Source organism: Rhipicephalus microplus, chromosome 7 (genome assembly GCF_043290135.1).
Source record: "Rhipicephalus microplus isolate Deutch F79 chromosome 7, USDA_Rmic, whole genome shotgun sequence".
Lineage (NCBI taxonomy): Eukaryota > Metazoa > Arthropoda > Arachnida > Ixodida > Ixodidae > Rhipicephalus > Rhipicephalus microplus.
In genome coordinates, this window is record NC_134706.1 from 158,958,000 (window position 1) to 159,246,357 (window position 288,358).

Here is a 288,358-nt window from a genome sequence, read left to right on the forward strand (position 1 = left end):
CATGAAGCATAGAACAGTTCAAAAAAATTCAGGACAATGCTCATCATGGAGCCCTTCTGTTAGAAAAAATCAACGAATTGTTTTCAGAAAACTCTGGGTGGAAGGTTCATATTGAAAAGAATACAGAAAATGGTCTCTTGTACATATTGCTTCAATCAGAGCATATGGCCCAGTTACTAGAAGTGTTTCTTTGATGGTACGTATAAAGTTAATAAAGAAGAATATATCTTGCATTCGATTCTGTGTGAAGATGGAACAAGCCATCTGTATGTCATGCCTGTATGTCATGCATTTGTTCAGCGGGAGACATCAGAAATATTAGTCTTTCCTAGAGACATTCCTTTGTTTGAATCCTGTCGTAGAGGAGAAGTGCAAAATTGTGGTAATGGACAAAGATTTAAATGAAATGAATATAATTCAGCAGCTTCTGGCCAAATGTATAATCTTGTTGTGTTCGTGGCACGTGTTAAAGTACTTACACACGAAAGTGATGCAGCATAAGTCAAACAGTCTAGATAAGAAGTATGTTAAAGATATAATTACGAAACTGGTTTTTGCACATACCGTAGATATATATCAAAGGCACTTGCAGGACTTGGAAAAAGCACTTGAAAATGACAAAGCCCTTGTGCAGTACTTTTACGAAAATTGGCACAGCTGCAAGATCATGTGGGTTCATGCTTATCGTGCAGATGCATGTAGTTTAGGAAATAATACTAACAATCGAATGGAAAGCCATAATCAAAAGTTAAAAAATTATCTAACACGTGACATGCACTTAGTGGAAGCAGTGAAAGTTCTGATAACGTATGTGACCCACGATGCTCTAGCACTCAGCCATATGCAATATAAAGAAATGAGAACTTGCATTGACACCAGTAAGACTGATAAGTTTTGCATTGAGGTGTCAGCAAAATGCACCGAATTTGCTAGAAAATTGGTATGTAAAGAATATGGGCTCTTTATGAAATATCCAGGAGACTGTGTTGTCTCTGATGGCAAATGCACCGTTTTTGTTGACAGTAAGCTTTATGAAGTTACTAATAATATGAGGACATGCATATGCACATTTAATGCGCAGTACCAGCTGCCCTGCAGGCACATTCTTGCAGCTAGATCAGAAAATAATATGGAACTGTTTGATGAATGTTGTGTGTCAAAGCCCTGGCTTAAATCTGATTTTGTGCAGATCGACCAGACAGTGTCACCAGACAAACTAAGCATTTTAACCACAAGCATGGTAAAAAAGGTACAGCCAAAACTTGATAACTCAGAGGCCAGATATAAATATGCATATGCACGTCAGTTGGAACTTTCAAAGGAAGCTGCTAATGTACTAGCCCAATGTAGCGCAACTGAACTTTGCGAAAAATTGAGCGAGTGTGAGTATTTTTTCCAAAATCTTGTTACTTACCCTAGAAATAAGAAACATGATTCACCCCTTTCTAAAATAGCACAAAGTAATGAGCAAGTTAGTGGGGAAGGAAAAGGCTTAGAAAAGTCAAAAGAAGTAAGTAATTCATGGAGTGTAGACCTGAACGACTATCTATTGGCCAAGTCTGTAGATGATGACACTATGAAGAAGGGCTCCACAGAAGATAAATTGGAACTGAAAGTGCAATCTGGTCAAGTTAAATATGATTCAAAAGATGAAATTAACTTTACTATAGCCTCGCATGGTGATAAGGTATGTCAGGTTCTAGCAAAGACATCGGACACTAGCTCTTCGCCTAGTGATTTCGCACAGCAACTGACAGCGCTTAGCATACCTCTAGTTAAATACGCTCGTGGCCGACCACGTAAGAGATGTGCACATGATACGAAGTGGGGAGAAAAATGACTACGTTTGCATGTTTTGAAAAACTCTCAATTTAAAGAGAAGGTACCTGTGACAGTCGTTGGTAGAACAGTGGAAGAAATTAGTGACCCCATAGCTGACGCGATTTGTGGTCCAAATAATTGCAAACCGTACAAAATAAGTTCCTCTGATTTAGTGGCCTTACGAGGCACGGGATGGCTGTCAGATGCAATCGTAAATGCAGCGCAATTTATTATTTCACGTCAGTTTCCTGGTTTGTGCAATTATCAGGATGTTCTTCTTGGGGAGAGCTTGACATTTGAGAAGCGAGACAACTTTATTCAAATTCTGCATATTTTTGGGCATTGGGTTACAGTGACAAATTATGGTGCCCCTACAAACAGTGTTTTTCTGTATGATTCGTTAGACCAGGACATTATGCCAAGTGTAGCAACTCAAGTTATGAACATAATGAGTCTAGCTTCTAATACTCTCACCATTCACGCTAAAGCAGTACAGCATCAAGAGAACTGTTATGACTGTGGAGTTTTTGCAATTGCTAATGCATTCACCATTGCATCTGGCGTTGACCCGTGCACCATTGCTTTTGATAAGACCTTAATGCGCAGGCATTTAATATCATGTCTTGCAGACAATGAGATGGTGCATTTCCCTATTGCTACAATGCAAGTGCCCAGGGTAAAACCAAAGTCAAGTTGCTTTTTTGTTCCAAAGTAATATTACATGTTTAAACCATTAAAAAAATCAGCCTTAAACTGAAACCATATAGTTCTATAGCTGCTGATCTGAGACCTTTCTATATATTCCAACTCTAGGTTATTAATATACTCTGTCATCATCATTAGCATTCTTAGTTTTTCTGCCCCACAAAGAATTTTAAAATGACATTCTTTGGTCCGTGTTATCCAGTGAGATAACTTTCTACAGGCGTTATTTATCCAGAAAATAATGCAAACCATTACACTATATGCACCTTGCTTTTAAAAACTAAGTGGTCTGAGGAAAAGTTAATAAATTTTGATGCCTATCGGTCAATAAAATGAACTTTGTAAATAACGCAGGCCAGAAAGTTATTATTTTTGCGGTATATTTTAGGGACCATGAGCATCCTAGCATGTTGCAACCTTTTTAGATGTTTAAGTATATAAATGTATGAAACCTTTTAAAGGGGCCCTAAAGGCATACTGTTAGTACACTGTTTGTGGTCCACTGTTTGTTCCGTGCTAAGAAAATGCCTTGTTTAAAAAGAAGTTATATATTAAGTGGTCAGCATGCTACAACTGGTATTTAAACAAGTTTCCAAGTAGGTCTTCTTGACATTTTGTCCCTTTGGTGGCATGAAATACAGTAGTAGCAGGCGTGGTAGAAGGAAAGTTTTGTTGTTATGAGCAGACACCGGTCAGTAGCTTCGGAGAAGCTTCTGTGGCACAGGTAGGTAATTTAAGAGAACTTTCACTGCCCACCCCCCACCCCCCTTTTTTGGGGGATGATTGAAGCTAGCCATGAGTCTTGTCGGCGGCTGTTAGTTCAAAGAAAGAAATAGAAAGAACCAAGCAGCATTTCATACCAGATTTGGGCGCACGTTAAAGAACCCTAGGGGGTAGAAATTCCCGGAGCTCTCCACTACGGCGTCTCTCATAATCATATGCTGGTTTTGAGACGTTAAACCTTACTTATAAAAAAATAAGCATTTCATACCAGATTTTAATGCGCTGAAATCGTCTTTTCTACTGTGGACAGTTTCAGTAATTATTTTATCTGGGACTCGACTACGTCATTTTATAGAGTTACAGAGTTTGCAGAATATGGCATGGGTGACTGGAGCCTTATCATACATTTACTTCTTTCTTGGGGAACTAAGCCCTGTAGATAATACTGACGTTTAGGCATTCTTAAACTTTCACTCATCATTCGAACAAGAGAAATTTTTTGCCTTTAGCGTCCCTTTCAGATGAAGAAAATTTGTTCCTTTGTGATTGAATGCCTGACTTCATTTTCTAAGCTGTGCTATGCGGAAACACATACTTCGGCAAAATGAAAGCTAATGCGGGCAGCTGGTGAAAATTTACTTTTCCAACTGTAAATAAATTTTATGTGATTGTATTACAATGTAAGATGTTCCTAATGCATTAACAAATAGTTCATATTCTGAACATTCCCTAGAAAACAGCATCATTTCTCGTAAAAGCCTAAATGTTTGCTATGGCAAAGTTTGATTCCATTAGACTGGCTGCAGTTTGAGGCAGCAGTTCAGCATGGCCTGTATTAGTTTCATATAGTCTAAGTCTCTGGGCGGAGCCTGACCGCTACAGAGCGCGTTCTCGGGTGGCGGATAGAGAAACGTTCCATGATGTGAAGTTGCACAAAGCTGCTTCATATCATGGTACAGGCAGTTATGCCCGCGGACCAACAGGCATATAGTCATGGTTTATATTAGTGACAACCATATTTTTGCTGTTGTTAGCGGCCAGTGGTTTTTACACGTCACCCAAATTTAAGTCAGTGCATATACTTAGACATTGTGATGTGCGTGTAACATCAGTGCAGTGCTCATGTTGGTTACCATTCACGAGACCATAACAAGGACCTGCTGCCAGCCATCATGTCCAGGTCCTGACCTGCCTTTGGGAGGCTGACTCAGCCGTCTAGGTTGGCGAGCGGGTTCCTGCTTCTGGTCACCAGCCACGATGGTGCAGTGACCAGCCACCATGGTGCATGCATGGGTAGATCTGTCTGATATAAAGCGTTAATGCAGGCTTGTTAGTACATCGTGAACTTGCTATAAACAGCACTACAACTAGACAAAGAAAGAAGAAACAGAAGCTGCAAGGGACATCCTGTCTCTGGCAGCTCTATCTATCAGATGTTCTGATCTCTCTGCTCACGTTTGGAGATTGTTTTCACACTGTGACTGAAGCACTTCTGCCCATGACTTATGGGTGATTTGGGCTTCTTATCTGCTTCAGCCAACAAATACACCTGCAAAGAATGAGTCTACCACTGTTGATGACACTAGCATTAAAACTACTAGTGACTGTTTTTGTTTCAAATGTTCAGCAGAACTTCATTTAATTACAAAGCTATGCTTGTCTTAGTAGTTTAGTAATGGGTGCAGTTTCTGTGTGATTGTTTTGCTTTTATTTAAAATTACTTTAATTTTAAATGTTTGACATTTGTGTGTGAAAAACTGGCTCATCCTTTCCTGAAACGAGACCCTGCCTCAGTAAAACGATCCTGAATCGCAGGCATGAGGGCTGAATGGCTGCAGCTGCTTCAATGCTGCCCAAGGATTAAGTGTTGATGTTTGAGAGCAGCAGCCATAGGCCGGTAGAAAAAATGGAACCTATTTAAACTCACTCAAGAAATACATTTCACCATTGAAACTCACTTGGACTCAAATTCACTTAAATTTAGCTCAACAGAACTAATTGGGACTCGCTAAACTGTTTGTCAACCACTCTCACTCAGGCTCAAACTTACCAACATATTACTCAGTTCGGCACGCTCAGACTCGCGATTTGACCTGTGTCTGAGTGAGCGGACAGCTGTCACTAGTCGCAATCCAATAAGAATATTTTTATGAAATATGCAGCTCACAAGCCTTGGATAAATCGTGATCTTTACCGGCGTATAAAAATAAAGAATAAATTGTATCATGACTTCATCCATTCACGGAACACAGACGCCTTAGCTGAGCACAAGAAATACAGAAACATTTTAAATTCAGAAATACGGAAGGCTGAACAAAACTACTATGAAAAATTATTTGAAAGCATTTACAATGACCAGAGGAAACTATGGGAGGTCATAAATGGGCTTACGAACACAAATAAGGGTTGTAATAGGACACAGGACCTAACAATTAATGGTCAGATTTTCAGTGGTGAAAGGTTGGCCAATGTTATGAATGAACATTTCATAAATGCGGGTTCCTTTATTTTAACGGATGAAAAGCGAGATAATGCTCCAATTCCTGATAAGTCTCCTTTGCCGTATTCTATTTTTCTCGCACCCACAGATCCGGTTGAAGTAGAAAGATTAATCAGAAAACTTAAAAACAATGTTGCATCAGGGATTGATGAGATAGGTTCTGTTGAGTGAAAAATGGTGTCACCATTGATATCTAATGTCTTGGCCTATATTATCAACCTCACCCTCACTAACGGTGTACTTCCAGAGCAGTTAAAAGTGGCAAAAGTCACTGCAGTACATAAAGATGGTGATATCAATACTTTAGCGAACTATCGACCTATATTCCTGCTTCCAACAATATCCAAAATATTTGAAGGGGTTATTTACGATAGACTTGTATCCTTTTTGATAAGCATCAAATAATAACAAAAAGTTAGTATGGTTTTCAAAAAAATAAATCAACAGAACAAGCTCTACTGTATATCAAAGATAAGATAATGGAAAATATGGAAAACAAAAAATATACTCTTGGGCTCTTCCTCGATCTTCAAAAGGCATTTGACTCCATACAATTCAAATCATTGATTCATAAATTATCAAGTTATGGGGTGCGTGGAGTTGCATTACAACTGTTTAAAAGTTACCTTGAAGATCGTTATCAATATGTACAACTGAATAACACTATTTCTGCAAAGATGAAATTAAACCAAGGAGTCCCCCAAGGGTCTATACTGGGGCCATTATTGTTCCTTTGCCTATACAAATAATATTGTCAATATACCTCATTCTCCTGAACTTATAATGTACACTGACGATACGAATGTTTTCTTTTCATCAGACAATCTAATATCACTTGAGGTCAGTCTAAATAATTATCTAAGCAATCTTTCAAATTGGTTAAGGCAAAATGGACTGCGCTTGAATTAAAAAAAAAAAACCTATATGATATTCCGACCTATAAACAAACCTATTAGTAACATAGCTGTAAAATTCGAAGGAAATTACATCGCACATGTTAGGGAACAAAAGTTTCTTGGTGTATGGTTTCAGGAGGAATTAAACTGGAACACACATGTAAATCATCTGATCACCGCATTAGCGCGAATAGTTGGTTGTTTTTTTAGAACAATGCACTTAATCCTATTGAGGTTAAAAATAACTATGTACTATGCACTCTTCCTTTCTAAAGTAACTTATGGGATATTAGTCTGGGGAACGACATCACAAGGGAATTACCATAAGTTAATAACTATACAAAAGAAAATATTGCGCTGCTTTGAAAAATATAGGGGGAATCTACAAGACTTGCGCACTGGTGCACTATTCATTAAACATTCCATACTCAGAGTTGATCAATTATATCATTTTAAATTGCTTCAGTTAATACAAAAGACTAAGCTATATGAAGAAAGTTGCACCGAAAGACCACACTACAGTCTGCGAGAACAAAAGAAACGAGCTCCTAGAACAAGAACCAAGTATGGAAAACAAAGTATTGCTTACCAGGTACCTCAGGTTTTAAATACCCTTGCAGATCAATTGAACTTTAGGGCTAGTAGTGCGACTTTCAAAAAACAAATAAAGAACTTATTCATAACCACCGGTCTACACTATCGAAACTACGTAATGAAGTCTCATGCCTCTGCAAATGCTTAAATTGTTCATAAATTTCTATGTCATTTATACGAGTGTATACAGCGCAATTCATTGTATCCGCATGCATTTTGTGTCTGTTTTTGAGTTGTTTTATTGATATCGTTTAGTTGTGAATTTTTACGAGAGTGACCTCTAATTCTTAAAATGTGTTATGTAAACTTCTTATGCTATTTATGTTTGAATTTTGTGTGTACAATTGCAGGTTGCTTGAAACCAATGTATTGAATATATATATTGTTTGTCAGTGATGATGTCTAAGCTTTGCACTGTCACGGACTGCGGAGGGACAAGGGCCTTTGTCAGGCTGTTTGCCTTTTGCCCTTTGCCCCTGCAGTGAGCTCTGTATCCGGCTTACTGTAAATAAAAGTACTACTACTACTACTACTACTACTACTACTACATCAGAAATTTTTGCCGTGAATGTCCCATGAGCGAGTTTCTGAAGGGAGGTCTTGGCGACCCCCTTATCTCCTAACTTGCGCCTCTGTGCAATAACCGCATGAACGGTTGTGTGTTGATGTATGCTTGAACAGACTTGATTAGCAATGTAAGCAAATATTATGTTGATAGTTATGCTGATAGGCGGGTATATAGGAACATAGGTCAGAAATAAAATGTGGTGCTCACTAAGGCTCACCCAAGAAATACATGTTGAGCTTAGGGCTCACCACCTCAGACTTGCAAATATTTTCCTCACTCGGATTCAAGCTCATTAAAATTTTCCTTAGCCACACTCACTCTACTCAAACTCATGTAATATTACTCAGCTGTACTCACTCAAACTCACGACTCGATCATAGTCCAAGTGAGCCTGGCCCCATTAACGTCCAACGTGCCATGCTTGAATCAGCCAATCGCTGATACAATGGCTGTAATGGGTAATTTTTGAGCTTGTAGCGCAATTAGTCGAGTGAAAGGAAAGCAATTTTCAGGTGAATTTGAACATTTATTGAGAAATTGTGGCCTTGTGCGGCACAACAATATTCGGCTCACCTGTTCTCGGGAGTCTTGACTACCGATTGGCCGCGTTTTACGACCATATTCAATAAGAGTTGCAGTGCCCCTTAAACTTTGAAGAGGTTTTGCGGCAGTGCGAATTCTCTTGGATAGGTGCTTTCTCAGCATAGCACTCTATGCTTCAGTGAAATCACCTTCACAGGAGGTTATGTGCGGATCAACTATTTGTTCATTGCAAATACTTCAAAATTTTTAATAATTTAAAATCGAGTCGAAGCGAGTTTGAATACAGTACTGTTCCTTCAAATATTCGAAGCATTTGAATATTTGCACAACCCTGCTTTTTTTAGTTAATATATTTGTATTTTTTGCTCTCTCTACGCAATTGGTTTCTCCCCTTGTTTTTTTCTCTTTCTCGTCTTTCTAATGGTTCTCCCATCTTCTTTTTCGCTCTCTCTTTTGCATCCTCCCTTGCCTTTCCCACCCCCTATACTATTTACTATTTAAGACTATGATTTCTTCTGTCACCATGCATAAATAGCTGAAGAGTTATGCTCAGCTTTCAATTCGCTGGTTCAAATATTGCCTCGGGTAAGCAAAAAAAAAAAAAACACCAAGAAGTATTCTTGTTTTCTTTTCTTCTGCTGCTAAGAAGTGGTTCATTGCAGATGGGACCCCTCTTCTAAAGCGGCACAGGTTCGGAGGTGCCAGTTAGCTTGCCAGTATCCATTCTAATGTTATGACTGGCAGTGCAAGGACCAAGTCTGCAATAGACGCTCATTGGCGTACCAGCCAAATGTGGTACGCGTCCAGCAGAAACGCAAGAGGTGTCTGGGTGTGCTGCAGGAAACACGCATCAGTGTTGCTGGGACAGACAGTTCGTGTTTGAGGAGAGGCGCATGCACGGACCGAGGATATGAAAAGCGCGTCGCGTGTGCACTCAGGGCTCTCTCTGTGGCCTTCGTTACGGCCAGTCCTGTCTCCTGTAAAAGCGCATCTTGACGCCTTGTGTTTCTTACACCTGTAAATATGTAAATAAATCGTGTGGTTCTGTCGTCAAGAAGCCTCTCAAAGGTGTCTTCTTCTCCGGCACCTGGGTGAAAGCCTGTGCCCCTAACCTCGGTCACATCAAGGTGTGCTTCCCAAAAGTATCGCTGTGGTATGTATAGTGTGCTCACAATTGACAACAATGAAGGCATGGCTAAACTTGTTCCTGGTTTATCAACAGCCTTCTTGCAATTAGTGCCTGTTTCAAATATATGAAGACTAGGTTTTCTTTTTTTTCAAGTCCTAATTTGTTTGAGATAAAACTACAGCGAATTCAAGACGCTCATGTTTGGAAGATTTAAGTAGACTTTCCAGCTGCCCCTTTGCATAGTTGCCACTGCAATTAAGGCATCTGTTTTGGCCCTGTAGCAGCTTTTTTATCCCCCCCCCCCCCCCACATTAAAGACAGCCAAGTCAATTCTGTATGCCACTCACTGTCTGTAGATTGTTGTCTACACAACCTGCTTCAATATTTTTATACTGTTTTCACACTTTGCGGCCACCAAGGTTGCCACCTTTTCTTAAACAAAATACAGGCCCTTCAACGAGGGAAAGAGGGAGGGCCGAGGATACCTGGAGATTAATGTCCAACAATAGACACCATGTCAGGTCTTTGGCATACAGTGCCATTTGAAAATAATATTGCTTTCCTTGAGTCAAATAAACCTGATATAAATGCAAAAATGGCTCACTGAGCTAACCTACTAGTCTAATTGCTGGCATAAAAATATCCATGGTTAGAATAATGCTTCAATTCCATCACTTAAAAAAGAAAAATTGGGCGACCCTTAAGGTTCGCTTTCAAGAATTGAACACAATAATGATACCCTGGCCCTAGTGCGTACTTCAAGCACTTGGTGCATGAAATATTTTCGAACTTGCTATGCACTCACTATGTGGTCTGAAGGAAATGTGTGCAGCAAAATGTGTGCGTTTTGTTATGGCTGGCCACCTTTTAACTATGAAGTCCTTAAGAAAATCACATGTTCTGATGCCTGATTACAATGCACACTTGTATTAAGAAATATTACTGTGATATTACATATTGAATTGTGAAGGCAGTATACAGGACACATGTGTTTGCAAAGCCTAACATTATTTTCACTGCATTTTCAAGCAGATGAAGTTATTTTCCTTAATTTCTAAGCAGATGTGTGGCTGTGCGGTAGAACGCCTGCTTGCCATGCAAACGGCCTGGGCTTGATCCTGCCGCAAACTGGGAAATTTTTTATTACTTATTTTATTTGCATCTTTCTTGATTTTTCCGGTTGCTCACAAGGTTCATCACTCACAATCAACGATGCCTACTAGATTTTTAAAACTATCGCGTTAAAACTGGCATAAAAGGGTAACAATGTATGACTGATTGAATAAGCTTTTACAGCTTATGCCAAATCACATTGGTGTGATATTGAAATTCCTAGGTCCATTGTTAGACTACCAAATGTCATGGTTTTCACTTTTATGTCTGTTTAGGGGTACAGCAGTTAACTGGCCAGGAAGTGTAAATAGATCTTTATTTGGAAACATGCAGAAGTATGATAAAGTCAAGCTCCCTTTCCCTTGAGTAATTTGAGTTGTATATGTATTTTGAAATGGTGTTTGAAAATCACAGCAGCTGTGCCATTACACCGCTTCGTGGCAAAAGCTTAGTATTGAGTTCTGGAGAATTTCTGCACGTTGCCTGCTGCAGCTCAGACAATCATTAATCTGGCTTAAAATTATATAGTATATATATTGCATTCTCACTTTCAATTTTGCTTATTATGCAATTTAACTTACCCTTCGTGAATTCATCGATATTTTTCACATAATAACAGAAATTTGCAGAACTTCATGCCTAAAAATAGTGTGACACAATCTTCACTAAAATATGGCCATCAGTTTATGAGAAAAAAGTGGGACGCATGTGGCGCATCGACCCATGAAGCATCTTCGAATAAGTGGGGCAACACATGTCACATTGTCTCATAAGGGCACTAAGCTGTAATTCTGCTGCCAAATTTCTTGCCCAAAAAGGCCCAATGGAAGCAGTACAGAGGAACACTTCTAAAACTGTGGGAGAAAAATTGCAGTGAACCTTAATTTCAGATTTTCTACGCAATTCTGCGCCTCTGCCTGTGGCATTGAGTCTAGCGGCTCTGTCCCAAGGTCTTAACATACACGTACCCTTTCAGCTTGTGTCTGTCTTGTCGGTAGGTGGCGATAATATTGAAACTCGTCGAAAACAAGGAGAAAACAGCAGGCATAGATGAGTGCACGCATTCATATGAAGATAAAGAAAAAGGAGAATATTGCTTTTCATTCACATTTAACGAAGCTGTGTCTATGCATGTCTTGTCTTGTATCTGCAATGAAGAAGGGCAAACATCTGAGTTAAGCCTGCATTTTCGCAATAAATTAAAATTGTGGTAATGAATCATGGCAAGCCACTTTGACCTGGTGTCAATGCACTGAATGCTGTAAGTGTGTTAACAAATGCTGCATCATATTCGTGAACTCTATTCAGGTGTGACATATTTGCTTTTCTCATATATCTTGCATGATTTGATGATATTGAAAATTCGTGTTCTCTTTGGCTTCCTGGCTGTATGAAGCCGCAATTTTGCCATATTTTTCCTTTGGCACGAAATTTTATCAACAGTGTCTTAGTCACAGCTTTTGGTCTCATTGCCTCTCCTCATAATGATAAAAAATATCAAAGAATGTGCTGTTTTGTGGCATCCATCAAACATGAAAAAACAGTTATGCACGTATGCTATGTTGTTAGGCTATGCAAGGAACTGCTTCATTTTTCATTCGAGTGCACTTCCACAATGATTTTAGGCAGATATAATTTTTGCAATTTAGAAAGAAGATCTATAGTTGCATGCTAAAATTCTTTTAAAAATCTGAACAGAAGAATACCATAAATTTGAAACTTTAGCTGCCTGGTACGCAATATGACACCGGCTGAAAAAAAAAATATTAACAGAATAAAAGATTTTAAACTCAACGTATCACTGATACCATGCATTGTAAATGTGCAATATATAGTTTCTCAGTTTCCTTAATGTTTCTGGTACACCACAACTGGAAGGCATTGTGCTGATGGCAACGTAAAGTGGCAGAGAAAGTTTTACTGAGGAAAAAGTGGGATGCATTCATCCTATTAACCATCAAAAGGTTAAGAAATTGATGCTCAGCAGTGGAGCTTCCTCCACAGCAACAAAAAACCTGCATTGAACCACAGTGCATGCACACACCATCTCTCCAGCACTTTGCTCATGCACTCTGTCATGGCAGAATTTGGTACCAATGCAGTGAGCAGCTGTAGGCCACTGTTTTCAACATGTGTTGCATATAAGACTCCATCAGCAACGATGGTTGGTGAAAACTGTTTCATTGCCTTTTTTGTGTTGCCAATGCGTGATTAGACATTCTGAATTACGAGCTTTTCAGTGACATAAAAGAAATGTACATTAAAAAAATTGATTGGCCGTAGGAAATAATCAGGCCCTCGAAATCCACAGAACCCTTAAGAAAGGGTAAGTATTCATTGGTACAAGCACATTCCTGGAGCTGAGTAGCCAGCTGCGCTACACAACTTTTCCAGTCTTTTTTCTTTTAATGTGCCAGGGTGGATGCTGTGTATCATACTGTTGCACAAGTTTTCTTTTATTTTGGTGTACTTAACATTTTAAAACATTTGTAAACTTTTAAAACATATACAGTTTTGCAAATCATGACTGTTGATTGAACACAACAAAATTAAATTTGGAGTGTTAAATCACTTAGTATTTCTAGAGATCGAATCACACTTGTCTAAAACACCCAGCCGACCGCTCCAGTTGCTGTTTTCTGCAGAAATATGTTAATGCCGAAGCCGTATGAATATCTAATACAGCATACGGCGTGCTAGGCCTTTGTGCGATAATTGAAGCGTGAACAGAAGCATGTAGCTAAGGTGACGTAGAAGCCGTCACTAACAAGAGCCATGCGCTCCGCTGCTCTGGACAAGTGTGATTCCACCTGTACAGCTGCAGTGTTGGCATTTTTTCGGTGCATGAAATTCTCCATGTTCACTTTACATCTGGTCTATTATATAAAAACATGGAAATAAAAAGAATAACAAATAAAACCTTCTAGGTCTGAGTGAGAATAGAAGCCAAGCTGCTTGTGTGGCAAGCAGGCATTCTACCACAAAGCCACGTGCCTGCTCAAAAATAATTTTCATGCTTTACAAATACACGCGTCTAGTATACAGGCTTCACAATACAATATGTAATATCGCAGTATTTCATGGTACAAATGTGCATTGCCACTGGCCATCAGAACGTGTGATTATCATAATGACTTCGTTGTTTAAAGCAGCCACGAAAAACAAAAGGCACAAATGCTACTGGAGTATTCTCTTAGGACCATGTACTGGGTGCATATCAAGTTTAAAAACATTTCATGCACATAGTTGCTCGTGGTTTAAAGCATACTACACAGTACCTGTATTGCGTGGTCTATCTTGTGTCCCATCTTTGCGCTCTTCGAAGTAACTATGTGTACGTATCAACAAGCTCGCTTAGCCACCATTTAGAAATCCATTACGCAGACTGCAACTATATGCGAAACCCTTACTAGCACAAGCCACTTTAAACATTGATTACGTAGTAATAATCTGCAGTATAAACTTTTCAAGTATTGTTACCCTGCAAAAAGTATGCACTAGGTGGTTGGAGTATGCACTAGGGATAGGATATCACTGTTGTGTTCTACTCAAACCTTGAGGGTCCCCTAATTTTTTTCACCAAACAATTGTAAGATTCATAGATAGTAATGTTCCACAAGCATGGTATTGTAAATAATCACCCTTTTGGCCTATACTGGAAGAGTGGAGGGGGTGTTGTTAGGAGTGAATTTACAGGCTGTTAAGAGTGTATGGAAAATTTGACAGATTGTTGTGTAAGTATGCAAGCATTAGGGCATGTCAGTTCATATTAAATACCTGAAAAAGATCACAGGCAGGGGTCCTGATAGGACTCTTGAAAGCATTTCACCCTAGGAAAGAAGTGATGTGTCATTGACACATCTGTTAAAACTTGGAAGGTCAGAAAAGTATTTCAAGCGTAGGTATGTGACGTTTGTTGACAATACATGACTGTGACATTGCACACTTCCATACTGCACATGTCTGTTTCCTAACATACTTGCTAGCAAAGCCACAACAGGGTGTTTATCAATTTAAATTTTTTCAAATTTAGTGATTTTTCCAGGTTTTTCACATAGATTAAAAGCAAACTCCATGACCATAATGTCTTCTTGGAAAATGTGCGGTGGAAAGAACACTTTAGCAGTAAAAAAAATAAAATAAGAGGCACTCATATAAAACAAATGAATACATTTTACACACACACTCATAATGTTGTGAGTGTATGTGGTAAATATGAAAAAATGTGTGTATCTGGTCAAAACAAAACTTGTGACCCAGGCACTGAGGAAGTTGGCTGTTTGGTTTTTGGAAACAACCAGAACACAACCACACAAATAAAATCAACTGCAGCTGCAAGTTTGAAGGAGCCTGCGATAGTCCAACAGTGCAGCCAATGCTGCTAGAAAACGTAAAGGTGGCGCTATCTCGCGGCATTCGTATAAAACAAGGATGCAACAGCCCGGCCAGTTGGCTTACTGGAGCACATTCTAGTTCATTATAATGGCTGTAGCCTGCAGGCCATTTAGGATTGGATTAGATTACCTTGATCTAGACTGCTGTATTTCCTAATGATTTGCATCCCCGTCTCATTTGTACATGTCTAAAATATACTTTTCAGCAAAAAGGAGTACTTACGTATTTTATGCGACCTTGTCTTGACAACGACTAACAACAATGTCGCAACAACGAAACTGTACAGCAATATTTACTTTATCCTTTCTTTCATTCTCTTTTTTTTTTACACAATGCACACATGCTTGTTGGTGTTTTATTTCTCTGGGTTCTGACACGTGGAGCACAATGAAAGTACTCAGACACCTGCAATAAAAGCTGCGGTAGCATTTGAAGCGCTGATGTTTGAATATGGGGTGGAAAAAAGGAATCTGTCAGATCGCAACTGCTTCCCCGATTCCATAGGCAAATAAAAGATGCAGAATCGTGAGTTAGGCAAATTGGTGAGTGTTCACCGTAGAATATTTTACAAAGGAACAGGTTAGAAGCAGTCAGAGAGGGTCACAGCGCTGATTTCACAACTGAAATTTATTTGGAAAAGGAAAGAACATATATAGAAAATATTGACTCATCAAAACTATGCACATGTACACAAGTGTTACAACACAGAATGATTCGTGTCTTCTCTAAGACCTTATGTTCTTCATCTAGACGAGTGTTACATGAAATACTTATGCACTTGTTGTTAGATCTAATGAAAATGCTTCGGCTACTTCACACATGCGCTAATCAACATGTCAATATTTGATATTTGTTTTCTACAAGTGGGGCACACACAGGGCTGGGTAGTATCGCAATAGTATTTAAGAGATACTTTTGAGTGTCTGTATTGCTGTATCGAGGCACTTTTAAAAATTTATTTGTATCTCAGTAGTGAAATACTTTTACGGTGTATCGCATGTATCGCGATACTATCCAGGACACAAGTATCTTGTCACTTTTTTTTTTTCGTAAATGAGCTGAGACGTGTTGACAATGGGGAAAAAAATTTCTGCTGTGACCTTGGCAGTCCACGGCAAGATATGCACGCACCATTTTTACATTTCTGCTGAGGGCAAAACTAACTCCTACCTTCTTGAAAGCGGGCTAGTTGCTTTGCTACCCGCATCCCTTGATGTGTTTGAATGATGGCCTGCTTCAGCGTGACAACAATGTTATACTGCTATATTGAATTCCAGCACAGATATTTTCATTGTGAGGAGTATTGTATACTGCACAATCGGTGCCATTTTTTAAATGTATTTCCTCATGCCAATTGAACGAGTAGTGTTTGTTTTTCTCGTTTTTTTTCCACTGTTCTTTTGCAGCTCCCATTTGAAAACCTGGAGCTTATTGCAGAAGCCACAAACCACCCAAAGAGAATTTGGGGCCGTGTGCCACCTACGATACTTCTTTGTGCAGAGCATTTCTGAAAAACGCCAGCATGGCCAAACAGCGATTCGAAAGAGGTCTTTTTGAGTTTCCTTTCGCATTCCTTGTTTTGTCCGTTCTTAAATCTTTCTGCCTTTTCTAAGATGTTTCTAGAAAACACAAAACCTTCAACTGGAAGTTCGTTTGTTTATGGTTCCAGCACTTCGCTTGAACTATGCTCCTTCTAGCATAACTAATAGTGTTGCTGTTGAGTTCCGGATTTCAGTGTACAATGCGTGTGACTGATGCTCTCATATGGCATAGTTTTTTATTGCAACTGATATCTGTAAATATGTGGTTATTAACAATTATGTGCAGTGTAAGCATCCTTTGTAATGCCTTAATGACACTCATAGAATGGCGAAAATATAATAAATCAATTTCATTTGCAAGTTTCAATGTGCTGCACATTTTAAATATTATGCTGCACATAACAAATGTTTGTATGGTGTATAACTATCCCAGACATAGGCAAAAGTATTTTAGTATATGTATTCTGGAATACTTTTTTGTCTTTTTGCAAATGTATCTCTGAAATATCCTGTCACATGAATTACAAATTTATCTCAGTATCTGTATTTTATGCTTCCAAACCATGCATTTCGATATCTGCATTCCAGAATACTTTTTCGGGCATCTGTGCCCAGCCCTGAGCACACATCCACATGGCCTACAATGAGCTGCCAATTAGACGTGATTTTAGCATCTGATAGCATTAGCCCATGCTCTCTTAAGCACCCGTTTATATAATGCCCCATTTGACCTAAATATTCTGCAAGACAGTGGAATCCCATAAACCACGCCAGTAGTGCAAGGAGCATATCTGTGGACATGACTGGAGACACATTTGTTCCCTTTCCCTGGCTGCTGACACAATGCTCTATCCACCAAAGTACACACATTATGCACTTTATTACGTGCTGAGAATGACATGTTTATGCAATAACAAGCACCAACACTTTTCAAACCATGTGCTACCCTGTGTATGTATGGGATAACTGCCTGCCTCTTTTTCTTGCTAATTTCTAGTGCACTAGAATCACAATGATAAAACTTCTCGATCTTTGAAATAAGTTTTTCCGATAAGGAGCAAATCACGTCACTCGGAAAGCCAGAACTTGCAAGGCGAGCAACTTGTGCATCAAATGCATGCGTCATAAGGTGCTTGCGTAACTTCTGAAGAGCGGCACCCAGCACAGTTGACGCAATGGCTCCCTGTATAGTTTTGAGTGGCCAGAATTAAAATTTAGAATTGGCTTTATGAATCTAGGTTGGTATTGCTATATATGTGATCTTTGACGAAAGCCTGTCTTAAATCAAGAAACTGTAGCTCATCAATTTTTTGAAACTCCAGAGTGAAACGCTGACATTTCGTTTTCCTTAACATCTTTCTTTAAATTAGCAACCAGTAAAGAGCAATTGTTAATGTCCAGTAGAACTAAGAAGTCATGGACATATCAAACAGCGTGTGATGATAACCAATTCAAATGCTTTTGCAGCTGCCCGTCTACATACCCAAGAAAAATATAACTAATTACAGGTATATTCATGATTCAATGCAGATACCAGATTTTTGGACAAAATTATTTCCCTTCCAAGACACAACGGTAGAATTTAGGTGCCCTGCATGAGCTCTAAAAACGACGCAATAAAGATGCCACACTGGCGCTGAAACAACAACTCATCATTATCTTCTCTCATGCACTGCTTTATACACTTAAAATCTTCCCATTGGGGCAAACAATATTATAAATCTTTTACGTCTATACCGAATGCATTACGGCATAAAGAAGGTTGTTCACTTAGTGATAAGATGATAGATTCTGAGTTAGAAATTCTTAGCGGATCACAAGTCTTCAAACGCTCCGAATTTCTTTGAATATACTCTGAAACATTTATTTACCAAGTGTCTTTTTCTGAAACAACAGCTCTTAGTGGCAACATGAATCTTCACTGAAATAAAAACTGATAGTTTTTGCCTTTTTGCTTTTTTCACACTTGCCGCTACATGTTCCTGATTAAGCGTTAGTAACAGGGCATAAACTTATTCGTTCAGTCACCCGCTTTGTGCATCAACACTTTTTTTATTAATATATACCCTAAAGGTCCATTCAGGCATTACGCAGGGGGTTTTAGTTATACAATAAATTTGTAAATCAGAACATTGCCAATATAAAATTAAAGTGGTAAACAATGTAAAATACAGTTCCATAGACAAAGATGCAAAAGGAAAAAAAAATCGTGGCAGGAATGAAAACTCAATAAGAGAGACACAGCTATAGTGCAAAAAAATATATATACAGAAAATTGCCATGAAAAAAATTGCCCCCTATCTGCATATTTGACCAAAAATGTCGTCGAAAGACTATTGTATTTTGCCTGAAAAGAGTGAATAGACAGAAATATTTATTTGATGTTTTGCACGAGAAAACTGGTGAATGGGATACTGGAGGTGTTGCATGAGACATGAGTGCCATCTGGCGGTAATTTCAGAAAACGAAAGGATGGCCTTTGTTATAGCGAGCACGCAGCACGCGTGCAATCTTGGAGGCCATATTTTGTAGATTTCAAGACAGGTAGCAGCACAGTATTGTCTTAGCAAAGCGTAGGAGACTCGCCTTTTCATGCGAAGCGTCGCATTGTCAGCTGCAGTGCTTAGAATTACTTATTTATACCTTTTTTAGTATAAATAAACACAGTGCACAATATCGACGTGTTGATATTGTGCCTCAAATATGCTCAATATTTGCTTTTTATTGACAATCGTACAAGTATGAACGCAGAAACTTGAGCAATACTGGTGGATGCTGTGGATGTGGTCGTACTTGAGCCTTTTTGCTGACAGACCAAAATTTTTGCATTGGAGTATCCCAAGCAAGACTATCATCTTTAAGGAGAAAATATATTTACAATGAAAGAAGAGTAAAAATAAGCACATACATGCACTTACAAACTCACACAGATAGGTAAGTCATATGTCCAAGAAAATATCAAATTGGTTTACAAAGGTGGCACGATCAATGAATCAAGCGATGTCGCTTGGCAGTGTGTTCCAGTGATGTGTGCTTCGAAGTAATGGTGAGTGTTGATACATAATTGTGCGTGCCAAAAAAGGGTGTATTTTGAATTGGTGATCAATATGTTTAAAAATATTATGAGGTGTGTTTGTACAAGCTTCATGAAGGCACATTTACTATGATAATATGTACGAAAATGCAACAACAGTGACAACAGTCTGCGTTATTCAAGAAGGGGTAATGAAAGTGAGTGTGTAATATCTGTAGTGCTGCAGTTGCGAGAATACCACTTGGTGATAAATCCTGCTGTTTCATTTTATTTTAATTCTAGTTAATCAATGAGATATGATTGATGTGGGTTCTAGATGATGGATGCATATTCTATCTTTGAACGGACAAGTGTAGTGTATGCTAGCATTTTAGAAATATAGTTCACCAAGTAAAGGTTTCTTTTAATAAATCGAAGTGCTTTTGACACCTCACTAGTTATGATATCGATGCAATTATTCTAAGGCAGGTCAGAACATAAATGAATTCCAAGATACTTAAATAGAGATACTTTTTCAATGGGGAGAGCTTGAATTTCATTTTGACTCATTTCTGTTTTATGTGCTCTTGTAAACGTCATAGCCTTCATTTTGGAAGTGTTAATTTGCCATGGTGACACCAAAATGCGAGTTTATTAGAGTCCAACTATAATAACTCGTTAGCTTGGGTACTGTCAATTTTTCTATAAATGATGTAGTTATATGTAAATAATTTGATAGTAGATGACAAACCATGTCCAATGTCGTTGATGTAAATGAGAAACAAAACTGGTCCCATGATTGATCCCTGGGGAACACCAGACTTTGCATGTGAAAGAGAAGATGCATGTCCATCCACATAAATTGATTGGCTGCAGTTGCTCAGAAAATGATTTATTCAGCTTTTTTCCAAACCAGTGGCTACCTTATCATTATACATAGAGCCATCTAGAGTTGAAAAGAAGCCTTCCTTGTCAGCAACCAAAACATGCAACTTAGCTTCCAGATGCGTCTCAGACAGCATGAACACCGTTGTGAGGAGTGACCAGGCTATGTACAACAAAGGCAAGCTGAAAAAGCCAGTAGGCTTTTTTTGTGAAGCTAAGTTGCGTGTTTTGGTTAACTTCATGCTACCTTCATTTACGTACTCTTCTATGAACATAATGATAAAAAATACTCATGGATTTAATAACACCATCTCAAGGAAATGAAATGAGAAGAGAGTGTGCTACTCTTGAAATATCTGCAATAAGTGCATAGCGGAGGACGTTTGCAGCTGCATCGCCAATAATAATAATAATATTATATAAGGCAAGACATAGCCCAGCAAACCTCTTGTGATGGCAGTTCTAACATAAGCACCAAACTAAAAGGCCTTCAAGCCAAGCCGAATTTGTGGCCACGACAAATATGCACAAATTTACCGATGTGAGAAATGCTGTGATTGGAAAGTCAGATATGATATGTGATATGTAAAAGGAACATACATCAAAATAGTGCATGTACCAACATGGAAGCTAAGGAATGCTTTAGTCAATGGGAACAATAAGCTGCCGAGCGAACTTTCTGTAGTCTTCTTTACACTGTAGTCTGCCACGAGTGTGACAACATGTCAGTCTATGAGACCTGTGATTTCAATGAAAGCGTTAAACAACACAACAGTTCAAAATGAAGTCACCAAATCATGGGTGACCTTGGATGCCCTCGCTGAACATGCGGAATATACAGGCTTTCAAATCGACTGGTCAAGCAACCGTGTTCTGGTCGAAGAAAACAAGCTTGCATCATGCCAGCACCTGGAATCCCTGCACATTCACACAGCTGCACATATACTCAATAAGATTTATGGAACGCTGACCATATACTTTTGGTGCTTACATCACGCACCTAGTCATACTTAAATACGATGTACCTTTCTTATGGCTGTCATTCAGAACAATATCAGGTGCCCAAACATCAGTAAACTTTGTGTTATTTTGGTCGGTGTATCCTTTTGTTTGTACACTAAGAAGAAACAGTTATGCATTGCCTTTTTTTAGGCCTCTTCTAGCTGTTCACTGTAGTTGCAGTCAAGCAATAGATTTCAAGCGTATGCCATATACTTGCTCCCTGAGAGAACACAACAACGAAGAGTGCACGCATGCTTGACACAATGAAATTTATGAAAAAGATGTAGCAGGTTTCGTCTCTTGGTGCAGATCTCTGCAGGCACTTACCTAATTCCCACCCCATTTTGCCAACAAGCAGCCCATGTAAAATGTTCGAACATGCGCTATTATGTCGGGTCATAACCAGTTTCCTCTAACCACCTTGCACTTAGTTCTGGCACGACATACGTTTCAAAGATCTATTTCTTGCAAACTGTGTGAGTAATTGTAGACCATTATTCAACAGTTATTTTTGTGCTTACTCGATAGGAAAACATGAGCTACAAATTTTCTAAGTTTCTAAAATATGAATGGTAATTGAATTGTGAATGGTAATCTACACCCAGCCTTAGCATATATTTTCTTTATAATCATTTTCAATTTGAGGCATGGCACAAATTTTGAAGTACGACTGAAGCCTCTCATATGCATGTTTCGTTTATTTGAAGGTGCCATTTAACAATCTTGAATTAATCCTGCAATGAACTAACATCTGAATGCCTTGCGAATTGCCTGCCACAAAATATATTTTACTAGGTAAATTGTTCTGTGCTTGTTACACAAGCTGAAGATGATGACGATACTGACTGCCGCATCGTCACTGATGAGGCAGAGGATAGCGCGTGTACGTACAATTTAGGTGCACACACGAGGCCCAATGTCAGTGCTACATTTCCATTTTAAACACGAGCGCGCGTAATATGTATGCTTTACCGCAATATACAGCATGCACTTCACCGCAAGGCACGACTGCCTTGCGGCACTGTTTAATTTTAAGAAGACGCTTTAGGTGGCAATTTTGAGCGAATATTTATAGTGCTCCCAACATATCTTCAACTTTATTTCTTTTTTTTGTATACACCCACAAGAAAAGACATAGCTTAGATAACTGATTATCGTATACGGCAACAACATATTTAAGCCACTTGGAAAATAACGTCGTGTGAACGCCTGGTAATATTCCATCGCTTCCAACTTGTGCATTTCGTATCTGTCTCACGCAGTTACGCAAGAAGAAGCTTCAATGAAAGTTTTGGCGCAAGCATACACTTCACCGAAGCGACACATCGATCCTTACGCTACACACGCACTTACCAGACATACACGTACGGCATACATCCACAAATAGCATAACACACGGTGTTCATGATCGGGCAAGTCTTTACCACATTGCTTATAGACAGTATTACAGAACGAGACCACGTATCCATGCGCAGAGGCGGTTCTCGCGAATGCGGCGGACCTCCCTAACCGACTATCTAAGAGTGTGCCTAGCCTGCCCCATACCTTTCCTCAGCTGGAGAATCATACCTATATTAATTAAGGTGCACGGTTATGGCAATTAAGATTCTCGACGATAATAGAGATGAAGGAGAACTGTTTGCTCCGACTTATGCTTCTCTAAGGCCAAGTACAAAAGCCCTGGCTTCATTTTTATTTTGCATTCATTGCTGAGTGTTTCTGTTCGGGCGCAACTATCGAAGTGGGGCAAGGAGGGCACTGTGCCCTTCTCACACTTATGCTTTCTTGCTTGCTTGTGCATTTTTGGCTCGTACTCACTATGGGAGACCGGCCATTAAACCGGTGGTTATTATAATGACGATAAGAGAATTTCAAAATTTGATTAAAAAATTGAATAAAACAGATATCTAGGGAGAATGAAGTTTAATTCACGTACGATTAAAGTATACATACAAAACTGTAACAGAAATGAATAACTGAGTTCGAAAAAAAAAAAAAAAAACTAGACTCCCATTAGGGATTTAACCTGACAAGAAAATTGTCTTGTGTATCTAAGGAATTCGCAGACTGCTATGCAGACATTGCTGTTGCTGTGGCCCAGAGAAGAAGCCCCAAGGGAAAGAATGTTTTCTGAATCAGGAGTATTGCTTCATTTTCTGAATAATATTTCTAAATGCTTTTTCCTATTGCTGGTGAAACCTCGGCATGTGAGTAAAAAGTGATCAATGTTTTCAGGCTCTTAACAGTAAAAGCATAGCGGAGATGGCACCTGACCAAACCCGTATAAATGAAAATTTAGAGGTGGAATTCAACAACGAAATTTTGTAAAGCATACTTCGAATTTGCGAGTGGGGCACCAATTATTATCCCAAGGAGAAGTAAGGAGGACGTTAAAGAACCCCAGGTGGTCAAAATTTCTGGAGCCCTCCACTACGGCGTCTCTCATAATCATATGGTGGGACGTTAAACCCCACATCAATCAATCAATCAATCAATCCAAAACCACCATATGATTATGAGAGACGCCGTAGTGGAGGGCTCCAGAAATTTAGACCACCTGGGGTTCTTTAACGTGCACCCAAATCTGAGCACACGGGCCTACAACATTTCCGCCTCCATCGGAAATGCAGCCGCCGCAGCCGGGATTCAAACCCGCGCCCTGCGGATCAGCAGCCGAGTACCTTAGCCACTAGACCACCGCGGCGGGGATATGATGGTTTTGGGATGTTAAACCCCACGTATCAATCAATCATCAAGGAGAAGTAAGGTGACGGTATTCTTCAACTGGTAACATAATTTTCATGGAATCCTGAAGTAAAGAATATCCACGAAAGCGGGATTCAGTAATAAAAATGGCTTCAGGTATGATGGACATTGCAGGGCCATCCTGCAGGGACCACCACGCGAGAGCGTCGGTGTCCCTGGATGCCTCGGTGTCCTGGCACCCATACCAACTGCACTGCATTTAATTGTTTAGGGATTAAAGAGGTGAAAGCATTCCAAACGGAAGACTTGAAATAAGAAGTTGAATTTATGAATCTGCATACAAAGAGCGAACGAGTAACTATAACAATTGTCGAATCATTAACTGAAAGTCTTCCAAGGGTAAAATAATTGCGAAATGCTCTGCTTTAGATATGGGAGTATAGTGCGGGAGACGTACTGAGAATGACCAAGACAAAGTTTCTGAGAATATGCCTGCACCAGCTTTCTCTTCACATATGGATGCATCAGTGGCAATTACATTAGCATTTCCCATTTGAAGTAGATAGTCTTCTAATAAACCTATTATATATCTATACGGTAGCAGTTTGGCATTAAATGGAAATATGTCATCTCATTCAATTTTTGTTTTTGCCAATAACTTGTTTGAAACAATACTGTATATGTTAAAGTTTATGTTATAGCTGCTTGAGGCTTACATAGCCTACACTAAGGCGCATTAAAGAAACATTCTCGGTTCAGGTATGAATACAAATTGTAATCATCTAAGTGAGGAAGCATAAATTTGCACCTATGCATACTACTTGATTCATTCAATCAAGTTCTGTACTTCAGTTTCTCCTTCTCTGCTATTCCTTAATAGCCAGCTTGCAGGCACAACATTAAACAAATATAGCTTCTATGTCCAGCTAAGGTCACCTATTCGGAGAAGGGCTCAAATCCGCATAGCATTATTGTCGTAGCATAGCTACTGTGGCCAATGCCCCTTAAAGGGTTTGCACCACAGTAATGTCATCCCAACAGCGTATAAATTTTTATTCACAAACCTTTAATATATGCTTGCAACACAGCAACCTCCCGGTGTGTTCCCACAAGCGATGATGATGTGCACCATGCAATAACCATGCACAGGTGATGAAGTGCCTGATCAATACCCACAATATGAAATATTGTGTTAACTTACATCATGTACCCTACAAGCGTAGAAACTTTGTGAAGCTTATTAGGGAGTTTTGGAATAGCGGCCTCTAATCCCTTTGCTTGTGCACACTTTGGGTCAAGCAGGAGCGAAGTTTTTTCAAATAGCGTCTGCGGTGCTTTAGACACTGCCCTTATCCCAAGTCACTCTAGTCTTGGCAGAGAGCACTCACTTCCATGGTTGCCGCCACGTTTGTCTGATGCAACGCTTTTGGGGCAGGATTTGAGGCTCCCACTTAATTCGATAAATAGCGTCCCGAACACAAGACCCAAATGCAGTTTGGGTTTTTCGTATGTGCAGTGGCCTCGATGCTATTTCTTTGGTGTCCCTATTCGAAAACTCCCTATTATGACAAGATTCAAGCAATGGGACTCTAGAAAACAGACTAACAGCATCAGCAAAAACAACCTTTATTATAAAGCATCAGCAAAAACAACCTTTATTAATCCTTTCAGGTTCAACATTAGGTATGGCTCTGCAATTGCACTGCAGCTTAAATTGAGAAAAAAACTGCACACACACACTCACACACACATATACATACCACTCGCTTAAGAAAAAAAGAATGAGGTCAACAAAAACATCATCCATATGAGCACATGTGCATGTTTAAAATAAGTTAGGATGCTTTATGGCAATGGAAGCGAAACCGACTCAAATGTTTCAATAACTAATCACAATAGATGAAAGTGACCTTTATTATTGCTGTTTCAAATGTAAAGTCATATATGGAAGGCAATGAAATACACAAGAAAAGATCATTTCTGATAAAAATGCTGCTTGCAGAAGGAGTGAAAGTTCTACTTCACACAAAATGGCACAAGGCAGCAAAAAGGTGTTCTTGATAGCAAGTTAAATGTAAAATTTGGCTTGTCCCGAGAAGATAGAAGCAAACTACTGTGCACTTCGGACAATGTCATCTAATGCGTTCTGTTGCTTTTGTTGTAAATTAGACAAAAATGTAATATGTTCATATGAATGATAGAACAGAGGTACCAGATGATTTTTTATGAAAATTATTTATCAGGTGCTGAAAATTGCATGCACTGCAAGTACCATGTGGTTTTTCAGATCGATCTGCATAGGAGATGGTCGCAGGACAGCATACAGTTCTTGTTTCCGTGAATGTAGTTACATGCATTGCGTAGTAGCCACCCCACTGAACGCATCGTTTCCCCCTTATTAAAAGAACTCATCAGTAAAAACCTTTTCAGGCTTAAATTTGCTAACAATACTAAATTATACTCATTTGAGTTTTCTCAAGTAATGGGAGATAAGTACTTCCCCGAACTGAGTAAGGCAACGAATTTGCAGTGTTATTAACAGAGAAGTACGTGGCCCTGTGCATAAACATCCTAAAGGGTGTTATGACTAGACTGTAACCCGTCCAACACATTTTAGTCAACAATGCATGAAAGAATGAAGGAGCACTTATGTTGAAATGAACGAAAATGTTTTGCATAATTAACCCTTTGGTAGCATGCCTTGGTGAAATGGCCTACGGCCCGAAAACTTGTTTCACACTGGGCTTCAAATAGTGACCAACCACTGTAACAAAAGAACGAAGGATATTATGCTATTAACGCATTTCATTTACCAATGTGAGCATTCCAGTATACCACCTGCCAGCCCGATAACCGCACTTAACGGGGCCCTGAAACACTATTTTGAGTAACCATGGAATTGATTTGCCGGAAAAGCGTATTGCCTCACGAATTCAACGCTACAAAAATTATAAGAATCTGTTCGGAACGAGCACAGGTACAAATATTTGTCACATGCTGCAATCACATTCTCTTTTCTCTCGTCCCGACAAAAGCGATGTAAGCTAAGCAGGGAGGAATGGGAGGGGAAAATAAAAACGTCACACTCGCCTCGTGACCTTGAGCGCTTTTTCTTTTTTTCTTCATTGATTGCGATCGCGTGTGCACGCATGGACAAGTGATGGTCTCTTGCGGGGATCTCTGTAACAACCGAGCACGCCATATTCAAATCAGCCCATTTTTGGGCATATTCCGCGATTTGTCGAGGGAGGACAAAGCAATTTTTAGCTAACTTTGATAATTTATTGCGAATTCCAGGCCGCGTGCTTCGCTATAACGTTTGGCTCGCGTGCTCTCGGAAGCATCTACTATCGATCAGCAGCGCTTTCCGACCATGCTCGAAAAGTGTTGCAGGGCCCCTCTAAAAAGGTGGTAATACCAGATTTGTGGTCAGCAGGTTCTTTGCTCTGCTCCATGCATCAACAATAATGTTGTCGCAACACACCCCCTTTATATTAATGGAGGGGTTATACTGTGACGAACCTTTGTTCCCCCCGAAGGGTAAACCTATGCAAGCCTATGCTCACACAACGAATCTGGTGTGACGTCACTACAACTTTCGTTGTCCTCCCTACAAATTGATTGATATGTGGAGTTTAACGTTGCAAAACCACCACATAATTATGAGAGATGCCGTAGTGGAGGGCTCCAGAAATTTTGACCACCTAGGGTTTTTTAACGTGCAGCCAAAACTGAGCACACAGGCCTACAGTATTTTCGCATCCATCGAAAATGCAGCCGCCGCAGCCACGATTTGATCCTGCGACTTGCGGGTGACCAGCTGAGTACCTTAGCAAGTAGACCACTGCGGCAGGGCTGCCCTCCCTACAAAGCTATGACAGTTCTGGACAAGCTTGCGATAGGCTTCGGTCGGGAGAATGAGCAGTTAGGTACACTTTGGAGGCGAATTAAAATATATTCTAAACATATAATGTGACCAATCGCGAGGATTGTCCTAGCATACAAAGAAAACCCACAAGACGCTTGCTTTAGCCTCGAAATTTGGTGGCACCACCCCTTTAAGTTTTGACTAGCCCAGAAGTGAGTGCTACATGATTGAGAGAACATCTGAATAGTGATCCCACACTTAAGCATACACAATGAAACACGGTGCTTGCGAGCCATCATTAGCACCACCACTGACATTACTTTGTCAAACAATCATAATTTATGAGCATGCTTTATGCAAGGCATAATAAAGGCATCGCATGTCGTTACACTTGACGAGGCTGCGGATCAATCAAGCTAATCTGTTTATTCCCCACATGCTTTTGCTAGGGAAGAAAAGTCCAATTCTTTCCAGCTACCAGTTGAGAATTGCTCGCCTCCTTCATTATCAACAATATTTCACAATTTTTATATCCCCCTCGGCAGCAGTGTACACATAAAATTCAGAGAAATGTCACGCACGGCATGTTTCTTCAAATGGCTCGAAAGTCGGTGTACACATTCGTGCAGGCATCCAGAGTGGACAAACAGCAGCGATTTGGTTGAACTGCGTATTGCTGCAGATCACTTTGCTAGAGACACCACAGTATTTGACGATCACTCAATGTGACCTGTTTCACAACTAATGTAAAGATATTTTCCTTTGTTCCAAATGAGTGCTACCAAAAATCCAACTGCATGCATTGTGGGCCAAATATTTGATTATTTCAGGAGTAAAGCTCCTTAGGGCATGGGTCTCTATATCCCATGGGGTTTGTTGTTGGTGTTGTACATGGCCACCGGTGGCGGTACTTGTATGTGCAACTAGGTGGCGGTACTTGTAGTTGATCATGCTTGTATTTGGTAAAATTTAAACTAGATGGTGATACTTGTAGTTGAGGTTTGTAGTTGATAAATTTAAAACTTGATAACTTTAAAACTACATGAATGTACTTGTAGCTGATGATGAAAGATGCGAGATGTTATAATATGAATGATGTCACATAAGGGGCGTACCATTGGTGAAATGCATTCGTTCGGCAAACAACGCTAGGCGGAGCGTTGTGATAAAATTCGCTCGCTGTTGGCGCGCGCTCCGAGTTGATGAGCGATTCTAGAAGGAGGAAGAAGTCACCTAATTTCTGTCTGCCTCCCACACGGCGCAGTGCCTAAGAGCTCGAAGTCATTGGATGGACAAGGCTGCGGAGCGTAGATCGCGCTGCCGCAGCCTTGCGCGATCTACACTCCCCAGCCTTGTTGATTTCTATATATACACACACAGTGTTTCTCACAACGTATTTATATCATGATCGACTGGGCTAATTACACATGATTCTCTTCAGAACTTCACTCACTCGTCATCATTCACCTCGTGGATATGCCGCAATTTTTTATACAAGAATGGAAGGTGACCAATTGGACAGTAATTAGATATTTGATTACTTGATAATTGTTAATTACTAACACTACCAGAAAACAATATATCTTTTTATTTTCTTTCTTGAAGTTTGATAATGAGTGCCTTGGAATCATGCCAAGCAAAATGACGCATTTCCAGACAGTGGATCATCATTTGTGCCCGAAAGGATAGCCCGAACCACTGCAAGGAGGTGAAAATTTAGATCCTGATACACCATAGTATCATACATGCACTTTGTTTCACCACAAAGTAACCATGAATAACCGGCCAACAGTAGCATGCATTACCAAAGAGATGATGCCTCTGGGCGAGTGTTATTTACAAGTTGACACCAAGCTACTTTGCAAATACGAACGAACCAGCAAAATTCTGCAATTCAACTGCAATTTAAAGCTGTCCCTAGTAACTCACGGATGATATCGAAAGTTCCCATAAAGCCTGGTATGTAGCCTCATTGAAAAGTTTTGATTTGTAACACCTGTTTGAACCCAGACCCTTTCGTTGAAGAAGTTGCAGAATCCACAACCAGCAACATTTGAAGCAAACTGTACACGAAGTCTGTGATGTGATAATCAGAAGTTCCACACACACAAGTACTTTCACCCAGCTACGGCAGTGTTACAGAGTATGAGTGATGCCCACAACTTTGCATGCTTCACAGTATTATCGGCATAGCTGGTGCTCCAAAAGCACGCCAACCAAAGCAGCCTAGTTTACACACGTACAGGAACGAGGTAGCCAGGGGGCCTGAATTGCAAAGATATGAAGAGCATACTTGACACAACGATGACAAAACCAAAACAAAATGCTTTATTCATAATAAATGCTGCCTTAGCTTTTTAAACTCTTCTGTTCAAGTGGTTTGCCTCCTTTTGATAATTCTGCCACCTGCTTACCATCGTTAGTACTAGTATACCATGACTAGAGTTAATTCAGCATATACTAAACACACATTGAGGCTCCAGCCAAGCTTCCTGCACTTGTTTCTTCGACAAGCAATTTCAGAGATAAAAATGTGCGGTCTTCCTTTAGGCTAAGCCTTTTGCTTCTACTTGTAAAGCTCTGAGGCCATTACGCAGATGCCTTCAAATGTAGACAGCTTCCACGTCTTGCTGTGAAATTGGTAGTTCGGTACGCCAAGGCCACTTGGAAGTGTTGAGGCCTCTCTTTGCCTCCTGCCCCTCCTATCAGTACAAAGGCACTAACTGTGAAATAATTACTCCACTTACAGCCAAAGCAGAAAGACCAGCTCATCCCCATGAATCAAACTACATGGCTACTGAGGACGTAAATCAACGAAGGATTTTCGTTCCCGATGGCACTTTCAGAGACTCGACCACCAACCCTATAGTAATTCTTAATTTTCCATACACAAAATTATATATATACATACAAAAAAAAGAAGTCATGACAACACAACTCCATTGTATAGTCAATGGGCAGCAGCTGTAACACGTAAGAAAACTGTAATGACTTCAGAGCCCCAATATCTCTTCAGATACCCTTGCTGCACATTGATAATTTGTACGATGGCTACACGTGGAACAGCCTGATGCTAGCAGTAGGTATATGCTATACAAACAGCGTCCATGCATGCATACAGCGCAAAATTTTGCAAAAGCGCATTTGAAACGTGTAGTGAACTGACATTCGTTTTTCAAAATAGAGATTCCTTCAATCAACGAAGTCCCAGCAGGTGGATGCATCAGAGTCCTCACTGCCAGCTGTGCCTTGCTAAGCTTTTCAAAGCATTTGAATAATGCAGTACAGCATTGTTTAAGAAAAGTTTAAATGGGAAAGAAACTGAGCACTTTTGTTTCTTTTACAAGTTTGAAAACTACAGTGCATCTTGAAAGTACTGTTGAACAGACAGACCACATGTGCGAGAGAAGACTAGGGCATGCTACAGTCGTGCACCATTTGCACATGCAACATTTGCAGAGCCAGGGAGGCTGCGAGACTGGCTTACATCACACAACACTTGCTGTAAGGCACCACTAAAACAGATCCACTAGTTTGCATAAACAGAGCCTAGTGTTTGTAGATAAAGCACTTTTACAGACCTCTACGTCGATAGAACATGACACACCGTCACAGAAAGCATATATGTGCCGAATTAAGACTATGACCAATGTGTAGATTATGCTACTACAAGAGGAAAAGCTTGGTGTTGATGTGCACTGCTTGCATGGTGGTTCGCCCACCACTACGATACTGGCCAATACAAGGACTTGTCTAAGGACTTGTGCAATGCAAAGAGAGTCTTTGTGCGTCTCACATACCTATGTACATTTACGAGTTTACAGAGACATGACATGGCCAAACAGTTCAAAATGTTACACTAGCACATGAAAATGGACGCTTTTGTACCAGTTTTCCCAAGTCTGTCTAACAATGTAAAAGTTATGCAGTCACACACACCAGCTGTGAGAGTGAGAATGCCAAGAATAACATGTGCACAGATCTACACACTGAACATTTGATATTGACCCATAGGGGCAAAACCTGCAAAAATCTATTTTTTAAATCTAACTCTGATGTAGGTTTTAAATTTTTTTTTCCCACACGCACCTTGCCAATATACTGATGTCCTGGCAGGCAACTTTAATGAAATAAAATTCCAAAGTAAACTATGGACCACTATTTTTTTTCGTAGCATCTTTGTTTCACAGTAGTGAACACAGCATGTGAAAAATGTGCAAGCGAATTGTTAAACGTCCTTGCCTAATCACTTTTTAGAAAATGAAACAAGCACGGGGACATGTAACACATCAGCGAAATGTTTCAACCACTGAATAGTTAGCCAGCACATTATGTTTCAGTATCTGAAAATAAACACAAAAAGCTGCATCCATCCATGCAAGGCACTTGTGATATTGCACGGCACTTCTTATGCACGCTGCCTGTAATGCACCCATCAATATACAAGCTATGAACAACACGCAAACACGCACCAGAAACTCGAATGCCCTACGCATCATGACACGGCCTTGAGAATATCAAGCCTTGTGGCCTCGTTTATTTACCCATTTTCAAGTAAGGCAAGAGGCAACTCTTGTCTGAGAGATACCCTATCTTACAGTATCAATATTGCCGGGAGTGATCATCGATGTGAGAGGCGAAAGCTGTGGTGCATATTTGCCATACCATACCACATTATATTACTGTATAAAAAACAGACAATAAATGTTGTACACCAGTTTTTGACAGAAGCCAGTCTTTAGTTCTTTTTTCAATTCCTTAGCTTCTCTACAGATGAATTTGGCAGTACTGAATTGCGCAGTATAGACCACAAATGCTGGGTTGAACTGCGTAAATTTACTGTCTTTGCGTAAGTATGGATGACTGAGGCACAAAATCGTGAAAAAGGGAAAAAAAGAAAGAACAGCACCTCCAGGGACTCTAGGCAAGAGCACCAAAGAAACAGATAGAGCGCTCATGGAAGCATTCTTCATGAAAATGAAGGTCTAACTGTATCAGTGACACGTCTATAACGTTGTATTCGACAGAGATGCCCTTTCTCGATAGCTTGTCTTAAACATATTGGTATTTAGAGCCCGTAAAAATACAGGCAGCGAAAGACAAGAGTTAGACAGACGAGCACTCTCTTAAAACTGAGATTTCAGCAGTTTTATCCTACACCGAACATGGAAACACATTCGTGAAACTACAACCTAAAAAAAACAACAGGAGGACATCTATCACCTCAGAGTTAAAAAACGCAAAAAAACCCACGTGCCTCCTAAGGTGACAGCTGCCCTGCTGTTTTTTTTTTTAGATTGCAGTTTCACGCATGCGTTTCTGTGTTCGGTGTAGGATAAAACCTGTCCTTTTCTGTGAATAAGCTTTAGTTCTAAGAGAGCGCTCGTCTGTCTAACTTTGTCTTTTGTTTCTTACCCTTTTTCAAACTCTAAATACCACTATGTTCAAGTACAAACTTGCCCAAATTTCAGTGTTTTTAAAGCTTGTTTGGCCATGTTGCTGTCTGTCATTTGTTGCCTGTTCACGCATGTGCAAAAATGTCCTTCTTCCTGCGCGGTTCTCAGAGACTTGTTGAACAGTTGCAGGCGCATAGTCAGGAATTTTTATCTAGGGGGGGGGGGGGGGGTACCACCTGGATTTCGGGAGGGGCACCACCTTAAGTGGCCATTTTTCGCTCTCTATGCCATGGCGAAAAAAAAGTTTCAGGAGGTGGGGCACGTGCTTGGTGTGCCACCCCCTGGCTGCGCCCCTAACAGTTGGCAGTCGATGCTGCTCTCTTTTTTTCTGTTCCTCCTTTTTGCACTACACGTTTTTCGTGCCTCAGTCATCTATACCTAAGCAAATTAAGCACCAAATCGCCCAAAAATAAGTCCTTTTGGAATATCTTACTGTCCTTGCAATCTGTCGTGTTCATATAAATACAAAGAAGAACATACTAAGATGAGTTTCCAGCACTGGCCAAACTAATGTACACTAAACAGTGCTAAGAAAAACAGCTTTCAAGGTTAAACACAAGCGGTGAATGCGATCCTCACACATTTCATGATATGACGGCTGTTCATAAATGCAAGCATCGGCAATAAATGAGTTCACACAGAACCATTAGTGTTGACAGAAAGTGCAATCATTATAAATGAAGCAATTTTTTACACCTTTGCTTAGTTCATGGCACTTAGAATAAAAAAAGGAGCTTATAACCCCACTCTTCTTAATGCTTTGGTCAATAAGCTTCGGATGCCCATATGTGGCTACAATTTTCTCAAAATAAGTAAACTCTTAAAGATATTGATATGGGGTACTAGCGTGGCCAATTACAGGTACATATAGGCTGTTCTACTGATTAGCACAAATATATGAAAAATAAAGTCCCTAGCTTTGCATCAGCAAGTGTGACACCAACTGTCATTTGCTGTGCCAACAAGGAAGATAAATAGTATGTGCAACTACAGTAGACTCAGTTAACAAAAAAAACAGTTAAACGGGACTGCTGCTTAAATGGAACTACTGCCTCTAATATCAACTTCATACTTGGATTCTGCACCCCTGTTCTCTCAGTGAATTCCTGCTAAATGGAACACATTTTCCTAGTCCCTTCAGGTTCTCTTCAACTAGAATCTAATGCACTCACAAAACATTGCAAGTTGCAAGATTATAGCAATGAAAATTTCAACGGCTGTCCCAGGACATACTTATGCTACTTAACTGTCACCAATACTTATGGTATAGCAGGCCCACGAAAACATAAGAATGCCACCTCTTGAATGACGTCTAATATTCAATATCTGCTAGCCAAACTATTTTGTTGGCTTTTTTTTTTTAAATCACATCTGCTAGCCAAACTATTTTGTTGGCTTTTTTTAAAAATCACAAAGCAACCAAATAAAATGATTCGACTCAAGACGGTGCAGAACCTTTTACAGCGCAGCGTGGAATTGATGCTAAAAAAGTATTCGCTAAAATATAACCGGTTCTTACCAGATACCTTAAAATGTTCGGGCCTGAAATGGTTTCGATGAATGCAAGTCCATTGAAAGCTTTTACTGCGAATAGATGCACTTTTTGGAATTTCTTGCCGTGTTGAAGTAGGCAGATGTTTTAGTGACAAGTGCCTTAAATTTTTACACATTGCTCAAGTTTGCCTGTACCTGCAATGTACCTCAAGAATTACATATTTCTGCTTGGTACTTTCCAAGTGCTTACTAAGTAAATAATCGAACAAATGCAGACTGCAAATTTAGGCTCAGCAGTCCCTGTGACAGGCTTTGCACAGTCAAACGCTAATGTTCCTTACAAGCGTAGCTTGAGGCTCACGAGGCATAAAAAGAAATGGCAGTGCTGTAACCCCTAGAACGAAAATTTTATCTACAAGTATTTGTGCAAAACCTGCTTGTGCGCACGATGAGAAACAAACAAAAAGTTTATGTCTTACTCTCAAGTGGTTGTGGCAGTTGAGTTCTCTACGAACAGCCCACAAATGCACTTGAACACAAACATACCATGCGAACGCTTCTGTGACCTGTTGCGATAGTTTGAGAGCTTGCATCTAGAAGCCAACACAAAAACATGCACACACAATAAAACAATAGGTGCTTTTCTTTTTGTTCAGGCACTCTCCGCCATAATAGCCTATGCCTCTCTTCAGTGCAAACGACAGACCAAAACTTTGTGCATCCAAAAAAAAAAAAAGCACATCATCTTAGCTTGGTTGTGCCCTGGCTTCAAAAATGAAAATAAAAAAATATGGCAATTACTTATCAAACAACGCTTTAAAGACAAGACATCTTTGCAGCAATGCACAACCGTAACGCAGGCATGTATGTGGTCAAAAGATGACTAAACTCCGTTCACTTACAATGCACAAGCACCGCCAGTGCTGCTACCCTACATGGTCAGATCTTAAAAAAAAAAGTGTGGATGTGACCGGCCCCAAGTGCTACGCACCACATCACAACACAACACTTTCATGACAAGAGCAGAGTGGGTTGCTTTCTGCCATACGGCGAGTGTTCCAGAGTGCAGCGTCAGTAGCCTTCCACGGTCTGGACCATGACTGTACAATTGCTCGAGGCATTCTAACGACGACTCACAAGCATGTAGCAGTTGGTAAGGAGTGGAGCACTGCAACATAACACTCCAGGCGAGTCAACACTTCAAAAACTTTGTGCACCACAGTACACATGAACAGATGAGCAACGCACCAGTTCAAAGCCACGGGTCATCCCCTTCGGCAACTGCAAGCACGATGGCGCGAAAACTGTCAAAGGCACAACCCCACCATGGCACCTCAGAGTCTGCCGAGGAAACATAGCCTGCCCCCTTCCCCACCTTTCCACGTGGCTTTCAAGGATCTGGCCACAGATGGCTTGCTACACAGGTTGCCCGTGGACGCGCAGCCGGTAGAGGCACGTGTACTCCAGATTTCCATGGTTGCTCAGGATCTTCATTTCCACGTACTCATACACTGCTTGCTTGGCATCCTAGATAAACAAAGGACAATTTGCGGAAATTAAACAACTCCATTTATTAGGACAGAAACAGAGTGAGCCAACAAAATGGCACACGAAGATGAAAGGGCGTTTATCGCTGCTTTGGTACAGGTATGTACCGTCTATGTATTATCTGTAGGGGTGTGCGAATATTTAAAGAATTGTTTTCTTAATATTTTTTGAATATTGTTTGCTATTAGAAATTCATTGAAGATTTACTATTCTAACCATTCAAACTTCCCAAAGACAGTCCATGTGCGAATTGCCGCAGTCCCTTCACTATATATGCTTATCTATGTATATATATTTTATATATTTGGTTTTATGTTCATGCTTATTCACTTTATTATTGTTGTTATGCTGTACCGAACTAATATCATTATAGCTGTAATTTATGTTTACACCCAAACATGTAAATAAGACCAACATATATATGTTGATGTTCTTTTCATTTCTTGCAGGTGTCTGCTGTTGCCTGCTGCACTTGTGGTGCTAGGAGCCTAGTTAGACGTGTAATAACATGCCTTTTGCTCCGGTGCCATGACAATGCATAATTTATGCTTTGTCAAAACCGCAAATAAACTTCAAACCCTCATATTCCAGAAAGCTGCCTTTCAGGTTCTAACTAGCAATCGGATTTCAAGGAAGCTTCGATGAAGCTTCGAGTGAGGGAAACATTCCTGTAGCGGGAACGTCAATCTGAATTTGTATTCAGAGTGCCCAGATATGAGCACACTTTCGCACTTCCCGTTAGGGTCTCAAATTTCAATGCACGACAGTGGTGAAAGGCTTTCGTTCTTTCAAAAGTAGCTAGCGTTGCTAATTCAACAAACAAAGCATGTTCTCACTGAAAGATGAAGGCTTGGAGATAGAAAAGCGCACAAGTGCTGTCTGCTCTGTGCATCTGTTTGAAATGCGTAATGTCAGGTGACACGTTCGATGAATCTGCTTAGCTCTGCTTTTGCTTTGCTTTTTTGCACAATAAGCCTGATGATACGGCGCTCCTGTGGTTTTCTTTCCGAAGCCATCTTTCAGTGCTGCACCAACCATCTCATCATTCAAACTGTCTAAACTTTCCATATTATTGCAAATGAGGCATTTATTTGATGACCCCACTACTCAAAGGGCAATGTCACAGTGAAAATGCCACCGGCTTTCCACTCACCTGAACGATGAAGTACTGGAGGGTGTCGCCCTCTGCATCGTACGCGTAGGTTCCCAGAAGTCGCCCTGCTGAGTCCGTCTCCGAGTCAAGACCCTGGAAGACGTGCAACTTAGATGTGATTCCGGTTCAAAGCATGTACTGCCTCTCCAAGCTATAACACAATAGCCTTGTTATTGAACTCTGGCGATTTAGGAACCTCCAGCTATCAAAAAGTTTCTATTTTATCAAGCATAAACAGAGCCCTCACACAAGATGAAGGCTTCCTTCCTTCTTCCATCACAAATAACCAGGCTTGTGCCGATAGTGAATTTCAGCTTCAAAGCACATTCGAAACAAATGATGATTTGGTTGAATAATTGCTAATGAAACTTGAATTCTCTGTATCACATATTGTAAGCCCCGCCGCGGTGGTCTAGTGGCTAAGGTACTCGGCTGCTGACCCGCAGGTCGCGGGTTCAAATCCCGGCTGCGACGGCTGCATTTCTGATGGAGGCGAAAATGTCGTAGGCCCATGTGCTCAGATTTTGGTGCACGTTAAAGAACCCCAGGTGGTCGAAATTTCCGGAGCCCTCCACTACGTCGTCTCTCATAATCATATGGTGGTTTTGGGACGTTAAACCCCACAAATCAATCAATCAATCAATCACATATTATGAAGAAAAATGAAGACATTTGCTATCATCCTGCACACAATTTTTTTTAAAATTGAAACAAAGCCTGTCAAAATGCCACTTCTTGAATCCAAAACAAGTGAAAACAACTTTGACTAATGGCAGTATTCCACTTTCGGTAAAATGAGTGATAACCAATAAAATATGCTATACGTAGACCATATTGCCAAGCTGTGTTGGTGGCAGAAGACGAGAGCGAAGACGTGAATGGCAGCTAAGGCTGAGTAAACAGTCCTCCACTTCGAGTTCCTGCCTATTGTTTCCTCTCGCGACAGACTGGTGGAGGTGCTGGGTTGTACTGCAACGTCTTATGCCTGCTGGTCCTGAACCAGAAGCAACCACCGCCAGTGCACCAGGGTCTGCTGATATCTATCGAAGCAGCCGCCGCATTCAAGGACTACCACCACAGTACGGCCCCTTGGCAAGTTCCATGAGGACAATGTTTGCCACATCCGCAACCCAAACTGAGCATGACCCACTCGCTAGCATACCCTGTGTCATCAACACGCCTCGCACACCCAACCCATTTTATGGTGATGCCGGTGAGGATGTCGAAGACAAGCTTGACCATTTCCACCGGGTCGCTGCCATCAACGACTGGGACAATCGCCGTAAGTTGAAGAACGTGTATATCTCCCTCTTAGACGCGGCAAGAGTGTGGTATGAGAACCACAAAACTTCATTCACAAGTTGGCAGGAATTCCATCGGCAGCTTCGTGAGGCGTTCAGTAACCCCGAACGAAAAGAGAGAGCGGAGCAGGCACTTTCTGCGCGATTTCAAATGCTGAACGAGAGCGTCGCCATGTTTGTCGAAGAAATGTCGCGATTGTTTCGACGGGCTGACCCCCACATGCCAGAAGACAAGAAAGTGCGCCTGCTAATGCGAGGCATAAAGGAGCAACTTTTTGCGGGCCTTGTGCGCAACCCTCCTACGACTGTGTCCGAGTTTATACGTGAGGCCACAATTATGGAGCGCATGCTTCGGCAGCGGGTGTCGCAGTATGAGCGTCAGACAGCGATGTCTGCTGCGTGCTCGCTTGTACCAGGAGGTGATAACAGGGAGGTCCTCACAGAACTCATACGGCAAGTTGTACGCGAAGAACTTCGGAAATTTCATGCAGCGTCCCCTCCCAGCAGCGCTGCTCTTACGGACGTCGTTCGTAACGAAATCGGGCAGTTCGTTCACTCCTCACCACCATCGCAAGTCGAACCTCCCACGCTTTCCTACACGGATGCCCTATGCGCCTCTACGCCGTCGACGGCACATTATGCTCATCAACCTACTGAGACCCGCAGACCTTTTCTAAGTCCAGCCCATCGCCTGCCTTCTCAGGCCGATTTTCGTCCTGGCCCGCGGAAGTCCACCGTCTGGCGTGCACCCGACAATCGTTCTTTGTGCTACCATTGTGGCGAAGTTGGACACATGTATCGTGACTGTTACTGCCGACGAATAGGCCTACGCAGATTACACCCAGATGCACATTGTCCACGCTATGGTGAGCACCCACAAGAAATTGCGGATTACTTGGAAGGTAGACATCACGCTCCTGTCCCGCCGCGACGACAGTCTCGGTCACCATCACCCCGTCCGTCCACATGAATGCACCGTGCCCTACCCGCCTTTAGGTCCCCAGGTGTCAGTGGCGCAAGCCCACGCCAGGGAAACTGAAAGCGGCGACCTCCGGAGGTGAGGCCGCTGTCACGCGAACCGACAAATACCCTCCGCCGCTGCCTTACGACGTGCCGTTAAAGCCTGTTTGTGAAACCGCCAACAGAACGTCCGCTGCCATTACCGTTTCCGTCGACTGTTATCCGGTGACTGCGCTTGTCGACACGGGAGGTGATTACTCGGTGATGAGTGCTTCATTGGCCACCCGTCTACACAAGGTGCTGACAACGTGGGACAGCCCTCAACTAATCACCGCTGGAGGACACCTCGTATCCCCTATAGGAAGGTGCACCGCCACGCTTGAGATTTGTGCGTCGGCTTTTGTAGCATCATTCCTTGTACTGCCCAATTGTTCTCGGCCGGTCATTTTGGGCATAGATTTTCTGCAAGAGTACGGAGCGATAATTAATCTGCGTGAATTGTTCGTCAGTTTTGTTAACTGTGTTTCTCCAGATTCCGACATCGAGAACGAACATCGTGGCATGGCCTTACGCGTAGTCGATGATTGCGTCACGTTGCCACCTCGCAGTAGTATCTTCGTGCTTGTTGAGTGTCCACGGGAGCAATCGATTACGGGCATCGCAGAAAGTAACCTGACGTTATTGCTTGATCGGGAAGTGGCCATTGCTCGAAGTCTTGTTCAACTGCGAAATGGCCAGACTACGGTTTTAGTTACGAACTTCGGTGGCGAACACAGGCATTTTGCGAAACGCACAACCATAGCTTACTTGGAGGCATTGGATGATTTGGACACCTTCCCTTTGATTACGACGATCTCGACTGAGAACAGCTGCGATACTGACGTGACTAGTTGCCTCAACGTCAATCGCCAGTTGGAAGAACCTAAGAGGGCAAGGCTCCTCCATCTCCTCTCATCCTTTAGTGACTGTTTTGCTACTACTTCGAAAGTCCGGCAGACTCCTCTAATGAAGCACAGAATTATCGCTGAGCCCGACGTGCAACCCGTGCGCCAACATGCTTACCGCGTGTCGCAGAAGGAGCAAGATGCTATCCGTCATCAAGTGAAACAAATGCTCGACGACGACGTAATTCAACCATCGACTAGTTCTTCGGCGTCACTAGTTGTTCTGGTTAAAAAGAAAGATGGTTCATTACGATTCTGCGTCGACTACCGCAAACTGAACAAGATAACGAAAAAAGACGTATATCCTCTTCCTCGTACTGATGACTCCTTGGATCGCCTGCGACACGCCCGTTACTTCTCTTCCATGGATCTCCGTAGCGGATATTGGCAGATTGAAGTACATGAACGGGACCGAGAAAAAACAGCGTTTATTACACCGGACGGTCTCTATGAATTTAAAGTTCTCCCCTTTGGCCTGTGCTCCGCTCCAGCCATGTTCCAACGAATGATCGACAGTTTTATGTGGCTTGAAGTGGTACTCTTGTTTAGTGTATTTAGACGACGTAGTCGTTTTTTCTACGACTTTTGAACAGCACATTGAGCGGCTTGAGGTGGTTCTTCTGGCTATTCGCACTGCCGGCCTCTCTCTGAAACCGGAAAAGTGTTATTTTGGATATGAGGAACTGAAATTCCTTGACCACATTGTCAGCAGCAGTGGTGTTCGCCACGATTCTGACAAGGCTATGGCAGTTGCTTCAATCCCGATACCGAAAACAAAGCATGATGTACGCCATGCTAACCATGCTAACAAGATTTTAAGCTGAAAACATGAATCCATGTGAGGGTGCAGTGAGAGCTCGTTAATTCGCACCTCATTCATTCAAACTTTTGGGTTAATTTCAACTGATGATCATGGTCTGGCCACGATATATAGGCGTCTACGAGCTAACCCTTTGGAGGATGACGGGACAAAACCGTCCCCCTTTTTACTCTGACGAAACCGCTGTCACAATTAAAATTGAACGAACTTAAGGCCAAAGGAATGTGCTGCCATCAATTATCGGTCACTGCTAATGTTTTTTGCAGCACTTTCTATGCGGTTACATAGGTGGTGTTGTAGATCCAATGAATTTAAATTTGTCTTGTTTTGATTGCGGAGTTGAGAGTTTTTGCTCACATAGGACTAGATTTGCGACAGTTCACGATGAATGTAAGATTTTCTTTTTTTTGTCCTCCTTGGCAGATGTTTTCGCACGCTTCGGTGCCAATATTTTGGAAATTGGTGCATTTGGAGGCTAGATATACCGGTCTGTGCCAGCATACTTCAAAATTTTAGGGGAGTTTTGCTAGGTTTAATTGACACTAACTCTTTTTGTTCAGATATATTTCTCGATTTATTGATTTCAGTGGACTCCCTTTCACGTGAAGAGGCACTCGAGCTACTTTACAGCTTGCCCGACGAATCTGAAACAAGTGGCGACGAGGCAGAAAGCAGTGGAGATGAGTTCGTGCCGGAGCTCAGGCCACCAGACTCGAGTCTCGATGAAGACTAAGATAAACCTTGGCCATCGAAAGGGAAACGAAAAAAAAAAAAAAAAACGTCGACAAAGAACTTCAAAAAAAAAAAAAAAAAGAGCCAACCAGGAAGTAATAAACAATGATGTTGAAGCAGCTGCTGTTGAAGAAATCAGTGAAGGGTGGAATCAAAATAAACCAAGCAATTCTTTCGGAAGTCCAAAATAATGAGACCCCGAGTTTATGAAAAAGGCGGTGCCACGTGCAGTAGATTGCTTCGCATTACATTTCGACGACGAGGTGATTGATAATATATTAAAGCACACTAACCGTGGTGGTGCTAAAAAGTACACAACGAAGTGGGCTGTGCTCACAGCAGATGAGCTAAGAGCTTATTTTGGTTTGCTTCTACTGATGAGCGTGTCACCACGGGACCATTTTTACCATTATTGGAGCAGAGATTCCGTTTTCAACTCTGAAGAAATTGCCAAAGTGATGTTGTTCAAGCGTTTCCAGTACATCATGAACTCCCTTTGTGTGAATGTACACAGTAAAGAAAAGAAGAAAGGAGAAGATGGTTATGATAGGCTAGAAAAACTGCATCCCCTCATCAATAAGCTGAACAGGAGCTTCCAGGAGGAGTACTTACCATCATCTTATCAGGCCATTAACGAAAGCAAGATCACTTTCAAAAGAAGATCTAGCATGAAGCAGTACCTTCAGATGAAGCCCATAAAGTGTGTATATAAAGTTTGGTGCAGGGCAGACTCAAAGACAGGCTATTTCCTTCAATTTGAGGTATATAAATGAAAGAATGCATCCCAACCAACCAACTAAAGCCTTGGCGAGCATATTGTGCTTTCCCTGTCAGAGAATGTAAAATGTAGGACGCAGCTGTTCTTCGACGATTACTTTACGTGCACCAAGCTGATGGAAACTCTCGCCGATAGGAGCACCCTTGCTGCAGGTAGTGTTCGCACGAACAGAAAAGATTTACCTGTGGAACTAAAACACAACAATAACCTCAAGAAGAGTACATATGGCCCACCAAAGGTCAAGTTGCAGCTTACCAGTGGCACGACACCAAAGATGTCCACGTGTTGTAAAACTTTCATGATCCAACAGAAACTGTGAAAGTACCATGAAAGCTTACAAATGGCTCTTCGGTGGCTGTAACCTGCCCGAAAGCAGTGGCAGATTACAACATGTGGATGGGAGCTGTTGACAGAATCAACCAAAAGCGAAATGCCTACACTTCTGACAGTCGTTCTAAGAAGTCGTGGTACGGTATCTTTTGTTTTCTCATTGACGCAGCAGTCATCAACACATCCATACGGCACAACGATATAAGCTACACGTGGTTTCGTGTTGTGCTAGGGTGACAACTGATAAATGGACATACTTTCAGGCCCTACACTAGGACTGCGCTATTCCAAAAAAAAACAAGCAGGGACAGAAGAATGGTCAGAAGGTGGTTGGAGTCTCGGATGAAATCAGATTCACAGGAGGCGACCACAATCCACAAAAGAAATCTCACGGAGAAGGTGCAGGTGGTGTTCAGAAATTAGAAATGAGGTCTGCAAAAAGTTCACATGTGCAGCTTGCAAAATTCCGCTCTGTCCCACTTGTTTTGGTGCCTCTCACTCTAAGTAAGCGCGCAAGTGAAATTGGGAAAGTACCTTCACGAGGCAATGGGACAGTGTTGTCCAACCTTTCAAGGAGCCTGAATACATCAATGGGACATATAAGTCCCACTTCTTTCTAATAAACTATGCTATCAACTTGAAATTTTTTTGTTTATCGTTTGTAACCTGTTAAAAAGCTCAGAAAAGCAAAAATATTTTCTATTTGCCTTGAGAAATACAGGCGACCTCACAAAGGGTGAACCAACATGTTAGTTCACACGCGCCACTGCATTGTGGAATTTTATGCTGTCGCCACAAGCTTGTATGGCTCTATGTTAGATGGCCCAAGCGCTGAGTGCAGGCGCAATTCAATCCATTCCAGTGCCTGGATACGTGGCCACGTGATGTCATTGCGAGACTGCGCCGACTGCGCGCGCTCTACGCGTCGTGTGGTGGTTCGTGCTGGACGCCTCTCCGTGTCCTTTGTGTGTCGCACATTCAGTCGCTAGGCTTCGTGTGTGTCAAAGCTACGACGTCATTCAGTGCCGTGGGTTTTGTGATGGTGTTGCCTTCAACTGCTGAACCTAGCATACCGCACTTATTATGACTTCTTGCGGAAGAGGACAGAGCACCAAAACGCTCAAGGAGAAGGTAGAAATCCTTCATGAAGTGGATGGTGGCAAAACAAGCAAGCTTGAAATCGCAAGAAAGCATGGAATCCCAAAAAGTACTCTTTCGACATGTATAACGAATAAGAGAGCGATTGAGGAGGCCTATGCAACTGATGCATTCACGGGCGGTCGCAAGAGGCCTGGCTCGGCGAAGCACCCGGAATTGGAGCATGCAGTGATCACGTGGATCAAGAAAACGAGGAGCCAAAACATCCCACTGAGCGGGCCCTACTGCTATGGCGACATCAGCAAACTTTGCGCTTCGCCTGACATTGATGATTTTAAAGCTTCAGAGGGTTGGCTACATCGTTTCCGAGAGAGGCATGACATTGTGTTCCGCATCGTGTCTGGCGAAGGCGAAGAAGGGAACAGCGAGACATGCGCAAAGTGGCAAAGCAGTGCTTTGCAAAACTTCTTCAAGGGTATTAGCCGTGCAATATATTTAATTTCGATGAAACAGCATTATTTGCTGTTGAGTAAAACTTTGAGCTTCAATGGCGACACCTGCGCTGGCGGGAAGAAAAGAAAAGAGCGTGTTTCTGTCTTGGTTGCAGCAAACATGACAGGGACTGAAAAACTACCATTGCTGGTGACAGGAAAGGCCTTGAAGCCTCGTTGCTTCAAGAACATCCGCACACTACCAGCACAGTATACAGCCAACAGCGAGGCATGGATGACGCGGGAAATATTCAAACAGTGGCTGATAAAGCTCAACCGCAAAATTTAATTAGCTAACATAAGCATGCACTTGATAGTCAACTGCTCAGCGCACATGGTTGATGTGGACTTGAAGGCGACTAAGCTCTCGTTTCTGCCACCAAACGCAACGACAGCCCTGCAACCAATGGACCAAGGGGTCATTAAGAACTTGAAATGCTTTTACAGACGCCATATGTTGGAGCGTTTGGTGTTGTGCACCACAGCTACAAAAGGCTACAATGTGATGCTGCTCCCGACCTTACATATGTTGGTGCGGGGCTGGGCACGGCAACAACTGTTGCCAATCGCTTCCGCCACAGTGGCTTTTGTGTGGCTATTCATTAAGGGCACAGCTGGCGAGCTCGACGAGCGCGAGGCCAACGTCATTCCTGCCGGACTTCAGGATGCGCTGGGGGACGTGAACTTGCGACTGCGTTGATGCAGATCACAGGGCAGTGGTCTGCGGCACTATCACCGACGACTATATCATCGCACAGATGACTGACGAAGAAGCGCTCGTTGTCGACATGGGTGAGGACGATGATGATGAGGCGCTGAGGTGGCCGCCAGCTTCGGAGGTAATGGAGGCTATGCGTGTCGCGCGCTTCTTTTTCAGCTTCAAGGAAGAGGAAGAGGATACTTTCTGCCACGTTTGGGCATTAGAAAACAAAGCTACGGCAATCACTTTCAAAAAAAAGGAAGCAGAAAGTAACCACAGGCTATTTTCGCAAATAAATAATTTGTCTGATTTTCAAACAACCCGGTCTTCAATCTTGCTGTTCTTTCAACGAATTTCATTACTCTGAATTCGTCTTAACTCAAACTCATTAGGCTTTCCTGCTAAATTCGAATTAACAAGCTTTTACTGTAATGTAAGTTAATTTAAATTTCAAGTTAGGCTTTGCAGCAAAGCGGATTTCTCCAGGATAGGTGGTTCTATGGCTGAGCACTTCACTGCAGTAAAACCACCCGTACAGGGAGTTGCATGCAAACTACTACAATAAAATCTTGGTAGAACAAACACTAATTTAACAAACTTTTCAAATTAACAAACTTTTAAAAAATCCCACATCAACTGCTAATAGTTTCAATGTAAAATTATTTCACTACTATGTACTTTAGAAAACCGAACTTTTCAGAATAACGAGTGCTAATTTAGTTCCACATTATATTAACAACGCATTAGTACTACGAGTTCATGTTCTGAAATCCGTTGCGACCACTAGAGCGGTATCCAAGCAGACGGCACAGCGAACGAACGCCTTGCTTCTCGAAAGAGGCAAAACAGTGTGGAGGGGAAAAAAAAGAACGAAAGGACGACTTTCTTTTCTTTCTTTTTATTGAAACCTCGATGCTGCAGGTTTACAAGCGCAGAGGCGAGGGGTGAGGGCAACACGGAAAGGCAAGGTCAGTGAGGCAGAGGACAGAGTGGGAGTTGCAGAGCAGGAAGCATGGGCACGGAAAACTTGAGACAGCAAGGGAGCAAAAAACGAAATGCAAGAAATTTTCTTTTTTAGCTCTTTCTTTGGAAGAGGCAATGACAGCTGCGATGCTTCCGTTTTTTTTTTTTAATCTTTGCCTGGTGATCTAGGAGGCCGAATTGGTATAGATGTTCTCTGAGAAGCCTTGTCAGTCGTGTTCATCTTTTTGGTGATAACTTATCGCGTCCACAAAACAAGTCGGCGTCCGCGATGTGGTGCTACTACAATCTCTGCTTGCGACGAAGAAGCGGATGGAGTTTTCGCTAAGGAAAAAGTGGAGAATGTGATGAGCTGGAGGCCTTTGTGCTGCAAAGTTTGTGCTGCACACTTCAAAAAAAAAAAAAAACACAGACTTCTTCAAGGAAGCGTGCATTTCTTGATGTTCACTGGCACATTTGTTTTTTATCGTGAAAAACGAGTTCAAGGAACCACCGGTGTAAAGGTAAGTCGTTTTGGTCTGTGGAAAATAAGTATTTATGGTTAATTAATGAACGAATTGCCGCACTCCCCCGAAGTTTGCTATACCGAGATTTTACTGTATACACTTATTTGTTCATTTGGAATCGAAGCGAATTCAAATACTAAAATATTTTACTTCGAATATCGAACCACGTCCTCATCAAGTGCACTTTTTTCTGTCAGGAAAAGGGTCATCGCTACATCGTCTGCAAATCGCCTTTCAGATGCGAGTTTTCGCATTTGTTGCCATTTAAGCAGACTGGCACAAGCTCAGCGGGCTTTTGTTGTCATTGACTTATATCCCGGATGCTTGTCATAAGTAGGAGGGCATGTTCAGAAAGTCGGAATGCTGTGCACGGGCGCAAGACCTCGATGGTGGGCAGAGGCGCCACGTTCACGTACGAGATTGGTCGGAAAAAGGCTTGTGGCACATGATCCAAGCTGTGATGAAAAATCAGAGAAGAACCGGCACTGTGCTGTGGGGCACTGAGCGAAGACATGGAAAACCAGTGTCGCTATAGCGACGGTAGAAGCATAGTCGCCCAGTTCTGAAGCATGTCGGCGTGAGAAGAGTGGGAAGTGGCCATCGACCTCGGAGGTGCTCCTGAGTGAGGCTGCCCAGATTTGCTGCATCCTTGCCCAGAAGTTCCTGGTAGACTTGCAGCTATCCCACATCACGCTAGGATGGAAGCAGTCCACACCAGTCAGCAAAATGGAGCCATCAGCAAGGGAGTCCCTGACGAGCTATGCCCAGCTCATCGAAGCTGAAGACTGCGACGAAGACAGGGACACCGGCGTTGAGGAAGAGCGGCTCGATCGGCGGAAGAAGACCTCAACGGTAGGAACTCACAGAGAACATTGACGAAGGACTTGACTTAGCGTCGACAGAGTAAAGGGCAACGAGTCGACATGGCAACACGACGAACTGTAAGGATGTACAGTAGACTATCAGTAAACGAAAATTTGTTAAACAGAACCAGAGCTTAAACGAACTATTGCCTCTGCAATGTTTTGTTTCGGGCATGTATTCTGCACCCATGTTCACCTCTCAGTAAACAGAACTCCTGTTAAATGGAACTTATTTTTCCGGTTCCTTTAGGTTTTGTTTCCTAAAAATCTACTGTACCATTATTGAGACACCATAATGGCTTAGTACTAGTGGCTATGGGTAGTGATGAATTTAGACAGGGCTGCAGTATGTTTTGCATAAGAAGGTTCAGCTTAAATTGAGGACGACGCAGTGAGCGATGGAAAGTGAAATGGTAGGTGTAACCTTAAAAGACGAGAAGAGAGCAGAGTGGATCATAGAACCAACCGGGATAAAGGATATCATAGTTGAAGTCAAGAAGAATAAATGGACATGGGCCGGGTATGTAGCATGTAGGCAGGATAACCGATGGTCATTAAGGATAACTGACTGGATTCCCAGAGAAGGCAAGCGGGTTAGGGGGAGACGGAAAGTTAGTTGGCAGATGAGAGGAAGTTTGCACGTATAATGTGGCAGCAGCAAGCAGAAGACCGAGTTGACTGGCAGAACACCGGAGAGGCCTTTGTCCTGCAGTAAACATAGTCAGGCTGATGGTCATGATCATAACAGTCTGTGTTGATTTGACAAGGTACAAGTTGTTATTGGAATAATTTTATGTATTCGCAAGTTTTTCGTTTTTGCTTTTAATTTTGACCTTCTTTTGTCATTGGTTGGTGTGATAAAGTGAGTTTCTGTGCCACGCGTGTCTCTTCCGCCTCTCTCTGAATTCTATTCTCCCATAGACACCAGTGCCAGAGTTTCCTCTAGTGCATTTATAGGAAACTATGGATAGTACATCCTTGCTCGCTACCAAGAGGCTTGATTGAAAGTGGGAAGTCAGAGTGTCAACGGAAGTGTTCAGGCCTTGGCTACGTACCCACATCTCGAACTCCCTTGGTGCGCTGCTCGTATGGCCTGAGCCGGCCAGCAATCGCGAGATGTGCTCCACGCTGAAGGCCGTCACCCTGATGGGCTGGGCGAGCCTCACCACCAGGTGTCCCCGAGATCCCCGGAAGGCCCAGCACTCTCCAGGGTGCATGCCCGGCTGCAGAGAGAGATCTTGACTAACTGGAAAGCACAGAAACTTCACAGGGCACACGAACCAGCTGGAGCACTGGGCAACCTACAAGTGATTCCGTGCTTTTGAACTGCACAGAAAAGTGACACTGCTCACACGCACCAGTAATTAAAATCCTTTAACATAGGGCGTTGCTGGAGACATCTTGCCTAGTAGTTTTGTAAACACTTGTCTAAATAGAAAGTTTCAGGTTTGTTGCTAATAGTGATCTTATAAAGTAATTTGAATTTGAATTCAAATAATGTACATTGCATATTGCAGAAATAATGTATACAGTATAACCTCGTTACAAAGCATACACTTACAACAGACATTCAGTTACTACATACTAATTTATGGCATTATGTTGACCTCACTACTTGTTCCATTGATTTTCATTTACTATGGTGTCACAAAACGAGCGCTCAAAAAGGGCGTGCCACCAAATTCTCGCGATAAAGCGCGGGAGAGACGCTGCAAGGTCAACGATAAAAAAAAGAAAACAAGCATCCAAAGACTCCCCGGGCACGCGTCCTTCACCCCTCGGAAGGGTGGGGTCGCCGACGAACCTCCTCTCATCCGCGCCCGAGCAAGCCCTGGAATGTTCTAGATGGAAAGGGGCGGGGTGATGCCGGGTTGCGTCATCCGTCGCGGACGGCCTTCGAACCGTCTCGCCCTCTCCCCAGCCTTCGCTGCTTATCGCGCCGACGAAATGATGAGAACTTTCTGGAATCTCGCGCGGAAGGTACTTAATCGAGCAGCCGAGATGAGAGATGAGGAGAAGACGGAAGTTAGCGCCACAGCGCGTAGGGTATTCCGCCGTGTAGTCGGCGAAGGTTTTGTCTATAGTGACAAAGCAAGAGAAGAAGAGGATTTCCACCTGGGGGCGACGACTCGAGCTACAGGCAAGAGTGTGTGTCTACCGCTATCGAGCGAAGACGCGTGGCAACAGCTGTGAGTGTGAAGCCGACGTGTTTCCGGCGAAAAAGTTTGAAGCTTGGAGAGCGGCCAAGTGAAGACGCGAGGTTTCCTGGAAGAGAAACTTCGGGGGCAGCGGAACGACAACAATGCTGGACTTTGAGTGAGTGATTCTTGGAAGAGTATCATCCAGACTTTTGTTCCAAGAACTTTGGACTGAATAGGTTTTCTATCTCTTTAGTCTTTAAGTGTCTTGGTTGTTCAATGCATGCGACTGCATTGTAGTGCGTATTGTTGTCTGTGTCCGTTGTTTCGAGTGTGGCTGATTGTACTGTGTAGTACGTTGTTTGATTGGTGACATATTGTATGCAACTATTGTGGAGTGTGCATACTTGTGTATTGTTTTTGAGTTGCCATTATTGAGAATATAATTCTGTTTTGTTTATCAACTCTCGGCTCTGACTTGTTCTTTGGGCCACAGCCGGCGTCCGCTGGCGCACCAAAAAGGACCACTTCTAAATTGTCCATGCTTTCGTGGTGCGGTTCGGGGGGCCGATACTTCGCCCCTTGGAATTAGCCCGGCGATCGCCTCCCGAATTTAACGGGACCTGTGACAATTAATCTGGCGTCCGCAACAGGACCCTTTTGGTGCACAGTGTGTCCAAAGTAGTGAGAAAGAGCCTCGAGTTGTTGATAGTGCTATCGGAACGATTTTGTGTGTTGTTCAGTGTTCTCGTTAACGAGTGCAGAAGAGTGTTCCGATAGACTGATTTAGGCAGATATTTTTTGCACGCGGCAAGGTTTTATTTGCGAGACACGATGGATCTCGAAAAGTTAGTCGCTCTTGGTAAGGAGATGGGTCTTTCTGGCGCCGAACTATAGAAGTGGGTCACCCAGAAGGAAAAAGAAGAAAAAGAGAGCCAAGGAAGAAAAAGCAGCCCAGTTGGAGAGAGAGAGGTTGGCAGCTGAGAGAGCCAAGGAAGAAAGAGAGCAGCAATTGAAGTTGGAGCTGGAGAGAGAAAAGTTGGCAGCTGAAAGGGTGAGAGAAGAAAGAGAAGCAAAGGAGCGACAGCTGAAAGAAGAAAGAGAGGAAAGGGAACGGCAGCGGCAGCACGAGATGGAACTCGAGCGGCTCCGTTTGCAACAGCGAAGTGAAACTCCCGTCCAAGCTAGAGTTGAAAGCAGCGAACGGGAAGATCATGGCTTCCGCTTGAACCCAAGCAAGCTGCTCGTAGCGTTTGATGAAAGAAAGGACGACCTTGACGCGTACCTTCACAGATTTGAGACGATATTGCAAGGAGCCAGAATTGGCCGGAACCTCAATGGGCAACTGCTTTGAGTACTTGCTTGAGTGGTGAAGCGCTCAGTGTGTACGGTAGGCTGACGCCGACCGATGCAGCCAACTATGCAAAGGTGAAAGCTGCTTTGCTGAAGCGATTTAGATTTACTGTGGAAGAATTCCCGGACCGATTTCGGACAGGAAAGCTAGCTGATGGTGAGACGGCTACGCAGTATGCCGCCCGACTTTGCCATTATTTCGACAGATGGATTGAACCTTCAGGGACAGCGCAGGAGTACGATGAGCTTAGAGAGCTCCTAATTAGAGAACAATTTCTTACTAGTTGCCACCCAAGCCTGTCGCTGTACTTGAAAGAGAGGAGAGCTAAGTCACTTGAAGACATGCTTGAATTAGCTGATCAATTCTTGGAAGCGCAAGGTGGCACAAATTTGGCCAGAGTCAAGAAGGAGTGTCCCGAAGATTCGAAAAATTCGGCACTCGAACAAAAGAAGCGTGCACCGGAGAGTGTTCCGCGATGTTTTCTGTGTAACCGAGTGGGTCGTCGCGCAAGCAACTGTCGAACGATCTTTACGAGCCCTACGGTATTAAAATGTCTCAAATGTGGTCAGACTCGGCACAAAGCAGATGCATGTCGTAACGGAGCGAGTCAAAATCACCATATATCCTGTGTGTTAGCAGCACCGAAATCCGATGATGATGCCGTCACCGACAGATTCGTAGAGTTGAAAAATGGGGAGAAACTTCCTATTGTGGGTGCTGTAATGACAAAACAGCCAACCGGTGTTACGAAGGGAATGCCAACGCTGCCTGGAAAAGTTGCGGGCAAGAAGATTACGGTGTCAAGGGACACCGGTAGCTCCACGGTTATCGTGCGGAGAAATTTGGTACGGGAAAGTGAGTTAACAGGCAAAACGAAACCAGTTTGCCTAATAGACAGTACGGTTCGGATGCTTCCCGAAGCAGAGATTGAGGTTGAAACCCCGTACTTTAGCGGGAAGGTTACGGCTCTATGCATGACGACCCCCCTGTACGACCTCGTCATCGGGAACATCGACAGGGTGCGAGGGCCGAATGATCCAGAACGTTTGGGGGACGACCCGAAGATGGAGCCCCCGCCGACACAGGGACCGCGAGGTACAGTGGAGAAAACCCCCGTGAAGGATTTCACTCGAGCCCAAGGTGAAGCCTGGGCGCAAGAGACAGCGAATGAGAACATGATCGTATTGAATGAGTTTACGTGCTGGGCAGCTGGACTTACGTCGGCCCGACCTCAACTGACCGACAATGTAAAGATGACGGAGTCGGCCAGCCAGGCCCAATGTCGTGACATGAACAAGCGGGTGAATAACCGAACAGGATCGGTTGAACGTTATCACTCGTTAACAGTGTCGGAAGTGAAATCGATGGCTGAGACGCCGCTTCAGATACCGTCGTTGGAAAGGGCTCGCCGAAAAAGAACGAGAAAAAACAAGGAGAGATCGAGCGAGCATCGCAAGAAAGGGCGCAAGCGCCGCTAAAAGTACACAGGATAAGTGCTGAGGTCGAATCAGAATGTGTTTGGCATTGCTGAGTGCCATATGTTGTGTTAATGTTGTGTTATCCTGTGTCACAAGTGTCGAAGTGTTTGTGCTGTGATGTGATGTATAGTATTGTACAATTGTTGTAATGAGAGAACTTTGTACATTTGTATTGTTTGGAATATGTGATGGAGTGTTGTACTCATGTACCTGTGGTTATATTTCATGTGTTGCGAGATTGAATTACAATGTACAATTGTATTGAGTGATCTATTGGGAATGTGACGTGTCATGAGCGACGGACTATGTTACAGTCTTTGAGAGTGTGGGGACTGTTCGCACTCGTTTGTGTGGTTTTGAATATTATGAGATAATATTCTTAAAGTGGGGGGCAGTGTCACAAAACGAGCGCTCAAAAAGGGCGCGCCACCATATTCTCGCGATAAAGCGCGGGAGAGACGCCGCGAGGTCAACGATAAAAAAAAGAAAACAAGCATCCAAAGACTCCCCGGGCACGCGTCCTTCTCCCCTCGGAAGCGTGGGGTCGCCGACGAACCTCCTCTCATCGGCGCCCGAGCAAGCCCTGGAATGTTCTAGATGGAAAGGGGCGGGGTGATGCCGGGTTGCATCATCCGTCGCGGATGGCCTTCGAACCGTCTCGCCCTCTCCCCAGCCTTCGCTGCCTATCGCGCCGACGAAATGATGAGAACTTTCTGGAATCTCGAGCGGAAGGTATTTAATCGAGCAGCCGAGATGAGGGATCAGGAGAAGACGGAAGTTAGCGCCAGAGCGCGAAGGGTATTCCGCCGTGTAGTCGGCGAAGGTTTTGTCCGTAGTGACAAAGCAGGAGAAGAAGAGGATTTCCACCTGGGGGCGACGACTCGAGCTACAGGCAAGAGTGTGTGTCTACCGCTATCGAGCGAAGACGCGTGGCAACAGCTGCGAGTGTGAAGTGACGTGTTTCCGGCTAAAAAGTTTGAAGCTTGGAGAGCGGCCAAGTGAAGACGCGAGGTTTCCTGGAAGAGAAACTTCGGGGGACGTGGAACGACAACAATGCTGGACTTTGAGTAAGTGATTCTCGGAAGAGTATCATCCAGACTTTTGTTCCAACAACTTTGGACTGAATAGGTTTTCTATCTCTTTAGTCTTTAAGTGTCTTGGTTGTTCAATGCATGCGACTGCATTGTAGTGCGTATTGTTGTCTGTGTCCGTTGTTTCGAGTGTGGCTGATTGTACTGTGTAGTACGTTGTTTGATTGGTGACATATTGTATGCAACTATTGTGGAGTGTGCATACTTGTGTATTGTTTTTGATTTGCCATTATTGAGAATATAATTCTGTTTTGTTTATCAACTCTCGGCTCTGACTTGTTCTTTGGGCCACAGCCGGCGTCCGCTGGCGCACCAAAAAGGACCACTTCTAAATTGTCCACACTTTCGTGGTGCGGTTCGGGGGGGCCGATACTTCGCCTCTTGGAATTAGCCTGGCGATCGCCTCCCGAATTAACGGGACCTGTGACATATGGATTCTGGTACAACAGACATTTGGATATAATTGACTTGAATGTGAGGCCAGTAAGGTGGTCAGGACTCCTTTACAGCGGACTTTCAATAAGTTCTGGCTTCAAATATCGCTTGGCATACTTTCGGGACGGGAATAGGGCCGCAGATATTGACGTACAAATTTAAGAACGAAGGCCGCGTATCTCCGGTCTGTTAGTGATGAGTTATTTTTCGCTACAGCGACGAAAAATTGGCACGCAGCCTAATTGATTTCGTGTGCTAGGGCGCTGACGCGCGGAATGGATGGCCGCATCCACCGTTGTGCTAAGCGGCGGGGTTTGCTACCTATGTGCAAGATTAGCGGTTTTAAGGAGCGAGCGCCCAATGAGATTTGTTGCTTGGGACTAAACACATTATGGCTTCTTCCCTTTCACATATTCGCTAGCAGGACGGCCTTGCCCGCCAAGTTCGGGGCGGATCGAGTTAGGACAGAGCGCACTCTTCTTTCTCAAACGTTCCCTGTGCACTGAAGCATAAGGAAAGTAAACTTCTTTTAAAAGGCAATACCAACCAGCCCAAGTAGCCGCTTTATTGGAGTTAGGCCTAGACACGAATTCAAGCAGAAAGTGCAGCTGCTATGTGCATGGCCGCAGTGCCCGGTGTTTCAAAGTACACAACGCTCGATCGCAAGTATCAAAATCTGTCCTGCAGTGGTCTTTGTCGCAAGGTTCAAATCACTGATAAGCAGAACCTTCTTGCGAATGAGTCAACACTGTCACAATCTATTCGAGATGCGCGCGTGCGATGTTCACGAGTACGACGTGTGATCGTAATCTGAAGACTGAACTTCCGCTTGCAGCTGTCTTAACAACCCGTGAACACAGAACGAGCGCGAAAATTGCGGTTTTAGACCGTCGCGACCTCGCGACGCACCATAAACTGATTACACAATCTCGGAGGCATATCCGGAACGAGCATCGGACTACCGAGGCATACTGGAGCAATACAAAAGAAACAGACAATCAGAATCCTCCAAATGAATTTCAAACATCATCTTTTTGAACATGGAATGCTCTTCACCAAATACTTTTACAAAGAGCCCAAAATGGGGGTGGGCAGTTGTGCCGTCGCAAAGCTATAAATTTTTGAAAAATGACATTTTTTTATTTGGTTACTTCCACGATAATTTTCCCCATCTCAAAAGGCGCAAAAAGTCTAGCACTTTTAAATAGTTTTCAGTGAAGATATTTCGGAATCAGATAGAAAAAAAGGCTACAGGCACCGAAGAATGATTTCCAAAAAACCAACTTTTTATGCCCCACTGAGAATAAATTTGACATGACTCGTGGTTTTTTCCGATTATAACAGACCCATCAAGTGTTTCTACAAAAGTTTGTTGTAACAGTACTTGCATTTTACATACTCCTTTTACAACAGACCAAAATCCTCTTCACTATGGGGGGGTCTGTTGTAATGGGGTTATACTGTATCGCAGAAAAATGAGCATACTTGTCATAACACAAACTCTACAATATTTTCTAAAATTGAATTGCCATTCTTTCCAGTTCAAAGAAAGTGAAAGCAACTTCAAATAGTAGCAGGATTTGAGTTTCTGTCTAATTCAAATGGTAATCTGTAAAAACCACTACGTCTCAAAATTTACTACAGAGAGCATACAGCCTTGTATAACAGGCTTTTAAAAACTTAGTAGAATGGTGAATCAATGCCAGCGTAACATGATCATTTAACCTTGAAATGCGGCTTCATGGCAGTGCAGGTTTCCCCTGTATGGGCACAAAGAGAAAAGACGAGGAGAAGTTCAAATGTGCCTTCTGTGTCCAAGTCAGTCCCTCGCATTCATATTATCTTTATTACTTCACCCTGAAGGAGAAGCAAGTTGCATTTACATTCAAGAATATGAATAATTATTTCAGGGCTCTTTTGAAGAGCTAGAAATATTTCAATTTATTGCAAGCCTTATGGAGCCAGACATTTTAGGAGCACTTCCTATTTCAGCTGATGATGCAAAAATAATGTTATGCTGAGCATTCTGGAAGAACGTTCAGCGATTATTTTCATAGCAAATAAAGAGAATACTGGTTGAATAAAATAGTACTTCATCATATAACACTCTAAGAACACCCATGTGGTTATCAGCTGATTTGGTAGACAAACGCTATGACGAACAAAGCTAGAGACTCCCACACTCCCAAATGCATTTCTCTAAGATGAATTAAGGAATAAAAAAAAAGGTTCATTTTCTTTCCAACCAATTATATTGCTAGGTGTAACATGACGGCATTTAGAAACTCTTATAAGGCCAACCTCCTCCGGAACTCATCTCTGTGCTGCAACTAAATGATTTAACAAATGTCGTTTTCCTATTGCAGTGATGTTTTATGCGACTAGGGCATTCTGTCTATACTTAAAAAACCACTACAGTGTCCTCTAGAAAGCAGTGCAAAAAGTAAAAAGGAAAACCTCAAGGGATGCTTTATGCATTCGCCAAGACAACTTTCAGTGCGGTAGAAATTACCGTATTTACTCGCGTAATTCTCGCACTCGCATAATTTTCGCACCCCCCACATCGCCCAACAAAAAATATGATTTTTTTTCCTCGAGCAATTATCGCACCCCCGAAAATTGCCGCAATAATGTCGTCTGCTCGTTGATGATAGCACGCGCCATCTCTTAAGCATCAAGCATACTATTATTGCACGGAGATTCAATTCAATCCAAGCCAAGCCAAAGCGGCAAGTGCGCGTTGCGGCTTGTTTTGTATGTTGTGTCGGTAATCTTTTCATGTTATGGGGTGATACTGAAGCTACACGGCTGCTTCCAAGTTGAAAGTGATTGATCATGTACTAAACAACGGCAACAGGGCTGCCGGTAGGCCCTTCGGAGTCGACCAGTTTTGTGTTCACTACTGGTGATGGCAGCTGAAAGCCACCAAGACGCATTGCGCCTGCCTTGTGGATAAGACTGTGATTGATGGTGAACTTTATTTTTTCAGAAGGTAACTGCGGACGATTCTGTTAAATAGCCATCAGCCCGATACTAACATCCTACTCTTACCTTTTGAGGGCTTTTGTTGAGTGACAAACGCTACTGCTATGCCCGCAGCGCCCACAAGCTTTGCGTACGGTATTCTAATTCTAGACTATTTGCTTGCACTTCTTGCGTCTCAAATAAATCTTGCCTTGTGTTGAACTTCTGCTTTTATTTTTGAGGCAAATTTTAAGTAGTACTTCTCAAAGCTTGCTGTTAGTTGCTGGTGTGAGAATCCCGATTTGCAGCCACTTTTTTCTTTTCTGCTCTGTACGTTTCCGTGGAAAGTTTTCCCCGCGTAATTCTCGCACCCCCCAACTTTGCATCTGATTTCCGCCAAAAAAAGTGCGAGGATTATGCGAGTATATACGGTATATGTACAAAGTCTCAACTGGTTTTTGCCGTCGCCCGGGGAATAGGCAGAAATATTATTCTTTTTGTTTTGGGGAGGTGGGAAAAGCACCTTGATTTAAAGGGGGCGGGGCATGCAAATGGTCACTTTGCGTTATATACACCATGGCAAAAAGAAAACGGGAGTAGGGTGACGTTCCCGAGATGCCCCTCCTCCCTAAGCCCCAGCCACACCATTGGTCTGCCACTGTGACATTTTGTGTACTGTTCAAGTTGACAACATTCACCCGCACATCGTGTTTTGCACATGGGTAAAAGTGCGTGAGCGAAGGCGACGAAGCCAGCTAAAGCAGAGACGAAAAGAGCCAACCTATCTCCTTTGCACAGAGGATGGATGCAATAACATCACCTAACGTGTCAGGCCTGCCATCGATTATTACTCAAGCAGAGAGGAACACACCGCCTGTCTTCAAGGAGCAAAAAGGATCTAGGACTGAAAGGAGGGGGAGGAGGGCGACATTGTTATATTAACTTTTGACTTCAAAGGTGACATTGCTGGCGCACTTGATATTCTACCCTTCTACCTTGTACTCTCAACGCGAACTGACTGGGCAAAAGTGCTCCACTTTCTGGAGTGGCCAAGTAGGGGTGTGCACCGAGTCTAGCTCGCAACGTGGCCACACCATAGTAGTGCCACTTTTGAGGTCTACTCGTTCGCGCTGTTCGCCATTCACAGTATCACACTTATCTAGAGCAGCGGAGCGCATGCCTGCTGACACTGTTGTTGGCCGCGGCTTCCATCTCACCTTAGCTACAAACTTCCATTCATGTTTACATTATAACTATAGCAAAAGGACATAACACAAAGTATGACCATGTTTGGTATAGTTACGGCGTATCTTTACACATTTCTGAAAGAAAAAAACGTTAGGGGACCCTGAAGCTTCCCCTATAGGAATTGAACGGGATATTGTCCCAGGATCATGGCATGGATGAAGTGAGAAAACTGCAAGCTGAATAATAAACTGTTTATTCGGGCCAAACTTGTGGCCACGTAAAATGGAAGTTAGATTACAGCGAGACTCTGGCACTGGTAGCGGCGAGTAGAGCACCGGCCGTCAATCAACTCACAAGCGGTGAAGCGTGTCGGAATTTATACCCTTGCCATTGAATATTCTAGCGTTATCGCTAGTGTCAACATAGATTCTCGAATAATCTGTATTGCTCACGAAGTTGGCGTAATCTTAACAAAACGATTCACTACAGCCTCAAAGCCTCTCGAATATCGTAGGCACGGTTTGCCCTGAATGTAGTGTAACGGAGTGATAACAAAGCTAGAGGTAAGGAACGTGGCATTGCCGCCCTCTGAAAAAGACGTCGTTCCAATGCTTTAACAAAAGACAAATGTACAATAATAGAGACAATAACACACATAACAGCAACAAATTACAGTCCTCAGGTTCGCGCATGCAATGGTTTGAGGCACAGGACATGGACGACTTCAGGTTGAGCACTGCGCTGTTGAGAGTTCGTAATGCCATCAAGAACAACCTTCTAGTCGAGTGGGCCGAGGTGTCGAGCTAGTCTGTACGGTCCAAACTATCGTCACAGAAGTGTTTCACTCAGTCCACGATGGCGTAATGGCGTCAATATCCAGACACAGTCACCGGGCTCGTACTCCACGGAGCTTCGTTGAAGATTGTAGTGGCGGCTGTCGGCCGCCTGCTGATTCTTGTTGCGCAGGCGGGCGAGTTGACAAGCTTCTTCCACGCGCTGAAGGTAGGCGGTGACGCTGAGGCTTTCTTCATCAGCAACATTTGGCAGCAGGGCATCGAGCATCGTTGTCGGGTTCCTTCCGTGCACCAACTTGTATGGCGATATCTGCGTCGTCTCTTGTATGCGAAGGTCACGTACGAAATGATGGCATCTTAGGTTTTAGGTTCAACATCAACGTACATGACCAGCATGTTGGCGATAGTCTTGTTTAGCCGCTCAGTGAGGCCATTGGTCTGTGGATGGTAAGCGGTGGTGCGGCGATGATTTGTCTGCCTCTACCTCAGGATTGTGTGCGTTAGGTCCGCTGTAAAGGCCGTACCTCTGTCGGTGATGAGGGCCTCCGGCGCGCCGTGACGTAGAACAATGTTTTCAACAAACTTGGCTACCTCAGATGCACTGCCCCTAGGCAGAGCCCCTGTCTCAGCATAGCGTGTGAGATAGTCGGTAGCGACGATGATGCATTTGTTTCCTGAAGACGAGGCAGGAAATGGCCCTAGTACGTCCATGCCGCTTTGCTGAAATGGTTGGCGCGGTGGCTCGTTGGGCTGTAGAAGTCCAGCTGGCCTAGTCGGTGATGTCTTCCATCGCTGAGTCTCGGCAAGTCTTCACATAACAGGCAACGTCGGCAGCAAGGCGAGGCCAGTAATAATTTTTCTGTATTCTGGCGAGCGTGCGGGAAACACCCAAGTGTCCGGCCGTGGGGTCGTCGTGCAGGGCCTGGAGTACTTCTGGTCGCAATGCGAAAGGCATGACGAGAAGGTACTTGGCTCGACGTGAAGAGAAGTTCTTTTTTTGGAGAACACCGTTTTGCACGATAAACGACGTCAGTGCTCGCTTAAATACCTTTGGGACAACGGCAGCACTGCCCCTGAGGTATTCCATAAGGCCCCGGAGTTCCGGATCGCGTTGTTGTCGGCACTTATATCGGTGGCACTTACGATTTCTAAGAAGCAGTCATCATCGCGGCCATCCTGCAGTGGTGCATCGACGGGGGCACGAGACAGGCAGTCGGCATCGGAGTGCTTTCTTACGGAGTTGTAAACGACGGAAATGTCGAATTCTTGCAGTCTCACGCTCTATTTTGCGAGACGACCCGAAGGGTCTTACAAGTTTGTCAGCCAACACAAGGCGTAGTGGTCGTTTACAACTTTGAAAGGCCTGCCATAGAGGTAGGGCCGAAACTTTGAGGTAGCCCAAATAATGGCAAGGCACTCCTTTTCTGTTGTGGAATACTGTATATACTCGCATAATGATCGCGCTTTTTTTTTTTTTTTTTTTTCAAAAAATTGCCTCCAACTTCGGGATGTGATCACTATGCGGGGTAAATTTTCGGTGACAAAATATTCTGAGCACCAGAAACGCGAAAAAGTTGCTAATCAGAATTATTATGGCAGCTATCATGAACATAACCAAAAATAAAAGTAAATAAGGCTTACCTTTGAAATAAAATGCACGCACTACACAGCAGCTACATGCATGGCACACTGCCCTTTTATTTTTTACCTCTCTGACCCCCTAACATTCATTCAGACTCCGAAGCATCACTAGCGTCAGTGTCGTCGCCGCACGATTTTCTGTTGGAACTGGCAGTGTCTTCACTGTCCCACAGAGGGTCATCTTCCGTTCCGTCGAGCGAGTTGTAAATGCCAGCGACAGTCCATTCCGCCGCATGAAGCGTGTCGTCCAGCCTGAACTGGCGTGGAAATCCTTTGTGGCTATTCCCAGCCTACGGGAAACTGTGCACGTCGACGTCCATATCATGTCTAATGACACTGCATAACCGTCCTTGCGCACGTCCTTCACGTATTCGAGGACTGCCTTTTCAATGTCAGGGAACTTGCCAAATTTGGGTCCGCGGAAAGCCCATCGCATGCTGTTAGTAGCCATGAGCATGTCGCGCTGTTTTTTCCAATATCAGATCCGGATTTCGTTGACGCCGAAATGTCTCTCGGCAGCGCGGTTGCCGTGTTCTAGCGCGTAGTCAAGCGCCTTCAGCTTGAACGTGGCAGTAAAGCTCCCATACCGCCCCATGGTGAAACGGCGCTTCAACAGACGATCACAAAGCACAAAAAAAAAAAAAATATGTGGGCTCAGGAAAAAAAAACACAAAAAAAACATTGCTCCGGGATGAACACAGGTCGACCAACAGGCGGCCGCCGCTGTAACAGTGTGGGATGTCGAAACAAACATGGCGGCTGATGGAGCGAAGCCACCGCATTTTTTTCCTTCCTTGCGTCAGTTATGGAGGTTGTGAGTATGTCAGGCGCGTCAAAACAGTTTCTTTCATCTAAATAAAGAATGCTTTCATTTATATCAGTAAATTTACGACATTAGCATAGTGATTCCCGCTTTCAGATCACAGAAACAATGATAGGCACGTTCAGCTAGACTTGGCACGACTTGTCGATGCGGCAAGTTCAGGGTGCGATTATTACGCGGGAAAAAAAAAAAAGTCAAATTTAGACAAAATTTAGGGGTGCGATCATTACGCGAGTAAATACGGTAGTTGCCCTCCACCTTTGATAGAGACCGGCTGGCATAACTGATGACCCTTTCCTGTCCGCCAGTCCTCAGCACAAGAACGGCGCCGAGTCCTACACTGCTTGTATCGGTATGTATTTCTGTTTTCGCGAATTCGTCAAAATTCGTAAGCTACAGAGGCTTCTACAGGCATCGTTTTGGTACTTTATATGCTTCCTGCTGCGACGTTTCCCACTTAAATTCCACGTTGGAACTAGAAAGGTTAGTGAGTGGCTCGGCGATCCGGGCGAAGTTTTCGACGAACCACGGACAGCTTTCTTGTCTTCTGTGGGTCGGGGCGTACACCGGACTTGCTTATCACGTGGCCCAAGAACATGAGTTCCTCGAACAAGAAGCGGCACTTCTTTAACTTGAGGGCGAGTTCGGAGGTCTTGACTGCTTGAAGTACAGCTTCAAGGCGCCGGAGATGCTCGCTGAAACGTGAGGAAACACCAGGACATCGTCCGAGTGCACGAGGCAAGTCTGCCACTTCAATCCAGCCAGTAAGTATCCATAACATGTTGGAAAGTTGCGGGGGGTGAGCAAAGTCTAAACGGCATCACCTTGAATTCGAAGAGGCTCTCTGGTGTTATAAAGGCTGTCTTTTCTTGGTCTCTCTCATCAAATTTAATTTGCCAATAGCCGGTCATGAGGTCCATTGACGAAAAATGCCTCACGTTGTGGAGTCAATCAAAAGTGTCGTCTATCCATAGGAGAGGATACACATCCTTCTTCGTCATTTTGTTCATGCGGCGATAATCGACGAAGAAGCGTAGGGTGCAGTTCTTGTGCCGTCCCTTCTCGAAGAGAGCGGCCAGAAGCCGTGTATGCCTTTCAAGTGCCGCCAACGGAAGTGGGGGAACCCTTAAACACTAAATAGGGGCTATGTCCACGTCTTGAAAACCCTTTTTCTTTTGTTATGGCCACTTTAAACGGGCGCCGCAAACGACCTTCAGAGCGTCATTGGCCATCTTCTCTGTCGGCTCACGGAGAGAGTGAAAGCACTGGTCGTCGACGGAAGAAGAAATGTCAGGCGGCGGGCAGACTCACTCTACCAGCCCGAGCAACAGCACTGCTTTTTACGGGGACTTAGTGAGTGCTGGTGAATGTTTGTTAAAATGTGACCCCAATTCCTGTTAATTAAAGTTACTTTTGTTTAAATGTTCACAAGTGTTCGACCGTTAACTGGCTGGATAGCGGACGCTTTGACCCGTCAAATGTGAGCTGCGAGAGCAGCATAGTCCGTCTTTTTCACTAGCACCAAGGTGATGCCCACGGACTCTTAGAAGGTTGTGTGATGTCGTCACGTAGCATTTCCTCAACTTGTTTTCTTATTGCCTCCTGCTCTCGGATCCAAACTCTGTAAGGGCTCTGATAGAGTGGTCTGGTACTCTCCTCTGTTAGGATGCGATGTTTTGCTACTGGTCTCTGCTGAATTTTCGACGATGATAAATAGCAGTCCTCGTATATCCGGAGCAGGCTTTTCCGCTGTTCTTGCTTGTGCATCAGAAAAGTCTGATTGACGCCGAAATTCCCGTGGAGATCTCGATTTGTCAAAGCAGGTTCAGTAAACTCGGCGAGGGCGATAACGTTGCTGACTTCAACAATTTCTTCAATATAGGCAATTGTCGTGCCTTTGCTCACGTATTTGTACTCGTTGCTGAAGTTCGTGAGCATCACTATTGCTTTCTCCCTTCTCAGCTCAGCTATTCCTCTTGCTCTTGCGTTGCAAATCTCGCGGTTGATCAACAGCTGCTGGTCGCTTTCAGCAAAGTTTTACATGCATGCTGATTTCTGAGAGCCAACGCAAATGTTGATGCTGGATCGAGGCGAACGGTGATTTGATCTTCCAGTACATTCAAGGCCTGCTACCCGGGTGGCGTGTGCGGCTCATACCAAGGATCACATCTCTCGAGCATCGCTGTAATACTATGAGGCTTGGGGGGAAAATTCAGTTTTAAAGCAGACTCTCGCTGCGGAGATTCCCTCCAGCGTTTCTAGGTGGCCTCCAGCTGTTCTTAATTCAGGGCCTTCCCAGGCGTGCTTGACTTTCTTTAACTTCATAGCGAATGCTCCACTGATGACCGAATAGTCGGCTACGGTGTCGAAAGCTGTTACACTGTGGCCGTCGATAAGAACGTCGAGGCGACTAGTTCGTCGTCTCGCGTTGCAGTTAGGTTGGCTACGCCAGCTTGTTTCGCTGCTTTCATGTTGTGTCGGCAGGTCATCATCAGGGCTTTGCCTCGTTTGCGTGTTGTTCAAAGAGCACCATGGCGGCGGCGGAGGAAGATCTTCGGTAGTTCATGGCACAGCAACCATACCTCCAGCGGTTGCTGCCCTTAGTTTCTCGTATAAGGGCTAGGAGACCAGCCCCGGGCTGGGCCAGTGTATGGCCGGCGGTGAGGCGACATGTAGCCGCCGGGTGATGGCTAACAGGAAGTTCCTCAAGGTGTCCAGTGCTCTCCTGCGAGGTAGTCGGCGATGCCACAGGGTCTTTCCCCTTGCTTTAGACAGCGCGTCTACAGCGAAATCACGCAGTCCCATCTGACAGTACTGGCAGCGGCGGTAGGTGCGGCCTGCTTCTCCTCAGTGGTAGCAGAAAGGTCGGTGGTCGGGGGCACGCCACACGTCCGTTTTCTGCAGAGCGTTGCGCTGGCCAGCGGGTGGATGGTATGGCGCCGACGGCGACAGTGGCCGGCGGCGGAACTGCAGCAGTGCGGCCTCTTGACGTAAGCATAGAGGGGGAGTGTAGCGTGGGGTTGCAGCAGCGTAACTCATCGCTTGCTGCTGAGTCTGCGGAGCTTTGAAAACTCAAAGCAATTGCCGAACTTCTTCACGGACAGTTTCCGCAATCCAGTCCACTTGGAGCTGCGATGAAGGCAACAGGCTCCATAGCTCCTCCCACACGATCTGTCGGATCGTATCCATCAGGTCGTTCGTGCCGAGGGCATGGTCTTTGGCATAGTTGGCTGTCGAAGAACGATGGTCCTACTGCTTTGTGCGCATCTCAAGCACCTTCTCTATTGTCGTGGCCTCGGTGAGGAATTCGTTAAACGTCTTGGACAGGTTGTGAAAAAGTCCCACTAACAACCCTTGCTTCCCATCCCGCATAAGGAAGCGGAGCTTCTTGTCCTTAGCCACGGCATGATGGGCTGCCAAAACAGTTTCGTCATCTCTTCTGTGAAGATGATGACATTTTCGTTTGGCAGCTGTACTTGGGTCTTTAGTAAAGCAGCGGCCTTTTCTTTACGGGCGATGCTCGTGAAAGTTTCCAGGAATGCGCCGCAAAAGAGATCCCAGGAGCCAAGTGCCGACTGCCGATTCTCGAACCAGGCCCTTGCCTTGTCTTTCAGGTAAAAGTAGAAGCGGCGCAGCCTTTCTTCCGGGTCTCACTGGTTCAAGGCTGCTACTCGGTCGTACGTCTCGAGCCAGGTCTCCGGTTCTTCAAATGAAGATCCGTGAAAGATGGGTGGCTCCTTTGGCTGCTGCATTACGACCATGGCAGGCTTTGGTGCAGAGGCTGTCATAGTTGATGCAGTAGTGATGGTGGCCTTTGGCTTGTGACTGTTCCGGTAGAGCCCCATACTCCGGGGCTGTCATAGTTGTTGCAGTAGTGGTGGTGGCCGGCGGCTTGCTCGTAGGCCGACGTTGGCACAGATGTTTGGTTCACAGTTGGGGCTTCGGTGTCGACTCGAGGGGGGCGTTCGGTACATGGACGGGAAGCACATCCACTAGATGTCATGGGGTCATGACTTGGATGAGGGGAGAAAACTGCAGGCTGAATAATAAAATGTTTGTTCGGGCCGAACTTGTGGCCACGCAAAAGGAAAGTTAGATTACAGCAAGACACTGGCACTGGTAGCGGCGAGCAGAGCGTTAGCCGTCGATCAACTGACAAGCCGTGAAATGTGTTGAAATTTATACCTTTGCCATCGAATATTCTAGCTTTCTCACTAGTGGCGACGTAGGTTCTTGAATAATCTGTATTGTTCAAGAAGTGGGCGTAACCTTAACAAAATGATCCACTACAACTTTGAAGCCTCTCGAACATCGCAACCTTAACAAAATGATCCACTACAACCTCAAAGCCTCTCAAACTTTGTAGGCGCGGATTTTGCTGTACGTAGTGTAACAAGGTGATAACAAAACTTGAGGAAAGGAACGCGGCTATATAGACATCCCAGTCGTAGTGCATACTTCAAACGCTTAAGGCATGACACCATTTTAAGTTTGCTAAGCAACCACTGCGTGGCCTTAAAAGAATAGGTGCAGTAGCGTGTGTGCCTTTTGTAGTGGGGTACCAGATTTCAGCCACACTGCCATTATGATAATCGCATATTCTCACGCCCATTAGCAATGGACGCTTGCACTACGCATTATTACTGCAATATTTCATTTTGCATTGCGAAGCATGTAAACAGGACGCCTGTGTTTATGAAGCGTGAAAGCTATTTTCACTGCATTTCCAAGGAAAGGAAATTCTTTTCACTGTTTTTACAACCAGAGGCCTGGCTGTGTGGTAGAACATCCCCTTGCCATTAAAACGACTTGGGTTCGATCCCCACTTGGACCCAAACAACCCTGGTTCAGTACCCACTCTGCTACAGGATTTTTGTTATTTATTTATTTATTTTATTCGTTCTCGATTTTTCGGTCAGCCATAAGATGATGATTTTTCACTCACAACTAAGGACGGCGACACCGGAATTTCTGCGAAACGAGCTCTTTAACGCTATCGCATTAAAAAACAAAAGTACGGCAGCTGGTGCAGTCGGCTAGGCACTCTGGACAAGTCTGATTCTATCTGTACGCGTGTCGGCGTGCAAGAGGTGTTCCGGAGGTCTCTAGTCACCCAAGTTGTTGTACGAATACCGAACAACGCGCAAGCTGCAAGTTTTTTGCACGTGCGGCGATTGCGCAGATTTATTAGTGCTCCTCGCATATTCATTATTCATTACTTTTTTATACCTTTTTTATTGCATACCTTATCGCCCCATTGGGCATTACAGCAGGGGGGTTACATACAAAAATATACAAAGCAAACACACTCACAAGGCGTGGTAAAATACATCGTTATCCAAAATGTTTACAACGCCAGACGATAGCGCAATCCATTCTATAATGGCTCATGGAAAAAAAGAACCCCTGAACACGTCACCTTTCAAAGGGAATTTGCGAACTTTTATTGCACGGTCGCGTCTTGATGAGATGTATATGGGTAACTTAATATTCTTTTCTCGCTCAATGCTGGTTTTAGAATGGTATACAGCATGAAAAAATTTCACTCTAAGGTTTTTCCACCGATCTTGCAAAACCTGCCATACTAGCTTATGTTTGCTTTCCGTCATGCTTATTGTTCTGTAACTGTTGAGTACAAAATGAACCGCCTTATTTTGCACCCTTTCAAGCTGCTCCATGAGACCAACTGTGTGCGGATCCCAACGAACACAACCATAATCAAATACGCTGTGAACGTACGTGAAATACAGTTGCTCTTTCAATTTCTGTGGCAACTGACTGAAATTACAGTGAAGAAAACCCAGTGCACTTATTGCTTTATTCTTTTAATGTGCCGAATGTGTCTATTCCACCTTAAATCAGACGTTATAAAATACATAGATATTTATATTCTTCAGCTTTCTTTAAGGTCATATTATTCAGCTTATATGTGCAAGACTGAAATATGCGTTTCCTTGAAAAGGTGACGTAAACACGCTTTTGAAGATTTAAGGACATTTCCCATTTGTCACACCATGATCCTATAGTGTCTAAATCAGCCTGCAGTAAAGTAAAATCACTCTCCTTATGTCTAACTCTACAAATCACAGTCATCCTCAAACATTCTAAATGAAGATTTGTCATCATTTACAATATAAATAATAAAAAGCAGAAACAAAAGGGGACCCAGAACTGATCCCTGCGGAACACCCGAACTTACTGGAGCATATACAGAAGAAAAACCATTGAGCACGACAGACTGCCGCCTTGCATGAAGAAGGCAACCCATGCGACAACACTATCATCTAACTTGTATGATTGTTGTTTTGAGATAAGAAGATCGCGCGCAACTACATTAAATGCTTTTCTAAAATCGAGGAATATGCAGTCAATTATTTGTGTGACGAGATGACATCAAGCCTTATTATTGAGTATAACAATACAATTGGTATCCCGTTCACTGCTAAGAGATTAGGAGAAACTACCAAATTGTATCTTTTGGACCCAATGTTGCACAACTCAAACAATGCTGGTTAAAGGGACGATGACCACTCCAGTTGCTGAAGTGATTTTTTGGTTATAAGTTATCTAAATGTGAAGCAGAGGTTAGCAGCACAGAAAGATTACGAGCAGTCTCATTATGACTCGAGATAGAGCACGCGCCAGCAAGTGCGCCCTTCGAGCAACGCAGCCTCCTCCGCTTCCACCTTAAAAAAAAAAAAAAAAAAAACCCGAAGAGATGCACACGATTACGTGATGTGTATATATATATATATATATATTTTTACAGTCAACTACTGGCCCCTGAGATTGAGAGGCGTACGTGTAACATGGCGTAGCCGCTTCACAATGGGCCTTCCAACAAGAGCCCCTAGCAATGGCCCACTACTGAAAGCTGCACGTATTAAAACCAAATATCGGCTACTCCAACCAGGAGGCATGCTTTCATTAATGAGATGACATTTAAAAAAAGAAAGCACGCAAAAAGTTTGTACTCGGACCCAGCAGTCTTAAGTACGAAAGGGGGGTCTTTTGGGGGCTTTTATTGCAACAGCGATTACTAACGCGGATGTGCTGGTGGAAGGCATTACGAAAAAGCTCTTTTTAATGAATATCCAGGCATAAAGTATATTAGAGAAAAAATATGAACGCGTTCCCACCATTCACGTGTTCTTCTGTGGACACTTAGTAAAGAAAATGGGATCGCTATGTCCCGAAATAGACCTAAACAGACATTCTGGCAGCATGGGTGAAGTTACAAATGGAAATCGCTTCAATTACGTGCCGCGCAACTCTTCAAGCGAGCTATTAGCAGCATTTCTAAAACGAAAGACGTCCGTTGTTGAATCCCTGCCACAGTTTCATGCTACCAATTTGACTAGATGACACGAGACCCTGCTTAGAGCGCGTTTCGCCATTAAGCGGACTTGCACAACAGAAGTTGCGTGGGCACTAAACAGCGTAGTGCATTTAAGGACACACGCGCGACCACTGTTTATTCAGCGGAATAGTTCTAGGCAGTGCATGATTGTGACTTTGGTAGCCCAGAGAAAAAGGTGCACATGTTTTGACGCACGGGCATGGCTACTGCCGGTAATGTAATAGAAGCTTCCAAATCCACTTTGGCTCAGTTTGGCACAATTTCCGTGGATATTATCAGAATGGCTAGGAGTACGATCACTGCACACGTTCTTGTGACAGCTACCTGTACTTTGTTTTGAAGGAGAAGAAGCTCTCCCAGGGCAACAGATGTTTTTGCTGCACATTCAGAGGTGACCAGGGAAGGGATACTGTGCTCATCTTGCCATGGAAGGTATGCAACAAGCATGTGTGGCCCTTTGTACTGCAAGTCATGTGTAGGTGCAGCGGCACCAGGAAGTCACACAGCAGTATTTGTTTCTCCAGAAACATCAGTGTTGAATTTTACCGAGCTGTCGAGCAGTGGGCAGAGTGTGCAAAACCAGACTAAGGAAGTATATCTGCGAACATTTCGTGCTTTGATCATCCATAATAAGCATTGCTGTGTCAGAGGTATTCTACATGGTGGAAGCCAGAGGTCCTTCATTAAAAAAGAAGTAGCCAAGAAGATGAACCTCAAGGTCGTAGGAGAGACAAGGATATCGTTCAACACATTCAGTAGCACGGTTCTTTCTCGAACTGAACGCTGTAAAATAGTTGAAGTACCTTTACCCAGTCATCAAGGCACCCAGCTCTACCTATACAAGCTATTGTGGTTCCGGTGATATGCCACGACATTGCTGCGCCATCAGCTGACAGCCATTTTGTGCAACAGTTGCGTTTGAAAAGCAAGTTCCTGGCTGATGATTGTATGCTCGTGCAAGTTATTGAAGAGCAAGTTATTACAAGCGCAAGTGACATGCCACGGGGAATAACTTGTGCTGAGAAGCCAAAATTGAGGACGGGAAATGAAGTTCGGTTGTCCTTAACGGTAACCACCGTTTTGGGGAGTGCAACATTACGTGTCATGGCCACACCAGAAATTGGGGCAGCAACATAATCACCATCGGGGACAGGAGGATATGGCGAGAGTTGGACTGCGGCTTGCGGTGGAAGTCTGAGGAAATCGACAGAGCGTAGACGAGGTGGGCTGGTAGAGACGGTCTCTGAGAAGGATGGTAGTTCGAGCCGAAAAAGACCTTTGGAACAGTCAATGAGCGCAGCGTGTGAAGTCAGAAAGTCGAGTACAAGGATGAGGTCACGAGGGCAATTTTCCAGTACAGCAAACAGAACTGGTTTGATGTTCAGAAATCGTTAATCGCGCAGTGCACATTCCAAGCACAGCAGGAGTACTCCCATCCGCTGTACGAACGGTAGGTGCAATCGCAGGCGTCAGAAATTTTTCGAGGCGGCCGCAGAGGTCTCATCACAGATATTTATGCAACGGTATCAATAAGAGCAGTTACAGGTAAACCATCAACGAGAATTGTAAGAAGGTTGCACCGCTGGTCGGGAGTAATCAGAGGATTTTCAGTCCGAGTCGTGTATGCAGCGTCACCTCCGGGGGCTGCACCAGCTAGTTTTCCAAGCGATGGTAGTAGGGAGATCGAGAACGGCGGGGTTGGGGCGAGCGGGACTGACGACGCACGGGCGATGGCGAGCGGCTGGTCCGGCGTTCTGGATTATGCTCTGCACCTGTCTCAGCACGGTAGGACGGGGCATAAGGTGCACGTTCGGAGTGAGGTCCCCAATCATAGAAGCTCGGTCGAGGTGATGAGGTCCAACGGCTGCGGCAATGGCGAGCGATGTGTCCTATCTGATGGCACGTGAAACATATGGGCCGATCATCATGAGTGCGTCATTCAGCTGGGTTTTGTCGTGGCGCGAACGTGCGGTTCGGAGTGGCAGCCGCAACGACTGGAGCCGAGCTCGAAGTAGCAGGGGCATTTTGACGAGGTGGCGAAATGCCCATATTCGCGATATCTTGGCGAACTACGGCCTGTATCATTGAAACAGCATCGAGGTTGTGTCCTGGCGCGCTGACGCTAGACGCAGCAGGTGCCATAGCCTTGAGTTCCCGACGGACTATTCTGGTGACGTTTTCCGGCGCTGGTGGTTAATGTAGTATGGGCAAATCTTCGCAAGAGGACGTAGCCGCCGTGTTGTGAAGGCAGTCAAATCAAAGAACTATGCGCCTATTTTTCGCCTGTTCGAAGCGACGACATGCTTCGATGACTGACTGCACCGTCGAGCAGTCCTTGCAAAGCAGAAAATTGAAGGCCTCATCGGCAATTCTTTTCAGGATGTGCCCGACTTTGTCCTTGTCCTTGTCGACCTTGCGACACAAAGCCAACACGTCCTGGATGTACGCAATGTACGGCTCTGTGGATGTCTGGGCACGAGTAGCAAGCTCTTTCTTTGCGGCCACTTGACGTCCGATGGGTTTCTCAAATAGATAGCGCAATTTCTGCTTACAGACATCCCAGCTGGTCAACTCTTCTTGAAGTGTCTCGTACCAGAGTTTTGCCGTGCCATGCAAGTAGAAGATGATGTTCGCCAATATAAGGGTCGGATCCCAATGGTTGCCGCTGCTGACGCGCTCAAATAGAACCAGCCAGTCATCAACGGCTATGCCACTTGTGCCGTTGAATGGGCCTGGGTCACAAGGTTGCACCACAACGATCGGTTGCAGGGCTGACGGATCTTGTTGACATTGAGTAGCCTGGTCCGTCATCGTGGTAGCTGCAATGCGTCGTCCGCTGCGAAGATCCAGCTCCTGGAGCTGTATAGCGAGTTGTACCCCGCACCTCCAACAATGATGTTGCGGGGAATAAAGTATACACGATGAATATACTGGCGAGCAAATGCGTACAACGCTGCTGCAGTCCGAGCACGTTCCCCTCAGCACTTCGTCGTCGTCATCCTCAGGCATCTGAGGATGACGACGACGAAGTGCTGAGGGGAGGTGCCCGTGACAATATCACAAAGAGGATTTCTTTTTACTATTTACTCTGACAATGCATTCAAGAGGGCATCGCAAGACTTGCAAGACATCTGGAGTGTCATGAATGGATCTCCCTTCGCTACTTTCCTTGCTTCTCCTCGTACAGAATGGAAGTTCATTGTACCAAATGCACCGTGGTGGGGAGGATGGTGGGAGAGATTGATACAATCAGTGAAGTCGGCACTTAGCAAGATACTCTGAAAACAAACACTCGATAGCAAACAGCTAACAACAAAGCTTGTCGTAGTGGAGGCCATTGTCATATCGAGGCCACTGACTTGTACGTCAGTGGACACTAGAGAGCCTCCTGTGATCTCTCCAGCCAACTTTTTCGTCAGAAGGTCTCTATTGGCGGTATCGGCTGATAGCGGCAAGGAATACCAGAACCAGACTTTGCGGACAAGCCAGGACAACCTAACTAAAAGACTACGGCACAGCAGCATGCTGCTCAAGCACCTGTGGGGTTGTTGGAGGAAGGAATATTTGCTTGAGTTTCGTTCGCTTTATCACTACCCAACAGCGTCAGATAAAGGCTTAAGGTGGATGACATAGTGATTGTCGAGGAGCCCAATGCATCACGATGTGTTTGGCCACTTGGAAAAATAACAGAGGTATATCCTGGACGCGACAGACTGGTACGAGCATGCCGAGTTTAAACTCAAGAGGGGAAAATTACCAGGCCCGTGCAAAAACTGTACCCTCTAGGGATACCATCAGTTTGGGAGGGCTGGGAGAATGTAAAAAAAGAAGTCGTTTAATAAAGGATGAAGTTCGAACGGGCCTCCTGTGTCTGAGTCAGTCTCTCGCGTTCTTTTAATACATGGCACAGCACCCTTCCTCTACAGTGAAACCACCATTACAAAAAATAGAGGGGGATTGCTAACAGACTACAGCTGAGTACACTTATAACAGTACTGTTTAGTACAATATATAGTATATAACAATCAACAAAGATGGCACCATCCACTTTTGCATGCTTTAAAATAAATCCCTTACTATGATGCTTTGGTGCCATGATACTTGATATAGCGATTGAATCCATCTACAGATCTGCCAAGCTAGTGATCTTGAGATTTGGGAGATTGGTAAAACTTAATAGGGATTCAAAAAAAAAAAAAAGTGGCACACAGTTTTGTTTGATATTTTAGGACAGCAGAGATGTCATACACTGCTCTAAGTGAAGGCCAGTAAATTTTTTAAATGTCATCGATCCTATTATTACTCATAATTATGTGGCATATAGACGCATTAGTAATCATACTGTGCAGTGTCTTGTGACTTATGCTAAAAGCAGCTTCCAAATCTTAAAACGGTTTTCCCCAAAACACCAGTGTACTGCCGCAAAAGTGCCTTACATAGTGTTCTACGTGGGTCAGAACAAGGCCAAGAAATTTTCGAACTGCTACATCCCCCTCCACACTTTTTCTTTCACGATGAGGTTAGGTTTAGAGCACAACCTCTGGACTTACTTGAAAGCGTTCGACTAGATAAAGCAACAATGGCACACGCCCGATGGCCCAGAACTGCACCGGCTATCTATTGGATGCGCTGTTGCTACGGCAACCAACAAAGTCACCAGCAATGCCGGTGTTCGCAGACCGATGGGCGTGCGGCATTGTTACTTTATCTCATATATTTTATCTTGTGAGTGTCCAGACCTACCGAGTACAATGCACCCTGGTTAGGTTACACCATGGGTTACGCTGTTCATTTACTGTCACGCCTGTACATGCCTAGTGATTGGAAAGTACCGCAGCGTCCACTAATAGCTCTCCCTCGTCATTGCCATTGACTCGTAATAAAGCTTTAGCTCTGCACGTTTTCCTGGTTAGGGTCTGTGCGCCTGGATCCCGCGATTTATTTATGGCGCGAGGTACAAGTGGCCAATGTGGCCTAGTGCAACTGAGTAAACTTTAAGGCTGGTTTGGCATTTTAGCACAGCGTGGCACAATTTCAGCAAATTTGATGGTCTTGGCACAGCTCGGTGCAAAATGAAAAATTGTATCTAATCGGCACACTCGGTGCAGCTGTTGCACCCTTGTGTTGAGTGTGCAGAAGGTTCAACTAGAGAGCATTTTGCACTCTTTTGGCCACAACTTGGCACAGAAAAAGCGTAGCCACCACTGCTGTAGGGGACATGTACAAACCATTCACTACTTGCGGACAGCGCAAGCAAGCACTGCCATTTAAATAGAAGCAGCGTGTTTGTTGAGTGTGCAGAAGGTTCAACTAGAGAGCATTTTGCACTCTTTTGGCCACAAGTTGGCACAGAAAAAGCGTAGCCACCACTGCTGTAGGGGACATGTACAAACCATTCACTACTTGCGGACAGCGCAAGCAAGCACTGCCATTTCAATAGAAGCAGCGTGTTTAACCACCCGCTGTGCAAACAATGACAAAGCCTACATCAACATTTGCAGCACCTGTTAAATCCCTTGCAGGTTCTGCAAATGCTTATGGGGACCGTACAACCTGGAGATCTCAAAAATTCAAAAGATTTGTAAAGCAGGAGCCAGTGGGGGTGTCAAAAATCCATTATGCGTGTTAGTAATTTCTCATGGCCGAAGAGACATCATGCACAGCTCCGAATGAGACCCAGTAATTAAATAGACCTCAGCAATTATACCAGCACTCATAATTATATGGCATGTGCATGCATTAGTATTTAAGGAACAAGACGTGTTGTGTCCCATGGCAGCTAGTACTATCAATCTTCTCTATATTTTAGTGCGCTTTTACACCAAAGACACTGGTGTACCGTAGCGAAAGTGACTTAAAAAGCACTCTGCACTTAAAACAAGGCCAACAAATCTTACAAATGTTTTTTGTGCATCTGGATAGGATTAGATAACAATATTAGCTCCAACTTCAAATGGCCAATGCGGCTTCGATTTCTCTCCAAAATTGATGCAACAGAGAAAATTTCGAATCTGGTTGGAAACTTCGGTGTGGCATGACACAATTTCAACAAATTTTACAGTTCTGGCTCATCTTGGGGCAAAAATGAGAATTGTATCATATTGGCACAGCTGTTGCACCCCTGAATATGCGAACTTTTAAAATCAAACATTACGCGAACATGCGAACTTTTGAAATCAAACATTCAGATACACAATCTGGAGGACTTGAAATTTGGGCAAGTTAGTGACATGCATGTTTATTTTTTATTTATCTACACTTACTATATCAAGATGCTGCTTATCACGGCGAACTGCGCACAACTGATACTCACCGTTATAGCCTCCCTTGCCGTGCGGTAAAATGTCCACAGGGGAAGGCCGAACATGTAGTACTTTGGTGACCTCTCACTGTAAGTGTCCGTGCAGCGCGTGTTTACTACGCTGCCTCCTGCAGAGAGCATGTGACATTGGAATGCGGTCAGCATTGAGTCGGGGACAACACACATACCACCTTGTTCCCATTCCTTTGAGAGGAACCGGATAGTCAACTTAAGATAATTTAATAGCAATCGGATAGACCAGCAGCAACATTTGAACAAGACACAGAAAAAAAAACCCAAGAAAGTAATATAGCTGCTCAGATAGAAAAAGTTTGAGTGTTAAGTGAATTTGAATAGTATTAAAATTTGAGTATCAGTTAAATTGAATAATTTTATTTTTTTACTGTTCAAAGCAAAATTATCAACAAAAAAATGCAGATGATACCTATCATACTCCAAATTCTATTCCAAAAAATTATGGCCTTGATAAAGCGCATTCAGGTGCCGCGACATGAGAAACCAGTGATAAATCGGTGGTGCACCAAGAAAGGGTGCCTAGCAGTAAGTCTTGACACAACTGAGCCGCTTGTGCTTGAACGACCGGCCGCAGAGTACCAAGCGAGAACACGGGTGTGCATCGTTCCTAGCCTTGATTTCGACACAAACAGCTCAAGCAGCCATTGCTCCAGTAATATTGCACTGTGGCTTAGAAGAAAAAAAAAACTGAAGCTTATTCTCGCAGGAAATTAATGGTAAACGTAGAGAAGCTCTGCAAAGTGGACTGCACCTATATGTGCTTATGGTGTTGAAGAGACAGGGCTGTGCCATGATGGTGATCCCCTTGTCAACAATTTCTGGTTGCTTGCAGAGATTAGTGCCTAACCGGTGTGTGCTGACACGCCACCATTAATAGACACACGCTGCATCGATACCACAGAGCTCACTTCTGTAGAAAGAAAAATAGAGGCAAGGGCAAGCTGCACCATTTTTTTTTGCTCGCGTGGTATACATACATTCCCAGCCACAGCGGCCCCATTGTGATGGGAGCGAGATATATACGTAGATTTAAGTGCACATTAAAAGAACCCCAAGCAGTCACAACTAATCCTGGTACCCACACTACAGTGTGGCTCATAATCACACCTTGTTTGACATGCAAAACTTCAGCAATTGTTGATATTGATCAAACACCTTTATTCTAAGGCTAACATAAATAATTATGAGTGTTTAACATCTGAAAACCACAATACGATTTTGAGAGATGCCGTTGTGCAGTGGAGGGTCACGGAAATTCAGACTACCTGAGGTTTGTTAACGTGCACCTTCATCCAAGTACACAGGCCTCCAGCATTTTTTCCTCCACCGAAAATGCGGCCACAGCGCCCAAGATTCCATTTCATGATCTTCAGGCCAGCACTCGAGTACTATAAATAAAACACTACCTTAAGCAATTAAATGAGTCAGAATTCACGGCATCTGACAATTTTCTAGAAAGGCCTAATTTCGACTATACTTCAGTATGGCAGCCAATGCAGATACAAGTTATACAAGCCCCAACTACGCTCCCGGCACAGATGCACGAGACGAACCTATGTCGAATCTGGGCTTTGCGAACAAGAGCATCACACTAGAGGACAGGCGCAAGAGAAGACGATGCAATGTGCCTCATTTCAAGCTACAAACTTCATTGCCTGTAGACTTCTTGGCATTTGGATGGGCATTTCAAGCAAGCGCTTCATCAAACCAGAAAAAAAGGCACATTTTCATGTTTCCATCTCCTAAGAATATGTTTAGTAATCCTCTACAGCTCGCTTTTCTGCAATTCTGCTTTGAAGTATTCGACACATTTTCTAGAAATATTCAATTCCATTCATACTCGCAATGAATTATTAATATCTGCTTCACACCCAAAATTTGCTATTTGCATGGCCCAACAGAAAAAGCAAAAATTTGGGTGCTAACAGGCACCCGAATGATCAAAACTGTCCAAAAAATTCGGCCATTGACTGCATTCAGTATTCCATTTTCCATCAAGCATATAAACTAACAATTGTTTACAATGCAAAAGAGTGCAATATTTCACACACAGCTTTGTCTACACTACCAACACTGAAACTTGGCTTTCCACATGGTCAAAAATTTCTTTGCAATCTGATGTGCTGAAATTGCAGCCAAGTCGCAGGCTATACATTGAAATGCACTTGCTTGTAGTGGACTTATTTGCGGACAAAGAGGAACTCACCAGCACTTTCCAAGGCATAGTCCGGTAGGCCAGTCTTGTCTGCATCGTATTTGGCCAGGGCCTCTTTCACCACCCGCGTGATCGTGTCCAAGTCTGCCGTGCTGCCGGTTGGTAGAGTCACCGTCTGGCGTGCCTGCCGTACCTCCTCTTTCACTACTTCTGCCACCTAGAAGAACGTTTCAGCATTACGACCAAACGTGCGCTGCTACTTTTGGGACTGTTCTCCCGTGATGCGAAGTCGATGCAATTATATTTCAGTAATCTTGCTTGTTGCAACGTGAAAATCAATGGGGTTTCGCATGCATGTAGTTTTGCATGCACGTTTCGCATGCAAGGGTTTCGCATGCATGTGGTCGTCATTGCTGCATCTCCACATCTGAATACACGGACGCCCAAAGCGGCAAGTTGGCTGCCAGGTGGTCAACAGCTACGAGCAAGCACTCCGCAATGCGACACCTAAAATGCGGATTACCCCAAGCCAAGCGGTCACACTTTCAACATTTATTGAGAGGCTAAAAAAAGTGCAGAGGGCCCCCGGTCCGCCATCCTAACCACGCATGCACACCAAGAGTGAGCAAGACGCGCACTCGCGACACACAAGCCAAAACGCGTAGAACAGCACTAGGCCCGTTTCTAGTAGGAAAACGAAACTTCTGGATTCCGGCCACCAAGGCTGGCGTAGCAGAACGGTGGAGACGGGCGAAGACGTTATGGTACAGGGAAAACGGCAGACTTGCGAGAGAAGGGCAAGGAGTTGCAACCGAGTTAAAAGAGGGGCGGGTACAGCGGGAAGGAGACCTTGAAAACCAAATCACGCGAGTAGAAGGCAGGTCGAGTAGCTTGCTTGAAAGGCCCGTGAAATGCGCAACTTGAAAGAGTGATTGCGTGCACAGATGTCGAAGAATTGTTTTGTTGTGCTGGCGGGTTTACGCGGCCTCAGCAACTTCGATAATTCGCGATTTGTTCCGTGCAACAGCCATTTTTACGCTCTCGCACCGGTGCAGAGGGCATGCTGGGAAGAGTGCGAAGTGAGCGAAAACAGGTCCTAAACATGGAATTATCAAGGTCGGTGGGTAGCGTACACGCGTGCACTGGAATGATACGACACCAATCCAGACAAGAGGCAGACGATCGGATATAGTTGATGGCCAACGATTACAGTCGCCGACCGGTTTTCCGGACTCCGAAAATTCGGACTTGTTGGATATTCCGGACTTCATAAATGCACCGTCAGGGATTCCATAGAGCTAATGCATTGTTTCGACCGATTTTTCGGGCGAATTTGCCCCTGAAAGTTCGATTTTTCGGACTAAATCGCTCGTTTTGTGCCACGCTCTAAGCCATTGTGAACGCCGCCATGTTGGATTTTCTGTCGGCTTGGCTAAGTTTGGTCTTCAGATGCCTTTCCTGCCTCCGAGATTGGAATGCGCACGCCATGTTTTAAGTTTCGGAGGCCGTGTTTGCTTTTTAAAAGACGCGGTGATGGACGCCGTTTTTTCGTCTTCGGTCAGCACTATCGTCATCACATCGCACGGAAAGGAGGCGAAAGAAGGATTCTTTTATTGTCGTTGCAGCTTTTTTCAGTCGCCATTCTGCACGTGTTGTGTCGCGTAGCGTCGAGACGTTGTGTGCTTCGCAGCGGCTATCTGCAGCATCGAATTTTGTGTTCTCGGTGCCATGGCTCCGCTATCTGTGCCATCGCGGGAGCCAGGTGGTGTGAAGAAGCGTGGGAAGTATATGACCCTGACGATGGAGAAGAAAGCTGCCATAATCAAGCTAATAGAGAGTGGACGTTCGCAGCTAGATGTCGCTGGATGACGGTCGACGCCGGATGGCGGTCGTCGTTGTCGTCGGATGACAACGACGACCGCCCGCAGCCGTCGGAGATCGCCAACGCGGTGACAATTTTGTCGAGCGTTTACGGCGACGATGTCACCTTGGCGCAAATACGGGCAAACCAAATTGCCTCCAAGCGTAGTTTGAGGCAAGGCAGCATCAAGGACTTTTTTAAACCTGCCTGATGCAATAAACTTCAGATTTTTGGCGAAAACGAATTTTTCGGACTGTTCGATTTTTCGTACTTTTTTTCGGTCCCCGCCAGGTCCGAAAAATCGGTCGGCGACTGTATGGCAAATGATCTGGTCACTCCAGGCCTGTGATGCCAACAAAACCAGGAAATAGAAAACTGAAGGGAAACTAGTTAGCCCAGGGTCGTACCCAGGGGGTGGCACACTGGGCATGTGCCCCACCCCCGAAATTTTTTTTTTGCCATGACATAGACAGCAAACAAATGGCCATTTTAAAGGGGCCCTGAAACGCTTTTTCAAGTAACTGCGGAATGAATTTATTGGAAAAGGTTATTGCCTCACGAATTCGACGGTGCTAAAAATTTAAGAATCCATCCAGTGTGAGTGGAGTTACAGAAATTTGTCGCATGCTGCAATTCCATTCTCTCTTCTCTTGTCCCGACGAAAGCGCTGGAAGCTAAGCGGGGAGAAATGCCAGGGCCACAGAAAAACATCACACACGCCTCATGGCCTTGAACACTTTTTTCTTTTTTTCTTAGAATGCGCCACTTTTTCAGTGTGATCGCGTGCGCACGCGTGGACAAGTTGCGACATCCCGCAGCGATCTCTGTAACGAGCGAGCGTGCCATTTTCAAATCAGACAATGGCTGATAGATGTGTAATTCGCGTGTGATTTTTGGGCATATTCTGCCATTTGTTGAGAGAAGAAAGAGCAATTTTTAGCTGATTTTGATAATTAATTGTGAATTCCAGGCCACGTGCTACGCTATATTATTTGGCTTGAATGTTGTCGGGAGCTCCTACAACCAATAGGCAGCGTTTTCTGATCATGCTCAAAAAGTGCTCCAGGGCCCCTTTAAGGGGGTGCCCCTCTTGGTCCCAAATGCCTGCCTACGTGCCTGAATCAGCCGACCAGTCTTTGAAAGATAGACGGAAGTGTGAAAACACAAGCCTCGTCTTATGATGCGGGGTGCTCAGAGTAGCAGTGGGACAAAGGATGCAGGCGTGCCTAACAAAAAATGGTCAAGGAAAGCAACAGCTAAAGGGGTGCAGAAGCAGGGTCAACGTTTAATAAGAATTTATGGGCACCTTGCCGATGACCTATCGGTGGTCAAAAGTGGCGTTTCTGGAAGTCGCTGGAGCGCTGACTTTGTTGACTGTAACCGATCGGCGGTGCTCAGAAAGGTTCCTTGTAAGTGCGATTTTGTGCCATTGGATCAATGTATACAGTCGAAAATCCTTATAACGAAGTGGAATACAACAAACTAAGAATATAATAAAGCAATCGTAACTCCCCTTGAAGTTCCCATAAACGCCCATGTATTTAGAACCTCGTTTTAACGAAGCAAAAATTTCCTCACAATAAATAGAACAAACCATTCTTTGCCCACAACGAGCATTTACTGATAATTTTGGTATACGTGAATTGAATATCATAGTGCGCAATGGTTTATGTCTCATCACAGCCGCGGCAATTCAAAACTCGCGCCTTACACTCTCCGAGAGCCGCCTCCCAACACGCGCATGGGTGCGTGTCTCCCTGCCTCCTTTCTCCACAGAAACTAATGAACTCGGCCACGCAGCAACTTGCGCGAGCTTGCGCGTCAGCCAACCTCCCCTCTCCTGTAAAACTCGCTCACCCGCCCGCGAATTTGACCTCCTCCTCCCCTTCAGCTCCGCACCGGGACGGTGGAGATTGTGGCTTTTTTCCTTGTCGTTCGCTGTGGAAGAGTAACATCTGATCTATCAGTTTCCGCCGCTAGACACGAGATGGACAACGGCAGTGGCAAATGTAAGCACAAAAAAAAATTCCCACATATTCATGAAGTGAATCTTCTGTACATATTGAAACGCGCTAGCGAAGATTCGACGAAGAGGAGGAAGAGACTCGACTGGCTCGCGAGCGACGCTGTGGATCCTTGGCTGAGCTACGCCTCTGCATTACCCATATTGTAAATAAACGCGTTCCATCGTCACAATTGTGGTGGAAGGTGCTGGGTAAGCTAGCTACTACCAAGTGATACCGGAGAGGCACCGTCCCCTAACGACGGAACCGCTACACGAGCTTCGCCGCAGCCTTCGACTAGCGGGCTTGGCACCATTACCTCAAGAAATGAGCTCGGACGGAGACAACCAGCAACCAGCCGCAAGGACGTCACCCTACCACTACAGGGAGCCGCGAACCTTCCCAGGGAAACCAGGCGATGACGTGGACGAATGGCTAAGCCACTATCAGCGAGTGAGCCGTTCGAACGGTTGGAATGCGGCTAGCCAGCTCTCTCACGTGGGGCTCTTCCTCGATTTCACGGCGCTGGTATGGTTTGAGAACCATGAAGACACATTGACAACCTGGGACCAGTTTGTGGAGGAAATTAAGAAATGCTTTGGAGACCCAGCAACGAAGAAGAAACGTGCCGAGCAGACGTTGTCGCAGAGGGCTCAAGTCACCGGTGAGAAATGCAGAACCTACATTGAAGAGATTCTGAAGTTGTGCAAGTCGGTGGATGCCCACATGACGGAAGAAGACAAAGTGGGCTATATACTCAAGGGCATCGCCGATGACGTCTACCACTTCCTCATTGGCAAGGAGAGCCTGGAATGCGTGGCCGACGTGATTAACCACTGCCGAACCTTCGAGGCTCTTAAAACTCGTCGCATCACATCGAAGTTCGGACGTCTGGCCAACGTCACGACTGTTGCCACCGTCGATGTCTGCCAGAATTCTCTACCTGCCGACCTTTCCTCCACCATTCGCCAGATTGTATGGGAGGAACTGCGTCGCCATGTCTCTGTTCCCATGCAAGCTGGAGACCCGCAGTGTGATACACTATCCCCAAGCATCAATGCTGCGAGTTTCGACGAGCACAGTTACTCCACCCGCAGTCCACGGCTGAGGGCTCCGCCACCACAGGCTACTTACGTCGAGTCGTCTTATGCGCCCCGCAGAAGTTATAGCTACGACAGCCAACCGCCTCCGTTTGTGTCCGAGTGGCAACAGTTCCCTGAGCATCCTCTCCACACCGCAGCATTCAATGTGCCTCGGGAACGCCCCGTGTGCTACCAGTGCGGTGTTCGCGGACATATCGCCCGGTTTTGCCCATCGCGACGTAGCCCACGCATGACGTTTTTTGACCGACCAGCGATGCTTGCACGGCGAAGTCAACAGCCCGATTACGCCTACTGGCCTTCGGATTCAACTGCCCAGAAGCACGGGCACCGGCCGAACATTCGCAGTGACTCGCCTGCCTCTGTGAGGAGCTTGACGCCACCTACCACGCGCCAGCGACGGTCCCCACCTCCCCGTCCCCGGCCGCGGCTTTCCTCTTCGCCACCGGGAAACTAGCCGGCGCGGCTGATGGAGGCGAGGTCGCTGGACGTACCGCTTTGCACACAAGTATGCCTCCATTAGTTCAAATGCTTCACAACAAGGTTCATGTATTCATTGACGATGTTCCCACGATGGCTCTGGTAGACACCGGTGCAACAGTTTCTGTAATGAGTTTAGTTTTCAAGGAGAGACTTGGCCGCAAGGTTAAGTTTTATTGGGATAAATCTTCTACTTTTCGAGCAGTAGGCGGCACGGCTTTGCGTCCAGTAGGTGTGTGCACTGTGTCTGTTCGTGTTGCTGGTAAAGCGTTCAAGACAGAATTCGCAGTGCTCGCTCATTCCACGCATGACGTTATCCTTGGAATTGACTTCTTGCAAGAGTGCCGTGCGACTGTCGACTGCGGGGCCGGCGAGGTTCTGTTGTCCGCTCTCGCCCAGCAGCCTCAGCGTAGCGGAGACGACAAACTCGTTGTAGTTAAAGACACTATTCTACCGGCATGGTCTACTGCCAGCGTGCCCGTTGCTGCTTCGAATGCCGACTCGAGTTTCAGTTCTCCTGATATTGTGATTGAGCCGTTGCCTTTGCTTTGCATGAAGAAAAACATCTTTCTGCCGCGCTGCGTTGTGTCTCTCACCGAGGGAAAAACTAAATTATGGGTAGTTAACTGCTCATCCGAGTCTGTTGTACTACCAGAGGGAATGCGCCTTGCCATGTTTGAAGGGCAGTGCAGTATCTGCATAGGAGCTCTCAGCAATGCGGCAAATTCGGACTATGCTGATGTATCCGGCACGGAATACGAATTTTATAAGATGGTTAGCAAGTCTATTCCCTCGCATAAGCGCAAAGTGTTGGTTACACTGCTGGCCAGGCACGCTAAAGTATTTGATTTTGCACGGAAGTCGCATAGACCTCAGACGCCCAGCACACGCACTCGTCACAAGATCGACACCGGATCTGCGCACCCCCTCAGACAGAAACCTTATCGAGTTTCCGCGTCAGAGCGCAAGGTAATTTCAGAGCAAGTCAGCGAGATGCTAACCTCTGGCGTAATTCAAGAATCGTCAAATCCCTGGGCCGCGCCTGTTATCTTGGTCAAGAAAAAAAATGGGTCCTGGAGGTTCTGCGTTGACTACCGACGTCTCAACTCTATAACTAAGAAGGACGTGTACCCGCTTCCTCGCATCGATGATGTCATCGACTGCCTGCATTCAGCGTCCTATTTTTCATCGGTGGACTTGCGATCCGGGTATTGGCAGATCCCCATGGATCCGGCTGACAAAGAAAAGACGGCCTTTGTTACACCCGACGGTCTGTTTGAGTTTAATGTTATGCCATTCGGCTTGTGTAATGCCCCCGCCACATTTGAAAGATATATGGACACCGTTTTACGGGGCCTCAAATGGGAAATTTTGCCTGTGTTACCTAGACGATGTGGTGATTTTTGGCCGAACATTTGAAGAACATAATCATCGCCTTGACCTCGTTCTAACCTGTCTCGAGGAAGCTGCGCTTACACTGAACTCAAAAAAGTGTCGCTTTGGAGAACGTGAAACCTTGGTTCTGGGACACCTGGTGGATAAAAATGGCGTGAGACCGGACCCGCAGAAAGTCGCCGCTGTCAGCAACTTCAAGCAGCCGCAGTCCCCCAGGGAGTTGCGTAGCTTCCTGGGCCTGTGTTCTTACTTTCGTTGATTTGTTCCGAATTTCGCTGATAAAGCACAACCACTGACTGACTTGCTGCAAAAGGATGTCCCTTTCCACTGGACACCGGATTGCGAAGCAGCCTTTAAGCAGCTTCGGTTCATACTGACTTCAGGACCGGTACTGCGCCATTTCAATCCTTCTGCTGAAACGGAAATTCACACAGATGCCAGTGGAATCGGCCTTGGCGCAGTGCTCGTTCAGCGCCATGACAATGCTGAACACGTGGTCGCTTACGCGAGTCGTTCGTTGAGCAAGGCAGAACGAAATTACACAGTCACAGAACAGGAGTGCCTCGCAGTTGTTTTCGCCGTGCACAAGTTTCGCCCATAAATCTACGGCCGTCGCTTCTCGGTAATCACCGACCATCATTCTCTATGCTGGTTGGTAGGCCTCCGAGACCCATCTGGACGACTGGCGCGATGGGCTTTGCGCTTACAGGAGTTTGACTTCACAGTACGCTACAAGAGCGGTAACCTGCACGCAGACGCCGACTGCCTATCGCGCCTTCCTCTACCGACGACGGAGTGCGACGCTGACAACTTCGACCAGTATATTGGTGCTATTGCCTCTGAGTTCCCTGATCTCGCGACTTTCCGGACAGCCCAACAAGAGGACCGCTCCTTAGATTCTCTGTTCGCCTCCGCAAATGAACACGCAAACCCAAGCTCTTTTGTGGTTCATGACGGCGTCCTTTACAAGAAGAATTATTCCGGACAAGGCGCCCGTCTGCTTCTAGTTGTTTCACGCACTTTACGGGCTCACGTCTTTCGGTGCTTACACGACGACGCAATCTGCGGCCACATGGGCTTCGTCAGAACGCTTCAACGAATCCAGCAAAGGTTCTATTGGCCCAAGATGCGACACGACACGGAAAAATACGTTGCTGGATGCGAACAATGCCAACGACACAAACGTCCCACGGCTACGCCGCCAGGACTTCTCCATCCTGTTCCACCTTCTAACTCTCCCTTCGAGACTGTTGGTGTCGATCTGCTCGATCCATTTCCACGATCGAGCAGTAACAATCAATGGGTCGTCGTCTGTGTTGACCACCTAAGGCGCTACGCAGAAACTGCTGCAATACCTGCTGCAACGGCCATGCACGTGTCGCAGTTTATGCTTCGCTGTATAATTCTCCGCCATGGTCCTCCACGCGTTGTCATTAGCGACCACGGACGTCAGTTCGTTGCCGGTGTCGTTGAAGAGATCCTGCGTCTGTCTGCCTGCAATTTCCGCCATGCCACACCATATCACCCGCAGACCAATGGTCTCGTAGAGCGCACGAACCGGACTCTCACGAACATGCTGTCTATTTATGTCGATTCTAAGCACAAAAACTGGGACGAAGTGCTCTCTTACATCACGTACGCGTACAATACCGCGAAGCATGAGACTACAGGTTACTCTCCATTTTACCTGCTGTACGCTCGCTCCCCACGATTTTGTCTCGACACTATACTACCTTTTGCACTAGACGTGGAAACCTCGACAGCCGAGACGCTCTGCCGCGCAGAAGAAGCCCGTCGCATCGCACGCCTCCGAACCTTGGCATCCCAGCAGCGTTCTAAGAAACGTTACGACGCCTGCCATCGCTCCGTATCTTATAGTAAGGGCGATCTTGTGTGGTTATGGACACCAGTCCGCAAACGTGGTTTGTGCCAAAAGTTCTTGGCTCACTATTCCGGTCCATTCGTCATTCTTGACCGCCTCAGCGACGTCACGTACGTAATTTCGAGCGTCACAAGCAATGGTCGCCGCTCTAGCAAAACAAAACTGACACACGTTGCGCGCCTTAAACCGTGCCACCATCAACCATCTGAGTGACTCGCCCAGAGGGCATCGTCTGCGAACCGGGAAGTGAAACGCGCTAGCGAAGATTCGACGAAGAGGAGGAAGAGACTCGACTGGCTCGCGAGCGACGCTGTGGATCCTTGGCTGAGCTACACCTCTGCATTACCCATATTGTAAATAAACGCGTTCCATCGTCACAATATGCTCGATCATTGTCATACAAAAATGTGACATGAGAGTTGTTGTGGTGTAATTGTATGTAGTACACGATATATATAAAATGTTGATTATTTAGATATCAATGTACTACAGCCCAACCCGTTTATAACAAACTGGAAAGTGTCGCGATAAATGGCCGTTATATCAGTAGCTCGTTGTACATGAAGCTGCCCATAAAAACGGCCACATAGTGGGTAAACTTTTTTTTTCTCTGTGTACTTTTACTGAAAAATGTGAACCCCTCCTCTGACAAGTTAGGCCTTTTCACATGTTAAACGACGCCCGTTTGCAATGAACTCATGCCGTCCACTGATTTGCGATACCGCCACGTCGGACCGGTCATCTCTGGCTAGTTGCCTACAGTATGTCGCTTACCCTAGCTACCCTCGCAGTCGCATACCAGTTCGCTTGCACACCAATGTATGTACATGTTTGTGCATTCTTCACCCATGATTCACTCAGGATCTTGCTAGGATGTGGCAGGTAGCCTGTTCGTTTTTTGGCGAGCAACGTGCGCAAGCGGCCTTGCACGATGCGGCGGTGGCAAACTTGCGAACAGCACCATGATACGCTTGTACCACCGTCACTCCACCGAGCAGTTATCTGCAGACGACTGTGATAAGCTCACCGGAAGTGAGTCAAAATGGCACGTTCGTCGCCACCGGCCACCTCGCTATCGCTCTTTTTTATGCTTATCCGTTAAGGAACCACCGCGACCACGGGGAATTTTTATTACTAATCGATTCGTCTTTGCTGTTACCGAATGATAGAAAACCTTTAATGACTCATAGTGATGTCAAAGAGTTGAGCGTCCCTAAGAACTTTCATGCGACAAAAGTTATCGCTTCTAGCATTTATGGCTTCTTATGTTCAAAGGAATTGTTGGTTCATCTTCGGCGGTCGTAGATGCTAAGAACAGCTTCAGAAAAGTTTGACATGTGAAAGCTGACTGCAATTTGCTATACTGCCTCCTATTCTTTTTGTTTTTATCCCCCTCATTTCCGGTCTGCCTGTTAAACAATGTCTGGAAAGTGAACCACCTCACTCATAACGTCTGAAATCTGCGTGCGGTGCTCGCCGCGTTCTGTGGTATCTTCCATCGCAAGCAAACTGCAGTAGTTCACACGCGAGTGCGCCTATCTCGTGCTTCAGAATGCCTATTTTAACTTTTTTTTTGTCGCTTCGTATGACCTATATTTTTACCGCAACCATGTTGGAAGTGTTCATTGTAAAAGTAGGAGGCACTGAAAAATGTTCGCTGTATCTGGACTCAGTTTCAAAGGGTAGCATAGAAAAATCGCAAGTCCACACAGAAATATCGTCCTTATAACCGATAGATTGTTATGTCTGGGATCGCTATAAGTGAGCTGGACTGTACATATTGTGACGACTTGGTTGTAACGAGGTTTATTGGTCGTGAACTCGGGAATGAACAAACGCAACGGACCCGAAGCGCACGCTCAAAGACGATGATGACTGTCAGCCAGAACAGGTGATGATGATCGACTGCTGTCCAGATGAGGATGAAGCACATAATCCCCCCCCTCCTCCTCCTCCTCCCCTCTATAATGCGCCAACAATACGGGTCAGCCTGCTGGCGAGAACTGAAGGGTTGGTCATCGCCGATTGGCGGCTGGTACAGTGAGGCGAGGAAGGCAACAGAACTCGGAGTCACGACCGCACTGGTGTCGTTGGAGATGGCAGCTGGAGTGTCGAACGAAGCCGTAGATAGTGGGCAACGAGAAAGAGCGTCGGCGTCTTGATGTTTTTTGTCAGATTTATAAATATTCTCAAACTGATACTCCTGCAAGCGTAAAATCCAACGACCCAAGCGTACGGACAAGTTCTTCATTGTAGAAAGCCAGCACAAGGCGTGGTGGTTCGTTACAATGGTGAATTGACGGCCGTACAAATAAGGACGGAACTTTTGTATGGATCAAACCACAGCGAGGCACTCCTGCTCAGTGATGGTATGGTTCTTCTCGGTAGAAGTAAGCACTCGGCTAGCGTATGTGAAGACCCTTTCCCGTCCAGAGTCATCGCGTTGGAGGAGAACAGCATCTATACCACAACCGCTGGCGTCGGTATGCAGGAGTGTCGGGGCGGTGTCATAAAAATGGCAGATTACAGGCTCTGACGTGTGAGCTTCCTTCAATAGCTCAAACGTGGGCTGACATTCTTCAGACCGCACAAAGGGTGCATTAGAAGCAAATTGTTTGTGAAGTGGCGCAGCTATTGAAGCGAAATTTCGTATGGAACGATGAAAATAGGATGCGAGGCCAAGAAAACTTCGCAAATCCTTAGGTCTTGTGGGGCGTGGAAATCGAAGGACGGCAGCGATCTTTTCGGGGTTAGGGCGAATACCGTCCTTGCTCACGACATGACTGAGAACCTTGACGGATTTGGTGGTGAAACGGCATTTCTTGGTGTTGAGCTGCAGACCCGCGCCGGCGAAGCATGTTAGGACGTCATCCAAGCACCTCAGGTGCTGAGAAAACGTTGATGAAAAGATGATAATGTCATCAAGGTAGCAGAGACACGTCTTCCATTTCAGACCACGCAGGACGGTGTCGATCAAGTGTTCAAATGTCACGGGCGCATTGCAGAGACTGAAAGACATCACGTTAAATTTGTATAGGCCATCAGGGGTAGCAAATGCCGTTTTTTCTTTGTCGTCGTCGTGCATGGGAATTCGCCAATATCCCTTACGCAAATCAAGGCTTGAAAAGTATTCGGCGCCTTGCAGTGAATCAAGGGCGTCGTCGATGCGTGGCATGGGGTATACGTCCTTGCGTGTGATGTTGTTAAGTGCCCGGTAATCAACGCAAAAGCACACAGAGCCATCTTTTTTTTCGTACCAAAACAACAGGGGATGACCAAGGGCTAGTTGACGAACGAATTATTTCTCGTTAGAGCATGTCAGCAACGTTTTCCTCTATGATTTTCCCTCAGCGAGAGAGACGCGGTACGGGCGGCGATGCAGAATAGATGTTCCCCCTGCCTGAATGTGATGCACTGCAGTGGTAGTTCGGCCCAACGCCGACGAGCAGGTGTCAAAAGAATCGGCGTGTGTCGTTAACAAAGCAAGCAACTGCTACGCCTGCATAGTTGTTAAGTCATCACTGATAAGTGCTGTGAAGGGAGAGGAAGAACGTGGCTTACTCATAGAAAGGTCGTTGGTAGAGGCAGGTTTAAGTGGCGTGACGCTGACAGGCTCAGCAGCCACAACACAGGCTACTACAGTGCCCTCTGGCAAGAGAACTTTCTCTCGTGTTACATTCGTAGCAATGACGAGCGCGGAGCCATGGTGAAAGCGTACGACACCTGACGCAAGGGCTATGGCTTTAGCGATGCAAGTCGACAAAGGGCAAGTCCAAGACGTCACTGTGGTCGATGTCCTTAGAGGTCAAGATCATAATTCGCTCTTAATGTGGCGGTAGTTCCAGATCTTCGCGATCGTCGAACATGGAGTCTGTATTAGTTATGTGCAGAATCTGTTCCCCACAACATATAGTGGCTGAAGAAGATAGGAAGTCCCACCCTAGAATTAGCTGGTGAGACCACGGGGTAGGCACAGTGAACTGGATGTAATGCAGGATGTCATCAATAAAAACACAGGCAGTGCAAAGAGCAAAAGGACGGATAGTGTTCCCCCGGTCTTCGACTAGAGTGGGTCCATTATAAGGTGTCATTACTTTTTTTAGGCGTTTGCACAAATCATATCTAATCACAGAAACTGTAGCACCGGTGTCTACCAAAGCGTCCACGAGAACTTCTTCCACCATAACAGAAACCATGTTGAACGGGCGTGCTGAAGGAATATCAGTTTTACTGTTACATGCAGTTTCTCCTCCGAAAACTGCATCATTTAGTTTTCCGACCGGCTGTCAGTGGTAAACGAGGCTGGCCGAAGAGGACAGCACGAGCAACGAAAGGGCGAAGGTGATCAGCGTCGGCTTGTATGGTAAATGTTCCGTGTCTCGGTGGATGCGGGCAGAGATAGAGACCACTGTTGTCCAGATGAATAACGCCGGGCGTAAGAATCCCCACTGGAAAAGTCCTGTTCGCGCATGTCGTACCCGCGACGCTCGTCCTGCTGGTGCTTGCGGCAGAAGCGTGATATATGGCCACGATATCCACAGTAAAAGCATGTTGCAAGAGACGGAAGCCAAGGCGGGTAGTAGAGGGCGTTCGGCGCACCGGGAGATAGCGCACTCAAGTGGGCAGATGGAGGGTCAAGTGGCATTGGCCCAAAGTGGACCGACCGGTGGTGCAGCAGCAACCGACGTGAACGATGGCAGCGGCAACATAGAGTTCACATTGCGAGGAGGCGCTGCTGCAACTTGCACGTACATTGGAGGGCTGGACGGAGGTGGCTGTACGTGGGCTAGACCAGTGAATGATGTTAGTTCCTCCCTTACGATGTCACGCAAGGCCATGCATGAAGGCTGTGTGGCAGATGGAGAAGGTGGTGAAAAGCTCATTGATTGGAGTTCTTCGCGTATGATCTTTCCTATCATGTCATGCAGCTCCTTGTCTGCTGGACGGTGTTCACTATTGCCTGACTGAAGGCGAAGAGAATCAAGTTCGTCGAGACGCTGACACGTAGAGACGACGTCAGCGACAGTAGAAGGATTCTGGGCAACAAGGGCATTGTAGGCAATGCTTCCTATGCCCTTCAGGATGTGACGCAGTTTGTCTGACTCAGAAATCGAAGAATTGACACGTCGGCAGAGCGCAAGGACATCCTCGATGTACGATGTGTACGACTCACGGGGATGTTGTTGGCGAGTATCTAGGGTTCTCTTCGCTTGAGCGGATCGAACGGCAGGTGTGCCGAATACTTGTCGAAGCTGCTGCTTGAAGGCAGGCCAGTCAATAACGTCAATCTCATGGTTCAAGAACCATGTCTTGGCAACGCCCGTGAAATAAAGCGATACTCGGCGGAGCTTGTTAGAGTCGTCCCTGTGATTAGTTGCGCTTACTCGCTCATAGTTGTCGAGCCAGTCCTCCACATCTTCGCTGCAAAGACCAGCGAAGATAGCCCGCCTGTACCCTGTTTAGCTACCGGTGGGTGGCCGGCCGGCACTGGGGATCGAACCCCGCACCTCCCATAGCTGAAGCGGACGCGTACGTGCAATGCCACAGCTACGGTCAACAGGCTAGGTCAAGAACAACACTTTATTGCTAAGCGTTAGCAATAGCGCGCAAAATGTTGCGAGGAGAAAGTACAGAAAACAAGGGTAGACGCTTACTCCTTGGTCGTTGACGTCCTAGGCTAGCAGGGGGGTTGCGGGTCCGACCTCCTTGGTTCCTGGCCGGTGTCAGAGAGATCTTGTGCGGCCGTCCGCACCCCAGTTTTGACCCCTTCTCCGGTTTCCCTCTCCCTGACGAGAATAATACCTTTTCTCGCTGAGCGAGAAAACCTGTTCCGCGCGCCGGGAAAGGGGGGAATCGCGAGCGTCGGCCATGCGGGCATTCCCGCAACACGGCTTTCGCACTGCTGTAAAAAGGGAAGGGGAGGCTGGGCGCGCGTGCTCCTCCACAACTCTAAGACATGTTGGCGGACTGAGGGTCCAAGTGATGGCCTGAACGGAGCTCCAGCAAGTAGCATTGTGAGGAAAGGACTGGGATCGTCAATCCACCTCCACCATGCATGACGACTCGGTTGTAACGAGGTTTGTTGGCCGTGAACTCGGGAACGAACAAGCACAACGAACCTGAAGATGAAGCGCACATTTAAAATTGATGATGACTGTCAGCCAGAACAGGTGATGAGTGACTGCTGTCTAGATGAGGATGAAGCGCATAATAGATGCCTACAATATATATAGATACTTGCATACTGATGCAGTATATACCTTTTGCTGAAGAGCTTATTTACCAATCACATAAGCTCAGAGAAACCTTTTTTTTATTATAATGACTTTGTGATTCCTGAAGTACGAAACCAGAGGATCTTAAATTATAGAATGTAGTGAAAAGTTCGAGAAGAGTCCTGACGGCGAGCCCGCGCTGCAGTCGCATCGCAAGCCCTTTGTGTCACCACCTTGGCTTCTGCAGTGTTCATAGTGGGTAGCGGTATCGAAGCGCACCGAGTGAAGTGCAGTGAAAGAGAAAGGAAGCGCACCGAGATAAGTGCGGCTATCTAGCGGTCTCCTACCAAACTACAGCACGCGCTAAGAGTGAAGAGAGCGTCACCTGAGTGGTGGCACGCCATCTAGTGAGCACTCTTGAAATGAAGAGCACAGCTGCGCCTCTAGCAGGAGCAATGGCCACTAGCGTACACACTGGTGCAATGACGCGAGAAAACCTCCCAGAAAAAGGAGCAAGCTCCTTAATTATAACAATCAAAAAGATGTCGGCAATGTTGAAAGCCGCCGAGTTTGGCGCAAAAAAAAAAAAAAAAAAAAGTGGCCGAAGATTTCGTCGTATCGTTGAGCACGCTGTCGACGATCTTAAGCAAGAGAGAAGCCATAACCAGTGCTGTCGTACGTGGCGTCAAAGGTGACTAAATGAAGCTGTAAGCCCCCGCTTTCGATGGTGTCAAGAAGGCGGTGTTCAACTGGTTTTTAGAAAATCAGAGCAAGTGGCACTCCTGTGAGAGGGGCACTTCTGTAACAGAATGTAAGGAACTTCGCTTGCTTCATGGGGCACGATAAAACTGTGGCTAGTGACGGCCGGCTGCAGAGCTTCAAAGAGCGCCACAACATCCTAGACAGGGCTGTCAGCGTGGAATCGCTATCTGTCGACCGCAAAGCTGCAGTGGCGTGAATCGAGAAGCTTAGGCAGCTGCTTGAAAAATACAGCCCCAGGGATCTGTTCAATGCAGACGAGAAGGCCCTGTTCTATCAGACGTTGCCGAAAAAAAACCTTGGCCCTCAGAGGTGATCACTGACATGGTGGTAAACAGAACTAGGTTTGTGTGACCCTGCTACTACAGTTGAGCCCACTTATAAAGAACCTGAGCCTGACGCTGCATCCGTTTGCTGTATCCCATAGTTCATAGTAAATGAAACACAGCTTTGAAAAAGTTGCGAGTAAAAACAAACTTTTTTTGCCCAGAAAAGTCTGTGATGCTTATGTTTCGAAGAGCAGAAGGGTAAGGGCGGTCTCGAGTTTATTTCAAACGGCACCATGCTTGTTCGTCGAGGCCCGTGGCATAAGCAGCATGAGGCACTGGCTCCAAAGCTTTGTAGTTCTCGCAATCCGATTCCTCCGAATCGCTCTAGCCACGTACTTCATTCACAATGCCCTAATTCGTGCACGGTTCTGCGGTGTCGGCATCATCATCTGCCGTAACGAAATTATCGCAACAGATGTCCCATTCGCTAACCCACGTCGGAGTCGATGGCGCGCTGCCACAAATCGCCACCACAGTGGTTCTGTACTGAAGCTTCAGGCTCGGCATCGGGCCCGACGTTGACGACGAAGTCGGCTTCGTGAAAACAGTTTCGCATGCATGTAGCCGTCACCGCCGCCCGAAAAATATTCACCATCTCCACAGTTGAATACCGGAACGTCCGAAGCGGCAGGTTGGCTGCGACGTGGTCAACAGCTATTAGCAAGCACTCTGCAACATGGCACCTAACGCGCGGATTACACTCGAACCGAACGGTCACATTTTAGACGTTTTGTTGAGCAGCAAGAAAAAGCGTGCAAGTCCTCCCGTCTGCCATCGTGACCACACACACACACACCAAGAGCGAGCAAGATGCGTACATGCGACACATATACCAGAACGCGTGGAACAGCTCTGGGCCCATTTCTAGTCGGAAAACGAAACTAAATCGAGCCAGCGTGGCTGGCGTCGCAGAGCGGTGGAGACGGGCGAAGGGGTTGTGATAGATGAAGAGAGGGGAGGATACGGCGGGAGTGCGACTTTGAAATCCAACACACGCGGGAAACAGGCAGGTCGGGTAGCTTGCTTGAAAGGTTCGCGAAACGCGCAACTCACGCGTAGAAAAACAAGACGGAGTGTTTGCGCGCGCAGAAGTCAAAGCATGGCGGCCTGTATCAGCGCGTGCGGCGGTGTTCAAAGAATCTGCAGCCGTGGTAAAAAAATTGTTTTGTTGCATCGGCGGGTTTTCGAGGCCACACTGATTTCGATATTTGGCAATTCCTTTTGCACAAACGCACAGCTGTTTTCGCACTTCCGCACGTGTGCGAATGGCATGCTGAGCCGAGCACGACGTGAGCGAGAACAGGTCATAAGCTCATAAACACGAAACAAATCGCGTATTATCAAAGTCGATGGGGTGGTGTACGTGCGTGCACTAAACGCAGACGATCGGATACAGTCGGTGGCCGACGATGTTTGATTGATTGATATGTGGGGTTTAACTCCGCAAAACCACCATATGATTATGAGAGACGCCGTAGTGGAGGGCTCCGGAAATTTTGACCACCTGGGGTTCTTTACTGTGCACCCAAATCTGAGCACACGAACCTACATTTCCGCCTCCATCGGAAATGCAGCCGCCGCAGCCGAGATGGCCGACAATGTTGGTAAATGGTCTGGTCACTCCAGGCTGGTGACGCCAATGACAGTACCAGCGATCAAAAACAGGGGAGATGGCCGACCGGTTTTCGAAAGATTGGTGGCAGTGTGAAAACATGGGCCTCTACTGGCGATGCAGGGTGCTCAGGGTAGCGGGGAAATAAAGGATGTAGGGGTGCGTAACAAAAAGCAGTCGGGGAGAGCGGCAACTAGAGGGGCACGGAGGCAGGGCTACCGTTTAACAACAAGAATGTATGGGCACCTTGTCGATGCCTGATCGGTGGTCGAAAGTGGTTTCCTGGGAAGTTGGCAGAGTGCCGACCCCGGTCGCTGTAACCGATCGGCGGCGCTCGGAAATGTTCCTTGAAAGTGCGATATTGTGTCATCGAACCAATGTATATTTTCACGGTCACACGAATATTGTTCGTTCTAAGCGAAAGTTCCTTTTAAGCGGGGCCGTTATATGTGGGCTCGACTGTATGTGCGAATATGAACGGGTCTGAAAAGCTGCCAGCTCTTGTGATCAGCAAAAGTGAATCACCACGACGTTTCAAAGGAAAACAGAAACTCCAAGTGAGTTACGTCTCCAACCGCAACGTCTGGATTACAAAAGATTTTCGCATAATGGCTGCCTGAGCGGGACGAGCGGCTGGGCAAGCGAAACTTCAAAATATGCCTCCTTCTGGATAACTGCGCGGTCCACCACACTACTGTTGTGCTTAAGAACATTGAGCTCTGCTTTTTTTACGCCCAAAACTACTGCGGTTGTGCAACCCCTCGATCAAGGAGTGATCATGAACTTCAAGTCTGGCTACTGCAAACATGTCATAGATCGAATTTCGCTCAATATGAGCATGAAGCGCGAAACAACAATCGACCTGCACATGGCGATCGAGATGTTGCAAGCTGCCTGGATGGCCGTAATGGCAAGCATGATCGCTAACTGTGTCCGGCATGCCTCATTTGGCGTAAGCAGCGGAGAGCACTGCGAAGATTTCAGCGATGCCGCCTGTGAGGGTTCCACGGGCGACCAGGCCCAGACGTCGTGGGCCGCTCTCCTTGACGCCGGCGTTGTGCCTGACTGTGACACTTCCTGCACGTACGTCGGTACCAATACTGACACCATAAGAGTTGTCAGATGCGGAAATTGTGCGCACGGTGATGGGAGTACATGATGACAGTGTCAAATGTGTCAACATCCCAGAGCCTACTGTTGGCGAACCCTACGTACCGACGCCTGAGCAAGCGCTGAATGCAGCAGACCCGCTGCGCTGCTTCTTTGGTGCTTACGATGATTAGGTTAGGTTAGGTTAGCTGCTGCAGCTAAAAGAGCAGTCATCCGCATGAGGAAAAGTCAGCGAAAGTCTATTAAAGACTATTTTTCTTTGAAGTGATCTGCCAGCTGGTGTGCTGAATTCGGCGGAAATAAAGTGCATTGTTTTTTATTGTTTTACTAGTTTTTCTGCCTTCTGACATTCGTTTTCTCTGCCCTGCGGGCTGCTGCGACATTCGATGGTGAGTACATTCTCTCTTGATGGCTAATTGTTTGTAGAAATGAATATTGGCTATAACAAATTAATTTTTGTCCTAATAAAGTAATTACGAATCCCCCTTCAACTTCCTTAAAATAAGGTTTGACTGTACGTGCTAGAGCATGGCAACTGTACAACTGGCAAGCATTTTGGCGTCGATTAAAATTGCACATAATAAGCTCCCCTTTACTTTCCCTGGCATTGTTGTCTGTCTGCTCTCATTGTGTCCAACAAAGAAAATGAGCCCTTAAAATTACACTGCTGGAGAGGTGTACATTCGACGAATGTACACCAACATGATGGCACCTTGAGCGAGTTTCTTTTTCCAAGCATAAGTTCGCACAACAAAGAATTTTACCTTTAGCAACTGCAACTGTTTTTCGCACAGTCACAAGGATGTAACAGTATCGTTATCTGAGTATTTTCAAAACACTCCTCACCTGCCTTGCCTCCTGTGCTTCCCTCTGTGCTTGGGAGGCCAGGCGAGAAGCTTCCCCTACTTTATTCTGGAGGCTGCTACGATGGCCATCCAGAAGGGTGGCCAGATGACGTTCCCGGTCTACTTTGGAGCGGTCCTCCCGCCGGTCCATCTCTTGGCTCAACCACCGGTGGAGCTGGCCACTGGGAGACTTCGCCGAGGTGTCATTGAGCACCTGCGTCAGCGGCCGCAACACAATGGCTAAGAATTCGCACAAACGATGCAAGGGCAGCATTTCCTAGAAAACCTCAGAGGTTCACTACGGTAAGTGGACAGATCCTTGCCCGTAAAGGTACCATTCTCAAAGGTGCACGATAAAAATTAGAGAAAAAATGGCAGAAGAAATGCTACATTGATCCACAATAATTTAAATAGCACAATCACTTTTTTTTTCAAATATCGGTGTCATTATTTATTGTTTGCATTGTTTAGACACCATGCTTGAAGTAGTTGCACTTGCAACAATAGGGGACTCTGTATCAATGGCAAGGGCTGCAAATCAAGAAAATGTCCGAGCACACGCAGATGCATGAATGAGTGATGTCAAACATGTCATCGCTAAAGCTGTTTATTAAAAAAGAATAACTCTGATCCATATAGAACAATTTATGTGCTACCAACACATGCAGACCCTTCTTTCCAATGCAAGACCCTTAATTCTAATGAGTAGACTCCCAATAAATTGAAATCTCTCATACAGAACTACTGCATAAAATATAATTGGCTTCATACTTGAATTCTGCACCCCTATTCTTGTTGTTTCAGTGAACTCTTGCTAAATGGTGCAGATTTTCCAGGTCCCTTCAGGCTCTGTTTAACGAGAGTTGGCTGTCTCGCCATTTAATCGCCGATTTTGCCAATAAGCTACCTAAATTGCGTAATACGCCAGAAGACGCCCACTACACTTTTTCCTATGCTATTGGCATGCTTGCTCAGGTTGTTGTTAGGCACTAACTCGTCACAGAAAACTTGTCTGCTAGTGCAGCACAATTCTGAGCTGCAACTACAACAGAGCAAAAGAAAGCTTCCTGCTACAGTTCCTGTAGCACAAACTTTGCAGAAAGACTGCATATTGCTGTCCTGATCAGATAGCCTCACACTTGGCACTGCTGCTTGCCTAATTAAAAGAAAACAGACTTCTTTGGTGAAGGCGCTATCTGCTGCCAATGCAAAATTAGCAGGAACACTGCCAGGAGTGACAGTTTGTGCAAACTCCATCTCACTGGATGCCAGCTTTCCTACAAATGCACTCTAAAAAAAGAATAGCATATTTGGCCAGTATTTTTCTGCAACACAAGTTTGTTTTGTACCTTGCGCACTTTGTTTGCACTATTTCATTTTGTAATTTTATTTCGTACATACTGCACACCACACTGTGGTGCTGCAGAACAGGCATACATAACTGTATACAAAACTGAACATACAAGGTAGTATAGACACACAATATATGTATGCATGCATACTAAAGAGAACACATCTAAATTGTAAGAGAATGCTCACAAAAAGGTAAAGAAAAGTACATGTCAACCACTGTGGTGCCGGTTCTCACCAGTAGAGCATGCACGCTATCACCGTGATATGGCATTCTTGACAGGAAAGTGCCGACAGCCAGGTGGCGATTACCATCGTGTGGTTAAGGGGGTCGGCAGCAAGCACCAAACATACATACGTGACGATGCCCTTTAGCGAATGCAGGTAAGTGCTTTGCCAAACATGCTAAATGAAACGTGTTAAGTGCAGTGAAGTGGTAATGCAGCGACCTCAAATCTCAAGTCATTGTGCGAAACCCCCGAAACTTTTCAACAGCAAAACAGGCACAAGAGAAAACGCATTAACAGCACCCTGGCATGTGTTATGCTCGCTTGTCCCCATAAGAGTGCACACAGGGTTAATCTTCATGGGGGGGGGGGGGGTCTGTACAGCCCTTCCCCTGCCGCCTCCCTCATTAAGTCAGTTAGTGGGCAGTATTTACCCCCACCCTAAATACTTTCGGGTGAGTAAGGAGGTTCCTTCTGCCAGTTTTAGACTTTTCGCACACTTTTGACTTCACTCAATATAGGAGGGAATCCTAACGTTGCTTGCTTATACAACCCAAATTGAACCTCCAAGTGTGGCAGCTTGGGCTAGTTGGTATGGCATGACGATAGTTATAGCGCGAGAACAAAGCGACGACACAGACACAAGTGTCTTTCGTGTCCTTCTTGTCTCTGTGTCGTCGTTTTGTTCTCGCGCTATAACTATCGTTGAACCTCCAGCTTGAGCTCATCCATAGAACCTTTGCTGCATACAGTTAACTTCATTCATGATCTTGGGTTACAGGGGCTTAAGGGGAGACGCGGGTCGAAAAGTCGCGTTTTTTTTCCAAATTTCACCTTTTCTGTTTTTTGTTGCTTTATCATCTTTATACATTATATTTTGACATCTGAAAATATCACAGCGAAATAAGCATCAGAAGTCAGTGAAAAACGCGTCTGAGTGAGCGGCAGTGACGCGCGGCATCACGAAATTTACACAAAACGGGCTGCTGTTCGCGTGCTCGCGGGGCCGCGAAGAGAGCTGTCCGCCATATTGCGGCCGCTGGCTCGTGTAGAGTTGTCCTTACTCTCCACGATCCCGGTTCTTGAAGTCTCGTACGTTCACGAAAAATCTAAAAAAAAGCAACAAAAACAGTCTTTTCCCGCCGTTTCAAACCGCGCGCCACTAACGCAGGGCCGCCATTGGCTGACAGCACCCGTGTTTTCTTGCCGTAGTTCGCTTCACTGTTTTCCGGAGTTATTTTTCGCTGTTTTCGTGCGATGGCAAGCCCGAAAAAGGCCGTTGCCGACCATCGGAAATACAGAAGTAAGAACAAGTTCAGAGGGAAGCGGCGGAGGACGTACAAGAAAGCCACCGCCAACGAAAATGTCCGCGACGGGCCAGCGGCCGGTAGGCCTAACATCGACCACGGCAACGTCGACCATGGCAACTGCGACGACGAGATCAACGCTGCAGTGAATTTTGTGAGTGCATCGCAGAAAAAGATCGCGTTATTCGAAAACGACGTCAGGCCGAATGCCGATCGTGCCGAAAGCGTAGTGCTGTGCGAGTTGGGTGCATTGACGGCCGTCGTCGCAGGCGCGGCATGCCCCGTTTGTCACGAGAGTAAACTCGCAGTTCGGGCACCGAATAAAAAGCGGAAAGGCCTTTCGGCGTTTCTGGAGCTACACTGCGAGAATGCGGAGTGCTCGGAGAGCATCCTTTCGTCCGCGTACTCGTCGAAGCGGGTCGCGTCAGATGGCGGCCGCGGTGCAAGCAGAAGCTACGACAGCGGGAGTTCGCGTGACGCCTTTGCCGTGAACCTGAAAGTGGTGCTTGCAGCGCGTGCCGTCGGTATCGGGCATGAGCAACTTTCACGATTTTGTGCAGTAGTTGGATTGCCAAACCCTATGCACCATAAGACCTTCCATGCTATCGGCAAAAAGATTCACAGTGCGGCAGTGAAGGCTGTCTGTGAAAACATGCAAAGGGCACGCAGCGTCACCAAAGAGATGGCTGGTAACAGTGACGTGCCAGTCATGTTTGACGGCACATGGCAAAAAAGAGGCCACAAAAGCCACAATGGTGTGGGAACTGTAGTGTCCTTGGACACTGGTTTGTGCCTGGACTATGAAGTGCTTTCCAACTTCTGCCTGGCGTGCAGTTTGCATAACGACATGGGAGGCGATGAAGAAACATGGCAGGCGTTTCATCATCCCGTTTGTGAGAAGAATTGCGACTGTTCTTCGCATGCCATGGAGGCCGAAGCTGCAGTGCGCATTTGGCAGAGGACTGTGGACTATGAGACACCCCTGCGGTTCACCATCTTCCTAAGCGATGGAGACAGCAAGGCCTACAACGGGGTCTGTGATGCCAACGTGTACCCTGACACTCCAATTGAAAAAGAGGAGTGCACCAACCACGTGGCGAAACGTCTGGGCACCGGCCTGCGGAAGCTGCCAACGCCACTTCCACGAGGGGAGAAGCTGAAGGAGACCACCATCCAGAAGCTTCAAACTTACTTTCAGGTGGCCATTGTGAACAATCGGGGAAATGTCCACAAGATGTACACTGCCATATGGGCCTCATGTTTGCACTCGTGCTCAACAGACGGTGCTGGAAGTCACAAGTTCTGTCCTGCAGGCCCAGACTCGTGGTGCAAGCACCGACGTGCTGAGGCGCAGGGCCAGCCTGCACCGTGCCACACCCCCCTCCTGACCAAGGCCCAGGGTTTGGCAGTCCTCCCAATCTACAAGCGTCTCACAGATGCGAAGCTGCTTGCCCGGTGCCTCCACGGCAAGACACAGAACGCGGCCGAGTCCCTGAACAGCAAAATATGGCTGCTGTGTCCAAAGACCCGGTTTGCTTCCCGGACTGCTGTGGAAACAGCCACAGCCATTGCAGTCCTGTGGTTCAACCGGGGCCACGCGAGCTTTGAAAAGGTGCTGGAAGAGCTTGGGGTGCTTCCTTCGGAGGCCCTGGTTACCCTCAGCGACCGCCGAGACAGCATGCGCATGCACAAGATGAATGTGCGTCAGACCGCTGAGGCGAGGGCACACCGTCGCAGTGCAGCCAAGAGGGCCCGGGTGGAAGAGTCCTGCCGCACCAGCCGGGAAGGGAAAACCTACGGTGCTGGAGAGTTTTAGACAACTGATATTCCCTCTGGACATGTGTGTATGTGTTCAGCACAAGTTTCGTGCTACTGCGTTTTTCATTTTTGTAAATACAGACTTTCAAACTTTCAAACGCGTTTTTCTCATTTCGCAATTTTGGCCAATTTGCATTTTTTGCGGGAAGTGTTTCGGGCACTTAGAATGGTCATACGACGACGAAATTTGGCACACACATTGAGGAGAGTGCGTAGGGTGCCGATATCTACTTGAATCAGCACAACCTATCAGCTGTAAATATCTATTAATAAATTTAATGGTGGTCGAGTGGAAAAAAAAGGGTAGTTTGCTACACAGATGTTTTTTTCATAGTTTCAAAGTTGGAGCACAATTTCTAGCTAGATATCGGCACTCTATGGCTAATAGGGAGCAAAAGGAGCCATTGAACAACTCTCTGCATGAACATTTAGTATGCGCGAAAGTTCCCGGAAAACTTATCAAGTTTCACCATTACTTGAAACACAACTCCCAAACTATTGCACTTATGTAAAAACTGATTACAGATTTGGAATCAGGAGGAAAAACTGCATCAGTGGTCCAATTTCTGAAGCTCTAAGTTGAATAACAAAAAAAAAGTGCTTTCGAGGAGCGTCTCCCCTTAAGCATTGGATCCTCTAGCTGCAGTGCCTCTTCTAGCCTTTTGTCATCAATTTAGGACATTTTAGATAAACATTGGGATGCATTCATTTATTATGCACAATCATAGTAGAATTTACATAATTAAGGGGGGACATAGGTCTTAGGGCTCTCTCAATTATTTTTGAACCAACTGTGACAAAAGTTGGCATGCTTACTCACTTTGTTCTCCAGATTCTAAATATGTAGTTATTTTTTCTATAGCTTCATTAGTTCATTATTTATTACAATAACAATATCTATTGTTCCTACCACAATATAAAAATAACCACCAGTCCGAAATTTACATATATCATAGGGATCAACACTAGAAAGCACAAGCTAAACAACATAGGAAGCACTTTTTTGATTGGGTCCTTATTTTTTACTTTACAGTACACTAAACTTCATAGCTCTGAATGTGGCCATTGTGTGGCCACACAAAAGACTAATTTTAAGAACTTGAATCAAGAGAAATTAAAATCTGCTTTCTATGATGTGTGCTCCAGACATATAGCTTCATGCTGCACAAAAATTATTCTGCTATCTGTAATAGTTTTTGACATATTGCAGGAATTTTCTTGCAGGGTGTACAAAATTGCTAGTTTGAGAAAATCAAGAAAACAAAGAATTCTAACATTTAGACCCATAAAAATGTATGTACTTAGAATTGTATAGTCATTAAGATATATATGGATACTAGAAAGCCTAAAGAGTGCAACGCTGCAAGCTGATCAATAACTGAAGAAGCACTTGTCGAGTTACAGCACAATAAAGCTTATTGCATGTAACCAAAAATATTTTTATAATAAAATAAAAAAAATGAAGCCGCCCATTACAAATCGGCAGTCAGCATTATTTTTTTGTGCACATTTAGCTACATTGCGCAAAAATAATTACAGCTCTAATTGACCTAGGTCCACTTTTACCGAACAAGCAAAAGAAAGTGGTCAAAATCTGTGCTTCGAGAATATTGCTGTTAAAACTTTACTTCGCCATTACGAGTGAAAATTATCATGGTACACATACCTTAAGTCAGTTAATATGCACCAGGAATGTAATAGGACTGATTGTTTGCAGGAGCGTGTCATTTCTTCTAGTCCTGTAGCAAATTGTCACCGTGTGCTCGTCTGCCGCAAGGCCACTTATCAGTTCGATGACTGTACTGACGGCGAATGTGCGACGAATGTGCGCACGTCCTCCGCAAACTGTCGAATAACACGGCGATGTTTTCCGGCTTGTCCAGAATGAGCTACCCGTAAATGTCGCGAACCAAACTTGCTCCCTCGCTCATCAATTTCGAGGCTACACGAGGGCCGAAGTGTTAGTTTTCTTTTTCAAGTAAGACTGCCACATTTTCGAGCGGAGACTACGACAATGTTGCGAACACGTCGTTGAAAGCAGTCTACCTGTTGCCAGTAGCTTCCATTGCGCGGGCGGTGAGCATGTTCACCGGGAACGAATTGACTTTCTGTTGTTCGCCGATGCGCGGCATACTCCACGCTAGCGTCCCGCCACGCAGTTCAAGGTCCTTTCGTCAGGCGGGGTGAACCGTGGAATCGACGTGTTTTGCGATAAGACTGCGCTTCCGTTCTGTCACTACAAAGATTGATATCTCTTGTAGCTTCACTTCTGCTTTTTACTTGCCGTCCTCTAACTGATGAGGCTGCAAAAGAGTGACGTTGTCCGCAACCAACGTGCTCATATGTGAGCTAGGCCTACACCGGTGACTTGGGGACCGCCGTTGACCGCGGTGGGTTCATTATCCTTGTTGTCCTGAGCCAACGTCTCCTCTAGAAAGATGCCTGAGGAATGGCTCGCGCTCCCAGCGGAGTTGGCCGGCCTTCAGTTTTGAGCAAGCGTCGCGCGGTGGCGCTCGCGACCGACACTATCATCACGGCAGTGGGGGGTACCAGCCATAGAGTTTCCTAATATACACTAGAGCGAACTCTGGCGCTAGTATCTATGGGAGCTGCAATGCACGGCGCTTCAGCGAGCACAGGAATGATGGGTTGTGCACACATTTGTCTAATATTCGTACTTGTGGTCTGCCTTTGGCTCCGTGTGTGTTCGTGTGGCTTGGAGCTGTTTTCTTACGAAACAAATATTAGCAAATGTTCAGCGATTGTGCTTCATAATCTTATTCTTTTAAACTTACCTTTCCAAATCAGGTCACGAAGTTCAAGAGGGTTGAATCTTTCTTTGAAAACAAAACCGAAACACAGCAATAAACGAAGCCGCAAATACGATTCGCCGCCCGCAAGTACAAAGACTAGGCAAATGTGTGTACTACCCATCATTTCCATGGTCGCTGAACGATCGCAGCGCCAGAGTCCCCTCTAGTTTATTTTAGGAAACTCTATGGTACTAGCTAAGCCTTTTTCATCTGCAGCGCATAGGGGCGCGTCAGTCGAGAGTTGTTCGATACCTGCAACTGTACATTACTGTTTTGGAGGCAATGAAAAGTGTTGCGTTGTTGCACTGTCCGATACAGGTGACGCTAGCAACTGAAAACATTCTAAAATAAAAGAGGGAAAGGGTGTGGCAGCTGTTTTCCTTCTCATGCAGCATATAATAGAGGAGGCGTTGCCTGAGCCATAGTGGGGCTCATTCTGAAGTTCACAGCGAACGAACGATCGCCACACCCACTTCGCAAATTACTGTAGCACGAAACTTATTTGGTATAATTTGGCAGAGACTGCTGTGCCGCGCGGCGCACGAGCCACCCCCACACAGAAACGGCTGCTGCGCCGCACGGAAATGAAGTCGTGCACTTTTTTTAAGTTAGGCGCTTTGTTTAAATAGTCGGAGTGTTAAGCGGTACGTCTAAACGTAAAAGTAAAAAAAAATGTTAGTTAGGTCCAGCGTGACAACAATACAAAACTGGCTTGTTAATCGTTCCGATCCAATTGGCAGCTGTGTAGGTTAGAGCGGCACAATAAGGACTGGTGAGGTCGGTGGTTCGAGCCTCATTGCAGTCTTTGTTACTTTTCTTTTTTTTGTTCGCGCATGTATCGTTTTAAAATTTGCGCATCCTTATTGGCCTCCCGTCAGCTTGACTTGCTGCTGGTGGTGGTCCTGTGCACAGGCCCTTTAATATTGGATGTTTGATGACTCTAGCAGAACTGGCTATATTATTATAATAAAGTATATAGCGAATTATTGCTCTTAATCGGCAAGACGCAAAATGACACGAAAAACTCAAATGCAGCTGTCTGAATTGGTTTCTCCATCCCATGTCTCAGAAATGTTGATTTGCACGGTTTATCAAAGTTTTGATGACCGAAAGGCGCACTGCAAAGTAGTCTCGGGAAACTTTTTTTTTATGTCGCTCAGTGTACTATCACCTGGTGAGGTAACCGGCAGGCCGCTTCAAAATACTGACATGCCACCACAATGGTCTAGGCGATCGCACTTGATGAACGATGCCCAAGGGAAAGTGCCGACGGCATTAGCCTATCTAACTACAAAACAGCTTGTCTGTCTTGCTGAATAACACGCACGGCCTGTGACAGCACGGGATCATTAACGTAGCAACGGATGAAAATGGCCGTACGTGTTCGCACTTAACAAAAAGCCGGCAATGCAGTAGCTTTGGCCTTCGTAGATCACAGGCTTCGTAAGATCACTACAATAAAGTTGTTTCCATCCTGCGTAAGAACACTTCGCAGAGGCACTGGGGTGTCATGCACGTGCGTCTGGTCAGTCACACGTGAACTGTGCAAAAGCATTTATTTCATCGTTGACCTTGCCCTTCGCGACCAGCAAATCTCAGTAGCAAGGACAATTTCACCTTTGACAACAACATGCTTGGCATTGCAATCTAGAAAATGCAGTATGTCCAACAACAATAATCCGCACTTCATACTGAGAAACTTCATGGCGTACACACTCAGATGAAGCTGCGGCACGGTGGACGGCCGTGCTAGCTCCAACCTCCAGGTTCAATTAGGCATCCAGCAACCACATGAAGCACCGATGACACGGTCTCCGGTTCTCCTTGGTGGCGGCCTAGGCCATGGTCACGATTTTGTCAGAGTTTTCACGACCAACATAGATCGCAGGCAGCTACCATCTCGCACTGTTTCCTTTCGCAGCCGCAGTGCCCATGGCGGCGCCTGTATTTAAAAAACTAGTAATATGTCTTTGATTACAAATATAGGTTGATTGACTTGCCAAACGCCTCCTTAGTGAAATTTTTGTAGGTTTAACACATTATACATTAATAATTTATACATTTAAATAGATTTAGATAATAATTTTTAAAGTGACGTCACTTCCGTGCGGCGCAGGAGCCACTTCTGCGTGGGTCTGGCTGCTGAGCCGCGCGGCGCAGGAGACGCTGCCACCTTCTTTACTGTCGCAGGCAGTGAGTAGCACCATGACAACATGGCGCATGTTCGTGTGCGTCACGATGGTGAAGCAGACGCCGAAAACGCCACTTAGCCAATCGGATGCCTAGAAGTGTGGCAGCTTGGGCCAGTCGGTATGGCATGACAATAGTTATAGCGCGAGAACAGAACGACGACACACAGACACGTGTCCTTCGTGTCCTTCTTGTCTCTGTGCCGTCGTTCTGTTATCGCGCTATAACCATCGGATGCCTAGGTTTTGTCACATAACCCAAGCAGCCAATAGAATCGCGCGCTAGTGCTTCTCGATGACGCGTTTTGTTGAAAAACCAATGAGCAAGGCGAGCCAATGGTGGCAGGAAATTGAAGATGAACAACGACCCTTCCAAACGAGACCAAGATGAACACGATAGCTCGTGTGTAACTGCAATAGTTTGGCGCGGAAAAAGCGCGATTTCAGCGTCTATATACACTCACATTCATCTCGCAGGGATGTTATAAATTGATTTTGCGCCAGAAATAATGAAGCGAGAAGCTAGAAACATCTCAGATAGGTGCAAAAATAGGTACAGATACCGAAAATGTCAGCTTCAAAAAGTAGATTTTTCGTGAGTTTTGGCCTTCTGAGACCCGTGTACCCTCTTAAAGGCGCCCTGAAACACTGTTTCAAATTAACACGAAATGGATGCACTGGAAGAGTTTAGTGCCTCACGACTTATAGGCGCAAAACTTTCAAGAATCCGACCAGTATAAGCGGAGTTGAAGATTTGTCGCACGCTGCAATCGCATTCACTCTTCTCTCGTCACGACAAAAGCGCTGAAAGCGAAGCTGGAACGAATAGGATGGACAAAGAAAATACTTCAGGTGCTCCTTGTGACCTTGAGCACTTCGCTCTTTTTTTTTTCTTCAAATACAGTAAACCCCCCTTACAACAAAGTCGCTTTATTCGAATTATCACTTTTATTGAAGTGTCATGCACTCCCAACCCCAATTAGCGTATTTTAGACCACAATACTCAAAGCATGTGAATAGCTCGCTCCGTTTAGAGTGAAGTAACAAGTTGCAGATCCACATTCACGGCGACGTGGGCAAGCAACCGCCCACGTCGCCGAAGTGCCTGCGTGCTTTTTTCATGCACGTCTTACGCTGAGTAGCCTTTTTTGCACTGAGTGAACAATGTTCGGACTTGCGTCACCACTCACCAGGCTAAAGCGCGCTAGTGCAGACGGCGTGAGAGTTTCCATGGCGCAGATTTTACCCTCCTCCTCCGCGCTCTACTCCGGTACTATTCAATACGGAGGTGCTCGAAACATGCCGGCTGCTCCTTGCTGCTCCGCCACCGGTGTAGCCAGTGGCGTACGAAGATTCAGCGTGCTCCGAAGGTTTACCGTGACCAGTACGAAGATTCAGCGTGACCAGTATGAAGATTCAGCGTGACCAGTATGAAGATTCAGCATGCTCCTTGGGTTTTTTCCATCCGTGATTGGAAGACACATGTGCGAGTGTTGTGCAAGGTCTGTGTGAACCTGTAACGCTGTGTGTGCACATCGCGAGTGCTTTAAGGGGGGAGGCTACCATCGGATACCAACTTTTTTGTTTATTGAGATATCTTAATGAAATTTTCAGGATAGACTTATAGCAAAAGCATTAGAAGAACTACAAAATTTCATCAAGTTATGTTCACTGGTTTTCAAGTTACAGCAGAATATCAGGGTAGTGCACATGGTTCTCTTATTCCAGGCCTGAAGAACTTTCAAAAGATGCTAGAACTGTGAAATTAACTATGATGATTCCCAGATTGATACTCCAGGGGGTAACAGAGCCCTTTTTTTGAATTTCCTTGCTGAAAAGTTTTAGCAGACCATCAAACTTTGTGTTCGTGATTAGGATATTATCAATCAAATTTTGATTAAATATAATGAATAACACACACAATATATTGAAAAAATGGGCTTGTCACCCCCTCAGAAATTTATTCATGTACATAATAAAAAAAGACTTATGGAAATCCAATGAGTGGTTCCAGAGATATGGCTGGAATAAGCAGCCTCACTAGCCAAAAAAGTCATTTTGAGAAAACGACGTTTGAAAGTTTTCAGCACATAGGCGATTCTAAAATGAACCTGCAGCGTAACTAGAGGTGTCCTTTGGCACTCTCTTTCTTTGCTGCCTTTCCATCTTCTCTAGGGATCGCTTCTTAGCTTTTTTCAAGTGCAGAGAATCTTTCTCGGCTGCCCGTTGAATAGCCAAGTGGCCAGGTGTTAGCCCCACTGATGAAGCTAGCTCTTGGGTGGCCCTGTAGCAGCCAGCATTGTATCTTAGCACTGCATCATGCAGTGCTGTCTCCACAGCAATCAGTGACGCATGCTGCTCTTTGGGCATGAGGGACCACAGCACAGAGTGAAAGGACTCTGATGCATTCTGCGTCTTTGCTCCCAGGCAGCGTTGCAGAAGAGAAGCCTGTGAGAGCCTCTCATAAATGGGTAGAAGTGCATCTGCAACATAGCGTGGCAGCTTCTACGAATGCTTCGGAGGTGGAACACCGGTAATCTTGCTGGCATTGTGACGACACCAGGAGTCTGCACCCTCTGGGCACCAGTCGTCGTGCGGCTCCTCATCCGTCGACGTCACATGGTGGTACTACGATGCCATCACTGCCCGCCGCATTGCAGCCACATCATCGGAATTGTTCCGTAGGGCCCAGCCATAATAATCTGTCAACTTGTCGATGAGGGCCTTTGTCAGCCTGCCCTTCCCTCCCAAAGCCTTGTCACTTTTCTGCACAAGGTTGCGAAGTGCAGTCCCCATCCTCTTCTGAACGTGGTTCAGGCATTCCTCTTTTGAAATGGGGACCAGTCCATAAACATTTTCTTGTACAAGGGCAGAGAAGGTGGCACTATTTCCATCAGACACGAGCGTTGTGTAACGGAGGTTGTGCTTCGACAGTGAGCGTGAAAAGAGGATGATAGCTGCCTCAACCTTCATTCTCCCTGATTTAGAGTCGGTGTTTTTCTGGCACACATGATTCTCCAGCCAGCATGCATAGTCTGCGTCTCCAGGCTTTGGCCCTACTTGGCAACCAAGGCACTGATTAGACAGAACAACGGCGTCCAAGATAAGGCCCGTATGGTATTCGATAATTGCCCCGACTCCAATATGGGATGTGTGCCCCAGCTTGTGCCATGTTCCATCATAACAAACTGTTATATCCCTGGTGAAATATTGATCCATTTCTTTGTAAGTGGCTTTTACAGCAGAAGCAGATTCTGCATAGAAATTTTCTATGCATTGTGTCTGCGGTTCCCTGAATTTCTTCAGGTGCTTCTGAAAGGTCTTGTGATGGAGGCCACGATGGGACACGTTCATCGCTGCCCAAAAGTCGTTGAGAGCTGTTTGTCCCTTGCTTATTTGTTTTGTTGCCATAATGGCTCTTACATTCACATCAAAGGCCTTTGTGTCATCCTGACGAGATGAACTCCATGAGCTTGAAACTACTCCACAATGCAAGCATACTAGCTCAAGCTTTGCAGCAAGTCCAAGTTGGGTGCCTCCTCGTACCTTCATCCCAATCGCGGTGCACCGGTGGCACGGGGTCCGAGATAGCAGGTCGTCTAGGGCATCCATTTGCACAAGGAAAAATTTTTCGCCTTCACTTGTAGCGGTGGCAGCTTCATGATCGCGCTCCATTGCCTGAAATTTCCGCTCCGTCGCTGGCATAGCGCCAAGTTCTCTTTGCACAGCAGCGCGTTGTTGATCCGCCGCCTCTTTCTCCTCGCACGTCAGAAAACTTGTTCGCAAATGCACAGTTGACGACGCGATCACACTCGAGGCCGATGAAAGAGAAGATGCGGAAGCCACTGTCGATGAACACGAGACACCAGGCGCACTTGTAACGACAAATTCTTGCACCGGCGGAGCAGGAGTCCCGTTGCTAGGCGCGTCGATGCGACCACTCTCTTGCGTAGATGAAGCAGAAGCTGCCCCACAGGTACCGTCGGCGCGATCACCGTCGGCGCACGTGCGAGCGGAGAGCCTGGCCGTGCGGACAAGCTTCATAGCTCGCTTCCTTGCACCGAACGATTGTAGCGTCTTCTTTTTCGTTGGGCGCATCGTGAGCGAACACAACAACGGTCTCGTATAGACGGTTGAAAATCGTCTCGTAAAGACGGTTGAAAATCGTTTCGAAGTCACTTGAAACGTGGAGAGTATGCGAACGGCTGCAACAATACACGAAAGTGAGCGGAACACAAAGACGCCGGACGGAGGAGCAGCAGACGAGCGGCTGCATCGACCGCATTATGCGCAAGAGCGCTACGTCATCGCGCGCAGCAGCCAATGGCAGTCGCGGGCTCCCCCGCATCCTTGGGGAGCGCGCGCTTCGCCCAATCCCAGCTGCGCGCCTCAGCCGCGGGAAACTTGAAAGCTCTCGCGAGCCCTCCAATCATGAGCGGCTTCCTCCTCTCCTGCGCTGCCGTCGGCGACGCAGGTGGCGGGGAAAGAAAGAGCAAGATTTCACAAACAAAACAACACCGAAATGGCGGCGCTCCGTCGAGCAGTCGAGAAACTGCGATCACGCCAAGTTGGGGTATTTTGAGCGCTCGCGCGCCGCTCGAGGGCCACCGCGGCATGTTCTAAACTTTATTTCAAATGGTTTCGCGACGAATTAGACGTTGATATTTACAGAAAAGCTAGTTTATGACATATACTGCCCGAATATGTGGTTTGCCAAAAATCAACTTTTTCGCGATTTTTCGGTTTTCAAAGGCCGCGTCCCCCCTTAAGTTGGCATCAAGTGCACATGGCACCGCACGGAAGTGTCTGACATTGAAGCAGAAAGTTCACCTGATACTTGAGGTGAAAAAAGCTGGCGAAAGTCTGAAATCTCATGACAATTCGGAATATACCGCCGTCAACATTTTCTACTGTTCTGAAGAATAAGGATGCCATTCTGGGCGGCTTCAAGAAGGCTCTCAGTCAAACGAAAGCGCAACCGTGATGATTCTAAGCATCCTGAAGTGGAAGGAGCGCTTCTCGAATGACTGAAAAATGATAGAAGTGCGAACATTCCGTGAATGGGCCTGCATTGACCGCAATAGTCAAAGACTTAGCTGCCTAAACGGCAAGCAAGATTTTACGAGCAGCAACGGCTGGCTTGAACGTTCCAAGAGATGACAGAGCATGTCTTCAATATCTACCGTTGGTGAAAGTGCAGCCGTGGACCGCGGTGTCGTGGAGGGATCGCGCAAGCATTTGCTGAGCACCCTACTTCAGCAGTATGGAGATATAGAAACATTTATAACATGGACGAGGCAACATTCTTTTACAAACTGTTGCCGAAGTGTACGTGCACTACACCGGGCGGAAGCTCATCAGGATGTAAACAAAGCAAAGAACATATTACAGTGCTGTTCGGTGCTAACACGACGGGGGCGACAAGCTTCCTTTGCTTATAGTGGGGAAGGCGACAATGCCCCAGTTGACTAGCCGGCAGAAATAGTCGGCTTGCTTTGAAGCCCCGACGAGAGAGATGAGCCGCTAGAGGAACAGCTTAGCGAAATACTAACAGTGACACAAGCAAAGGAGAGCCTGCGTCTGTTGCGAAATAGAGTTCATAATTAGCCTGAACAAACTGGAGCAGGCACTCCTCGCATCCAGCCAAAGCGCCCGACAAAACCAGCTGACCGACTTGTTTTTTGCATGAACAAATTTTGTTTCACTAAATACCACTTCAGAGAAGTTATCACGGCTAATTTAGCTGTACTTGTTGAGCTTCTATGGAGCAGTTGCGTATATCGAATTACCGCTTGTACTAAATTTTTTCGCAGTCTCACTGACTTCATTAAAACAAGGTTTTACTGCATGCAACTGTTTCAGTATGATCGCGCAGGCACCCGTGGACAGGTCGTGGCTTCCCGCGGGGATCCCTGTAACAATCGAGCATGCCATGTTGAAATCAGCAAATGGCTGAAAGAAGGCCTTCTACGAGAGAATTTTGAGCTTCCTCTGTCAGGGGGGTCGGCATAGTAAGAAAAAACGGAATAGATACAATGGGTGAGGAGTTGAAGTGTCGGTTAGCAGGACTGCCAGGGATGAATACACGGCGTGCGTTTATTACACGGGAAAAATAAATCCAAATTTTGATGACTGAAGCTGAGAGTGTATTAATTATGTGAGTGCGTTCATTACACGAGTACACACGTTATTATTAAACATGACTCTGACACTTTCAGCAGAAACGCGGTGCTTTTATTGGTCGTACTCAGCTTATAGCACGCCGGGAAAACTCAGCGCCGTGGCTGCGCGGACTGTCACTATCAGTGGGCGAGGCTTGGTGGTGGCTGCTCCTCAGATGCGTGGCTAGAAGTTAAATGGAGATTGTGCGAACCTGTAGCTTTTTTTTTGTAGACACCTGACATTTTGCCTCGAGCTTCAGGAGCTTCTCTTTTAAAAGCAAAAGGCTTTCGCCTTGGTCATCTTGGATGAATGCTTAAGGGACCCCTAGTTTTGGTTGATGACCGTATTCTGATCTTGTGAAATCCACCCTGAGAGAGACACAAAAGCATCCAACTCAAACCTTCAGTTGCAGCACCCTCACCTCAAGCACCTTGGCAATGATCCTCAAGTCCAGACCAGCCAGCAGTGCAGCCACATCCGGGCAGCAGTCCTGTTTGTCCTCCAAAACGTGGACAATGCTGTCGAGCCTGGAAAAAAAAAGAACTATAAGGTTTCCCCAATCTTCTTAGAGAAAAAAAAAATGGCGCTGCGATGCTGTTGTATCCATGGTAGACTTCAGCAAATGTTCGAACAAATATTAACGTATTCAACTGTAATTTAGAGAATTAGAAATTTCAAAGTCGAAATGAATGAATACAGTCGATCCTGGATATATCAAATTATTGGCGATATCAAACAGTTGAAAAATCCCCTTAAGAAACCCATGCAAAAGTATGGGACCAGTGCACCCGTATATCGAACTCCTGCACAGTGGTACATCTGCTATACCGAGCGCTGTGCCACGCCAAGACTCAGAAAATTAATTTTTCCTAGCAAATATTGATCAAGTTTCAGCGGCGTTCTCACAAGTTTCAATCCCTTTTCGAGCGCAAGTGACGAAAAGACGGCATCATTCCATCACGCTGATCTGGTTCGTTGTAACACACTTGGGAGTGCACAGCTAGTGCACTGGTATGTTTAATGCATGATCTGCAGGTCTCATTGCGTGAGCATAGTGTTTTTTTAAAAAGACCTATTGCCCAGAACACCAAAATGAGAATTCGAAGTGACTCAGCGATCTTGTTGCAATGTTCGCATCCCCTTGTATGTTTGCACTCAATGGCATGACAGTCTGAAAAGCATGGCCTTCAGATGTGAAACCTCGCGATGCATTTTTAGTGTTTTCGGTTTTAAAGTGCGCGCCTCAAAGGCAGGACTGATTTTCACACAAGAACTGTCACAATGCAATTCCCTGGCAATATTTTCCTTGCGCCGAAAAAGGGGTGATGCTATACGACTCTTGCCAATCAAAAATAGTCAAGCGGGGTATAGCTATGCTCTGCCTGGGATCAACTCTTGAAAAATCGTGCACGCACATGATGCAGGCATCATTCGAAAACTAGATCCAGCGACTTGAAGCTACGAATTTCCTTGACTCCTTATTGACAGCTGTCTCCGAAGCACTTTTGCGGAAAGCGAAGAGTGAAGGTAGTAGAGCTGCCATAGGAGAACAAGAAACTGTTATCGTATTACCTGCAGCGATTCCTTATGCTCATAAGGTCTCCCACAACCTGAAAAAGATAGCAGGCCGGTATGGGGTACGTGTCATTGTTTCACGCCTGTAACACTGGCTCAGCTGTGCCGGAGAACTGCTCGGGGTGTGGAGGCGAGCCGCCACGAATGCGGCAAGAAACATGGCACGACGTACGAGAAATGTTCCAAAGGTGTGGTTTATAAAATTCCCCTTTCTTGTGGCAACTCGTACATCGGGACCACTGAATGGTGTATTAATAAACGTGTTAGGGAGCATGAATTAAATCTAATGAAGGATGGCTTGGTGCATTCGCCTACGCATGGCAAAGTCTGCGGGTGTGTACCAAATACGCGTGTGTACCAAGTAGGAATAAAACTGCGCGTGAGTTGATGAAAGCCTATTAAATTATAAATAAAGGTGAAAGGTGTATCAGTGACGCGTCGGTGATGTGCTTACCGGAGAAGAGATTGATAGCTGGATAGCGTAAGGCTGTGTTAAGACTGCGCATGTCTGTATGTCGTTATTTAAGTGTAGGTTTGCACTCTGTCTACTTTAGTTGGAAGTGCTGCTAGTGCTTGTCGTTGTGTGTGCCTTTACTTTGTGTTTGTGTTATTTGCCGCCAAAGCATGTCATTAAAAGAGTACCAACTAGGCCAACAATCACCATTGTCAAGGCCTTAACTGTAGCAGTGTTGCAACGCAGTGCAAAAGTGCTAGCACCTTTCGGAGAGGCCCGCTAGACAGGTTCTTCAACTTGAAGTAAATCTGATGTGGTTCGTCGAACAGGCTCTGTATTCATGAGCAAAGCGCAGCTATTTCCACTGTTTTGCAGTGATATCTTTTATGCTGATGAAAATGAGGTGGCCAGCAGCCTTTTGCCTTCTGCGAAGCAACACGATGCGACGTCAGAATCAAGAAACTTCAGTACAGCGCCAAGCAAAACCATAGCGAAAGTGCTGCATTGACCCTGCTAGTCGCAGCCATTGTTTTTTACCAGCTTTGCCAGCATACTGAGAATTTTCTGGAGTTGCGAACACGCTTAAATCCGCACTGGTGCGAAACCCCACTTCAAGGTTAAACGAACATACAGTCGAGCCCGCTTATAACGAACTTGAGCGTGACGCGGCATCCGTTCCCTGTATCCCGAAGTTCGTAGTAAATGAAACACAGCTTTTAAGAAAGTTGCGAGTGAAAACACAAATTTTTTGCCCCAAAAAGTCTGTGATGCACGTGTTTCGAAGAACAGAAGCGATAAGGGCCGTCTCGAGTTCATTTAAAACAGCAGAGTGCTCGTTCGCTGAGGCCCGTGGCATGAGCTGCATGAGGCAATGGCTCCAAAGGTTCGTCGTTCTCGCAGTCTGATTCCTCCGAATCGTTCTGGCCACGTACTTCATTCACAATGCCCCAATCCGTGCACCGTACTGCAGTGTCGGCATCATCATCAGCCGTAATAAACCATCGCAACAGATGTCCCACCAGCTCTCTCAGGTCGGAGTCGACGACGCGTGGCCACTAATCGCCGCCCCATTTCTGAGGCTTCAGGCTTGGCATCGGGCCCGACGTCGACGAAGTCGGCCTCGCAAAAACAGTCTCCCACGCATGTAGTCGTCACCGCCGCCCACGAAATATTCACCATCTCCACAGCTGATTACCGGTACTCCCAAAGCGGCAAGTTGGCTGCCAGGCTGCCAGGGAGTCAACAGCTATGAGCAAGCGCTCCCCAATGAGGCACCTAACGCGCTGACTACACTCAAGCCAAGCGGTCACACTTTCGACGTTTTGTTGAGCAGCACGAAAAAGCGTGCTAGTCCTCCCCTCGGCCATCATGACCACACACGCACACCAAGAGCGAGCAACACACGCACACGCGCTACACATGCCAGAGCGCGTGGAATAGCTCTGGGCCCGTCTTCAGTCAGAAAACAAAACTAATTCGAGCCAGTGTGGCGGGGGTCGCGGAGCGGTGGAGACGACCGAAGGGGCTGTGATCAAGAGAGGTGAGCAGACTTTCGAGAGAAGGGCAAGGTGTTGCGATACAGAGAGGGGAGATAGGATGCGGCAGCAGGACAACCTTGAAAACCAAAACACGCGGGAAGGAGGCAGGTTGGGTAGCTTGCTTGAAAGGTTCGCGAAACGCGCGTGTAGAAAAACTTGGAAAGAGTGCATGGCCGCCTGAATTGGTGTGAGCGACGGTGTTCAAAGAATCGGCGGCCGTGGTGAAAAAATCGATTCGTTGCGCCGGCGGGTTTGCGTGACCTCACAAACTTCGATATTTCGCGATTTGTTCCGCGCAAATTAACAGCCGTTTTCGCGCTTCCGCACGCGCGCAGAAGGCATGCTGAGTTGAGTGCGAAGTGAGCGAGAACAAGTCCTAAACACGAAACGAATCGCAAATTATCAGAGTTGATGGGGTAGCGCACGTGCGTGCACTAGACGCAGACTATCGGATACAGTTGGTGGCCGACGAAGTTGGCAAATGGTCTGGTCACTCCAGGCCGGCGATGCCAACGACAGTACCAACGATCAAAAACAGGCCGGTCTTCGAAACGATCAAAAGCCGACCGGTCTTCGAAAGATCAGTGGCAGTGTGAAAACACGGGCCTCGTCTGGCGATGCGGGGTGCTCAGAGTAACAGGGGGACAAAGGACGGAGGGGTGCGTAACAAAAAGCAGTCGGGGCATGGAGGAAGGAAACAACTTTCCTTTCTCCATGGGTTGGGGAGAGCGGCAACTAGAGGGTCACGGAAGCAGGGTCGGCGTTTAACAAAAAGAATGTAAGGGCACCTCGCCGATGCCTGGTCGGTGGCCGAAATCGGTTTCCCGGGAAGTTGGCAGACCGCTGACTCCGTTTGCTGTAACCGATCAGTGGCACTCGGAGACGTTCGTTGTAAGTGCGATTTTGTGCCATTGAAGTAATGTATATTTTCACGGTCACGCGGATATTGTTCGTTTTATGCAAAAGTTCGTTTTACGTGAGGCCCTTATATGTGGGCTCTACTGCATTACCCTGACACAGATTATTCCTTTTCTAAGTTAAAAATCTTGTTATGGCGGCTTATATACTCCAAGTACAGTAAACTATTTTACAGGTTATCGCTAGCATTCTACGGATAGTCAAATCCTGGTGCTTCTCTAAGTTGCTTCCACTTCCTATGAAGAGAAACAAAATAGACAAAAAAATATGAAAAAGAATTCTGGGCATGTAGCTGGAACATCATGAGGCAAGCATCAAATGTAGAATTGCATTTGCCGGAAAGTATATTGAAGCAATCAAATTCAAGATTAGCACATTAATGGGTGCACTATCGAATGCCTATTGTGCTGCAAATAACTCCATAATGAACATTTACCAACTTACCCAAGCTTCAGTTCTTCCCAACTGTGATATTAGTTGAAATATTGGAAACGCTAAAGTTATTCACACATGCCCATTTGCAACCCAACACCGCAGCTATTGGGTCACCCTGGCTGGTCTACTGCACCTCATGTTTTTTTTCATGACCAGAAAACTATTTTCAGTGTGGTACAGTCCTTCCCCAGAGTATGTTAAAGTGACACTAGAAGCAAATATTAAGTCGATATTTAAAGTTGAAATAGTGATGCAGAAACCTCGTAGTGCTACATTTATGTGAAAGAAGTGCTTACCGTATTTCCTCGCGTAATGAACAAACTTTTTTTCTAGAAAAAAACGCAGCAATGTTGGGGGTCAGTTTATAATGTAGTGCAAGTTTTATGAACTATTTTTTCGGATGAGCAAAAAATGCGGTAATTATTGAAAAAAGAAAAAAAAACGAAATTAGGTCGCTTAGCCTTTCACAATTGACATACACATACAATGTTTAGAAACAGCCTCTTTGTCGCACTTCACCCATCTTCGGTGGTTGATGGCACAATCTTTTGCAAGCTGTCCTTGCGCTGCCTGCGCACGCCATACAAGCATTTTGCAGCTATCTTTTCTCGCAATTAGTGGCATTTGCTGTGATCTTGAGGAGCGCCCAGACGTGTGCGCTATGACACACTTTATCAACTTCACGTCAAATTCGAACATCGACAGCGACGATGTTGTTTATATTGTTGTAGCAAGTAACCAATATTGCAGCTAGCTGCCACCGAAGGATCAAAACAAACTGTCAATAACAAGATTAACAACAAAATACAGCCGATACCTCATTATCCACATGAGAAGTTACTGTAGAAAAGGTAGCCTCTATCTTGCGTTCCTTGAACTATGCGCGGATAACAAGCACAAAGCGGAAATTGGAACCAAAGTTGAGAATCGGAGGAGGAGGGGGGCTGCTGCCATGTTGCAGAAATCGTTACACTCTTTTCTGGGTGACATACGCAATTTTTTTTTGGTTTTCCAGAAACCTGCAACGAGAAGGCAATGAAGAGCCCTTGGCAACCGCCATGGCGACAGCAAATGTTGTCATCGTCGCTCGAAAATTGCGTGCATGTGATTGGGCCTTAATGTTTCGAATTTGCAGGAAGCGGCCGTCGGTTATCGAGTGCAGTTTTCTGAACATCGCTCCCAGTGTGCTTATGAGCTGTGATGTCTACATTCGCACTGTTTGTGAGCCCTGCTGTGGCACATAGATGATTATAAAAAACTAGGGGCGTGTCACGCACACATTAAAAAAAAAAAAATGCCGTACGCCGCAGTGGGTGAAGAGCAGGAGGGAGCGAGCCGAGGTGGCTGAGGGGGGTTGGCGTAATAATAAAAAATGAAAGAGACCCAATGGGGAAGGAGGTGCCATGTGTCAGTTAGCAGGACTAGGGCCCGTATTCACAAACCAACCTCGACTTTACCTCAAGTTTTCCTCATCGGTTTGCGGCCGCTATTGTGCTTGCTAAACAAAGTAGGCTAGTACACATGAACCGATCTCGTTGGCATATTTTACCCTGTTAACATTTCTGTGCCCCTATAACGCACGTAGAGAATACAGCAACTTGAAAATGTGAGGAAAGGCCAAGGTTGGTTTGTGATACGGGCCTACAGCGAATGAATGTAGGGGGTGCGTTTATTAGGCGGGTAAAAAAGAAATCAAATTCCGAGGACAGAAGTTGGGGTTGCATTTATTATGCGAGTGCATTCATTGTTCAAGTAAATATAGTATTTTCAAATAAAATCACTTTTCTAGTGGCCCACATCACATAGCACACTTTGAATCACCCGCCCAAAAGCAGTCTTTTTGACATCACTACCACGGTACCCATCGTTGCCCGCCTTCACTGTGCGGCTAATCACACTAGCAGCAGCAGAGCTAAAGTAGAGAGAGCCACAGCAGCAACAAGGGCCACTGAACAATTTTCTGCTTGCTTGGTTCAATTGGGCCTCGCTAAATGGCACCACCTACCAAGCTTAACCGGGTGAAAACAAAATTTTTGAACCATTTGCACCATTCCCTATAGTAACGCCCGGCAGTCAAAAGTAAAGAGACAAACAGCATTTTACGACATCTTCTAATGCATGTAAGGTTCTCTTTCTTCGCTGTAGCTTGTTTGATTACCAGTGATCAATTGTAGCGGGACGCTCTAACTTGACTGAGATCATTAAAAAAATTACAACTTGTGGCGCATGTGGTGTCGCACACATACCTTAATTTCTGAATTAGTAGAGCACTGCTGTTGATAATTTTGATGTTTTAGACATTCCCCAACATTGATATATCACTCTGACATTATTTTTATTTGGCTTTGGTGCTTTAGGCAGTGCTTAAAACAACCTCAAAGGTGCTCTGCAGAGGGGAAGGGGGCAAAATAAGTTGCGCCAAAAAGGACGAGTGAAACTCACGTGCTCCTTTGTTTCTCTTGCTCCAACTTCAGCTCTCTCACTTCATCCTGCAAAATTGCACATGACCAGTTGTTAAACCCTGCTGCCTTCGACAATCTCAAATGCAGATGCTTTGGAATACAGTCCACTCTCGGTAAATGAATATCTTTTAAATTGAACAGCTTCAAGGGGAGACATGGCATTTAAGACTTTTTTCATTCTTTGATGGCTTTTAATCAACGTATACTTGTGTGCTTATCAAGCACAAGTGATGGGATGTTATTACTTGCAGTGGTTTTCTAAACATCCTCTTCAAGATGTTCAAGATATTTATTTGTTTTATTTATTACATGTACATCGTGGGAGATTAATTACACACTCAAAACTGCAATAAAATATCACATAGCATCAATGTCAAAACCATCGAACTAGCAGTTAAAATCACCCGAAGTGATCACATACATAATATAAAATCTAGTTTTACCTACACTACAAACATAATTAACATGATTGAATGATCACATTGTCACAAACAGTACATTCAAGGGACGGGACAGCATAATATTTAATTGTCATTGTGTGGATGCTGAAAAGAAAATCACCGAAAGCAGTAGCGCAGCATTATAACGTAGCAGGGCACAACATTGACAGCCTGAAGCTTTAATCCCTCAAACTTCCGATCCCCGTAGACACAGAAAATAAACACAGTCATACTATATTCACAAGTTCCATATACTTCGGCCAGCAAACACAGTAGAATCTCAATGATACAAATTCGAAAGGTGATTTCTATGAACCAAGCACAAATCAAAGCTGATCATGAAGAGGAACAAGAACTTAATTGGGGCTAACTACTTGTTGCTGAAAAAAATATCCTCGATGTTCTTTTGAACTTTCCTGATTTCACCGCCTTTAAATACAGTGCCGCAGTTTCCTGACTCATGCTGCTGGCACTGAAGTGCGTTCACACTAGGCATTAAAGGGAGGGAAAGCGGAAAAACTTATTGGAAACTCACTCGCTTCTCCGCCAGAAAAACACGGCGCGATGTCAACAGGAAAAAAAAAAATGAGTCCTGGAGAATTCAAATGGGAGAATTCAAGCGAAAACACCAGAGTGGCCGCAAGATCTCGTCCTGCCAGACTAAAATGTTGACATTCGTTCTGACCCTCGTATACATGCAACCGCCGCCGACTTCGCCGCATCAGATTTCATCCCAATTGGCCCATTTCCAGAGCACTGAAACTTGTACAGAGTTCTAGTTCTCCATGCAAGTTTAGACCTGTACGAACAGCAGCGCCAAAACAAAGAACGTTAGCTAAGGAATGCAGACTTGCTGCTGCTCTACCTTCTACTTTGGGTGTTCACAGTGATTGTAATCCAAAGCAGGCTCTCGATGAACGCGTCCTTGTCAAGGCCGTGATCTGCCTTGCTGCGCTGGTAGTTCGCGATTGCGCCGACACGAGCCTCCGCCGACGCATCTTCCGCCATCTTCAATTTCCGGCTCGTTGTTTAACATCACGTGGTTTGAGAGCTAGTGCAGCCGGTGTTTCGTTCAGTGGTGCAGCCAAAGCCGTAAAGCAAGAGGGTGGTCTGCTATCGCGTGGTGGAAAATTGGTTTCGAACCGACTTTTTCGCGTCGACCTCACGGAATAGTTTTCCAGCCACTTGGGCAGCAAAGCAAGAAAAATTCCTAGGAGTTTTTCCACATCCCTCCCTTCGAGGTCAAGTGTGAACGGGCCTCCCTCCCATGGACAAGCCGCGTTTGCATTATTCACGGCGGCTGGGAAAACCATTCGTATAACATCGAATCACGGCTTGCTTTACATAATGTAGTCCATCCGAAGCAACCTTAAAATACGTATAATTGCAAAATTCGCATCAACCATAATCATATCATTGAGATTATACTGTAAAATAGTTTGTAACTGCCCGAGACCTAGCTATGGGAAGTTTGTCTAATATATCGTATTTACTCTCATAATGAACCCATTCGAATAATGAACCAAGCCTCCACCTTCGTCCTCGGAAAAAAAAATTTCCTTTCGTTCACATTATTTCGGTATGATATCTAGTGCCATTGACTATCAAAACAATGTTAAATCAAGCCATTATATCACAACGTAACAACGTGATAAAAGTCAAAACATAGTTTTGCAACCATGCTAAACAGTTGCAGCGCGATCACGGACCACGTCAATCGAAATTTTAAAGTCACGCCTTTTGCGGCAAAGCGCCATCTGTCGATGCAGGAGAAACCCTTTTGCTGATAGCGCCACACAAGCACAGAAACAAAAAAAAATTCCGCCTTATCCACGAAGTGAATGATGATGAGTGGGCGAAGCTCTGGAGGTAAACCTGGTAAACCATGAATCCTCTGTACATTTTGCCCACTCGATTTTATTACATCGCTCCCCCTAGCGTACGTCGCCGCACTAAATCGAACGATTGCCTTCAACCATTGACATCATGATGTGACATCATTCCTATTTTATAAGATCTCGCGTCTTTCATCAACTACAAGTACCGCTTTCTAGTTTATAACATCTTGCATCTTTTCATCATCAGCTACAAGTACCACCATCTAGTAAACACTACAAGAACTAAACGAGAGGTGGCTACGTACAGGAGACGGTACCGCCATCTAGTGAACACTGCAAGAACTAAACTAGAGGTGGCTACATACAGGGGACGGTACCGCCATCTAGTGAACACTGCAAGAACTAAACTAGAGGTGGCTACATACAGGAGACGGTACCGCCATCTAGTGAACACTGCAAGAACTAAACTAGAGGTGGCTACATACAGGAGACGGTACCGCCATCTAGTGAACACTGCTAGAACTAAACTTGAGGTGGCTACATACAGGCTACAGGGGACGCACAGCCCACGCCCTAAGGAGCTTCGCCCCTAAAAAAAGCAATAGACAAAATGTGTGGCCTCCGAAATAGCTGGCGCGCAGCGTACACGGTGGCGGTGCAGAAACACGTCGCACGGCCACCATCTCGGAAGTCTGTGCAAAGCGCAACTGCACCCACTGCGCCGCCAGCGCGCCGTGCAACCTCGTCTACCGCAACTTTAGTGCGCCGCCATCCGACGATGCGTTTTTGTTGTCCGGTTTGTCGTTGTGAACTTAGTAGAAACACCTGCTGCGCAGGACGCATTCTGCCAGTACGCTAGCTACACGGCTGGTTGAAAACAGCATGTGCTGGAGCACGGGAACCGAGCGGCTGGACGACTTTTCGGCGTCGATCCTTGCGCTTTCGTTACAAAAGGAAACAATAAGAGCTTTGGGCTACAAAAAAAATTCGTCACGCATTTCACGAGCCAGAACAAGCAAAGCCACCTTGCGAAATTTTTTTGTTATAACTCCCGCGACTTTTTTCTCCCGTTTAGTGAACCCTCCCCCCAAAATTGGTCTCAACTTTTCTGAAAAAAAAAAATAAAAATAGGTGGGTTCATTAGGCGAGTAAATACAGTATTGGACAATAAACTATAGTACGCAATGACTTTAGAGAAACTTGCTTCCTCCTTTGAAGTACTTCTTTAGCTGCTACTGGGATCTCACATAGTGAATACTAATGACCAAAGTGGCTGGGTTTCTCACTTTTCGAGAAATGTTGGAAATGATGACACTGAGCACCAATGACTTACAGCAGCTCCCTAGGAAGTGGGCAAATTTTTATACGACCTCTTCTATGTGTTAATGAGTACTTACGTCATTTATTTATGTTTGTAAGAACTACAAAAGCATAAAACAAAGATTTTGGGTACCCCATACCTTCTGTTCTCGAAGAAGCCTCTCTAAGGTTCCAATGTTGAATATTCTAGGGTTCCAATGTTGAATATATTGGACAACATACTGTGGCCAAGTAACACAAAATACAGAAAAACTATATGACTCTGGACCTTTGCATTCAGAAGAAGTTTATCAATGACCCTAAATTCCCTCAGAGTCTCTGGAGGCTAAGGGGACTTATTCGGGATGCGCTGGCCTTCTTCCTGTGCCAGGGTAGATGACTCTATCTCCTAATACCTTATCTACTCTTCTGCTCACTATTTCTCTCTCTCTATCCCATCCAAGCCTATTCGCCCTCCCCACAAGACGCTTAGATGTGTCCCCGATACGGGAGACAGAAAGAAGCATCTTTTCTTTCCTCTTTTCTTCTAATAAATAGTCACATATATCTATTCAACATGCTAGATACACAACGAACCCCTATGAGAGTTAAGCCTTCTTTCTAGGACTTTAAAACCTCAACCACTGTTCAGTGGTGCTTCTTCCGACAACTGTAACTAACCCCCTCTCTCGCTTCTTTCTTTTGTTTATATTCACTGGATACCTCTTTCCTTCTGCTTGCACGAAACGTCGTGGCAGCCCTATCTCGCAACCCCACATTCAAAATTACCCCCTCTCTCACCTCTGCTCAGGTTGGAGGAGAGGGTACGAAGTGAACGTACACTAGTGTGAATGAAATTAGTTCTAGCCTAGATGAAAAGTCTTGTCGAAATGTTGCCTCAAGCACACAACACCAGTTTACAGATTTTTTTTCACTGCAAGATAGCGCTATCGAATTTATGACGTCACGTGTGGATTAAATTTCGGTGTAAAACTGGACTCTATTTTCTGTTCTGAAAGGTAGTGGTGAAATTACGCAATCTTTTCAGACTAATTAACCAGTCTACACTGATTCGCCCTCACACTTTAGCATCAATTTAATGTCTGCCACAGAGCAACCGTGACCCCTCTCCTCACACCTGAATGTGGTTACCGACACTTACCTCACTCACGCTGCTCTGAACAGTTGGCCGCTCATTGCCACGTAAGCTGGCCGCAAGAGTCGGAGCGAGGCGTTTCAATTCCGTTTCCACGAGAACGCGAATACGCTCTTCCGAGAGCGACACCTGCTCCACTGATTGAGACTGTTCGAGCTTTGCAGAGGTCTCCGAGGACTGTGACGAAACACCTGCAGAGGGCCGTGACAGCCACGCTGGCGGGAAACAGGACACCATGGTGGCCGCCACTGCGTTCAACGTCTCCACTGCCACCTTGGTAGAAATAGAAACCACAATGAGGCAGAATTCGTAACTGGGCAAAACACTGCCAAAAAAAGCCTCGAGCAAATGTTTAAAAAAAGGAGGAACACATCTTTGTTCCCTTGAAGAGGTGTTTGCTCCAGCTATATTATTTTGTTCAACAACTTCTCCCTGCTAGCCACCATCCCACATTGAATTTTCTTTCCTCGTGGAAGCACCGAAGGCCTAGTGACATCACCAGTTTACAATTTTCATGGCTTGATAAATATCTGTGTTCAACTAAGTGGTGTACGAGCTTTTATCATGCTGTAGGGTTTTTTCTTTATTTTATGCCGGCTCAGCTCACATTCGAAATGCAGTAGACACCCATTAATTTTCACATAGAACCCGAAGGGACCAGAATAATACATATTCTGTTTAACAGGAGTTGAATTTGGAGAATACAGTGTTAACCGAGTATCAATACAGTATTGATCAATGAAACCAATCATACATCAGGCAGTTGGTTCCATTTAGGCAGCAGTTCCATTCAATGTATGGTTCCTAAATTTTGGGGGCTGGCCTAGAATCAGGGGTCAATTTAAATAGGAGTAAATGTGGTATGCAGACACCGTGCCAGGCGGAGCTATGCTGAAAAGGGGCGAAAAACTCACCCCATAGACCTGGCTGCCAGCCGAGGCCAACATAGGCTGCACTGAGGGCAAGGAAACTCCATTCTCTTCATAGAAGAACCAGGCCAAAAGGGGGATCAAGACGAGCGCAAGGATCCACACTGCTAGGCGCTTGCGGCGCTGTGGTGTCATTCTGAAGAAGGAGAACAGGATACACAGTCACTTAGAGTACAATTAAAACTGGATATGTATACAACTTGAAGGTCATTACAAAACAGTCCGAGAGAGATAATCCAAAAGATAAACGGCTATGTCCACCCGAAGCGTGAAACACCTCATGTCTCAAGGAAATTATGAGGTCACCATGGGACTTGCAGGGGTGCAATAGCCGAAATAAACAAAATTCGAAGCTATTTTTTAGAGCATAAAAACGTAACTTTTGGAGCACTAAAATCCAAATTTGCAGCAGATTACGGGAAACAAAACGTTATTTTAATCACGAAAGATCAAATTAGGAGCAGTACAAAATGAAGACTTGCATTTAGAAACAAAATATATACAAACCATGACCACTGCTACTTAAATAAAAGTGGTATATTGAACCACTCAATTCGGCAAACAATGATAAAGTACCCATTAGCATTTTGCACAACTGTAAAATCTTTTGATGGACTCTGAAGATTCAGCCATGAATCTGCCAAGCTGGTGACCTTGAGATTCATAAAGCTGAAGAGTAGGGGTGGTGAAAAAACAAAACAAAACTGGCACACAGTTTTGTTTGATTTTTTAGAGCAGCAAGAATGTCACACACTTCTCTTAGATGATTGCCAGTAAATGTTTTATATGCCAGCAATCATATTAGTGCTCACAATCACGTGGCGCATACACGCACGAGTAGCTGAACAAGCTGGGCTGTGTCTCGTGACTGGTGCTAACAGCCCCTTCCAAATCTTAAAACGCTTGTCCGCAGGGCTCTCGTGTACTGCAGCAAAGGTGGCTTACGCAGCTCTCTACACGTGTTAGACACAAGGTGGTTATACTAAAACTTCTGAAGTGGCAATCCCGCATACCCGCTTATGTGTCGAAGTGACGCTGCGGTGGCCATATTGCTCAGGGCCGAAGGAGGCGGCGACTGCCTTGTAACGCCGTAATGCTCTGTGCGCTTGTGTCCGTACGTTCTGTTAAAAGCGAGGAAACGTGGGAGGGACTTTAATGCACATATGCTTCTATTATTTTTTGCACTTAGCATTTTAAGCATATTAAAAAAACTCGCAGCCTATCTACGGACTGAATGATGATGAGTGGGGCAAAGTTTCGAAGGTTTTTATCGGTGAACCGTGAATCGCCCGTCCATCCGTCTGTCTGTATACGTCTGTCCATCCGTCCGTTCATCTAGTGAACACTCCAAAGTACCCCCATCTTGCATTATTTCATCATATATTCATCATATAAAAGTACCGCCATCCAGCAGACATCCAAGGACAAAACAAGAGGTGGCTATTACATACAGGAGACGCACAACCCACACCTTAAGGAGCTTCGCCACTAAAAGGTACTCAGAGATATCAATTCGCGTTATATGTAACCAGTTGCCTCAAAGCAGTAGTATTCTGTGAGAAGATGCAGCGAAAATAAAAGTGTCGCTTGCACACAGTCATAAGCCCTTGGCGAGAAATAGTGCAGCATCTCTGCAAACTCTTAATTATTCTGGGGCTTATCCACCTTTTCACGGAATTGTTTTAGAAGCTCCTGAACAAACGGACAAAACGATGCAAGCTTGGAACACTTCCACTCCTTCGTCCAATATTATCTGCTCCATTAGCTGGTCATTAGAATTTTGAGAACCCTCAATACATTTTAAAAAACATCGATGATACTGCTATGACACCTTACCCTTCTTTTTCAGCTGTTAATTGTACCTCGGGACAAAGCTCCTCTTAGTGTAACCTTGACCTGCGTCAGGCGTAACCGGACAGACAGACAAACAGACAGATAGACAGACGGACGTACAGACAGACAGATAAGATCAACAGAAACACAGACAGAGGGGCGCTCGGGCGGACTGACGCTTTGCCCCACTAATCACTCAGTGGCTATAATGTGATTTTTGCCTGTACCACTCCTTCACAGGTGAGCTTGGGGGAGGGGGTGGGGATTTCGACAACTCCTTTAATGACGAGTGTTTCAGGCCAAAGTGTTTTTTTCTCCACTTTGCAGGGGCGCTCGTTTCATTTTTTCCTACATAAAAAGAGGCATATTGCAACATCACAAATTTTGGCGTTCCGAGTGTAGTATTCATGCATATATAAAAAACTCAAAATACCAGAAACCAGAGCCAGTGCTACATTTACTACCTTTCAAAAATGAAGCACTCACTTATATTAAGCGCACTCACATACTGGCTTTTGTAAAGGTGCTGGAAACTATGCGAACACGGCAGTAATGTTACAAGCCCATCGTCTCATTGTTTACCCTGTCTCATCAAAGCCGCCTGCTTCAACATGTGTACTGAACATTAGTCCTCATTATTTATTGGCACTTAACCTTCTCGCCTCAGAGTGCACTTCCAGGTGCTGCACAATACGGCGTCTTTGGAATCCTGAAATGCACAAAAATGTTATAAAGTGCCTCTGTGCACCCGGACGCAAAAACGAAATATTTGTACACACGAATGCAGTTGTAGTCCTGAAAATATGTGAGGAAAAGCGAGCGAAGCATGCATACTTGCACATCAAAAGTTATGCCCGGTGTCGGCTTCACACAATTCGCGCAGCCAAGTGCTACTCAAGAGCCCACCATCAGCATCTCAAAAAGTGAACACACACGTCCAGAACCATGTTGTTCAATTAGAGGCACTACACGCAACATTACTAGCACGAAAACAACGCGAAAGCCACATACGCTGCCATGCGCCTATCCGCTTTCTCTCCCGAGCAACATGGCGGCACGCCGGATTCGGTCACGGAGCCCCTCCGCCACTTCAGAAGTTTTAGTACAGTTGAGCCCACATATGACAGCCCCACTTAAAACGAACAATATCCGCGGGACTGTGAAAATATACATTGGTTCAATGGCACAATATTGCACTTACAACGAACGTCTCGGAGCGCCGCTGATCGGTTACAGCGAACGGAGTCAGTGGTCTGCCGACTTCCCGGAAAACCAATTTCGACCACCGATCAAGCATCGGCGAAGTGCCCATACACTCTTATTGTTGAACGCCGACGTGCCTCCGCGCCCCTCAAGTTGCCGCTCTCTCTGACCGCTTTTTGTTACGCAACCCTCTGTCCTTTGTCACCCCCCCCCCCCCCCCCCCGCTACTCTGAGCACCCCGCATCGCCAGACGAAACCCGTGTTTTCACACTGCCACCGATTTTTCGAAGACCGGTCGGCTATCTACCCTGTTTTTGATCGCTGGTTGGCGTCACCGGCCTGGAGTGACCAGACCAATTGCCAACATCATCGGCCACCAACTGTATCCGATAGTCAGCGTCTAGTGCACATGCGTACGCTACCCCACCGACTCTGATGATTTGCGATTCGTTCCGTGTTTAGGACTTGTTCTCGCTCACTCCGCACTCGGCTCAGCATGCCTTCTGCACGCATGCGAAAGCGCGATAACAGCTGCTAATTTGCGTGGAACGAATCGCGAAATAGCGAAGTTCATGAGGCCATGCAAACCCGCCGGCACAACAAAACGATTTTATGCTTATGGCCGCCGATTCTTCGAACACCGTCGCGCGCGCACCGATTCAGACAGCCATGCAACTCTTTTCAAGTTTTCGTACGTGCGAGTAAAAGCAAGCTACTAAAGTGGCAGAATGGAAAGCTGCCCAACCTGCCTCCTTCCAGTGTGTTTTGGTTTTCAAGGTCGACCTCCCACCGCATCCTCCCCTCTCTTTATCGCAAATCCTTGCCCTTCTCTCGCAAATCTGCTCTCCTCTCTTGATCACAACCCCTTCGCCCGTCTCCACCGCTCCGCGAGGCCCGCCACGCTGGCTCGAATTAGTTTCGTTTTCTGTCTGGAAACAGGCCCAGAGCTATTCCACGCGTTCTAGCATGTGTGTCGCGTGTGCACGTCTTGCTCGCTCGTGGTGTGCGTGTGTGATCAGGATGGCAGACAGGAGAACTAGCACGCTTTTTTTTTTCCTGCTGATCAACAAAACGTCGAAAGTGTGACCGCTTAGCTGGAGCCTAATCCGCATATTAGGTGCCGCGTTGCGGAGCGCACGCTCATAGCTGTTGACCACCTGGCACCCAACTTGCCGCTTCAGGTGTCCCAGTATTCAGCTGTGGAGATGGCGAATATTTCGTGGGCGGCGGTGACGGCTACTTGTGCGCGAAACTGTTTTCTCGAGGCTGACTTCGTCGACGTCGGGCCCGATGCCGAGCCTGAAGCTTTCGAACAGGACCACTTCGGCGACGATTTGTCGCAGCGCGTCGCCGACTCCGACCTGGGAGAGCGGGTGAGATATCTGTTGCGATGATTTAATTACGGCCGATGAAACTGCCGACACTGCGGAACCGTGCACAGATTAGGGCATTGTGAATGAAGTACGTGGCGAGAGCAATTTGGAGGAATCAGATTGTGAGAACGACAAAACTTGGGAGCCAGTGCCTCATGCAGCTTATGCCACGGGCCTCAGCGAACGAGCACTTTGCTGTTTTAAATGAACTCGAGACTGCCCTTATTGCTTCTGCCTTTCGAAACACGTGCATCACGAACTTTTTAAGCAAAAAAAAGTCTGTGTTTTCACTCGCAACTTTTTAAAAGCTGTGTTTCATTTACTACAAACTTTGGGATACAGGGAACGGATGCTGCGTCACGCTCAGGTTCGTTATAAGCGGGCTCGACTGTATAACCTTATTGGTTAGATACAAGGCCAAGAAAAAAAATTGGCAGATCCCGCGTACAGTGGGAACCGATGATATGCGAAGCACGAATGAGAAATGTTGATATTGCCACGTTCCATTTCCCAAGTTTTTGTTATCGTCCCAAAACACCACACGATTCTCAACGCAAACCGCACCTGCAGTTTTCGAGAAGGTTCCGGACTGTAGTAGATCATTTGATAAGATCACGCCCACTGTGCGAACGGTACAGATTTTTCTGAAACCTATGCCACCGCCAGCGATAACGCTAAAACATTCGACGGCAAGAGTACAAATGCCGACGCGCTTCGCCGCTTGTCAGTTGTTGATCGAAGGCCGACGCTCCGTTCGCCGCTATCAGTCCGAGACTGCTATCTGTGCCAGACTGCTGCTGTAATTGGACTTTCCGTTTACCGGGCACAGGTACGCCGAAATAAACAGTTAAATCCTAACACGAAGTCTCCTGTCTTCGGCCACATCTGGTGGAGGTGCTGCTTCGTTCATGTACCGGACGCCCCCATCAAGCCGTGAACCCAGCCCACGTCGCGGAGAAGACACCGACACCAACCAGGAGCAGCGAACAAGCCGCCGACAGCAAGGGCTACCACCGGAGTACGGGCTTCTACAAGACAAGGCGCGGAAGACCAAGGCCATGACCGCGACTGCAGCGACAATGACAACCGCAGCGTCCCAGCCCACGATTGTCATGCATAAACCCAGGGAACCACCAATTTTCCATGGGTCATCAATCGAAGACCCGGAGTCCTGGCTAGAAACATACGAGCGTGTGGCCGCCCTCAACCACTGGGACTGTGACGAAAAGCTGCATCGTGTGTTCTTCTATTTGGAACACATCGCAAGGACCTGGCTCGAAAATCGGGAGTCCACGCTCCGAACGTGGGATGTTTTCTGCGGCGCATTCCTGCAAAGGTTCGGGACCACCGCTCGCAAAGAGAAGGCCGCTGCTTTATTAGAGACACGGGTTCAGCTACCAAATGAAAATGTCGCCATTTTCACAGAAGAAATGACTCGACTATTCCGTCACGCTGACCCGGACATGCCTGAGGAGAAAAAAGTTCGTTTCCTCATGCGAGGGGTCAAACAGGAGCTCTTCGCGGGACTGATGAGAAACCCACCGAAAACCGTCCAAAAATTTGTAGTCGAAGTGACCACTATCGAAAAGACCCTGGACATGCGCACCAGACAGTATAATAGTCGCCTGACTGCAGACTGCGCTGCTGCTCAAGCCAGTAACTCCGGAGACCTGCGTGAAACGATCCGAGCGATCTTGCGGGAAGAGCTGCGCAGGCTGTTGCCTTCGGCGCAGCCTCAAGTGGATTCAATCGCCGACATTGTGCGAGAAGAAGTTCGGCAATCGCTTCAAAGTCCCCACGCACCGCTGCCCGAGCCGGAAGCTACGAGCTACGCCGCTGCACTGCGCCACAACGCTCCTCCCCGTACACGCCAAAACGCCGCCCCATCGCACTTCCGTCGACAGACGTCACCGCCGCCACCACCCCCACTGACGTCGTACCGTTCGCCAGCGGCCCAGCGCAGTGCACCGAGGAAGACCGACGTCTGGCGCACCCCTGACCATCGCCCGCTCTGCTACCACTGCGGCGAGGCCGGACACACATACCGCCGTTGCCAGTACCGACAGATGGGACTGCGTGGCTTCGCCGTCAATGCACTGCGTCTACAGCCAGGAGAACGACCACGTGACATCGCCGACTACCTGACAGGAACTCGGTGGACACCACGAAGCCCTTCGCGTTCGCCGTCGCCCAGCCGCCGCACGTCACTGCACCACCGGCAGTACTCTGGCCCAGAGTGGGGCCGGTCTCCTAGCCCGTATCCGGGAAACTAAGGGCAGCAACCGGTGGAGGTGCGGTTGCTGTGCGACGAACTACCAAAGATCCTCCTCCTCCAACGACGACGCGACGGAGCTTTCCGAACACAACGCCAACCAGGCAAAGCCCTGACGGCGAAAGCTCACTTACCGAAGGTGGCCTGACGACGCAACATGGAAGCAGCGGAACAAGCCGACGCAGCCGTGACCCGACGCCACGCCCTAACTGTAATGCGAGACGGCGAACTAGCGACCTCGACGTTCTTATCGACGGCCACAGTGTGACCGCTCTCGTCGATACTGGAGCCGACTATTCTGTCATCAGTGGGTCGTTCGCCGCGAAGTTAAAGAAAGTTAGGACAGCTTGGAAAGGTTCTGAAATTCGCACAGCCGGAGGTCATCTCGTAAGGCCTGCAGGAATCTGCACAGCGAGAGTCACCATTAACGGCCGTATTTATCCTACAGACTTCGTAGGCCTACAGCGTTGCTCAAGAGAAGTCATTCTTGGCATGGACTTCTTATGCCTCCATGGTGCTGTCATCAACCTAAAAACAAAGTTGATAACGTTATCCACAGAAGAAGCACTACCGCCGCGCACGCCGTCAGGAAAACATGCCTTGAATGTGCTAGAAGAACAAGGCACCATTCCGCCTCGCTCAAGCGTCATTATTTCAGTCGGCGCTCCTAAATCACCTGACTTGGAAGGCGTCGTTGAAGGCAGTCAGCATCTGTTGGTCACCCGAAATATTTGCGTCACAAGAGGAATTGCAGAGCTGCGGGGAGGCAAAGCAACGGTTATGCTCACGAATTTCAGCAATGAGTACAAACATGTGAACAAAGGAACAACGATCGCATACATCGAAGAAATTGTCGAAGCCACCAGTGCTTTCGCCCTCGCCGATTCTGCGGAACCTGCTTAGAGGAACCAAGCCCCTCCCATAGCTTTCGACGTCAATCCCAGAGTTCCGAACGATAAGCAAGAACAGCTCAAGGCCCTGCTCCTGCAATACGAAGATTGCTTTTCGTCGTCATCGAAAATTCGGCAGACCCCAATCACGAAACATCGCATCATAACCGACGAAAATGCCACACCACTCCATCAGAGTCCGTACAGGGTTTCGACGCAAGAACGTGAGGCCATGAAGAGACAAGTTGATGAAATGCTGCGGGATGACATTATCCAGCCGTCCAAGAGTCCATGGGCATCCCCCGTGGTGTTAGTGAATAAAAAAGATGGGACCCTACGTTTCTGCGTCGATTATCGCCGCCTGAACAAAATCTCAAGAAAGTACGTGTATCCTCTCCCACGAATAGACGACGCACTTGATCGGCTCCATAACGCCAAGTACTTTTCGTCAATGGACCTCAAGACTGGCTATTGGCAAATCGAAGTCGACGAAAGAGACCGAGAGAAGACGGTGTTTATAACACCGGACGACCTCTTCGAGTTTAAGGTGATGCCCTTTGGCCTTTGCTCAGCGCCTGCAACTTTTCAACGCGTTATAGATACAGTACTGGCAGGATTGAAGTGGCAGACTTGCCTTGTGTACTTGGACGACGTCGTCGTGTTTCCCTCGAATTTCGATGAGCATCTTCGGCGCCTTGAAGCTGTACTTCAAGCCATCAAGACTTCTGGACTTACACTGAAGCCAGAAAAGTGCAGATTTGCGTATGAGGAGCTCTTGCTTCTGGGGCACGTTATCAGCAAGTCTGAAGTTCGTCCCGATCGACGGAAAACAGCCGCCATCGCCGACTTCCTGCCGCCCACTGACAAGAAAGCCGTACACCGATTTCTGGGCCTGTGCGCCTATTATAGGCGGTTCGTGAAAAACTTCGCCCGCATCGCCGATCCTCTCACTAACCTTACCAAGGCCGACGTGAATTCAAGTGGGAAATGCCACAGGAACACGCTTTCCAGGAGCTTAAACATCGCCTCCAGACGCCTCCGTTACTTGCCCATTTCGACGAATTCACCGAGACAAAAATACATACTGACGCAGCAAGCAGCGTAGGTCTTGGAGCCGTTCTTGTGCAGAGGGCTGACGGACTTGAAAGGGTTATTAGTTACGCCAGCCGATCGCTATCCAAAGCAGAAGCAAATTATTCCACAACAGAAAAGGAGTGCGTCGCCATCATCTGGGCTACGTCGAAATTTCGCCTCTACCTCTATGGCAGGCCCTTCAAAGTTGTGAGCGACCACCACGCCCTGTGTTGCCTAGCCACCTTGAAGGACCCTTCAGATCGCCTCGCACGATGGAGCCTGAGACTTCAAGAATAAGACATTACTGTCATTTACAAGTCCAGCGAAAAAACACTCTGACGCCTACTGTCTCTCTCTTGCGCCTGTCGACCAAACGTTACCCGACGACCCGGATGACGACTACTTCTTGGGAACGATAACTACCGACGACTTCGCTGAACGACAGCGGGCCGACCCGGAACTTAAGGCCCTAATAGAATACCTCGAAGGCAGGACCGCCGAAGTCCCGAAAGTATTCAAGCGCGCACTTGCGTCGTTCTTTCTACGAAACGGTCTTCTACAAAAAAAAAAAAAAACTTTTCGCCGCTTCGAGCTAAGTACCTCCTTGTGGTGCCTTCAGCTCTGCGACCAGAACTCCTGCAGGCCCTGCACGACGATTCGACGGCAGGGCACCTCGGTGTTTCTCGCACGCTCGCGAGGATACAAGAAAGGTACTACTGGCCACGTCTTACCACCGACGTCACTCGTTATGTGAGGACATGCCGGGACTGTCAGCGACGCAAGACACCGCCGACAAGGCCAGCGGGACTTCTGCAGCCAATTGATCCACCTTGCCGACCTTTCCAGCAGATTGGTATGGACCTACTGGGGCCGTTCCCGACGTCGGCTTTCGGAAACAAGTGGATCGTGGTAGCTACCGACTACCTCACCCGCTACGCCGAGACAAAAGCCCTGCCAAAAGGCAGTGCATCCAAGGTAGCTAAGTTCTTCGTCGAAAATATCGTCCTACGTCACGGCGCCCCGGAGGTCCTTATCACCGACAGAGGAACGGCATTCACTGCCGACTTAACTCAAGCGATCCTGGCATACAGCCAAACAAACCACCGCCGGACGATAGCGTACCACCCACAGACCAACGGCCTCACCGAGGGGCTTAACAAGACGATCGCCGACATGCTGTCAATGTAGGTCGATGTCGAACACAAGACGTGGGACGCCATTCTTCCGTATGTGACCTTCGCATACAACACGGCGGTGCAGGAGACGACGCAGATATCTCCATACAAATTGGTCTACGGAAGGAGCCCGGCAACGACGCTCGATGCCATGCTACCCAACGTCACCGACGAAGAAAACCTCGATGTGAATGAGTACATTCAACGCGCCCAAGAAGCCCGACAACTTGCGCCTCTCCGTATCAAGAATCAACAGACGACCGACAGCCACCGTTAGAAACTTCGACGACGCTTCGTGGAATACCAGCCCGGTGAACGTGTTTGGCTGTGGACGCCGATACGCCGACGTGGACTAAGTGAAAAGCTTCTGCGACGGTACTTCGGACCGTACAAGGTGGTTCGACGTCTCGGCCCACTTGATTACGAGGTTGTCCCCGACGGCATCACGAACTCTCAACGACGCCGATCGCGACCTGAAGTCGCCCATGTCGCGCGCCTCAAGCCGTTTCATGCGCGTTAACAAACTGAAACAGTGTTTTTTTTTTGTACTATTGTTGTATCGTAATTTATTCATTGTACTTTCTTGCATTATTATTGTACCTTCATCTTTAGTTAAAGCATCGGGACGATGCCTTTTTTCAGAGGGGGGCAATGCCACGTTCCATTTCCCAAGTTTTTGTTATCGTCCTAAAACACCACACGATTCTCAGTGCAAACCGCGCCTGCAGTTTTCGAGAAGGTTCCGGACTGTAGTAGATCATTTTGATAAGATCACGGCCACTGTGCGAACGGTACAGATTGTTCTGGAACCTACGCCACCGCCAGCGATAACGCTAGAACATTCGACGGCAAGAGTATAAATGCCGACGCGCTTCGGCGCTTGTCAGTTGTTGATCGAAGGCCGACGCTCCGTTCGCCGCTATCAGTCCGAGAGTGCTATCTGTGCGAGACTGCTGCTGTAATTGGACTTTCCGTTTACCGGGCACAGGTTCGCCCAAATAAACAGTTAAATCCTAACACGAAGGCTCCTGTCTTCGGCCACGTCACGACCCCGTGACAATATGTCACTTCAAGATCAGCACAACGTTACGAGGTGGAGGTAAATGATGCTGTACAAAACTTCCGTGTCATGATTATCGTGTTTGCATGTGTCGTTTACCTTCGTCATGTACTTTCGTCACGTGATACCAAACTCAGTGTATGTGGAGCTAGCAAAACAGCTGCGAGCACGCTATGAGCGAGGTATGTCGTGATGTTCTTACATGACACGCGTGTCAGGATTATCATGTTTTCACCAGTCATACATCTCATCATTCATTGGTGTCACTTAACACCAAATTTGGTATATTTGGAGCTAGAAAGACGGCCGCGAGCGCATCATGAAGGGCCCAATATACTCCAATATAGTGTTGACGCGCGCGCATGCTGGGCACAGCAATGCTACGTCTATAGCCTGATGCCAGGCGCGACCAGCGTCCGTCAGCGGGGCCCGACGGCAACCGGCGCGAAATGCGACATGCTGCATTCCGCGCCGATGCGTTACCCAGACAACACTGCGTCTCCCTCTTTTCGTGACGGAAGGACGCCAGACGCGCTAAAACGCGCATGCGTCAGAGCATCGCAGCGTGGCGCGCGCCTGCGAATATATGGCAAGTTTAGTGCCTGGCGTGGCATCGCCGGCGTGACGCCACGAAATAAAATGCCGGCGAACACACACACCACTCCACGTCGAAATGTATTGGCGCCTTGACTGTAGCATGTAGTCATGTTCACACATGACACGCATCCTATGATTATCATGTTTGTACTAGTCACATACCTTCATCATTCATTGGCAGCACGTAATGCCAAATTTGGCATATGTGAAGCTAGAGAAACGGCCCCGAGCGCATCATGAGTGCGGCATGTAATGACGTTACATGACACGCATGTCATGTGTATCATGTTTGGACATGTCATTTACATATGTTGTTCGTTGGCGTCACGTAATACTGAATTTGGTACATGTGAAGTTAGCGAGACGGCCACGAGTGCATCATGAGCGTAGCATGTAGTCATGTTGTTACATGACACGCATCACATGATTATCCTGTTTGCGCCAGTCACATACCTTCGTCTCCCATTCACGTAGTGCAATACCAAATTAGGTATATGTGACGCTAGTTAAACAGCGGTGAGCGCATCATGAGCGTGGCATGTAGTCATGCTGTTACATGACTCGCATGTCACGATTTTCATGTTAGGGTCTGTCACTTGTGTTTGCCATGCAATCATACCATACCAAAACAGTTATGCAGCATGTGATGTGACCGAAACCACCGCAAAAGCTGCAGGACCATGAAATGTAAATCATGACATTCATGACATACATGTCATGATTTTCATGTTATGACTAGTCAAATACCTTCTTCATACAGTCATGTTGTGCCATACCAAGTTTGGTATTGATACCATCATCGAAACAGCCAGGAGAGCTAAAAGTCATAGGTGGCTTGATAGATAGATAGATACGCTCAAAGTCGCTGAAGTTCACTAAGAAATGCTTCGAATTTAAAGACTGCTACCCCCACCCCCCTCTTTTTTTTTTCATGCTGGAGTTAAGTTTAGTCATTCTTTATTGGCGCTTAACCTTCCCGCCTCATAGCGCACTCCCATGTGCCGCGCAATACGGTGTCTTTGGAATCCTTAAACGAAAATTGAGCTGTATTCGCGTAAGATTGAGCAAGCATGGCACAAGACAAGCATGGCACAAGAACCGCAAAGGTGATGTTTGCTGAGGGATGACAATGCTGCATCGGGCTCCAAGCAAGCTCCGGGGAATCGTTGTGTTTCGCCGAAGTGGGAGCGTGTTGAAACACGCGCAGAACGTATTCTGCAGTCAGTGGGGGGGGGGGGGGGGAACTCGGGCACGATGCCGTTCACTTGGTGTGCTACTACGAGATGCTCGCTGTGCGAAACTTGCGTTTCTGCGATGGTAGAAGCGACCAACGGAAGCGTCGGCGAGGTTTTAATTATTGGGTTGTGGGCTGCCACAAGAATGCGGACAACACCAAGGGACGCTCTCCAATTGTAAAGCTCTATCGGTTCCTAGGCAAGTCATGCCAGGGAACCGAAAACTGAGCCCTGTTCGCTGAAGATTGAGCAAGCATGACACGAGCACCCCAAAAACACGAGGCGAGCAAATCAACTTAGCTTGCAGTAGTTGAAGCTCCGCTTGCTACCTCGCGGCAAAGTCAGCGGGCCATGCTCCCACAGCACGGAGGTCATTGCTAAATCTTCTCAGGCAGTTTAATGCCATGACCGTATATGATTAGTTCTTATTTATTTTTTAGCACGCCGCAAAAGTTTGCACATGACAGCTAGTACACGGCTGCTACTGCTAGATACCATGTCAAAACAACAATTACAGTGGACTCCCATTAAACAAAACTCGATTCAATGGGAAAGCCGCATAAACAAAACTATCCAGGGACATTTGGTTGGTCTCCTATATATTTAACCATAAAGAGTTTCAAGTAATCGGAACATTTTTTTTTTCTCTTACGTCGGTTAAACGGAACTAAAACGGGCAAAATCCATGAACGCTGGAAGTGGCTACGGCCGTCTAGCAACTATGAAACAAATGCCAAAGTTAGCCTGGCCAAGCTAATCCAGCGATTGCCTATGTCCGCGCAGGCTGAGCAGCAATTGACGTCTCGTCGTGAACTTGAGGACAGCCTTGAGGAACCTATAGCTGAAGTTCAAGATGAGGACCTGTGCTCAGGTAGTGATGAGATGGTGTGTGATCCCGAGCTCATATCAGTGGCTGACAGTGCAGCAAGAAATGCTGTCATCCTGTTGCAGCGCTACTTTTAACACGATGGTGGCACAGAGTTCCTGCCCAGCCTTTCAGCAATGCACTCCTACTATGTGAGAAAGTACTCGAACAGGGCCGAGCAAGTTGTTATCACCTCCTTTTTTCAGAATCAGCAATATTAGCAACATTTCTCTTTCTAATCAACTATAGTACGAAACCTTTTTGTTCAGTCAGCGACATTTGGTGCTTTTGAAATAAAGTCATATTTCATTCAATTTGTAAGCTTTGCTTAAATGAAACTTTTCATAAATGGAACAAAACAGGAGTCCACTGTATATGATTCTTATTAAGGTCAACACAGCACATCGACAGAGTACACGGCTTCATGTCGACAGAATAAAACTTCCTCAAGGCATACGTTGTACATGGTATTGTCACGGACCTATGAAATGCATTTAGCAAAAGATGATCGTCTTCTATCGTCTGTATCACTTAATGAACGCGATAAACGAGCTTTACTCTTTTTGTTATATTCACTTTTCGGAAGTGCTTGTCCAGCGCAGAGATCCTTTTGAAGCCACACTGCAGGCGGTACATTATGAGGCGAATCAAATGCACTGCACGCGCTCTGTACGAGCACGTAAGCGAGCGGCAGCATGTTAGCAAGAAGGGAAAACGCACCATAAAAATCCCCGATTTTTACTTTTCTACCAGAGATGGCGCCGCCTGTCCAGAGTTGCAGTGCCAAAATGTGTTTCTTTGGCATCTTTAGGAGCCCGATTTCTCGGTTCCCTTGCAAGGCACATTTGTCTAAATAAAGTAACAACGGCACGCACCCGCTGGCCCGACGACGGCACCGGATTTCTATCGCATGAGCCGTTGGCATAGCAACCAAAGTAGTCGCGGCAATGCACGTTCACAGCACGTTGAGTTAATATTTGTTCCCACAGTAAAAGCGACATACACTTCAAGCTTCAGTTTCTGAGATGCTAAAAAATTCATATTTCCCGCGAAGCGTTTGGTGGCTACGGCTTCTGCTACAACGCATTTTTGTCTTGAAGTTGGGTCATCCCGCCGATAAAGGTCCGCTGCGGTCAGCGGACCGATTGGCATTGTTACTTTATTTGGTCGATCGCTTCTCGCGAGTGTCCCGACCTAATAAGTATATGTCTTACACCGTAGGTTAGGGTTAGGGTCTACGCACCAAAATTCCTGGATTTATTGATTGTGCAAACACAGGTGGCCAACGTAGTCACCATTTCTCGCTGAAATTAGCACAAATGAGAAAATTGTGAGGCTGGTAGGGCATTTTGGCGCAGTGTGGCGCAATTTCAGCAAGTTTCATGGTTCTGGCGCAGGTCGGCACAAAAATGGGGAACTGTATCAAATTGACGCAATGGGCCCTGTTGCTGCCCCGCCCCCCTGAACTTTACTGTTAATCTTAATCAGCTCAACTGCACCCACTGCAAGACAAAGGACTCTCCCACGTTTATGCAATCAACCCTGACCTTGTCCTCTGCTTGCTGCTGCCACGCTATACATGCCAACGTCCAAACCTCATTACCTGCATTTGACTTGTACTCTTGAATGGGTATTTAAGAAAAACAATGAATTTGTTTACATGGATAAAGTGCCCTCCCAAAACCCTAATGCTGTTAATCTTACAATCATTCCGCTTATTATTTGAGGAGAAAAAAAAAGGTCAAAGAAGCATTTTCGAATGGTAAACTTGAAAGTGTATTGGTCATATTTTTCAGACATCAGCTGAACGAAATTTCACGAAACTTGGTATGCTAAGCCTCTGGCCCCATCATTAGACAATATGTTTTATTTTCATCAGTTAGGAACGACGCAGGCCCTAGTAAACACCATCAAAATTTACAAGTCAGTGCATTTGGTGCAAGAATTTCCAGGTGGCTTTGCCACTCACCATTTCCTTTCGCACATTTCCTCACTTGCCAAGAGTCTTATTGTAGGTAGCATGGCAATTTTCTAATCGTAAAAGGGTAATTTACTGATAGCAGAAAAAAAAAACCTTTCTCTCTTTAACAACCAGCAGCTATGTTGCTTATGCGACACTTATCCTGCCCGCTACACTCATAATCAACAAAAATTCGTCCCACATGGAACCAATGACTATATCAGCAAAAGAAAGTTTTTTTTTTCAACGTGAGATGGTCCCATTATTGGCATTTTTGGCTGGCGGCATCAGTGGCATATTCTGTGCACACATAAAGTGCTTTACATTCATCTGCGCCAGCCACGACATGAGTGCACGACACTGCGGCACCATTATAGTGTACTACAGCCCCGCAGAAGTTAACAGTGAAGCATGGTGCAATTCCAATAGCCTGGGCACGCTGAAAGACGACGCAGTGATATTCTATCATTGAAGGCATAGTTTACAGCAGGCGTTACTGCAGAACATGGCTAGACAGGAGGGAAAATGTGCATGAGCTTACATCGTCCAACCGCACTCGCACAAGGCTGCTTTTGCTGCGAGGATGTCACAGAACACCAAAAATGATGCAAAAATTACCATCAGCCTCATCGAGTTTGCACAGAAATGATGCAGCACAACTGCCTGGAGAACAGACATGCGCACGCTGGACATGCAGTGTCTCGCAAGTGTCTCTTATTGTTCGGTTTTTCTGTTTGCTCTCTTATTCCCAGTAGAAGGAGGACATTGGCAATTGTCTTCTGAATGGCGTACGTCTCTCGCAGAAGGCGCTGCTGTTGTAAACTCTAGTCTTCTGGTTCACACGTTTGTCTGGCTCATAGCAGGGTGTGAAACTCTGGCTGGAGCTTGACGTAACTTTCCTCCCACCGTCACGGTGCCAGTGCACCTCAGCTGAAGATGCCAGATGTTTTTTTGGAATAGCTTAATCGTCCTCCTCATACTGTGCAGAGCCTTTCATTGCATTGCCCCCTTAATCTTCCTTCTCATACTGTGCTGAGCCTTCCATTGCATTGCCCCTTCTGGTGCATTCCAATAAAGGAACATTTCATTGAAATAATGGCACTGTTTTATTTTTTTCACAAGTTTCTTGGAAGTTTTCTAACACCGCTTGAAGCTTTGCTCACCTTGAAAGAAGCCAGGCATCGGTGACCATCACCGTGGCAGCCATCATGTAAACTAGTTTCCAGAACCCAAAGAAGATGTCGGTAGCTGTGCCTGCAGACAAATGTGTGCAAAGAAAAGAAAACAAAGAAAAGTGTCCAATGAAGCATATCACAGCAAATAGCCATAAAAGAAAGCAAGGTATACAAACAGAATACAAGCACAGGACAAAAAAAAAAATAATAATTCATGTTGTCTTGTTCTGTTGTGTCCATGCTTGTAATTGCTTTTTTCTGTAATGAATTAATACAAACTAAGAGTAACTTTCTCTTCTATTCGTACAGTGAACCTTTGCTGCATACTACTGCACACATCGGAGCAACTATTACTCACCAATTCAACACTAGCAAAAATCCACAGTCGAAGGGCTTCTGTTTCAGCATAATAAGATACAGTTAAACCTGCTTATAACAGACCTCCAAATAACGAATTCCTGGATATACTGAAGTTTTTCTATTCCCCGCCGTCGCTGCATATAAGCACATGTATTTTCGACCTCTATGTAACAAAGTAACTGCGGGAGACAACCTTGATATAACGAATTTTCCCCACGGACAATCTTGGAATATCGCTCCTAATTTCGGCGTTTTGGTACGAGCATGCATCTTCCGCCACTGCCCCACCGCCGCCGACGTGCAAAGCGGTGGCGGCGGGCACGCTGGTTGCGTCCGCATGAGGCGGGCCTGACCCTTACGTGGCGGCGTTGCCCCCTTTCTCGCGGTCGCGGTCACATGCGAAAGTGTGCCCCTTCGCCCCCCCCCCCCCCCACTCCTAACCAAAAAAAAAAAAAAAAAACTGCTTTTGTGTGTTGGCAGTGCCACGCTTTTAGTTAGCATCACATATGTGGGGCAGCGCTGCATATGCAGGGCGCTTTCTCGAAGTTTCCGCGATAACTGCGTCTGTGTTCGTGTCGATTGCTCTTCGTTTTCGATGCTGTGCGCGCATGCATAGTTTCAGTGCGCGTGCATGGTGCGTCCTCCTACGAAGTTCAGCTTTGCTTTTTTTTTATTGCGATAGCAATTATGTATATGGCATTTTTGGCTGGGTTTTTGCCTCCGCCTTCATTCATTCTATATGTATAGTATACGTATACGTACCTATATATATCGAAACTCAAAAAAGAAGCCGCCCGCGCTCGGCGCTCAGGTCGTCATGATGTGCCGACTGGTGCTTATCTCCCACGCGTACTTTGCCCCGAGAATGCGGAGGGGGGAGGGGGGTTAGATGCTTATGCACGCGCGCTTATCCTTCGGTGGGGAGAATCGCATGCCTTCGACTTTGACCAGAACGATTGCGTTTGCTTTTTTTTACACAATCCCTTTGCGTTGAAACCACACTGATACCCGCCGCCAGCGATAGTGACCACCCTTAAAATCCAAGTTCATTATTGCTACTCGAGCGATCCCCCCCCCCCCCCTGCCCACCTCCCCATGTTGTTTCATGCTCGTTTAAGACAGGTGGTTTACTTTCTGTTTGAGCATTCGATGGCAGTTCCAACACGCGGGATATGTTGCGCACTTTCCAGGCAATAGGGATCCGCTGACTCATTTGAATTCTGCTTCAGCAGCGCTCGCGCGCTTTTACCTGCTTGTGAAAGTTATTATGCGTGGAGGCATGTTGTCAATTTGTACTTGTTGTGGAACATGGCGGCGACAGCAAGAACCCACCGAGAGTGTCTATATAGTTGCTATCACAATAATAAGGCAGTTTTTTACTGTAAAATGAGTGTTTGGGGATAGCTCTGCCTTCAGTTCCCCTTTTTTAATTTATTTTCTAAATTTTCGTACCGAACCTGCATATAACGAAAACCTCTTAACGAATTTTTTGGGAATTCTTCAATTCCCTTATATCCAGGCCTAACTGTATTTGGTACAGTCGGACCCATTCATAAGCACACTTATGCTTTTATATGAATGTCAAATATGCGAAGGCAATAGTGTTGACCTCGTATTGCACAAATTCCAACGGGGGCGCCGTCGGTTGTGAGCGAAAGATCATCAAAATGTGATGATTAATAGGGTTTTCTGGCGCAAGGCCCTGGGTGGCCAAAGAGCACCATTTATGGTGATGTAATGTTGGCCTTCTCTACAGAGCATCGTTATACACTTTTGATGGTAGGTGTACAATGGCTGTAAAGAAACCTAAAATCGCGCACTATATGGAGGCATACAATATGTGTATATAGGATAAAATTATGACAGTGACACATAATATGATCTATGGGTGTGATATGGTTGATGAGTAAGCATGATTATCTTCAAAGAAATTAGCACAATGCACCCTCAAAGTCTTTGAAGCCCAAAGGCTGGGAGGCAGGTGCTTTCTTTAATTGGTCCCCCGCAGTCATAATCTCAGCTAGGAGCGACGCTATGGGATACCTAGAAAAATTATGTCAGAGGTACTATCTTTACGAAATGCAAACAGTGCTTGATATGCGAAAAATGGTTCTCTGCCTAGCAGGGTCAAGTGGTAACAGCCGATTGGTTTATTAATGGAAAATGTTGAAAACCTCTAGTTCCACGCATTGCAATAGGACATTGTGGGGGTCCCAACACCCCTTGTAAAGTTGTTCGCGCCTCATGGCGCACATGTGTCGCGCATAGGCCGCATTTGGGGTTCACAACTATCGAGCGGTAGGTGGCCTTGTGCTCGCGAGCATTTGTATCACCTACATCATCATCATGGTTAGATGAATGGATGGATGGATGGATATGGCTGTACTCTTTAGATCGGGCGGTGGCTAGTGCCACCAAGCCGTAATACTTAATGAATCAAAAACTAGATTTGTTTTTTTTTTCCTTAATTAGTGAGATTGAGGATTCGTACTTTGCAGTGAAGGGTTTAGTTTTCACTCGTGCCTTGACTTTAGCCACCAATCAGATAATCTCCTTCTAGTTGATTCTACCCGCTTAAAGTCTATTTTGCGCTCACTGTCCCTAAAGCCCAGTGCTTTGAAAAACTCTGCGCCATCATCCTGAACTATAGGGTGAAGCCCTTTACAGAACATTATCAAGTGTTCGGCAGTTTCTTCTTCATCTCCACACGCACTGCATACCGTTGTCTACCCCTTCGTATTTAGCCCGATCTGTCTTTGTTCGCAATACTCCCGTCCTGGCCTCAAACAGTAGAGAACTACCCTGAGTATTATCATAGATCGTTTCCTTCGCAATTTCCTGCTTAAAAGTTCGATAGATCTCTAGTGCGGACTTCTTAGTCATGCCAATGCTCCACATATGGGTCTCGGCTTCCTTCACCTTCTTCTTAACCAATAATTCTTTTTGGTTTGGCCCCCTGCTGTTTTCCAAATACTTACAAGTCAATTTTCCGGTTCGCTTCCGCCATTTTGTATCGACATTCTTCATGTACAAGTAGCTGAATACCTTCCTAGCCCAGTGCTCCTCCCCCATTTCTCTTAATCGCTTCTCAAATTTTATCTTGCTGCTAGCTTCCCTGCCCTCAAATGATGTCCACCCCATATCACCTTGTACTCCCCGATTTGGTGCATTCCCGTGAGCTTCTAAGGCAAGCCTTCCTATCCCACGTTGCTTAATTTCTAATCTTGCTTGAACTTCTGATCTCATGCACAAGACCGCATTGCCGAACGTCAGACCAGGAACCATGACCCCTTTCCATATTCCTCTCACAACATCATACCTATTGTAATTCCACAGTGCCCTATTTTTCATGACTGCTGCATTCCTGTTACCTTTAGTCGTCACGTCTATTTCGTGTTCCCTTAGGTACTCGGTCCCATTGCTTATCCATAGGCCCAGATATTTGTATTTATCTGTTATCTCTAGCGTGACCTCCTGTATTCTAAGCTCACTACCTTCATTGTCATTAAAAATCATGATTGCTGATTTTTCCTTACTGAATCTGAAATCTAACCTATCTCCCTCATTATCGCAGATGTCCATCAAGCTCTGCAAATCTTCTTTGTTGTCGGTCATTAGCACTATATCATCTGCGCACATTAATGCTGGTAGTGCCTGATCAATGAGTTTTCCTTGTTTGACTAAAGAGAGGTTGAAGCCAAGTCCACTCCCCTCTAATTTGGCCTCTAATCCTTGTAGGTACATCACGAATAATAAGGGTGACAGTGGACACTCCTGTCTAAGTCCCCGTTTCACACAAATGGGGACTTAGACTCTGTGGGCTTGGATACCTGTTTTTCCCACTTTATAATTACCTTGTTACCTTTATAGATATCCTTTAAAACATTAGTGACTACATCTCACATGCCTAGTGTGTCCTGTATTCCTCACAATTCCTCTCGAGCCACGCTATCGTGCGCTCTCTTGATATCCAAGAATCCTAGCCACAGGGGCCTGTGTTCCTTTTCTGCTATTTCGATGCACTGCGTCAGTGAGAACAGATTGTCTTCCAACCTCCTGTGTTTCCGAAACGCATTCTGCAGTTCCCCGAGCACCCCCTCACCCTCTTCCATGCCTGCAGTCTTTCCTTTATAATCTGCATCGTCAGCCTGTAGACCACTGATGTCACTGATATAGGACGGTAGTTGTTTATGTCAGCTTTGTCCCCCTTTCCTTTATAGATCATGCTCATCCTGCTAAGTTTCCATCCATCGGGAACTCCTCCATCGATTATTATTTTGCTCACTGCCTCTCTCAAAGCCTGCTTAGACTTCGGACCTAATGTCTTTATCAGCCTAATTGGAATGCCATCTGGGCCTGTTGGTGTACTACTAGGAACCCTTTTCTCAGCCCTTTCCCACTCCTGTTGTGAAAATGGAGCCATTGTGCCACTTGATTCATCCTTTTCCATATTGGCGCATAAAGCACTTATTTGTTGAAATTTTTCTGTCACCCTTGTTCTTATATATTCAATAGCAATAGAACGGTGGTGCCGGCAGTGACACCTGGCAGCAGGCCTTAGTGGCAGCACGGATGAGAGAAGTGGGTCTCTTTGGCAGGTAGCGGTTAGCGTGAACGGTTGTCTCTAGCAGTGGGTCTGCCGTAGGTGGCACTGCGGGCCGTCTGCGGTGGGCCTGCGGGTGAGCCCAGCGTTGGCGATGCCGCCTTGAGTGTGTTCTTGTGTTTGTCATGTTGTTGAGTGTTGTGGTATATTGTGTAAGGTTGTTTAGCACGTTGAACACGATTCATATTATAATCATTCGGCTGACGATATTGTCATTCTAAATGTAGTGAAATAAATGTGTGTGCTTGGTTTGGTGGTCCGACCGCGTCTGCTGTGTTCATTCACTCCAAGAGAGTGGAGCTCTCCATATCGAGACCCCATACTGGCTGCCCAACGTGGAGCTCTCCGAGCATTAGACGAATTTTCGCGGTTCTGTAGAAGATTTTGTTTGAGCCGCGGAAGTGTAGGTATAGAGTGACTAGGGGGACTTTCATTGCTAGTGTCAGCGGTGTGCTTTGTTGAGAGCGAGGAGATCGGTTTTTGTGACGTGGTTGAACTTGTCGGCACGTTGAGTTTTTTTATTTTTCTGCTCGCAAGTGTTTTTTGTTGTTGTGGTTGCTTCTCAAAACTGTTGTTTAGTGGGTGCGAGAACCGTGCGGTCTGCATTCCGGGATGAGCAAAGGTTGGAGCACGTAGATTTTAGGCCAGTTCCGAAGCGAGTGAGTAAGGAAGCCTCGTGGGTGGTCTCATTTTCTGTAAATAGCTTATTCTATCTTTTTGGGCTCAGAGAGCCAGGTGTCGTTGCTGTCTTGTCTTGCGGCTCGATGCTGGGGCGTCGTGACACCGTCCGGGACGGTGGGCGCCGATCGCTCGGTAAGCTGCTGTGTGCGGCGAGCTAATGGGCCATTATACAGAGTGGACATCTCCTTGCGCCTGCCTCTTCTGCGCCTAGGCTGGGTGCTGGGGGGATGCTGGTAGTTGTCAAGCTAACCATCAGGCCTAAGGCCCTGCGCAACTGCCCGTCGCACGTGGCACAACTAGGAGGATCGTGGCATTGAGGTGTTGCACTCTGCTTCCCTCACTTCTTTTTTTTCTTGAGATGCATAAGTTAGGAAAAGCAACCTTTCTTTTTGTTTTAGGTGGGTGTCTCAGCCGCCGATGTATCAAATAGTAGTACTGACCATCCTACCATGTGGGCGAGGAGCCTGAAGCTACCTCCACTTTGCCCTACTGCATTGCTCATTTCGAGTGTCTTCAACGTACTCAGCGGGAGTGATATAACCCGCGGCTGGCTGTCTTTTGCACATCGTCAGCGCCGCTGGCCAGGAATGCGGTTGAGACGTCGGGCGATGGACATGCCTGGGACGTGCGCAACTGCCTGCAGTCAGGTGCCCTCGTGAGTGCTGGTCGCAACCAGAAGACGTGTCGGTGCGAGTGACGGTTCCTCACGCCGACAGCAATGTTGCCGCTGCAGGACCGGCACTGAGGTGAAGTCGTTGAGCCGAACAGTGCAGCAGTGTCGCACTGCGGGCAGAGGTGTCGTGGTGCACGGACATTCATTAGGGACATGTCACTTTTAGTTAGAGCTTGTGTAGCTGACTTCTTCTTTTTTTTCTTTTTTTTTTTTTTTCGGGATATAGTTTGAATTAAGGTTGGAAAGAGGTTGAGGTTCTAACACCCCTTGTAAAGTTGTTTGCGCCTCATGTCGCACGTGTCTCACACATTGGCTGCATTTCGGGTTCACAACTACCAAGTGGTAGGTGGCATTGTGCTCGCGAGCGTTTGTATCACCTACATCATCATCATGGTTAGAACGGTGGTGTCGGCAATGAGGCCTGGCAGCAAGCCTTGGTGGTGGCACAGGAGAGAGAAGCAGGTATCTCTGGTGGGTGGCGGTTGATGATCATGATCAAAACTTTATTACTCCCAAAAAAGGGGACCGGCCAAGAGGTCAGTTACGCTGCTTAAAGGAAGTCAGCAGGGATCCCTTGGGACACCGTGGCCTCCAATGCGCGTGAGATTCCCCGGCGTTGCTGTGCCAAGTCAGTGATATGCAGAAGGGACTCCCACGTATCTTCTGTGTGAGAAGCATCAGCGTACTGTGGGCACGTCCATGCCATGTGTATGGGAGTGGCCGATTGTGAGCAGTATATTCCTTTGGTCACTTACACAGACATTCCACAGCACTCCAGACTAGGCCGTCTCCACTATCCTCCAGCTCATAAAGGCCTCCCTCGACGTGATGCCATCCTGTGGAGCAAGCTTCAGACAGGCGTCTTTCCCAACCCCTGGCTTTATAGCAAGGTATACCCACACCTCAGGACATTACACTCTAAATACTGCTCACAATCTGGTGGCGGTTAGCACAAAGGGTTGTCTTTATCGATGGGTCTGCCGTAGGCAGCACTGCGGGCCGTTTGTGGTGGGCCCGCGGGTGAGTCCGCGGTGGCGACGTCGTCTTGAGTATGTTCTTGTGCTTGTCATGTTGTTGAGTGCTGTGTGTAATGTTGTGTAAGGCTGTTTAGCGTGTTGATCACGATTGATGTTATGACAATTCGGCTGACAACATCATCGTTCTAAAAGAAGTTAATTAAATGTGCGTGTTTGGTTTGGTGGTCTGACCGCCTCTGCTATGTTCGTTCACTCGAAGAGCGTGGTGCTCGCCACTTCGAGACCCCACAACATGAAGAACAGTTAGAGGCTCACCACATCTATCACACAAAGGTGGATTTCCACCGAACAAAAGGTATTGGTGTGTACTATGTGTGTGTTCTACTCTAAGTCTGCAAAGTGTTATTTCTGTGCAATGTGACTCAGATAATTATCAAGACGCTTGTTTACAAGATGTAGCTTATTTTGCTTTTCTTTATCCCATAACCACTGCCAATAGGTTTTCAGCTTCCGTTTTAAAAAGGGCTTAAGATCTAGCACCTATGGGTGTAACGAAATCGTTATCGTGGGCGGATGCAGCTAGCTGGTCCGCCAACACGTTCCCTTCAATCTCGCGGTGTCTTGGCACCCAGCACACAACGACGCGCTGTTTACTGCATAAATCGTGCTTAAGATTGAGCAGAGAGAAAAAAGGATTGATTGGTATGCTTTTCTACAGTTTGCAAAGCTTTTACCATGCTTAGAGAATATGTGTATATAACTGCATTTGGGACTACGATCATTAGTTCAACTCATCAGGAGTTTGTCTTATCATAAGTGCCCCCTAAAACCACATTTTAACATGCCAAGTGCACTCAAATATGTTGCTTGAATACACTGAATGGAGTATACTACTCAGAATGGGCAGGAAAGGAACAAGAGAAAGCATTTATTTGGCTCAGCTTTATAAAAACTATGCTTTCAAGCAGAGTATTTACACTAATCTAAAAACTACTTGATTTCGAGAGTTCATAATAAATACGCTCATGAATAAATTGCTATCATGTTATAACAACAATACTGTAGCATGACCCTGTTTTCACGATTAGAAAAAGATGAAAAGGGAGAGACAAGCTCAATTTTCCTCAAAGAAAAGGAAAATTTATTTTCTTCTGGCTGTTCACCTTCTGATAGGCTGTTTTACTGGCTTTCCTATCACTTTTAGATATGCCTCCATTAGATACCGTTACATGGACAAATGCAATATACGCCAAGTTGCTTATGCCAAGATTTTGTTTGGGGTTTGGATATTCTCTTGTTTTCCGCCTGCAGTAACTTTTGCTGGACAATGTGCAGCCATCATGCGGTGGTGATAAAACTAACTTTTTTTTCGGAAGGCTGTTGGCAACACTGTTTCATTTTCTATTTCACGCATAGGGAATTTTCAGACTCAATTTGTCCGGAAAGATTAGTGTTGGATGCGATTTTTTAGAATTCAGATTGAAAGTTCACTCGCGCCTCTTCAACTGCTGCCATGGCAAGAATATTTTAAATCTATCTTCCTTGGAGAAGAGCAACGTTGCGTCGTGGACTTATTCACATGGTCTGAGCCAGTTTTTCGTGCTGGGCTGAGTGTCATTGCATGTATTCCTAATTTTCTTCAATTTTACGACGCTCGCATTATACAACGGTTTTGTGTGGTCCCGTTAAAATTGTATAATCGAGGTTTCAATGGTATTTCCCACAGAGCTATTGACAGCATACCACACTCTGCTTGCCTTACTTGACTTTGACTCTTTATCGCGGCCTGCTCTCAAGTTAGACAGATGCAGTTTTATCCCCAACGGCGACAGAGATCACAGTTGCCAGTTTTGCTTATATTGGCACATTTGGATTTCTTTTTTTTTTTTTCGCCAAGTCGCTACTAAAATCTTCCAGTTCCTTGTGTTTTTTTATTTGAATTTTTTCGAGGAAGCAGAAATAGTTATTTTTGTGATCGCCACATTCTCCAATAGTTCATTTATCGATGACCGAGTAGTTGGGTGTTGAAGCATGACATACATTAAACAAGCATACCTGGCATAGGATAAATTCGTAAAACCCCCAGAGAGAGGAAGGAAGCGGGAGGGGGGTTACTGACTTTTTTTAATTTGTAGCTGTGATATATTCGCCTTTAGCGACAAGCATAATCATGTTTTGCTGCTATAAGTCAAATTGATGCGCTGAATTATTTTCCCCTATTTTTGACACCAAAAGAAACAAAAAAAAACAAGAAAAACATTGCGAAAAACAAGAGGGGGGGGGGGGGGGCGTGTCCGAAACGCAAGCGCAAACATCGGCGTTGCGGTATCATAATGGCTTGGAGTGGCCGAACACACGAGGGTAGGGTTTCCACCTAAGGTGAGAGTTTCAAAGGGGGAGCGCGAATGCTCCTGAAACTTCGCGTCATCAAAACAACTAGCAAACAAATCAATTTCCGTCAAAACAACTCGCATATGTTTTCACACGTGAACATATACAACGGAGCAACTGGCTGCCGAGAAAGCGATGGTCAAAGCTTTGGCTTTGCTTTTTACTAGATTCTTTGGACAAGAAGGCCAAAACGCTTCTAGCCTTTTTTATGTCTTTACTGCCTTTAATCTACCATTGCGTCAGCCACATGCCCTCAAAGTTCATAGATTGCTATCGCATCGCCGCGATCACGGCATTGTGCGCGGCAGTTGCGGCAAATGGTAGTTATATTTTCAATCTCCATTCCTTCAAAACCAAGTCGTTTTATGCTATCTATGTTCGAAACTGCCACGGTCTTGTTCCCAGAGTTAGCAGAAAGCTGCGTTGCTTTGACTGGTTGAACGTTGGCCGCGCGCACACTTTCGGAGTTCTGTCAGAACGTTGTCGCCACACATGATCGTGTCGAACATAGAGAAATCTTCCTCCATGGCGCCGAACGACCCTGGTTTCGTCCACAGCGGTTGTGGCAACCACAACCACATGCACTGGAGAAGACAGTGCATGTGCTGGTCGCATGCGTACTTTTGAAGCTTTGAGCATGCTGCTCTCGATCAGCTTTCGTTCGATGGTTTCAGTACTAAAGTTAATATCACACACCGCGATCAGGAAAAGTGTGCAAAACATTCGAATTTTGGCCCAATGGACACATGAATTTGGCTGGAGAATTTCACGAATTCGTATCTGTCGCCGTTTCACATCACTGAGACTCTACTCCATGTTTAGGTGAATGCCTCTCAAATTCGTTTATAATAAAATGCGGTGGGCTTGCAAAAAGCCTGAATCGAACTGACCTGCACTTTCGTTAATGCGGTCAGATCTCGCACACAAATTCCAATTTCCAAGAGACAAACAGAAGAAATGGTCGAAATCCAGGAGTCTGCCAGACAATGCGGGAGACTTGGCAGGTATGCTATGATGATAACACCAATACATAATGTTCTCTCCTGGTGGCAGAATATAGCACAATGCTGTTTTGGTGGCAACAGCGATTAGCTATACGGCAATGCGTCATAGCCATTCACGAAGGCCACGCTATATTAATTTTTTTTTGTCGGAAATGAATGAAATATATTTTGTAAAATTTAAGGCAAGATTCGTGAAATTGTAAGTGCAGTTGAAATTCGTACATTTTACAGGAAAATCGAAAGAGTTGGCAGGTATAAACAAGTAACATTAATCATGCTATGACAAACGTGCACTCAAACGAATGGAGACCCCTGAAGAGAATGTTAAAAATATGTGCTTTCATTTATGGTCATGCAGAATTCACTGTACAAAACTGATGTGGCTTTTCAACTCCACTTTTTATTTGAGGGACGTTCTTTTTTTTATAATTAAGGGTGTTTTCAAGAATAAATTTTCTTTTTCAGGAATTCTCTAGTGATGATAATTCACTTCTTAGTTTCGTAGAGTCTAGCAACTCTGTCGCCAAGTAAACAGCAAGATTGATTGATTGATATGTGGGGTTTAACGTCCCAAAACCACTATATGATTATGAGAGACGCCGTAGTGGAGGGCTCCGGAAATTTAGACCACCTGGGGTTCTTTAACGTGCACCCAAATCTGAGCACACGGGCCTACAACATTTCCGCCTCCATCGGAAATGCAGCCGCCGCAGCCGGGATTCGAACCCGCGCCCTGCGGGTCAGCAGCCGAGTACCTTAGCCACTAGACCACCGCGGCGGGGCCAAGTAAACAGCAAGACCTTCACAAAAGTAGAAAAAAAAAAGTTTCACGTACAGCACGGTCATGCAGTAGGGTAAAGCGGCAATACTAGACAGTATTTCAAAACTGTCAAATAGAACACGGCAGCAGAGTAGATGAGTTGTCTGTTTGCTTGCCCCTAATGCACGCACAATTTAGCCTGTAAGCTGCTTCTAAGCAGGAGCTAATGGCGCTACACTTATGCACGGTACTTCTCAACTCTGCATTCGTCTTGCGATTATTACTAAATGTGCGCAGCACATCAGCCACTGAGCTTGCACCGCCACTGCTGGAGTTCATGCTGTACTGTGTAGTTGCCACAAAACTGTCGTCTTTCCGATCTGCCCAAAACCTACAACCTTTGAAGGCTGTGCGTTAGGGCCCTGCCAGCTGAAATGGTGTTTTGTTTTGTCTCACTCTTTTTGATACACAGTAAACCCTTTTCAAGAGACATATAGGGCAGCAATTCTTGTCTATTATACAGTCGAATGCCTTTATAGGAGACACCGATTTGAGAGAAAAATGGGTATAACAGACACCAGCCAGGTACTGCCAACACCACCTAGACTTTTTTTCAAGGCCTCGGCAAGCCGCCGTCTCGTCAGCGTGACGTCACTGCTGTGAGATCTGTGAGAAAGCAACGCTCGACTGGCTGGGGTTGGAATGGCTTGCGGCTTCTGTTCGCCAAATAGACAGACTATCTTCTTTGCTTCGAAACAAGTTTTTAGTAGGCAAACTGTAGGAAATTATTACCTACTATCTAACAAAAAAAGCTCAGCAATATTTTCTTTCAAATGATGTACTTATTTACTTGATTTATTCACGCTTTAAGCATTTTTGTGCACAGCCGAGCGAAGTTGGCAGCGCATGACAGTGCGTCTGGCCACATTGATTTTATGTGCTCGCTCGCTCTGCTGGCTGTTGTGGTTCTAGGCTAGTTGCATTTTGTTACCGCTCACACTGTTTTTTCTTTCTCTTGTGCTGTGTGAGCATTGTTGGGTAAACTACACAATATGCCTGGATGCTGCTGTGCACCGGGGTGCAACTCCAACTATGCTCATGGACCTAAAGCGCGCGTCTATCGGTTTCCTATGGACGCCGACCAAAGAACCGCATGGACGAGAGCGATTCCTCGCAAGGATTTTGCGCCCACAAAGTACACTGTGGTAAGTGCGTTCTTTCACTCGTCGCAGGTGCCTACGCATGTGTAAACTCACTCAGCTATGCAACTAAAAACCTTTCAATTTTCATTATTTGTGAGCTATGTCTTTGGGGCACATGCAGCATATTTTACGAAGGACATGAGACACGCAGTATTAGTGATGATGCTGTTTGCCTAATTTTTGTTTTTACGCAACCAGTCTTGACAAACAGGTACTTTCCTCGCTATCTCACGCCTAGCTGATGGCCTGAGTCACTCTAAACGAACTGCAGTGCCTGATCGAATCCTACGAGAGTTAGATTTAATAAACAGCGCTCGCCTGTTGGGCCGCCTAACAAGGCATTGTTACTATGATAATGCCTAATAATACAGCCACATTTTCTGATATGTAGTTGACGAATGTCCACCAACTTTTTCTTGCTTGTTTTTTGTGCTATAAGCTCTGTTTCATTTTTCTTTTTTTTTTTTTTCCAGGTGTGTGAGAAGCACTTTCATACAAGTGATTTCGTGACCACTTCGACCTATCAAGATGAGAAAACGGGACGAGTACTTGAAGTTCCTCTCCAGCTGAGACGACTCAAGTCTGGTGCTATCCCGAGCATATTTCCAAACTGCCCTTCATATCTTTCTCGTCCCACTACTGTTATCTGGAAAGGCCCTGAAGAGAAGCGGCTTCGTCTAGAGGGAGAATCACTACAGAAGGCAATAAGGCAGTCCGCTGAAGCTCACGAAGAAGAGAAGAAAAAGAATAACATCAGTACTTTTGAAGACTTGCTCACCACTCTGACAAGTTTCCAGACAAACACCTTCTGGACAAAACTTCTTACTCACGACAAAGTCCTCTTCCTAAACTTCGATTCTCAAGAAGCTCCAACAGTGCGTTTTTCTGTGACAGTGTCAGCTGGTTTGATTGTGAAAGTGTTCGTTGGTGACGTGCAGCTTAACAAGCTCGGGACACTCGTGCTTCCTGTTTATTTGTGTGATCTGTGGGAAATCGACAAGGTCCTTATTGCTGTGCAAAGTTTGGCAGGAAACTTCTCCAACAGCAAAGAACGCTTGCAGATTGTCATGAAGAAGACAGTGGAAACACTGGATGAACTAGCGTCACAAAGTTTCCCACACGAGTGGCAAATGGAAGTTGTCAAGTTCGTAAAACAGCAAGTCGACATTTTACTGAGAAGAACTTCGAGATAGTGGACTTGCTGGTATTTGCTAGCCTTGTGTTCACAATATCTCCACATGCGTACAGATTTATTAGGTCCACATTAAAGTTGAAACTCCCACATCCCGACACAATTAGACGTGTTTGTGGGCCATAACCGTGTGAACCCATGCTCTGAGCAACAAGATGCTTTATTTCTGTCGTATGCAAAGAGGCTGGCCGTAGGAATGGTGACCACGAAAAAACTGTGACGCTTGTCATGGACGAAATTCACCTGCAGCCCTACATTGACTACAAAGGTGGTGGTCTAGTAGGAATGGCTACAAACAGTCAAAACGCAGCAAAAACTGCATATGTGTTTATGATTCAAAGCCTCCTGTCATCAAGCAAAGACGTAGTGCACATCCTTCCAGTGGCGAAAATAGTTGCAATACAACTGCATCAATTTCTTCGTGAGCTCATTAATGGGCTGGAGGCAACAGGCTTTCGAGTAATCGCAGTTGTTTCAGACAACAACTCCATCGATGGGAAGGCAATGTCATTTTTTTCAGAGCCACGGAAGGTTGATACGGTCTACAAGCATCCATCAGACCAATCAAGACCACTGTTTTTTATTTTAGATTCTGTTCATGTTTTAAAATGCATACGAAAAAATTGGCGTAACCAGCGTAACAGTGGTAAATGTATGTTTTTTCCAGACATCAATGGACTACCTGACAAGCCGTGCATGCTAACAGCTTCATTCAACACGCTGCTAGAGCTCCATGAGAGAGAGAGAAATGAGCTTGTACGACTTGCTCCAACATTGTCTTTGAAGGCACTGAAACCTTCGAACTTAGAGCGACAAAACATGAAACTTGTTCTCAAGGTGTTCCACAGTTTCACAATCGCAGCTCTCAACAGTGCACAAGCAGCAGAACTGCAGCATGCCAAAAGCACGGCCGATTTTATCAGCACTGTCGTAATGTGGTGGCGCATAGTGAATGTTAAGACGCCGGATGAAGGTAGGCACCTTCAAGATGACTTACAAAAGCCCATAAAGGCAGTTTGTTGCCCCCAAGTCGAGTTTTTGAACAAAATAGTCAGTTGGCTGGACTACTGGAAAAGCCTCAAGCATGACACTAGTCATTTCAGTCATGAGACACACAATGCATTGCGTCACACGTCTCTTGCTCTTGTTCAGGTGACAAGCTACTGCCTTAAAAATTTTTAGCTTGGATTCAGGTACGTTTTACTGGTGAAATTCCAGTCGGACTGCCTTGAAGACAGGTTTGGCAGATAGGACAGTTAAGTGGCGCACAGTACCATATCTCCATACGGCAGATGCATGAAGCCGAGCACAAATTGAGGCTGCAGAAGGTCCTCGAGCTGCCAGAGAGTGACGAGATTCCTCTATGTGCCTCCACTGAAAATTTCGTGATGCTTTAAAGCAATTCCAAATTGTAGTTGGAGAAGAGGACATTGCTGCAAAGCAGCACACACTTCCAGCTACAACTTATGTCGCTGGTTATTGCGCACATGCTGCACTCAAGAAGCTTACATGTCCATTCTGTAAAGAGAACCTAGCTGTTGAGAGTAGGACTCTTACAATTGAGGCAGACGAGCTCATAACGAGTATCACAAGAGGTGGACTTAAGTTTCCCCAAGCCATCGTTGTGAACGCCGTACTTATGATGAATATTGTACTCGAGAAACTGACAAGTGAAAAACACGCAGCCAAATTTTATGGCTGTGAGAAGCAGAAAGAACTGCTTGTTTCAATGACAATACTCTTCCTTGAGTGGAATGAAGACTTTGATGTTTGTGACAATGGCCATACGGCACATGTAGTGATGGGGTACATACTTAGTGCAGCAGCCAACACTTTGTTAAACAACCTTTGCAAACGAGAAAACAACAAGCTGTCTGAAGCCAAAGCAGCTAATCGAAAACTGAAGACACTCCAGGCATAATCTTTCGCAAATGACTGATGATGTGTCCTTTGTGTTTATAAAGCCAAATCGTTTGAGCTCCCAGTTTCAACACCTTCTAGAAGATCATTTTAAAAATGTTAAAAGCTTCATCTCCACAACTTTTTAAAGTATTGTCACATTTTTCGTTTTCGTTTCAAGGAGTGCGCTTTTTCGTTTCAGGGAGTGCGATGAAAGAACAAAAAACGTGCAGTAATTTATTCACTTCGCATGACAAAGCCTGTAATCTTCATTTGACGACACGGCGGCCTAAAGGAAACGACAGCGGCCTCAAACTCACTTATGCTGTGAGCCAGCTTTTCCGCCAGCTCCCTCTTCTCGGCAAATACCCGCATGACGCTGACGCAATGCGCAGCTTCGGCCACTGTCGGACCTGGATCACCCGTGTTGTCGCTTTCCATGTCATCCTCATCACTATAATTTGGCGACACTTCGACAACCGAGGCAACAATGGCTTCGTCGGACATGTCCGGAGATGTCTGCACATCATTGTCTGCGTCTCTGAAGTCGGGGAAGGAAATGCCTTTCGCAACGCCCTGCCGCTCCAGCACTTCAGCTAGCAGAGTTTTGCAAGCTTCATCTACGATGTCCGAAGTCTGGTCGATGGTGTCACTGGCGTCATCTGTGTCGCCCGCACACATACTTAAGCCAGCACGCTTGAAGCAATTTTGAACTGTCGTTGCTTCAACCTGCCGCCACGAGTATTCGAGCAGGTGAATCATGCCAATCAGGTCGATGGAAAATAATTTGCCACATTCAATGGCGAGAAGAAATCTGCACAGCAGATTCTTCTTGTAGAGCTGTTTTACAGCTCGAATGATGCCTTGGTCCAAGGGCTGGACAATCGCTGTTGTGTTTGGTGGCAGAAACGCCAACTTCCCAGCCGTCTTGTTGTCTAGGGCGACGTGCGCCGAAGCATTGTCCAAAATAATAACAACTCTTCTGTTCTCAGCCGCAAAACGATCGATGAGGCGCACGTACTCCTCAAAGAGTTTTGCCGTCATCCATGCTTTGGTGTTGCTGCGATAGATGACCCCTGATGGCAACCGGGCGCCTTTGAAACATCTAGGCTTCGCCGACTTTCCAATCACGAGGAGCGGAGTTTTGTCGGTTCCAGTCATGTTTACGCAAAACGCCACTGATATTCTGTCTTTTGCATGGTTGCCGCCGGTGCACGTCTCGCCTTTGAACGCGAGCGTTTTGTCTGGTAGCAGCTTAAAGAATAGCGCCGATTCATCCATATTAAAGATGTCATCAGGTGCATAGTCTTCCAAGATGTTCTTCAGCTGACCATTTTGCCACTGCTCCGCGCCGTCCACGTCAGCAGCAGTACCTTCTCCCGAAACAGTCCTCGTGGTAATGCCGTGCCTCGCCTTAAATCTGGCCAGCCAGCCATTGCTGCACACGAAGTTGTCATGGTTGAGCTGCGAGGCAAAAACGAGGGCCTTCTCCACGAGCAGGGGTCCGCTGATAGGCAGATTTTTTTGACCGTGCAGGTTTTAGCCACTTCACCAGCGTCTCCTCTACATCCGAAAACGCCGAACCGCGTAGCCGGCACCTTTTTGCTGTTGCAGCAGCACTGCCGAGCAACTTCTCTCTGGAATTCCGAATTCCGCACACCGTGGTTAACCGCAGGTCCTTTTCGCGTGCCAGCGCCGATTTTTTCATGCCACTTTCAATAGCACGAATTCTGTCCAATTTCTCCTCTATTTTCAGCATTCGATGCTTTTGTCCCAGCTTCGGCATGCTGCAAGTACGAAGCAGCACAAGCACACATACACAACACGTGAAAAACGACGCGAGAGCTGTACAGCACGGATCAACCAGAGAACACCTATGCCCGGCGCCAAAGGAACAAAGAAAGCAAAGCAAGCGCACACCGTGTTTGCGTGTGGCAGCTTGGGCTGGCATGACGCTAGTTGGTATGGCATGACGATAGTTATAGCGCGAGAACAAAACTACGACACAGAGACAAGGAGGACACAAAAGACACGAGCCCTCGTGTCTTTCGTGTCCTCCTTGTGCGCTCGTGTCTTTCGTGTCCTCCTTGTCTCTGTGTCGTTGTTTTGTTCTCGCGCTATAACTATCGTCGTGTTTGCGTGTTTGTGCAAAGCGCCATGGCGTGGACAACACCAGAAGCCTAGCCGGCCGAGTGCGTCTTGCTGCAAAAAAATCCAAGAGATGGCGCTCACCAACACAGCCGCCTAGGGTGCCTGAATGGTTTCCCTCGCCCGCCGCTCCTTGCAGGGTGGGGACATTGTTTGACGGGGTGCTCGCCGCCGCGACCGGTTTTTCCTGACGGCCGCCGCCATTGCAGATCTCACTTCGCATAGCGACGGGAGCAAAGAAGGAGCTGTGGCCGCTCTGTCATATACTTTTTTAGGGAAATGACTGGGTGCTGCGTGCCCATGTGCACGAACAACTCCAGAAATGGTTGGAAACTCTACCATTTTCCGACAGAGCCCAAAAGAAGGCTGCTATGGATGGTGAAGATTAAGCGAGACAAGTGGCAGCCTACGAAGTCCTCGTGTGTATGCAGTGTGAGTATCCCGACATGTGTTCTTTTCTCGTCGAGAACTTTGAAACTTGTTTTTTTAAATGTGTATACGTGTCTGTGGGTCACTTTGTCGGTGCTGTAAACGCTTCACGTCTAAGTTGCAGTTTTTCTCTCTTTTTTTGCGATCTCTAAAAGTGCAGCTATGGAAACGTGTGGCGCAGCCGCAGTATTTGAAGTTTGTACCAGTTTTTAGTCACTATATGTATAAACAAAATAGGCTGCTTGTTATTAAATTGCGTATTTACAGAAAAGTGTTTTTCATTCGTTTATTGCAAATCACGAAATTCAATAAAAGTTGTGTGGTATACTGTGTCTTTCTAGTAATTCTGTCTAGGCTAAGCTAAGCTAAAATTCATGGTTCATAACGGACTTACAGGCACATTTTGAAGCAAGCCATTTCGAGCAGCACCGAGCTGACCAGTGGATAAAACTGAAGCCGAACGCTGTGCCAACGGTGTTCCCTTTCAGGGGTAAGTTACTGTTTCACTGTGCGTCAAAGATTCTGTATGAACCTAACAGGTGGCAACAGTACAAGGCTAAAATGATTTAGTTTCAAAAATTAGGATGATCCGTGGAATTCCTCGTTTGAGGATATTAAGAAAGTCGGGGTACGTGCCTGCGACCTGAGAAAAGGCATATGTCTGCAACCTATAATACTGCTAAAATCCAGTACAGGCCTGTGATTAGAGCTGGCTACCTTGTAATACTTGCAGCTTGTGACTGTCCTTTTTTGCACTGCAGGCTTGCCTCCACAAAGGAAGGCGCCAAAGGACAGGGCAGGACCTGCTGTGTTGCCTGATGCATGCCAAGAAACACGCGGTGACAACTCTACGGCCATTAATTGTACGCCACTCACAAGTGCACAGGCGAATTTAAATTCACGCACAGACAGTCTTGGCGCACAGCAACCGCAAAGCTGCAATTCTCAGACGCCTGATTCAGTACCGCACATTATGGAAAGGGAAGAAGTTGTGATCTCGGCCGATGCACCTGACGGGGCACGTGAAAACAAGCAGTTAAATAAGCAGCTCTCTGATATGGGCAGAAAATACACTCAGCTACATCAAGTCCATCGGAAAGCCACCTCAACCATTCAAGCACTAAAAAAACAGGTGAAAAAATTGGAAACCAAAATGGAATTATTCGGACAGCGTTTGAAATTCCTCAATGATGACCAGCTGCAGGCTCTTGGGCGCCAGAGTAATAAGGGAAGCACTTGGTCTGCAGAAACAATCAAGCAGGCGCTTCAGATTAAGTTTTCCTGTGGAAAAACTGGTTACCAGACACTAAGAAATCTGGGCTACCCCTTGCCATCCGGAAAAACCCTTGCACGTCGCCTTCAGGGCCTCAAGTTTCTTCCCGGAATTTTGACGGAAGTCATCGATGTTCTCAAAATCAAAGCAGAGAACATGCAAGACATTGAAAAAGACTGTGCTTTGTTCTTGGATGAAATGGAGATTGCTCGCGGGTACGAGCTCGATCGCGCTGAGGATGTGGTGTTGGGGGGGCAAACTATGCCAGAAAATCCAGACGAACCTGCACATCACGCACTAGTGTTCATGGTAGGAGGCCTGAATACGAGATGGAAGCAAGTGATTGCCTACCACTTCACCGGAAGTCATGTAGAGGGTAGTATCCTCAAGGACTACGTCATGAAGATAGTGCAGCTCTGCGCGGAAATCTCTTTAAGAATCCGTGTCGTCACTTGCGACATGGGGGCTTCTAATCGGGCTATGTGGCGCGAGCTCGGATTCTCCAGCCACAGGAATTCCATTACTGTATGTTCAGTGCCTCACCCCTGTCTGGAAGACAAAGAATTGTTTTTCACAGCAGATGCTGCACACGTGCTGAAGAATGTCAAGTCACAGTTGCTTTCATCGGAAGTATTCTTTCTGAGTGATGCAACAGTATGCCAGCACAATCTGCCATCAAAAGAAGTGAACGTGGACCATGTGCGCAGTGTAATTAAGTATGATGCTGAACGAGAGCTGAAAGTCGCCCCGAGGCTCTCAGAGTTACACATTTCGCGAGGCCATTTCACAAAAATGAAAGTGGGAGTTGCTGTCCGCTTCTTCAGGGAAGCTCCTGCAGCGATTCGGTACCTAATTAAAGAGGACGCGATAGAGCCGGAGGCAGAGACAACAGCTTGGTTTCTAGAATTAGTATTCAACTGGTACACGCTAATGTCTTCCCGCCACCCATCAGTTGCTCTCAGCCTTCGAGACATGCGGAGGTACCACGAATCAATTGAGCTACTGAACTCGGCCCTCGAAGTTTTTCAAGGAATGAAGATGGGAAGCAAGGCACAGTGGAAGCCTTCGCAAGCAGGTTTACTAATAACAACAAAAGTCGTTCTTCGTCTCCAAGACATTCTCTTGCGCAGTGAAGGATACGAATTCTTCCTCACGAGCAGAATCTTGCAAGACTGCCTCGAAAATTTGTTTTCGGTGGTGCGCATCAGGAAGCCTGTTCCTAACGCATATGACTTAAAGTGTGCCCTGAAGCTTGTGTGCGTGAGTCAGTTCCTTCATGCACCCGGAACGTCAAGCTACGAAGTCGACGATGCTAAGTACCTCGCCGACATGCTTGCAAAAGGCAAACAAGAGCACGGGGAGGTGGAAGCTGATGTCATTGATGACTCGGAAATTTTGTTCATTGAAGAACTTCAAGAAAACGAATGCAACATCCTTTTCTACATCGGCGGCTTCCTTTTAAAAGGTATGCTGAGTGTTGTAGCGGGATGCGGGCATTGTAATTCTGCCTTGTTAGGCTCAACTGAAAGCGAGCACGCAACTCTGACTATTCTGAAGGAGTACAGGAGTGAAGGTGGCAACCTCACATATCCCAGCAAGGATGTTTTGCTGACACTCAAGTCGTGTGAAGAGCATTTCAGGGGCATCATAAGTTGGAGTGAGGGCTTGCTGCGCTTAAGGTCCCCGTTGAAGGCCGTGACCGATTATTTGAACGAGATGGTGCGCCCTTGCGTAAAGACTTGCTCCGAGCACAGTGACGCCGTAGCAAAACTCCTTATTGCGAATTATGCAAGACTGAGGCTTCGCGTGCATTTGCGCCACGTTAGTTCAAACGGCGTCAATGAACACGGAAGCAAGACGTGCGCTGGGGTAAGCCTTCCGTGACCAGCCGAACTGGACCAGTCACTTATAAATTTTATTATTTTTTCTTTCAGAACACTTATTGTTTGATTAAAATATTTTGAGTTCATTGTGAACTGGCTAACCTCCCTGTCCTTTCTTCATCCTCCTCCTTAAGTTCATAGACATTTTTCTTATTTGTTATACAATATCACATTCTTAGATAAAAACAGCGTTGTGATCTTTAAGCTGACTAAGGTTGTGATCTTTGGAGAATGTTTATGGTAAGTTAATATTATTGCGGTCGAAGCAATACCGACACAGCGTCACAGAGGCAGAATACGAGAGTGATACTTCTCGGATAATTAGATTGCTCGCTTACATATATCTATGGAAAGTAGAAAAACTGAACAGGTATAGGGCATCAAAATCGTTATTACTGCATTTCATCTTGTATTTTCCAATAACTTAGTAAGATTTTTTTCTCAGTGGTCACATAAAAACGAGAGATTCAATTGATGTTTACGCTGTTTCACTATCTCAACCAGCTATAACAGAAAAATAGCTGTGTAACAAATCTGAATCTCATTCCCGCAAGATTATTCAGAGCTGCGAGGGCACGCAAGGCGGGGGAAAAAGCAGGATGAAGTAAGTTCAACGCGTACAATGCGAGCACTACTGAGTGGCTGGCACGCTGCACAGCCACTGAGGAGTGCGGTGAGTTTAGGTAACAGGAAAAGGCGTGCGCTTCATGAATTAATGTAGATTTATCCTGCAAACAGTCTCCAATGACAGACGCACATATTCAGACTGCTTTTTTATAGCGCGAAATACCATTTCTCGCACTAAACTCTTCTCAAACTCTCCTCATACGCGCGCGCAGGCAGTGTGTTTCGTTGGGGTGAGATATGTAATGGCGGACGCTCTAGCAGACGACGCGGTTGTCCCCACCCTGTACGGAGCGGCGGGCGAGGGAAACCATTCAGGCACCCTACAGCCGCCATCGTCATCAACACAAACAAGCGACGCGTGTTTCCATCACTGGGGCTTGCTGTTTTGTCGGGACGCCCAGTGGGGGATGACATGCCGTGGCGAGTGCGCAACGAAAATTGGAAAAAGTACTTATTAACGGATACATACGCGATAAGCTGGTACGGCTTATGCGGATACAAAATGCATTATGTTCAATGGCCGCCGAGTTGGGGATATGACTTCACTACTTTTAAAACGAAACTACTGTTTACGCGGGTACGGTCTAACGAGGTTTCACTGTATAGGTGTAAATATCAAAACTTTTCGTGGTCTATAACATTTACACCTGTTACAAACAAAAATTCTTTCTAGGCAGGGGGGAGACGCGGGCGCTTCGCGAAGTGATCGGACGCGACGCTCATCGGCTCCGTCGATTTTCGGCTGGAACCGTGCTCTCTTCAATGTGGCTGCTCTAAAACTTGTGTGACTGCATCTGCCAAGTCAGCAAGATTCTGGGGACACCGATCTCACCCAGGTACGCCCAATTTTCGGCCACTTCGAGCAACTTTGCATCACAACGTAGCGAACGAGCTAAGCCTCACGGCGGCGGCTCCGCCGCTGCTGGATGCGGAGACGCCGCTCGGTCAACTCCTCAACATGGCGCTGCCTGAACAACGTGGCTACGACCCTGCGACTCTGTCGTGGTCGTATATCCCGACAAATCCATCAGACGACGGCCCATCCACCATTTCGGCGGAGCAAGCCGACATTTTTCAACTCGTCGAGGGTCGGCGTCGCCGCCGAAGAAACGCGGAAGGAGCGTCTGCACTGAAAACTCCTCTCAACAATTCAGCCACTGGAGACGCTCGCGCTCCATCTCCTAAAGCTCCACAAAAGACTTCACCAGTCTCCAAGTGGACGCCGAAACCAACGGTCAGGATGAATCCTGGCGACTACGTGATCGTGCTCAAGCCACGCATCACAGTAGCCCTCAAGGCAGCGTTTCAACAAGGTGAGCTCGGCGCTGCCATTTCCCAACTCATCGGAAGGCAGCACATGAATGAAATCACCATTTCTCCCAATTGGGAGCAAAACATCATCATCTGTGGCACGCAGAATAACGAGGTGGTTCAGAAACCGCTGTCGGACTTTCAAATCAACACCAGCAAAGGACCGCTGCCGCTTCGCGGTCACCTCAAGCTCACCGGTGAAGTGTGTCGCGGCGTGATTTCTGTGCACAACCTCGAAACCAGTGCGTCTCTGAAACATAGTGTGCAGTGGCGTGGCGGTGAACTAGTCTATGCGCGCAAGCTGGGGAACTCCAACGTAGCTGTGTTGACTTTCGCGGGAAGGAAGGTTCCGCGTTTCGTCCACTATAACGCAGAACTGACTCCCGTCAGGGAGTACAAGAAGACAGTGCCAGCGTGCTACCGCTGTGGTGCACTGGGGCACCGGGCGGATATCTGTCCCAACCCGGTCACCGAAAGATGCAGCCTTTGTGGCCAAAACGTGGGCGCTGGTCCTGAGGGGATGGCCCCCCACGAATGCAACCCAACGTGCATAGTTTGCGGGGGTCCGCACCTCACCAGCTCCCGCGAATGCACTGAAAAATTCATCAGGCTTCAGCAACCAGGGTCCAGGACATCGGGGACCCCAACAAAACCAAAGCACCGGTCAACTGGCAAAGTGCCAATTCCTGACAAAGCAGCAACGGCAACGCTACCACCTGGCGCGGCGGAATCTCCAGCTCTCGGCGCTCCATCTGGCAACGCTGCACGCAACCAACCCAAGGTGGGCAGTTGGGTGGAGGTCGCCTCCTCTCCCTCCTCTCTCTCCTCTCCACCTTCTTCTGCCACAAGCACTACCGAAACACAAAAACTCAGGCATGAGCTCGCCCTTTTGCGATCTCAGAATGAAAAACTAGCCAGCGAACTTGACTCGCTCAAAACCAATCTCACTACTAAGCCCTCGTTGAGCGACGAAGAGGAAAATATAACAGACAGGGAGATTCCTACTACTGTAGAGAGTCGCGTCGCGGCCCTGGAGACCCAGGTGAATGCAATAGAAACACAATTGGCCGACCTCCCCAAAATTATCCACGACACCATCGCGCGTCATATGGAGACTGTCATCGCACAGGTGACACAAACAGTAACTCACATTATCCAAAAGTGGATACAAGACAATCCACGCGTCCTCAAGCGCGTAGGGCCAATTAGGGACGTTAATCGCCCCTCAAAATTTAACAGAGTGACTCCAGATGAGTCGGACTTTTCTGAAGACTCCAGTACGTCAGCACAGGGTGCTGGTGAACTGAGTAATCTTAACAACACAACCCCACCCTCTATCTCCGAACATGGCCTCCAACCCTAGGTCGCGAGCCAGAGCAACTCAGCCGTTGTTACTAACACAGTGGAACTGCAGAGGTCTCAAGAACCACAAGAAGCGGGCTCATTTCCGCCTCTATCTTGAGACCTTTGAGTTCCTTGTTGCCGTGGTTGCCCTTCAGGAACCCGGCTCGGACGTCAAACTCACAAATTACACTACATTTCAACACAACCCGGAGACATGTATACTTGTTCACAAGCAATATACCGCCCAGGAAGTCACACTCCCCACAACACCGCCTTTCCCATACACAATGGTGTCGGTGCTGCCTATAAGGCGATCTGACCCACCTGTTCATATTTTAAACATTTACTGTCCCCCAAAGCTTAAGAACGTCACGTTCAGCGAAACTTTCACACAAGCTATGCAGGTGGCAGGACGGGACCCCCTCCTGATCGTCGGCGACTTCAATGCCCCAAGCAGGTTATGGGGTTACCCACGAGAGGACACGCGTGGAAGGAAGCTTGCGGAACTTCTTTCTACACTTGGACTCACCCTCCACACTGATCCCGCCAGCCCAACACGTGTAGGCAATTCTGTTCAACGAGATACTTGCCCGGACCTCACAATTACACGCAACATACGCCATGCCGACTGGCTGAACACACAGGACACTCTCGGTAGTGATCATTGTGTATTAAACACAACTGTGTACATGCGTCCCTTAAAACGCCCACTTACACAAGCTCGTATCCCAGACTGGACAACTTTCCGCACCACTCTACCTATTGTAGACCCTCTCCAGTCGGGATACGACACCTGGTCTAAATCACTGACGTCTACACTGAAACAACACGAACAGCTGATACAGCTCACGGAAACTCAAACGGACGTGGACAACCACCTCCTCCATCTTTGGCAGGCCCGCCGCAGCCTCACCAAACGATGGAAAAAACAGAAACATAACAGACGCCTCAAGAAACGCATCCTAGAACTCACGGAGCAAGCTGCGGAATATGCTGCTCAGCTAGCCGACACTAACTGGGTGGACAGGTGCAACACGGCTGCACGCCAGATGTCTGGTCGCAACACGTGGCGCCTGTTTCGCGCTCTCATCGATCCAACACAAACACGCACGGAAACTCAACGTCACTTACATAAGGTCATGCACAACTTTACAGGAACGACAACACAGCTGGCAAACACGCTCAGGGACCGATACCTGTGCACCACCAAGGACCCCCGGACGGCCGCATACTCCTACGCAGGCAAAAAGAACACGCAGTTGGACACCCCGTTCCAGCTCCACGACCTCCAGGCGGCCTTACGCAAGATGAAGCGTGGCACTGCACCAGGGCGTGACCAGGTTACGGTCAAACTGTTGGCCAATCTTCCCGACGCAGCCTACGCCACGCTCCTCAAATACATCAATGGCATTTGGGACGGAGAAACTCCTCTCTCTCTTGAATGGAAATCAGCTCTCGTGACCTTCATCCCGAAGGCAGGTAAACCTATTGACGTGGAGAACCTTCGCCCCATCTCCCTCACGTCTTGTGTCGGCAAGCTGATGGAAACGATGGTGCGCGACAGACTCTCCGAGTTTCTAGAAACACAGCACACTTTTGCGGACACCATGTTTGGATTCCGCCCTCAGAAGTCAGCCCAGGATATACTTCTACAGCTCCACCATGACATATTAGATCCTGTTGAATGCCCCCACAATGACAAGGTAGTCCTGGCCTTGGATCTTAAAGGAGCATTCGACAACGTGAAGCATGAGGTAATCCTTGACCACCTCAGTCAGACCAACTGTGGTTATAAAACATTCAATTATGTTAGACAGTTTCTTACAGACCGTCGAGCCTACATACGCATACAAGATGAGGAACATGGGCCTTACGTCATCGGCTCGAGGGGAACTCCTCAAGGCGCGGTCCTCTCTCCCCTCCTATTTAATATAGCCATGCTTCATCTTCCCCCCAAATTGGCTTCTTTACCAGGGATACATCACGCTCTTTACGCGGATGATATCACGATCTGGGCCACGCAAGGTAACCTGGGTCACATGGAGTCATGCCTGCAAGCAGCAGCGACTGTAGTCGACGACTACGCAACCTACTGCGGACTCCAGTGTGCCCCGGCTAAGTCAGAATTTGTGCACGCACGTCCCTCCCCTCAGGACACAACTCAGCTCCATATCAGTCTTCCCTCGGGACCGATCCGTGAGGCCAAGGAGATCCGCGTCCTTGGCCTCTTCATACACCACCAACGCAAGGCCGACACCACAATAGCCAAACTTCGCACGGTGGGAGACCAGGTAGGCCGTATGGTCCGCCGGGTCTCCAACAAGCGGGGCGGATTACGAAGCAGGGATGCAATGCGGCTTGCCCATGCTTTCGTAACGAGTAGAATACTCTACTCGACTCCCTACTTGCACCTACGCAAACACGAGGATGATCAACTCGAGGTCATCCACCGTAAAGTTATCAAGCGGGCTCTCGACCTCCTTATCACCACGTCCAACCAGAGACTTCTGGCCCTAGGCGTGGTGAATACCTACCGGGAACTTCGAGAAGCCCACCTCGTTAACCAATACACGCGCCTTGCACAGACCCATTCCGGTCGCCGCCTCTTGGACCGAATACACATCAAACACGATTACTATATTGAGGAAAGGGTGAGAGTGCCAGAACCTTGGAGACGCGCCCTCCGGGTCCGACCCCTTCCCCGCAACATGTCCAAAGAAAACCACAGTGGTCGCCGCCAGGCGCGCGCGGAAGCGTTGCAGCGACACTTTGGTCAAGAGGAACACGTGTGCTACGTGGACGTTGCCGGCCCGCACCATGGGGGGTGGTATACCGCCGCAGTCATACACAACGCAAACACCGTAAACGGGCTCACTTTCAAAGCCTACAGCGCAACACACGCGGAGGAGGTTGCCATCGCTCTGGCTCTCACCTATCCCTCTTCTAAACATATCATCACCGACTCACGAGGGGCCTGTCGGAACTATCAGCTAGGGTGGGCTTCACCGCTTGCTCAGCGCATACTGGAACCTAGCTGCCGATACGTTAATCCAACTCCGCGAAATCTGGTTTGGGCACCCGGTCACCAAGGACTCAGGGGTAACGAACAGGCTGATCAGGCCGCCCGCGCACTCTCTTCCCGGGCTATCTCCCTGTCTTTGGAAGCCTACTCGCAATCAGACAATTCGGCCCTTTCATTCAAAGATATTACCAATTACTACAAGGAGGAGCACCGGCGCTATCCAGACCCTTGTAAGGGACTGCATCGCGCTGACGAGCGCCTCCTTTTCAAACTGTTTACCAATACTGTACTGTGCCCGGCGGTGCTAAAACATTTCAATTCATCCTTTGATGGCACGTGCCAGTTCTGTGGTGAGGTGGCTGACACCTTTCACATCGTCTGGGCGTGCCAGTCTAATCCATCTATCCCCCCCAACTCCAATCCCACGAGAGAGGACTGGGAGGCGGCCCTGCTCGGCTGTCAAGACCTGAAGGCCCAAGAGGCTCTGGTTCAACGTGCGCGGGCGGCGTTGCTTGCCAATGGAGCCCCGGAATAGGGGTTCCACCTAGTGCTGTGAGGGTAGGAGGCCAATAAGGCCCCAACCCAATTACCTCTCTGTAACCATTTAATGGTTATTAAATGTTTTCACCACCACCACCTAGGCAGGCCCGTAGCCAAAAATTAATTTTCGGGTGGTGGGGCACCTGTTGAAGTCCTTGACAAACCCCTATTTTCACTATTTATTCTCAGTAAAACAGCCCCCTCCATCCGAATTTCGTGGAGGGGAGGAGGGGGGCTCCTAACCCCTCCCCCTTTGGCCACGGGCCTGCTTATACAGTGCAGTCCACTTATAACGATATCGAGAAAACCTAAAAATATGATCGTTATAACCGGTGATCGTTATATCTGGACTGCCGCCAAAAAATCGTCGCCGGACGTACCTTTTGTAGCTCCAGGCTTCATTTCGCTATTTTCACCAATTAATAAATATTGTAGATAGTAGGATGTCAAAAACAAGACTTTATTTCTTACTCCGAAGAACGCATCACGGGTTCGCTGAGGAAGAGAGACTGACCGACGGCGGGGTGGGAGCAGTGGGAGGAAGAAAGCACAGCCAGAGGTACACAGCCGGAATGCCAACGAGGCCCCGCCCCGATGCCGCCGCGCCGCTTTGCTTTTCACTTTTTTTACTTTCTCTCTTTCCCGCTTTCGTTCGGCAAGCTACGAGTAGCTTGCCGTTGTAGAAGGCAGGGAGCTGCGGAGCGCGGCGCTTTGCTTTTCGCATTTTTTTTTTTTAATTCTCTCAGCCTCTCCACGGTCGACGCGCGGCGAGGCGCAAAACGTGACACAGCTGGTGCCATCTGTAGCGCGTCGCGCCAACTCGCGATGCTCTCCTCGGCTTTTTGAACGGCCGGGACGCGCTGCCGGCGCTGTGCTGCAGTGGCGGCAGATACTGCGTACTCGCCTACGCTAACTTTTCGTCTTGTCTCGGCATAGTTCGTTTCAGAGGAACTTATCAATCTAAATGTTACGATTATTCTGAATGAAACATGCCGTCCACGGCAAACTTTTCATCGTTGTATCCGATATGCGGTGGATAACATATCGTTATATATGGTTTTTTTCCCCATAGCCCCAATGCATAAAATGAGACTGTTAAGTCGACCCATCGTTATAACCGATATATCGTTATATGTGGTATCGTTATAAGTGGACTGCACTTAAGTGTAAATCTCTGAGGAAAAAAAAAAATGCTACGAGTGCAACAGGGCCGCGAAACGACAAAACCCGAACGCTTTTCGGTCATTCGGGTGAAGCCAGCTTCCAGGCAGATCTCACATTGATGACATCACGTAGGCTTGCGGAGGCCTGAAAAAAAAGTCTAGGTGGTGTTGGTACTGCGCATGAATCTTCTTATCAACCCCTACTTCAATGTGTGCACCCTGCCATCTCTTAAAGTACTACACAAGTGCCTCATCTAAAGGGGTTCGACAGATGTCATAGTTAATGCACTACCATTAGAAAAAATGATTCCATGCTTTCCTGTCTGGTTTCATTCATTTTTTAATCGAATGTCCTAGAGCCAGTTTTTTTTTTTTTGTACGAAGCAACGTCACACAGCTGCACCTGTGTCCCAGGTCAGGACAGGAGTGCCGAATGTAAATTTAACAGTAAAAGTTGTCCCTTTACCAGAAATGAGGATGATATTTGTACACGTGTAAATTATGGCAACACAGCAACCAACTTAGTTCCTACTTCTTTTCCCTTTCCTATTCGTTATGTGCACTGGGTGGTGAGTGTAAGCAGGAAACATAGCAAAACATTGGGCGTGTTAAGTTGGTGCACTCTAAAGTGCAAAGGAACATGCTCGAATGCACTCGAGTGCGATGCCTTCAAAGCTTAGCTTTACGGACATTTCCGCCAACTGCTTTCAGAAAAAAGATAACGTTGCATAGCAAATGTTACGTTTTTCGAAAGAAACGAGTAGGGAAATGGAATGCACTTGTCGGAGGAGAGAGTCTGAAGTGTGTCTCGGGGATGGAGCAAGTAGAGCACGCACCAAAATCATGCACCGGTAGTTGCTTTCTAGCAGTTGAGTTTAAAAGAGCCCACTCCGCTAGCTACAGCACATTCAAGCCCCTTAATTAAAGGGCCCCATATCAGCTAACACTAGGCTCTGAGAGCGTACTCACGCGTTAGGCTCCAGTGTCCAGTGGATGCCGTGGCAACGCTTCGGTCTCTTCCCGCAACTGCGAGCCACGCCTCTCGCCGTTGCTGCAGCTGCTCGTGCTGATCGGCCGTGGGCAGAGCAGGCGATGTGCCGTCGGTGTGGCCCCTCGTGTTTACAAAGTAAACTGGACGCGGACGAGCATGCTGGGGCCATCGCTGCCTTGTGGTGGTGCTAACTGCATCCGAAATGACGGTTGTACGACAATCAACTTGCAGCTGCACTAACTATAGAATATTTCAATAATAGGTTTTAGTGCCGCCGTATTGGCCTGTTGGCCATTGTGTTTTGCATAGGCTTGTGCAAATAGTGAATTTAGGTTCAAAGCGAATTCGACCAGTATATTGAAGTACCGAGAAAAATGGGCATATTTATCACGACTTTACTAACCAGCACAATATTTTTTTTAAATTGAAATGGGGCCTCTATGCAAATGTTATTTTTTTTTCTTTTGTTCAGGGAAGTCTAAACTACTTTGAGTAGTAGCAGGGTTTCACTGTCAATAGGATGCGAGTGGTAACCTGTAAAGCACTAACATTTTAAAATTTATTATACTTTGAGCATATAAGCTGTCATAACAAGCTTTTAGGCTTAAGAAAATAATGAATATGTCTGAAGTTATCAAGTTCATCTAAAAAGTACCTGCAACACTTTTTCAAGTAGTCATGGAATGGATTCGCTAAAGAAGCTCATTGCCTCATAAATTCTCCACCGCAAAAATTTTTAGAATCCATCCAGTATGGGCGGAGTTGCAAAGGTTTGTTGCACGCTGACATTGCATTCTCTCTACTCATTCAGATGAAAGCGCTGGAAATTAAGCAGGGAGGGACGGCATGGGGAAGGAAAATGTTTCCCACATGCCTCGTGACCTTGAACACTTTTTCTCTCTACTTTTTCTTCTAACACACGGCTTTTCAGTGCGATTGTGCACATATGCGTGGACAAGTTGTGGCCGCCGGCGGGCGACCCCAGTAACAAACAAGCGCGCCATGCTCAAATCAGCCTATGGCTGACACGATGGCTGTGAATTAGTGATTTTTGAGCATGTGATGTCATTTGCTGAGAGAAGAGAGCAATTATTTAGCTGACTGAGAATTTATTTGGAATAGCAGGTCGCATGCTGCGCTATAATACATTTGTATCGCGGGTTCTCGGTAGCCTCTACTACCAATCGGCAGCGTTTTCTGAGCATGCTGAATAAGTGTTGCAGGGCCCCTTTGAATTCGAAGAGGGGCTTCACGGCGGAGCCAATTTTCCCTGGATAAATGCTTTCACGGCTTAGTTACCCCTACACTGCAGTCAATCCCCTTTTACAGGCAGTTACATGCGGACTAATATGCTTGAATGTAAACATTTGACAGAAGTCTGTCTGGTTGGGTATGAAACTGGTAGATGATTTAGACTCCAACCAAAAGTTTTCAAGAAACCCGATGTTTCAAAACCGACTTGGTTCCTTCCTCAGGGAAGACTGCGGAGGCTACGTAGCAGCGGCGTCTTCAAAGCACTCACGGGATGGATAATGAACCCCCATCTCTCTCATTTTGCTGTGGAGCGCAGTTCATGTGTGTACACTAGTGGAAGGGTTCCGAAAGAGCGGTTGATGTTATGGGCTGTCCTCTGTATGTGCCACGACTCGAGTAACAACCTTCTCCTCCAGTTCGGCACGCTTTCAAAGATTTCTCTCACCACGAAATTTATCTGGTGATCCAACGTCTCAGCATGTTCGGCGATTGCGCTGCGCTCTTTGTAGAATTTCCGCACGTCGTTTGAGTGTTGCTTCAGTCATCACAGTAGGTTTTTCATCTCGCCGATATACGACGAGGGGCACTCGGTGCACGGAATTCTGTAAACGACGCCAGGGGCCCTGTCTATTGTTGGCCGGTCTTTCGGGCGGGGGAGGAGGCGGCTCAGTGTAGACGAGGGCACGTGCGCGATGCGAACCGCTTTTTTCTTGAAGATCCGCGCCAACATCTCGCTCGTTCCCTGAACGTATGGAACCGGTACACATTTCGGGGGGCTGCCAATTAAGGTCGATTAGAGTTTTCGTATCCTCTGTTGCTCTGCGGGGCGGGTGGCGGCTCGAATGAAGTTTTTTGAGTATTCGTTTTTTTTTAGGTCCACAATTACGTGGGCCTCTTCTTTCTTTCGCTCTGTGTCATTAGAGCGTAAGTTGCTAGCTTTCTCGAGTAGCGTGGTCATAACCGAGGCCTTCTGGCAGGCGGGGTGGAAAGAATCGAATTGAAGGTAGCGGCCAGTGTGCGTTGGCTTCCTATGAACAGAGAACTCCAGGCCGTTGAGATTTCTTGCCACCTGGATGTCGAGAAAGGGCAGGTGGTGGTCGCCTTCACACTCGGTCGTGAAATGTATGGCTGGGTGCAAGAAATTTAGGTGTTGTCTGAAGTTTTCAACTTCAGACGCCTTAACGACGCAAAAGCAATCGTCCATATAATGCAGAAAAAGCTTGGGTCGTGACGAGAAGGAGCTGAGTGCTTTCTCTTCTATGTACTTCATGGTCAAATTTGCTATCGTGACGGAGATGGAAGCTCCCATTGCGGTTCCACTGTTCTGCTTGAAAATAGCCCCTTTGTAGGAAAAGTACATGCTGGACAGGCAGAACTCCAGTAGATGGCAGGGCTCGTCAACGGCCAAAGGAGTCCTTTTCACTCAGGCTAGCGTCCTCCTCAAGCGCAGAAGGGGCAGCGGAGAGAGCTAAGAGAACTGGCCCGTTGGTGAACAATGAAACGATGTCAAATGAGACCATGCTCTCGTCATCCCCGATGCTCACATCTGAAGCTCGCTGCACGAAGTGGCTGGAGTCAGGACATGAGTTGGTGTCTTCCGGTTTAGTGGGGCGAAGATTCGGTGTAGAAAATTTGAAAGGGCTCGGAATGGGGAGGAAGTGAAGTCTACAATCGGTCGGAGGGGGACGTCAGGCTTGTGAATTTTTGGTAGTCCATAGAAACTTGGTGCGGATCCATTACGGCAGATTAGTAGCAGGTAAAGTGTTCTGAGATCCGGGTAATGCTTGAAAATTTCGACGAGTAGCTCGCTTCGTAGGGTTTTTTCAAAACTTTCGGTAGGAGTCTGAATCATCTCCCAGACTAATATACGCCTATTATTTCAATCCCAATACTTAGAAATTTTCAATAATTTAAATTCAAATCCAAGCAAATTCGAATACCCCACAATTGGTTTGTAAGTTCGAAGCATTCGAATACTCACACAAGGATAGTTTTGCATATTTAACATCTAAACAAACAATGTTACGGTAAACACATGCACATAAAAACTGTCGGGTTGGTGCATACACAGGTGAAACAGCCAAAATAGAATTCGGAGCAAACTTGAAGCAGTGTGAAAAAGAAGTGTTACATTTAGAAGAAAAATGTACATACCATTGAACATGCCCTAAATCGTGCTGTGTGAATAAGAACAGTGCTATCAATAAAATTGGTACGTTGAACCACCTCACTGAGCAATTAATAATAAAGTTCACATTAGCATTTGGCAAGTCTGACTCTGTGAATTCAAATGTGGATCTCCCAAGCTGGTGACCTTGAAGCTCAAGAAATTCGTAAGGGTAGCGAGAAAAAAAAACAAAAAAAAAAAAAAACAGGCGCACAGTTCTTTAATGGTGCCAGAAATGTCATACACTGCTACAAATGATTTTCAGTAACTTTTTCAGGCATCATCGATCCTGAAATCATGTGCCGCAATCATGCAATCATGTGCCGTATAGATGCTTGAGTAATTGAACAAAATGTGCTGTGTCCCGTGATTAGTGCTAACAGCCCATCAAAATCATAACACGCTTTTTAGCAGGTAACCGGCGTACTGCCGCGAAGGTGGATTAAGCAGCAGTCTGCACGAACTAGAAAGTCATACAACACCTCAATGCCACCTCCTCCTTTTTTTTCGAGATGGGATTAGGTTTAGGGCACAACTTTTTGGCTCGAATGCAAGGCTCGTTTGACCAGCTAAGGTAACAACGGCACGTGCTTGTTTGCCCAGCGACGCCACCAGATATCTATGGCCGGGACAATGCAACTTCAAAAGAGGAAAACGTTTGATGTCCCATTGCTATGGCAACCAACGTGGTCCCCACCAACGCCAATTTTCACAGCATGTCGAGTCTGTCCGCGCTCGGGAAACGCGACATACGCTTCCAGCTTTAGTTGCTAACATGACATAGCCACGTTTGCTGACCAGGAAGTTGATGTTTCCCGCAAAGCATTGATGGCTACAGCAACGCCTTTTTGTTTTCTAGCTGCGTTGTCCTGCCTGTAGGTATCCGCAGCAGTCAGCGAACCCATGACGCATGGCTTTGTTACTTTATCTGGTCAATCATGTGTGGCGAGAGCCCTAACCTAATATGAATACAGTTAAACCCCTTCATAGGAGGCATGCTCTCGGCAGCGATTTCAACATCGAGAGGATAGATGTGTCAGAGGAGGGGGCTCAGTTGATGCTATTTTGGACTTGGAATTTAGGCAGGAAGTTTGAAAAATCGGACGTTGAAGATTTTTAGCATTTGAAATTTCTAGTTTTCCTGTACGTTAAAGTCTACCGGGTAGATTTGAAACTCCTTCCTAACTCGAAGGAAGTACAGTCGAGCCCACATATAACGGCCCCACTTAAAATGAACAATATTTGCGTGACCGTGAAAATATACATTGGTTCAATGGCACAAAATCGCACTTACAACGAACGTCTGTGAGCGCCACCGATCGGTTACAGCGAACGGGGTCGGTGCTCTGCCGACTTCCCGGGAAACCACTTTCGACCACGGATTAGGCATCAGCGAGGTGCCCATACATTCTTATTGTTAAACGCTGACCCTGCCTCCGCACCCCTCTAGTTGCCGCTCTTCCCAACTGCTTTTTGTCACGCACCCCTCCGCACTTTGTCTCCTCGCTACTTTAAGCACCCCCCATCACCAGACAAGGCCCGTGTTTTCACACTGCCACTGATCTTTTGAAGACCGGTCGGCGATCTGTGTTTTTGATAGCTGGTACTGTTGTTGGCGTTGCCGGCGTGGAGTGACCAGACCATTTGCCAACATCGTCGGCCACCGACTGTATCCGATCGTCTCCGTCTAGAGCACGCGCGTACGCTACCCCACTGACACTGATAATTTGCCGATTCGTTTCGTGTTTAGGACTTGTTTTCGCTCATTTCGCACTTGGCTGAGCATGCCCTCCGCATGGATGCGGAAGCGCGAAAAGGGCTGTTGAATTACACGGAACGAATCGCGAAATATCAAAGCTGGTGAGGCCACGCAAACCCGCCGGCGTGGGTTTCAAGTTCACAAATTCTTTCTCAAGTTATTCTACGTGCGAGTTGTACGTTTCACGGACCTTTCAAGCAAGCTACTCAACGTGACTCCTTCCTGTGTGTGGTGGGGGTGGCAGTGATTAGAAGAGAAAAAAAAAAAAAGCTCGTAATTTCTGAAGCCCGGTAGGGAGCACGGCGCAGTGCCTCCCCCCCCCCCCTTTGTGTTTTGGTTTTCAGTCGCCCTCCCGCCGCACCCTCCCCTCTCTATCACAACTCCTTGCCCTTCTCTCGCAAATCTGCTCTCCTCTCTTGATCACAACCCCTTCGCCCGACTCCACCGCTCCGCAACGTCAGCCACGCTGGCGCGAATTGGTTTTCTTTCAGACTAGAAACGGGCCCAGAGCTATTCCACGCGTTCCGGCATGCGTGTCGCGTGTGCGCATGTTGCTCGCTCTTGGTGTGCATGTGTGGTCATGATGGCCGAAGGGAGGACTAGCACGCTTTTTCGTGCTGCTCAACAAAACGTCGAAAGTGTGATCGCTTGGCTTGAGTGTAGTCAGCGCATTAGGTGCCGTGTTGCGGAGCGCTTGCTCATAGCTGTTGACCCCCTGGCAGCCAACTTGCCGCTTTGGCGGTATCGGTATTCAGCTGTGGAGATGATGAATATTTCGTGGGCGGCGGTGATGGCTACATGCGCACAAAACTGTTTTCGCGAGGCTGACTTCGTCGACGTCGGGCCCGATGCCGAGCCTGAAGCTTTAGAACAGGACCACTGCGGCGACGATTTGTCGCAGCGCGTCGCCGACTCCGATATGGGAGAGAGGGTGGGATATCTGTTGCGATGATTGAATTACGGCCGATGATGATCCCGACACTGCGGAACCGTGCACGGATTAGGGGATTGTGAATGAAGTACGTGGTGAGAGCGATTTGGAAGAATCGAAATGCGAGAATGACGACACTTTGGAGCCAGTGCCTCATGCAGCTTATGCCACGGGCCTCAGCGAACGAGCACTTTGCCGTTTTAAATGAACTCAAGACCGCCCTTATTGCTTCTGCCTTTCGAAACACGTGCATCACGGACTTTTTAAGCAAAAAAAAGTCTGTGTTTTCACTTGCAACTTTTTTAAAAGCTGTGTTTCATTTACTACAAACTTTGGGATACAGGGAACGAATTCCGCGTCAGGCTCAGGTTCGTTATAAGCGGGTTCGACTGTTTAGCCTTGTATGCCACATCAGTTGGGCTTCGAAAAGTTTAAGGGGACAGACTGGTCTTTGGGACCAAAAAGTGACAAAAAAATTCATTTTTTAAAATTGACATGTTTGGTTTCTGCAAGTATTTTTCCATCTCCCTACAAATTTTCACACACCAGAAAGTAGTAATTTTTTTGTAATGTCATTCTAACTGCCCAGATTCTTGGTGCTGTTAACATGCAGAACCTGCAAAAAAATGGGAAACGACTTTGAGGCTTCTTTATAATTTGCCAGCACCTGTGTCTAAAGCTCTGCTACCAATTTATGAGTGTCTTTATGAGGATTGCAAAACATGCGCACCATGATTGTTGCTTTTTGAAGAAACTGTGTTTTCAGTTCTTTCGATTTTTCTCAAAAAAGTAAATTTATGACTTTTCAATTTTGAGGCCTCAATATCTCTGCACCTAGGGCAGGTACAACAAAATTCTCTTTGCAGTGCAAACTTCTTTGTGTGTGGAATGCAAGTATGGCAGCGGAATTTAGAGCATAAGCCTTTTTAATTAATTTCTAATCAAAACTGTAACATAATTCCAACTGCTTTTGAAAACAGATAGTTCATTTTGCTATAAAATAACCAATAAAGGCCTAAAAACAAAAAAACTATTCCATACCTTCACTCTATAGTCGTTAGTCTATGTTGGCATATACTAAATATCACTTTTAATTAAGCAATTTTTTTTCTACGATGGCCTTGAACAATAGGGGGTGAATTTAAGTTATCTCAGAAACAAGGTGAGTTACAGAAAAACTAATTAAATATTTGGAATCACCAGAAAAAACTGCATAATTCTGTGCAGTTTGATCAAGATCACTGAAGAAATAAACATAAAACATCTAAGACCAGTTTGCCCCCTTAAAGAGGAGATGATGAGAAAACAGCATCCTTGCCTTTAACATGCAAAGTGTCATCAGCAACACTTTGGTTGCGCCAAATCATGTACTAATACAACTTGGCCTCTGAATTGCCCGATTCTTGATAACACAAGTATAAAATACCACCCTGCCAGTGCTTCATCAACCTCGCCAAAAAGAACACTTTCATGTTGCTATATCTCAAAAGAATATGCTTAGGAATCCGCTCCATCTTTTCTTTTTCCTCGCAATTTCGCTTCACATTATTAGAAAAATGTTCAATTCGATTCGCACTCACACTTCAATATTCGAATTCGCTTCGCACACGAAATTTTGCTATTCACACAGCTTTATTAGAAAGTGTCCTAAAAACATAATACTGGTACAAAGTAAACTGGCACGGAAGGGGCGGTGTCAGTAATCAAAACAAGAATAAAAAGAGGTGGGGTGGAGGGTAGGCTCTTCAAGATAGCCTTAAGGTCAAGTCCGCTTGATAAAATCTTGGCATCAGCGATACCCCATGTTCACAAATTTCTCACCTCAATATATGCAATCGAAGTACAATTCGTAGGTATGAGTTCCTGGGCTACTTTCTTGGTTGGGGAATAAGCACGGAGTTTGGCAAACAAGCCAGATGACTGCGGACAACTGATCGGTTAGGAGGGAAGAAAGAGTGCCGTCGGCAATCTTTTTTCTTTGAAGAGTGGATGAACTTCTCTACTATACCGAATCCCTGGATCCACTTTTGACAAGGTTCCTTGACTGGGTCCCCCAATGACGTTTCAAGCTTTAGCAAATGCCGAGGACTAACACCATTACATCCTGTCTGTTTCCATAATTTAGCGTTGCATTGCAGTTTGCACTTACGGAAGCCACCACACGGCGTAGTTAGGAGCAATTAATTCCTGCGGTGATGCCACTCGATGTTCATTAATTTGCAATTGGAGAAAAAACTGGCCGCACTGAGCAGGCTTTCAAGCGCATAAAAAAATCCGCTGGGAAGATTTGCAAGCAGGGAAGCTGACCTTTTTTTACCTATAGGCGATAGCACAAGCTGGATAATCTAACGGTATTTAGGATGCATGAGAGCACTAGTTCTTTACATGTGGCTGACTGCATAGCTCAGTTTCTACGAGCACTGACTTGCCACGGCGTTAAGTCTGTTTTGTAATCAAGGCTTGCGTCGAGCTCTTGGAAGTGGACAAGCAGCAGTTGCACCACATCATGCCACACACTGTACAAGAGCATATGGTATTAGCTTTACTATAAGCACACCGAAGAACGCTGTGCAACATGATAAAGAGAAGTGCTCAGTTTTTTTCGAGCTATCAAACTTTTGCACTGCCGAATGTTCACTTGCACGCTGACGCTGTTTACAGCACACAGTTCCTGCTAACACAGTGGCTACATTACGGAGCACACAGTGACTCACGAATGAAAAAGATAATGTTTTTACATGTTATCGCGAGTTCCCTAACGAATAAGAGAACAGCATTGCGAACATTCAGGAGACACACGGCGGTGCAGAGACTTCAATTAGGCTGAATATAACAATGAAGAACGCATCGCAGGAATTTAGTGAGGGCCTCGACAGCATTGTGGAGAGGCTCTAGCTGTATTTCTTGGGACTAAGAATAGTTATTAGCACCGAGAAGTTGGGAGTGACGTCGCCTGGTGGGAGGCTTGCATGACGTCACGGAACGGACTCCTCAAGTGTGGCTGCGGTGCGCGTATACAAAACGCGCGCTTGCTTCGAACGCCGTTGCACTGCCAGCGTTCACTTTTTGCTTTTCCACGCTTTAAAAAATGACAGAAGCAGCATTGATATTTTTCCTGGTAAAACAATAAAAAACTAAACATTTTTTTGTGTAGAACCGCGAACGGTGCTTGCGCTCCAGCGTACAAGCTTTGATAAGATTTTTTATGGTGTCGTGCTGCTTACTTCGAAGATAAGTTCGATTCTCGGCCATGGTAGCTGAACTCTGACAGAGGTGAACAGCAAGACAATGCATGTGCAGCAGGTTAAAAAATGCGAGGTGACCACGATTACTCTGCAGCGTGCCTCGCAATCATGTCGCACTTCTGAAACTTGTACGACAGCGCACTTGCATTTCAGGTCGCGTTGTTCACAGGTGATTCCTTTGAAAAGAAGTGAATGTTTGGCCTCCACAAGTGTTGTCTGTACCAGACGCAGCAAGATAACTGGTGGCAGCATTTTTTTTTCTCCTATGGGCGCATGCTTAAGTTAGTATCGAGTGTTGCTAGATATTTTGAATGCGCCCGCCCAAGACTACCGTCGCAGCGGTTGCGTTCGATTTTATTGTGTGTAGCTGCTCATAGTTCATCCCATTATTAGCTTCGTGATTTGGGGAACAATTTCAGTGCTCCGTTTCACTAGAAGAACAAGTTGAGGTTAGTTGCAGAAACTGCCACTGATTCTAGATAATGTCTACGTGCAACATCCCAGCAACTGTGCTGTCACCCTTGAAAGTACCAGTTAGGATGCCCACCTGATGAATAAATTTTTCGACGGTTGATTACACCAGAACAGCATCAATCTGCATATGAACATCACGTGCGAGACCAATCGTTGCTTCAGGCAAAGGGCGTATCCTTATCATGAAGGCCACGAAGCGGCGTCCGCCATTTAAACAGTTCATTTCGACCTCTGGAGTTTGTTTTGCAAATGATTGCTATCAGCACTATTCTTACTTGAAGTGAACATAACCATTTATGACGTGATGGTAGATCGAGTCAGCTGTTCGCGAAAATCAGGGTATGCGGCTACGTAATCCTGACAGCAGTTGAGAAAAAATCTGTACATAAGATCCGATTATACCAACTTTTTTTAATTGCAGAATACATAATAAAATTATGAAGCTTCGTTTCCTTCATAACGATACCGACTTCGCAGAATTCCGGAAGCCATTGTGTGGTTTGCAGCATTACCTTTTTCTCTCACTATTATAAGTGATTGTGTATGGAAGACAACTCCATCTAAAGTCTCCTGCATCCCAAAGTTGAATTCTGTCAAATGACCTACATTATTTGCAGAGGCAGACATAAATTTCATGGTAAATCACAATGCTAAGTAAACTGAAAACTTCTTAATTTCATTTGTAAAACTTCGACACCAATGTTTAATCTCATAGTCTGTGCCAAGTGGCACGAATATTTTCTTAGTATTGATTTCGCCGAGTACGTGCATGGTGAAAATAACTAATGTCTCGCTGTCCTACACCTTCATTTTCGAAGTGGATCCATACTTTCTGCAGTTTAGTTAAATTTTGATAGCAATAAATGTATTTACTTTGTACCTTTAGTAATTTACACTACGAAATTGAGAAGAAATCACCCTATCGCTGAAAAGCAGATACACGGCGGGCTCGGAAAGAAGCGATCGTTGGCATGCATCGGCAGCGGAGCAGGCGAGTCTATGGCGTGACGTCACCTTTCGGGGACTGCAGCGACGCCAGTGTTCTTTCTCGGGGCTAATAGGCCATAAACGGGCCGATGTAACATAAACAAGTAGACTAGTGAACGTGGGTGCAGTTGGTGCCCGCTAAACACAAACATGCCCAGAAAGACACAGAGATTCGGATTGTAGCGAGATGGTCGAATTGGCGCAGTTGGACCGCCACTGCATATTTTCATGACATAGCAATTTGATTTTTATGACATAGCAATTTGAAAGTGTTTATTTTCACTAGGTTGATGAAGCACTGGCGGGGTGGTGTTTCATTATTGTGTTATAAAGAATGAGGCAATGCAGTGCTTGTATTTACGTACATGATTTGGTGTAATGAAAGTGCTGCCGACAACACTTCACATGTGAAAAGCAAAAATGCTATTTTCTCAGCCTTTTTCAACATGTGTGAAAACGCAACTGATGTGGTGGACAAGGGTGCTCTCTTCAATTTCGGACTTCCAAATCTGCCTCGTAGACGACAATAACACCTGAAAATTTAGGATTCTTAATGCCTTCAGCGCCCGACTTTTTCATCTTCCTGCCTAAATTGCAGTTCCAAAACATCATCGATTGAGCCCCCACCTCTGCCAGATCAATCAACTCTATGTTTGGAACCAACATTTTTTTTTCTATCGTAGCGAAGCTTGAAAGAGAGCTTTGCTATAACATGAGAGTTTAATGGGGTGAAGCATTCTGAAAATCTGCAGAGACAACTTTTAATCAAACGACTATCTGTCAATAGAAAATTCGACCATTGCGGAGCTAAGGCACCTTTCCCGCAATACAAAAGTAATGACTGATTGATTGATATGTGGGGTTTAATATCTTGATTGATTGATATGTGGGGTTTAACGTCCCAAAACCACTATATGATTATGAGAGATGCCGTAGTGGAGGGCTCCGGAAATTTAGACCACCTGGGGTTCTTTAACGTGCACCCAAATCTGAGTACACGGGCCTACAACATTTCCGCCTCCATCGGAAATGCAGCCGCCGCATCCGGGATTCGAACACGCGCCCTGCGGGTCAGCAGCCGAGTACCTTAGCCACTAGACCACCGCGGCGGGGCCTAGGGGTTTAATATCTTAAAACCACCATATGATTATGAGAGACGCAGTGGTGGAGGGCTCCAGAAATTTGGACCACCTGGGGTTCTATAACGTGCACCCAAATATGAGCACACAAGCCTATAGCATTTTCGCCACCATCGAAAATGCAGCCACCACAGATGAGATTCGATCCCGCGACCTGCGGGTCAGCAGCCGAGTGCCTTAGTAACTAGACAGTGACGGTGGGTAATAGCAAAGTAATGAGGTGCAGCATTTTAAAATACTGAAGGGGCCACCGTTGCTTTGACATTAATTGTATTTGATCTTGGGAAGCTCAAACACTTAGAATAGCAAAACTTCAGTGCTAATCGAATTACAATAGAGCACACTACTAGAAATTTCAAATAGTAACACATCCCTAAACGTAACCACTATACCATGATGGCAGAATGTGAATTTTCTAGCAGTGACCAAGTAACCTAATAAACTGAAGCATAGAAGACGGAATAAAAGGAAGAAACTAAGTAAATGGAGAAAACTCACTGTCGTTGTCGCTGTCTTCGGTGTCAGAGTAGAGAGGTGTGCCTCTACTACGTGGCATGTCTGTCACAGAGGTTATTGTGGTGGTGATGGTAGTGGTGGAGTCGCTGGCCGACCACTGCCCCTGTGCAAGGTTGAGGGAGTCAGCTGCGCCGTGCAGGCCGTTTGGAACTCTGCACACGACGACGAGACATGGGTTTAGACTGTACCCTACAGAACTGGTAGAGCTAACAGACTTTTCTATGGTTTGGATCATGATACAGTCACTGACCAAGGAAAGGTGAAAACAGACCACAGTTCTGAAACGTCCGTTTTCTCTCTTTGACTTGGTCGGCGACCGTATCTTCATACTGACCATGATACCTAAGCAGACAAACTTCTGTCAAACTTCTTGACTGCATTTACAAGGTTCGCCGCAGCGTTTGCAAGTGAGGGGAACTAAACGTAGGTCTTATTGTAGTGCTAATTTTGTTCCAATGCAGCGCTGATTCTACAGTTAATGTAGCAGTTAATGTAGCACTAACCTGAATCTTTTGTAGGTCTTCGTGTAATCCCAAATCTTGCGCTTAACACAACCCCGCCATACCGTGACAAAGTGCGTACCATGGCCGACCCAGCGATTCTTTTCGCAATTGAGTGCTTTCTGAGGCAGCTTTCTCGCAAGGAGTGGGTCTGGGCCAGATGTTTCAGAAGCATTTTTTCTGATTTTGGGTAAGTTGCAGCACATAGTACTTAAGTTATTAGGGGTGAAGCATCGAAAGAGCCCACAATTTCCAACTCCATACCACCGTCTACAGCAGATGGAGCAAAGGTGCATGTGAATAAATGAAAACATCAGTGAACAAAAAGGATAATGAAAGGCTGTTAACCAGAAAAAACAAAACAAGTGGCCTCAACACTGTTAAAATGCTGTCAACAGAACAAAAGGTTAACAAGAACAATAAAACTATGTTAGCCAGAACCAAATAGAAGGCCACAACACCATAAAAGCAGCCAGGCGATAATGGTAACGAGCTACCAAAGTTGAAAACACAGCAAGTGATGGCTACAACGCCAGAAGCATTGTCTACTGGAGTGTAGACTTGCAATGCCACAAAGGGGTCGCTGATGAAGGTGCACACTCTACACAGTCTCACCGCCGCCATGGATGAGAGCACATATAAGGCTGCTACTCCGACCTACGAGCTCAAGAAACGGCAGCAAAACAACAAAGCCATTTAAATAATCATTTGATGATGATTCACGATTGATATGTAGGGCTTAGCATCCCAAAACCACCATACGCTTATGAGAGACGCCTTAGTGGAGGGCTCCGAAAATTGGAAGTTTCACGTATCTACTAGCAGCGCACAAAAGCTAGCATGATTGGTCAAAATTAAGAAATTATTACAAACTGCCCTAGAATGACTTTATGCAAATAAGCCGGTTCACTATTTTTGTATAAAAGCAAGATTTGGAGCTGCAAAAACTCTCATTAGAGTTTGTGTCAACACTTCAATACCATCCCATACTACTACTACTACTACTATCGTGGTTAAATTAAAAAAGACATACTTTTGGTAAGCAATCAATACAGTTCAATACGTAATCAATACTCAATAATCGATGCTGATTTGTCAAGCTATCTATATCCCGGTCCAATTGAACTTAGTCAAGTTACCAATACTGCTACTCGATAATCCATCTATGTTGATATGTCCAGATGAGCAAAGCCCAGTTTGACTGAATTTAGTCGAGTAAATCAAAACGATTAATTAGCAATACCAGAGCTAGATTTTCGCTGTGATGAGCCTTGCACCGCCACGCATTCTTCATTTTACGACCATCTACAGGGTCAAGGGCAACTCTCCTCTGCCCAAATCGGGACGATACCTCGCCTGAAGTATCACACAGACTCACCCCTGCTTGAAGCCCCAGCTACTGACGACTTCGCTTTCGGACTCGTCAGTCTCGTTGTAGAGGCTATAGCGAGGGCTTCCGTTCTGGACGACAGGCCCAAAGTGTACCTGCTTCGCCTGCAGTTTAGTGGCATCCGAAGACCTCAGTATCCCCAATGACTGCACAAACAAAATTAGGCAAATCACCGCTTATGAACAAGTTTCGCTACAAGGGAGAAACAACCAGAAGGAATGTTATACTATACGCGCACAGAGTAAGGCCAACCGCTCGCTCCTTTCGCATATGACCTGGCGCAACTCAACAGAATGCTGGTGTAGGCTTTTTGAGCATGCATTAATGATACACAGTTATAAACGGCACAAAAACACATGGAACACAGAAAAAGGAAATCACGCAGATGCGGGCACCGGTGGTTTTCTTTTTCTGTGTGTTTTTGCACCGTTTATAACTATGAACCAACACCAACTCCCCCAACCGTGAGTGCTATTAAGTGTACACTTGAAAATACTTGATGTAGCGCAAACCGACACACAGGAAGCAGTGGTAGAAGCAACATTTTGAGTTTTGGAGCAGAAAAACATGTTAGCCTGAAGCAGATATCAAAGTATTCCAAACCACTCCTAAGTTTAATGCATCACTTAGGACTCTTACACATGATAATATTATTTATTTACCTATTGTACATATAGTAATCAATTCAAATTGTAAGAATCATATTTAGACAGATAGACTGTCTTTGAACATTAAGTGATGTTTTTCTATTTTGCCAAAGTAGCCAGAATTGAAATCTTCCAGTGTAAAATAAGCTAAACCAACTAACATTTAAAATTTTTGTTCTTGTCACATGAACAAGGTCAAACTTGATGAAAGCGCTAAATGTAACCAGTCACATGTCAAAGTTGTCACAGAGCGGCTAGTGTGACTAAGAAGTCTCACACCCCTTTCACCCGAATCGTCCGCTTGCAAGGTACAAATATACAACTATATCAAATATATATAGAAAATCAGAGTACGTGTAGCGATGTTTACATTCTAGTATATAGCTACTATGGAAGATGTGTACTAGATGACAGTATACGGCTTGTTTTTGTTTTCATTTAGGCTAGACAGATGGTCACATGCTTGAACTTCAATGTTTTTAGTTCCCCCAACATCATTTTGGAACAGGTCCGCAGCAGTTCCTAGCAAATATTGCACTTTGGAGCAGCATCTGTCTTTTGGACCAGTTTGGAGCCATCGAAGCAGCACTTCCATCTCTGCAAGAAGGCACGTATGGACACCACACAGCGCTACCCAGCTACAAAATGTTCATTTTTAACCCATATATGCCCAAACTTAAGGAAATTAATAAAAGTAATTTATTTCTACAAAATGATTGATTCTACAACATCAGAAAAGAGAATAAGGCTTTTATTTAGAAAAAATTACACTTTTCCAAGTGAAGGTTTTGGAGCTAGCTTACATGTAGGACACTGGGCGGATGCACTACTTAAATGAATGATACAAGGTGAAGCATTTGACATGCACTCCGATAACACATTTTCCACGTGTAGTGGTCTTGCCATTGCAATCAGTGCATCATGTTTGCTTCTCTCGATGGACCACCACGTGGTCAGTGCGATCAAATCAATTTTCCTCTTTCAGAAGAGATTGACGGCTTCTGTTACACAATGACTTGGAGCCATAGCCCTTCATGTACCCTATCGATACTGTCCTGCGAAACGGGAGAAGCTCTGTTTTGTGAGTTTCTCTCCTGTATAATTGGAATACACTGTTCATGCTTGCATCAAGAAGATATGTTAGAAGTGATGAGTATCACTTTTTTTTCTCACTCAAATGATGGTGCGCCAAATTGAAATATTTCAATGCTGTTGGTCATTTCGAATATCACGCGAGTTTTGCCATGACCTTCGATGCCTTGAAACCGGTACATATCCACAGAGAAGCGAAATTCCGAGAAAATATTTCATCTCGCCAGCATTCACGTTCAGTGACCTATTCTGTTGTGTATGGGTGGTGTTCACAAGCAGTAAGTTGATTACTTTTTTATTAAAAAACCTTTAAAATGCTTCTACTAAATTTAATGGGGTTCTTTTGGGGGAATCCCGCTCACACAAGTCACCAACTGGCAAGCTTTAGTTCAAGTCACGTTTATCCCACTTGACGAGACGTTTCTGCGTATTAGCTGATAGCTCTCTTCTTTCTCATTGTCACTTGGCTCAGAGCTCGAGTGCATAAGTTCGGCCCAAAGACAGCTTCCTGGTAGATGATGATGATGGTGATGCCTCAGATATGGCTCATACCTATTGAGGGAGATCGGCCAAGAATTTATTACATCATTTAGTGACTTTTTCAGTATTGAATATTGCCACTAGTACAAGTTCTGAAAGTATTATTTCCATAGATGCTGGCAGGCTTGTATGTGCCGCAGTTCAGAAGAAGACGAAGATGCGTGTGCAGAGAAAAACGATAAAGTCGTATTGCCATTGTTCGAATCAGTTTGAGGTCCTTGTGTGCCATTATCTACAGGTTACGGTTACGTTGTAACGTGACAACTGGTGGAGGTGCTGGGTAATAGTCTATGCACTATTACCACGAGAACGTTCTCGGCCCCAACATCGACGCCTTGGTAGAAACAGCCAACCTTCGACGCAGTCGGCGGCAACTAGGCCTACCACCCCAATTCAGTCCTCTTCCGGAACGCTCCAGAATCATGGCTTATGCGACAACTGCAAGCCAGACAGAACAGACCACGACTCCGCCAGCTCCATGGCTACCAGCCTCTCGAACGCCAAAGCCCTTCTATGGGGAGCCCTACGAAGACGTTGAAGACTGGCTGGACCAATACGATCGAGTCGCCGTCGCCAACGAGTGGGACGAGCACCGGAAACTGCGGTATGTTTATTTCTACCTGGAGGATTCGGCCCGTCGCGTCTCTCATAATCATATAGTAGTTTTGGGACGTTAAACCCCACATATCAATCAATCAGGATTCAGCGCGTATTTGGTTCGAGAACCACGAGGCCACCCTGACAACCTGGCCGGTGTTTTGCACTCGGCTGCGGAACACGTATGGTAGTGCCGACCGGAAAGAACAAGCCGAACGTCTCCTCAATTCTCGCAATCAAAGACCCAATGAAAGCGTGGCCATGTTCGTTGAGGAGATGTCTTGTCTGTTCCGTCGAGCGGATTCTGCAATGACGGAAGGCAAAAAGGTACGCATTCTAATGCGGGGTGTCAAGGAGCAGCTGTTTGCAGGACTTGTACGAAACCCACCAGTTACCGTGGCAGAATTCCTCCGTGAAGCGACGACAATGGAGCGAATGCTGAGACAGCGGTCCTCGCAGTATGAGCGGTCCGACAACCTTGCATGTCTGTCAGCACCCTTAGTAACACCCGATGCCACGAGCGTGAGAGACCTTGCTGAGCTAGTCCGTAGAATTGTACGCGACGAACTACAAAAGCTTCATGCAGTGTCTTCACAGCCTGAAGTGGCTGCTCTGACAGACGTCGTCTGTGAAGAGGTGCGGCAGCTGGTACGACCATTAGTGCCACCTCCAACCGAAGCTCCTCTGCTAACGTACGCGGAAGCTGTACGCACTTCTGCACCGGCAGCCAGCTATTTCCCCCGACCGACTAGCCTGCAGACGCCGCAGCACTTTTCGGGCCTGCCACACTATGAAAACCAACGACCGACTTGTCTGCAGATGCCGCAGTACTTCTCGGGCCCGCCACACTGTAAGAATCCGCGACCTAGTTTGCGGAAATCTATCGTATGGCGTGCTTCCGACAATCGGCCACTATGCTACCACTGTGGTGAGCCAGGTCACTTGTACCGGGAGTGCTCGTACAGACAGATGGGCCTACCTGGATTTCGGCCAGACGCTCGTCAGCCCAGAGATGGGGAACGACCCCGCGCCATCGCAGAATACTTAGCAAGTCTACCGTCTCCGAATCTTCAGCGACGCCAATCATGCTCTCCGTCTCCTCGACGCTCTATGTCCGTGAATCAATACTCTACTTTCGCCGATGTTGATGCGGGACGATCCGCTAGGTCCCCAAGTCCACGCCGGGGAAACTAGAATCAGCGGCCTCCGGGGGTGGGACCGCTGTTAAGCTATCGTCAAAACAGCCTCCTCCGACCCAACCGCCGACCTTCGACGATTCCTTTCAGCCGACACCTCACATCGCGGACGAACCCGTTTCTGCTGACATCGCCGTCCTTGTCGACAACCATCCAGTGACTGCTCTGGTTGACACCGGCGCCGACTGCTCAGTTATCAGAGCTGAACTTGTGGCTGAACTCAGGAAAGTCCCGACTCCTTGGGGGCATGGACCAAACCTTCGGACAGCAGGTGGTCATCTCTTGACACCAATCGGGAGATGCACCGCAAGGCTGTAAATCTGTGAGTCGACGTTCGTTGCTTCTTTCTTTGGGCTTTCCGAATGCTCCCGGAAAGTTATCCTTGGCATGGATTTCCTTCGCGAGCACGGCGCTGTTATAAATCTTCGAGACTGCCTCGTAACGTTTGCTAACAACTATGGCCTGAAGCCTAGAGATACGGATCCGCAGAAGACTGCGCTTCGCATTGTCGACGACACCGTCACACTTCTGCCACGCTCGAGTATGTTCGTTACTGAACAGGGTGACATAGACCATGACAGTAGTGGTATCGCTGAAGCCAACCTTTTGGTGCTCTTGTCTCAGGAAATCTGCGTTGCCCGTAGCATAATTCAATTTAAACGTGGGACGATTGAGTTGTTGGTCACCAATTTTAGTGGAGCATACCAACAATTGGCCAAGCGAACAACTATCGCTCATTTCGAAGCCATTGACGATGAAGCGTGTCCGACAATAGCCCCAATTTCTGCAGCCATTGAAAGTGACACCGCGGTAGCCGATACAGTCGATGTCAATCCCAAGCTGTCATGTGCGCAAAAAGAGCAAATCCGCTGTATCCTCTGCACGTTTAGCGACTGTTTCGCGTCTACATCTAAGATCAAACAAACGCTAACCGTAAAGCACCGTATTGTTACTGACCATGCTGAGCGACCCATACGTCAGCACGCCTACCGAGTATCACAAAAGGAACAAGAGGCAATACGTTCTCAAGTGAGGCAGATGCTCGAAGATGGCGTAATCCAACCCTCGAGCAGTCCATGGTCGTCCCCCGTCGTACTAGTAAAGAAGAAGGACGGCACTTTCTGATTTTGCGTCGATTACCGCAAACTCAACAAAGTCACAAAGAAAGACGTTTATCTGCTTCCGCGCATCGACGACTCACTAGACCGCCTCCGACGCGCCCGATACTTCTCCTCTATGGATTTACGCAGTGGCCACTGGCAGATCGAAGTTGATGAACGCGATCGAGAGAAAACAGCATTCATAACACCTGATGGTCTGTACGAATTCAAGGTGCTGCCCTTCAGTCTGTGTTCTGCCCCTGCGACATTCCAGAGGATGATGTATACAGTGCTCTCCGGCCTCAAGTGGGAAGCATGCCTTGTTTACTTAGACGACGTCGTTGTCTTCTCGCAAACGTTTGAGCAGCATTTGCAGCGACTTAGATCTGTGTTTGCTGTAATTCGCACAGCAGGCCTATCACTGAAACCAGAAAAATGTCATTTTGATTACAACAAATTAAAGTTCCTCGGCCACCTTGTTAGCCCTGATGGTATTCGGCCGGACCCAGACAAAACATTGGCTGTCGCAGATTTTCCACCACCTGCCAACAAACGTGATGTGCGTCGATTTTTAGGCCTCTGCGCATACTACAGATGCTTTGTGCAAAATTTCACAAACATTGCCGGACCCCTCACTCGTCTGACAAAAGAAGATGTTCCCTTCGTGTGGGGCCCTGAGCAAACACGCGCTTTCTCCGAGCTCCAGCAGCGTCTCCAGTCTGAGCCCTTACTCGGACACTATGACGAATATGCCGACACTGAACTGCACACAGACGCCAGTAACATCGGCCTTGGTGCAGTCCTCGTCCAGTGGCAAGGCGGCGTCGAACGCCCTATTGCTTATGCGAGCCGGATTTTATCATCTGCGGAAGCGAATTACACAACCACTGAAAAGGAGTGCCTAGCTGTTGTCTGGGCAATAGCTAAATTCAGACCATACCTGTATGGTCTCCCGTTCAGAGTTGTTACCGATCATCATGCGCTCTGCTGGTTGGCCAACCTTAAAGACCCTTCCGGACGTCTGGCCAGGTGGAGCTTACGCCTTCAGGAGTTCGATTTGACAGTCGTGTACAAGTCTGGCCGGAGGCATACTGACGCAGACTGCCTTTCCCGAGCTCCTCTTAAGACAGCGTCAGGTGATCAGGATCTCGACAGCCGTTTTTTCTGCGCCGTTAGTGCATCCGACTTGGCTGAACAGCAGAAGAACGATTAAGCGCTTCGACAATTCATCGAATTTCTTGAAGGCCAAACGCCGCATCCACCACCAGCATTCGCCCGCTCGCCATCATCGTTCTGCGTTCGCAGAAATATCCTCTATAAAAAAAACTTCGATCCTTACGCAACTGAGTACCTGCTCGTCGTCCCGCCAGCGTTACGAGCCGATGTCTTGTCCGCCTGTCACGATGAGCCTTCCTCAGGCCACTTAGGATTCACACGTACCTTGGCCCGGATTCGCCAACACTACTACTGGCCTAAGCTCAATCGAGACGTGAAGCATTACGTGAAAACGTGTCACGAGTGTCAGCGCCGTAAAGCACCACACCAGCGCCCAGCCGGCTTTTTGAAGCCCGTCACTCCTCCGACACAACCGTTCCAACAAATTGGCATGGATCTACTCGGACCTTTTCCCAAGTCTCATGACGGCAACCGCTGGATTGTAGTCGCTACTGATTACATGACGCGCTACTGCGAAACGAAGGCATTACAACGTGGCACCGCCATTTAGACTGCCCACTTTTTTATGAAGAACATCGTCCTCCGACATGGAGCACCAGCAGTTGTCATAACTGATCGTGGCACAGCTTTTACCGCCCGGATGATACAAGACGTCATGCAGCTTAGCGGCACAGTACATCGAAAAACTACTGCATACCACCCACAAAGCAACGGCCTTACAGAGCGACTAAACAAGACGATCGCCGACATGCTATCTATGTACGTTGACCAAGACCACAAAAACTAGGATGATATCCTCTCTTACGTCACGTTCGCTTACAACACCGCTGTGCAAGAAACAACTGGATTCACACCATTCCGGTTGCCTCACGGCAGAAAGGTCACTACAATGATGGATGCCATGCTTCTGCCAGACAGACACCAGATTAGTGTCAAGACGAACAAATTTATCAAACTGGCAGACGCAGCTCGTAAGCTCGCAGTCGAACGAATGCACAAGCAAGAATGCATCGACTCGTTGCGGTACAACCCTCGTCGTCGCGATGTCTCTTACCAACCCGGAGAACGAGTATGGTTGTGGACTCCCATTCGACAACGGGGCCGGTCGGAAAAGTTGTTACGCCGCTATTTTGGTCCCTGTAGAGTTCTCCGCCGTCTCAGCGAAGTAAACTTTGAGGTTCTTGACGAGGACATGGCTCGTAAATCCCGCCGTTCACAACAGCCACACGTCGTCCATGTTTCGAGAATGAAACCATTTTACCAACGCTGACTATTCGTCAAACTTCCTTGAGTAGACTTACAGTGATTGTGAACACCCCTTGTGTACTGCTTATGGTATGACTTTTCTTTTAATCTGGTAATTATGTTGTGACATCGGGACGATGTTCTTTGGGAAGGGGGGTAATGCCACTAGTACAAGTTCTGAAAGTATTATTTCCATAGATGCTGGCAGGCTTGTATGTGCCGCAGTTCAGAAGAGGACGAAGATGCGCGTGCAGAGAAAAACGATAAAGTCGTATTGCTATTGTTCGAATCAGTTTGAGGTCCTTGTGTGCCATTATCTACAGGTTACAGTTACATTGTAACATGACAATATTGATAGCCACAAAAAACAGGCACGGGAGTACGTAAAACGAGAAGAGTGCAATAATTGTTCTTCACTCATTCAGATCAGGCAGTGTGGTCATCTTGGACAGAAATTAGCACTTCCAGCAAAGCAAAGTAAAGCGTGTCCATGCTGGGGCCTTCTTTATGACCGCTTTCTCCATCTGTCACTGCCGCAGTGTACTTGTCAGGCGGAAGAATGGCTAGAACTGAAGGTACATCTTCAGCAGCGTCCGCAAAATTCAAAAAGTTGAATGTTTGCGGGCGCTTTCATGACTAAAATGAACTGCAGGAAATCTCCTGACTTCACATAAAATAAAAACATGGAAGTACTATGCACCTGTGTGTGTGTCATTACAATACTACGAGCTTCATGGGCAGCGGTGCAGAACACGTCACAAATTGATGAAACGACCACACACCATCTGCCTATTGTCGTATATGTAGGACACCTATGTTCGACACACCGCAAACAAAGAACTTTAGCACCTGCTACTGTCACACAAAATTAACTGCACATGCAATACTGACAAACAATCTACAAAAATATTAGCATCGAGAACAATTTCACTCTATATTACTTACATTTTCTTCTGCGGCATGGGACTCAGCTACGCGCATGCGAAATAACCATTTTGCAACTGCAAGCGTGCGGCTATTTGTCGCCCAGCGATCACCTAGACTTGCATGTGAGGAGAGCAGGACGTCAAACGCACCTTAGGGGGCAATTACAGAAAAAGCGCTCGATTTACACTGACAAGTTTTAGCATCCTAAATGTAGGACACTGAGCAGATATGGGTTAAAATCAGACTGCTTTTAAACCATTATTACCAGGCCGACATCTGAGCACATGGGATCATTCAGATAATGTGCAACAATGTCACTTTACCTAAGCTATATCATAACAGTTCAAACCACTTATCGCCGCTTACACAGATAACCCAACTGCTGAAGCGACAATGCGATTGAAGGCTTGCTAATGTACAAATCACCAAGCGAATCGAGAAGTTCTGCTTCCACAATCAGACGAGTAGTTTCATTTTATATCAAACAACAATTACATTGTTCTTGTACAAAGGCCGGCAACCACATGTATGAATGCAAAGAGAAATAAATTCTTTCAGGCAACTGAGAGAGCTCAGTTACAAGTAGAATAAACTTCCGCTTGGCAAATTAGGTGTCATTTACGGGCACAATATCAAATCATCTCCAACTGTCTAAACCTAGTATACATCACTTAATTCGCACCAGTGCTAAGCGATCTCACATCGGCCTATACCTGAACATCCTAAAAACAGCTTAGTTATACTATACTTCAATAAGGTCATTAATTATTATTAGGACCATGTGTATTAATTATCATAACACACAAAAAAATTTATTCTGCAGCATAGCACAATAAAATTTTCCCTGTTTACATAGGTTTTCATGCAAACTTCAAATATGTTCTCACGTTTAAAGCAAGCGCTTAAACCAAAAACGTGTACGAACAAGAAGGTAACAGCTTGCAGTACACATGGTTGCACCACAATTGTTTTCTCTGTAGTACTGTATGAACAAGAAAATACGTAGCACAGATTATTTATACTGTGGTAATGCTGAATTTTAATACCATGACCAAATCTTTTAAAAATAATGCTGTGATTTAACGTACGCATCTTTACTAATGCCAGCCTTTTTACGATATATCTGAAACAGCAATCTCAAGCACAGTTTCCTTACGCAAGAAGACTGCAATTCCCATCCTAGCTCACATCCTACAGCGCAAATGCACACTGTAGCACATACTTGCAGAAGACTTCTCTTTCAGCAACGCGCAAATGACGTACATGTGTTGTAGTCTGGCTGCTTTCCGAATACAGCAGGGACAAGTCTTCAGACAGGTCAGAGTACTTTCCCGTTCTCCTGGCAATCTCCAGTGAGTTCCGTGGTCTTAGTGGGGTTGAATGCCTCAAGGGTGAGAAGGAGCCAGAGCTCGGCTCTCCGCTCTTGGAGTCGTCGCCTTGAGAATCGCGATACGCTGCGTCGCCTCTGCGCTGATCCAATCGAGATGGCCTGCGCAGACGAAAATAAAACTAAGGAAGGGGCAAGGTGTCTCATTGCTTTCCTCAAGTTCACTGACAATAAACCTGCTCAATTGTACCAGAAGGGAGCATGCATCACGATACTTGCGGTTCTTAAGGGGCCCTGTTGCAGTTTTTCAAATAGCCATGAAATGAGTTCACTGAAGGAACTTATTGCATCATAAATTCACCGCCACGAAAATTAGTAGTATTTGTCCAGCACAAGTGGACATAACAAGATTTGTCGCATGCTGCAACTGCATTCTATCTCCTAGCCGTACAGACGAAAGTGCTGGAAGCTAAGCAGGGAGCGATGGTGCAGAGAAAAAAATATGTCATGTGCGCCTCATGACCTTCAGCACTTCTCAAGGGCGAAACTCCTTAGGGCATGGGTCTGTACATTTTATGGTGTTTGTTGTTGGTGATGTACATAGCCACCGGTGGCACATACCAACTCTAGAGCGGGTATGTGCCACCAGTGGCAGTACTTGTAGTTGATGATGCTTGTATGTGATAAAACTTAAAGATAGTACAAGAATGCACCGTTCATACTCGTTGGTGAATTCAACGTTGATGTCGCAGACACGACCAATAATTGGATTATTCAACATGTGGCTTCTAGATATTACTCAGATGTATATCGTATGACCATAGGAAACCAACAACAATCCAAGAAACATGCATTGACCTAGTATATGAAAATTTTTCACTGCAACCCATACAGGAACCGCTCACCCTTCATTTCCCAGACCATAAAGCCATCATATTGAAGGGACATCACAAGCCATCCATCGTCCTTAAGAGCAAATAAAAGTTGCTTTCTATATATACATACACATACAGTGTTTCTCATAATGTCTTTACAAGATGATCGACTGGGCGAATTACAAGGAAGATTCACAGTTTTACCGATGATTCTCTTTGGAGCTTCGCCCAATTGTCATCATTCACCCCATGGATATGCTGTGATTTTTTTCTCTTTTTTTTTCTCTGAATACAGGGTTTTTCTGTACAATGGTGCACACATGCATGGACAAGTCACAACATTCCGCAGCGGCCACAGTAACAACTTGCCCTGCTATGCTCAAATAAGTCAATGGCCGATACAGTGGCTGCAAGGAGTGACATTTGTCGAGAGAAGAAAAAGCAATTTTTACGCAGCTTTGAGAATTTGTTGCGAATTCGAGACCACATGCTGCCCGAGATTATTTAGTTTGCATGTTCTCAGGAGCCTTTACTAATAATCGGCAGCGTTTTCTGACCACGTTAAACAAGTGTATCAAGGCCCCTTTAAAGAGAACCTGAAACACTTTTTTGAGTAGCCATGGAATTAATTCACTGAAAAAGCGTATTGCCTCACGAACTGAACGCCGCAAAAATATCAAGAATCCGTCCAGTACAAGTGGATTTACAAATATTTGTCACACGCTGCAATCACATTCTCTCTTATCTCGACCCGATGAAATCGCTGGAAGCTAAGCAGGGAGGGATGGCAGGGGCAAACAAAAAACGACACGCTCGCCTCCTCGTGACCTTGAACACTTTTTCCTTTTTATTTTCATTGAATACACGGCTTTTTCAGTGTGATTGCGTGCACATGCGTGGGCAAGCAATGGCCTCTCGCGACGATTTTTGTGACAACCGAGCATGCCATGTTCAAATCAGTCAATGGCTAATAGATGGGTCATCAACGTTTCATTTTTGGGCATATTCCATGATTTGTAGAGGGAAGAAAAAGCAATTTTCAGCTGACTTTGATAATTTATTGCGAATTCCAGGCCGTGTGCTGCGCTATAGCATTTGGCTCGCCTGTCCTCGGAAGCCTCTACTACCGATCGGCAGCGTTTTCTGACCATGCTCAAAAAGTGTTGCAGGGCCGCTTTAACACTTCAGAGCTGTCTGTACGCGTGCCAAATTTACACGTTATTCCTAGCACTCAATGTTCCACTGCACAAAAGAGATTTCATGATATACTGATATGTTTTGATTTTGGTTATTAAATTTATGTTGTAATTATCTTGAAGTCCCTGATGTCCTGTATTTGCAAAACTAGAATCACATCCGAGGCCAGAAATGTGAATAAATTTTCTTTTGATCATGCACACGGGGAGACACTGCGAGCGCCGACAAGTGCAGACGCGCTTCACATCGGCTCCTGCTTTCATGAACAACTTCACAGTGAAAATCAGCACGTGCATTTCTCAGAGTGATATCAGAGGATTCGCCTCGTCATCCAGATTCTCAGAATACCAAATACAAGGTGGGCCAACTGTTTTTCGTCTTTTTACGGCCTTTTCTCGATGCGCACCACACGAGATACTGTTGAGCCTCGCGAAACAGGCCGGTTTCCTCAGGGAGCCGGCACTGTAAACCCAATGGAATCCACTGCATCGGCAGGGGACGCACAGCACACTGATGCTGATTCGAGGACGATGGACGTACAACACGATGATGATGAATCGCCAGCCACTACCGAAAGTGAAGAAGGCTGGCACACCGTCTACTACGGACGTCGTTGAAAGTCCGGACATGAATCGGCCAGGGACGCGGTGCTAACAAGGTAGAACCCGGCTTTGGTAACACGCAAGCCAAAATGCAGGAAAGACGGATGAGCCGCATCGAAAAAGCGAGCAGAATGCCCATGCTGCCGGCAGGAGACTACAAAATTGTCATCCGACCGAGAGGAGGCCTACGCGTAGCTGCACTCGGCCCAACCGATATAACCAGAGGTATACATGAAGCCGCGGCTACACCACCAGAAGTCCAGCACTTCGATGTGATAGGCCTCAACAAAACACAGAACATCATGATAGTGAGCACACCAGACGCTGACTGAGCTGACCAGAACAGAAAAAACAAGAAAATACTTATACGGGGCAAATAATATGAAGTGGCAGCAAATGAAACAGCACCAGAAGAAACAGCCAAGGGTATCATTAAAGGAATCCCACCGGAAGAAACCCCTGGTAGCATTAAGGCGGCCCTTGTCACTAAAAGAAACCACAGCGTCATCACGGCGAAACGACTGGGGAATACTACAACAGTCATTGTGCTCTTCAGTGGAAACAAGGTACCCTCCAGTGTGTGCTATGATGGAGTAACAATACCGTGCACGCTACACCACAAGCAAATTGACTATTGCAAGCAGTGCAACAGACTGGGACATAGAAGTGACGTGTGCCCCAACCCCCAAGATAAACTTTGTGCTGGTTGCGGCATTCACAACCCCAAAGACGACCACAGATGCGACCCTAATTGTCAAATCTGTGGAAAAGACCACGTTACAGCCGATAAAAGCTGCACAGCCAGGTTCAATAAACCTTACATTGTAAAACAGAGACAATGGGCCAGACTACGAGAACATCAAAGGCAAAGCTCATCTCTACCAAGAGGACATCCACGAGAGCGCTCGACATCAAGACCTGAAAAACGACAGCAAACAACATCCCATTCCGGTTCAAGGAACCGCAGCCCTGCAAGCTCCCACCCCAGTTCCAGGTCGGGATCGGCGTCTAAGGGATAAACAAACAAGGTGAGCTGGGCAGATAGAGTACGCGGCTTTCGACCCGAGGGACCTCAGGAGGTTAAAAATAATAACGGTAGCAATAACAATAGTCAAGAGTTAGAGCGGCTTAAAGATGAAAACAGACGAATTAAAGAAATGATAGAACAGATGCAAGCTCAAATAGAACTCCTCACTATGGAACGCGAAAGCGACAAACCCAGAAGCCCTAATGTAACTAATACTGTAATACAGGAGGAAACACCCATAGCCGACGATCGCATGGAGATAACTACCCCTCCATTAAAATGAAAAGCCAAAACGCAGAAAACTACAGATCCCCCAAGCACTAAACAAGTAAGCATCTTGCAACAAACAAGGTTGGATAACATTGAGAAAAAAGTAGACCAGCTATTAACCGTGTTCCAATCTATCCTGGAAACCACCACTAAGACGTCCGTTGATCTTACCGCACTAGCAGCCAGGGTAGAAATGCTGGAACGAGGAGGCAACCCACAAACATCCGCAGACCTTCAGGGTGCAGTTGCGAACGTTCAACAACTGCAGGCACCATATCCCCAGCAGGCTACTCCCACAAAACCATCAATCCCTCTCATCCACCTACCTATTTTCACGCCTCCCACACAAATAATGAACAGCGATGGCGAGGCGTGGTAAAGGACAACTCCGCATATGGCAATAGAACTGTAGATGATTCAGGGCTAAGAAACCTGTCATCCAGCAGTACATTCGACAAGGTAACAAGCCAGATGTTATTTTACTTCAAGAAACGCATGGCCTTGCCACACTACCAGGATACCAGTCAAAAAGTCCCGTGCGTGAAGAGGGAAATAAAGCTCTCACTACACTAGTAAGGAGAGAGATTACGGTCAGAACCCATAATCTAGAATGTGGATACAACCATATAATGACAGAACTTTTATCTAGAAAAACAAAAGAGAGCAGCACATTTATTCTAAACATATATAGCAGTCCGTCAAATCACAGACAGATATTTCACTCCCTATTTAGGCAGGTTGTGATATTAGCTGGCTGCGCCCCGCTCATCATAGCAGGGGACTTCAACGCCGCACACAAGGCATGGGGGTATAGTTTCACCACCCCCAAAGGGAAATGGTTATGGCAGAGCATACAAGATGAACTCTGATACTCTTACTCTGATAACAGACCCACATGCACACACACGCATAGGTACGAGCACCCAGCGAGACACAACACCGGACCTTACAGTAATCGAGAATGCCCCGGGGGCCACATGGCACAACAAATTCGATGACTTGGGAAGTGACCATCGCATACTCGAAACACACGTACCATTCACCGATAGCGACAGGATTACGACCACGCGTAACGCGAAACGTCTAGTTAACTGGGATAAATTTCGGGAGATCAGAAAAACGATTACCGAACATCCTGACGATACCCAGCAATGGTGCGAGAGCATAATAGACACCGTCAGGAAAGCCACACAGGTAGTAGAAATAGATATCCCTGTTGAGCGAATCGAAAACAGATTAATCCACTTGTGGTGAACTAAAGAAGCGTTACAACACAAATGGCGGATGCAAAGACCCAATTGAACAATCCGGAAAAAGATAGCACAGCTCAACAAAGACATTGAAAGTCACTGCAAGCAGCTGTGCGAGCAACAATGGGCGGAGATATGTAAGGACATGGGCACCCATATTGGAACATCTCAAACGTGGAAGTTGCTAAGGTTTCTTTTAGATCCCAAAACTGAACAGAGACACACTATCCGTCGTCTCACACACGAATACGAAGGAAACGAACAGCTAATGAGAGATCTACAAAACATCTACATGCCCAACTCGCCGACACTACAACATAACTATACAAGTGAAGCCAACCCCAACATGGACAAAAACTTTGAGGTAGCAGAGATTAGAGCGGTGCTCCACAAATTAAATGTAAAATCAGCACCGGGACCCGATGGAGTCACCAACTGAGCATTACGTAACCTGGACAATGAATCCATAGAATATTTATCTGGATATATAAACAAATGTTGGACCGAAGGGCGATTCCTGACGCGTGGAAAGAGGCTAGAACAATCCTTATAAAAAAGCCTGGAAAGCCAATCAACAAAGTAAATCTCCAACCCATCCCATTAACGTCATGCATAGCAAAAGTAATGGAACATGCATTTCTAAATAGAGCCAACAACTATCTTGAGGATGGTGAATACTACCCACACACGATGATAAGCTTCCGTCGTCACCTAGCCATCCAAGGCGCCATGCTACAGATTAAACACCAAATCATAGACTACCCCACAAGATCCACACGAGCCATACACGGTCTGGATCTCAAGAAAGCATTTAACAATGCAGCTCATGAAACAATTCTCAGCCGCATATCGAGCTTAAACATGGGTAAGCGAGCCTATAATTACGTCAGAAACTTCTTATCCAACAGGAAAACAAGGCTCAGCTTAGGAGGCCTTACATTTGATCTCCAAGAATTGGGCTGCAGAAGCACTCCACAGGGCTACGTAATATCCCCACTGCTCTTTAATCTAATCATGACTGTACTGCCGAAAGAGTTGAATAAAATCCCGGGAATATATCACTCTATCTATGCGGATGACATCGCAATATGGGTCAGTGATGGCAGCGACGGCTACATAGAACAGAGACTCCAAGAAGCAATAGGAAGAGTTGAGCGATACTTGGAAGGCACAGGACTCACATGCTCCCCGGAGAAATCAGAACTTCTCTACAGGCCAGCAATCAGAGGCAGACCACCCAAGTCAAAAGAAAACAAGTGGCAATATGAGGAAATTAGGATTCATACAATGGAGGGCACAGCTATACCGACAGTTCCAAAAATACGGGTACTGGGATTAGTCATCGAGGCTAACGGTGCCAACGGCGAGACTATACGCAGACTAAATGCCAAAGTCGTGAATGCGATGCGACCGATTCACAGGGTCACGAATAAACACTGAGGTATGAAAGAAGCCCACGTAATTCGTCTAATCCAGGCCTTCGTCATAAGTCACATAACGTATGTAGCAGCATACCACAACTGGCAAAAAGCTGAAACTAACAAAATAAATGCACTCATCCGGAAGGTCCACAAACAAGCGATAGGAATACCTGAGTATGCTAGCACAGACCTTTTTCTTCAGCTAGGACTACACAATACGCTTGAAGAGATTATAGAAGCTCAGCGGATATCCCAGCTTGAAAGGCTCACTAAAACTAAAGCGGGAAGAAATATAATGAGTAGATTAGGAATCGTGTACCATGCACAACATGGTGCCAAACATGACATCCCCAATACAATCAGCGCTAAGATCGTCTCTAACCCGATACCGAAAAACATGAATCCCATTATCAACACGGACCGCAGAAAACACCGAGCAAAAGCACTGCTCAAAGCACACGGCGCGAACAGTAAATCCCTTTTTTGTAGATGCTAACCCATACCCTTAACGAAAGGCTCACACTGCTGTCGTGATTGACACGTCCGGCATTTGTATTAATGCGTGCTCTGTCATAACAAACAATATAGATGAGGCTGAGGAGGTAGCCATAGCCATGGCTATCACCTCCAACAAACACTCATTCATACTGAGCGATTCGCAAGTAGCAATCAGAAATTTTACGCAAGGACGGATTTCACAGCAAGCCCTCAGAATCCTCGTTAATAACCAAGAACTACGCAAAGTAGATGAACCCAAATACCTCGCATGGTTTCCGGCGTACAGAGAGATTGATACACCCAATCCTAACGAGCTGGCTCATGAGTTGTCGCGAGAATTAACCCGCTGTGCAACCCGACCACACCGCTCGGTGATCATCCCTGGCGCCGCTGACGTACCACACAAAGACCGATTTACAAGCTACACAGAATACATGCAACACTACAGTAAAGAAGCAAGGCGTGTCTTTCCCGCACCTCATCCAATTCTAAACAGGCAAGAAGCATCAGAATACCGACAGCTACAGACGAACTGCTACCCGAACCCTGTGCACCTTCACAGAAGCTACCCACGTTTATACCCGGACAATAAATGTAAGCTATGTGTAACAGAAAAGGCGTCTTACAAACATATATTATGGGAATGCCCCAACTTAACAAGTTCTCGTGAGGTTCTCCAGGAGCAGTGGCGGCTTGTGCTGCTCAGCTCGGAAGTTCAAGACTAAAAATGGGCTATCCAGCAGGCCAAGAAGGCTGTACAGAGACAAGGTCTCCCGGTACCTCCTTGTGCGGTCTAGCCTGAACCACAAACATGCCGGATACGAAAATAAAGTTTATTCATCATCATGCACATTGTGGGAAACGAATATTGCATTTTCTCATAAGAAGCAGCATGTTGAACTACTCATAGAATATGGTGGTGCCTTCATATATGTAGCAATACACAGGAAAGTAAAGTAACACACTTATTATGCAGGAGGTTCATTTTACCAAATCATCATATCTAGCTCCTTTTAAGACACTACTAGTTGACACAACTAGCAAGACAAGTTCAATATAAAATTGTTTACACCGTGCCTGAAAGGCACGGTGTAAACAACAACAGAAGCAACAAATCATCGGTTCTAACGAAGGTGATAGATAGTAGCACCAAATATAAACATAAATGCAAGTTTATAACAAATATATAGATGCCAGTAATTCATTTTTGGGTCAGGTGCAATTGCCTTTTGGTGAGGTACGAGTGTGTAATAAAAGCAGCCTACTGAGGGACATGCAGACACACATGTGATGTGTCATGCATTACAAGCGTAATGTAGACAAAAGAGCAGCTGTACTATCAGCGTCAAATGAAACCCGAAAGGCGGCAAGCCATTGCGATAGTGTTGTGCGTGCCGTCTAGTTATCACCATTGACAGGCGCGCGAATTCTGTTCAGCAGCTTTGCGCATATATGCATGCCTGTTCGTAGTGATAAGTGGACAGCGCGCACTATACCATCGCGAAGGCTTGCCGCTATTCAGGTTTCATTTGACGCCGATAGTACATTTTTCGAACGTCTTCAAAATTAACTAGAGTTAACTGTCGTGACATCTGGGAGTTAGGCGAATCATAATGCACTGTATTTGGGCTTGTATTGCTCCCAATTTAGCGTGTCCTTATCCCAGGCATGCATACACAAATACATGGCTGAGAACAGGAGTAAAAAAAAGCCACTTAATTGTGGCTTGACAATGCTCCCTTCCCCCACGTGTGCATCTGTATGCACAGAACGAAAAGAAACATGCTAATGGCATTTCAAAAAGAACCCTGAAAAAATACAGAAGTAATAGAGAAACACTCTGCACATTGAAATGGACAAAGCCACTAATGCACTAGAGAATTCCTCAGGATGCATTCAATGCAATTAAGTTAAACATACACACACAAATGAAATATAGGGGCAGACAATGCTCACACTAAGAAAATGAGTTCCGAATGAGAAAGTTCATGAATGGAGATGCAACCAAACTCATTAAGCACAAAAGGCAAGGTATATAGTTCAAGATTTTCAAAGCCAGAGTTAGTGGGGGAGGCACAGACAATGCTCATGGTGCCTTGTAGGGTCGTAGAAAATGTTAGTGTGGAGGTTAGAGACCTTCAGATAGGAGTAATATGCAGTTTTCAATCTGATTTAATCATAATCATCATCAGCCTGACTACGTCGACTGAAGGACAAAGGCCTCTTTTATGTTCCGCCAGTTAACTCGGTCCTGTGCTTGCTGCTGCCAATTTATACCCGCAAACTTCTTAATCTCATCTGCCCACCTAACCTTCTGTCTCTCCCTAACCCGCTTGCCTTCTCTGGGAATCCAGTTAGTTACCCTTAATGACCAGTGGTTATCCCGTCTACGCGCTACATGCCCGGCCCATGTCCATTTCTTCTTTTTGATTTCAACTATGATATCCTTAACCCCCGTTTGTTCCCTAATCTACTCTGCTCTCTTCTTGTCTCTTAAGGTTACACCTACCATTTTTCTTTCCATTGCTCGCTGCGTCGTCCTCAATTTGAGCTGAACCTTCTCAGTAAGTATCCAGGTTTCTGCTCCGTAGCTAAGTACAAGCAAGATACAGCTGTTATATACCTTCCTCTTGAGGGATAGTGGCAATCTACCTGTCATAATTTGAGAGTGCTTGCCGAATGTGCTCCACCCCATTCTTATTCTTCTAGTTACTTCAATCTGGATGGGAGACTCTAATGCAAAGGTAGGGAAGAAGCAGGCTGGAGACCAGGCAGTAGGAGATTATGGCATGGGTACTAGAAATGCCAGAGGAAAGCTACTAGTACAATTCGCAGAACACAATAATTTACGGATTTTGAATACCTTCTACCGAAAAAAGGAAACCTTAAGTGGTCATGGAGGAGCGCTAATGGCGAAAATAAGAACAAAATAGACTTTATAATGAGTGCACACCCAGGCATCGTGCAGGATGTGGAAGTGGTTGGCAAGATACGATGCAGTGACCGTAGAATGATATGGTCTCGAATTCGCCTTGACTTGAAGAAGAAACGACAGAAACTGATACGCAAGAAGCCAATCAATGAGCTAGCACTGAGAGGGAAAGTACAGGCATTCAGAGTCTCGCTTCAGAACAGGTACACGGCTCTTATTGAGAAAACCAACCTTAGCGTAGATACAACGAATGATAATCTGACGAGTATCATTACGGAGTGCGCAGTGGAAGTCGGAGGCACAGTAGTTATACAGGACACTGGCAAGCTTTCTTAGGAAACGAAGAATCTCATCAAGAAGCGTCAAAGCTAGAAAGTCTCAAGTACAATAGACAAAATAGAACTGGCAGAGCTTTCGAAGTTGATTTATAAGCGTAAAATATCCGATGTAAGAAGGTATAACATGGAGAGAATTGAACATGCTCTGAAAAATGAAGGAAGCACTTGGGATAGGCAAAAATTGGATGTATGCACTAAGGGACAAAGAAGGCAAACTAGTACGATGGATAGGATAGTTAAAATAGCGGAGGAGTTTTACAGGGATCTGTACAGTAACCGGGACAGCCACGACCTTGATACTTTAAGAACTAGAAGTAACCCAGATGACACCCCGCCAGTAATGATAGAAGTCGGAAACGCCTTGGAGAGCATGCAAAGAGGCAAAGCTGCTGGTGAGGATCAGGTAACATCAGATCTGCTGAAAGATGGAGGACAGATTGTGTTAGAAAAACTCGCCACCCTGTTTAGGAGGTGTCTCCTGACGGGAAGAGTACCAAAGTCTTGGAAGAATGCTAGCATCATCTTTATATATAAGAAAGGAGATGACAAGGACTTGAGGAATTACAGGCCGATCAGCTTGATCTCCGTAGTATACAAGCTATTTACAAAGGTAATTGCTAACAGAGCAAAGAAAACATTAGAATTCAATCAACTAAAGGAACAAGCAACTAAAGGAACAAACATTAGAATTCAATCAACTAAAGGAACAAGCAGGATTTCGAGCAGGCTACTCAACAATCAACCACATTCATACTATCAATCAGGTAATAGAGAAATGCTCAGAATACAGCTAAACTCTATACATAGCCTTCATTGATTACGAGAAGGTGTTTGATTCAGTCGAAATATCAGCAGTCATGCAGACACTGCGGAATCAGGGCGTCGATGAAGCATATATAAACATCCTGGAAGAAATCTACAGGGGATCAACTGCTACCATAGTGCTTCATAAAGAAAGCAACAGAATACCAACCAAGAAGGGTTTAAGGCAGGGGATACAATCTCCCCAATGCTATTTACCGCGTGCTTACAGGAGGTTTTCAGGGTCCCACTCTGGACATAACTACGCGATTTCAGTACGCCTTATATGACACTCATCGAGATTTTATAATCAAAATCCATTTTTCATACAGAAACAGACGAGCTGTGCTGTTTTCGTCCAGTTTATTCTTGTGTCTTGTTTCTAGGCATCGTTTCATGTTTTCCACTATTCAATTATGAGAAACACCGTGGTGGAGATTTCTGAAAATTAGGACCCCTACCAGCTCTTTCACCTTTGACAGGCATGATGATGTTTGATGATGATTTTTGATGTTTTGTGGTGCAAGGGCCATTTGATGGCCAAGGAGCGCCAGTTCATGGGACGAGAGATGTGAACAATCATTGTGATTAGCGGCTGTATAAGGGCCTTAAAATTCCTTACCCTAAGGTTAATAAAAACATAGAAGTAATGAAATCATGATGATGATGTTTGATGTTTTGTGGCGCAAGGGCCATTTCATGGCCAAAGAGCGCCAGCTCATGTTACAAGAGACATGGACAATGTTTGTGATAAGTGGCTGTATATGGGCCATAAAATTACTCTCTCTAAGGCGAGTAAAAACAGAAGTAATAAAAACATGACCACACCGTGAAAAGTATGTGGTGTTAATGGATAATAAAAGTTTATGATAATAAAAACGATGATGGACATGTATGGCATTAGCACAAATGCCTCCATCATTCACACTCTTGCGTCCAAAGGCCGTGAGGTAAGTGCTTTGTTGAGTGTAGCCACCACAGCGGAGACCTCTCTCTCTGGAAAGGACGTGCTACGGAATGCCCGGGTATATAATATGAAAAGTATGAGCCTCTCTTAAAAACGCTAACAATGATTTATGTGTAAAAAGTGGTTCCCTAACGACGAACATCGCAGGGTGAAGGGGTATCAGCTGTCGGTAGGGTAATAAAAAGTGTTGTCTTAGAGTGTCTAATTCTTTGCACTGGATAAGAATGTGAAGTACGGTGAGTGCTTCTCCACATCTTTCACACAAAGGTTGATCGCCACCAGATAAAAGAAATGAATGTGTAGTGTATGTATGTCCAGTTCTTAACCTTGTGAGTATTACTTCTGTGTGGCGTGATTTTTATACTGGCAGCCAATGACAAAGTTGCAGCTTGATGACATGCAGATTATTACCTGCGTGTCTGTCCCATGTGCTCTGCCAATAATCCCTGAACTTTCGTTTTAGACAGGCTTTCAAGTCGAGTGCAGGATCTGGTATCTATGTATTGCTAGCCGTTTTGTTGGCAGATTGAGGTAGCTGGTCCACCAGAACGTTGCCTTGTATTACACGGTGTCCTGGCACCCAGCAGACAACATGCTGCTTGGATGAGTAGTCTGTGCATAAGAGCGAATAGAGCGAGACAAGGACAGGGTTCTTGTTCTATTTAAGAGTTTTCAGAGCTTTTACTACACTGAGGGAACCTGTATATATTATTCCCTTGTGTAATTTTATTTGTTTAATGTGTTTAACAGCCGCAAGTATCGCATAGGCTTCGCCGACAGCTGCGTACGAGACAGAAGTGTTGGACTTTGAAGCATCCGTAAAGAACTCAGGACATGTGTATTTATGTTGTAGTCCCAAGAAATATGTCTGAATATGTGCAATTGGCACGTGCTTCGCAACCTCTAAGAAAGAGCCAAGCTGGACGTTATCAACGTAAGTACAATAGAACATAGTGCGGGGGATGGACAGGTGCAAGGAATTCATTTTGATAATGAAAAGTGTACAACTAAGTACACCACCTTGTGGCACTCCTGCTTTTTGAACAAATGTTTTGGAAAAAACGCTGCCCAATCGGACATGGAATGTCTGGTTTGACAAGTAACTTTCAATTTTAGTAAGCATTCTGCCACGCATGCCAAGGTGGGATAGGTCTCTTAATATTCCAAAGTGCCATGTTGTATCATAAGCCTTTTTGATATCAAGAAACACAGAGAGAAAATATTGTTTACGGACGAAAGCGTCTCTGATCCGTACCTTGATGCGGACAAGGTGGTCGGTGGTGGATGTACCCTCTCGAAATCCACACTGGAATGGGTCGAGCAATTTGTACGTTTCAAGGAAATATACAAGTCGGCAGTTCATCATTTTTTTGAAAAGTTTGCACAAGCAGCTTGTAAGTGCTCGAGGACTATAACTCGAAACTGAAGCAGGGTCCTTACACTCTTTCAAAATGGGAATAAAAATAGCCTCTTTCCAGGAAGCAGGGATAGTGCCAGAAAACCAGATAGCATTGTACAAACAAAGTAAGGTTTTTTGTGTTTCGATTGGTTAGTTTTTTTGCGTTTCAATGCCAAGGTTTCTGAGCATTTCATACAACACACGGTGGAACCAGGGGCGGAATTACTGTAGTAGTTTAGTGATGTTTGGCTAAGCTGAAAGCTTGGTTGTACACCTTGTATCTTGTACATTTGTGTTCGAGTTTTTGCTTTTCTATTTTTGTTCTGTATTTTTGGAAAGCGTCAGTATAGTGCGACGAGCTGGACACCCGCTCAAAGTGTGCACCAAGGAAGTTTGCCTGATCTTCCAAGGTGTCACCCTGTGTGTTTACAAGTGGGAGTGTGTGTGCTTGTCTTCCTGCTACCCAACCAACCATGTTCCAGACTTTTCCCTCCTGTGTATATGAATTGATCCCTGATAAAAACTTCAGCCAACTTTCTCTTTTGGCCTACCGACGCGTTCTCCTGGCCTGAGACTTCATTTTCTTAAAGATGTCAAGATTTTCGGCTGTCGGTGAGTTCCGAAGCAACTTCCATGATCTGTTTTGCTGCTTGCGCGCATTTCGGCACTCAGAGTTCCACCACGGCACACGCCGTTTTCTAGGGTGTCCATTTGTTTGTGGGATGCACTTTGTTGCAGCATCAATAAAAAATGCTGTGAAGTAGTTGACAGCAGCACCAATGTTTAAAGTACATATGTCACTCCAGCCTATACGAGCAATGGTATACAACTGTTCCCAGTCGGCTCTGTTTATGAGCCATTTGGGAACCCGTGGTGGACACAGTTGCTGTAGTTGTGCTCCAAACTACGGGGAAGTGGTCACTTCCGTACGGATTACTGATGACTTTCTACTGGAGTAGAGGCATAAGAGGCGCAGATATTATGCTTAGTTCTATAGAGGAGTAGGTATTATTAGTGAGACTATAATAGGTTGGTGCTTTTCGATTTAGGAGACACGCGCTCAATGAGAGAAGGAACTGTTCAATCAGTCGACCTCGCGCGTCGCACCGAGTCACCCCATAGCCTGCTATGCGCATTTAAGTCTCTAAGGAGAACATAAGGCTCCCGAAGTTCATCAATTAAAGATTGTAAATCATGTTTTTGTAGCTGATAGCTAGGAGGAATATATATAGTGCAAATTGTGATCAGTTTATCAAAAAGAACAGCTCGAACAGCCACTGCCTCAAGGAACGTTTGGAGTTGTGTGTGCATGCAATCCCTTGATTCACGATAATGGCAACACCTCTGGGTGATGTTATGGCATAATCACGGTCCTTTCGGAAAATAACGTATTTACGGAGGAAGTTGGTGTGTTTTGAATTTAGGTGTGTTTCTTGTGCACACAGCACTTTTGGTGTGTGTTCGTGTAAAAGTTCTTGGATGTCGTCACGGTTTCTGAGAAGGCCCTTGACGTTCCAATGTATAATTTAAGTATTCATGGTGAAAGTAAGGTAGTGCTGTGTGTACAAAAAGCAAGTAGCTCTTCAGGTGGGGAGTTTGAGTTCATGTAACAGGGCCGTCAGCAGGCCCTGTTATCTGCTTTTTTGTTTTCTTGGTGCGCTCCAAGGAGCCATGCCGCTCTTTCGGCACCAAGGGTACCGATGTATCCATTGCCTCCTTAGAGGCACTGGGTGCCCACACGTATGAGCTGGTAGTTCGAATTTCGGGCCTCGCCTGGTGAGGCGAGGCCTTGAGACCTGAGGACTCTGGAGTCTCGGGTCTCTGTTCGGGAGTAGGCGGTGTAATCTGGACTACAGCCGCCTTGGGGGCAGGTGCCACAACCACTGGCTCGGTATGTGCGGGCCGAGGGAGTGGCGAGGGCTGGTGCGGCGGTGCCCTCTGACACGCCGCATCAGCATATGTTGGGCCATAGAATGGCGAGACCCTTTTCCTTGCTTCCTTAAAAGAAATGTTTTTTTTTTTACCTTCAGTGTTACTATCCCTTTTTCAACAGAATCGAAAGTTGGGCTAGTTGGATATGCATGGTATAACTGTCAGTTCAAGCGCACGAATAAAGAGAAGATAAACTGTTTATTCGTGCACCTGAACTGACAGTTATCCCTTTTTCTTTCTTCCAGTATGCCCAGGAGCGTGAATATGCGGCATGGTTTCCTTCACAGTTTACCCAGTGGAGCAGTTGTTTGCAGTTTCCAGACACGTGGCCTAGGACTCCACATTGTGCACAAGTCTGGCGACCACGACAACTTTTAGAGCCATGGCCATACCTCTGGCATGGCTCCTGGATGAAAGAGCACACAGGTACGGCCCACCACGTGCTCCAAAACAGGCGTGACAGGTCTACTTCCCGAACCGCCGCTATGGCGCCACCAGGAAGGGGACAGTTTTCGTGAGCGCCCATCGAATCGCATGCGCGGCGCGCTTGCGCTAGTAACTATTGAGCGCATGTATCTCTGTGTGATTCGCTTCTTTTGATATCCGTGACAATAAAACCATCCATTCGGTCTTTTCATGTTAGCCTCTCCGCGGGCACTGGCACATCCCGATAGCACTCCAATGCGCCTGTCTTCTGCCAATCTCCGTCCGTCTCTTTTTTTCTCTCTCTCTCTCTCTCACACACGCGCACACACACACACACACACACACACACACACACACACATGACGGACACTGCCAGAAAACAGGCGCGTTGGAGTGCTATCGGGATTCGCCAGTGCCTGGAAAAGACCGAACGGATGGTTATATATATATATATATATATTTACATACACTACCATGTACCAGGTAACATGAAAAATATTGAAATTATGTTTCTTTGATACGCTTTCAGAATATAAAAACTGTGAACGTCTATTGTAAAGTGCCCAAAAATGATTTGTCAAGCATTCCGGCAGAGAAAACGCAGAAATGCTGATTAAACGTCACAATAATCAAAATATGTTAGTTTAAGACATCTTAACAAATAGAACAATGACTTTGTCACGCATTGAGTGCCATATCATTCAGCTAGATTAATTGTGCATTTTTCTGTCAGCCTGAGCGCAAGAAGCTGGTCCTGAAAAAAAAAAAAAAGCCAAGTGCTCGGCACGCACAGAAAAAATCAATTGGCTTTTTAACTAGACAGTGCCTCGTAGTCTACTAAATATGCGACATGTCATCGTTGTGATAAGTGAGATTAGATAAAAAAATACTGATTAGTACAACTGAGTGGGTCACTGTTGTGACAAACACCAGCTAATGTGCTGTGGCTGCGGCCCCGAGGAAGCCGCCACAACTCGTTTCCCCGTCCCTCCCGTCCATGCCCCGTCGCGCTGCAGCGGCTGCAGGTGACCCTACGACTGACACGCGCTCTCCCATAGAAAGCCGCTCCACGCGGCAGGCCATACCGTGCGCTTTATCATCCAGTGGCCATGCCTTTGGCATTGGAAGCAGCAACGAGGGTTTGGTGTGTACGGCCTGAGAAAGGTCTTTGTGTACCCTGTTTGAATGGATTCTGGCAGTTTACTGGAAGCAATCATTAGTATTAGGTGTTTTGTTGGTGTTTCCTTGTTGTCTCTTCTGATGATGATCCTTTGTACATTGGTCACATTCTGACTCCTCCACCCCTCTAGAAGTTCTGCTTTGGTCAGGCCAAGCAAATCGGCATCAGATACTACTCCACGAGTTGTGTTCACTGATCTGTGTGGTGTTACAGTGATCGGAGTGTCGCCAAAAGTTGAAAGATTGTGTAGTTTCTCAAACTCTTCTTTTCTCTCGAAATTTGAGGAGGAGGTCTCCGCTGGCCATTTTGGTAACATTGTACCCTGCCCCAAGAGTTTCTGTAAGACACCTGGCTACTACAAAGGTGGATACAGCTCTGGCTTGCTTGCCACTTTTCACACTATGGATGATGTGAAAATGGGGGATGTTTTCATTTGAACGATTGAAAAAACCAAAGTCTACGGTGCGCACGCGCTTTAAGGCGGTACGATCACTTAACAGAGGAAAAGCTCTATGCATGCCCGTTTCATTTTCTTCAGAACCGTTGGTGGCCACCTACCACAGAGCCCAACGAGGAGACGCTATAAGTTTGCGGATGCTGAAACCTGCAGACGCCAGCCATACAACGCAACTATAACCCAATGCGCCTAGACCAAGGTAGGCTATTTTCACAGGGTTAACCCTAGCCGCCAGGAAGTTTGAAAGTAAAGAGAAGAGACTAGAAGACAGGACAGATAAAAAGTGAGAGATAAAGACAAAGATGTAGGGAGAGAGAGATAAGAAAGGGCGACTGCAACAGAAGAGACTAGAAGACAGGACAGATAAAAAGTGAGAGATAAAGACGAAGATGTAGGGAGAGAGAGAGAGAGACAAGAAAAGGCAACTGCCGCTTTCCCCTGGTTGGGTCAGCTCAGGGGTGCCGTCTAGGTGAAGCCGGTGCCAAAAAGGTGTGTTGCCTCTGCTAGGGGGCCTCAAAAGTCCAATCACCCAGCGTTGGCTCAAACCCCAAAATCCCGTTTTCCCCGGACACGGCTCAGCCACACACGGCCTGGTGTGGGAGGAGATCAAAACCTCGCCGTTATCTCGGGTTCGTAGTGTCACTACACACCAAACGCCTGGTTTCACAGACGCTCCTGCGGGGACCTTTTAACAGGCAGGTTTTTCGGGCAATGTGACACATTCTGTGCAGTTCTTTTTTTTTTTTTGCATGTAGTGTGAACATTTTCTGTTCCAAATACACCAGGATGCTTTTTAGAACATGTGAAATGACTTATTAAGAATTATGTTATCAAACGAAAAGCTCAAGTCATTAAAACCAAATTAGAAGTTCATAAATCAACAAATTATTTAGACACCAGTTAAGATGCCAATGCGTCCAGAATGTTGTTCTAGTGAGGTACTCTTACAAACGGGAGATCGCAAAGGGGTACCGAGCAGCTGGAACGCGCCATTGTTCAGAAGGCGAGACCCTGACGAAAAGAAGCGACTCAACGAAGGTGTACAAAAATGTGCGCAATCCACCGACAATTTTCTTTGCAATTTATATCTGTTTATTTGTATCTCCATAGATGACGAGACTTGACCGAAATATTTATGTTTTTTACAAAGTTTATCTAGTGAGTGGCAGGGAGAGACTTAAAAGGGCAAAGCGAGTGTACTCTGGATCGGCAGGGCTTGTGCGAGTAATGTAGTCCATGTTGACTGGGGCTTGGCACTGAAAAGGTTAATGTGTACCGAAACCTAAGCAACACGAGCATTAGGTCTCCATTGAAATGTGGCTGGCACAGCCGACATTTCAACCCGTGACCGCAGCAGAGTGTGTAGAACATCCGACGAGTCATTCAAAGGTCACAGGTTTGGAGCCCACCGGTGGCAAGGTATCCTTTCGTCCGCTTTTCCTTCATCACATTTACATAGCAATTATCTCCAATAACATCCCCTACACTTTCCCTGGTATCCTCTGTTATATGTTAATGTTGTGTCTATGAAAGAAAAACAAGCCCTGAAATGTACATTTCTTTCTCGACTTAGGAGGGTGTCAGACTGGGCTAGTTGCATACTTTGACAAGCACTCGAGAACTTGTGATAATGCCACAACTGCTGTAGCATTACATACAAAATAAAGCATAAAAATGGGTTTATAGAGGGCAATGACACCATTGTGTACAAGCTTCTATTGACATGTGGCAAGAATTATGAGGGTCAAAGTGGGCGATGCATAAATGAACGTTTAAAGAACACCACTACAATGTGAAGGAAAAAAAAAAGTGGGGTGGTTTTCTCGATGCCTACTGTAGACATTGTAGCAATTAAAGTGACAACACAAGTGACGGTGTCCGTTCCATGTGCAGTGTACATGCTGATTTTCAATGAGTGTTCAATTGTAGGTATGAGCAAAAATCAGCTGACTCGCAAAATAATCGAGGCTGGAATGTCGATACACTTGAAGATAACTGTTTCTCAACTGTAAATTGCCCTTTTTATGTAAGGAGTTAGCCTATCTACGGAAGGATATGTGAATTTGCAAAATGCGTGTGATTATGATTGAAAGGCATTGTTGCCTATATATATGGTTGCCTTTTTCTGGAATAAACATTGTTGCAAGTACCACCCATCCCATCTTCATTTGTCTGTGTGTTTTTTCAAGTGCTACAAAACTACAGTATTACCTACCAACACACCCAAAATGCTACATTATAGACAAGCATAATCAATGGAAAAAATGAAGGACGGTTATATTTCTTTTCAAGTCTTGTCTTCATTTCAATTAGCTGTCATTACATCGACGAGCTGAGTGAATCTCAAGCAAAACACGCTAAATCTTGGTCAATTAAGTTAGCTCAAAGTCCATACATAAATTCACATTGGAATAGAAGCTTGATTGATATGGGGGTTTAACGTCCCAAATGGGACAGAAGCTTTGATGGGATCGATAATAGCATGCAAATTCATCTAGAAACGAATGATGTCTGCAATCGAAATTCAACTTCGAACCTCGTGAAACTGCATTAGGCGTGACAGTTGGCATTTAACCAAAATGCCCACGAGCGCACTTTCCAATTTAAACAATTTGTAACTGATACACAAATCATGCTAAATTAAAGGCATCACTAATCTCAGATGTTTAATTAAGCATCATCAATGGACACATCCTTGGTACCCGATAAGTATATGCCAAGACGTCATGACGTTTGTAATCAATTGAACAACGTTTAACAAAGCGTCAGGGCCAGCTAAAGTAGTGCTAGACTGGCGTCAGTATGACACAAGCTTCGCTACTAGGTAAGAGGTTTAAAACGCAGGTGCGCAAACCAGCGCAAGGGCAAAAAAACAGCACAGTTCTGCAGTCAAAGCGAAAACTGCTCACGCGATCAGAGCCTCGCCAGTCGCTGTTAGTATTTCGCCGCGGTTTTGTTGCCTTTACCAACATCCCACGTGCAGACCACATGCGCGCAAGCAACCTCCCGCTGAGCTATGCAAGGGTCTTTCGCAGCACTGCGACAGGCACGATATAGCCAGTCAAGCGTTTCGGCCTACATATTTCCCGCTACTCTCAAATGGAGCGTCAGGACGGAGCGCGCGTTTTTTCGAGCCACCGTTGAAAATTGGCAGCCAACGCAGTGTTACACCGTACATACCGTACGTCAGGTTCCTCGCCAACCGGCCGGCGCCAGCAAAGACGATTGCAAAGCGCAAACACAGAGAGATAGAGGGGCGAACTCGAGGCGCTTCGAGACGGTCGGCATGCCATAAAACATGAGCTGAAAGGCGCCGACGAAAGTTCCTAGTGGTCTTCCCTGGATGCCGAGGCGGATGCACGACGGTTGCGCAACGAGACACGCTTTTGGTCCCGAAACACACCTGGCGCGTACGAATGCTCGTTTCCGTAGCGTCACCCGACGTAAGGCTTCCGTGACAAACACAACGCACGTGAATTAGCTTAACGAACAGGTATAGCTGCTTCGATTTTCGCAGGACCTATCGGTCTGTAGTAGACTTGTACCGGATCTACTGGCTCGTAAACTTTTCCCACGACAGGTGTGATGAAATTGAGTTTAGGTCCGTTATGGTGGGTTGAGTGAAACGAAACTAGCTACACGAAAACGTTTCATGCTTGCGGTTCTTTCGTTACACTGCTGATAACATACACACGTCCACTCACCGAGCTTTTCGACCATGATGATGAGCATGCGCCGTCTCGCAGCGGCAGTTGACACCGCTGCAACGACTACGCAGCAACATCGTGCGATCGCTTGACGGCCTGCAGTTGGAGGCGGCGGAACTACCACTGCTGACACAGTTTCACGGGGCCACTTTCAAATCCGGGCGTTGCCAGACGGTGCAGAGCACGTACCGTACGCGCGTCGCGTTCATTTCGCTCCGTAGTTGCACCGTGGTGACGAGCTTCGCTACGCTTGAGAGTAGGCCTAGACGCTGAGCGCGACCGACGCGAAGAGAGGTTCCCTCCCTAGACGCCGACGTCCCACGCCAGTGCTCCTCGAAATAAGCCGCACTCGTACAACGGCTTCAGCTGTTCACCATAGCGACGAAGAGACACGCTACTTCTACTTCTTCTTCGTCATTTCCCGAACGCCACACACACAAATAAAGAAAAAGATACGCTTCTTGGGCGGCGTCGCTTCCGCGTGCACGCACCTCCCACCGACAGCTGAGAGGCCGACACGGCGAGGAGGAAGAAACGCTTTCGGCATGCCATGCCGCTTAATGTGGAACTTACTCGTTTTAACGCTCGTGCTGAAAATGGGACGTCAAACACGGGCCACGGTTCCACACGTGCGCCTGAACAAGCCTTCGTTTAAATAAGAAATGAGACTCGCGCGCGATTCCCAGAATTCCTTTTAAATTGAAAACACTTTCTTCTAGAGTGGTCAATTGTTCTCCGTCTACTATGTCACATGTGGTGGTTGTGGGAGGGAGTCAATATGTTGGAGGAAGTCACGGAGGAAAGAAAGAAAAAGTGGTGGCGACACTTTGATGATGATAACATGGCACTGGCAATCGCAGAGGCCTTTATGTAAGGCCCTAGTATGAGTGGGCATCGGCTAGGAGGCGCAATAAAGCAACCACGTCAAAAAGTTGTTGATAATTACTATATTCAGGTATACTTTTTTTATGAAGAAGTGCGTTCTAGTATTGAATCAAAAAATGTATTATAAGCTAGTTTCAGAACTACATCTCATTCTAGCTAGCAACTATCCTCCATGCTAGCAACAAGTGGCCGAAACCGAAACTCAGTCGTGGTAGTGTGACGTAAAGCCAACGTTTTTATGCCAACGTTTCTAGACTAGGTAAGTTGCAAAACTGACTACTCGTCACTTGGCGCCGGGACAGCTTCTGGTTTGGTGGCACTGGAGTCGCAGCAAGCTTCCGCTAGCAGACGAAAACGCGTAGTCGTCGTGTCAAGACGCCGTGGCGGCCGTTCTGAAAGAACTCTGCCAACAGTATATTATTGAGATTTGTTGTGCTGCCGCAGAAACTTAGTACTGCGTAATATTTATTGGTGTAAGGCAAATACAGTATAATTATGGTTTTCTGAACTGCCCACAATAAACAATGCTTGATATATATAGCATAACATACGAGTCTGTCGGTTAGTTGCTAGTTGGCGTACGTTCGCAATATATTTTTAGACGCGAAAACCCCAATTACAATGTCTGGCATCCTCTTTTTGTGGCTGTGTTTTTCGGGCTTGAAAATAAATTACAACTATGTGACGCAATCTCGTGGCTTTTGTCTGGTTATGCAGTCAGCTTTTTTTTTCATGTCAGCCACATTCTTTAGGAACTTAGACCGTCGAGAAGCTACGCGTGTGGCCATTTTCTTGAGCATGTCTTCCCTCTGCTTCTTCTGGATTTCCTCTAATGAAACCTGTTAACACAGCTGTAGCCAAAGCTTCGAGCAGAGACCGCACTTTGGGGTATCGGTGAGCACTTCGTAGTCATTACTCACGAGTCTGCCTGCTGACGCACTGGGACAACATGAACACTCTTTTAGATTTTCTATGTCCTCCAGAAGTTCGGCCGATTGGGTGATGGTATCTGCATTGCCAGGCGACTTGGCTAAGCGATGGTGACGGCTGCTAATGGTGACTGTCATGTCTTCTGCGACGACAACGCATTTCTTCACAAATAGTGCTCTTTTTTTTCTTTGAGCCCTAGAAACACCACAAGACGTCTTGTCGCGCCATTTTCAACAACTTTCCGCCAGCATGCAAACAAACGTGTTCTATGTCTTGAAGCGATATGACGCCACTAGTTGACGGCATGTCGGGACTTATTTCACTGTCTTCGAGCTCAGTGCTCGGAGATAGTCTATTCTTTTTCGCCGATGATATTCTGGAAAATACCCCACTCCTATCGGGCAGCTTTCACTTCTTTGTCGCGGGCCCCACGACAAAGCTAAGTGGGCAAGGTAAGCGGGTGAATTCGGGAATACTCGTGGAACGCATCCTTCGACAAGGTCCCACTTTCCTCTTGCGATTTGTACCTTCTTACTATATGACGTGAGTGAAAACCTTCAGGATGTCCTTCTCATGAAAGTGCATCTACTGACGCCGACAAGAGCTCTCGCAAGTGGTGCCCCGTGCTCGGACTCCTGTGACCGTGTTTCCATCTTTCCTATCTCTCCTATCCCCTCAGTTTGTTGTCGCTAATCACCTCACGTCTCTTCCTCTTTTCTACACCTTTACTCCTACCCCTTTTATCCCTCCTTACCCCCATCCCTTGTGAGCTACTGTTGAGGTGTCGCTCACTGAAGCAGACAGTTACGGGGCTCACTTTTCTCTTCCTTTCTTTCTTAAGAATCACCTTCTCATATCACACATACGCGAGGTGCTGGGCAGTTTCTTATCTGCACGAGCAATAGCGTGGTTCCATACCTCTCGCTGCTCAGGTACACGTGGGCAAAAAAGAAATGCCGTGATGTCTCATTTCCTGTAGCTACTCTACAGCCCAGAACGCAACATCTGGGCATGATGAAAACACGCAACACATACAAAGCAGAACAGGGCGTGCTGAAGCACAAAACTGTTCACGCAGAAAGAAGCCTCCACAGATATCGACGCTCTGCAACATGCACAGGCAATGGAGGTTACGGGAGTGACACGAGCGAGCTAGGTGTTCTGTGAGCGAGCATGCAGTAAGTGAATCCGGATGCGACAGCAGTGCCACATTTGTCACTGGCACCGGCGGCGCTGCGCAACATCGCTCAGTTTTGCAACTTACCTAGTCTAGAAACGTTGGCTCTATGCCATGCACGGCGGCAATCTGGTGCCACTGGCGCGGAGTATGAAAAGCGCGAAAGCGTCATGGAAAGCAACGAGAACCAGACGCTAAGCGGAAAGCTGATCACATCACCACAGTCATGGCCATACCAGATCTGCGACTGAGCATGCTCCATGCACAAGTTCATTGGAGTTTTCGGAAAATGATAGGTGCGATTCAGACGTATTTTGAAGCAGTGGCGTACCCAGGAAGGGAACGTCAATTTTTTCCTATTTTTTTGCAAGTTTGATTGCGTGTATATACAGGCACACATAGAAACGCACGAATGAACACACACAAAAAAAATCGACCCCCCCCCCCCCAGAGAAAAAAAAAAAACGTTTTGGGTACGTCTCTCTTTGGAGGCCATTTAGAATCGCCATTCCTCTTCTATGCAGCAGTAGAACACACCTGCTGAGCAACGTGAGGTATTGGGCCAGTTAGTTTTGCATGATTGAAAACTGAGGTACACTTCCAAACTGCTGACAGTTCGAAAATATCGTAGTATCCTTCCCCAACGTAAACAGTTGTGAGGGCCTCAAAGTCTCATAACAACCGTCGGAACCCTTTCCCATCTTTTTTCAGTGAAATCTTATCGCGCTGTGTGCGAGAAAGAGCAAGTGGTGCGAGGGTGCGTGACCGAGCCGCAGTGGCCAAGGTCTATCCGAAGAAGTCGCGAAAATTCTGGGCGAAAATTGCTTTCGAATCTGTTTTTAGTGACAATAGCACGGGAATTAGTTTATGAGAGCTGCGATTGCAGTGTAACTCTGTTTGGAGAGAACAGTGAAATACCAAATTTTATTCAAAGGTGAGACAATCGTTATGTTTAACAAATTATATTCATTTCAAAAACAATATTATACAGGTGCGGTGAGCAAGGAATATATGATAGCAGTATGAGGTAGTGGACAAGTACTGCTCCAGGGTGGCCAATCCTGCTCTGGTGAGGGAGTGAATTACCGGCAGGCAGTCTTCAGTTGGACCACAACCAAGCCTTTTTCTTTTCTTTAAAGATTCCTTCATCATGCGTTTTGAGAAAATTTATTATGCGATTGAGAATGACCCAACATCGGCATTCGAACCGAATTTCGTCATTGCATGCTCGGCTGATGCGCTTTCTCTAAGTGTAGTTCTGTTGCACTTTCTTATCGTTATGGAATGCCACCTGATCGCCTATCAGTTATCAGCTTCCTATTACTCGTATCTCGTTCGGCCTTCCCTTAACTGTTCAGGACACCATATTTGTTTAAAAAAACAACTTCGAATTTCTGACTTTGCGAGCTTAACCCAGCTTAGTGCTCCTGCTCACGTGTTCATTCTCCCCAAACTTCTTTTTCGTATTTTTCAATTTTAAAATTGTTGGCTTCAAAATATCCTCACTGTCGAAGCTTTTGTGATTTTATGGCAGTGCTCCTACTTGGACCTTTCCTGTCAACTGACGAGCTGCGCGCTCCTATATAGACGGCTTTGGTGCTTGTAAACAAACTGGCTTGCGCCCAAGGAGGTTCTATAGAACCTCTGGAGTGGCAGTCCCGGCCACGGCCAAAGGGAGAAAATGAAGCCGCAGGCGGCCATATTGCTAGAGAAAAAACAGGATAGAACCGCCATAGACCGCAATGGAATACGTGCGCTGCGCGCGTTGGTTTGCAGTTCTACAATAAAAAAAAATGAGATGGAAAACCGCTTTTAGGTGACACCGACGAATAAATGCCTCTTCTTGTTTATGGAACAAATTATTTCATGCACCCATTGTCAGCTGCACGCTTTCAGATCAATTTATTGTCGAGGTATGCTTCGCATATCGAGCTTGCTGGCGCACTATTGCGGTACAAAATGGTTGTAGTATATATTGGACGTTTTAAGAAATGTGCCTGCAGATACTCAAGATCAAGGGGAATGCGACATTTGCTCGTCTCTTTCATATATGTGTTTGTGTGTGTGTCGGCAGATTACCAGAGAATATATATAAGAAAGTTGAAATAATTAAAGTTGAAGTTAGAAAAGAGAAGTAATTAAGTAAACTGGGAGTCACCAGTAATTTTTCTAGAGTTATCGAATTCTAACCAATTTACAGGCGGAACCAAAACCGAAGCACCGATGTCGCGTGCAACCGACAAATTCCAGGAAACTTACCCCAAATGAACTGTTTATAAGAACGATTGCAGGGGCGTTAGTTAGGCATAAATTATCAACTTCCGTTGGCGACGTGTGTTGTCATGGCAAGTGCAATCTTCACAGCCTAGAAACGAGGTAGCTTGATGTTTGATATAACGCCACTCACTCCTTCTGACAGCTTTGTCTATCGGAGTTTTGGTTTCGGTTTCATCGGCAAGATAGAACGGATTTCACAGGTGTCTCATGTTGTTTTAGACACAATTGCTTTTTTTTTTTGTGACTAAATTCTATTGAAGCTACGTCAAGGAGGTTTTTGCAGATGCGCTCGGAAAGCAGGAAAAATCGAAGGTGCACTTCCACGCGGCAGTCTGGTTGTCTGCCCCTTTCTGTCGAAGCAGCATTCTTCGAAGTGAATAGAACAGAGGTGGTCACCGTCACGACTGAAAATAGCGCTAAGAAACGGGGACACAAGAAGAGGACACACGGCACAGGCGCTAACTTCCAACATAATGTTTATTACCACCGCACGCTCGCCTATATCACCAAAAAAATATATCACATGACATGAATGATGCGAACATAAAATTAAAGTCTTAGAAAATACAATATATCATGTCATGTGATATATATTTTTGGTGATATAGGCGAGCGTGCGGTGGTAATAAACATTATGTTGGAAGTTAGCGCCTGTGCCGTGTGTCCTCTTCTTGTGTCCCCGTTTCTTAGCGCTATTTTCAGTCGTCAGAATGCACCAACAAGCCCAAATTTCGACAGTGTTGGTCACCGTCCGTAGCCCTCCAACTATTTCCTCGAACAGCAAGTTACCAGGCAGAACGCAGTGCACTGTCTTTCGGAAATCTATAACACGGATAATCACGGCATGAAATTGTTCTCGACGTTTGCGAATTCCTCGATAAACATGCACAAAATTCGATATAGACTCGCCAAAAAAAAAATATGCATGCATGCCGTCAGTCTTGTCTTGTAAGACAACGCCAAAAACTTGGAATTCAAAGGGCATTCAGATGTCCCCCTCGTTCTAATGTTTTATACGTGCAGCCACAAGCCGCAAATCCTTCGTCTGAGACGTCCCCCGCTACGCCGCTGATTGCCAAAGAGAGGGAAGAACACTCAACCCTTTTCTATCCGGATCCCTCTTGGCTACGTGTCTCAAACACTTTCCACATACAGGGATTTGTGCTGGGGCCGGGAAGTAAGAGACGCTACGACCTGTTTCTGTTTACTGATTCATTAATTTTAATACTAACTGCAAACATCGTATACCGCGTACATCAACCACTACACAAAATTATAACACATGATTTGGACATTTGCGACATTCGACACAGGACAGGCACATAAAGTAACTGCAACAATACAAGGATATGCGTATATAACGGAGACACACGATGACACAAATGATAAATTCATTAATTAATAAAACCGCGCAATGTCTCAGTACGCCACCTCCCTTTCCGCAAAGCTAATCTAAATAAGATGCATGAAGTCCGTCTCACGAAAGGTCCATGTTGACGGGGCCTCGGAGCTGGCTGTTCGAGTTGGGGCTCAGGGCTTCTTCCTGGGGTCATTGTCCGATTCGTCGGCGCCTTCATCGTCTTCGTCATCGTCGCCTACGTCGTGCCTCTCAGTGATTTCCATCTTAGCCCTCTTACGTAACGCTCCATTCACTCGCCTCCTATCCCTAACTTTCATATCTTATCGTACCGTCCTTGCCTCTCTACTATCTCGAGCTCATCGCATCGTATATCTCTCCGACCTCTTTGCATCGTGTCTCTCCGACTCTCTTCGCATCGTATCTCTGACTCTCAAGCTCATTTAAGTAAGGGAGATGAAGTTCGTCTCACAGAATGTCCATGTCGTTGGAGCCTCGGAGTTGGCCGCTCGAGTCGGGGCCGAAGGTTGGTTCTTCGCATCGCGGTCTGATCTGTCCTCTTCCGTCGCCGTCTACTTCTTTTTCTCCCCTAGGAAAGACTCTCCTCGCCTCTCCCCTTCCTTGACACGTGTACGCTTTTCTCGGGTTCCCACTCTGCCCTACCAGGGCACCAAACCGATCGCCGCTATCCACGCGGCATATTTTCTTCTCAGTCGGAGTGTATCAACTTCGGCGGCCGCCCGCCTCCGCGGCCTACACCAGTAGAAAACCCTCTCCCAAACAAAGCCGAGCAAGTAACGATGTACAAACTCAAGCCTCAGGGAGAGTGATGGGCGAGCCGTCCGAAGACACTTTAATTACGGGCGAACAATGGTCCCGATGCTTTCGGTACTTGGCGAGCCGATGTCCACACCAAGTCTCAACGTTTCCATGCAGCTCGGTGTCTCCCGCGAAATTCTCCGTAGCTGCTGCTTCTTCGTCGTTCACCGCCGTGGGCGGCCATCCGTGAGAAACGCAGTAATGAGCCCTGGAGCCACGGAGGCTGACGGAAAGGCACACTGGACCCGGCACGGGCGCCTGCCGCAAAGGTCGCATTCCCCGAACCAACAAAACGTGCTCTGCTGCTCCCCCATGCCACAGATCTAAAGGGTGCGCGCCGATTATCTCCACCGTACATTGTCACACTGTAGACGACAAGGCGCAGCCCGGTCCTCGTGTTTGCGGGGGGGAGCCCGTTAGAAGCGTAGAAATAATCCTTCTGGTGCTTCACTCCGCAATGCCCATCCGTTACACCGAAGGTTTTCTTTTCCTTTTTTTTATGCGTGGGTATGAGAAACGAGCGTACACATCTTGAAAGGAGCGGGGTTCAGTCCGTGTTTGCGGGGACGTCTCAATCCCTTCATCTCGCAGAATTTTCCCAGCGGGGAAATTCAAACGCGAGAAACGCGGGCGCATAACGCCTTCGGGTTGCGCAGCGAATTTGAGACATTGCGGCAGTCTTAGGAATACGATATGCGAACACAGTACACTTGTGATTCAGCCGTGGCGGTGGTGCGTCACTGAGAGGAACCAATCTGTGATTGTCGCTGAATCATCACCCACCACGAAGCAGTTTGATTCCGTATTTCTACCGCGCACAACACACTTGAAACCTTCAGAATCACTGCAGAAATTCGTGGGTGACGCGTGGACAAAACGCACACTGGTCACAGCTGCTCGTCAGATGGTTTGGCACGCAGCGTTCAGTCATGAATGCGGAAGGTTCACTACCATGCGAGCACATCACACACTTCGCCTTCACTGTCCACTCTCGGCACAACCGAACAGAGGATACACACATTACAATACACTTTCGTTCCACACCACACATGCACAAAATTTTTAGACCTCGAACATTACAAACCAGGCGAAAAGCGGGAAGGCGGTAGAACACAGGTCACACAGGCAGTATGGCCTATGTTCTGAATCTGAATATGCACTGAGTCTGAATTCTGAATATGCACTGAATTACTTTCGCATACCATCTCCTGCCCGGCCTCTGCTGCACGCACCCATTGGTGAGGGAAAGGGACCTTCAATGTGATTTGCGTGTTCGGAATGGCTGAGAACGTAGCGTATATGCTGTCCTATGCAACTGTGACATTGGGCGTTGTACATCAATACCGATCACGACGCCCCCTTGCCTCCTAACGAGGCGCGACACTTCCGTGCGGGGAGACGCCGGGAAACCATTTCAATCTGAACTTTCATCTCGCCTCGTCGATACCGGGGCTGCTTCATCTCTTCCCACAAGCCAGCCCTCCCCGCCTCCTATCGAGGCACGACACTATTGTGTAGGGAAAACGCCGTAGCTTGTCTGTTATCTTGTCTCATCTCATCTCTTGTTGTGCAGCGCCTATTTAGGTATCTCGACCAACCACCTCGCATAATCTGCCTAGTTTGGGCCACAGATGCCAGTCACATATCCTGTCTATCTAAACCACACTGTTCCCAGACCAGTCTCCCTCGCACCCTCTCTCCGACACGCGGCGAGGTCTAGGTAATCCCACATTCACTAACTCTATGTTCCTCCTCTATACCATAGGTGCAATCGGTTCCAGGCACATCATTCACTCAGAGGCCAACATCAGATATTACGACTAACACAAAGCCACACTAATCAAATGAACTACATGCCCCCATCGAAATCCAATCTTTGAAGCGAGACAGGTCTATAAGCAAAAAAAAATATATCCCCAAAGGTCGAAAAGCTTTGGCACAGTGCTCACGCAAAAGTAATGAAAGTAGGATATGAGTGAAAACATAGGGATAAAAAACACAATCCACAAGGGGTGAAAAACTTCGACACAGTGCTCACACAAAAGCAACAAGCACGATGACCGAGCAGCAGTCATGAAACATAAAATGGCATACAAGATGGCGGACTCTTATGACCCTAGCCGATCCCCGAGCGCTCAGCGTCTACTTGTATGCAGACTTCTTCCCCGACTCTGAGTCCCGGACCCTCATTAGATGGTCCGAACTTCAACCTACTCAACTCAGTCGCGGACTGGGGCATATGCGAGGCTATCTTATAAGGCCACCGCTGGGCATGCCCGGGTTTGGTGCGGTGTACATCGAGTGGGCTGCAGTTCCACTTTGGCCCCACAAAAACCACCCCGTTGCGATCTAGGCATTCCTCAATCTCATCTTCTCCGTCTAACGTTTTGTCTACCACCGCGTCGACCAAGACTCCGACAGCTGCATCCTCAGAAAACCCATTTTCATCCAACTCCATATCTGCTACTCCTACTGGTAATGCCTCATCGTCTCGTGGGACCTTCGTGGTAGAAACCGCAGCTAAACCGTCTGTATCCGCTCCAGCAACCTCAACAGCTTTTGTTTCACCCAGTGGCACCGGCGTGCCAGCTTTCATCTCAAACACACACTCGCTCAATGGCGGAACACCCTCCTCTATCACGGAAATTACATTAACCACCTCCACACATGGTGAACCGCGACTCATTTTTACGGAGTTTGTTTCCTCGCGAATATTTACGACCGCGATTGACCTCTGCGCGTGAACGTCATGAGGAGGTGTTGCGTCTAGGTTTTCAGATTCGATTTTTGTCACCATCTCTTTGTCTTTGTGAATGTGGCTGTCACACATCGGATTTCCATTTCGTCGCCGGTACCAGGGGCATTCTCGCCGAATGTGACCAAACCTGCCGCAGTTATAGCACCTGCCGGCATAAGGGAGTTGCTTCGGATATTCCTGCAAATTTTGTTCCACCTTATTGCGTACTGCCAAGCTCTCCACAAGTTTTTCGAGGCGTTCAAGGCGGCTATGCATGTCATGAACATCCGTGTCCTGTTCTACGTATCGAATAGGTAACGAATGGCTGCTCGACACTTTCTCATTCTGTTCCTCCTTGACCGCTATGCCGATGGCCTCGTCAAACGTTTTTTGGGTCTCTCGAGAGAACAAATCTGCGGACCGGATCCCTCAGGCCTAATAAAAATGGCTGGTGCAATTGTTCGGCTAGAATTTCGCGGTGAAGTGAAGCTTTCACCGGATCCTGACTATCGGAGCTCGCCAGGTGGCGGTCCCGAGGATGCGCAAGCGACTTGCAAAGGACCTCACCTCCTCATCTGCCTTCTGCCTCGCGTTTAAAAACCGTTCCGTTTTAAAGATAAGTGTTTCCGTATTGAACCTCTTGAGGGCCAAATATTTGAACTCAGAAAAAGTAGAAGCCGCAGCAACGCCATCATCCCACCACGCAAAATCGTGCGCCGCGCCTACCATCTTGCATCGTGCTATGCAGACCAGCTCACTATCGCGCCATCCACCCAAGCGACCAACCTGCTCCAAAATTTTGAAGAAGACCCCAATATCCGGACCCGTATCACCTCCCGTAAACGACGGAACCATGCCCGCTAATATTAACGCGCTCATTTCTAGTGGGTCGTCTCTGCTGGTCATCTTGGTAGCCTGCTCGTTCATTTTGCCGCCTCTCCTTCCCTAGTACGAGGTTGAAATCTCGCACCGTTGCCCCAGCAGTAATCCCACCGCTGCCGCCGATGAGACGTCCCCCGCTACGCCGCTGGTTGCCAAAGAGAGGGAAGAACACTCAACCCTTTTTCTATCCGGATCCCTCTTGGCTACGTGTCTCAAACACTTTCCACATACAGGGATTCATGCTGAGGCCGGGAAGTAAGAGACGCTACGACCTGTTTCTGTTTACTGATTCATTAATTTTAATACTAACTGCAAACATCGTATACCGCGTACATCAACCACTACACAAAATTATAACACTTGATTTGGACATTTGCGACATTCGACACAGGGCAGGCACATAAAGTAACTGCAACAATACAAGGATATGTATATATAACGGAGACACACGATGACACAAATGATAAAGTCATTAATTAATAAAACCGCACAATGTCTCAATACGCCACCTCCCTTTCCGCAAAGCTAATCTAAATAAGATGCATAAAGTCCGTCTCACGAAAGGTCCATGTTGACGGGGCCTCGGAGCTGGCTGTTCGAGTTGGGGCTCAGGGCTTCTTCCTGGGGTCATTGTCGAATTCGTCGGCGCCTTCATCGTCTTCGTCATCGTCGTCTACGTCGTGCCTCTCAGTGATTTCCATCTTAGCCCTCTTACGTAACGCTCCATTCACTCGCCTCCTATCCCTAACTTTCATATCTTATCGTACCGTCCTTGCCTCTCTACTATCTCGAGCTCATCGCATCGTATATTTCTCCGACCTCTTTGCATCGTGTCTCTCCGACTCTCTTCGCATCCTATCTCTGACTCTCAAGCTCATTTAAGTAAGGGAGATGAAGTTCGTCTCACAGAATGTTGGCCGCTCGAGTCGGGGCTGAAGGTTGGTTCTTCGCGTCGCGGTCTGATCTGTCCTTTTCCGTCGCCGTCTACTTCTTTTTCTCCCCTGGGAAAGACTCTCCTCGCCTCTCCCCTTCCTTGACACGTGGTCGCTTTTCTCGGGTTCCCACTCTGCCCTACGGGGGCGCCGAACCGATCGCCGCTATCCACGCGGCATATTTTCTTCTCAGTCTCTGTGTATCAACTTCGGCGGCCGCCCGCCCCCGCGGCCTACACCCGTAGAAAACCCTCTCCCAAACAAAGCCGAGCAAGTAAAGATGTACAAACTCAAGCCTCAGGGAGAGTGATGGGCGAGCCGTCCAAAGACACTTTAATTACGGGCGAACAATGGTCCCGATGCTTTCGGTACTTGGCGAGCCGATGTCCAGACCAAGTCTCAACGTTTTCATGCAGCTCGGTGTCTCCCGCGAAATTCTCTGTAGCTGCCGCTTCTTCGTCGTTCACCGCCGCGGGGCGGCCATCCGTGCAGAACGCAGTAATGAGCCCTGGAGCCACGGAGGCTGACGAAAAGGCATACTGGACGCGGCACGGGCGCTTGCCGCAAAGGTCGCATTCCCCGAACCAACAAAAGGTGCTCTGCTGCACCCCAATGCCACAGATCTGAAGGGTGCGCGCCGATTATATCCACCGTACATTGTCACACTGTAGACGACAAGGCGCCGTACGGTCCTCGTGTTTGCGGGGGGGGGGGGGGGGGAGCCCGGGAGAATAGTAGAAATAATCCTTCTGGTACTTCACTCCGGAATGCCCATCCGTTACACCGAAGGTTTTCTTTTCCCTTTTTTATGCGTGGGTTTGAGAAACAAGCGTACACATCTTGAAAGGAGCGGGGTTCAGTGCGTGTTTGCGGGGACGTCACACGTCCATAGATTTAAAACTCAGGAACAACGTCGTGTCAGCGACCCTTTGAAGCCTCAAGTTGCCTTCCATATAGCTATACGCATCTATGACATGCATGTGCACCTTTGGTATTGTTTCTAATTTAACAAAATACGCGAAAAAAGAGGCGACAGTCAGCGAACAAAGCGAGAACACCTACAAGCGAAAAACAATCCCAGGCGTCTTTTTGATGCGATTTGTGAAGCCATAAGCGATGCCCGAAGTCACCATAGCCTTGTAAACTCTTTAAATGCTTTACAAAAGCATGTCACAGTCTCCAAAGGCCACTGCGAGGGCGGAGCTATGAAGCGCACTTTGTCGTCTGCTCCCAATTAAGTCTTTCCTTTTCCAATATAGCGGCGACCGGCGTCACTTATTGGGGTACACCTCCATTCCAGAAGACATAGTATAGAACCTCCTTGCTCACGCCGAACGGCCTACCCCAGTAGACTTCAGCGTGCCACATCCGGTAATGATTCTTTAATGGTCCCAGTGATATTTTCGTAGTGTGTTTAAGTTTGCTGTTATATTATTTCTGGCGCATCCTTTAAGATGCATTTGGTGCCACGTCTAGCGGGCACATGAAGGGGCACGATGTAGTGCACGGCAGGTGCAGGTGTGGCCACTGCTGCAGGTAACACGGCTCGCGTGGCTGACGGGCGCCGCACAAAATATCCGCCGTGGTGTTCCGATGAGCGCAGCCCCCTCCTCCGTATTACTTCTGCAGTGGCCGCGCCTGCAGGGGAAGCTTGTCAGCGAACTTAATTGGGCCAGTTGGTTCTGCTTGTCGACGTGGGTGCGCTTTAAAGACGCGGACAGAGAATTGACAGCACACACCTGTTTTCCCTTTCCGCGTCTTCAAAGCGCACCCACATCGTCGACATGCAGGGGAAGAGTTGCCCGAATCATAGTGAAGTTGTTAAATTCAACTTTTCGACTAGAACTGAAAACATTCCTCCTGTCAAACCCTGAACATATTTGTGTTTTCGTCTAGGCACACAACCTCTAGATCAAACGCTTATTTTTGCGCCTGTGTCCCGCCGGGCACTCTCTAGATCATCGGCATTCGGAATTTCTCGCGATTCGAAGTGTTTGTGTGACCGAGAAAATATAAAATGTACTGCTTATGTGATGACATCTACTGGGACTTGGTCACTATTATGGTTTATTCACGAGTGAGCTATTCATGAATCAAACTTTCAAGTTGAACCCACCTAAGCCATGTTCACACCGAAAGCTAAATTAGCTAGAATGCAGGGATATAAACTAGCGGCAGAAAGACAAGCGATGAGTCATTTGCTCGCACAGATGAGTGCCTACTCACCGGCGTTGCTTTGAAAAAAAAATCAACTGTAACGACAACAAAACGTGGACACCACGACGTACGCAGTGCGGTAATTCGTGCAGAGCATGGCTACTTTGCGTCCCATGTTGTTTCAAAGAGTACGCATCGGTGATATCGTTCAAACAATACGAGAAACACCTTTGAATACATTTTCAGTGTTCGCTTTCCCGTTTTGTTTCCCATTGCACGCGTCAGTACACGTATCTGCCACGAGTGGGAGACAACAGCGACTGATGTGTTACCGGTAACCGGGACCTTCGACTAATCTAAAGTCTGAGTATCATCTCTGTGCCAATAGTGTGCGCTAAGCTTTACATTGCCTTTAATGAAGTGGGAAGAACAAGCCTGCGCGCTCTTAACGGGAATCCAGTTTTCTCTCGTGATCAAAAGAGAACGTTTTGACTTACATATAAAATTAGTTCAGACTTCCAGACTACATCCTGGCATGATAAAGCTGTGCCCGAGTTGCGAGGGCTTCATTGTAATAATTCGGAAAAATGTGAAAAGTGAAATTTTTGGTTGCTAGCTGTGAAAGAGTGAAATAAAAACACTATATATGCAAAAATATTCAAAACAAAGAAATTTCAGAATATTGGCCGCGAGATTGAGCAGAGTCGCCGCCTTGCGGCAACTTGCCAAAACAGTGAAGTGTGGATTGCTCCTTGCGTCGTCTGCTAGCCAAGTCGTGTTTTTATGTGCGCGTACGTCATGCACGTTTTCTAAGTGTGGTTTGTGCGATCAGTCAGCGCGAGTGTAACTGTTTCTACGTATGCCTGAAACGACGTACGAAAGCATTTGATCTTGCTCAGCAGCTAATGCATTGTAATAAGATCGGCGAGTCCAACTTCCCAGAGTACTGTTTATTGTCGTCGTACCCTTCAATCACCAAAATAATTTCAGAGTGGGTGCCACTTTCTGCTTCAAGCACGTCCCAAAATGCTCTTGGTGTCCTCCCAAACATGAGGACTAAGAAATGCGGCGTGAATGCAGCGTTTTAGGACGACTCGGCTGTAAAAAAAGAGAGATAGAGGCTCTAGGCCATGTATTTGCGCGCTGTTGGTAGGTGTACTTCTACGGCACTGTAGTTTATCGATCATACGAAAAGCCTCAGTGGTGTTTATTTGGGCGTGGTACCACTACATAGAATTATTACAAGTACATAACTGTTAGACTTCGGTACTAGCACTGTACTTAAAACAGAGTTACCGTGCGCAATTATGTGCTCAGATTTAAAACGGTTTGGAGAGCCAATACGCTGGAAATTAATTCAGGCGCCATGCCTTATATATAATGTCGTAAAATTTCGCTGAAAATTTCATCTCTTAGAAATAATATCAACGTTTGTGTGGCATTGTTGTGCGTGACCAACGGAAGGCAGTGGTAAACTTTTTGTCAGAAATAAAGAAAGAAAACATGCTTGTCTCGTTTACCAGGGCTTTGTTGTATCGTCGTCATACACGTAATTCATCGATGAAATCTATCTGCTGAACTCTTATATAAGATTGGCAGTGGTGCAAGAACATGCATGTGCCTACACGAGGAAAACGCAGTGTAGAGCAAAGCGGCGTCAGTCACTAAGCTTTGCCGTCTAGACTTATTGACTGACCCACATTTTATGGTGAACAGAATGAGAGAAGAAAAAAATAATATCAGTATAAGGTGCGAATGGTGGTACTGAACGAATCGCACAGATATGCGGGCTTTCTACGACCTTTCTTTCTTTCTTTTTTACAGTATGCAGATGACAAAGATGTATATAAGAAGTTCAGTCACGCTACAGCAGTGCGTAGCAGGTGAAACACAAGCTAACAACGTACGAACAACACAGCAAAAACGTGACCTAGTGCGAAAGCGTGAAGAGGGTCACCCGGGGTGAGCATCCCTCTGAAAGGCAGAATGCACTTTACTCGCGCGTAATGTTAACGTTGCATAGGCGTCGTGCACCGATTCAGTAGAGAAAAGCGTAGATATCAGCAGTGAATGTAGTCAACGCATTTTATCCGCCGACAATCGGCTCAGACAGCACGCGATGAAACGCCGCTGTGTGCGCTGCCAACCGCCTATGCACGCTTGCGCGTGGATGGGTGCTGCCATCTATAGCCCTACTTCGAGGCGAATACAACGCGGCGTGACCGAGCCTCGCCGCCTGATCCTTTCAGCGTTGCCCGCAGCGGCGGCGCTGCATTCGAATAGTACTACTGGCAAAAGTACAGACAGGCAAAGGGTCAAGCAGGAGTGCGAGGAACATTTATGGCTAAAAGGGAAAGTGGCAGGTCAAATGACACTCCTTGGTTTCGTGTACTTGTGGACAGAAGCAAAAGCCAGAGAGGAAAACCAGGCAATGTTAGAGTGTATATTAAAGGACATTCAGGAGTTAGGAAGAGAGTGCGATATAATTATACTAGGAGACATGAATGCGCACATAGAAGATATAGATGGGTATAGCGACCAGACAGGCAAAATGATCATGAATATATTTAAAGGCTTGATTTGATCATTTGCAACAGTACCGAGAAGTGTGAAGGGCAAATAACATGGGAGGTAGAAAGGCTGCAGTCGACGATAGATTATACACTGGCGTCACATAGGATGTATAATAAGCTCAGGGGAATGCACATAGATGAAGGTGGCTCCAGAAGTCTGGGTAGTGATCACAAACGCATCAAGCCAAGTTTTGGAAGAGCAGTGAAAGTGGGAAGGAGACAAGATGAGCAACTACAAGAAAATTTTTATCCAGAAAGCCAAATTGAAGTAGCCACTAAACAAATCGAGAAAGTAATCACGGAGGATAATAAAACAGTGTGGACATACACGAATCTCATTAGACTGTTTGAGCTAGAGCTTGCTAAGACGCGTGACAAGACACTCCGGAAAAGAAGACACAAACCCAAAAGTTGGTGGGATGAGGAAGTTAAGACAGCCATAGCAAAACGTCAGGAAGCCTCTAGGGAACAAAGACATGCTAAGCAGCGGGGTGAACCGACAGATGATGTTGAAAGAAAATGGGCAACCTTTCTAAGCTGTAGAAGGGATGCATCCCTCCTGATCAATGAAAAGATTAGAAGAAAGGGAGCTCAGGGGCTGGCAGAAGTACATAAAGAAGATAGAAAGGCAGGTTCGAATTTTTGGAACCATCCAAACTCCCTAACAATTGAGACGAGCCTAGAGCAGAGGTTTATAACTACAGCCCAAGGTGCTAGGCTAGAAGGGGACGAAGCTATTGAATATATAAGAACAAGGGTGACAGAAAAAATTTCAACGATGAAGTGCGTTATGCACCACAATAGACAAGGATGAATCAAGTGGTGCAATGACTCCATTTTCACAACGAGAGTGGAAAAGGGCTGAGAAAAGGGTTCCTAGTAGTAAATCAACAGGCCCAGATGGCATTCCAATTATGCTGATAAAGACATTAGGTCCGAAGTCTAAGCAGGCTTTGAGAGAGGCAGTGAGCGAACTAATAATCGATGGTGAAGTTCCCGATCGAAGGAAACTTAGCAGGATGAGCATAATCTATAAAGGAAAGGGGGACAAAGCTGATATAAACAACTACCGTCCTTTAACAGTGACATCAGTGGTCTACAGGCTGGCGATGCAGATTATAAAGGAAAGACTGCAGGCATGGATAGAGGTTGAGGGGTGCTGGGGGAACTGCAGAATGGGTTTCGGAAACACAGGAGGTTGGAAGACAATCTGTTCTCACTGACGCAGTGCATCGAAATAGCAGAAAAGGAACACAGGCCACTGTGGCAAGCATTTTTGGATATCAAGGGAGCGTACGATAGCATAGTTCAAGAGGAATTGTGGGGAATACTGGACACACTAGGCGTGGAAGTTGTAGTCACTAATCTTTTAAAGAATATCTGTAAAGGTAACAAGGTAAACATAGAGGGGGAAAAGCAGGTATGCAAGCCTGCAGAGGTAAAACGGGGGCTTAGGCAGGGGTGTCCCCTGTCACCCTTAATGTTCATGATGTACCTAAAAGGAATAGAGGCAAACTTAGAGGGAAGTGGACTGGGCTTCAACCTCTCTTTCGTCAAACAAGGAAAACTCATTGATCAGACACTGCCAGCATTAATGTACGCAGATGATATAGTGCTAATGGCCGACAACAAGGAAGATTTGCAGAGATTTATGGACATCTGCGGTAATGAGGGAGATCGGTTAGATTTTAGATTCAGTAAGGAAAAGTCAGTAGTCATGATTTTCAATGATAACGAAGGTAGTGAGCTTAGAATACAGGAGGTCACGCGAGAGATAACAGATAAATACAATTATCTGGGCGTATGGATAAGCAATGGGACCGAGTACCTAAGAGAACACGAAATATACGTGACGACTAAAGGTAACAGGAATGCAGCAGTGATGAAAAATAGGGCACTGTGGAATTACAATAGGTATGATGTTGTGAGAGGTATATGGAAAGGGGTCATGGTTCCTGGGCTGATGTTCGGCAATGCGGTCTTGTGCGTGAGATCAGAAGTTCAAGCAAGATTAGAAATTAAGGAACGTGGAATAGGTAGGCTTGCTTTAGGAGCTCACGGGAATACACCAAATCAGGGAGTACAAGGTGATATGGGATGGACATCATTTGAGGGCAGGGAAGCTATCCACAAGATAACTTTGAGAAGCGATTGAGAGAAATGGGGGAGGAGCGTTGGACTAGGAAAGTATTCAGCTACTTGTACATGAAGAATGTCGATACTAAATGGAGGAAGCTAACCAGAAAATTGACTGGTAAATACTTGGAAAACAGCAGGGGGCGAAACCAAAAAGAATTATCGGTTAAGAAGAAGGTGAAGGAAGCCGAGACCCATATGTGGAGAATGGGCATGATTAAGAAGTCCGCACTAGAGATCTATCGAAGTTTTAAGCAGGAAATTTCCAAGGAAAGGATCGTATATTGTCGACGTTCACCTTTATCGTCGGATGTGTGACCATGCCTGCCCGTAAGGGTAGCATGTGCTTTGTGCCGCTCTGAAAGGGTGGAATCAAGGCGTCGTAGGTGAAAGTGTCATTGTTTCGAGCTCCCATAGTTCCTGTTCGTCAGCAGGAATGGTCTAGAAACATGAAACGAGACGAGAAGGCACATGACAATACATGTGTGGCAAGTATCCCGTCATTTTGATGAACGCTACATACAGAGAACATTCAAACATTTCATCAATGGAGAGGCTGTGGAGCTTGAACGCGAATGGCCAGCGCTGACCGATGACGCTTCCGACCATATTCCCAGATTCACCTTTGTATTTCACAAAGCATGTTCCAAATAGAAGGAAAGAGAGAGATCTCGCTAACCACTATGCCCCACCACCGAAGCGCATGGCTTTAGATGAAGTGACTGTGAACTCGCCGAGAGTGTTGATGTACAATCAGCGTCGGAGACTTCTGCTCGCCAATTCAGCAATGTTTCACCGCCATCAGCTTTTTGAAACAAAATTGTGCTGACTAATGATCCCGGGGAACTTTGTTTCGGATGGCAGATTCATGGGGAAAAATTCAGAGATGTGCTCGTTCACAAGCACGCCACATTCGCAGTGTGCCCGGAAACGACGCCGGAGCAGGCTCAAACATCGTTGTGCCGAATATACTGCCGCAACGTCAAGGTTGATGAATTTTTCGTGGCCAGTGAAAGTGATGCGCTCGCGGCGCTAAAGAAAGCTGATGCGCTTTTTCTGTGCCCGGGGTGTGGTACTGAGCCCACCAAGACCGGCCAGTGCACGCAGTTTGGTGAATCGTACTACTCGCACGCATGCTCGGTTACAACATCAGAAGGGAAGCACTGTTTGCGTTGCAAGTACACCAGGAAGCTTATAGAAAATCAGATGTGCAGACAGAAGCAGAATCCCAAACCGAAATTGTGGCAACGAGCTGCCAGGCAATCTGTTCAGCTGTTGCGAACTAGGAGAGAGCTTGCAAAAGCCCAAGAAACGGTAGAAAAAATGCGGCTTGTGAATGAGTCTGTGGTCGATACGGCTTTTGAGCAAAAAATTTCTGGACTGCCGCCAAAATAGCGATAACATGTTTTAATGCCGCTTCAAGGAAGTCGAGCCGTGGCATAGCTTACGAGAAGCTGTGGGTTCTGGAATGCATCTTGATGCGCATGAAGAGCCCGCAGCTATATGAACATATAAGGAAGCATGAAATCATGGCACTACCAAGGAAGACTTGTTTGGACAAGCACTTGCAGGTATTTAAAGTCACATTCGGTTTCAACCCCAAGGTGTTTTCAGCCCTGGAGCAAAAAACAAAGGACATTGATGAGTTCAGTCTCCATGGGGGCCTTGTTTTTGAAGAACTGAAACTATCCGAGAATATTGCAGTGAAAGCGTCTGGAGAATTGAGTGGCTTTGTATACCTTGACAACTTCACTGAACCAGAAGACAATTCTTGTCTGAGCGACCTCGAACTCATCATAATGTTTCAGCCTTTCCACGGTGGGGGTTTCTGTTAATTGTACTCCATTAATGCCACGTGTGGCTTACAAAGAACAAGAACTTGGTTTCTGTCCACTTTTTAATTTCGGATATGGGAAACAAAGCCTTCGTTTGTCCAAAACACTGCAATACTTGCTTCGTCTTCTTTACAGGCAGATGGACCCAAATACTTGGCGTGTTTTCTTCCAAAGGCAACGTGAAGGCCCCTCTACTTTCAAAATTACTGCTGGAAGCGACAATACTTGCCGAAAAATCAGGTCTTCATGTTGATTTTCGGACAAGCGACGGTGTGCCATGGAACAGAAGTCTTTGGAAACTGCTTGGAATAAAGGGTAAGTTGCCCCATTCTGTGCATCTTCGTAAAACTATAAATGTTTTTTTTTGCCTGCGTTAGCTTAAATATTTTTCTCATTGGTTGCACCGTCATCAGTGGAAATCATATGTAAGGCTCCCCATCTTGTTGATTCTGCAATACACCTGCACATGATTTCTGACTTTCCACACCTTGTTAAGTGCGTGCGGAATGCCTTTGTTTCCAAAGGATTACAGATCCCACAAGTCCACGTCCATGTCGGTCCTATCAAGGAGGCTTGGAAAAATGAAAGAGAGGGCATCACACTGAAAGTGATGCCACATATAACACAAGCACATGTCGAGCCAAATGCTTTTGAAAAAATGCGCGTCAACCGGACACACCAGCTGTTCAGCGAGGAGGTCCTGAAAGGACTCTTTTTCTACAAGAGTGATCTGCAGAAAAAGTTCCATATAGTCGAGCCTACAGACCACTTTGTAAGGCTTATGGAGAAGTTGATTTTAATCATGATGTAGTGAGCACCACTCAGGGGTCTTCGATCAGACTCGAAAAGTTCAGAGTTCTTGGAAGAGTTCATTATTTTTTTAAGTGAATGGGAAGAGCATCCAGCAAAGCATGGTGGTGGTTTTCTGAGTGCAGGGACTGCCCTGGGACTTCGCGTAACACTGAAAAGTACGCTGTCTCTTTTGGATTATGCCACTTCCAAGCTTCAATATAAGTACTTGCTTACTGCGAACCTTAGTCAGGACAAAGTAGAGAACGTCTTTGGGATTGTTCGTCAGTCATTCGGATGTAATGATCATACGACTCCAGGACAGTTCTTGATCATTATTATTAACCTCAGCTTCTATAGTTTAGCAAGACCACCCAGGGGTGGAAATTCTCAGCCTGAGCTGATTAGTGCGCTCTTGAAGCCGTCTGACGCATCTACACAAGAAGCTGGTAAAATGACAACTCTCGTGGACAGGCTTTTAGATGAAGGAAATTCAGCAGATGAAGCAGATACAGAGGAGAAGCACAGCTCCTTGCTTCATCACAAGGACTTTGTAGAAAAGAAGAATGACAGCCGATTAATTCATTATGGAGCTGGTTACGTTGTACGCAAGGTCATGAAGAAAATATCGAGTCTCGAGTGTGCATCATCACTATGCATCCATCTTGTTCAGGCTACGTCGAATAGTAACGCTTCACTAACTCAAGCATTTGATCATGGTGGCTTGCTTTACCCATCGAAACCACTTGAACGCCTTGTGACAGAACTTGAGAACGCATTTGCTGTTTTTTCAGCCGCAAACAGCTGCATGCTGAGAGCATGACCTGTTTTCTTAGCTTTATCCAAGGCAATGAACTCAAGATGGTTGGCTGCCAAGTTCACGACCGGGAAGTGACAGCAAACATCTTCGAATTCTATGCTCTTACGAGGCTGCATTTTCTCGGCAAAGCCTCCAACAAATCTAGGAATTTGCAGAGGCAAAAGCAAAAGCTTCTGAAGGTGAGGCGGTGTCATTGAGTGTAGAGTCAAGCTCAGTGTTTCAGTTTCGTGTTGTGAAAAGTTATAGGATAAACCTTAAAGATGTTCCATGTGCTGATTTCTTACCTACTGTGTTCTTTCAATATTACTTTGACGCTCTTAAAGTGCTGCCTTCAGCAAAAGGTGGAGGACTAATGGTACGTGGTTTGCACACCAGGCGTCGTAACGTTTTGCCCAGTTTCACTTTAAGCTGTTTACTTGAGTTGTCGACAATGTGGGCGCTTGCGTAATTAGTGCCGCGGCAACGCAGAGGGAGCTTTCCTCTTGAGACACTATAAAAAGCGTAAGTACAAGGCAGAATACCTATTTCTCGCAGCAAGTTCGAGAACTTCAATCGCGGCCAACAGAGCTACAACGTACGCGGATTCAGCAAGCAACATTCGCGTGCTTTTCAGCCGAAGCCAGCAGTCTTTTGAGCTAAATTCGCGTTGATGAAAAGGCCACGGAGCGTGCCAAGAGTGAAATGAAGGAAACAACGCTCATTCACCAAGGTGTGGAACTGCAGGATAGCACGTGCAAGCGTCCGCGCTGAACGCGTGCCAGCGAGTGGCAGCGCCACCTACCCGCAGGATTGAGAAATATTACATCAATGCTCCACCGCTCCGGACACTAGCACAGCGTTCTAGCCTCTGTAGTACGGCCATAAAGTATGGGCGGAACTTGACAAGCGCCCAAACCATACCCAAGCATTCCTTCTCGGTGACACTGTAGTTCAACTCAGCCTTGGTGAGAGTTATGCTGGCGTATGCGATGAATACTCGGCGAATCCAGACTTACGTTGCGCTAGGACCACGCCGACGCCGACACCGCTGTAGTCGGTGTGGACCTTAGTTGCCACCGTAGGTTCGAAGCGACGCAATATTGGTCGCGAAGTGGGGAGACGACGAAGGGTGCAAAAAGGTTTGGCCACACTCAGAAGACCATGACGAAATAACGGTGGCGCTGCCTAGAAGTTTGGTTAAAGGCGCGATGATAGAGGCGAAGTTGCGCACGAACCGGGGAAAGTAGGAGCACAACCCCACAAAGTTCCATAACTGCTTCACAGTCGTTGGTTTAGGGAAGTAGACGACAGCACGTAATTTAGCCGGATATGGAAGTATACTGTCCTTTGATACGACGTGACCGAGAATTCTAAGATGCCGCGCAGCAAAGTGGCCCTTCTTGAGGTTTATTTGGAGGTGAGCATTGTTCAGGCATGCGAGGACGTGTTTTAGGCGCTCGAGATCTGTTGCAAAGTTTGGCGCAAAGACGACAATGTCGTCGAGATAGCAGAGACATATTTTCCACTTCAAACTACAAAGAACCGAGTCCATCATGCGCTCGAAAGTGGCAGGTGCATTGCAGAGGCCGAAAGGCTTGGCATTGAACTCGCATAGCACGTCTGGTGTCACGAACGCTGTTTTTGGTCGACCAGCATCTGCAAGGGGCACCTGCCGGTACCCTGAACGCAAATCTATTGATGAAAAAAAAAAACTCGGCGCCTTGTAAAGTATCAAGGGCATCGTCAAGCCTGGGTACACGTCCTTTCGAGTGGTCTTATTTTGACGGGATAAGATTTCAAGGGAGAAGGATGAAAGTTTTCGCGCTCCAGTCCTTACCCCGATCTTTGCTCCACGCTCTTTGCGTGCAGTCCTTTTAAGGACTACATATGGCGCCTCAGTGAGGCAACCGGAAGAAAACACCGCAGCAGTATGCCGTAGTGGCAGCCTCAACATCATCATCAGTGCCAACGCAGCAGCAGAAGGCACAGTCCAAGACGGCACACTCCAAGAAAACCCAGCCACAGAAGGCCAGCAGTCATCACACTGCCACCCTCTCCCCTACTTCGAGCAAAGCGAAGGCACAGACCGGAGCTTCCTCGTCTCCTGTCACGGCCGTGGCTTTCTGCGAGAGATACCCCCTGGCAGCAACACCTCCTCATCTCGTCCTTCAACAACTGCGGCTGCCGAGCGAATGGTGTCCGCCCCCAGTACGCGCGGCGTGCCCCCAAGCACTTGTCCGCATTCCGATGGTCCCCACGTCATTGGCGACCTTCCTCCGAGTGAATGTGTTGCCACCATCGTCTTTCAGCCCGTCGGGAAGAAGGCCAACTTTCAGGCTGCATTGAGGGATGCGATGGCCATCTTCCTATCTGTGTTCCCAGCGACCCAGCGAGTGTGGGTCAATTTCCGGCGCAACCTCGCAGCTATCAACACCCACCCTACCGCCGATCTGACCGCCCTATAGTCCAGGTTGGGACGATCGGCGAGATTAAGGTTCGAGCTAAACAACTCGACCTGAACACCTGTGTTGGCAAGGTTTATTGGAGTGGACCAAACGATACCCTTCGAGATCCTCGCCGACAACATTGCTTCACCGGTGACCCTCGTGTCCGATGTACGCAGAGGAAACCCCAGGTGGTCAAAATTTCCGGAGCCCTCCACTACGGCGTCTCTCATAATCATATGGTGGTTTTGGGACGTTAAACCCCACAAATCAATCAATCAATCAATCAATCAATCAATCAACTGCTTCACCCTGAACTTCGCTGGGACTATACCATCCCACCGGATATACTGCTTTACAAGCAAAGGCGCCCTGTTCGACCCCGCCAGCCCCGGCCCTTGCAGTGCTCCCGTTGCGGCTGCTTCGGGCACGCAACCCCCCCCCCCCCTGCTCTCGAGACGAACGGTGCCTGCATAGCGGCATGAAGCACGCCCCAGGATCGTGTGCAGCACACCCTCGCTGCATGAACTGTCACCAAAAACATCCTGCAACCGAGCCGTGCTTTGCAGCCTGGCAGCTCCATCCCAGTGCCGCGGTCATCATGGCCTCAACCGAAGGCACCGTGACTCACAGCCAAGCCCTGGAGCATGCTAGGACCCCTGACAGCAGCGCTTTCATCATCAAGGGACACTCCTTCCGAGATGCGCTCATCGGTACCGGCGACACGACTTCGGAGGCTGCCCCTCATCCTACAACAAACGCACCCGTCGTCCCCACTACAACGACGACGACCTCACCCTCATGCACAACTCAGCCGGCCCCTACCGTCATCCAAAAGCACTCGACGGTGAGCAGACACCGCGGGCTTTTTCACAACCACTAGTTCCTGTCGCCGTCCCCTGAAGCACGACGACTGAACCCGCTTCCTGGACCACGCAGGAACTTGACATCAAAACCAGCACTGACATCTTGACTGTCTTGGTTCGGAAATTCGAATGGCGCTCAGGGCCCTCCCAGTTGGCTCCAACGAGCGTAATTTTTGTGTTGTGCCCCTGCTCGCCTTCGAGTACATCATCCATTGGTTTGACCTCTCCCTGGACTAACCGACTACACTTCGTGAGTTTTTCTCTGACTCGTGTTAAAACGTGCGCATCCCTGTACCCCCGCCCTTCTTGGTGGTATTCTCGGTCGACTGCGTGTGGCATGCGGGTCTTCTTGCGCGTGCGCGTCTGGCAGGCCAAATGCGCCTTTTTCCCCACTACCTTTCTCTTGCCTCTTTTTTCCTGCCCCTTTAATTCGCATTCCCCGATCCTCTGCACAGAACTGTGGAGGTGCCCTCGTATGAGAGAGGCAGTAACGGAACTGCGCTTATTTCTTCCTTTTTTGCCTTTTCGAAGTCACTTCGGTGATCTTATTTAGGTGCCGCTAACGCAGAAGCAAATAAAACCACGCCTTTTTTTAAACGAGCGCTACAGGTGATGACCTTAGACTTTGTGAAGGTTGAATGACGCCGCATAGCAGCATATCGTTCACCTGTTTTGTAATGACCTGGCGTTCCACCGCGGAAACACGGCATAGCCATTGACGAAGTGGTGCATAGGAGCCGGTACCGATGTAATGAAGCGTGGTAGTAGTGCGGCCAAGTTCATGTTGAACAACATCAAAGGATTCTCGAAACTGGTACGAGAGTCGGAAAAGATCAGATCATTCAGATTGTGACAGTCCGTCTGCGATAGATGAATCGAATACTTTCGAAGCCTGTGCGTCAGAGTGGTTATGGGCACTGACGGTGGCGAGGTCACTTCGGCATTATTCTTGATGCACGGTAAAATTTTCTCCCTTATAAATGGGCTGCACAAATCCAAGAGATTTGTCTTTAAACATTTTGATGGTATGCGGAAAGGGATTGGTGATGCAGAGAGCACTGGCTCCATTTGAAATTGAGAGGGCCGAATAAACGAGAAGTGGTTTCCGACTTAGAAAGAGGCTTGATGGCTCAAAGAGTGCGACTTCAGCACATATGCCGTCGAAGAACACAGGGAGCAAAACAGGTTCTGACGGTGGAATGTCGGTGTCTTCCTGACAACTAGCTTGTGTGCGGCTTGATGCGTGTGGTCGGAGAGCTGGTCGAACAACGGGAGCAGTTCAAGTTCAGAACGGGCACAATCTATAACGGCGTGATATTACGCGATAGGAAATTCAAGCCAAGTATGTTACCATAAGAGCAGTAGGAAGGGACGATAAACTCAACAGTAGAGGTATTTAGCAAGCTCCAGAAACACGTTACGGAAAGGCGGCAACACGGAACCGGCTGGCGAGTGTGCATGCGTGACCATACGGAAAGGAACCATTTCGTATTTCCGTAACGTGTTTCCGTAGCATGCTAAAGGCCTTTAATGTAGTGGTCCTCGGCGATGGTGAGTCTGACAGTGCAGGCAGCTGTAGGCCGAGCGGGTTCTCCGTTCGTTGCACGCAAGCACATCTTATCAAGTGGTGTGGTCACTTTTCATAGCTTGCGGCAAAGTTTAGCGTCTTTAACGAACACGGCGGCACCGGATATAAAAATTACCATTTTCTAAAAAAAACTGCATGAAATAACAATAAAAAATTTGAGGCTCGTTCTGCACCACTTCTTGACCCCAACCGCACGCGGACGTTCACGAAAGAGATCTACAGAAGCATTATATATTTGGAAGGAGACCTACCTGTCCGTCGCTAATTTGTATACGTCATATTTGACCTTGGCGCGCGTGTCGCCATTCACCTAAACAGCGATGTGATGCTGAATAAAGGTAAGAGCAGCCACTTCCCATGAATAAGATCAGGTAAAGACTGAAAATAAGTAAGAACCACTCTATATCGCGAAACAATACGCATAGCTTCGCACAGCAGAAATAAGTAATCTTCAAAATTCTGAAAAGGCGCTGCTGCCCAGCGTGCAGCTCACGGCTGTTCGCGCGTACAAAATGCAAATGTTAGAGTAGGCACTCTAAAATACCTATGCAACGTTTGCGTGCGAAAGCGCATTGTCTTCAAACAGCTGAGAATAGGCTGCTGTAACAGACATGCGTGTACCTCGTAACACAAATAAGTGAAATCGCTCACAGCACACGCATGTGCAAGAAACATACGTAGGTTTGGACAGCCGAACACAGCCTTGTCGCACTGGTGTCCGAGATTTTCGGTGAGCGAAACACCCACGGTTCACGGGGAAGCACTAAAACGACGTTCGAACATACGTTAATCGTTCTTGCGGAACAGCGCACCACAAACCGAAGTCAGAGCCGAGAGCGCTCACCATAGTTGTTTCGAGCTCATGAAACCCCACATACTATTCACTGATCAAATGCATGCGCAAACAAATGCAGATGGCAGAAAAAAAAGTTCAAGGTTCCGCCCCCGGTTTACAAGAAGCCACTTGGTAGAGATATACTCCTTCAAAAAAAAAAAATTACCTTCATGCGCTGGTGCTGTTGCGCAATGGGCAGGACATCTGCTTTACGTGCATGCGGTTCCAAGTTCGATTCCAGGGGTGACTTAGAAGTGTGGCGGTTTAAGCTAGTTGGTATGGCTCGACAGTAGTTATAGCGCGAGAACAGAACGACGACAAAGGGACAAGTAGCTCTTGTTTCTTTGTTGTCGTTCTGTTCTCGCACTATACCTATCGTCCAGTGGTAAGCGTGGTTTGCGTGTTAATCTCGCAAACGTAGACGATTGTGACCCTAATATTTATTTATTTATTTATTTATTCAAGTACCCCAATGGCCCACTAGGGGTGTTACATAGGGGGAAAACATAAACAGAATACAATTTTTACAGACAATAAGTATTTGCAAATTGATACAATGCTATATATATAGTACAGAAATTCGTAGAACGTAGTGACAAGGCAAGTAGAATAACAAGAGCAAACATAAGATAAAGCAATTATGAAAGTAACAGGGTTCGTTTTCTAATTACCTATAAACATAATATCCACCGCATTATGGGCAAGAAACTGCTCTCGACTGCACAAAATAATGCTTTTTTAACGCAACCGCGTCAGGGCCAGGCCACCTATGGAAATGTCACGAGTAACCGCAGGCCGTACCTATCCAGAAAAGAAATTGACCTAATATACCAGATAATCCTTGTCCCGCCTATTCTAAAGGCCACTACGAATCGGGCTGGGACTCACTCTCTGAATTTTGAACCGACCGGTTGTGCCCCCGCGACCTCCGACGACTGCGCAGCTCTGGTCAACTGGGCTCGCCCTACGCCATCTCCTGACGCCGACAATAGCTCTCGCCGAGTGGTGCACCGTCCTCGGACTCCTGCGACCATGTCCATCTTTCCTATCTTCTCTTTACTTCCGTCGTTTTCTGTTGTTCGCTGTCCCTGCGCCTCGCTCTCCCCTTCCCCTCTCTATCTCTTTACCTTTTAATCCTATCCTTTTAATCCCTCCTTTACCCCCATCCCTTGTGAGCTACTGTTGAAGTGTGGCATTCTGATGCAAGCAGTTATGGGCCTCACTTTTCTCTTCTTTTCTATTTAGGAATCACATAAGAAAGAAAAGAAGAATCGAGCCGGTTACTCTGGGACACGGCTACAGTGCCGCGCTACTAACTGACTATAAGCGGCCATAGTTTGACTTGATTTCCTGCCTACTGGCGTGTATTCTAGCCAGGATTTGACTAATAATGTATCTACAAGAGCGTATGCATGGGCGTCGTGTACAAAAACTTCGACGTCGTTTGACGGCAAAGTACGAGGACTTGAGCGTTTCGATAGCGCAGTTCTTGCTTCCTGAACTGCGATGGCTAGTTTCTCTCATTTTGAGGACTGGTCGTGGAGACACGGGGGACAAGGAGCGATGGTTGGGGGAGGGTGAGCCACGAGACGAAGTTGCCGTATAGTCACGTGAAGACGTGGTTGATTGATGACCTGAACTTTCGTAAGCAGAAGGGGGTTGGTCCATGTAGTTTCTCGGTGATCAGGCGTTTGTGTAGCCGGGCGCGTGACGACGGCAGTATCGTGTGATATGGCCAGGGCCGCCGCATGCAAAACAAATGGCGGGTTATCGTGCATTCGCCAGGTAATTGTAAGGATCAAGGGGTTTTAGGCATTTTCAGCGATGGGCACCGCCCACGTGGCGTACGGCTTAGTCAAGGTTGCGGTAGCGAGGGGAGGATCCCGTGCGACTGACAACTTATTATATAGGAGTGGGGACATGCGGCACTCCATTGAACGGCGAGGGCTGGTGTAACGAGTGTAGGTCCTGCCTCTTTACTGCGTCAGCCTAAACAAGAGGCGCGGCGACAATGTGCTACTGAAAAGGCACCGGCATAGCCTCGGTAATCTGGTCCTGAAGCGCATGTCGAAGGATGGGAGCCAACGGGGTCGGTGGTCACCCTTGCTGCTACTGTGGGAGCTCTTGACGCTGAGAAGATGGCAGGGAGGAAAGCTGACGTGCGACCTCCTCATGCACGAAGCCTTTCATTTGTGCTAGAACGCGGGAGTGGTCAGGCACGACGTCCAGTGTAGTGAGTGGTTGGTTAGAATGTGATGGACGACGGGTGAGAGCTCGTTGCCGTCGCAATTGATCGTAGCTCTGACACAGAGTTACCACTTCGGACGCCATCCCAGGAGACTTCGAAAGGAGCATTTGAAAGACGTCGTCATCGACACCCTTCATAATGTTCTATATCCTGGCACTTTCGCTCATTGCGGCATCAACGCGCTTGCAGAGATATGTCCTCGATACAGGCGGCGAACGTTTCGCCTGGTTCTTGTGCCTATGTGCGCAGGCGTTGTTCAGCGCGCAACTTACGCTTGGCAGGGCGACTGAAAACAGAGGGTAATGCCTGCTTGAAAGTAGTATAGTTTTCAAACTCGGATTCGTGGTTTACATACCACAGCTTCGCTACATAAGCAAAGTAAAAGTTGACGGTGCCTAACTTAGCAGCGTCATCCCACCTCTTTGGTCCGCTGACTTATTCGTAGGATAACAGCCAGTCCTGAACGTCCTGGTCTTCGGTGCCCGAAAAGATCGGCGGGTCTCACTGGTGAATCGGGCCGGGGCAAGTAGCAGCCGCGAGAGCTACTGTCTGTTGAGCAGCGTCAACTTGCATGGTCGACAGCAGGGTTCGGGATCGAAGTTCCAGGGCGTAGGCAATGTGGTTACCCAGCACTATTCCCCAAATGAGTGGGCACGTCGGCTTGCTGCCTGTAACAGCCATGACCAACCCTTTAGTTTTCTTTATGTAGTTGCTTCTGATACGGGCGACATTCACGGCCGCTGCATGAAACAAGATAGTGGATTTCGTCGGCACTGCGCCGATCTATCTCGGCGACTGCGCAGAAGAGGCTCTGCTTGTTCTCAACTCTTGGATGCCACCACCGTCATCGACTGACACCTATATAAGCAGCCCAACATCGCGGCTTTTCTTCAGTGGGCACGTCGGCTGGCCGTCTGTAACAGTCATGACCAACCCTTTGGTTTTCTTTATGCAGTTGCTTCTGGCACGAGCGATATTCACGGCCGATGCATCAAACAAAATAGTCGATTCCGTCGGCGCTGCACCGATCTATCTCGGTGACTGCGCAGAAGAGGCATCGCTTGTTCTCAACTCTTGGACGCCACCACCGTCATCGACTGACGCCTGTATAAGCAGCCCAACATCACGGCTTTCCTTCAGTGGGCACGTCGGCTGACCGCCTGTAACAGCCATGACCAACCCTTTGGTTTTCTTTATGCAGGTTAGTATCAAGTATTCCTGTGTCAAAACTAGTGATCCTTGCTTTATCCAGCTGACGTGCCCCACCAGCTTATGCATGTGTTACTTGTACGTGCGGAACATAGTACTGTCTATATTGAAACTTTGTGGCGATATCGAATCGAGCCCAGGTCCGACTACCGAACAAATGTTGAAAGAACTTCTTGAAGGCCAAAAGACTATGCATTAACAACTTGATACTATAGAGTCAAAACTTAAAAAGGTGGAAAAATCAGTGTCAACCTTCACGGAACTGAGTACCAAAGTCGCCAAGCTCGAAAAAACAGTGCAAGGGCTAGAAAAAAAGGCTGGCAAATTTAGAAGACAGAAGCAGAAGAAACAATCTTCTGGTTTTCGGCATTCCTGAAAAACCGGGAGAAACACTAGTATCGCTAGAATTGGCAATAGTTAAAAACTTGTTCAAAACTAAGCTTGGTGTAGAGGTAAAATCTGTCGAAAGACTACACAGAATGGGGCGTAAGCAAGCCGACAAACCTAGACCTGTGATCTTAAAGTTTATAGATGTCAGGGGAAAAAGACACGTGCTGAAGAACTGTTCTATTTTGAAAGGAATGGGCATTTCTGTGTCCGAGGACTTCTCGGCAGCCATGAGGCAAATCCGAAAGAACCTATCGGATAGTGCTTCTGATAGCAGGAAAGCGGGTGTAAAGGTGAAACTGTCATATGATAAAATTCGAATTGATAACGAAACGTATGAATGGGACAGTATTCACATGAAGAGGGTTCCTATTAGTCGATGCAGTAGCAGGCTGCGAGATAAGAAGTAACATAAGCCCCGCCGCGGTGGTCTAGTGGCTAAGGTACTCGGCTGCTGACCCCCAGGTCGCGGGTTCGAAACCCGGCTGCGGCGGCTGCATTTCCGATGGAGGCGGAAATGTTGTAGGCCCGTGTGCTGAGATTTGGGTGCACGTTAAAGAACCCCAGGTGGTCGAAATTTCCGGAGCCCTCCACTACGGCGTCTCTCATAATCATATGGTGGTTTTGGGACGTTAAACCCCACATATCAATCAAGAAGTGACATAAAAGCAAGGAAACTAAGCAGTTTCGTTGTCTTAACATCAATGCCCGTAGTTTGATTAACAAGGTCGTTGAATTAGAAAGTGTAATAATAGCCCACAAACCGCATATGTTAATATTTACAGAATCGTGGCTACACCGAGACAAAGGTGATGATGAAATAACGCCACCAGGCTTCAAGATGTACAGTAATGACAGATTCCCGTGGTGGTGGTGTTGTCATCATGTTTCGAGAATCGCTATATGGGACACGATTACCCAATATTAAGGGAATCGAATGTGTTGTCGTTAAAGTGTTATTCGATGAGCTACATATTGTCGTTGGGGGATTTTACCGTCCGCCTAATTGTGGTGATGAGTTTGTGGAACAATTAAATGAGTTTTTGTGTCAGTATAAAACGAGTAGTTGCAACGTCTTAATCGGTGGCGACTTTAATTTTCCCATGATAAATTGGTCGGATGAATTGCCACATGCCATCTATGCTGCATCTGTATCTTTTCTTGATGTTTTCCTGTTCCATGACTTGACGCAGCTTGTGAAAACGCCCACTCGCATTCAAAACAAATCTAGCACAATTTTAGACCTGTTTCTTGTCAGTAGAGGTATATATAACCGCAGTGCGGTAATAGAAATTTACGACGGCATTTCGGACCATAAAATTGTGTCATTAAGCTTTCAACTGTAATATGCTAAAATGCCTGATAAAAAGACCGTTCTTGTACCCGTATTCTCGCGTGCTAGTGATGTGGACATAATAGATGCTCTTGATCATTCTTATTCCGATTTACTAACGCTTTCTAAAGAAAGTGAATGTTCTGTTGAGCGATTGTGGTGCTTTATTCAAAGACCTAGTAATTAAATGTATCCAAAACTTTGTTCCTCACAAACGCAAGGTATTAAACCGGTCTAGCCCCTGGATTACGAAAGAAATCGTACGCCTAGGGCGCAAGCTAAAAAAAAGCAAGAAAGTGACAAATAGAACGACCATCATTGTTTGGACTAGACAATATATCAGAGATGCATCCCACACTGAAGGCCAAACTATAAAGCGCAAAGGAAAAATATCAAAGCGAGGCTTTGACAAACTTTCTCTTGACGTCACCAAATAAGTTTTTGCAATATCTTTCACCCAAAAAAAGTTAAGTATCAAGCTTATCTATTAACGGTGATGTTATAACCGACAAGAAGGAAATAGCAGGGGCGATAAATGATTACTTCTGTACACGTGTGATAATGACGTTACCTCTGATTTCATCACCTATGACACCATGCCACCTATTGATGACGTCTGTATCGCTGAAAAGGGTGTCTTATCGCTTCTGCCTAATCTCGATCCAAAAAAGTCACCGGGCATTGACTCTGTATCTAACGCCTTTCTGATAAGGTATGCTGAATGGAATGCCAAATACCTATGCTGAATCTTTAAGTCATCTCTTTTGCGCGCTGAACTTCCGAGTGATTGGAAGCGCACTAAGATCACACCAGTACCAAAAACTGATGACCATTCGCTTGTATCCTCGTTTAGGCCTATCTCCTTGCTATGCACTAGTGTCAAAATTCTAGAGCATATAATATTCAAACATTTGTCTATGTTTGTCGAAAGAAATAACCTAATCACGCCCCTTCAGCACGGCTTTCGCAAAGGGTATTCTACGGTTACCCAGCTTATTGAGACGTTTCATGACCTAGCAGCAGCGATCGATAAGAATGGTCAAGTAGATGTTATATTATTGGATTTTGAGAAAGCTTTCGATCGTGTGAGTCACCAGAAATTACTGATTAAGCTCAAACCTATTCTGAAAAATGAGAAACTACTTGCATGTATAACTGCTTATCTTTCAATGAGGAGCCAATGTGTTGCCATTGATGGCGTCACCTCGAGTTCCGCCCCCGTGAAATCGGGTGTGCCTCAAGGGTCAATTTTGGGGCCGTTGTTTTTTCTCTTATTTAATAATAATATTTTGCTAAACTTGCCCGTAAAAATAAAGCTTTTCGCGGACGATTGTATACTATATCAGGAAATTTATAGTTACAGTGATCAAGAATCTTTAAATACTGCACTAGCAACGCTACAAACGTGGTGTGAAAATTGGCAGATGACAATAAATTATAAAGAAACAGTAGCAATGCGAATTACGCGTAAGAAAGAGCCGCTTCTGTTTACCTATCACGTCAATCGCCATGCATTATCCGAAGTAACTAAACACAAATATTTAGGACTCATACTCACATCAGACTTAAAATGGAATGAACACATAGAATATATCGAAAGAAATGCAATGAAAAAGCTTGGCTTTTTGCGAAGGAGGCTTGTGAATGCCACACCACACAACAAACTTCTCGCGTACAAAACTTTCATTAGACCAGTATAGAATATGGAGCTGCAGTGTGGGATCCCTTTACTGAGTCCAATATTGAAAAATTAGAAATGGTCCAAAGAAAATCTGTCTGATTTGTTTTTAATTGTTATAGTTGGCGTACTTCCCCTTCACTTCTACTAATTAAAGCGGATCTTGAAAAACTACAGGAGAGAAGAAGAATGGAGAGGCTGAAGCTTTTTTACCTCATTTTCCACGACAAAATTGGCATCAACAAAACAGTGCACACTGGACAAATAAGTGAATATGCTGTGCGCTCACATAATTCAAAGAAAGTTTTAGATTACGTAAACCACACAGACACATTCAGGTTTTCATTTTTTCCAAAAACTACCCGTGAGTGGAATTGCCTTTCACCCGATGCTGTACAGTGTCCAACAGTTGATTTATTTCTATATGCTCTCAATAACCACTAACAATTTTTTTTGTACAGTCATGCAACCCAAAGTTACGCAATGCTTCCATTTTTAGTACGTTTTAGTCAGCAAAGCTATGCCATAGTTGTAATGTTTTTCTTTAGTTTTTTGTTAATACAAAAGTGTTGAATGGTAACCACTGTCAGTATGCTGTGTGATGTCAATTATGTTTTTTGTAGTAAACATTTCTGTATGCCCATTCCTGCTTAAGACCTAGTAAACAGGTCAGCAGTATGTAATAAATAAATAAATAAATAAATAAATAAATAAATCTAAAGGGAGTTTATTGAACGAGCTGAGCAACCACGAGGTAGCTCGAAAAACAACGCAGGCGGACCAAGATGAGGACGGAAGGAAGTGCCTGAAAACTGTGGCACACACCCACGTTGGGAAATTGGCCAAGAACCGGGTAGTTCGGATGAAATATACTGTTAAATTGTTAGCTCAAGTTTTTTAAACTATTGAAAAAAGGTAAAAAAATAAATCAGAAATGGACAATTACAAATAACGGATATAGAAAACGAAGCAGATGGTTTCAAAACAACAATAAATAGATGAATGAATAAAGCAATTTTAAGAAAAAGTAGTTTAGGAGTAATGATAGGTTCTACAGTCTGAATCTTTTTGACGCTTTAATAAACTCCTGCAAGGCATCGGTAACTTTTCCGTCAGCGAACTCTAGGGAGAAAGCCTCCAAAGAATATACATCTGTATTGGTCCAGATGTATTTTCCAGATACGAGACGGAAGTCCAGATACGAGACGGAAGACGGCACCTAATGGGATTTGGCGCAATGCAGCGTATTTTAGGGGCGAAGCTCCTTATGGCGCGGCTTGTGCATCTCTCGTAGGACGTAACCACCAGTGGCACATACCCGAAATAGCGGTCCTTACGATTTTGACCTCCAAGGTGGTTCCGGTGAGAGATTTCTTCTGTGCGTTGTTGAACAATGAAAGATAGTGCTCAATGCACATGGTAATGGCTGCTAAGGGGAATGAGAGACAGGAGCATTCGGCCTTTAGGTAACGCGCACGCTGCGATCCCCATTAGCAGCTATTGGCATGTACATCAAGCACGATCCGACAAGAAAGGGTTGCTACGTTATACTCGCTGGGTGTAACCTCCTTGGTTTTAGAAAGGTTTAGCGAGCGTTGGGCCGCATAGCCATGAATACAGTGAACTAGTATATACCATGAACTCGAGGTGGTTAAAGGTGGGAAGTAAACACGAAGCGCAAGCCGTAAGAAAGTGTGCATGGGCCACCTCCCGTTTAGTCCTTGAAATGTCCGCTGGATGGCGGTGCTTCTATATGGAGAATATATGATGAAAAGATGCGAGATGGTGGTACTTGGAGTGCTGAATAGATCGACGAACGGACACACAGACAGATGCATGGATGGACGCATGAACGGACGCAGGCGCGGATGCATGGACGAACGCAGGGACGGACGCACGGACAGACGCACGCACGGACGGGTGGATGGACGCATGGACGGTTTTTCAGACGTACGCAGGAACGGACGGAAGCAAGAACGAATGGACGGACGAATGCTTCGCCCCACTCCCCATCATTCACTCCGTGGATATGCTGCCATTTTTTTACAATATATCAGATAACGTTCTGATGTCTCAGGGACTCCACAAAACCAACAATTAAGGGAAGCACTCAGACCAACTCTGTGTAAATAAAAATTGAGATATGGAGTATGACAACTCAGCCTTGTTATTGCGACTTCAACTGCACGCATGTCACATATTTGACTGTTCCAACGATAATTTAGGTGCTAAAATTTAAGTGTGTTTATTATGTATGGCCAAAAAAACGCCCAGTTCAAGCAGGAAATCAGTCGGCTAGCCACCGAGATAGCCGAAATACGAAAATTGGCGCTCAAACCGCCGGCTCCTCCGGCCACCACGAGTTCGTCGGCCATGGACACGGCGGAGGCTCCCCCCAAGGCGGGTGCAGTGAAGCGTCGCGCCCTGGATAGCTCAAGGGAAGACGAGACTCTGGAGCTCTTTTCGGAGCTCAAGAAGGCCATCTCCAACATACAGTCAGGCCTCTCTCAAGTACAAGAAATGATCGCGCACCCCCAGCTGGGTCTGGTCGCCCTCAGCGAGAGAATACTTAGACTGGAGGGGACCCACCATGGATATTTGCCAAGCACATCGACAACACCAGTCCCAAACTTGAACAGTGTCATTGCCCCGCCGACAGAGGGTGCCATCCTGCAGGCGGTCCTCTCGAAACCCATCCCCAAGCCCAAACATGGATAACGAAACTAACGTCATAACAATGTGGCAGTGGAATTGCGCAGGATTCGTCAGCAAACGGGCGACCCTGCGACAATACCTAAAAGGCATAAAGGATAAACCCCAAGTTATCACCTTGCAAGAAACGATCACATCATCACACATCAGGCTCCCTGGTTTCGTCACTGTGGCTTCCACTGAAGGGGGAAGGGGGGTGGCCACTCTGGTCAGTAAAAGGTTCACTTGCATTCAGCGAGACCTCGGTCCAGCGGACAATGGGGTCGAGTACGTCATGACGGAACTCCTAGTCGACCCCCCTAAGTGGTGCTTACGAAGGAACAGTATTTTCGTATTAAATGTCTGCTGCAGGCCCAGCGTACACAGAGCCAGGGCTGGTGGTCTTCTGAAGAAGGCCGTGCATTTTGCCGGCTGTCAACCTCTTGTCGTCATGGGGGACTTCAATGCCCAGCATCAGGCGTGGGGTTACCTCACCAATACGAAGAAGGGTAGAGACATATGGCTCACGGCAACGGAGGAAGATCTGACACTGGTAACCAATAAGGACTTTCCGACCAGGAGAGGGAACTCGGTGTGCCGAGATACAACCCCGGATCTCACCTTTGTCAAGAGTCTGGAAAACGTCAAATGGACCAACACAGCTATCGACCTCGGTAGCGATCATTGCATCATCGAAGTGCTCATAGAGGTTGCCCGCAACAAGACGAGGACCTTTAAGTTCATCGACTGGGACTTGTTCCGAGCCAACCGCTCCGAGCGCGCCCTTTCCCCGGATGCGGACCTAGACTCTTGGTGCGACGGGTTAAAAGAAGATGTGGCCAGCGCCACCAAAGAGGTGACAACCGATCTGGAGGTGGACAGGATGGACAGTAGGCTCGCGCATCTGTTGGAAGCCAAGCAGGCACTGCTCGCGAGATGGAAGACTCAGCGCCATAACAGAAGACTGCGCAAGAAAATGTCCGAAATCAACAAAACGGTAGGAGATCATTGCAAGGTCTTATGCAAGCAGCAATCGGATGAGCTCTGTGATTCTATGGAGGGCCAACTCAAGACCGGTAAAAGCTGGAGACTCCTCAAACACCTACTGCACGACGGCAATACCAAGTCCAATCAGAAGAGAGCTTTGGCGAAAGCTGTCCATTTGGCCACCGACTCAACTCCAGATGAGGCGATCACGGAGAAGCTCATAGACAAGTACCTGGCGGCCACGGACGATCCGGTACCTCCCCAGTTTCCCGACTACGAGGGGCGCGACGCGCCATCGATGGACGAGGACTTCACCGTGGCTGAGGTCAAGCGGGTTCTCGCATCCCTCAATAGCAGATCCGCCCCTGGGCCAGATGGGGTAACCAACAAAATGCTCAAGCACCTCGACGACGACTCGATCGAGTTTCTTACAGACAAGATCAACGAAATCTGGCGCAGCGGTCTCATTCCCAAGAGCTGGAAAGCGGCCTGCACAGTACTGATACCCAAGCCGGGTAAGGCACCGAGCATCGAGAATCTTAGGCCAATCTCGTTGACGTCGTGCGTCGGGAAGGTGGCCGAGCACGCCATGCTCAACCGCCTCACTGACCACCTCGAGTCTAACGAATGCTATACCCCCAACATGATTGGCTTTCGGTCGGGGCTCTCGACTCAGGACTCCATGAAGCTGATCAAGCACCAGGTCATTGACTCCGGCTCCGCCGACACCAAGGCGATTCTTGGATTGGATTTGGAAAAGGCTTTTGACAACATATCACACGCTTTTATTCTCAAGAGCTTGTCTGAGTTTCACGTCGGCAAGCGGGCGTACAATTTTGTGCGCTCTTTCCTTTCGTCGCGGTCCACAAGACTGAAGATTGACAATTTTTTGACCCACGAAATTACCCTCGGGCAAAAAGGAACACCTCAGGGGGCGGTGATCTCCCCGACGCTGTTCAATATCTGCATGATCAACCTGTCGAGGGCCTTGAACAAAATCCCGAACATTAACCACACGATCTACGCAGACGACATCACCATCTGGTGCCTCAGCGGATGTGAGGGTCAGGTCGAGAGTGCTTTGCAAGAGGCCATCGATGTGACGGAGCGCTATCTCATCCCCACCGGGCTAAGGTGCTCGCCCGCTAAGTTCGAGCTCTTACTGTATAAGAAGAGGCCCAGAGGCGGTTCTCACCGGTCCTGGAAGCCAGCAATGGAGAGCCACATTACGTTATTCACCGGTAACGGCTCCCCAGTTCCGCGGGTGGACACTATCAGGGTCCTTGGAATGTTTATCGAGTCTAACGGAGCCAATGGAGCCGCCGTCAAACGCATTTGTTCCAAGACCGAAAGCGCCCTCGGACTGATTCGAAGAATCGCTAACAGGCACCGCGGAATCAGGGAGGACAATCTGATACGGATTATCCACGCATTCGTGCTATGCCACCTTGCTTATTCGGCGGCTATGCACAACTGACTCGTGTCGGAGCGCAACAAAATCAATGCCCTAATCAGAAGAGTCTTCAAGCTGGCCCTTGGCATTCCCGTTCGAACGCACACGGAAGACCTCCTGAAGTTGGGAATCCACAACACGTTCGAAGAAATTGTCGAAGCCCAAGAGTTTGCACAGTTTGTCAGACTGTCTGGCACCCCAGCGGGTAGAGCCATACTCGGCATGCTGGGACGAAACCCCACGGTTGTCGGTCCTGACGCTGTGAAGCTGCCCAACGACGTAAGATCCAAGATCCAGATTGCGCGGATGCCGCGCAATATGCATCCAACCTACAACGAAGCACAAAGACGAGCCAAGGGTAAATCTCTGCTCGCCAGTGCCCGCTTGGACAAGGATCGAGCCTGCTTCGTTCATGCTGCTTCGTACATTCAAGAAGAAGCCTTCTCCTCAGTGGTCGTCGACTGTGATTGCAGAGTCATCAGCTGCGCTACCATCCGCACTTCTAGTTCCAGCGTTGCAGAGCAGGTTGCCATTGCTCTTGCATTGACGGACGGTGTACATGACACAATTTATTCAGACTCCAAGGCCGCTATCAAGGCCTTCCAGATGGGCATCGTGGCTCCCCAGGTCCTACAGATTATTCAAAAAGTCAAAGACCTCAAAAATCACTCATTGGTCTGGTTTCCTGCGCACCTTGGAACCATTGAGGGTGCCTCGCTCAATCCCAACGAGGAGGCGCACTCGGCTGCACGAGGTTTGACTGACCGTGTGCCGGGTAACGCGTCATCTCCTGGGCGACCTGAGCCTCTCTGCTCGTACAACGAGATATGCAAGCACCACTATCTGTCAAGAAGACTGCTGCCTCTACCACACTCCTCGCTATGCAGGGCCCAAGCTGTTACTCTCCGACTGCTACAAACAAACACTTACCCGAGCCCTGCGGCACTGCACACAATGTACCCTGAACGGTTTCCAAGCCCGGACTGCCCCCTGTGTGGTGGTTATGCGGACTTCGAGCATGTACTGTGGGGCTGCGCCTCGGCCGGTCCCCCTTTCACCCAAGAGGAAATGAAGCAACTCATTAAGGCCCAGGACCAGACCTCTCAAATCCTGGCCCGCGCGAGGGCCGTCAGGTTTAACCTGGTGGTCCCCGAGTGGGCCTAGCCAGGTGACGCTGAGTTTACTCGCGTCTATTGTGGACCGAATAAAGTTGTTTCACTCACTCATGGCCAAGAAAATTCTTCTAACGTTGTTTTCCTCCTAAATCTAGCCCCTAAAACGAATTTAGATGGTGGAAGTTTTTGAATAACCGGGCCATTTAATGATAACTTAGCTAATGCATCCGCCATTTCATTGAAAAAAATCCCCTTATGTCCTGGTACCCAAACCAATTTAACCATCTGTATAAACAGTGGAACTAATTATTTAAAAGTACTCAGCTCATGGGAGTTGCCATTTGCAGTGAGAGAACACAACGACAGCGAATCAGTTAGAATTATTTCCGAACTAGGTCGTGCAGTTAATGTGCGGAGAGCCAAAATCACCGCGAAAAACTTTGGTACAAAAATGGGTGCAAAATCTGGAATGCGTAGAGAAAATAACCAATCTAGAATAGGGGCGAACATCCCAATTCCACATTTTTTTTTTCATTTTGCGAAGCGTCTGTCGCAATGACTGTCCTTATTGATGAATGAACCAGATAATCACTCAGAATAGAATTTAAAAAGCGGTCTAACGCTAGTTTTGCTTCTTCTGGAAAAATTTTGTCAAACTGTATTTCAATGAAGCTGTTGATATCACTGACCGGAGATGCGGCATTTATTTGTACATTTAGGTTGTCAAGAAAGCTCGGTATATGGAGAACTTGAGGCGTGTGGAATCTTGGCCAATATGTTCCAAAGAACAGCTCAAGCTGAGCGATAAAAACTGCTTGGGAACGCCTTGCTAGGGATTCATCGAGCTTTAAAAATGATTTTGCTGCCAACAATTCGAAACGTGATTCAAGCGATGGGAGTCTAGCTTCCATATACAAGACTTTAACTGTTACAAGTTTAGGAAGACCTAAACACAGACGCAAGGCTTGCCTCTCAAGCATTACAAGCGGGCGAAGCTTATAATCAGGAGCGCCGGCGTATAATATGCATCCCAATTCCAGGGCTGGTCGAACGTACATGCAGTATATTGATAAAAGCGTTTGCTTTCGCATGCCAAAGGACTGTGACTAACCTTGCGTAACAAATCGACAACTCGGACACGCTTTACTGATATGTACTCGTTGCGTTCCTTCCAAGACATAGATTGATCGTATAGCACACCAAGGGATTTGATTTGCTCAACTTGCGGAATACACTCTAGATGATAATAGAGAGAAATATGAATAGAGTCTTTCAAAGGAAATGGCCGTACGGAGCATTTTCACATTCAGATGTAGGTGCATCTCATCAAGCCACCCTTTTAGGGCTGATAAGTATAACTATAGCACCTGATATAGACTGTGAATATTGTCGGTGCAGCGAAAAAATGCGATGTCATCCGCACAAACATATGTGTGTACATCGTGATGTTATGGTATAGAACTCATTAGTATATTATATAAAACAGGAGAAAGGACTGCCCCTTGCGGAACGCCTCGTGTTTGCGCGTACGTAGACGAAGAAATGCCGCTTTGAGAACAAAACAATGTCTGATTACGCAAAAATTCCTCAATCTATGCAGTAATGTACTTTGGGAGCTTCGTGTTGTGCAACTGCTTAACTAAAACTGCATGTTCAACGCTCTCATACGCTTTCGCGATGTCGAATTAACGTTACTAATGCGGCATACTTTCTTTATCGCCGAGCTAACAGAATCCGGCTCTCAATATCTATAGGGGCATGTCATATCGAGCACCCTGAGCTGAAGCCAGTTTGAAACTGATTTAGAATATTTTTATCGTTCATGAACTTTATTATACGGATGTCTAACACTCGTTCAATCAATTTCACAAAATTAGAGGTTAGTGTAATGGGCCTAATGCTGTCAAGTTCATACCCTTTATCTGGATTTTTAAGCAGTGGTATCACCTTAGCTATTTTCCAACCTGGAGGGAGCCACGCCATTCTTATTGAGTATTTGATAACCTCCAATAAAATCACTCGAGATTCTTTATTTAGCAATTTTAACATGACCGACGTGATTCCGCCAGGGCCCGGAGCCACTGATGGAATGCTATCTACTACCTCTGTTAATTCAGAACGAGAAATTTCACTAAAGTCGTTGTCACTTGGAGCATGCTTTGGCGGTGAGGATAATTGTGAAGAAAAGCGCTGCTCTAACCCCCTACTAATAATATCTAACGAACATTTTATTTCCTCCGGAGACGAAATATTACACTATGTGCTCATAGCTCGCGGTATCATTTTCTTTTTACGGAAAAATCTATAGAGAGCGCGCTTGTTGTTTCATTTAGATTGATACTTGAACGTCTGAATGTCGTAACTTTCTTTTGCTTGCGGAACTGTTCTTTTAAAAGCTCCAGCATAAAGTACATAATCCTTCAGCATAACTCCGGCATAATCCTTCTAATTTTGAGGACAGTGATCGAATAACAGTTTTTTCCAGGCTGCCTTTCTACGCCTGTATAGTCACTGAAACAACCATCATTCCACCACAGTGAATAACCGTTTTTCTTCTCAGATGTGACCGTAAATCAGATTTTTCGCGGGAATTCTGTAGAACTGTTTAAATGTTCATAACTTTTTACTTCGTGCTTGTATCTGATATAGAAGTAAGTGACGAAAGCAAACACTCCTTAAATTTAGTATAATTTTTAAACGTGCGTACATTGGATGCTCCGGATACTACCGGACTTTTTATTTCATAAGTGATCGGTATTGATCGCTGTTAGTTGCTTAGTTAGTTACAGACCAACCCGAAACGTTAAGGCACAAGTTTGCAAAAGTACGATCCAATGAAGAAGATGTGTTACCTCTCAAGTGCGTTGGGCTTCCATAATTTAAACAAGAGAGGTTGTTATCTTGGGACCAGTCTGACAAATGGTTAACGCACGCATCAGTTTTTGCACCCCATGTGACATGATGAGCGTCAAAATCTTCTGCCAATAAAATATTTCTTCCACACGTGCCTATTAGGGTGTCCAATGGCCTGGTATTATGCACGCCTGCCGCAAAATAAACATTGGCTATTGTAAATGTCTGACGAGAAGGCAGGGTTATCTTTATAGCTAAAATTTCAAACTCAATTCCAGGGACAGCAGGTTCAATGTTACCTTCGCTTTATTGCAAAGGCTGTTTGATAATAATGTCATTATTCCACCACCTCTAGAAGGGTGGTCTAGCCTAAACGAATGGTAATTATTGGCATAAAAGCTGTTGTCTGGATTAAGCCGAATTTCTTGCAACAAAAGTAAATCAGAATTTAGCTGAGAACTGAGACAGTGTAAATCAGTAATTGCAGAAAATATCGAACGACAATTTCACCGTAAAACCTTTAAAGATGTTATTTTGTTGAAGTAATCAATGCGGAGACAACTTTCTCCAAAATACTCTCTTTCAAAATTTTGCTGGCCAGATTTCTTTTTAATGCCGCCTGTGGAGACGTAGGGCTTGCATGGTTCAGCGGGGATCGGCTATACGTATTTGAGCATGGCCATGAATTTCTACATCAGTAGATACGTCAAAGTCCAGCACGGGTTCGTCACCATTAGCCAATGAGCATGCGTCGGAGTCATTACAGCTATCATAAGCATGCACCTTATCACTTATCGGATTTGCGGTAGAGTGTATTGACTCGAGAATACCACCTGGTTGGGGGGTTATAAGCTTAGCAATTTGATTGCTTACGAGTTGAGCAATACATTTGGAGATGCCGACAACAAGTTGATTCATCACCCTAGCCATAGCTTTTCCAACAGCTACTTCGACAACTTGTGCAATGCTCGTCCCCGTGAACGTTTCACGTGCAATAACGCCAGCATAACCATACTTTCTTTCCTTAATAATTGCAATTGCTTTCCTTCTAGAGCATCTCCTTTTATCAATGACCACAGGAACTTGCATTTCTTGTTACCTAGTCAGACAATCTGAGTATTCAGAAGCATGTTGTCCACCACACAAGCAACACATGTCATCCTGTGCCGTACGTTCTCCATTTTGTGGACTACACCACATTTGCTGCATCGTCCCTCTGATTTACAGCCACCGGCAATATGACGAACCTCTAGCAGCTCCGGCATTGTAACGGACGAGATGCCAATGGATCTACTCGAAACACCAGAGGCCACGCTTTAATCTCAGAAGGACATGAGGTGCCGGCACAAGTCGCAATCACGGACTCTGTTGGGACGCGCTCGTTGTCCACAAATCAAATGCATCAATAAACTGCCACAACACCGACCACAGAGAGCTTTTCTAGAGTTACAGCAAGACTGAGCTGCACGTCTACACCTCGTACGATTCCTTTTGCGCAAGCCAGATGAGGTGGAACAAACGCACTCACCGGAATTGATGCGAAGGACGAACATTTGAGGAGGTCTTTTAAACATTCCTGGTCTGGCGTTCTGCATACTATCCCACCGCGACCAAGCTGCCGCACGTCAGTTATAGTCTGTTAGTTAGGGGACACTGCATGAAGGTGTTCTTGAATGGTCTTGGAGTTATTCAACTTCATGAAGTGACCTACCAAAGGTACCAGCGCGACGGGAATGCTGCTCACACCACTGCGGAGAAACATGCAAAGAGGAAGGTCATCATGCCGCAGAGAGGCTGTCCACGGGGAACGGTCGTGACCAGGAGAATTCATAGACGTCAGTACACCTTCAAATAAGTCAAACAAGAAAAATAAGCCGATCCTGCTTCAAATGGCAGATACGGCACTAAATATCCTATAAGACGAGAAGACTACCCGGTACTTTATTCAACCAGAAAGGAAGCTGGCCGCACGCTGGCTGGACCGTCAATATCGTGCCTTCTCGGGGGTGATGATAGTTTAGCCCATGGTATCTATGTCTTTCTTCTTCATTATACTTTTAGTAATTACATCTACGGCTATGCTAATGACGTTGAAAAGTGGATGGATGGAAAGGAAAAAAATTATTTATAGTTCTAGTTTCGTACTTCATACGAAAGTAGTGACGTGTTTCCATCACTGGCCGCCTATATAGCGTCAGCTTGAATGAATAGACCCCGACGTCTGTTTTCGCATGTTGCCGAACAAATGACTCTCATACACAACGATAAGTGCACGCGATACGTATATACAGGACAACTGTATCTGCCCTAAAATCCTAGGTTTCTCCCCTCACTTTCTTCTCGCCGCTAGGCTGGTTTAGGTTTTTCTATTCGCTGCCTCCAGGAAATTAAACCACCATTCTTGCTCATCGTTCTTTTCACTACTCGCACCACAAGGGTGTGTATATCTGTCAAGTGCACATACGACAATCTATCAATTTTCATTTTTCCTGCATGCTGCCGGAGAATGAAATGTTCTTCCTCCAGATATCACTCTTATCACCGACATTGTTCCATTCAAAGCTGTCATTGATTATCAACTTTCAAGACAAAGTGCAGCTTGACCCGCCGTTTTTCGTTCACTACTCATGTAATGTCCCGTGAGGAACCTTTGACGTATTATGAATAAATAATAAAGCCAAAACGCTGCCGACGAGTGAAAGTAAAGAGTTGTTGCCCAAGAGAGTTTTCCGGCTTTACGAAGAAAATACCGAAATCGCACTCTTATCAGAACAAGCACAAGACGAACGTGAGCAAGCAGGTCAACACTAGCAAAAATGAGTGAAACAACTTCTACCGGAAGTTTTATAGGGGCACCGGATGCCGCCGCAGAGCGTAGCCAGAGCATGGTAGGTGCTCATTCACGGCTGGTCGAGAGGTATAGACTGGAGAAACGCGCCCACTCCTTCATCTTTTTGGGCCTGAGCAGTAGCCGCCAGAGATGAAGGCGCGGAGCAAGGATGAAAGTGCGCTCTGCGTAAGGACGTCGCAAGCCAACTCGCCAAAGCGCGTTTCGCCGCATGCGCTTTGCATTGGAAAGCAGCTGTTTGTGGACAGTTTGTCGTATTCCGCTTGTAGGTAACGGTGACAGTAGTAGAGGTCCGTGAGGGGACAGTTCGGCACTCATGCACTGAACAGGAAAGACGCTGATGCATCGCTACCGGAATTCTTTTCTTAAGGCTCGAACACCTTACACTCGATGAATTCGAAAATGTTAGAGGCTTGATCGTGTGCTTAGATTTATCATTTAGGTGCACGTTAAAAGTGCCACACTCTAAGTAAAAACGGAGCAACAGGAGTATAGGGGTTGCTCCTTTCAGGGAGCAATTGCATTGCCACTCCCATTACTCTCCTAAAAGGAGTAACTGCAGAGGGATGAACCGTTGCTCTCCTTTCAGTTCCTCCTTCGGGGATGAACAGTTACTCCCTCCAGTTCCTCCCTGCAGACCAACAGTTACTCCCACCAGTTGCTCCCTGCCGACCAACCATTACTCCCACCAGTTGCTCTTCTAAGAGCAACAGTTACTCTTTACCGTTCCTCCCACGTGTTCGCAGTTACTCTCTGAAAACCAACTGCACATGCTTCCAGTTACTCCTTGGGGAAATGAGTATTTATCTCGAGTATGCTTGTCACACGCTTAACACATGGCGAGAGCTCCTTGGAAGAGCACTGCTTGGGTGCTTCTAACACAAAAAGTTGACAATATTGAAAGGAAAATAAATGCTTTATTGTTCTTTTTATGAGGCGACGTGTGACCACACGTAAAAGTAGACTTCGGCACACCACAGCCAGCACTAAACAAACACCATAATACATCAAAGGTTTTCTGCGTCATGCGTCATCCGTGGAAAAACAATCTTGAATTTCTAGCATAGGGCAGTCTGTGTCATCATTGGTGAGAGAAGGGCAACTTCTCCAATTCTGAAGAACTCAAGTTTCGCAGCTGGTGTTTCCATCAGGCTAGCGCAGCAGAACGTCACCACAGGCATATGTGAAGCATCTCATTGCTGCAAGAAAAAAAATAGAAGTGTGAGGTTAAACATGCCAGAATCAATTCATAACAATGAGTCACACACACTGCAGCAGCGCTTACATTCTAGGATGTCTACTGCAAAACGAAATGTGAAAAAAAGGAAGGTCCGGCCAAACGATACTTGGCAAGCCATATAAATGCTGATGTGGTAGACGCTCTTCACATGATGTCTCAGACAGCAATATTCTGGAAGAAAATGTGCAGCACCTCAACAAGGCATATTTGTAGCAGTTAAAGATACCCTTAGGTTCAGTTAACTTGTTTCCTATACACAGCTGAGTGACATTTCTATGAGCCCATTCACCAATGGGCATTCTAAATGAGGTCATGTGTGTGGCAAATAACACGTACTGTCCACTCATGTTAAAATACTTATTTAGCTCGTGCACATAGTTGCTCTCGATTCTACTGTTCTATCATACGCTGCTGCGTCTTGAATTGTGCAATACCTGTAGGCACAAGCCAAGCATGCAAAGCCTGCTTGAAAGCAACCATTTGCAGAGGCTACATGATAATCTTCAGTATATTTCTTTGTACCTGACGCAAACGGCTGGACAAAACTATAGACAAATAAATGTAGACCGTGCTGCCTTCAAAAAATGCTTTAAATTTAGAAAACTAGGGTGCATTTGTTTACTCGGTTGACGAGTCACAGCCACGAGATATGTAAACGAAGCAATATATCTTAAGGCATGCACAAATATTCTGATTCTTTGTTTGACAGTGTCACAAATAGCTTGACAATACATATATATTTGAGAGCAACAAGATGTGAAGCTTTTATTAGTTCAACATCTTGTTGGTTCACAGCCAAACAGGTTACTGCTTGTTAGACAAATTGGAATAAGCACACCATGGTTTCCAAAAAAAAAAGCATTATTAGAAGTTAGCTCCCGGTGTGAATGTCTGCCTATTTATTTTGTACTGCCTTCTACATGTGCCACAAAGACATTTGTTGAGGATGTGCTACCAGTCAAGCCAAGATCGCATACTTGGTCAATGTGATGGAAATACAAACATTAGAAACACTGCCACCTCTAGTAAGAGCATAACACTTCAGTATCTTGGACTAGCAAAGAGGTGCACAAGAAAGTTAAGCCCACTCTTGCGGAACTTTGAACACGAATATTTCAGAGTGGGGGAGGTCAACATGCTGTGGCACTTTTAAACCCATGAAACATCTGCAGAAAACAGGGTAAAGGCAAGTCAAGAAATGCTGTTATGAAGGCCTGCGCATGGACAGCTTTGTGAATCTAGGCCCAAGTGTTATGCTTTGTGCACGCCAAAATCTATGTAAATAGGGAAAGCATACTTTTAGGAATACCAGCGTAAACATATCTTGGCAGTTGGCTTTGTAGTACAAACAGCAATCCCTGCAATGAAAACATAAACATTTTATCTTAACGGTAACAGTGTGAGCACACACACAGGCAAGCGGAGCCATTTCGAATTGCCAGTGCCAGTGTAACCATGTGGCATAATGAACTATTCTCTGGCCAACACATGCACAGTTTGCCCTTAAAAAGCGATGCTTTCATATACGTAGTACAAAAAGTCTGCACTTGCAAAAATTCACTTGCTTTCTGTACTTTAGCATCGTTGGGAGCATCTTTATCTGAAGTATAACCAAATTTGTGTCATATCCCTGAAAAAAAAGTAAAATACATGCATCAAATATTGTTTCATTTGGTAGCAGTGAAGCCAGGTTAAGAACAGCCAAGAGGGATTGATTGATTGATTGATTTGTGGGGTTTAATGTCCCAAAACCACCATTTGATTACGAGAGACGCCGTAGTGGAGGGTTCCGGAAATTTTGACCACCTGGGGTTCTTTAACGTGCACCCAAATCTGAGTACACGGGCCTACAACATTTCCGCCTCCATCGGAAATGCAGCCGCCGCAGCCGGGAATCGAACCCGCGACCTGCGGGTCAGCAGCCGAGTACCTTAGCCACTAGACCACCGCGGCGGGGCAGCCAAGAGGGAATCAGCCTAATTATGTGCATGCGGCAAATCCCAAACGGCGTTATTGAGGTTGTCTAAATTTTCGTCGATTGGTATTAACGTCGATATGCGACTTCAACGGCATGCCAAGTTTTCACAGCGCATAAAGATTTCATGATGCAGAATAATGACAGCGCTAACGAGAACATACAGCATTTATGATTGTCTTTTACAATAGTCAGTTTTGCTAAGGTTTTGCATCACTAAAGAAATCTGAAAGATTTGGGTCATTCCTCCTCCAATTGTTCTGTCAATATGTAAACTGCTCGCTTGATGGTGCGCTTATAAAATAGTACGTTCAGCGCAGAGGTGAAGCAAGTGACGCAGTGATGTGGGCAGATTTTTTTTTTTAGGCGTGCGGGGAGGGGGGGGGGGTCCGCTTATCTGAATAGGCCGGGCAAGCGAATATGGTCGTCAATTTGGGCTCCCTACGCCCGGCCTAAAAAAATTCTGTGCGCAACCGCCTGGCTATGCCAGTGAAGTGATGCGACAATGATTTGTTCACTTACTGATTTACATACACTTTACATCTCTAAAAAATGCGGCCCAAGGCCCCAACACTCAGCCGTTAACATTACATAAAGCCAATGGTAGAAAAGTGCCAGTATGAATGCAGCTACAACCCCGCCCCAATGTTTTTTCAAGCGAGGTAGTGTTGTGGAAATGAACTTTTAACTGCAAAAGTACACTGGCACTGCAGTGGTGACAGGGGAAGCAAGAGGGTATGCAGGCGGTAATAGAGGTAATTTAGTCCGATACGGCCAGCAATGGATACGGTGAATAAGAGCAAATCATCTCTCTTTCGATAGCGCAACCACTGAACAATGTCTTGTAAGAGCATTAAATGTTGCTGGAAATGCCACTCACCTGCACGCTGATGCATGCACAGTCCTTTGTCCGACGAGCGAACAGGCTTGCAGATAGCTGAAGACGTGTTAACGATGTGTTTGTTCCACCCAGCAGCAAAATCCACAACTACTTCGCGCTCCATAAAGGTAAATATACACTAACCTTCATCACGAATAAGTAGAAACGCAAATCTGCGACACACACACACGATCAAAACATAGCTCACAGGCTCGCACGTCCATGTGCTCGCCAACCACAGACCATATGAAAATGAGTAAGTAGTGCGAACGCGAACCTAGTTGTGCCGAAAAAAAAAAAAAGTCGAGCAGTGGCAGCACAGGCGTCAGCGCAATAATTTCAGTGTGTTCTCCTAATACAATTATAAAAAAAACTGAGGTACACTAAAACTCATAAATAAATATAAAAAGTTGAGTGTAATTTTTGTTTAGTGCTAGTCAACATAAACACTGAATAAAAATTACTTTGTAACTTACATCGTTTGCTACACTAGCGCCACACTTGTCGTGCGGGCGCAGATGGCGCAGATTTGTCATTCTGCCCTCAAACTACACGGTGAAGCGTGCTACTAAGTGAATGGCTGATGAGAAGCGCTTCTGGGTCCGCTTTTTTTTTCTCCGATATATCTAGGCGGGGGGGGGGGGGGGGGGGCTCCTTATGCACGTGTTTCGGTGCTTGATCGACTTTGACGCCCTTACTTCGCGGACGAACGGCGTGTCTAGGCTTTTTTTATCGTTGTTTTGCACGTGTTTCGGCGTTCGGTCCGCTTTGACGTGCCAACTCTTCATTCTGCTGCTGCGTGTGTTAGGTATTTGCCGTACTGTATTCTCAGGCCTTCTGTGTTCAGCCAGCGCTGCTATCTTATTATCTACGGATGCTAAAATAAATCACTGTTTTGGTTTGGTGAAGTTTGGCACACAGAACAAACAATAATCTGGCCCATGAATATCAATGTGGGCGGCATGCATATTTGTGTGCGGTGTCCTGCCGGGGAGTAACCGTTGCGTGACGAGAGCATTTACAGCGGTTCCTCCTTCCGTTGCTCTCTTACAAACTTAAGATGAATACAGTTGCTCCCCCATTCTCGAACAAGTCGGCCATCTTGTTCCGCTTGGTCTTTTCGGAGAGTAACAGTCGGTCTGAAGGAGTAAAAACAGCCGTTGCTCCCATTTTGGCCATTTTTGGCTTAGAGTGCAGGTGGTCGAAACTGCCGGAGCCCTCACGGTTGACATACTAATCATATTGTCGGTTTGGGACGTTCAATCCGAGCAATTAATATTGTACCCACGTTATGCCAGAAACAAGACAGTCAATGCAGATGACGTGGTGGCACGAAGAAACATATGCGGAGAATTCCCCATTTTAAGTGGCACTACGACCACATCATAACTGGTTGCCAGCGTCTTGCGCAGTACACTCTCACTCTTTGGTTGACAATGGTATGGAGGGCATGCTGATACATTTGTAACAGAGTGCATTCTTTTGCTTATGATTTATTCATTAAAACGTGTTACCTCTTCCTAATAGCTGGCTACTCACTCGTGTGGGTCGCTTATGTATTCTTTTCCTCAATTTGGCTCATAGTTAATACAGGGGATCGGCCGTGTAGTGGGAAAATTTTTTCATTATTTTCTGCACTGTATCTGTCGTAGAAGTTTTTGTTTCAAATATTCTCTTCACTTCTCGAACTTACAGAAATAAAAAATTGGCCCCGTATCTGCATGTTACACTGCAAATGTCATCAAAAGACGACAGTTTTGCGTCGGGAGGGACTGAACAAAACATTCATTTGATGTTCTGCGCAAGAAAATCTGTGAATGGTATTCTGCAGGCGCTGCGTTATAGTGCCTGCAGCGTGCAGCGGAGGTGAACGAGCGCATCAAGTCACGTCACACAAAAGACATGAGCGCTATCTGGCAGTTATTTTAGAAAACGGAGCGCGCACTCGTCTCTGAGGCGATAAGATGTAGAACGCAAGGCGACGGGTAGGTGCCACCACCGTGTCATCATAAGAAAGCGTCGGAAACGCCTTTTCGTGCAAGCATTCCATGGTCAGCGCAGCATGATAAACGCTACGGTCCTTAAAATTACTTATGTATGTCTTTTCTAGTAAGAAATGCACATACATAATATTGATGTGTGTTATGGTGCCTCAGATATGCGCAAAAATTGCTTTTTAATTGACAATCGCACAAGTATGAACGTTGAACCTTGAGCAATATTGGTGGGCGCTGCGGATGGGGTTGGTAATTTAAAGCATCGTTTGGCCACTTTGGTGCCGTTTAGAGTACCGTTAGGGGTGGACAAACAGACAAAGGTACAGACAGACAAACCAATATTTTTGCGTTGAAGGTTCTTAAGAAAAAAACTATAGTCTTAAAAAAACAATAGTGTGATTTCCTCTCTTTGTCTCCGGCGTGCATTATTTGATCCTAAGATTCGCTTCATGTGCTTGCCTGCGCGCCCGTCCATTTTATTCTGTATTTTAGTGCCTGCCTTAAAGCTGTATCAATACCTGCTGATTGTTATATTTTTATGTAGTGTTTTTTCAACTTTCAACATTATTATTATTATTATTATTATTATTATTATTATTATTATTATTATTATTATTATTATTATTATTATTATTATTATTATTATTATTATTATTATTATTATTATTATTATTTTTTCTGTTGGTAAGATTCTGACTTCGAGTGTAGCGCGAACTGTGGCACATCAAACATCATGCACTGACTTCCCACTTTTTGAAATATTTATTTCAACATTAAAGCATGTTTAAAATCCCAAGACTTCGTTTGTAGATTAACCGGGTTTTCAGGACAAATACGCCTGGAGAGATCGAGTTGCGTGCTTCAACGCTGCCGTTTATTCCAGCGAATGATGATGATGATGATCCTTGACACTCTGGCGCACACCCACAAAGGGGGATCGGCCAAGAACCGGGCGGCAGGATCTTAACTAAAAGGCTAATGGTTTTTCAAAGAAAACGTAATTTTGGGCTAAAAAAATATAGAAAGGAAAGCCGAAAATCGAAAAAGGAGTATATCTGAGCAGGGAGCGATGCAGGCCATCAGATGCGATTTGAGACAGAGGTAATGGTGGGTCTATATATATATATACATATATATATATATATATATATATATATATATATATATATATATATATATATATATATATATATATATAGATATATACACATACATACACACACATACACACACATATATATATACATATATATAGGCAGATTAACATGGCAATCGCTTTGTTTCAATTATGTATTCAAATACCGCAGAGCAGACGTCCCTGTGAAAAAGAACGAGGCTCCTCGTGTCATGCGCGATCCCTCGTTCTTCTCTTCTTTAGGCGCGTGCTATGTTCACTGGTTTCAACAGCATATTCATCGCTGAATTATTTGCTATAGTTCTAGCACTTCGTAAACTTCCTGCAAGCGAATCAGAAGCGGTCATACTTACTGATTCTTTCTCAGTATGCACTGCACTATCTACAGCAAAAAAATTGACATTATTGAGTGTGATTAGCAGTTTATTACCAGAAAACCTGAAAAAACTTCACTTGCTATGGATACCTGGCCACTGCGGGATTTATCCAAATGAGATAGCAGACTCGTTAGCCAAAGCATCTTTAAGCGGACCACTCTTTCCTATTTTACCTGATTTCGCCTACGTAACAGCACTCAGACATAGAAAGGATTGTTTGCACAAAGAAATAGAAAAATTGTCATTGGATAAAGTCAGAGACTTCGTACATCTAAGATATTGCTGGAACAAACAGTGGTGTGTATCTCGGCAGTTAGAAATTACAATCACCAGATTACGATGCCGAATTCCGCATCTGAATTACTACCTACATAAAGCTGGACTAACAGCATCTCCGTCGTGTCTCTTTTGCATGGAATCGGAATCAATAGATCATTTCTTTTTATCCTGTCAACGTTATGCTTATCAAAGGAAAAGATACCTGGTCGAACCAATTGAGAAGCTAGGTTTAAAAATAAACGTGGAACTAATTTTATCCTTCGGAGGGAATACATGAGGTTATAGCCACAGGGAGGTTTTCTCTGCTGTGTGCGAGTACATGAGGGCAACAAAGAGATTACCCTGTTAGCCTATTGTTATTATTTACGGCTACGAGACTACCTGAATGCCTGACTTAGCACACTTGATGATCCTGCCGCCCGGTTCTTGGCCGATCCCCCTTTGTGGGCGAGTGCCAGAAAAGCGGAAGGTTCATTATCATCATCATCAACAGCATGAGCCATAATACTTTCAGCAAACAAGTACAAATTCATTATTTGCAGGTGCTGCCATGACCCGGCAACTGCATTTGAAATTAATCTTTCCTAATAAACCATTTGGACCGGGTTAACTGGCGGAACATGGGAGATGCCTTTGTCCTGCAGTGGACGTAGTCAGGCTGATGATGATGATAAAACCATTTTTCGGCTGAACTCATCACAGATAAACGAGCCGTAAGAGTGTTTCCACTCGACGTGTGGTCCATCGTTGTGGGTGGTGGATAGAGTGAAGCGAGAGAGAAGTATGTTGCTAGTGGGTGGAGCAGCAACACCACCTAGGTGTGTTGGCAGGAGCCGGTGGCTACTGCGTGTACAGGAGAGTGACGCCAACGCGCTGCTGCGACTTGACCTACTTGGCATAGCTCCAACAACTGCAGTGCAGGTAGAATGTACTAGTACACTGTAGAGGGTGAACGCGATGCGGCGCGTGAACGGAGACACAGACAAACAACATTACACGGGCTAGTCAAAGAACTGCTTTGCATCTGAAATGTGCACCCACAGCACAGTGTTGGCAGGCAGCAGCTTGCATGATGGTGATAATGCAGAAAACGGTAGGCATGGAAGCTTTGTGGATGCAGCTCAGTGTGGGTGCACAAGTGAATTCATGGTCCCAGCAGTCAGCGAACAGGCCGTGTTTCTATATGTGGCCTTGGTACCCGCTGCAATGACCGATGTGGCAGGGCGGGTGGTGGTTGCGCTGGCGATGCAGGATTCTAGACGGCCGTATATTTATACTGACTCTCGAGCAGCCTTCAGTGCCTTCGCCTCGGAAATGGTGGCCAGAGAGGCGACAGTGCTATTAAAAAGTAGCAACACTTATGAAAATGAATCTTGAGAGTCTAATGTGCAGCTAATGCACACCTAATGCACACCTAATGAGTCACTAGATTGACATTAGACCTGCAAAGCCTAATGTCTTTTAGCATCAGGTGTGCAATAGAGACTCAGACGACAACATGCACCAGGATTTCTGATGATCAAAGTACGCAGACTTTCCAGTGCGTTTCCTAATGTCAAAACACATCACAATGAAAAAAAATTTCGTTAATCCTTTAGAGCCAACAAAAGCTCAATTTCTTACTACTAAATGTAATAATCGCGGGAATTCTAGATCCCAAGACCACTATATGATAATGAAGAACGCCGTAGCGGAGTGCTTCAGAAATTTCGACGATCTGTGATTTCTTAACGTGCACCTAAGTCTAATTCAATTACTTGCTGATCTCGACATTCACGTACATGTTGTGTTTCGGAAATCTAAAACACTAAACTGTTTGTATTCCCATAGAATTTTCGACCATGTTTCAGTAAATATAACATCGACATGAAGGGAATGTCTTCATACACATGCTTAAGTGTAAATCAGCTAGACCTTAATAATAATAATAATAATAATAATAATAATAATAATAATAATAATAATAATAATAATAATAATAATAATAATAATAATAATAATAATAATGATAATAATAATAATCCAGAATCTCTTATGCATTAATTCACGTAAGACAACTCGAAGGCGATAGCCATCTCTTTATTTTTCCAATCAGTTCATTTGTTCATCCTGCCGCCCTTCGAAAACTTTCTGCAACTAATGTGGTTATGCATTGCCTCCACGGTTAATGACACCGTTTTGCGTAGCCAATCAGCCAGCCAGCCTTTGGACAAGCTATGATGGGATTGTGTGCGATGTAATGACTTTATCATGTGGCGCTATAATGACACGTCATCTCGTGGTGATTACTTTTTGCATGCATCTATCGTTCCCTACATTGCAGGATGCGAGACGCTGCCAACGGTCAAATTTTACTTTCAATGAGGCATCTAAGGCTTGCGATTTCATTAGTAATCAATGATTTATTATTCACTTATTCGTGTAGTGTGCCCAGAAACAATTATAAGGTTGTACATGTGCACCTAAAAAACACCAATAACGACTATTATTATTAGTATTATTATTATTATTATTATTATTAATGATGATGAGATATTCGTGCCAGAAGCGCGATGTGGAGGCAAACTTTACTGGGGCATTCAGGGGTGCTTTGAACTACCTTGCGCGCATAAATTTTGAATATGTATTTAAATCTAACAAGCATAGCGTCGATCGCTTACGCTGAAGCGGTACCCCAAACAGTTGCATAGACGTGCCAATTTGCCATTTGCATGGAGAGGGATGGTTCCATTAGCCGATCAGTGGACACCGATAATTGATTGATTTGTGGGGTTTAACGTCCCAAAACCACGTTATGATTACGACAGACGCCGTAGTGAAGGGCTCCGAAAATTTCGACCACCTGGGGTTTTTTAATCACGTCTGAGCACACGGGCCTACAACATTTCCGCCTCCATCGAAAATGAAGCCGCCGCAGCCGGGATTCGATCCCGCGACCTGCGGGTTCGCAGCCGAGTACCTTAGCCTCTAGACCACCACGGTGGGGCTTAGTGGACACCGAGGGCAGCACAGGAGATAAACTCATCGTATCGTTGTAGTGAGCATATGAAAGCGTATTTAAATATCAGTCATACTTTTACAACAAAAATATGACTGGGAGCGGCAGCTGCCAAATGTCTGCCCCTCTCCCCTCTCCCCGCCACCGGTAGATGGTGGAGAGCGAAGGCGTGATGGAGAGGAAGAGAGTTTTAATGCGCATTCATGCCTCTCACCCCGCCCCTGTTTTGCTGTCACAACGCTAGCTGTCACGTAGAGACAGCGGCGTAGATAAAAAAAAAAAAAAACAAGGGAGGGTAAGGAAAGGAATCCCTCGTTGATCTTGGGGGGGAGGGGAGGAGGCGAATAGTCATTTTGCTCTATGTATACCACGCAAAAAAATGCCTGAAAGGCGCGGGGAGGGGGGAGGGCAGAAAGGGGTAACGGACTCGGTGTGCCAACCCCTAGCTACAGTGTACTAGAATGTACAGAACAGCGCACCAACACCAACAGTGAATGTACAGTGTACAGTGGCGCAATTATGTAAAAGTTCCAAATCCGGACAAAGGCGGTCTCTTCCATTGAGTCACACGCGATTGGCCCATACAAGCTGTGACGAATGCTGTGACGTTATGAGTGACGTGGCTGGGGTGTCACGTGACTCTTTTTTTTCGGTTTTCGGAGAAAGGCGAAGGAACGGTCGGAGAGACTGCCCGAAAGCAACCGGATGGATTGAAATGGCTGCAAGGTGGCCTGGATTGGATTGAAATGGAAAAAATGCGCGACTTTTCGGCACCGGGGCAATTAGACAACATGGCGTTTCCCACTGACACGGTACTTCGCCTTGCCTGTGCGGTAGCTTCAACCGAGCAGAGGCGATGACGCGAGGTAAAAGATGCATTTAAAGAGTTCAGCAATGTTTTCGTCTGTCCAAACGAACAGTGCGTAGCTTGTGCGACGAACTTGACCCTATCATCGGATGCCAGCGAGCCAGTGGCCTTTCCACAGAGAGAAAGGTGTTGTGCGCGTTGCGATTTTTCGCCACCGGTAGCTTAAGAGCATTGGTCGCGAGGAACACATCGGCATGTCTCACCCGGCGGTGAGCAACACCATCCACGAGGTGACGGAGGCGATCATTACCGTGGCTGCTAGAAAAAGGGTGGCGGACTTCCTACTGACAACAGCTGCTAAGGATCAGGCAAAGGTGGAGTTTGTGCTACGCGGTTGCATCCCAGGGGTGCTGGCGTGTGCCGATGGCACGTTGGTCACCATTCGCAAGCCAGAGGGATTCAGACTGGCCGACACGGCGAGCTTCATGTCCAGAAGGGGCTATTATGTCCTGAACGTCATGACCGTAAGTACTGTTAGGATCGTTTATTACTCGCCCTTCGGAGCAATTGTTCAGTTGTGATGCCAAAGTTGGAAAAAGTAATAATGCAACGAATGAAAAAGAACCTGCAGGGAATTGGGTGCGAGCTAGATGGTGGCTCGCAAGGCCTCGGTAATAATAAGTGGCAAGTGTTTTGTGCGTGAGCCAGTTGCCGTTTTTGCACTGGCATGCATACGCAATTGAATTGTGCATTTTAGAGGTAATCGGTAATATGAGCAGCAGACGTAGCAGAAGTATATACACGACAGGGAAGTATTTCCAACACGAAAGTGCTTACAATCACAATTGCACGAGCTGGCTTTGGTATTTACGAGTGTTCTTTCCCAAGAGCAACGCGTAGCTTTTCACTTATCGATCATTCAGTGGAAGTCGTAGCCATGTGTACAGCAGAGGTGGGGTCATTGCTCCCACCCTCCCCCCTCCTCAGTGTGCTACACCCTGTGTTTCCTTCTAAGTGAAGCTCCTTGTACCAATGACTGTACTAGTACGCATTGTTTCCTGCATATGCGTAGAAAAAAGGGATTTATTCTGAGTATAAATGCAGTACTATTTTATATCGCTCCTCATCGCAGGTGTGCAAAGCATGGCTGCGCATAATTGTCATAGACCCATGATTCCCAGATTCGTGCCACGACTCTTGGGTGTGGGAACACAACCCACTGCGTGCACACCTAGCTGCACATCTGCAGCCTGGCGAATATCTGCTTGGTAAGTATTAATGTGTACTATCTGGGCAGAGAACTCAGCTTTTATGCTTACATTGCAGGAGACGCAGGCTATCCCCTCAAGCCATGGCTCCTAATTCCAGTCCTTGGCAGTCAACCGTGCCACACTTCCGAAGGCCGATACAACAAGGAGCACGCATCCATGCACAATGTTGTGGAAAGGTGTATTGCCGTGTTGAAAAGCAAGTTCCGCTGCTTGCACCACTTTTGAACGATGCTCTACAACCCCGATCGGGCAGCGCAAATCATCTATGCTTGCTTTGCTCTCCACAACATTGCGTTGCATGCAGGCGACTGGACCTTGGACGAGTATGTCGTGGACATGCCACCAGCTGAGGATGACGATGGAGAGCCAAGGGGGAGCCATATGCTCACACCACGCAACGTGCTGCTCAGAGACGGCAGCAGCGCTGTCTTGGACCTTTTTTGAAGTACACAGGAACGGTGAGTTTTCATGTTTTCATATCCCACACATATATTATTTACACTGATTCTAGTGCATCTAGACATGAAAGGGCTGTGTTTGCCACATTTGAATACACAAAGTACTTACTTGTGCTTCAACATGAAGCAAGGTGGCAATGTCAAAATGCTGCATTTTCTTTAAGTGGCACATGAAATATGCAACAGAAACACCCTTTTCTATATTAGCGATCACAGTCACAACAGACTAGATTGGAGCAAGCATATATGAGCGGCACTCTGTGCTGAATGTTGCTATCACAAAATTGTGCGAACAATGCAGCAACGTCTCGAAATTCTTTTCACCAGAACGCATAAAAATCGAGATTCCATTAGTAACATGTTGTATGAACACATGATACATAAGTCCATATCTTCTCATAGTGACTGACTAGAAGCATTCAATTGTGCACGCCAGGCTTGACGAGCAATTGTGCTCGTCAAGTTGTGCTGTTTTTTTGCTCATTGTCCTAAGCATTGTGTGAATGTTAAAATAACATTTAATTTGAATTCACGACTGCAGTCATGCTGCAATGCTAAAAAATACGCAAATCAAGACGGCAAACAACAGGCGAGTTGTTTTGATAGCATACAGCGTGAATAATTCGCTCAGCCATCTCGCGGCTCCCAAACCATACCACTTTCGAAATTTATTCCCGCAAAGAGTCGTTTACAATGAAAACTAGATGAAATCAATCGCTGGCATGTTGCTGTGATGACCATTTTCCTTTGTGAAACTGTGCGAGATGACCACATACTAGCTTAGCACTCCCAAACAAGATTCAGAATGTAGTTGTTGCATCTTAGCCTCATTGTGCTGAAATGAAAATATCACAGTGAACTGCAAAACAGTGTGATGCAAAAAGATATCACATTACTACACTATGTGGTAATGCTGAATAAAAATCACAGCGAGCTAGAAAACACAGTGGGACAATACAAATATCACAGAAAAATTAGCAGAAAATGTCAACTATACACTCGTGGTCTCCGTGTGAATGACTAGACACCTTTGAAATGTGGGTAAAAAACACTGCCACTAGAACAGCTCGAACATACATTGAGAAATGCATATATCGAACATAAAAAATGCTGCACTCCTTGTACAAAGTAAATGCTAACCCAAATCTAGTAATATGTACTAAATGCAAACAAAAAACGAATAAAATAGAACATGAACAGCAACACGTAAACATATCAAAAACACTAAACCAATTATGAATGATAAAAAGTTGAAAACATGGCGAAAAACAAACTAAACTATGTATATGTCTCCCGAAGCGTATAAAATTCAACATGAACAGCAGCACCTAAACACATTAAAACCGACAAATCATTAATGAATGATGACAAGAAAAAACATTGAACACATGACGAAAAATTAAGCTAAACTACGTATCCCTTTCTCGCAGAAAGCCCTCAGCCATGGCCAGTGCCCTCCTGCACCGCTGCCGCCTTCTCCTGTGCCGCTGCCACACGCCGTGCTGCAGAAGCGATGCGGGTGGTTGATTTTTCATCTCCCACAGCACCTGCGATGAATCGTCATGGTGTAAATGTTTAAGTGAGCTGCCGGTAAACCCTTAACCATCTCGTGGCTGGAAGCTGCTCCTGCTGCCAAGAATTGCAACGGGCACAACAATTTCCCCTCAGTTGAAGATCAACTGGCCTGATGGCATCCTTTGAAAGTGGGAAGCTTTGTGTACAAGCTATGCCCTCCTCGTGCGGACCTACAAACATTTGTTGAAACTGCTCTTTATTAATGTCCTCAAATGCATCTCTCACCATGAAAGAGCCCCAGGACTAACCAACCTTTTGCCCGGCGGTTTATCATTGCAGATACCCGATACCATGCCCTCAATACAATGCATGGTTCTTGTTTACAGCCCAAGTTGGTTTCAGTCATCATAATAGAACATGGAGAATGCTTATACCCCTTATGTAAAATGTAAACAAAGGGTCTACTCACCTTGAGCACCTTGTCGCCCTGCTCAAGGTTCCAGTCCTGCACTCAATAAAGCACTATGTTCTCAGATGCTTGCGTGTTACTGTGTCACTGCCATCTTCAGCCGCTTCAGTGGCCTCCTCATCCATTTCCACTGCAGCAGTGGGAACATTCGCCCGCTGGAAAGTGTAGTAAGCATGATCTTTCAGAAAGTGGGTATTCGTTACTCTGGCTATTTTGCAACCTTAAGTACTAAACATCTGCGGAAATGTTCTGTAGCTATTCAGTGGTCATTGAAGTCATGTATTACCATTTTAGTACATGCACTTGCCCGCAGTCATTGCGTGTTTTATGATAAATTAATACTCCTTGTACTGCAAGGGCTGCAAACTGAGATTTTAGTTAAACCTACCCACTTTTGATTACTTTCTCGTGCGCTTTATTCCCGTTTAACAAGGTTCCGCTAAAGGCACCCCTTCAGATATCAAACTCTGTCATGGTACCGCTCAGGAACCCGTGATACTGCGGCGGCAGAGTGCTTACCTGTTGACAGGTGAGACCAAAAACGCCACTGAAGCGTGTCATCCCAGTCAACTGTAGAACCCGGCCGCGGAAGCCAGGCAGCCAACCCCCTCCAGTGCCCCTGAAAATATACACTAATGTCACAGAACAAATTGCCCGTGCCATTCGACGGTCACTCACGTTTGTGCGTCTCTGATGGCGGCGGTGTCACGGCGGGCCTCGTGCACCGGCCTGCGCCACCAAGCCTGCCATTCCTGCGCAGGCACTTCATGGTTCAGCGCGTCGCTGAGCTCTTGCCACCGGTCGGTGATAGTGACGCCGTGCCGCAGCTCGATGGCATTCGCCACGAGCGGGGGATGTTCGTCCATAAAGGCGAGCACCAGCGCGCGCTGAGCCTCGGATAACGCCGATGAGCCGCTGCTGCTGTTGACTACTGGTACAGTTGACCTCCACCACGATTGCGCTCGACTGAGCCAACAACTACGAAAGTTGCGCTGTTTAGGTTTGTATAGTGGGGGAGATATGAAAACAGTAACTGCTTGAAACGGGGTTGTATTTAGCGCTACCACGTACCGTCCCGCTAAATTTAACTTTATTTCAAAACAATAACGAGAAAAATACGTTTATATTGTGCCGTATTCCTTAATAAACGTTTGAAAACTTGTGCCAACACAATTTGATAATGATCAATAGTAGTTAAACATTTTTCAACACGTTACAAACACTTTTCACTTTGCTATACGGTCCCCAAGTCCACGTCAAAATGATGACGCGAGGCTTCATTTCGCTCATTGGCTGTTCACTTCCCTTTGTCCTCGCGACCGCTGCGGACCGCCCATTTTTTGACGTCACCGACAGACCGCCTCCGTCCGGATTTGGAATTTGTATATAATTGCACCACCGAACACCACTGCGTAGAGACGTAAAGGAACGGACACCCGGCCAGATACCTTTCTTCTCTGTAGAGCAGGAATGCATGCCAATCATTCTTTTTTGCACACGAACAAAGCCGCTGCTGCAAAAGCATTGCCCTTGAGATCTGTACTTCATGGCATTGTGTTGCAGAGACTCGGAGATGGCCATTGCTGTTGACATGAGTTGTGAAACCTTTTTTTGTTATGCAAAACAAAATACACACAACTGCATAACTACACATATTGCAAACTAATAAATAGGAAGGCTTTATTTAGCTTGAAAAGTTATAAATACACTTGACTGTTATTTTAAAATATTTAGATAGTGACGCGTTAGTGCTGCTACCTGCACACTCATTTTGGTTAAGCTTGTAAATCAGCAGTTGCAACAGGCCTCGTACTGCGGGCTCATCACCAGCTTCACGCAAGAACATGTGCAGTAAGTCCGCGGTTACATAATTGCCGTGTTGATAAATATTGCGTAAATTGTATACTGATCCTCCTTTGGAATTCGCCTACGGGATAGTTTCCGCGTGTCGGAAAGTTCTGCTGCTTTGATCGAGTGGCGGACGAAGACGTACGTTGCCTGCTGCAAAAAGCCATATCGGGCGCGCGCCTTCGTGTTCGCTCTTAAAAAGTCATTTCTTCCTCCATTTATCGATTACTCGTGTTGTTCGCGTGATTCAATGTCGAGTGTGCTTCCGAAGACAATGCTCGACCCCTGGTGTGACAAGCAGTGACTGATGTTATGCGAGAGCGTGAGCTTTTTGACGGGCGACTGAAGAGGGCACAGCCTATGCCAAAACTTCGGTAAGTTGGAGAAAGTCGCTGAACTACGTAGCTGGGTTACTTTATTGCGTGACAAATGGTATGCAGGAAGCGATGGCCCGGGCGGCTTGTTGGCACAGCGGGGATGATGAACCAGAGACCTGATATGCAGGTATGTTTTTAGGTGGCTTATTTTATATCACCGTAAGAAACAGTCGCTGTGTGCGTTGATTGCAAATTCTCGTTGCGCTACGCAATATATCCTTCGGTCATGCAAGCCTCTTGTCGTGCTGTTATTTCTTGGCTGTTTACTGCACGAGATCATCCTTTGATCCCTTGTCGCCCTGTAAAGGTGTCTGCTTTTAAACATACTGGTGTCGCGAGAGCAGTTCATGTTCACTCAACTCGATAGTTTGTGCGTTTTTACGCGCAAAACAATCACACGACTGGGCACGTAGATAGAAAAACGCACAACCCTGTCAAGCACACACGAATGTTTTCGTGGCTGCGCACCGAATCCTTATGCCAGAAATCCATGTAATTTCTCTATGGTTAGAATTTCACACCAGCTGCCTCATAGATGTTTTAAGAGAGCTAACTTGAAGTATACGTATTTCAGTAATCTACATTATGTGCTGAAACTAATAGTACACTCCTACCGCTGCATTGAAGATATTTTGATATCGAGTGTTAGTAGAATAATATGAGAATTCAATTTAGTTAATTAAGCTAACACATGACACCCTTTGTTGCAATATTTGTGTGAACTTTTGTTAGCTATATAAATGTTTCTTTTCTCCTTGAAGCATACCAGGTGTTTCAAGTTGTATTTCCGTGCTTTCTTTTTTACATAAGTGTTGTACTGATATTGCCTACTTGCTTATGTGACGAGGATGTATAACCTATGTGTAGCATTCAGGGATTTAGTATTTATTTTGTTTTGTGAGGCAGTAAATTAGAAGCAAAAAGATCTTATTCCTATGTTTCCAGATGTTGACAGAGAGTTTCAGAATATTAATATTTTTGCGAAGGGCTTATGTAATAAAGGAATCCTACAGATAGCTTGTGTGAACAAAAGTCAAAATACATGGTAATTTGCTTCAGAGTACCAACAGTTTGTTTCCTGAATAGCTTACATTTATGATGTAATACAATATATATGGCTCGTTCTTACACATGGCATGTGCGCATTAACCATGCACTCTTTGCAAATATTGTTTTCATCATTTAGATCACCCACACACATGTGCATGCTCTGCATAGTGTTATTACGTAGTTTTGTGAATGTGAAACATTCATTGGCACTCTGTCAATTGTCAGCAAGAAGGGACTAGTCCAATATTGCCTGTTTTGATTGTGCGATGATCCCTTTATTCAAGGATTTACCCTTTAATGTATCAGTATACCGGGTCCCGCGCAACGGGTTGAGAGTCCTCCAGGCAGATTAAGCTTCACCACTGGGGCGACGCGTCACAGCCCCTCGAAGCCCACGTGTGTTTAGCTACCGGTGGGTAGCCTGCTGGCACTGGGGATCGCACCCCGCACATCCCGTTGCTGAAGCGGACGCGTACGTGCAATGCCACAGCTACGGTTAATGTATCAGTATACACTTTGCTAAGACATGTTTGGTACTCGCTATCTGTGTGTGATATAACGTTTGTTGTGTGTGAAAGTAATATTTTGTGGTATCTTTTATGTATGTATCAGCGATGGCAGCTGTTCATGGTCCCGACACAGAGGACAGGTTGCATTGTGCGATTGGAGCGGTCTTCCTGCAAGCCCTAACGAGCCTTATTAAGTGGTAGGCATTTCTTTTTGTTACCACAGAGTGATATTTCGGACACATAACACCTATTGAGGTATAGCATACACAGTCTTTTAGCTTAGGTGTGGGAAGCCTATGTCCTGCGCTTCAGTACAGTATTCCTTGGACATGGAACATGCATCATTTGGTTTGTAATCCTTGAACATGGAATGTTGCTGGAGCCAACGTTGTGACACTTGGAGGCATCTTGATAATGGGAACAGCTGGTCCTTGTCACTGCTGTATTGAGCAAGGCAAGCGTTCTTGTTAAAGGGTTGCACAAGGAAAAACATTCAGCATTGTTTGTTAAGCATTAGGTAATATTTAGCTCAATATAACAAAGGATGAGACCGGTGCACTTAAACCAAAATGGGTTATTGCAACGGAAGCACAAAAATTTACGGCATGATGCTTACCCTGTATTTTTTAGTGCTTCGGTTGCAATTAACCATTTTGTATAAAGTTGGGGCACGTGCTGCGTCCTCTCTGATGGTATATGTGTTACATTGTGCTAAATATCACATAAGTTGGAAAGTTGGCTGCAGCGACATTCCCTCTTATAGGATTTGTTGGTCTTTTCAAGTTTCCTCCATCAACATCTATTTTGTTTGGACTTTCATGAAATTGTGTGCAGTGAAATCTTACTTACAATCATGTTTCGCCTATTTTCGTGGTGATTGCTTTTACCTTAAATTTTTTTAGTGGAAATAAAAGATTTTTTTGACTGATTTCTTTTTTTACAAGTAGAAGTGTCTTTAATTTTTTGTGCTTTTTAAAGAGACTGAAAACAACATTGAAGTCTAAAAATTTAATGAATATAAATAAGCACACTTTTGCTATGTGCATATTCTGCCGCAAGAATTCGGTGAATTCGTGTTCAAGGAAGTCACGAGGGTTGTTGTTTCAGCTCGTTTGCGAATTTTCACGTGTATGAGCAGATTTGTGGTATTTTTTAAAGTTGTAGTGCAATCTTGTTTTAAGTAACATCGTGCAACATGCAAGTACTTATTCCTTTCTAACAAAGCCTTCTCAGATAATCCTCATACCTGAGAGGTTGATCATCTGAATTAGGGACAGCTTTTCTTGGGAGGCAGCACATACTCATGTTTCATCACATTGTTTGGAAAATGTTCCCACTACAATCTATGAAAATACCATGAATGTGTTTATGTAATACAGCTCACAAGACATAGAGGCCTATCATGCAGAGAAGTGTAATCTGTGTGATAGTGCCTTGAATAGCCTTGTTAGACTGCAAAGTTAGATTGTTGAATGAATTCACGCTCTTTTGGAAGTGCAGTACTCACGGATTGAAAGAGGACACTCGGAGCGTGTGGCCGACGGTACATGTGCCGCCGCTCGTGGGTGCGCGCAGAACCAATGTGTTGCGTTGTGGTATAGGGGGATACGGGGAAGACCTATGGAGCATGGCTACTCCTTCCGATTGCCAAATTGTCAGCCTGTAGTTCACCACGTGTACACTACCAGTGCAGGGCTGCAAAGCTCCCGCACATTCGCATGTCTACCAAACTGGCTCGCCGCTGCGCACCACTTTTATTGACACGCCAGCAGACGACCCTCTCGTTCTGCGTGCTTAGGCAATGCAGTACGCACGCTGTGCAAGTAAGACGCAGGATTCAGTTAGTAGATTGCGCCTTGTGTGCGTTTGTAGACATGATAAACATCTGCACAAAAGCATGAAAAGTTTACTTCGTGGTTTCTGTCTCGAAACGAAAGAAAACGTGTGGCATGCTTTCCTTCATGCAACACGGAAATAATATAATTTATTAGTGTCGTTAGGACAAACTGCGGCCTATTGTTGAATAAAAATATGAGAAGCTCGCTCGTTCTTCTGTGGCCGACAGCTCTACAAATGCTTGCGACGCAAAATAGCCACACTATTCACTGCTTCGGGCGAGACAAGAAAGTAATTAGTTATTGTTTTATTGCTGCACGGAAACAGGCCCGTGGCTGGTGCTTTTCTTTTTCGTTGTGACAAAAAGCTTGAAAAACTTCTTATGCTTTTGTGCAGCTATTTATTATGTCAACGAGCGCATTTCAGGCGCAACATCTTAGCTGTATCCAATTACTTACTTGCGCAGCCTATGTGCCCCATCGTCAAAGGGCGCCGATCGAGAGCGTTGTCTGCTAGAGTCACAATATAAATGATTCGCACAGTCCCCATCTAGTTGGGCTGCATGCATGCAAAAAAGCGCGAGTCTTGCAGTGCCACGCTGGCAGTGTGCACTTTGTGAACTAAATGCCAACTATTTAGCGACCGGAAGGAGTAAGCCTGCTCTTTAGCTGATTTCGCCCTCACTCTATACATCAGTGCAACATCCTGGTTCCGCGAGCATCCATGAGCAGTGGCACATGCATTGGCGGCCACGCGCTACGAATGTCCTGTTTCAATTCGTGAGTACTGTACATATATGCCGACCATACTGGGCATGTTGGTACGTACTTGGTAGGAAACAAGAGTGCAAGAAAAAACATGGACTGGTGCATCCATTATTCTTTCTGTGCCGGCGTCTTAGCTAATGATGCTGTTCACTCCTGAGTGTACATTTTATTTCCTCGCTGAGCTCCTACATACACTCTAAATTGCATTATCCTTGTGACGTAAGGGTTTAGGCGATATTTTGGGCATCTGCATGGTCTAAAATAGTCATGAGTTTAACACTGTGATGTGCTATTTCCTTAAATACTTTAGTAACGCAAGTGTTTGGTCAGGTTGGTAATTCATCGCCTAGAAACTTTTGTAAGGTACGGCAAAATATGAACAGAGAAAAGGGAGAGGACACAAAGTAGTGCTAGCTCGTGTTGTCGCCCTTTTGATTGTGCATGTTTTTTCTGCTGTTGAAAGTTTTCTTTTGAAAGAGTGCCTATCCTTGTCCCATCAAGACGTTCAGTAAATGCCAACACACCCTAGTGTAGATTCTTGTGATTATTAATGAGCAGCGATCAATTTCATAATTTGCAATACTGGCTAGTGAACATGGACAACTGTGCACTCTAAAGCATGGAGCTAGGTAAAAATATTTCCTTTTTTATAAAGCTTTT

The 288,358-nt window shown here is 46.0% G+C and overlaps 5 protein-coding genes and 1 pseudogene across 14 annotated transcripts in view; 4 read left to right on the forward strand and 2 right to left on the reverse strand.

Annotated features, from left to right (window-relative positions):
• Positions 1 to 9,792, forward strand: part of LOC119179969 (uncharacterized) — a 14,141-nt gene extending 4,349 nt beyond the window's left edge. Inside the window, exons 3-4 of one of the 3 annotated variants that reach the window (XR_012885110.1) lie at positions 4,362 to 4,542; positions 9,013 to 9,792. Coding sequence is in view for 2 of the 3 variants with exons in the window: in XM_075869872.1 (XP_075725987.1) it covers positions 1 to 115 (115 nt within the window). In the remaining variant the exon portion in view is untranslated. Of the gene's footprint in view, positions 4,106 to 4,361 lie in introns of those variants that run through there. The other 2 variants (XM_037431097.2, XM_075869872.1) reach the window with 2 other exon arrangements.
• A 15,952-nt stretch (positions 9,793 to 25,744) lies between these two features.
• LOC119179842 (uncharacterized) lies at positions 25,745 to 219,630 on the reverse strand. 2 transcript variants are annotated; one of them, XM_075869874.1, is made up of 17 exons: positions 219,087 to 219,630; positions 197,747 to 197,972; positions 187,952 to 188,109; positions 186,056 to 186,225; positions 173,580 to 173,792; positions 143,117 to 143,207; positions 127,430 to 127,537; positions 126,402 to 126,552; positions 125,494 to 125,760; positions 120,735 to 120,781; positions 113,794 to 113,899; positions 97,508 to 97,720; positions 77,967 to 78,132; positions 75,737 to 75,852; positions 49,213 to 49,380; positions 37,654 to 37,746; positions 25,745 to 36,479 (listed from the first exon to the last, which is right to left on the reverse strand). In XM_075869874.1, the coding sequence occupies exons 1-17, from the start codon at positions 219,164 to 219,166 to the stop codon at positions 36,369 to 36,371; spliced, it is 2,484 nt and encodes an 827-aa protein (XP_075725989.1). In that variant the 5' UTR covers positions 219,167 to 219,630; the 3' UTR covers positions 25,745 to 36,368. The 2 variants fall into 2 exon arrangements, with proteins under 2 accessions (XP_075725989.1, XP_037286857.2); XM_037430960.2 differs by lacking the exon at positions 127,430 to 127,537 and having other exon boundaries at positions 219,087 to 219,627.
• LOC142767688 (uncharacterized) lies at positions 155,630 to 158,892 on the forward strand (annotated as a pseudogene).
• Positions 161,146 to 164,696, forward strand: LOC142767689 (uncharacterized). The gene is made up of 3 exons (XM_075869873.1): positions 161,146 to 161,450; positions 161,844 to 161,937; positions 162,209 to 164,696. Exons 1-3 carry the CDS (start codon positions 161,298 to 161,300, stop codon positions 164,602 to 164,604), a joined length of 2,643 nt encoding a protein of 880 aa, XP_075725988.1. The 5' UTR covers positions 161,146 to 161,297; the 3' UTR covers positions 164,605 to 164,696.
• Positions 219,631 to 277,505: 57,875 nt separating the features above from the next.
• Positions 277,506 to 281,377, forward strand: LOC142767691 (uncharacterized). 7 transcript variants are annotated; one of them, XM_075869877.1, is made up of 5 exons: positions 277,506 to 278,122; positions 278,731 to 278,866; positions 278,925 to 279,045; positions 279,174 to 279,327; positions 280,758 to 281,377. In XM_075869877.1, the coding sequence occupies exons 2-5, from the start codon at positions 278,742 to 278,744 to the stop codon at positions 280,904 to 280,906; spliced, it is 549 nt and encodes a 182-aa protein (XP_075725992.1). In that variant the 5' UTR covers positions 277,506 to 278,122; positions 278,731 to 278,741; the 3' UTR covers positions 280,907 to 281,377. The 7 variants fall into 7 exon arrangements, with proteins under 7 accessions (XP_075725992.1, XP_075725990.1, XP_075725991.1 ...); XM_075869878.1 differs by having other exon boundaries at positions 277,509 to 278,122; positions 278,731 to 278,870; XM_075869875.1 differs by having other exon boundaries at positions 277,506 to 278,866.
• Positions 279,333 to 282,688, reverse strand: LOC142767692 (uncharacterized). The gene is made up of 4 exons (XM_075869882.1): positions 281,990 to 282,688; positions 281,831 to 281,930; positions 281,312 to 281,466; positions 279,333 to 280,874 (listed from the first exon to the last, which is right to left on the reverse strand). Exons 1-3 carry the CDS (start codon positions 282,175 to 282,177, stop codon positions 281,365 to 281,367), a joined length of 390 nt encoding a protein of 129 aa, XP_075725997.1. The 5' UTR covers positions 282,178 to 282,688; the 3' UTR covers positions 279,333 to 280,874; positions 281,312 to 281,364.
• Between the last annotated feature and the right edge of the window lie 5,670 nt (positions 282,689 to 288,358).

Excerpts from the sequence above, each read along its gene's own strand:
- LOC142767689 (XM_075869873.1), top strand. The coding sequence starts at position 161,298 with ATGACTGGGTGCTGCGTGCCCATGTGCACGAACAACTCCAGAAATGGT. Across the intron at positions 161,451-161,843 it reads AGTCCTCGTGTGTATGCAGT|GCACATTTTGAAGCAAGCCA; the intron begins GTGAGTATCCCG and ends ACGGACTTACAG. Across the intron at positions 161,938-162,208 it reads AACGGTGTTCCCTTTCAGGG|GCTTGCCTCCACAAAGGAAG; the intron begins GTAAGTTACTGT and ends TTTGCACTGCAG.
- LOC119179842 (XM_075869874.1), bottom strand. The coding sequence starts at position 219,166 with ATGTTGCTGCGTAGTCGTTGCAGCGGTGTCAACTGCCGCTGCGAGACG. Across the intron at positions 197,973-219,086 it reads CATCATGGTCGAAAAGCTCG|GCCATCTCGATTGGATCAGC; the intron begins GTGAGTGGACGT and ends TCGTCTGCGCAG. Across the intron at positions 97,721-113,793 it reads TCATTGCCAAGGTGCTTGAG|GTGCTCAATGACACCTCGGC; the intron begins GTGAGGGTGCTG and ends CCGCTGACGCAG.
- LOC142767691 (XM_075869875.1), top strand. The coding sequence starts at position 278,697 with ATGCAGTACTATTTTATATCGCTCCTCATCGCAGGTGTGCAAAGCATG. Across the intron at positions 278,867-278,924 it reads GCCTGGCGAATATCTGCTTG|GAGACGCAGGCTATCCCCTC; the intron begins GTAAGTATTAAT and ends CTTACATTGCAG. Across the intron at positions 279,328-280,757 it reads TTTTGAAGTACACAGGAACG|AAAGCCCTCAGCCATGGCCA; the intron begins GTGAGTTTTCAT and ends CCTTTCTCGCAG.
- LOC142767692 (XM_075869882.1), bottom strand. The coding sequence starts at position 282,177 with ATGGACGAACATCCCCCGCTCGTGGCGAATGCCATCGAGCTGCGGCAC. Across the intron at positions 281,931-281,989 it reads GCCATCAGAGACGCACAAAC|GGGCACTGGAGGGGGTTGGC; the intron begins GTGAGTGACCGT and ends GTATATTTTCAG. Across the intron at positions 281,467-281,830 it reads TTGGTCTCACCTGTCAACAG|CGGGCGAATGTTCCCACTGC; the intron begins GTAAGCACTCTG and ends TACACTTTCCAG.